The sequence below is a fragment of the Podarcis melisellensis genome (assembly GCF_964234715.1).
Source record: "Podarcis melisellensis genome assembly, chromosome: 9".
In the NCBI taxonomy this organism is placed as follows: Eukaryota; Metazoa; Chordata; class Lepidosauria; order Squamata; family Lacertidae; genus Podarcis; species Podarcis melisellensis.
The window spans coordinates 24,169,061-24,384,661 of record NC_138541.1 but is presented as its reverse complement, the minus strand read 5'-3'; the positions used below and the strand labels follow the sequence as shown (position 1 = coordinate 24,384,661).

Sequence of the window (215,601 nt, the reverse complement as noted above, 5' to 3'; positions counted from 1 at the left end):
ACCCAGAGATGCATTTTAAATAAAAGGACACATTCTCCTCATATAAAAACACACTGATTCCTGGACCGTTCACGGGCCAGATTGAGAAGGCAATTGGGCCGCATCCGGCCCATGGGCCTTAGGTTGCCTACCCCTGCTCTAGGATATAGTTGTTTATTGCCCATAGATTCCTTAACCAGCTTCTAATGTGCAGTGTCTATTGTTTTAACTGTTCTGGGACTGCACAACATTATGGATAGGAGAGCTTCCCCACATGTGTTCATCTCTTGATTGAGATATGCAATGTAAAAGTGAATGATCTCTACACCTTAAGAACCCAAATTACCTGAAAACACTGCCAGCCAACACAACATCTGGATCTACATATGAACAGCATATGCTCTCATTATTTCCATTAATCTTGATTTTTTGGGGGGGCCATTGCTTATACAAATAGATACCTCTTAGGTATGGAAATTGTGACACAAGTTAACAATAGTCAGGCTATTTAACTGGAAGTTTGCATTTAAAATGCATGTTTAAAAGTGGGTAGGATTTGTCTCGCAGACTCAGCAACATGGTGGGTAGTGGAACAAAGCATGTGTGAAGTGTTCTTTTCTGTAGAATGGCATACATAGCTCGCAAGACTGCAAAAGGCTCCAGCACACTTACTCATGAGTCAGTCCTCCTGAAATCTGTGATACTTTGTCATGAATGATGGTTACTTAGGTGTGCATGCCCTCCACTTGTTTTCCCACTTTAGAATCACTTGAAGATCATTCCATTGATTTAGGGCAGATATCCCCCAGAAGATGCTGAACTACAACTCCCATCATCCCTGGTCTGTGGTCATACTTACTAGGGCTAATGGAAGTTGTAGTTCACCAACATCTAGCTGAAAGCAAGAAAAATAAACCTCCACGTGATTTTTTTTTTAATGTTATGCAACACAGTATGTATGAAGCAGTATTTTTTAACTAACGTTGAAATAGATATCTCAAATACCGATTTCAGTAATGAGACTTGGTTCAAGCCCAAATCTCCAAAGTAGTAAATGGCTTGAAGCTATGGCTGACAGTTTTCTTTGCTTTATGTTGGTCAGAAATCCAGAATCTGGGTCCTTACTTCCCATCTCTCGTGGCTGGAACCCAATTTACACGAGCCACTTTTGGTATGTATAAAGCATTTAGCTGCACAGGATTCCATTCTGCCTGGTGTTACATTTAAAGGGTTTTTAACTGGTGCAGCAGTCTCTATACGCATGGCACCTGCATCCGTGAGCTATTATCTGGAGGAAAGCTGTGACTGCTGGTGGTAACCACATGGGCTTAGAACTCCTTAACTGTGACTGCAGGTTTTATGGCATCCTGGGGACATAAGTATTTCACACACCTATATTATCACACTTAAACCAGGCGCAGAAAACCAAATGAAAACTCAAAAACATTATACAATGGGGGGGGGGACATATTTAGAGACTATTTCCCTAACTTTTGGTCATAGGAGGTATCAATGTGACCTACAACAGAAGTGTAGCATGCTCCTGTCCAGCATGCCAGGATACTCCATTCTATCCCCTGTCCCCAAGCAGCAACAGCCAGCATTCTATTACCTCTGAGCATGCTAAATCCACATTGGGCTGTTTTTTCCTTTCCTTCATTTCTCACCCTCTCTCTTTCTCATTCTGCAAATCATGGGCTTTCTCAAAATGTGCTGATAGCTCACTCATGTGCATGGATAGTGCCATCTTGGCTACATAAGGTTCCATGCTCAGAGAAGGGGAGTTTATTATTAGTGTATAGGAACTGTAATCTTTCCGCTGTGCACTTTACTTCACTGTAGCCTGGGCAAGAGTTTCTTATGCCCGGCGCCACTTGTGCTACTGCTCAAATCTCGTTGGGTTGAGTGAGTTGTGAAGGTGCTCAGCCCCTTGCAGCATTACTTGTAGCAATGGATACGTGCCCTCTAAAATAAATGCATGCTTGAATTATGAGCCAGCGACCCTTTAGGGGCAAACTAGGTGGGATGGCATCAGTTCCATTTACTACAATTAAAAGGATGTGGTGCTGTCTGATTTTAGCAGCAATGGGGACACGTGGATGGGAAGAGCAAACTGTGTGAGACTTACCTTTCTTCTTAGATAAGCTCCAATGCCAAAACTCAGCTGGGCAAAAAGAGCTGGATTCAGGGAGCAAGCGCATCACTTGCTTGCCCCTTTTGCTGTTAAAACCAGTCATTTTTAAACACAATTGGAGCAGTCCCAGTTTAAACAATGCAGCCGTCACACTTAGTTTGACCCTTGGAAAAGCACTAACGTATCTTGGACTCAGATGGATAAGGCTACGGATCTGTGAATAAGCCAAGTTTCTCTTCATTTTTACAAGGTCCGGTTGTCGATATTGTCTATTCTGTCAATGTCTCTCCAGAGTCTCAGAGGTCATTCCCAGCACCTTCATTCTTTTAAAATGAAAAGACCTCTGGCTTGTAAAGGCCCTTGGCCATGTACAATAAAGCTGACTTACTGACACTGAAATTTAGGTGTCACATCTATGCCCTCTACCACTGAGTCACAGTCTTAGCCCAGTAAATCTCCACTAATGCCAATTTTACCCATTATTTTCATTTGATGCACATTACTTCTCTCACCACGAGTAGTAGTCACGTCATAAAGAACGCTCAAGTCTGGTGCTCTAGGTCATAAGCAATCTCAGACCTTTCTGTCCACTGGGTGCAATTATTAGAAGTATTCACCATTTGGAAATTATGGGTAAAAGGTGTGACCCAGTCATCAAAAAAGAAGCATAAGAGCTAGACCTTTTAAGGCAATTTGCTGCTTGTTTTCATAGCATAATTAAGACTGCAACTCCATTTCTCTCCATCCTTTTTTGTTATAGAAGGTTGCCCCGATCTATTAAGGGCTATCCCCTTCCACACAGGAAGCTGATGTTGAAGCACATCTGGATGCTGATATGCTGCACAATTCTTACCAGTGCCCCCTTGAACTTGATCGACATGCCCAGTAAGGTTGGGGGTGTCTCTTCAGCCAGGGCATAGGTGTCACAGGTGACAAAGCACAACTAGATAAAACTGGATCCCTGAGTCTAGTTATGGGTGCATGAAATAGTCAGTACAAAGTCCAGCAAACAGCACAGTTTCTCTAAGGCGGCAATGCTATATGCACACCTAGGAGGAAGTCCCATTGAATTCAATGGGATATACTTCTGAGTAGACCTGCTTGGTTGTGCTGTAATAGGTGGCTGTGATGTTTTTTTAAAATAGACACATTGCATTTCAAAGGCTCAAAAAACACCCAGGGCATTAAAATAAAAACGCTAGTAATTATTATTTTTTCCCAATTCCACAATTAAATCAATCTCAGAGATTTACAGGAAGCCAAGTCATGTTGTTGAACACTTTGCTTTTGCAGACTAACTCTCAAAGTTGCAAAGTCCATGTATGTATATTTGATTCTGTTGTCAAAACAAGTAGTATGTTGTGTTCCTTGCTAAAGCAATTTAAACCACCTAGCAAAATCAGCAAAAGCTCTTTGTCTCAGCTTAATTCCATCAGCTTTGCTGAGGGAGGCTACTTCCGACCAGCCCTTTGGATCAGCTGTGGCTATTGCAGCACAGATAATATTTTGTACCAAAGCAGCTAAAGTTATCCATGGGCAACTGGGAAGAGATGAAATGATCTCCTCTCACTTGTCATTCCATACAGCAACATTTGCTGCTTCCCATACTTGTGCAACAGTCTCTCTGAGCTGCAGCTGAGCTATTGAGGTGCTGTATGGAACACCACCATAGTTCTGCTGATGACTGAACTGAGACATTCTGGGTAGGCTGGAGTCCCAGTACCTCAGCATGTACATTTCCAGGCATGAGATGCCACCAGCTTCCCAAGTGTTTAATTTTGTCTGGAGTCGTTCTTCCCATGTATCAAATATGGAGCCATTGACCCCATGTCCTCCCTACATCAGCCTTTGCCAACCTAGTGCCCTCCAGATGTTTGCGCTGTTGTTGTCGTCCAAAACATCTGGAGCGTGCTGGGCTGGCAAAGGCTGTTCTATTTGTTATGTGGGTTGCCACATGTAAGCCTTCTTGTTCTCACTCACTCGTCTGCTTTCTCCAAAGCCGTTCAGTGCTTTAGGCTCTTAAGTGTCTTAACGCTTGAGCTAGATGTACATTCAGATTCAAGTAGTTCTGTAAAATATCTATGAGATAATGACTAGGAACAGCTTTATTTTACCATTTTCAAAATATTGATATTTCACTACACAAAGGAAATTTTTGATTTTAATTTTATTTTTGGTATATGGATATTCTAAATAAAATGTTGATTTTTTGTTTAAAATAGCACATGTTTCTGCGTCTTCTTACACTGTATCTATCCCATACCTTCCAACATTTCTCCGATGAAAATAGGGACATCCTATTCCATACCCTCCAACATATGTCTGATGAAAATATTGATGTCCTATGGAAAAGCGGGACATTCTGGGAACAAATCAGAAACTGGGATGGTTTGGGTAAACCTGAGACTGTTGCTGGAAAACAGCAACATTGCCTATCTATCAATATTCCATTGTGTAAGAATGGATGTGTGTATGCATATGGTTGCTAAGAGTGCAAATAAATTGGGGGCATCAAGTTAACTTCCCCTGGACTCTTGTCTCAGTTATCTTGGACTTTTTTCTGCTGTTTATAGCAATACACACTGAGGCCCTGATGGTTTTACTCTCATGTAGGCTCATGGCTTGGACACTAAATACATCCTGTCCTGTGCCCTTTCATGATTTGTGTGTTCAATGGGAGCTGAGGGAGTGATACAAAACTCTGGAGGCCTTCATATCTTGCAACTATTACAAGGTCAGATCAGATCAGAAGAATATTTATTTGCATCAGCCACTAGCCATAGCAATAAACTAAAATGTACTGAAGATAGAGGTAAAAACTTAACTAGCATGGTGTAGTGGTTAAGAACAGTAGACTCGTAATCTGGTGAACCGGGTTCGTGTCTCCGCTCCTCCACATGAAGCTGCTAGGTGACCTTGGGCTAGTCACACTTCTCTCTGAGGTCTCAGCCCCACTCACCTCACAGAGTGTTTGTTGTGAGGGAGGAAGGGAAAGGAGATTCTTAGCCACTTTGAGACTCCTTAGGGTAGTGATAAAGTGGGATGTCAAATCCAAACTCCTCCTCCTCTTCTACTACTACTACTATACAAAATATATTTTGGAGGTTTACATCAATATAATCAAATAATAGATCTTATTCTAATTGCCCCAGCTAAAAACCTTGCAGTTTTTGCAAAATATTGATCCAACATGAGTATTCAGGATATCTTTTAATTGCATTTTATATATACAAAGCACAGCACTTTTTTGCTTTTGATAAAAAGGTTATTAATGTTGTCACAGACACTGAATGCTGGGAACAGGGCATGTTATGCATAAACAGGGGGAACACTTAAAGCCTTTCATTGCTCAGTATCCCGCTAGCTACTCCCTCTACTAGCCAACCTTTTTGATTAACTGAGATCACCAGTCAATGATATTTACCCCATTAACTGAGGAAATTGGACTAATTGCTAGAGCTGAGCAGCATATTTGATAAATAAATAAAGATTAATAGCTGTGCTGCCCTCTGCTGAAAAATGTTCTTTTTATAGGTTGGAAGAGAACTGAACGTTTATTTTCCCTATTCATTTGCAGCCAGCAAGTCTCTCCAGTTGGATGTGTTTGTTACAAAACCAAAAGGTGTGTGGCAGGCAGCTCTATGTCATTTGGTGATTCATAGCTGCTTTTATGGGGCCACATCTGTAGCATACTATGCCAGTAAGAGAGCAAAGTTGAATGTGAATTTTCATAAAAGTATTCTTAAGAAAGGAGATTACTGAGTCCTCTTGCATCCTGTGTGCATACAAATTGGGCAAATCAAAGAAGCCTTGAGCTGAGCTCATATTGGTTCACTCCCAGTCCCTGCAACAGCAGCAGAGGACCATAAGTCAGCAAGTTCAGCACATTGCGTTCTGCAGCTCTATCCATGCTCTGGTGTTCTGTAAATAAGTGACTGGCTAGCGATCTCATTGGGGTAGTTCATACTCTCACACAGCATGTGTGTTAACTATGTTGCATGGTGCATCATTGGGATTATGAACTGCATAAAAACACATCTCCTCTGTTTCCTGATCTGGAGTTTCCAGTGTACAAGTTCCTCTCGTTTTTCTTCCTTTCTGTCTCTTCTGCATGCCATTTTATCTCCAACTTTCCTATTGTCCCCCTTCCCCAACTCCTTTGTCAGCCTTTCCCTCTGGTCTTCCCACTCTGGTCTTCCCACTCATCTTCACAGCTTCTCAGTCTGTTTTCCACTCTGCTATCCCAGGTGAACTCCATTTCCTTTTAGACCCCCTGCATCCTGGACCTTTTCCCCACAGCTTCCCATTCCTCGTCTGCTCTCCCTGCTGATGGTTGCTTGCACACTAGCTATTTTGTCTTGAAACTGACACCCTTCAATCAATCACTTTTATACAGGGAGCCTAGATGTTATCCAACCAGGGCCAGATTTAGGTTCGATGAGGCCCTAAGTTACTGAAGGTAATGTGGCCCTTTATATGTCCCGCTATCCTTTGTCAACAACAAATTGTCACTTTTATGTTGAATATATGCTATATGGTAATTTATGGACCTAATAGGTATCTAAAGCCATTTGCACAGCACAAAATATGAATTTTATCAAAGTAATTGCATTTTTTTCCTTAAATTTTTTTGGGGTCCCCCAAGAGAGTGGGGCCCTAAGCTTTAGTTTGTTTAGCTTATACATAAATCAAGCACTCTATCCAGTGCATTGAGTTCCACTGTTTTCTGTGTCGCCTACCCTTCCTTTCTCAGATCCAGCTTTACTTTCCACTTAAAAAAAAATTCAAATGTGGACAGGAAAAACATTAACAAGGTGTTTCAGGGCAACTGTACCTTTAATAAACAGCTTTCTCCTTCAAAAATAATACTTTCCTCTGCCTTTAATTGCTTTCTGTTCAGCGTCGGGCAGAATTATAGGTGAATTGCCCCTTCATTATCCAATAATTAATCTGTTCCTGGTCTCCATGATCTAGACCCTAGATTCTAGGCTGATGGAACCATGGAAAATCAAACAGGCCTATAGACCACAAAACCTTTTCCAGACCCCTACAACCATTATCAAAATGCAGATGAACAAGCATATGAATGTACCTTAAAAGCTTATGAATACACTGGCTTTTTGACAGCATTTAAGAGTTACATTATTCATATAAGAAAAATGAAAATCATGTTGAAAAGATCTCTATTTGGCTAACACATCAAGTGTGTACCCTCCAATCGTCTTTGATAGACGGAAATAGATACATTCTTTACATTTTACATTAAGTGTATGAGGGATTTAAAGAATGACAAAGAGCAAGCCAAATGAGGGAGCCACTTCCATAGGGCTTGGCAGCGTGCCCTGCCAAAAAATGTCTGAAATAATAACTTCAAAATGTACACTTTCCTATAACCAGGAATTCACAGCTTTTCACGCTCTCGGGTCATAAATTTGTGCATTGGCATTGTCAAAAGTTTTGTGACTCTTCAAATATATGCATTTTCATTTAATAGACTTACATCCCACCCTTCTTCCCAGGAGCTCAAGGTAACACGTGCAGTTCCTTTCCACTACTTCTTTTACCCAAGCAAAAAACCTGTGAGGTTGGTTAGGCTGAGAAAGAAACACTTTCTTACAGGTCTCTCTTTGTCATGGTCTAATCAACGGGTGATCGAAGTCCCTGCTGAGGACATCGGGACCAGGGGCAAGATGGCAGGGTGGGAGCAGGAACGAGAGTCTAGAAGTCAGAAGTCCAAGGGTCAAGAAGCAGGGAGTCATGAAGTCAGAGGTCCGTGGATCAAGAAGCAAGGTGTCATGGAGCCGAGGTCCAAGGATCAGGAAGCAAGGAACCCAAGGCAGGAAACTTATTGCTGTGCCAAAGAGCTGAAAGGAAATGCTGACCTTATATCCCTTCCTGGCTCTTGCCACCAGGTGCAGTGAGTTACCAAGTGGCCTCACCTGTGCGGCCACACCTTGCCTCTCCAGAACAAACTTAGGAAGGTCCCAGTCCTGCAAAACCCTACTGGTCACAGGGCCTGGCTCCTGCACGCACTCCTGACACTCTTGTTTTAAGACATACGGTAAATGCCATACAATCCACAAAGTATTTCCCTGACATTCTTGTTTTCCACATACAGGGATGATATTGGTTTGTGTTTTAGACAAGTTAGGGGTGTAAGTAAGCAACAATTTCTGTTCCCACCACTTTTTGTCAAAATCAGCCCTGTTTCTATTCCACTACAGTTCACCTTCCACCAAATTCTATGATATTCATTTCACTGTCTGTTATTTCTTCTTTCTTAAGCTACATAACTCTATCGGTAATGTAACTTACATTCATTTCAATGCAAAGGAAACATTAAAACTATTTAAAAGAGTAATTTGTTGGTTATCCTTTGCAGACTTAAAAAAACAACAATGTGAACATGAATACTGATTGCACTTTGTTGACTGATTTCCATTCCTGACTACAGACAAACAACTGAACTGAAGCAATTTCTGCTTCTTTTTCCATTTTTGTCAGGATACTCTGATTCTCGTACAAGAGGGGGCATTCAGATGTATGAACTGCCATGTGGGGTCTAGAGTGTCAAAGAAGACCTAAAAGTCACTTGTAATAAGATAAAGAACTTTAAAAAATGAAATATTAAGTTATAAGATTTTAAGGACGTGTGTGAATGAGTATTAAACAATGAAACCAAGAAGGGGAGGGAAGTCAACCAAAATTATGGTTTAAAAATTTGTTGATGAAGCTTTAGCTGTTATTTTTGAAAAAAATAATAAAATATTATTAAAGAAATAGAGAGAATGTGTGTCAAAGAAGACCTGAACAAAGTGCCCTTTCTGCATGCTTAACTTGGCCCTGAGTATTCTCTGTCACAAATGTTCCAAGTGAAGAATCTCTAAGTCACATCAAGTGCCTCACAGCCTTTATTTTGAGGTCAGCATAAGAGATACAGAAAGCTTCCACCAAGATTTCTTTTGCTGCAACGTTTACTGTAATATTCATCTAACATGACAGTCCTCCTGGGGATCTGCAGGATGCTCTCATTCAATTCACTGCTTCCTTTGCCATTTATTTATCTCTAATGACAAACGGGAAGACAAAATACTCTTATATGAAGATTGGACATATACCCAACGGTGCCATAAAAGCACGACTTTGGCGGAGAATGAGCAGGGTGATCCTGGAATGCAGCAAGGCTGGGTTACCAAATATAGAAGTAGGTGGAGTAATGCATACTGCCATTTTAAAAGGGTAGAGGTGTTAGCACCATCAGCCCAGAGTCTGTTATTACGTAACTGCACAACTGCATAGACTTCCTCATTCTGTCCAAAGCTTTACACTGATCATTTCAACTGGCTAAATTTAAAATGGTGAAAATAATAATATGCCTGGAGAGAGAGAAAATAACTTTACACTTGGTGCTGGGGTTCTTCCCAGTTCGTCACGTTTGCTGCAGTCAGGTCTGGTAGTTGGCCAGCTGTCAGCAAGAAATATTTAATTCTTCATTATTATTTTATTAAATTTATATACCACCCTCCACCTGAAGATCACAGGGCTTTTTACAACATTAAACCAGGAAATAAAATCACAAGATACATAACATAATGACCAAAAAACACACCCCAAAACATTGAAAAGGCCACAGGTTGTTCAATCAGCCAAAGCCCTGGGAGATGAGGATTGCTTTTGTCTGGCATCTAAAGATATGTAAAGAGGGCACCAGGTGAGCCTCCCTGGGGAGAGCATTCTGCAAACAAGGAGCCACCGCAGAAAATGACTGCTCTCATGCTGCCGCCCTCCAGACCTCTTGTGGAGGGGGCAAACAAAGATGGAGCGCAGATGATGACCGCAGGATCCAGGTTGGTTCATGTGAGGAGAAGCTATTTCCCAGTATGATGGAACTTGGATGACATCCGCACCATAGATTTTACAGTCACGGCTTCCCCAGAAGACTCCTGGGAACTATATTTTGTTAAGAGTGTAAACCTCACAGATCTGCAATGCCCAGCACCCTTGACAAAATGCAGTTCCTAGATTCTCCATAACTATTAAAGTGGCATACGAGTGCTTTAAATCTATGTTGCGAATGTGACCATTCAATGTACCACAAGAGGCAGAGTAATGCTGTTCTCATTTGCTGAAATGGTTACTCTTATATTTTTATTTGTTTACTTAAAAGCATGTAGAAGCTGCTTAGCATTTTTGTAAAAAAATATCCCTAAATACTGTACAATATAAGAAGCAATATAATGAAAATAAAAACATGGCATAAAACTATAGTATAGAGCTTTGTTTTAAAAAAGAAATTAAACAGGAATTCGGGGACTTCAAAAACATAAATCAGGATCTGATATTACGGGTCAGTTAAAGCCTTGGCAAAAAGAAGACATCTGTTGGTTTTACATATGGGAGAGGAAATGACATTGAATAGCACAGAAAGAATAGAAGAAAATACTTGCTATTGAGCAGAAATTCCCACACTTTTCCAGATTAGTGGGGTTAGAAACAGATTTTCTGGAAATCTGAAATTATTTTCTGGAAGCAAGTAACATGAAAATATGTACCAAACTTCTGGAAAACTTGTGGAATAAAGCAGTAGTGAAAGATAATATAACATGATAGGATTATCAGGTAAGGAAATGTCAGGGAAACAGAATAAAGTGCTGTCCGAGTGCAATTTCATTGGGCCCAACATTTGATCCACGTGGCTTCAAAAAACAGATGCACAAATAGTAATTACTGCGTTACTGGGAATAATCTGTATTCACAAACAATACGGCCCCTTTCTCCTGACAGGACTTGTGCAATGAGATACAGAAACAAAAGACTTTCTTCTCTCTCTTTTGCTTCCAACCCCTTTGTTGCTGTTGTTGAAAATATAAGCAAAATTGGTTTCTAGTATCAAAGAACTACTTTGGCTAATTGAAAACTCACTTGAGCTTCCTCAGCCATTGTAATGCCAGTTCTTGCTTCAGTCTTCAAAGCAATCCCTCCCAGGTTGCTAAGGTGCTTCAGGTGTCAATAATTAAGCAGCCATCCTACCAAGGGGAGGTATGTCCTGCAGGGTATATTGAATTGAAAAATGCCCTTTGTCCTAGGCTCCAGGGAATTCACAAATTATTCTGGGAATTGCTAGATGATCACCTCGGCTATAACTTAGTTTCAGTTGGGGAACATGTGGACCCTCCAGAAGTTGTGATATTTTTTTAAAAAAGTTGTTGAGCTTTATAAAAAAAAAAGTGGCCAAAGAAAATTGAAGTTTCAGCAATTCCCATCCGGACACAGTTTCCAACAGTTGATTGCCACCTATGTCTGGGAAATTCCGGACATATGTCAACCCTAAATTAGACTTTCTTCATCCCTGACCAAGGGTACTGGCACCTGAAATTCACAACAAGCTCCCCACTTCTGATTTAAATTATAAATGGGTCAGTTGTTGTTGTTGTTTTTACCCTGCCTTTTCCCTCTGACAGGGACTTACAGATAAAATAAGGTAAAGGTAAAGGGACCCCTGACCATTAGGTCCAGTTGTGACCGACTCTGGGGTTGCGGCGCTCATCTCGCTTTATTGGCCGAGGGAGGTGGCGTACAGCTTCTGGGTCATGTGGCCAGCATGACTAAGCCACTTCTGGCGAACCAGAGCAGCACACGGAAACGCCGTTTACCTTCCCGCTGGAGCGGTACCTATTTATCCTCTTTGACATGCTTTCAAACTGCTAGGTTGGCAGGAGCAGGGACCGAGCAATGGGAGCTCACCCCGTCGCAGGGATTCGAACTGCTGACCTTCTGATCGGCAAGTCCTAGGCTCTGTGGTTTAACCCACAGCGCCACCCACGTCCCTACAGATAAAATAGGAGCAGCTAAAACATAGGAGAGATCATTAAAAAACAATTACACATTAACAGAATTAAAACTTTTATACATTTTATATGCAATCTATTAAAACATACAGATAATTACAATAAAAGCAACATGGCAAACAACAAAACATTTCAGGAGAATAAAACAATAACTTCTCACATTATACATAGTTTCGACCTGAAATGCAATGTGGGAATAGAACTCCAAGGAAGGTTGTACAGTATTATTAAAAATGTCTAGAAAGATCTCAGCAAAGGCTATGAAGCAACCAGCATTGGCCAGTTTGAGTTCTTTTTTCTTTTTCATTTTTGGCCAGCTCTTAGCAACATAAAATGGGGAAAGCCTAATGGAATCTAGCAAAGTTTAGCCATGCCCTAAGAGGGTAAGACTTATGCATAATGCAGCAGTACAAATGTTAACGGACTCTTCCAAGAGCGTTTACATTTATTTTTTATGACCTTGAGAAATTGATCTGTAAAACTGTCCTGCTGGAGGGTGCATTTGGGCCTTGAACGATGCCCAGAGAGAGAAGCCTGTCTTCCTTCCATCGCATCTGCTATGAATTTACAGATCTCAGAAGAACAGGGGATTCACATTTCCACTGCTGGGTTGTTACAGGCAAAAAGTGATCCTCGTGTACAGAATTTGGGTTGTAAAACATCAGTTTAAGCAAGGTGTTCTCTTACTTCCCATCAATCTAAAGCACACCTCTGAGAAGCAAAACATGAATGCCATTACTAATAAAATAACAGTGCTGAGCATCTGTTTTTAGCTACACATTGTGAAAACAATCCATTCTCTTTTAATCCTGTCATATCTCTCAGCACTGTGCCCATTCACTAGAAATGAGGGTGGAAAATTGTGTTTGTTTTTCTTTGTTTTGGAGAAAAACCTGAACAACCTTGCTGGAAACTTGTAACAGTCATTGGTGTCTGTCTATCTACTTTTTATTAACAGTACTGAGAATCTAACCTGCAGCTCATTGGGAATTATGACAGCCTTCCATTTTGCCAGCAGAAGTCATGATCCCCAAGCCACTGAAGGCAGATTACCTGGATTTCATCCAACAGTTACCCAGTTCACAGAATAGTTAAACTGGGGCATGTGGACTTAAGCTGATTTTGTTTAGTTAGCTTTACAGAGACTTTAACTAAATCCATGGACTCTTTATGCTTCTTGGTGGTGGATCAGGTTGCCTGCTTCCCCAACGTAACAGGCAAAGAGCTCTCTTGCTGTTACTAAGCCATGTGTACAAATACTGCCACTGTGATCTGGTCACTCTATTCCACACACTGAACCCCTCATGCACAACGGTTCCACATTGTCCTCAGCAAGACAGATGTTGTAGGAAGCAAGCAGGACCTGCAACAAAATGGTGCCATCTGAAGCATGACTGGAATGTTCAGGGTTTGAACCAATCCTTTTCTAGGATACTCCAATACTTCCCCAGCAGTCAATCAACATTCTGTGCCCACTGAGCATGCTCAGTCCTCATGGAACTCTTTGTGAACCCTGCCTCCCTTTAAGGTTTCTTTACTTTTGCATATCCTGGGGTTCCCCATAGCCTGCTGTTCCCTCACTTATGTATGTGACTGGAGCTGTTTTGGATCTAGGGTGGTCTTCAAGGCAGAGGGCCTTCTCAGCAGTGGCCCCCACCCCGTGGAACACCCTCCTATCAGATGTCAAGGAAAAAACAGCTATCTGATTTTTAGAAGACATCTGAAGGCAACCCTATTTAGGGAAGTTTTTAATGTTTGATGTTTTATCATGTTTTTAATATTCTGTTGGGAGCCACCCAGAGTGGCTGGGGAAACCCAGCCAGATGGGTAGGGTATTATTATTATTATTATTATTATTATTATTATTATTATTATTATTATTATTCGACTATGTTTGACTCAGAGTAGGCACACTGAAATTCATGAAAATAACTAAGGTTCATTAACTTCAGTTGGTCTGCTCCGAGTCACCTTGCATACAACCCCAGAAGCATCCATTCTCAGAGAGTGAATTTGCTATTAGCATTGGTATGGGGCAGACCCCAGTCCCTGAGCAGTAAGAGACTGCAAAGGTCTCCACATATACTGTGGGTTATTATCTCCACAGAATGAAGGTCATTTGAGATTCCAGTGTATATACAGTTCTCTTTGCACATATATACAGGATAAGTGGTTCCCAGCATTAGCACTCCAACAGGTACTGGTCCCCATTACATTTTGAGGGCCACAATCCCTCCCTTTTTTTCCAGATTCCAGTTACCAATCTAACTACTCCGTCCACAGACCCACAACAAGGAGTGTGGTGGAGTCTCCTTCTTTGGAGGTCTTTAAGCAGAGGCTTGACAACCATATGTCAGGAGTGCTCTGATGGTGTTTCCTGCTTGGCAGGGGGTTGGACTCGATGGCCCTTGTGGTCTCTTCCAACTCTATGATTCTATGATTCTATGATCACCTTCAGCCAGGGGAGGGGGGAAAGTGTGTCCTCCTCAGCCTACCTTCTAGAAAGGTCTTCATCTCTTAGTTCCTATGCACCATTTTGACCCCAGTTTAACACAACAAAGGTAATACTTAACATGCTTGGCTAGAGCCATTCACTTAACCAAAAATTGGTTTGGCCTCTTTTAGCATCCTCTCTTTCTGTAGAATCCAACCCCCTACCTAAGAGATGGGGTGGGGTTTGAGGGGACCCAGAATGACACTATATAGGACAGTGTTTCCCAACCTTTTTTGGGCAAAGGCACACTTGTTTGATGAAAAAAATATCGAGGCACACTACCATTACAGCCCCGTGACGTCAGCGCGCAGCGTCACGCCGGGAGGGACGCACGAAAGTGTAACTTTCAATTTTTTTCCCTCCCCCTTGCCGGGGAACCTCCAAGCTTTGGGGGTGGGGGGGAGGAGGCAGCAAAGCGAGGGACTGAGGGACCCTAACCCTAACCCTCACCGATCACCCGGGAAAGCATGCGAACGAGGAGCCCCCGTGTCCTGCTCCCGGCAGCGGACGGCACAAAGCGAGGAGGCCTGGACAAGGCAGCGCGCTCCCCGCTCTCGCTGCATCGGGGCTTTTCTCCTCCAGGCCGCTTTCAAAGTCCCCTTCTCCGCTCCCAAGAGCCGGAGCCGCTGCTTCCAGGCCCTGTCCGAGCCCCGACTTGTGGCCTCACTTCGAGGAGCGCCTGTTGCTGGGGACGGGGCTGCATCCCCCTCAGCCGCCGCCTCGCTTCCTTCCAGGAGACCCGACGGCTCCCCCTCTCCCGCTCGCCCTCCTGCGCCCGCAGCAGACCGAGACCTCCCCGCCCCCGCCCAGCTCGGCCCTACCTGGGCGCCTCCAAGCCCGGCCAGCTCCGCGTCGCGCTCCACGCCGGGCAGCTGCAGCAGGGGCTGCGCGGGGGCGCGCGGCGGCCCGGCTGAGCGCGCCCCGGAGCCGCCGCGCCGTCGCTCGCGAGTCCCTCCGAGAGCCCGCGGGACTGACTCCGGAGTCGCGAGGCGGCGCGTCGCCCAGGGAAGGGGCGGCTTCCCACAAGCACGATGACCGAAAAGAGCCCAGCAGAGCGCGCGCCCCGGAGGACTTGGGGGGGTCTGTAGGGCATCAGTGGCCCCCAGAATTCTGCCCGCCCCTCGCCCCATTTGATCCAGATTTACCCTCTGGGGAGAGTGAGCCCTGGCCCAGCAGGGGGCGCCCTCGCTCCGTCCTCCGGGAAGCAAACGCCCTCGCCCGCCTCCCTCCAGGCAACATCTCGTGGCACACCAGGCAACATCTCGCGGCACACTAGTGTGCCGCGGAACACCGGTTGGGAAACACTGATATAGGATATCTGTGGACCATTCTCATTTTCTCTAATATGAAATCCCTGAATGTGCAAATGATGTTTCTAGGTGGCAGCAGACGACACACACTATTCTACAATAGCTTTCAGTGCAAATCCCAGTGCCTTGAGACGTCTGCATGAACTTCTTTGAAATGCTGCCTTTAAAAACAGTGAATGGTTTTGTTTCACATATAAATCCTCCTGATTTTAGCTGGGTGACCTGCTGAAGAACAAGTGATGTTCAAATAAGTAACACAATCTGCATAGGAAAGGGAGAGAAGACGTGGCTTATAATTGAAAGAACTTGAAACGTATCCATTTTCTACAAATACATGTGGAAAGAGTAACATTTCACATTTTAAATCTTGGCTCCTTGTTGCTTTACATTCCAAGGATTGATCTTCCAATGGATCACCACAACCTTTTCTGTTCTGTCTGTTGGAAAGCTACTGCACTGCTATACCCGTTATTGGAAATCTTTCATTAAAAGCAACTGTTTAAAGAGGTTATCCAAACCCAGGGCCTTTCTTTTAGTGAAGTGGGTGGTGTGTAATAATACAGCTACAAAGCCAAAGTGTGGCACAACGTCTTGGGTGGTGGTGTGAGGAGATAAATGCCCCATTCTCAAGGTCACTAGAACAGTTCTTTAACTGGTAGGTTTCAACTGTATACTGGCGGGAAATGGCCATATGGGGCAAATTAGGGCCCCTACCAGGCTTTAAGGGATGCGGGTGGTGCAGGGATGCGGGTTGCACTGTGGGTTAAACCACAGAGCCTAGGACTTGCCGATCAGAAGGTTGGCGGTTCGTATCCCCGTGACAGGGTGAGCTCCCGTTGCTCAGTCCCTGCTCCTGCCAACCTAGCAGTTTGAAAGCACATCAAAATGCAAGTAGATAAATAGGTACCACTCCAGCAGGAAGGTAAATGGCATCTCCGTGCGCTGCTCTGGTTCGCCAAAAGCGGCTTAGTCATGCTGGCCACATGACCCGGAATCTGTACGCCGGCTCCCTCTGCCAATAAAGTGAGATGAGCGCCACAACCCCAGAGTCGGTCACAACTGGACCTAATGGTCAGGGGTCCCTTTACCTTTACCTTACCAGGCTTTAGATTTCCAATGCCTGTTTCAGAACAACTAAGCTTGGGAATCAATTCATCAACAGTTCCATTTATTTCAACAACATTTAAAGCAGATAAGTTGTACAAACATTTTAGCATATATATGAGTGCTTTCAGCTATTGAACTGTGACATTTAAAATCCACAGTTGTAAAGTATCTTTATCAATACGAACCAAAAGATCACAAAAATAGCGAGCAAGCTTTTGAGTTGGGTAGCATTACCTAGTGGCTGGCGTTTGGAAGAGGGGTAAATTACACCAGCATAATCTGCCCTAGGCACAAATTATGCTGGTTTCCTATAGCTTGGATTGCTCTGTAAGTCTCACTGACTTCAAAAGCATTTACTCCCAGGTAAGTGAGAATAGGTAAGTGAGAATAGGATTGCAGCCCAACTTTCCTAAATCTCTTAGTTTTAATTATGTCCTGAACTATAATCTGGAAATATATGTATGTAAATCATAAACATGAATTCTCTCCATTTTTATGCAATCTGTTTTGTAGATTTCACAGAGGCAATATAGATGAAGTAGCTCTATTCAAAATCAATTCCAAGATTGATTTTGCTCCAGTTTTAGAATAACCTTTTGTTGAAGGCGCTGGAGCAGCCTTTTGCCCCTTCTCTCTCTGCAGTGTGCATGATATATAGAACCAGAATTCCCAGCGTTGGCCTCAGAAAAGTGGTTCAAGCAGATGCTGGAAGATAAATGGTTCCTTCCATTTCAGCCTGATTGTGCTTGATGAGTACAAGGTAGGGAGATGCCAGCCCTTCGCCTCCTAATCAATGCCATGTGATCTGCTATGTATAGGGTTGAAAAATGATAGTCGGGACAAGTACAAAAAGCTTTTCTAATATCTTCAGCTCAAAAACTCATATTCATTTCAATAAGGCAGAGATGAAGAACCTGCAATCCAGCCCTAATACTTCATCGAGGATTGTTGATTTGGAGTTGGGGCGTGTCATATGTGAATCTCCCATCTTCAAATGCAACCTTCCAACCTCTTTGGAAATCCTTCCAAAGTTGCATTATTTTCCTTTCCAGAAAACTATTTTCCCCTGCATTAAAAATGCTGGCCAACTTCATATATAGAAAAGTATCTTTGGGTACAGAGTTGTGGGGATAATATTGTCACCTTTGTTATACATGCATGCAAATTAATTTTCATAAAATAGTTCTTTTGAAAGATCACACATTCCAGTTACATAACAAGGCATAGCTGAAAGGTTATTGAATCTGCTTTCATTAACTGGCTGTGTGTGTAGGGATGGGGAAGAAAAGGAATTCACATTTAAAGGTGAACCCACCTAATTCACACTTTCTGAAAGCATACAGGAACTGATACACAGCCAGCCTTCAAAAGTCACATTTCTGAGAATTTTCTGATGTAGTTCTCCAGCCAAGTGGTGTCTACAGAAATATATACATGACTGGGGTAAAGTGTGCCTAGAAATGTATATATTAGCAAATATAATGCACAAAGATGTCATATTAGCAGTAATTTGAAAAAAGGGATATATTAGTCAAAACTGCATACAAAGATGTGGGTAGTGGAAGAAATTCATACAAAAATACTGATGACAACTTTTTTCTTTTCTTTTTGCAAACTGATGTGGAGAACCAAACTGGAAAACTTGACAGATTCTCCCATCCTTATGTATGAGGATGTGGAGAGAGGATCACTTTTGGCGGTGTTTAGGGCTGGCATTCCACTGAAGAAGCTGAAAGTCATTTTCTGATTTACAAGGCAAAGGTTTTCAGGTAGCTGGAGACTGATTCTAAGAGAGAAGCCTGATCTGTTGATTCCTTTGCCAACACTGGTAGACCACACTTCCATTGCTCAAGCTGGACAAGAAGAAAAAAGAGAACAGTTATTCTTGGTGTAAAAAGCTTCAGGAAAAGGCTAGAAATAGACATCTGATTGGCCACTGTGGGTGACAGAATAGAGGACTAGATGGACCTTCAGTCTGATCCAGTTTTTCTTATGTATCCAACAAGTGTGCAAATGGCTCCAGAAATATACAGGAATGGCAATTCTGAGAGCCAGTGTGATGCAGTATTGCAGATATTAATATTGTACAACTTGAAACAACTGGATGCATAAAAACGGAATCCTTTTGGAATAAAAATTGTCCAGACCCATAAATATTATTCAAAGCTTTACTAACCAGAACTTTTTCAAAACCATCAATCATGCACCCAGAAAGCCGTATAAAGGATATACATGTTCAAGCATAGGTTCTTTTTCTTAGATTATATAAATAACATAATTAGGATCAGAGCAAAGGTCAAAATTCTGTCTCTCCCATAGCTTGCATTAGTCTGCATCCAGCCTAAGGGTATGCAGCTGCTGGAGAGGCATCTTATCACATCCTTCTCTCTGTGTGCCTGGGAACAAAAAAACCTTTCAAAATGGAGATTTGCAACTGAATACCTTAATCATATGTTTCAAGGTTAAACACTCGCATGACTGCTAGCAGAGAACATCAAATGTTAATTATCAACTCAGCTAGAAGCTCAGAGGGCCCTCTTCTAGCTTAGTATACTCCAACGGAATTCTCCAGTGTTAAACCCTTAGCAACACACAGGCATTCTCCATTTCAGTGTGCAATTCTACTTAACATGTAAGGGATGGTGCCAGAAGAGTGGGGCTTTGGGTGAGCTGGAGATGATAGGCAAGGGGGTGGGGTGAGGTGTAAAGGGAGGGGGTTGGACAGATGGGCAGAAGGGGAAAGGGATAGGTGGGGTTGGCAACTAGAGTGAGCTGTGGCAGTTAGCCTCAAGTTCTTTGGTTTTTAATGCAGTGACATGGAAAAGGGAAGAACTGAAGATGAGAAATTGAAAGGAGCTGAATTTGACAGATTCACCCATCCCTACTTTTAAGGCAGCCATTTCTCAGAAGTCGCTTCTCATGTAGTTCCAAGTAATGATTGTGATGGTACTCAAACTACACAGACAACTGAAGAATCTGACATGAATAGCTTTGCTTATCTTTCCTTTTGGTATACTTTTGAGGTAAAGACATTCCCCAAAAATAAAGAAAATCTACTCACAGGGTTCTGAAAGGCAGAAATAATCAAGATCTTTCATATCGCAGTCTGTTCCACCAGTGGGTGTGCCTTCACAGCTGTCATCACATGCAATTACAATGAACTACAAAACAGGCAATGTGTACATGTGAGTTTGTATAGGCATGTAACATTCTTATATGCAAGCTTTATGGAAATGAAGGGGACTCATTCATTTCAATATGGCAGAGATAAGAGCTCTCCAGATGTTGGACTACAATCCCTATCCTCCCTGGCCAAGCTGGCTAGAGATGTTGGAAGTTGGAGTGTGGCAACATATGGACTGCCAGTTATTCAGCCATCTAGCATATGGAGAGTCACAGGTTCTCCATGTTTCCATTTTAAAAAAATTATTATTATTATCATTATTATTATTATTATTATTATTATTATTATTATTATTATTATTTCATGGACTTACTTTAGGGCACAGCCACAAAAACTTAAATATGAATACTCTTCTGCTCATATATGTATCTTATACATTTTACTGTATACCTGAAGATCTTCCTACTGACCCAATGATGAGGCTAGACTAACAGAATTTGGATCCTACCAACTGCTGCTAATAATTTCACTATCAAGTAAAGCAACGGAGCAGAGAGAAAATCAACAGTGAAAAATACATCACAGCAGATTAAGTTAGATTTGATTTTATTGACTCAGTCCACTGTTTAGATGTTTAATTAACCCTCATACTCAATGACAATTATATTACTAGCCAAGATTAACTGCGGCAGGAACCACAGCAAAGGGCAGCCTTATTCAGCGATAACAAACAGCTTGACGTGAACAAGGTAGTTGCAATTCTAATACATCATTCTGGTTCTAGAAGTTCTAGATGAGATGACGAATTAGGTTTTTCGCCTATTGCCTCAAATAACGCAGGTCGTAAAATAAAACCTTTGGTGCAAAATGCAGCATTAAGGCACCTTTATTCTGTCATGGTGGTATAAAACTGGCCTCCATGTAAAAGTTAACAAGGAACATGAGGTGATCTCATCAGCTCATTTATCATTCGCTTTGTTTCACTCCTCAGCTGCCAAAATAAATTCAAAGCTGCTTCTGATGCAAAGGCACTTCATCCCTTCCAAACCAAACATCTCTAGGTAGCACGCAGGATCTGTGAGCTGCAATTTGGTACCAACTTCAGCATGCTTCGGACTCCTGGACTTGGGTGGCGAGCAAGCATGCCTAACTGGTTTCAGGATTGCAGGCTCGGTCTCTAAGAAACGAAACCCGTTTACATCTCTGCTGTGAGAATCAGGCATGTCATCACATCGGTATTCCTTAATTTAGAACACATCCCTTCCAACTGTTGTGTGCCGAGCTAACAATAACACTGTCTCCTGCCTGCAACGCACCCAGGCAGCTGTGAACTTAGAAGGATAACATAACAATGAGGTAAGAGGGACTGGGGTCCATAGCTAAGCACTTGATGACCCCAGCAGTTATTTAATATATTTAAGATGTGAATTATTTGATGGATAATCTCAAGTGGATCCCTAATGCCCTTTGATCCTTTCTCCTTCTCTCACCACTCCACGTGTTAATATAGAATTACCAGCGGCTCGTTGCTGGGGAGCTTCGTGTTCCTGCTGTCAGCACTGCTGCTGCTCGTATCTTGTGTTGATTCTATGTATGGCTCCTTCTTGAAAAGCCTCCTGTGTCTACTGAAAAAGAGAAAGGAGCCAAGGAAATAAAACACCCTCAGGGGAAAGGGATACTGGCCACACAACACAGCTCAAACACTCCATTTGTTTTGGCAGCTGAGCTTCGTTTCAGCACTACCAGGAACCAACGTAGTCTAGCATTGCTCTTCATCTGATGAGTCGGCACTCAATACTGCAGGGGTAGCCAATGGGATGGCCCTCCAGATGTTGGCAGACTACAACTCCCATCAGCCCCAGTTCAGAGATGATGGGAGCTGTAGTGCAGCGGCATCTGTAGGGCACCACAAGCTGGGACACAATTCAACCTACAGTTAGATGCAAAAGTGGTTGCTCTCCAGTGGTCGTCCCCCTGCCAGAAGCCTGCCACTAATTTTCTTCCACCTTCAAATGCCATACCCTTCCATATGAATCTCTGGGGAATGGTGTCCATATCCCCAAATGCTGGCCGAATTGTGGGATATAAAATTTGGGAGGCTGGACTCTTGAATTCAGCACACTTTCCCCCATAAAGAACCACCTGAGTGTAGCACCATTTAGCTAGCTATGGATTACACTGACACAGAGGCTCATCCTTCCAAAGCCTACTGAGTTAATTTTTTGAATGTGCATCCTTGAACAGCACCATGACCACACAAGGTGGAGCTTTAGCAGGCTTAGTATAAACCATTTTTTTTAGAAATACATTTTTTTTTAGAAGAAGAAAACAAGCTAGGGCACCCCAATGAGGACTGAACATGCTCACTGCCCACAGAATGCTGGCTAATTATTTTTGGGGAACCTGGAAGCAGGAGTATCCTTAAAGATGGCATGTCTGAGCAAGAATATTCCACATGGCAACCTTTGGTTGCAGTACCCTCCTGTAAATGTTCTGAATAGGTAAATACAGGGAAGTTGACGGGGAGTGTTTGTGTATGTTTGTAGGTCTTGGTCTTTAAAGAGTCTTATCCCAGCAGCTCATTTTTTATTCCTGCAAGCCTCACATTAAGGGGCAAGATGAGTTTATGTTTTATGGATGAAGGGAAGGACTTTTACTGACCTGCTCATGGAACTTAATCGATAGGTCTTAAAATACAGCAGAGTATGAGCAAAAATGAAATAGCAATCCCAATCCAAATATTGGTTTCTGGACTCCAGTTAAAGGGGGATTTAGATCAGTGGTTTCATTTTGATCTAGTTAGGCTACTAATAGCTGTAGTACAAACCCAGCCGAGCATGTAATTGAAAACTTGCTTTCAAGATAAACAGTTATATTGATCAAAACCATTTGGTAAAGGAGGAAAGTAAATCAGGGCAAAACAATGACTTTTTATTTTTGTTTCTAAGTGAGAACAGGTTGCAGAAGGAGAAAGAAGAAATAAGAGTGCATGAATCAAGGCACCCAAATTTATATATACTGTATGTATATATATATTCTCAACAATATTTCCAGTGTTGTTAAAATGACATTTTTAGTGCTAGTTCACCAACAAATTTAGGAGCCTCAGTGTCATGTAATGATTCCAAGTATATCACTCAGGTTGTTGGGAAGTGGTGAAAGCAAAACAATCAGTGATCAGTTTTTGCTACACAACTCTAAAACCAGGCCACAGAATCTATGAGGCACAAAAGCAGCACATTGATGAAAGCAACACATACGTAGTCTAAAATATTGGATGTACTTTGCATTAGAATAATGCACTGGGTGACTCAGGGCCACTCTGAACTGATGCATTTTTGTGGGTGTATGTCATTGAGGCGATAATAGTGCATTAGTGGTGGACTTTTAATGGACCCTCCAGACAGCATTCCACATTATTAGTTGTGCTGTGATACTTCACCAGCCTTATTGCATTATTGCAGCCTATTGCTCACTTAATAGTGGTATCCCTGCCTTGAGGTGTTATTGGTCTACAACTCCCATCATCCTGGGCCTCTGGCTATGCTAGATGGAGCTGGTGGAAGTGGCCACAAACAAATCAGAACCAATGCTTGGTAAAGACTGGATATAACCTAACTTCTGTGTAAGCTTTGTGCAAGCAAATCAGGGTGAATGCTCAAGAAAGAAGTTGTCTGCAGGCTTTGCAGATAGTTTTACCTGTAGCAGTAGACAGCGGCAACTCCAAGGAGGAGGGCCAGGAGCAACATGGCCAAGCAAGCTGCAGTGACCATGTTTTGGTTGTTTCTTTGCATCACTTGCTGCTGCTCCCACCACTCCAAGTCACTGAACTGGCAGCGCTCTCCCAGGTAGCCTTTTGGACAGCTGTCAAACGAGGAGACACAGCAGCCAATACAGGAGAATACTACAAAGATCACCATCATGGTTTAATTCCACCATATTCAGCCATTTCAGAAACCTTGGATTAGGGTAATCTAAAGCAGTCAAAATCAATGTGGGGTTTGCTAATGGACCCAGGAGGGTGTTGACAGCAACCAGTTGAGCACTTTTAAAATGAGGTTTTCTTGAAACCACCAGTAAAGGAAATTAAAATGAGCTATTTCCTGCTGAGCAAAGACACCCTCTGGAGCCAATTTTACTCCAAACTATACTGTGCAGAGAAGCCCAACACAAACCATGAACATAAACACTAAGGGTATTTGCAGATAGATGCTGATTGTGGAAAGGCGCTCCTCATGCTTACACATTTTTTGCTACAGCAGAATTGGCATTAAAATTAGGGCTGTGCACAGACACACGCCCCATCCACCCTGTGGCCCCTGGATTGGACCAAGCCTGCCCCCCACCCTGTGCCAAACTTGGGACCACCTTCCCCAGCTCTAGTGCCAGATGGATTTGGGGATGAGGCTGCTTAGTTAGAGTTTTTCAAACACTACTTAAACATACAATGAGGAGAACAGAGAGAGTTTCACTGCATCTCTTCCCTGCTGAAGGCTGCTGCTTGCTCACAATTGCCTTCCTTGCAGCAGAAGTGGTTTTAGGGTGGCGCTGTGGGTAAAACCTCAGTGCCTAGGGCTTGCCGATCGCATGGTCGGTGGTTTGAATCCCCGTTGCGGGGTGAGCTCCCGTCTTTCGGTCCCAGCTCCTGCCCACCTAGCAGTTCGAAAGCACCCCTAAGTGCAAGTAGATAAATAGGTACCGCTTTATAGTGGGAAGGTAAACGGCGTTTCCGTGTGCTGCACTGGTGCCGGCTCGCCAGAGCAGCTTCATCACGCTGGCCATGTGACCCGGAAGTGTCTCCAGACAGCGCTGGCCCCCGGCTTCTTAAGTGAGATGGGCGCACAACCCTAGAGTCGGACACGACTGGCCTGTATGGGCAGGGGTACCTTTACCTTTACCTTTAAAGGTAAAGGTAAAGGGAGCCCTGACCATTAGGTCCAGTTGTGGATGACTCTGGGGTTACGGCGCTCATCTCACTTTACTGGCTGAGGGAGCCGGCATACAGCTTCCAGGTCATGTGGCCAGCATGACTAAGCCACTTCTGGTGAACCAGAGCAGCACACGGAAATGCTGTTTACCTTCCCACCAGAGCGGTACCTATTTATCTACTTGCACTTCGTGCTTTTGAACTGCTAGGTTGGCAGGAGCAGGGACCGAGCAGTGGGAGCTCACCCTGTCTCAGGGATTCGAACCACGACCTTCTGATTGGCAAGCCCTAGGCTCTGTGGTTTAGACCACAGCACCACCCGCATCCCTGTAGCTGTTGCCAATGATCCATCTGCAATATCTGAACTACCCATTTGTAATATTAAACTCCCATCTAAAAGCACCCTCACTTCTGTTAAGCTCTGTAAATTCATCATGCTTTCCATCTAGCAGTACCACCACACACATCTGAAGAATTAAGTTAGCTTTACAAGATAGTTTATGTCACTAGGCTAGGAACATATATATGCTGATATCTAAACGCTGATCATGCCATCTGCTCTGTAAGAATGGCATAACATGAGCCATATTAATAATTTTGTATCTCAAGCATGCTTCCCAAAGTAAGCCAAAAACGATGTAGTTTTGTCTACTTGAAACATATGGCAGAAGAGTGTGTGTGTGTGTGTGTGTGTGCACGCATGTGCGCATTTCCTGCTATGTTTTCTGTGGGACCAAGAGTGTGCATGTGTTGGTGAAGAATGGTGAAACACTGCCACCTAGTGTGAATTTATTTTTAAAAAATTGACTAACATATTTATTATAGCAGAATCTTTCCATTTAATCAGATGCATGAAGTGTCATCCTGAGTTGCAAGCATAGGAGAAGGGGTGAATTGTAAACAGGGAGGTCAGAAGGAAAGGAAATTCAGAAATTACTGGAAGTGAATTAAGTTCTTAACCGTTGTTGGTGATATCACACATCTTGACATTGTTAAGATGATTAACTTGGAGGGGGTTCTCATGGAGAAGGTACATATAATCATTTCATGAAGAGGGAATTGTGTGCCTCTCTTGGTCAATATCTCTGCTGAATTCTGTACATGAAAAAAGAGTGAAAAGCAGACCTCCCTTCTTCCTGCTGCTTGGCTGATCACAATTTCCTCTTCACAGAAGAATTATGTGCTTATTCTCCATGCGGTTTGGTGAATGTGCCCAATGGCTGATTGTTATGAGCTCAAATTATGGTCCCCTATGCCTCTGCTAAACACTAGTATATTATTAACATGTTCAGCTACACTGTTTAACCTAGATGTTATTCCACTGAGCCCCAACCAAAATGTTATATGACATGGACGAAAGAATTCCCACTGCAACAAGTAGAAAACCCACAGCAGGGCCGGCCCTGCCATTAGGCAGAGTGAGAGGCCTCAGGTAGCCAATTTGGGATGTCATGAAAGGGCAGCAAATTGTTAGTTATTTAATGTGTTATTATGGTTGTATTTTTACTGCCATGGAGAAAGAGAGGTGCTTGTGGGATTTTCAGAGTAACTCGGCTGGCCTATGATACTTGCAGGGTGCAGCACTAGAGTTCTCCACTTACTTGCATGCAAAAGCTTGGAGATCAAAAAAATAAACACAAACTCCCTCATGGAGACAGTAAGATGGAGGGCAGCCAGCAGAACTTTCTTGCTCAGATACGGTGGACTCATCACATGTTGCACTGGTAGGAGACATGGCAGGTTCTGAAACACAGTATTCCACAATTGTTTTTGTTTTGTTTTTTTAAGGAAAAAAGAGAGAACTGGTTTGGACAAGCTGGTGATTTACACTATAATGCAGGGCAGTTGCGATGTCACGGAAGAGAAGTTCTAAGGACCAGTAAATAGACCTAGAGAGCTTTCAAGATAAAAGAAAGATAGAAATGTGAGAAATAAAAACATTTTTTCATTATCTCATACTACTATATGCAAAATGGATTCTTGAATTGTTTTAATTGTTTATTTTAATTATATTTCAAAGTCTTCTAAGATGACAATGTGATATATTGTGGTGTGGCTTGTCATTTCTTCTGTGAGTAGTCACGCAGAAAGGCAGCACACATGCTACAAACGAAACGAGAACAAAATACTGAGAAACTGGGAGAATAAAAGCGGTATACAGCATAATGATAGAATAATGTCAGACCTAGTTGTGGGGATCAGTGAGTCTGGCCTTAATTGTGAACATGGATTTAAATGTATTCAGACTGTAAATGTCAGCACTCTGAATCTCATGACTATTAAACCAACATAAAATTATTTGCTGAGTATTATGACTGACTCAATACTTTGCTTTCGTTTATATGCATGTTAATGATTTCCAATAAATCTCTGTTGAGTCATTCCCCACCCCCCCACCCCGCTTCCATTAGATCTGCCTAACAAAAGAAGAAGAAAACATCCAGTTGACAAGGTGGCAACTGAAGGCTTTACATATAGATGAAGTGTTGAGGCTGCACATCATGAAGAACAGGAAGTGCTCAAAAGGAGAGCATCATCGGAGCTCAGAAGTTTAGCTTTGGCACAGAAGGCCCTAAAGGCTAGTTTATATAGGAATTACAAACACACTGATGCATTTTTAAATTTATTTTTTACATCATAATATTTGGATGTGTGTTGCAAGGAAAATCTATCTTCTAATTAGTGGGGGAGCCCTAACACACAAGCTTAGAGGTTGAAAATCAAGGCTTGTGGCAGAGCGGCCTGGTGGTACAGGCTAGAGCAGGGGTTGTCAGCCTGGTCCCTCCCACCCACTAGTAGGTGATTCAGGTTTCTAGGTGGGCAGTAGAGGGTTCTACAGCACAAGCTGAATCCTCCTTCCATCAAGCACTGGTGGGCAGTAAGGAAATTTTACCATCAAGAAGGATGCGTTAGTGGGCGGTAGGTATAAAAAGGTTGACTATCCCTGGGCTAGACTGCACCACAAAAGGGGAATACTTAGAATGCAAAACCAACAGGTAAAGTTGCATCACTACAACCCTAAGAAAAATAGCTCATGTTCAATTTGGGCTGTCATTCAGAAGCCTGCCACAAAAATCCCTTTGCAGAATATCAGCAAATCATCCCAAGTGCAAGATTTTAGAGGACAAGCAGGAACAGCCTCCCATCCACTCACCAGAGCAGCGAAGCCGGTCTCCCGTATATCCCACAAGGCACTCACAAAAGTAGCTGCCTTCGGTATTGATACACGTTGACAAGCTCCGATCGCATGTGTCCATGTCAAAAGCACACTCATCAACATCTACAACAGAAACAAGGTTAAAAGCTGCGAGAAGTAAAGGTGCTGGAAAAAAATCTAACAAAAGAGGAGAAAGATAGGTTTCAAAGTGAAACTGGGTTGGAAATAGCAAAAAAGGTTAAGTACCTGTGGGTAAATCTAACATCTAAAAATGTGAACCTATTTAAAGATAACTATGAAAAATGCTGGACAGAAGTTAAAAAAGATCTAGATATATGGTCTAGGCTGAAACTTTCCTTGTTAGGCCGAATTGCTGTTATCAAGATGAATGTATTGCCAAGAATGTTGTTTTTATTCCAGACGTTGCAGATTCTAGACAAAATGGACTGCTTCAAGAAGTGGCAGAAAGATATATCTAAATTTGTCTGGCAGGGCAAAAAGCCCAGAATAAAATTTAAGATTTTAACTGATGCAAAAGATAGAGGGGGCTTCGCCCTGCCGGACTTAAGACTTTATTATGAATCAGCAGCATTCTGCTGGTTGAAGCAATGGCTACTTCTTGAAGATACAGATATTCTTGATCTGGAAGGATATGAAAATAGCTTTGGTTGGCATGCATATCTGTGGTATGACAAGGTAAAGGTCTATAAAAGTTTTAAAAACCATATTGTCAGGAAAGCACTGTACAATGTTTGGAATAGATACAAGGATTTACTGGAAAGTAAAACCCCTAGGTGGTTGTCACCAATGGAAACGAAAGCAGTGAAAAAAATTAACATGGATTCTAATTGGCCTAAGTATTGTGAAATTTTAGAACATGATGGTGAAAAACTGAAGCTACAAAGTTTTGAGAAGCTAAAGCATAAAGTTCGAGACTGGTTACACTACCGTCAGATAAATGAGATGTTTAAGCAAGACAGGAAACTTGGTTTTCAGAAGGAGAGGTCAAAGTTAGAAACAGAATTGTTAGAATCCAATACTAAGAATCTATCTAAAATGTACAATTTGCTGCTGAAATGGAATACACAGGATGAAACGGTGAAATCAGCTATGATTAAATGGGCACAGGATATCGGTCATGATATTATGTTTGATGACTGGGAACAGTTATGGACCACCGGTGTCAAATTTACGGCATGTAATGCCCTGAAAGAGAACATAATGAAAATGATTTATAGGTGGTACATGACCCCAGTCAAGCTTGCAAAGATCTACCATCTGCCCAATAACAAATGTTGGAAATGTAATGAGGCTGAAGGTACTTTTTATCATCTTTGGTGGACCTGCCCAAAGATTAAAGCCTACTGGGAAATGATCTATAATGAAATTAAGAAAGTCCTTAAGTGGACATTTGTAAAGAAACCGGAGGCTTTTCTCTTGGGCATGGTTGGCCAATTGGTACCAAAGAAGGATAGGACATTTTTTATGTACGCAACCACAGCAGCAAGAATCCTGTTGGCAAAGTATTGGAAGACGCAAGAACTACCTACTCTGGAAGAATGGCAATCGAAGGTGACGGAATATATGGGACTGGCAGAGATGACCGGCAGAATCCGTGACCAGAGGAAAGAGACAGTGGAAGAGGACTGGGGGAAATTTAAAATATATTTAAAAAACTATTGTAAAATTGTGGACTGATAAGATGTTAAGGGATAAGAAACAAAGAATTACAGCTGTAAATCTTAAACTTTAAGAAAATTCAAAAGGGACTTGATTAAAGATCGATTGACGAGTTGCTCGAAAAAATGGCAAAACAAGGATGTGGCGAAGGGAAGGCATGGGGAAGTCAATTTTTGTTGTCTGTTTTTGATGTTTGTGTTTGTTTTGTATTGTCTTTAATATGTGTAAAAACTAATAAAAATATTTAAAAAAATAAAATAAATAAAAGCTGCGAGAAGTAATGGAAAGGGTTTTTTGTGTGTTTTTTGTTTTTGTTTTTTTGTAAGAACTAGATTGAAAACAGGGTTGACTGCATTAAAAAATGTACCTGTTTTTAAGTCTAGATCAAGCTTTCTTAACCTTGGGTCCCATTTGTTTTTGGACTATGAGGCTCATGATCCCTGACAACTGATATTTGTTTTATTGTATATTGTGGGTCGCACCCAACGAAGTCATACTCAGCATGGGCCCATTGAAATCAATGGACTTGACTACCCTAAGCCCATTGATTTAAATGGGTCTTCTCTTAGTGGGATACAACTCTATATGTGGGAGGAGGTAAAGATGTACATCTCCTTGGGAGGGCCAAATAGTCCTTAAAACTTGTATACAAATATCCACATGAATAAAAAAATAAGAAATAAACATGTGACACTAAAATTACCATAGCACAGTTGGCCTTCCATGACGAACCCTGCCTGGCATTGACAAGTAGTGCCATCTTCATTCAAAATGCACTGGGCGTTGATATCACATCCCAACCATATGCAATTGTCCTGGTCTGTGGCACAAAACAAAGCATGCTCATTCTCATTGTTCATAGTACATGTGCTCAGAATAGGTCATTACTCAGGACAAATTAATTAGAGCCAACCTTTCAATACACTTCTCACTGAAGAAATTTGCAAAAAGTTCACACACACCCCTAAAATGATATGCCCTACTAGGACATTCTCCACCACTGAACCTGGATTTCCTCCCTTTTCCTGCTGTGCAGAAACATGTCCTCAAATATACTTGCAACGAATTATATTTGTGTTTGATAGCAGCACCCATGCCCTGGGACTCCCTGCCTTTTAACATCAATAGTTGTTGGTAAGCCTATTCAGGGCATATCTGTCTGAAACCAAATTGCCCAACGCTGGATGAATCAACCACTTCCTGGAGTTATGAAATAGGGAATTGCAATCTTTACTAGACACCACGATTTCAGCAGTCAGCATCAGTTTCATCTGTTGTGCATCTCCACTGCTATCTCCGTATGAACTGTGCCTCAGAGGATGCTGGTGGGGTGTTTTCAGGGCTAATAATGTCTTGTTAGCCAGCACTCCTGCCTTGGATGTGACTCTGCAACCTGAAACAATAACAATAAGACTCAAAGCATTTTGAAGTTTAGGTCCAGCTGGGGCTTGAGCACTCAGAAGGGCTTTTGATCCAGCACATGCCTCCATCAGTAACTTCCAGATGAGAATATGGCAATGCATACTACATGGCACTGCCCTTGAAGACGACTCAGTGATTTCAGCTGGTCCAAAATGCGGCAGTCAGATCACTGTCGAGGTTGCCACATAACCCCAGTTCTAAAACAGCTGCATTGACTTCTAGTTTATTTCCAGGCCTGATTGAATGTGCTCACATTACTGTTTAAAGTCCTAAATGACCAAGGTCCCAAATATCTGAAGGGCTGTCTCTTTCCCTATTTCTCAGGTGTTAAGATCAACTAGGTCGGAATCAGAAGTAGCGTCCGGAAGAGCGAAAAACTCACACGAGTCCTATCCGTCTAGTGCCCACACCCCCTCCTTCTTTTGAACTCGGAGGTGATTTATAGGCAACCGCAGAGGCAGTGTTTTCCCATTCCCCCTGGGAAAACTTGGGAGGCTAATTAATCCCATATTAGCCTCTTAATTACCTCGTGTGAGCCGGAGAGATGGTATTGTTGGCCATCTCCCAATGCGCCCCTAGTAGCCCCCCTGTTAAGATCAGCAGAGAGGGCCCTTTTGGGAATTCCACCTCCCTCAGAAGTTTGGGAGGGTGACCTAGGAGAGGGCATTCTCTGTGGCAGCCCCTAAATTGCTCTTGACACCTGAGATTTGTGTTTTCAGGACCCAGCCTAATCCTGTGGTAGTACTGTTTTTAATTCTTCAATTTTTAATTGCTATAACCTTCCTAGAACTTCATGTTGAAGGGTGGATAAATTTGTTGTTGGTGATGATGCTTATAGAAGAGAAGATGGGAAAAGGCAGTTTTTGCTGATTCATTCTTTCCCCTTTCCCTACATTCTTCTCTGCCATATTCTGCAGAGTCCCCCAACTGTATAAAGTTAATTTTCAGAGGCTGCAGGGGGGAGGGGCCATCTTCAAAAGCCCTTTCATGCATGCCAAGTCAATGCATTGGATTTCTTGCATAGCTGACTGGTGATTAGCAAATATCACAGTCGTATATGCAGCTTTCCAATTTATAAAAGAAAACAAATGCAGCTTGTTTCTGGGACCAAATGGGCTAGTAATAGCTGCAGGGATCTGCATGTTGTGAAATAACACATATTGATTTCACACGGGATTCCTGTGCCACTCACAAAATTCAGAGTAATAGCAACAACATTCAACTGATAAGATACTTCACACATGGGTTGTTGGTCTCTATCTCATTTGCCACCAGGGGTTGGTTTCTTTCTTCACTATCTACAGCATTCGCCAAATAATACCTAGCTCATCACTCTGTTCCTCATTCAGTCAACCTACCTAATAGGCCCTGTTAGCTGGAGCTAATGGGGAAACAGCTGTCTAACCCTTGAAATATACAGTACCTGGTTTTGCTAAGGGGTGAATGACGATCAATGACGAGGGTCTCAACATGCTCCCTCCAAGTCGGACCCTATTTAGGCCAGTCTTCTTGTCCATTCTCAGCAACGAAGGCCTTGCCCAGTCAGAGATCCAAATGTGATCCTCAAACACTGTTATGTCAAATGGATGGCCTGAAAATATATAGATATGTATGCTCTTTATAATCCCATTGCACCAACATACTGGAGAAAACATCAATGAATATGCACACAAGCATCTAGTCCTCACATTATACTTAACATTGTATATAGATCAAGGGCTGTCATAGATAGGACAAAACCCACAGGTCACCCATTTCAACCTCTTTTCCTGAGGAAGCACATTCAGCAGGGGTTGCCAACCTTTTGAGACCACTGAGTGTGCTTGGAATTTTGAGAACGTGCTCTGGATGCCAATCACAAAATGGCAGACATGGGTGGGGGGTGGCTTGTAAAAAAAAATAAATAATGGCTGCCATGGGAGGGCATGGCATGACACATTGCCAAGCCCTGATCCACCACCAAGAACTTATACAGTGCTTAAAAGCCTCCAAGGAAGGAGATGCCACAAACATGCTGACAGCTTGTTCCATTGTTCAAAGTAACTTTCTTGGAGTTCAAAACTGCTGCTTGTTGCATTATGCACAGCAGATAGGAGGTCTTTCTTCCCTGTGGCATTTTTAAGGCTGCTCTTACCTTGCTTTTGCATTTCTGCTTTGTGGCATACCGTGGCTGAGATGGCCAAAGTTAATTGCAGTAGCAGCTAGAGGTAAACTGGACAGACAACTGAGCTTTTGGTAGTGGATAGGGCGAATGATTTTGTATCCCTTTTCCAGCCCTATGATTCTATATCAATCATGTTGTTTGAGTTTCACCACAGACTTAATTCTTTAACTCGGTTGTTGTTGTTTTCATATGACCTAATTCCATGCCAATTTATGAGGGACAAAAAAACACCTTCCTTGTCCAAATCAGGAGCTTTAATTTTATGACATATTTTCAGCCCCTCATAACAAGGGCAGCAAAACAAGGAATGCAAAGCCATGCTGTTCTTGCAGTTGATGAGTCTCATTATTCACAGATCACGACACCAAGAGCAACAGTAGATGGCAGTAGCACTGCAGCAAGAATCCTTGCTCCAATAAATCTGCATATTAATGGTACTGCTGAGCCAAAATGGGGCTGTACATTTTCTCCCCTGAAAGAACATGCCCAGTTTTCCAAGATTTTTCACATCTCTTTCCAAAAGGGTGTAAAACTGCAATGAAGTGGGTGCTAAAGGTAGGAAGGAATACATCCCTATTGCCAAGGCAACCACACCAATGCTTAAAATTATAGGAGGATAGTGTTGAGGGGGGGTCTTGTAGGTCATCTAGCCCAAACCCCTGCTCAAAGCAGGAAACCCAGAGCTAAAGCATCTCCAACAGATGGCTGCTGAGTCTCTACCTGAAGATCTCCAGCAAGAGAGAGCTCCCCATCCTTCTAGGAAACGGGTTCCAGTGTCAAGGCATTCCTCCTGATGTTCCACCAAAACCCACGCTCCTGTAGCTTCCACCCATTTTAACTAGTCCTGCCCTAGTCTTTGCCCCAATACAGTCACAGATTGTTGACTAGTTGGGGCAAAAGCGGGATGGGGATGTGGCCTGGGCAGATCCAATTGAGAATAATGGTGACAACCCAAGACCTTTGCAGCATAAACTGAAGCCCAACTCCTTCTTTGCTGCCTTCATTTATATACCTCCTTCTTGGTTCTTCCTGAAGTACACCAGTTCACCCTGCTGCATAGCATGGCCAAGCTATGTATCACAGATGGCAGATCCACAGATGCAAATCTGAATGTGGATAGTATACATTCGTTATCCACTTTCAGTGGAATATACTCAATGGAATATTCAATGGCTGCACTCGTTTCTCTCTGGTCGGGGACAGAGGGTGGCGCTTGGGGGGGGGGAATTGTCATCGCGCCACTCCTTGGTGTGTGGAGTGCCTCAGGGTGCGATTCTCTCCCCGATGCTTTTTAACATCTTTATGCGCCCCCTCGCCCAGCTTGTCCGGAGTTTTGGGCTGGGTTGCCATCAGTATGCTGATGACACCCAACTCTATCTGTTGATGGATGGCCATCCTGACTCGGCCCCAGACACACTGACCAGATGTCTGGAAGCTGTGGCTGGATGGTTACGTGGGAGCCGGTTGAAGTTAAATCCTTCGAAGACAGAGGTCCTCTGGCTGGGACGGGATGATATGGGATTGAGGGGGCAACTCCCATCTCTTGCAGGGGTGCTATTAGTGCCAGCACCGTCCGTTAAGAGTTTGGGTGTAATCTTCGATACCTCCCTCTCTATAGAGGTGCAGATTACAGCTATAACAAAGGCGGCATTTTTTCATCTCCGCCAAGCTAAGCAGTTGGCCCCTTATCTCTCTCGCCCTGACCTAGCCACTGTGATCCATGCGACGGTCACCTCCAGACTGGATTATTGTAACTCGCTCTACGTGGGGCTGCCCTTGAGACTGACCCAGAAACTCCAGCGGGTGCAGAATGCCACGGCGAGACTCCTTATGGGGTCTTCGCTGCAAGATCACATTCATCCGGTACTATACCAGCTGCACTGGCTCCCGGTGGCGGACAGGATCAGGTTTAAGGTGCTGGTTTTAACCTTTAAAGCCCTATACGGCCTAGGACCCTCATACCTACGGGACCGCCTCTCCTGGTATGCCCCACAGAGAAACCTACGGTCTGCAAATAATAACATCCTCAAGGTCCCAGGCCTCAGAGAGGTTAGGCTGGCCTCAACTAGAGCCAGGGCCTTCTCGGCTGCGGCTCCAATCTGGTGGAACGCTCTGTCACAAGAGACTAGGGCCCTGCGGGACCTGACATCTTTCCGCAGGGCCTGCAAGACAGAGTTGTTCCACCAGGCCTTTGGTCAGGGCGCAGCCTGACTCCCTCCTCTGGCAACCTGCACAGAATTTTGCTTAATCAGTTGCCATCAATTTGATTTTAATTAATTTTTATAATGAAATATTTTTAGAATGTGTGATTATTTGACTGTTTCATTATTTGATTGTTGTTAGCCGCCCTGAGCCCGGCTTCGGCTGGGGAGGGCGGGATATAAATAAAAATTATTATTATTATTATTATTATTATTATTATTATTATTATACATCTGGGTGTGTGTTCCTATGCATATCCACATGCTGTCCAATTAGTCATGAGTAACTGACTACCTGCACAGAAATGGAAAGCTGTGCCAGCTCAGAAAGTCTTGTCATACAAGCACTGACACAGCATGGCAAGCCAGTGATCCTCAATTCAGCTGACAGAGGAATAGGGACATATTGCCTTATTCCCAACTCAAGTGAGAACAGTGAAACGGTTTTGTTTCCTCAAGAGGCTGGGATAATGCAGTGAGGAAGTTCTTTTCAAGTAGCACTGAAACAAGGAAACAAATCAGGGAAACAATGGCTGTAGGCTGATAAACAAACTGCAAGAAAGAGGTTTCTGTCTGAAATGGCAATGCTTGTAGCAAAAAAGAACAAAATGCCATGAACTTTCAGCAGAGAACTAGTTACTGTATATTTTTAGTTGTCTCTTATAGACCTTTCCATTTTAAAATAGAAAAGCCTGTTCCCCTCTCATATTATTACACATATCTCTTTTCCCTTTGAAAACTGCAGCTTATTTCTATAGCTATCTTTGAATATATATATGTTTTCACCCACCCCACCCCAGTTTGCTCAAAACAGTTTACAATATAGACTGATAACTTCAGTAAAAGCATAGAGTAAATATGCAGGTTTCCTGAAACTGGGTTAAGAATTTATTCCTTTTTCAACTGGCATCAATCTGTAGAATTCACAAGGCAGTGGTTAACTCAAAAGGCGGCCTTTTACTGATATTTCGATATGTGCAGCATACCAATGCACTGAAACTCTTGCATCTATGGTCAGAAAACTGTCAATCCCAAAGCCTCACCTACATCATTCTGTGTGAGTATTTGCCGTTCAGAACCATCCAGATTTGAAGTCTCAATAGCAGCCTTTTTGGCATCACACCAGTATAGCTTGTCAGCAAAGTAGTCAATCGTTATTCCACTGGGCCAAAGCAAATCAGAATCTACTATAATGAGACGATCAAAGCCTTGTAAAGAAGACCTTTCAATCCGTGGATTAATCCCTACGTCTGTCCAAAATAGTTGCCTTTATTGAAGAAAAAGAGATTTATTTATTTTAAAAAAAATTACTTTCACCTTGCAATAAAGAGAGAGAGAAAATACTTAAAACATTATATACATTACAGGATTTATTGTTGTGGATGATATAAATGTAAGCAATTATACAGAATCTCCAGTATCTCTAGGTAGAACTGGGAATGTTTATGGCCTGAAATCCTGCAAGTCAATGTAGGCAGTGCTGACCCAGATAGACCAATTGGTCTGACTCCTGTGTACACTAACAGTTGACAAGCGATTGCCATAAACCCACAATTATCCTACAAGCTGTGTATGTCAATATGCTTCAGTTTGATGTTGCCTTACTGGAAAAATTGACTCCCTTATCTCCCATGTGAACGTGTATTAGACCACCACAACCTCAGGTGTCATTCTGGACAGATGCTCTAGGGATAAAAAAAACCCTTTGAATTATTTTAATGCCTATTTTTATTTCATCCCCCTCTGCAGGGGTGCCAACTTGAATAAAATATTGTGGGGGCCCAGATAAGCCCCGCCCCTCATAATCAATCACATGACGCAGTGCAAAAATGCCATTTGAATGGGAATGCCCATCAACTTTGTGGGCAAAGTTTGTGCTCAGCCCCCTCAAATATTTTATTGTGGGGCTCAAAGCCCCCATTGCCCCTATGCCTCTCTGGGATCAAAACACTCAGACAAGAACAGGTTATAAATACTTAGAAAGAAAGGATCCCTGTTTTGAGTGGCTTAGCTTTGTACACACACTCCACAAAGGCATTCATGCCAAAACATGGATCTAAATAATAGTTTCACATACTTTGTTCAGTGGTGCATTCTGGGCAGGATTGGGGGGCAAAAGTCCAGAACCCCATTCAGCAGAATGATCATAATATCAACCCCCCAGCCCCACCCAACACAGCAGGGCTGACTAACCACATTTTCTTTAAATAAAGTTATAAACATTCCCATCTAACGAGCCTGTAAGGCTGCAGTCTTAACCACGTCTTCTCAGAAGTAAGTCTCACTGAATTCAACAAGACCTGCTCCTAGGTAAATGGGGCTAGGATTGCAGTCTAAAGAAGACAATGAAGCCCAAATCTAAAATAATCTAACTGCACTTCTGGCTTTATTCTTTAGTCTGTACTCCTCCTGCTCTCAGTTTCAAAGCAAGTTTCACTTCTTACTCAGTGAATGGATGGACAGCAATTCCCCGGGGCTGAGACACGTCTTCCCAGATAATTATTTTCCTCTGCATTCCATTCAGATTGCTACTTTCAATTTGGGACTTCCTGCGTACACAGGCAGATAGATTAGTTACTACAGTAATTTATTACCAACCAAATAAATTGTTGCTGTTTTCGTTTGTGGCTACAGTCAGTTCATGGTACCATATACGGTATATTTCCATCCAGTTTTGTTCTGCTCCATCACTCCTTTCTCCCTTCCTGATTTCTCCTACTCAGTTTTGCCTTTGTCCTCTTACATGAGTCGTAAGCTGCCTAGGTAAGGGAGTTTCTATTCTATTTTGCTGTGCAACCAGCCATTCTATTAATGTTACTGCATATAATTGCAACAGTAATTATAGCAGTTTATATCAGGATTAAGAACCAGTTTAGCACACTGTCTGCAGACAAACACCGGCTCCCTTGGCTTGTAAAGCGAGATGAGTACCGCAACCCCAGAGTTATCTGCAACTGGACTTAACTGTCAGGGGTCCTTTACCTTTTTTAAGAGCATGAATTGCCCTGTTTAAAAACCACAAAAGCCATTGTTTGTCTTAAGAAGAGTTTGGATTTGATATCCCACTTTATCACTACCCGAAGGAGTCTCAAAGCTGCTAACATTCTCCTTTCCCTTCCTCCCCTACAACAAACACTCTGTGAGGTGAGTGGGGCTGAGAGATTTCAGAGAAGTGTGACTGGTCCAAGGTCACCCAGTAGCTGCATGTGGAGGAGTGGAGATACGAACCTGGTTCCCCAGATTATGACCACTACACCACACTGGCTCTCCACTTAAGCAAGCCTTATCCACCCCCATCCATAACATGGAGATAATATTATTAGCCTGCATCACAATTTGCTGATATATAGCACACATCTCTTTAAAACATGTTGCACACCTCTTTTTAAGCACCACAGAATTATCACAAAATGCAAATAACATGACATCATGGCATGCCATGACATCATAATTCTTTGGCCTTGGCTCAAAAAGGGTGTAGCTTCTCCCACACCCATCCCATTGTGATTTCCTCTTTTAACTAAAAAATTGTTCCCTTCCTTTATGGTGCCCCAGAGCTGAGAAATTTCTGTAGAAGTTTCAGAGAAAATAGGCTTAAGAGAATTTACACGCAGGGGACACTGAGCCACCATTGATTTTATTGCCCCAAAAGGTATGGATCTTCATGCAGACACTGCCTTCCATGACCACTTCTATGCAGAATAATGTTCAGCAAAAAGGTCTGCCTGACCCTTCGACATTGTGCAACGATGGCATTTTCCATTTACTAAACCTTTCTGTTACGACTTAAGCACACAAGAGCACACTGGCATCTTTGAGAACAACATTTCAATTACGCCAGTCTTTTGCCAGTCATTCATTTCCCACAATGTCTTACGCCAGCATTAAGTATGCTGTAATATGTGTGAGAGAGAAACCTACCCCCCGTCAGTCCAATACAATTTGCGGTTAATCCAGTCAATGGCGAGTCCTTCAGGTTTCTCCGTTGCTTCGCGGATAACATTTTCACAATCTGAGCCATCCAGATTAGCTCTCTCTATCCACTTCAAGGCTGTGTGAGCAAAATAAATCTGTAATGAGAAAAACAGAAGGTTTATAGCTGATTATTGCACATCTTATTAGAGAGCAGGGTTTCCTTAGCTAGTGGCTTTACCATCAGCAATGAAATTTCTTGGGGAGGGAATAAATGAGTAATTACAAAATTGTAGCCCATGATTACAGATCAAATAAGCAGGCACTTATCCTTCAACCAGAATGACTTCTGCAGCCTGAGCATGCTTAGCAAGTAAATCCTGACTGCCCTATATACCATCTCTTCAATAACCTGTGCTTCTCTTTCAGCCAAGCAACTTGCAATAGGAGAAACAATCAGTAATCTGTAAAATAATTCTGAAGTCTGATAAGGACCTGCAAAAAATGGTTACAGTATGGACTGCTCCTGTTCACTGCTCCAGTCAGTTAGTTACCCCCTGCTCCAAAATACTCCATTCCACGCCCTCTTCCACTCGGTTTTCCCACCTGGCAACTGTCAGTCATTCCATGGCTACTGCTCATTCTCAGTCTTTCTTGGGTGTTTCAGAGGGTCTCCCCCCCCCCCTCCGCCACCACTTTAGTTTTCTAAAAGGCAGCATTTTGTGTTTTAAGTTCTGGAAACTATGGGGTTCCTTCGAGGCTGCTCCTGCCTCTCTCGTGCATTACACATTGGCCTTCATCCCTGAACACTGAAAACAGTGGTTATGGTTGCTGATACCTTTTGAAATAAATTTGGAAATGCCTAGTATGAAAGATAAGTCATGTTAGTGCATTGAGAAAGTCAAACTACGGACTGCAAATGAGGAATTCCTGGGTTTTTTTATTCCAAGAATAACATATAAATTACTAACTGATTCTAAAGAGAGATGCCAGATTTGAAGTTATATTATGAAGCGACCTGTCTCTTCTGGTTGTGGGAATGGATCTTGTTAAAAAATACAGATTTACTAGACTTGGAGGGTCATGATAATAGATTTGGGTGGCACGCTTATTTGTGGTATGATAATACATAAAGGAAATATAAAAAGAAAGAGGGCACTTTCTATCATATGTGGTGGCCATGTACATTGGTAAAGACTTCCTGGTAAATGATATATAATGAGTTAAAGAAAATATTTAAAAATACAGTACATTTGTCAAAAAACCAGAAGCCTTCTTACTAGGTATAATAGGTGAAGGGTTCCCAAGAAAAGATTAAAAACTTTTTATGAATGCAACGATGGCAGCGAGAATGCTACTAGCCCAGAGATGGAAAGAAGGAGAAGTACCAACAACAACAAAAAGACAGGTGAAACTGATGGAGTATGCGGAAATGGCAAAACTGATGGGGAAGATCTGAAATCAGGAAGATCAAGTATTTTCTAAAAACTAGAGTAAATATGTAATTTATTTAAAAGACCACTGTAAATGGTTAAAATCTTTGGCAGGGATGTAAAGACACTTGTAATGTGAATTTTTTTAATGGCAATTATGGTTATATAAGAGATAAATAAGGGTAAAAGATGCAGTAAATTTAATCTTAAAGATGGAACCCATGGACGGAGGGAAGGTCTAAGGGTTCAAAAGAACTCTGTATTTTAATGTTTGAAATGGTTTTGTTTTATATGTGTAAAAAAAAATTAAAAACTTAATTAAAAAATAAATAAAAAGCAAAAGCAAATGAGGAATTCCATTTAACCGTTGATGGATTCTTAAGGATCATAAGAAATAAGCACAAGGCAACTCTGTCCAAATACATTATCTGAAGAGATAGCAGGTCGTCCGCTGTTTCCAGGAACTCTTCTCATTGTGAGATTTTTGTGGGTGAGCTGTGAGTTTGTTGGACCCTGGGTGAGAAGCCGGAGGCTGACAGGGTGTGTCTGAAGCAAAATTAATTGATACTGATTTATACATACTAGTAGCTTTGTATTAATGCAACATTTTTATATGTAACTGTGTATTTTTGTAATATTGCCATTGTTTGCATTGTGCTCATTCCCAAAAGGAAACACAGACCTTGCATAAGTGCCTGGAACACCATGAATCTTGTACCACTCAGAGAACAGGGTGGCATGTAACAAGGTTCTGTTTAAGTTGTTTGATTTTGCTTCAGTTTTCTGCACCAAGCTTAGAGATATTTTTAAATATATTAAATGAATCTAATCTAAACTAATGCACATCAAGGAGAACCAGTAACCAAGAGGTTAAAATGCAAAGAAGCAAAAGCCAAGTGTCCTTGCAACACTTCAAAATCCTCTAGTTTGCAAATGCCTTACCTTATTTTCAACAGGGTCATAGTCAAGAGCTAAGACTATTCCCATCTGCCACTCGAGTAAATTTGAGTAATCTGTTCCATCAAAACCAATACGGCGGATCTCTCGGCTCTGTGCAAACAACAGAAATGGCTTCGGCCCTGTTTGTGACAAATTTCATCGCATGTTAGCTCTTCTAGTCCCATAATAAACTTTAGAGAAGAAACCTTGAGGATTACAGAGTTACTTTTGCCTTTTGCACACTAAGGACAAAGGGTGTTGCAGACCATTTTCCCCCTAAAAAGTTTTTTTAAGAAGTCTACAGAAAAACAGAATTTTGACACTTGAATGGTATGGCATATGCTTCTTTTTCCATATGGAAAAGAGAAAAAAGCTACAATTCAGGGAAGAAAGAGAAATTTTAGAGGCAATTAGGGAAAATTAGAGAAACTCTCTCTGTAAGGTCAAACTCAAAGAAAACCTGAGCTGTCAGTCTTATCTCTCCACCATGCTTTTATCTGAGCTGTACTTTTTTATTTTTGTAAAGAGCCACTTGTGCATTGAAACCACATAGACAGATATAATCGACAGAAGACATCTGAAGGCAGTCCTGTATAGAGAAGCTTTTTAATGTGTAATGTTTTATTATGTATTTATATATGTTGGAAGCCACCCTGAGTAGCTGGGGAAACCCAGTCAGATAGGTGTGGTACAAATAATAAAATTATTATTATTATTATTATTATTATTATTAGTGGAAAATTGCTTCAGAGGGAGGAGACCAAAGGAATTATGACACCACAGCTGTCAGCCAATCAACATTGTGCACAATCAACTTCAGAGGTTGAAATGGCTTTCTCTTAGCGCAACTTAAGGAGAAAGAGTGATGTCAGACAAGAATGTGATCAGTACACTTCCAGAGTTTCTTCACTACTGAATTCATGTTTGCTTGTAATGAAACCAACTATTGTGCTACTAACCTGCAGCAGTACAGCGTCTTTTGTCCTCTTGGAGAATATAGCCAGGAAAGCAATCACATGCCCAAGTTAATGGACTGAGAGAGACACAAATGTGGCTGCAACCACCATTATCAGGAGATGAACAACCTTTAAGAGACCATGGGAAAAAATTGAACACTAAAACTCTATTACAACAAGGCTTACATTAAACATCACCACCCACCCTAGTGAAGCCTTATTAACTGTTACTAAACTTTCTAAACATTATTAAACTTTCTAAAACAAGACTGTTCTCTTTGAAAATGGTGAGTGTTTGCTTCTAAGGAAGGTAAGGACTAAGGTCTCTACCATATTGTCTCTCACTGCAGCTTCAAGGCAAGGAGGTTCTTCCAAACTCCAAAAAAGGAAGTCCATTCCTCATGGCTGGCTGTCTCCAACAGTTAGCAAGTCTGGACACTTGTCACGAAGTCTAGATAACTTCAGAAAGATTTGCTGTAGTTGCTCACCACTCTAATTTAGTAATATATGGAATATTTTCAGTATAAGAAGGTTTACTCATGCAACACCTGTGTACACACTGTATGTTTAAAGTTCATTTGAAGCACATTATTTCCCCTCAAAGTATTCTGGACACTGTAGTTTACCCCTCACAAACTTACAATTCCCAGAAGGCCTTAGCAAACTAGGATTCTTTGAGGGAAGAGGTGTTCTTTAAAGTTAACGTATATACAGAGTCTTGAACTCAGACGATAGTGATCGTTTACAACACTTGAAAGGCCATATTCTCATGTCTGCCTATGGTCTATGAAGTGCTGCAAGCGCTGCCCTCTGAATGTGGAGTGACAGTCGGAAAAGAAACATGGTAAGTGGTGGGTGGGATTGGAAGACTAGAACCCTAAACAGGAGTGCTTACTTTAAGAAGGTTGAAACACTGCAACGTTTTGCTGCAGTTCCTATGTGTCCACTAAGCAAGAACCTCTATGAGCCAATCTGCATGTCACGTGCAAACGTATTGTTTGAAATCTGCTTCTTTTAAGGAAAAACGGGTTTGGGAGAAGAGATTTTGAGTAGAGAAGAAGCAGACATCATGGTGGGGCAGTATTGTCACTGAAAAGTAGTGGGTACATAAAGGGTTTAAAACACTGCTGCTTCTACACTTAAAATCACCCCTTCCCAAGCCTTAACCCTCTCCACCACCAGAAGAAAGATTTTAAAACATACAGTTGTGTATAACATTTAGTTTTGCCCTAAACAATTAATGTTATGGCTGGACAAAGACTTAAGGAAAAGGTTTCATCCCTAAGCTCCATAAAACATTTGCAGTAAAATGGATGAATATCACACATACACCAGGGAAAACAGTATTTTTTGTTAAACCCTGTTCATGACAGACAGAAGAATCTCTGCCAAAAAAAGCAATGAATTCTAGCAGATATTAAGCACCCGAACCTCATTTAATGACACACCAAATGAAAGTCGTTCACACACCGCAATATGAAATGGCTTTGGATAATGAAGCAATGAAACCCAATGATCCTGAAACTTGTCAAGAGGATTCTTCATGTTTTATTGCATCTTTTACTTTTAAATCCATGTCTCATGATGAGTTGGGGGGGGGGGCTTTAACCCTTTCCCTGCCTTCTGTTTTTCCATTTCACAGGGTTGCTACTGTAGATGATGAAAATCTTGTAGCAGGCTGGGCAGCAGTTATCTCAGTCAGAACATTTGGGTTGAAGTCCAGCTTGAAGCTTACCTGTTATATGATTTAGCTGCTAATAAAAATGGGTTTCTTATTCCTAGGATACCAATCTGGACAGTGCAAGTGTGGTGGGTGAGTGCACACAAACACACTCACCTCCCAGGCAGGTGGCTCACTCTTCACATGCTTACCTGTGCATGTTCTTCCATCTGCTTGGAGAACTGATCCCTCGGGGCAAAAACAAACAGGCCCCTTCACTGTCTGCCCACAACCATGGCTGCAATGAATGTAACTGCTTGGACAGGGAATTAGTTCTACAGTAAGTTTAAAACAAAGGAAATAAGAGTTAAAGGAGGAACAGATTGAACAATGGAAATAATGGTTTGCAGGAATTTCAAGGAAGGGATAAATTTCAGCCACCCTGGCTCATCAAGCCTCAGCTCTTTTAACATATGGCAAGACCGTCTCTGAGTGTATGATTTAATACACAGTACCTCTGCCTTTTAGAATTAAGCTATGCAGGTCTCTATAACCATAATAATGCATCTTGCCTCCAAGATCATAGTTTAGCCTCTGGGGTTTTTGGAGCAAGGACTGGCACTGCTGTAAGTAAGGAGGGAAAAGACTGGCTATTGGAGTTAGAGTGTCTAATGGACCAGGAGGATGTGGGGAACTGTGCCTAAAGTCCCATGTCCAGATAAATGGAAGCAATTTATTTGTCTTCTTCCAGCATTGCTCGTGTGTATCATATCGTCTGCCTTTTGAGCTATACTGTATGGTGCACCTGGGACACAGAGCGATTGCTGCATATAAGCAACATTTGTGTGAAGGAAGGAAGAAAACCAGCCCTACCCAAGTACAGTGATGTCAGCAACATGAAAGCTGAACAGAGGAAAAAGTGGAGGAGTCCATGATCCAACAACGATGTTTGATCTGGAGGAAAATCTCATTTGTCCCCATCTGTTCAGACCATTTGTGGCTGTTGTTTTTTAATCTCACAGTGAACGCGTTTCTCATTTTGCTGAATAAGATTTTAGAATTTTGAAATAATAGGCTGATCGTAATAAAACATACTTTTTAATTCTACATTCTGGCTTTTGTCCTCCTTAATATGTGCAAGCTGGAGGAGGAGCCCCTCGCCCCTCGCTTTTGCTCCCTTAATGGCCCATTCCCCAGGCAACCACCTATGAGGAAGCTAGCCTGATCTATATTTTAACACTTGCTAGGATTATAGGGATTAGAACTCTGGGACCCACAAACTCTTAACAATACCTTTGAAGCAGTATAATACCACTTGTGCCTTCCCCCAAAGAATCCTGGGAAGTTTAGTTTGTTAAGGGTGCAGAGCAGTGTTAAGAGACTCCTATTCCCCTAACAGAGCTACAGTTCCCAGAGTTCCCTGGGAAGAGGGATTGATCGTTAAACCCCTCTGGGTTTTGCACACAGAGTACCCAGGTTCACTCCACAGCTTCTCCAGGGTAGGGTTGGGAAAAGCACGGCCTAGAATCCTAGAGAGCTACTGCCAATCATTGGAGACAAGACTAAGCCAAATGGACCAAAGATCTGGCTCAACATAAGACAACTTCCTATTTCCCTATGTAGCAAAAGTGTTGGATTAGCATGGCTGTGCTGGTAAACTTCCACTGCTATCAGAAGAGGACTTTCAGAAGGCAGGAGCAAACATTTGTGTATTTGTGTCTGACAGCTACCTACCGTGGCAAGTTTTCTTGTCAGACAGTAGAACAAAATTTCTTGGACATGTACAATAATAGGAGCCTGGGACATTGACACAACCTAAAGTACATCTATGGTTCCAAAATGCACATTCATTGACATCTGATGGGGAGGAAAGAACAATTAGAAAAATTCAAGGGGAGCTAATAAAAAAAAGTAAGAGAACATCATTAATGATATTACGAGCTGTCACTATTTGGGGGTGGGATTCAGTCACATGCAAATGCAGGTAACACAATTAAAGCTGATTTGGAGTTCCTGCACAACAAACCCACCCCCCACAAAGATCAAACTTCTGTGAAAAGGAAAGTAATGAGGAAACGCACTAGAAAGTGTATCATAACACTTCCTTTGATGTAACATTACCTAACCTCTGCACAAACAAAGCAGAGTGAATGCTCGTTCAATAGTCCATGCCTTCTAATCTCACTGCAAAAAAATAATAATCAGCAAGCAGGTCATCTGCAGGTGCCCAATATTCATATTTGGATGTCTTGAGTAAGAGAAGGCAGATATGCTACTTTTGAGAGGTAAGGGTTATTGGTTTCTTTTGTTCTTGTTTTTATTATGTATTTTGTGTTTTTATGCTGTAAACTGCCTTGAGATCTTCAGATAAGATGCAGGGTGCAAGTTCAATACATAGTAATAGTATAATACTACACTGGAAACTTTCCTCAACTAATGGGAGAGAAAACTGAGCTACATGAACCAAGGGACCCAACTCAATATAAGGCTGTTTTTAATGTGCTGTCCAGAAGAGCCATAGCACGACAAAACTGGGACAAAAAAACCACCAGAATATTTGTGGTGTGAAAAGTTATGGGGTTTCAGCAGGAAGTTACAGGATATGCCCTATTTGGAAATAAAACAGTATGACTGCCCCAAAACTCCCCCCCCCCAAGCAGTATTAAAAGCAGGATCCCATGTAACCATGCAAATACTATTGAAAGTGTGATTGTGTATGACCATCCAATAGCATCATGCACACAAATCACAATGAATGTGCAATAAAAAGCCCATAGCATGATCACAACATTTTATCCCTTATCTGTACCTAGCTCTGTACTTAGCTTGGTGGCCACAAAACCATGCACCTCAGGCTAAGGGACCCAACACCATCATCTGTCTTGGTTCACACATGCCTATGCTTGGGACAACTCATTCTACAAAAAAATTGGCACTCTTTTTATTTCTGTGTGTTAAGTGGTGATCAGTTTAGAGTGTATCATGTCTCATGAATCCCCTGCTTCGCTCTGAACAAACCAGCACTTGAATTACAAGGGACAGCCTCATTAGTTACTGTATCTAAAAAGTGTAGGGAGTCATGATTTGGCAAAAAGGGGGGGTGAGTCAGGAGCTGGGGCTTGTGCACTTCACAAAGGGCCTCCTTGCCCCCCACCTCAAATTAGTCCAGCATTGTGAACCAGACTGAAAGATTTCAAAAGAGCTGCCTTGTGGTCTGACATTTTTGTCCCTCTGTTCCAAAAATATATATGGTGGAGAAACACCATCTATTTTTCTAATTTAGTGCATCTGTTTATAGTTTAAGGACTAGAGAGTAACAAGCATGCCTGCCTACCCACATCATTCAATCACAAGCAGTTATCCTTCATTACCTTCACAATATTGCTTTGTTTTGCTTAAGGTAAACCCACTCATACATTTACAACGACTGCTCTTGGGGTCTCGCTTGCAGGTACTTGTCTTGCAGCTTTTTCGAGTTGAAAGACATGGCCTTCTTTCTGGAAAAGAGGATTATAGCAAGATAAAGACCGACTCAAAATGCACCGAGTTTTTATATATTAGGGGCTGATGTCCCTGGTGGCTTCCCTCAGCAATCCCTTTCCCCCAACCCTTCCCCCAGAACCCGCCTTCCCCTTACTCCTTGCCCAAGCCCCCATCCCCAAACCTCTGTCTACTCTACCACACTGCCCATCTCACCGAACCTGCCCTTCTGATGATTGCCAGTTCCACAAGGACCTTTGCTACCATACTGCCCTCCTGGAGAATAGATTCACTTGAAGAACAAATCTGAATTTCAATGCTCCATCTGTGTCTCAGTTAGAAATTAGGGAAATTAGAAACTGAGCTGGATGCAAATATATCTACAAAAAAGGCCTGTGTGTAAAAAAAAATTGAGCAGAGAAAATTAGGTGTGCTTATGCATGAATGAATTTTGTGTGTGTGTGTGTGCGCGCGCGCGTGCAGACATATACAGATAAATTACCTATCTAAGGCATAGGTAGGAAGATTAGAGATGATAGATGATAGATAGATATAGATAGATGATAGATAGATAGATAGGTAGATAGATAGATAGATTGATAGATGATAGATGATGATAGATGATAGATGATAGATAGATAGATGATAGATAGATAGATAGATGATAGATAGATAGATGATAGATAGATAGATAGATAGATGATAGATAGATAGATAGATGATAGATAGATAGATAGATAGATATAGATAGATAGATAGATAGATGATAGATAGATAGATAGATAGATAGATAGATAGATAGATAGATAGATAGATAGATAGATAGATAGATAGATAGATAGATAGATGATAGATAGATAGATGATAGAGATAGATAGATAGATAGATAGATGATAGATGATAGATAGATAGATAGATAGATAGATAGATAGATAGATAGATATAGATAAATAGATATAGATATAGATAGATGATAGATAGATGATAGATAGATAGATAGATAGATAGATAGATAGATAGATAGATAGATGATAGATAGATAGATAGATAGATAGATAGATAGATAGATAGATAGATAATGATAGATAGAGGATAGATATAGATGATAGATAGATAGATAGATAGATAGATAGATAGATAGATAGATAGATAGAGATAGATAGATAGACACACACTCACACTCAAGTAGAGGAAGCCTTGGTTTCTTTTGATAGTAACATTGTGCAGAACATGGCTGTAAGTGGGTTCATCTTCAAATGCCACTTTGTCACTGTATACAACTGTTACTTCATAAAGGTGCACTGTTTATGAATAGAGCTATGACATTGCACAAATGCATTGCATTGGTTTTGAAGCCAACGTAGTTCTGTGCAGTGCCATGAAAGAGTCCTGGTAAAGATAAGTCAGAACGCCGAGGGAAGGGCAGGTAAAACAGTAGGAGGCATCCTGGTTTGACCTGTTGGAAGCAGAACACTAATCTAGTGGAAGGAAAAGAGCTTGCAACTAATAACCCAAATTTGACCTTAGCAAGCATTTGACAGCTAAAACAGTTTCTGTATTGTATGTGAAAAGCACAGCAACAGCTATTTCCTTTAAAAAAAGAAAAAGGAAACAATGTTAGATTGTGCACTTTTAACTCCAGCGCACATTGACTTAGCCTCTGCAGAGCACTGAATTAATGCTCACATGATTTCATTTTCAGGTTTCCCTTGTTGTAAAGATCCCCTTATAAATCTCATTTGTACTTTAGGCTAATTAGCCTTCCCTCAATCCAGGTCCTTGGGCTGGATAAGCTAAACAACGCACATGCAAAGTCCAAAGGCTTCATCTGGATTGGGCTACTTAAGCTTCTTTCCACCCCCTCAATGTTTTATAAGAAGTCATTGGTGGGGGAGTGGGGGAGGCCTATATTACTTCCATTTCTATGCTCTAGTCTAGCCTGCCGTAAAAGGAAGATTCCGGAGTCAACGAAGAGCTCGTTTTAAAAGCGAACTAATTATTAAGGTGGGAGAGAAGGGAAATTGCATCTCATCTCAACAGCTTTATACTATGGTAGCCGAAAAGGTCATGAGAAAAGACGACTAGGAGCATACACATGAGTCAATAACTTGCACCTTACTATGTACCTTCATTTGAATGGACAATTTACTTTCCCAGAATCCTCTGCCACTCTTGTCAGTCATTGTGACCCATGTCACTTACAGTGTTGATTGCCTGTTCCCCAGCTTAAGTAAAGGTAAAGGTACCCCTGCCCGTACAGGCCAGTCTTGACAGACTCTAGGGTTGTGCGCTCATCTCACTCTATAGGCCGGGAGCCAGCGCTGTCCGCAGACACTTCCGGGTCACGTGGCCAGCGTGACAAGCTGCATCTGGTGAGCCAGCGCAGCACACGGAACGCCGTTTACCTTCGCGCTGGTAAGCGGTCCCTATTTATCTACTTGCACCCGGGGGTGCTTTCGAACTGCTAGGTTGGCAGGCGCTGGGACCGAACGACGGGAGCGCACCCCACCATGGGGATTTGAACCACCGACCATGCGATCAGCAAGTCCTAGGTGCTGAGGTTTTACCCACAGCGCCACCCGCCTCCCATTGTTTCCCAGCTTACACACATGCAAATACACTGGCAGGCCTCCAGTCAATAAAAGAACAGGCTGACTGAGGTGATATTATGCAATGATGCTTGCTAAGCTTAGGTTGACTGCTTGCATCAGCCTCTGCAACAGGACGGCACCTCAGCACCAGCCCACAATCATCTTTATTTGGCTGAGCGCACACAACTAATTAGCAGTGTTCCATTTACAAGGATAAACTGCAACGAACACTCTGTCTACCATATCCAACAGAGCAATGGTTCCCAAGGATACAGGTGGACAGGTTTTACATATTTCTTGAAGTGTCATAAGCTTTGCAATTGCCCAAACATTCCCTTCTCCCTCCTCCTGTTTGTAAAGGTCCTGCATATGAATGGTCCATAGATGGGCAGACTATGCATGTACAATGGTGATTCATGTACACTACGGCATTCAGACTTTCAGGAAACACTGGCAGTGAAAGCAGTACACAAGCATAGATTGTCATCTGTCAGATTTGGGAATTAGGCTGAAGGGAAGAGAAGCATGGTCAGGAACACATCCATCAAGCCAAGGTCCTTTGGTGTTCTTCCAGTTTTATTCCTATTGCTTAAAGTAAACCATTGTTTTAATTTCAATCTTATATATTGGTGGGTTTGAGGGGAAGAAGTATCCTTTCTTCACAGCCATTTTATACTCCCTCAATAAATTAATCCAGAAGTATCCTCAGTGACATCTATTTTTAAAATAAAGAATTTATAATGAAGGGTGGTTTGAAAAACTACAAAATTTGGGACATGTTAACATACAAACATTTGTTCCAAATGGATTTCTGGTGGTTGATTATTATACAATATGTCTGTGAAGAACAATGGGTATTATTATGACTTATTCTTAGGGGAGGAAAAACTTCAGATGAATAAATGTAAAAAGGAAGAGAATGAGGTATATTCATGTTTATCACATTATTGGAAGTGGAAACAAAAGTAAGTTGTAAGAGCTATTTTGTGCCAATATCAAGGGAAGGGGGATACAAGTGTGAGTGTGAGTGCTTGTTTTACACAAACATGTAATCTTCTTTTTAAAATGAGGTGCTGGAGAATGTGATATTGCAGTTTTTATACTTACATGATGAGCATGCTTAGCTAAGCAATGTTGAACAGGGAGAGAGATGAAAGAAATTTCTAGATATAGAAACATTCAGTTGCAGCATTGTTAAGGCATTTGAAAGGTTTGGTTGGAAAATGTGAACAGGAATTATCATGACAGTATATTCCTTGAATATCATGACAGTAGCAAAAGCAGGGTGGTACAAGATAATTTGAGGTGTGATCCTAATGACCGAGCAGAACAATTATGCAACATGAAACTTACCAAATGTTTTAGAACCCATCTTTATGCTGAGCTGTTTTAATGGGTGCACTACCAGTATTTCAGCAGGTGGGAGAAGTGACAGCTGCAGGTTAATTGCAACTATATCTTTTCCTGTATATTTATTGGCTCTCCAAATACTACCAGTGGTTGAGTCGGAATAGTACATGTGGTCAGCAAAGAGGAATATGTCAGAAAGTTGGTTTCTATGGGAAAATAAAGCAAATAGTTGCATCTGTTCATTAACTTGCTGAAAGTTCATTAAGTCATGGACATTCTAGCCCACTGATGGCCAAACTCGGCCCTCCAGCTGTTTTGGGACTACATTTCCCATCATCCCTGACTATTGGTCCTGTTAGCAAGGGATGATGGGAGTTTTAGTCCCAAAACTGCTGGAGGGCCAAGTTTGGCTATCATTGTATCTAGCCAGTTAGGCAGCAATTCAGAGATAACAAGGCAGATCCTTACTATACATTTAAAACACATCCAGACACATTTAAAGCACATGAATTCCCCAAAGAATCCAGGGATTTGTAGTTTGTTAACGTTTCTGGGAATTGTAGCTCTGTGAAGTGAAAACTACAATTCCCAGAATGCTTTGCAGGAAGTCATGTGGTTTAAAAGCATGTTGAGTGTACTTTAAATGTATGGGGTAAACCGCATATGTCTCCTGGCTAGATTGGGGCAATTTATTTTACACTTTGGCATTATATATTCACTAGCATATATATAAGTTATATTCATTAACATACCGTACTATGTATTTGTGCAAATGAACAGAACTAGCATTGTAGTCACAGCTTGCAATATGTGAAACTTCATCATTGGCATCATATTGGATCCAGAAGAGCTTCAGATCAATAAGATCTAGTGAGATACTTCTGATTTTTCCTGTGCTCCTCAGAAGTCTCCACACGTCTTTCCCATTCAGAACTGCTCTGTAGATGCTGTCAGTGGTTCCTTCAGAGGACCAAAATAAAAACCTGTTGATAAAATCAATTATTGTCATTATTGTTATTAAAATTACTTCAAGAGCAGCAGATAATAAAGCTCTCACTTAATTCATTTGCAATCATAACTTGGAGGCTCACCAAAAATTAGCAGTTCAGACATAAGAGGAACCTAAGTTCAATCATGCCAGGAAATTACTCATTAAACTGATACATAAGAGGAGGAAGGAGAGAGAAGATGAGACGGAATATCAAAGTACATGACCCTTTCCCAGTCCTCCAAACCACAGAGGATCCTTCAGTCTACATTTCATCTAAAGCTTTTTGTTTCAGCACTGTGAAACCATAAAGACAATCTGAGTTACCTTCTGTTTGGATCAACCACAATACTTGTGGGATGGTGTCCATCATTTATGATGATTTGGGAATGGTTTCCATCCATGTCAACAGCCTCAATTGTGGCCTTCTGGTAGTGAGCGAAGTAAAAGTTGTGGTTTATCCAATCCACTGCAAATCCAGAAACATCTTTTTCTATGTGGTAAATTGTCTGTAATGGGGGGGACGGGACAATTGTCACCCAATTGTCATTGTGGTTCGAGGACCCGAACCCCGCGCAGTGGAATGAAACACAAGGACACGTGATATAAGGTTAATGGGCAATAAAAGGCCACAACTTTATTGATTACAACAAGTGAAAAGGTATTGGCTTAGGCATTGGATTATGTCAGCTGACTCCACCCACTCGGAGAGGGGTGAGTCTAAAAAACAAACAAACAAACAAAGGGGGTTTATTCACCAGTAGGTGGAGCCTGTTGATGCTAATCCAACTATAGGCTCTCCCCTGATGTCACCGAGGGTCGTGCCATGGCCTCCCGCCAAGCAGGCATCGGACAGAGTACACGACCGCCAGATTCCTTTAACGGAATACCCAAAAATTGAAGGCGCAGGCGATGGCCACACCTAGCCCTTCGACACCACAACACATTATTCCAATGCCTAACCTACCCACCAATACCACGAAAGTTGTGACGATTGCTACGAGGTAGGCGAAAAAACCAAAAAGCCTAATGCCAAATGGAAAAATTCCTACCAGGCCTCCTGGACAACCAGGGCGACCAACCTAAGGTCCATAGCAAGGCCAAAAGAAAACTGGAAACCCTGCTCTAAGGGAGTGGAGGGTGGGTGACTCACGACGGGACGACAAAAAGTGAGGGCTGGAGGCTGGCGCCGCAGCAATTCAGGCTGCTGTACACGCCCCCTTGAAGGCACCTGGTTGGGTGCCTGGCCGAGGGTGTGGGCGCCAGCCAGGTGAGTGGGAGGCAGGGGGCAAACGCCCCCTGCTTGAGGCAGAGTCCGGCTCCCGGCCACAACCACTCCCCTCTCTTGCAGGGAGGAGAGTCTTTATACTAAGACAACAGATCACTGGTTGAATCAGAATGCCATACAGAGCATTGGAATTCATGATCCTTAATCAAACAATTCAGGATGAAAGCTGCCTGAGATTACCACTTCAGGATATACATTTATGTGTTTACCAGAAAAGCAAGAAAAGGCCTGTTAAATTTGTAAGCAGCTATGCTATTTTTTCTATCACGAGACCTTCCTTGCTTGGACATTTTAGCCTTGGCTTTGTCTGCCTGACAAATAGCAGCTTTCTCCTAGCATCTGTAGGGGGAATTGTCATTAGGACTACCATGGGGAGATGTTTAAACCTCTGCTCATCCTCAGAGGACTGGGGAAACAATAAAATTAATGACTCATTTAACATCATGCCTAGTTTGGTTGAGCGGCTTACCAGATATCTTACTCAAGATACTATTTCACACTACATGTACAGGTAAATGCACAAAACACATTTAGCTTAAAGTAAGGACAAGGTAAGGACATAATTTAAAAATATAAACACAACAAACAAACAAACAAACAAACATAAGGATATGCAACAAAGAGGAAACAGCTTTGTATAAAATTGGTATAGATGCAAATTTAGAAATAATTACTCTAGTTTATATAAAGCTACAATACATCTCACCAACTGTGACCCAGCGATGTGTGTGCCTGCTCAAGGCTGCTGTAACTCAGTGGCGTAGCGTGGGTTGTCAGCACCCGGGGCAAGGCAAGTAATTTGCACCCCCTAACCCGTGGATTTGCGCCCCCTAACCCTAACCCCCAGATGTTGCGCCCGGTGCGGCCGGCCCCCTCTGCACCCCCCACACTACGCCACTGCTGTAACTTCAAGGCCCTTTCTCTTCCCTCTTCTTCTCTTCCTTATCTTTAAACTGGGCTTGGTTTACACTTCCAAGACAGGACTCATTGTAATAGAGGATGGTCCTCTGCCAGTCCTTCAGTTAGAGAATTACTCTCTGTAAAGTTGGGTGAGTGATCACTCTAGTTATGATCATTAATAATATACCGTTCATCACTCCTACTAATAGTGAATTTAGTTGGCGAGTGCTGAGAGGGCAGCAGCTAAAATGTGTTTTTTATATTGTAATTTTATGTTGTGAATTGCACTAACATCTATGGAGGGCAGTGTACAAATTTAATAAATAATAATAATAATAATAGAGAAACAGATGGAGGTATCAGCATGCTCCAGGGAGATGCAGAGGTTTTCAGAATTTTGATGATTACATTCCATTACCTGTTGATTTGAACCATTCAGGTATACTCGCCGGATAAGACCTTCTTCAGTGTCCACCCAATAAAGGCAATCTTCTTCATAATGAAAATCTATTAATGTTGATAAACTAGCATCAGCCACCAGTCTTCTGTGATTGGTTCCCTCAGTGTCTATTCTAAAGATTGCATTTCCTTGGCTGAAAACTAGGAATGGTGCAGGATCTAAAAAGGAGAGAGAGAGAGAGAGAGAGAGAGAGAGAGAGAGAGAGAGAGAGAGAGAGATGTTAAATACAAAAAAGTAGAGAATTTTGGATGTTATAGAATTTTAGTGACTTCCACTCAAACATCAGGACTTCTTCCTCCTTTTCACCTCCACCTGTTCCCTGTGTGTTCCCAAAATTTTATCCAAGGAGTACCTCAAGCCTCTGGTGCAGATTTTGGGGATATATAGGTTTGTTGCCCCAACCACTCTGGGCAGCTTCCAACAAATTATAAAACCACAGTAAAACATCAGACATTTAAAAACTTCCCTATATAATGCTGCCTTCAGATGTCTTCCAAATAGGTGTTTGCATGGAGAGATGAGGAAAGGAAAGAGAAAATCTTTCAGGGACTTGTTTCTTTTGCCTTCACCCTAAAATTCAAGTTAACTGTAGTTTTGCTTTACCTATCTAAGCTTCAAGCACATCATTGCTATCATGCAGCTAGTCATTTGGGTTTTTTGTGCTCAGGATGATCTCCAGAAATCTAAGGTTTTGCTTTTGAGTTATCTAAAACACTTTTAATAAATATTAGACTGGCTTATAGTTTTTATTCAATGGGTAGTCCTGGTTTTTGGCTACGCAAGAGAAAACATCACAAAGTGTGGTTTATTTAGGGGGAAGGTGTTTTGGAGCGTTCAGAGTTGCTCCTGCATTTGAAGTGATGTTGCTTTCTGCTGTTTGCACTGGGAGAATATGAAACTATGTAGACTTGCTTTGTGTACATGGTAAATGAAGGCTGAACTGCAACAAAGTTGATTTGTCTCAGGAATCTGACAGCTGTACTGCTTGCACTTTTTCCAGTTACTCCCTTGACCAAACATTAACATACATTTTGTTACTAAGTTGTTTGAGACATGGAATTTCACACTGAGGTAGGCTAGTCCTACAGGACTTTGGAGGGGCAAATAGCTATGATGGCAAAAGTATTTTTGCTGTTGCTTTGCTGATATTCTAAAATCTGTTTTTATGATTTAGTTATTGTCCTAAAATGTTGCCATAAGGCACCTTTGAGTATACGGGGAAAGGAGTATAAATATATAAAATGCATAAATACATTTATGCTATTTTTTTCTGTGTGAATCCTAGAGACAGAAACACTGGTCAGCTAAAACCATTACGCCTTAGTTGAAACAAGTCAGCAGCTTATGTATCTCAATCAATTTGAGAGGATCAATATATCACTGTTGCAAGTAATCACCATCAAAAGCTATTTTCAACAGGACACTAAAAACCAAAGTGATATCCCATTAAGAAAATTCCTACCATGCACTTGGCTTATCCATGAATTTTGGGTGACTCAAGAGACCATTATGTAATAATTACCCACTTAAAAATATCTCTCCTTGCATATGTTTTATTAGTGGGAGTAGGAGAGGTGGGGGGGATCACATCTGGTAACCAATGCACCCTTTTGGTTTCAGATAGTGCATGGGTAAAGGTAAAGGTACCCCTGACCATTAGGTCCAGTCGCGGACAACTCTGGGGCTGCGGCGCTCATCTCGCTTTATTGGCTGAGGGAGCCGGCGTACAGCTTCCAGGTCATGTGGCCAACATGATTAAGCTGCTTCTGGCAAACCAAAGCAGCGCACAGAAACGCAGCGGTACCTATTTATCTACTTGCACTCTGACATGCTTTCGAACTGCTAGGTTGGCAGGAGCAGGAACCGAGCAACGGGAGCTCACCCTGTCGTGGGGATTCAAACTGCCAACCTTCTGATCAGCAAGCCCTAGGCTCTGTGGTTTAACCCACAGCACCACCCACATCCCATCAGTACATGGGTAGATGAGTCTAAAAAGCCCGGGACACAAATTTCTATGGCCCTCTAGCGGCTATGGTGCCTCATTTACCAGAGGTAATGTACCGTATTTCGCATTAACTCTGGAAGCGTATACTCAACTCTGACCAAACTAAGCCTCCTAGAGCAAAATATACATTCATCAATATCTATAAAGTAATCATTTATAGGTTAGAACACAACGGTAAACCACAATCCAAACATGTTTCTGATTGTTCAAGTACTGGAATAAGTTAACTACCAATTGCCAGTTTTTGATTCCTGTAAATAAAGTAGTATGAGTTATTGTCTTAGATTTAGCTGTTCATGACACCTGGTAAAGAAAGCAAGGAATGAGAGTTGATGATCAGCCTAAAATAATGTTCAGGTACTTTTTGAGGGCAAAGAGTCATACTATCTCCACTCTCCCTGCATTTATTTGTGTTGATAATTTGGCCTTCATCCAGCTCATCCAGAAATGGAAAGCCATGTGATCTGAATGCACCTTGAATTGAAAGTGTGTGCTGTCACTATTAAACTTGATAGATACATCTGATGTCACATCCTCATTCAGGTCCACTAGTCACATATTATAAAGCACAAATAGAACTGGATTTGGGCACTGGCTTTTGTTAAATAAAATAGGTACTCTATTTAGTTTGCTCTACATCTGGAGCTCAGTAGGCTCTATTCAATAAAGTCTCATGTAACTCATTTTAAACATGTGCTTGACTGTCAATGCATTTCCATCTTTATCCTACAGATTTTTGTATTCAGACAATCACAGATTAAAAAAACAGACCCCTGGAATTCAATCCAAACAGCAGCTAAGATTCAAGCACAGACATCCAAGTTCTGCAGGCTCCAACTAGATCAGCAGTTCTCAACCTGTTGGTCCCCAGATGTTGTTGGACTACAACTCCCATCATCCCTGAGTTCTGGCCTTGCTAGCTAGGGGTGATGGGAGCTGTAGTTCAACAACATCTGGGGACCCACAGGTTGAGAAAGGCAGGTTGAACTAGGTGTTTTGCATGTTAACTAGCTAGAGAATTGCATGTAAAAGAAACAGCAAAAGTTTCCCCCATCCCATCATCACCTGCTGGCCCTGCTTGTAGATCAAAGGCGGTGGTGAGATGATATGATGGTGTCATATATCTGTGATGGACAACTCTAGAATGTTACAATTCTATGATGTTGCAAGTGATTTCTTCCCTACAGCCACAACTTGTCTTTGTTCGCTTTGCTAACAAATCAGGCAATTCTGGTCAATGCAGGGTGCTGCACTGTACAAACTCAACATCCAATACCTTGGGTGAAGCCTATCCCAAGAATTTATCCAGTTACACATAATTCTGCAGACTGAAAAACACACCAATTCCACAACAGAGGGGGTGGTGTTTTTGTTTATTCCATTTGGCAGCTCTAGGCTTGCCCGTTTTAACCAGCAGCGGAAACATCTATCTTTTTGTAGAGAAGATGCTGTTTCTTAACATACATCCCACAATATCAAGTGCAACCAAGTCTTAATCATCGTCAGCTGCCTGTTTTTACCCCACACCCATCAAAATAGTGAAGTAGCTGCCATCTTCCTGCAGCTGCTCTGGATACCCTGGCAACAATTTCCCCGTAATGAGAACTTTCCCTGTGTTAAATAAATCCTCTTAGGGAGAACAAAAGTTTCCTACAATGCTCTGGCAGGCAGCGCAGAATGGAAGAATGAGGTTCTGCTCCCAGCTCAAAGGCCTCTTTATGCCATCTCAGCAGAGGGTCTTAAGAAGGAGCAAAAACGATGAATCATGTCATTGCAATGCTAGTAGCCAGTCCTTAGCATCTTTGTACACAAGCAACCTCATTTACCAAGAGTCCGAAAAAAAGACCCAGTTAGAGAAGATGAAGAAGCATTAGTATGCTTGTCAGGGAGGCAGAGTCCACATTGGTGTATTGTGAAGTGAGCCAGAGTCTGCCCTTGTTTATTTCCTCCCTAATGCCAAGGCCTATACAGAATCTTCTAGTATGATAGCGATATTCAGCTATTCCAAATTTAGGTTGCTACATGCTGCTGCTGAGTGTTATCTGCTGTGCTGCTACAAGTTTCTTCCCACCCCCTCTCTCCTACTCTTCGTTTCAATTTCAAATCAGATGCTGAGGAGAAAATATACTTCGTCTTAATGCAGATGCATTTTACCTCACCTCCAAAAGACTGAGGCTGTGCAAACACTATTTGAAGCATTGTTTGAAGCACATTTCCTCCCTCTCCAAAGGATTCTGGGCACTGTACGTAGTTTCTTAGGGGTTGCCGGGAATTTTAACTCTGTGAGAGGTACTCTATGGTGCCCAGAATTCTTTGTGAAGTGGAAATGTGCTTCAAATGTGCTTCAAATGTATAATGTTTATGCAGCCTCAGTCTTTTGGAGGTGAGGTATGAGGGACCTCAAATACTGTGGTGTCTTTATGATATATGGTTTATTTACACACATATACAACTTTACTACAATGAAGAGGCTCACACCTCAAGAGGTGTTGCTTCTCCCATAGCCACAGCCTTGAATTCCAGCAGAAACCAAGCATGTCTCTGCCTCACAGGCTTCTGTCTGTCGCCTGCTTCTAGCTCAGTCCTGGCTTTTGTACTTCTAACTACCAGCCAGTTGTGGGAGGTGGCACACCCATTTGATATCTGGCCAAAGTCTCTTCCTTTGTTGCCTTAATGTCCTACCTGTACATAGACTATTACCAAGAAATTGACCGGGCTATTCCAGCAATTGAATCCTTGCTGGATTCAGGAATTGGAAGGGACTCAGGCATACAACCTAATCCCTGCCCCCAGATTCACAACACAATGTTTACCCAGATGCTGCACTCTGATTCACAATTTTCTGATTGGTGGTCCTTTTTTTCTTTTTGAGCAATGCTAAGTTTTATCTACGGTACATAGTTTCATTCTGTTTTTAGTCAGCTTTTTAAAAGTTTTATTTGATTGTTAATGTTGCACTTCTATATTAATTTATATTGAGTTTCCCCATTCTTATCTCTTATGCCTTTTTACATTAAGCAAAATGGAAATTTCATGAACAAACAAACAAACAAACAAACAGTGTGGGCAATAAACAAAAGGACCTCATGCAACATCTATAACAGACTCCCATAAAGGTGAAAGGTACCCCTGCCCATACGGGCCAGTCGTGTCCGACTCTAGGGTTGTGCGCCCATCTCACTTAAGAGGCCGGGGGCCAGCTCTGTCCGGAGACACTTCCGGATCACGTGACCAGCGTGATGAAGCTGCTCTGGCAAGCCTGCACCAGCACAGCACACGGAAACGCCGTTTACCTTCCCACTAGAAAGCGGTACCTATTTATCTACTTGCACTTTAGGGGTGCTTTCGAACTGCTAGGTGGGCAGGAGCTGGGACCGAAAGACAGGAGCTCACCTGCCGCAGGGATTCGAACTGCCAACCATGCGATCGGCAAGCCCTAGGCGCTGAGGTTTTACCCACAGCGCCACCCGTGTCCCAACGGACTCCCATCCTGACTGTTAAATCCTGCCTTTTGTGGATTTGAACTAAATGTAGAAATATTCCCAAGATCAGTGTCTTCACAGGGTCTTGAACTGCAAAAATTAAACTTGTAGTGGATAAAATGGTCATGTGAATTCACCTTTAGTTTAAGGAAATCAAAGGATTGCTAGTAAATAGGCCTTTTTTTAAAAAAACCAGCGATGGAGAAGTAACACACCTTTCAACTATTTGATCCATCTGATGAGAGCTCTTATTGCTATGGTTTTAGCTTTCATGGGTTTTGAAACACTTCTCAATAAAGATATCTCGGAGGCAAATCCTGCTGAGTTAATGAGATTTACTCCCCAGTAAGCATGCGTATGATTGCAGCCAATATCTATTATATTTACACTTACATTCCTTGGAAATGGTAGTTCTGTGAGAGGGGAATAGGCATCTTTCACAGATAATACTCACTGGCAAATTACTGTTCCCAGTGTTCTTATGGGGAAGCAAGAACTCTTAAAGTGGTAGAAAGAAAATCAATAAAAGTTTTTTGAGTCACTCAAGAAACAATTGCTGCAAATTAGTTACTCCAAGGCACATATGAACCTAACTTCCATTAAATGTATCAATACTAACGTCTCCAAACCCACACACCCCCTCACCTGAATATTTCTCCTGCATGCTTATGTTTTGTTATTTTTTCTGACAAGTTTCTTGGCAGACGTCTCAAAGCACCTGTTACTATTCCACTGGAAACTTATCAAGGTTGTAGTCCTAGCTATTTCTTCTAAAAATGCACAGCAAACATAGCAGAGACTTCAAAGAATAAAGGCACATAAACATGGTTTCTTTTTAAGAAAATAGCGTTGAACGAAAAAGCCTCGCATTGCTAAGCCTCTTAACTGACCTGAAGTTTGGAAGGGGGGAGGGACCAATTCACTCACCTACACAAGAGGAATTTTCCTTCTGTATTTGGTATCCTCTGGGACAGCTCCAGAGCTTCTCAGCTGACAGACTGACCAAACTGATTTTAAAAGCCACAAGCAAAAGATCTGTGAGCAACATAGTCTTGACCCACTTTTTCAGTGTCAGTAGGACAGGCGATACTGCTCAATTTCAGGCATCTTCAAGATAAAAAAGAAGCAGGTGTCCTCATTCTCAAGGTGCATCAACGACAGCAGAGACACATCACCTCCCAGCTCAATTCCGTGGTCTGGCTAAACTTGACACTAGGAGAGCAAAGGGGCTGGCTGACTCCAGTTCTCACCCTCAAAGAAATTCCAGGGTGATCTCTTCTTTGCTCATGCACATACTTTTTCTTCTGCCTTTTTTTTTTTTTAAATGAAGTATGAAATTCCTAACCCCCTTGTTACAAAATTAACATGGCATTTTTTTTAAAAAAATGTGCTACTGCAAAATCCAATACCAAGACAATGAATTTGTTGCAGGTTTATATGGATATACAAAGGCACTGATTTTTAAAGTAATCTTTTGAAAGTAATAGGTAAGCAGAGACACTGTAGTCCCCAAAACATAGATCCCATTTTTGTACGCACGCTGGAATGACGGTCCTTCTCTTCCTACAGCTTCTTGCCCACCCCCCTCTTTCTTGTATTGTTAGTGCCACTTGAGTGAAGCTTGTGTTTGCAAATAGAACTGTAGCCAGCTCCATGGTCCAGGGAAGTTAGGCAATGCATAGCTAGACAATCGCTCCCAGTTAATTGCCTATTTGAAGGAAAAGGGAAAGGGAAAAGAGAGGGGAAGCAGCAACATGGTGTAGTGATTTAGTGTGTTTGACAAGGACCTGGGAGACTAGGGTTCAAATCTCCACTCAGCTCAGGCGTGAGAGAAGGAGCACAGAGATTAGGTGGGCAGGATGGTGTGGCAGGGGATGTCCTGCTTTGCCGTCCCAAAATGTTGGAAGATATGCAGTCTCCAGTATTGCTGAAGAATGCTGCATGCTGACTCTGGGCCTGGAGGGGCGCCCAATAGTCTGGTAGGCAAACCGCAGCAAAATTGTGCCTAAGATGGGCCCAAGATGAGAGCCAGCGTGGTGTAGTGGTTAAGAGTGGTGGATTCATAATCTGGTGAACTGGGTTCACTTCCCCACTCCTCCACATGCAGCTGCTGGGTGACCTTGGGCTAGTCATACTTCTCTGAAGTCTCTCAGCCCCACTCACCTCACAGAGTGTTTGTTGTGGGGGAGGAAGGGAAAGGATATTGTTGGTCGCTTTGAGACTCCTTAGGGTAGTGATAAAGCGGGATATCAAATCCAAATTCTTCTTCTTCTTCTGTCACTTGGAACCAGGGCTTCTTTCTCATAACAGGCTTGGGGACCTTTTTTAGGCCTGAAAGATTCCTCTCATGGGCAAACATCCAGACCAGATGCAAATGGGGGCGGAGCAGATGGATGGAACTCTTACTCTTACTCTTACACACACACACACACACACACACACACACACACACACACACCCTCCATTTTCCAACCAGCCAAGCAAGAGCCATTATCACAGTTCAAGGACACATTCCAGTCATGCAAAAATACTCAAGGATGATGCAGCCTATGGGGTGGTTTGCAGACTGGGAAAAGTCCTGAAGCCCAAATGAGTAGGTTGGGAGAAACACATTTGGTCCCCAGGCTTGAGATTCTCCACCCCTGTCTTAGGGCTGTCAGACACCTAAGGCCCTTTAGCTTGATCAGACAAGCTGCTATCTTATCAGTGCCTCTTTGCTAACATTGAAGTCTCAGTCTCTTGGGTCCTCTAAAATTAATTTGCTCTTGAATAGACACAGCTCCTTATTATCTTCCAGGCCTTTGTTTCCAAATATTGTCGAATGGTTTCAGCATGACACCTAAACATGACTTGAACTCTTGAAGGAGCATCTGCACCCCCATTGTACAGCCCGGACACTGTGGTCCAGCTCCAAGGACCTTCTGGCAGTTCCCTTACTGCGAGAAGGAACCAGGCAGAGGGTCTTCTCAGTAGTGGCGCCTGCCTGGTAGAATGCCATCCCATCAGATGTCAAGGAAATAAATAACTATTCGACTTTTAGAAGACATATGAAGGCAGCCCTGTTCAGGGAAGTTTTTAATAGTTGGTGTTTTACTGTGTTTTTAATATTTTGTTGGGAGCCACTCAGAGTGGCTGGGAGAACCTGGTCAAACGGGCAGCATATAAATATAATAAAATATAACAACAACAGCAATAATTCTGTGCTTCCTGATGTGCTCATCTCTAAAGAAGTATTTCAGTATATTAGTTAGTTGAGACCCTTCAGGCAACTCCTTGTGAAATGTGAAGTATATTATTATATGATTAGCAGCATGATACAAGTCCCATTGAGTTCAGTAGGGCTTACTTCCAGGGACATGGGCTTAGGACTGCAGTCTGGAATTGCACAACACAGCAGCTGGCAATCCTGGCAGCACCCAGGAGATGCCACAGCTGTACATGGAGCCATTCCTAGGAACACTAGCTTTGTTGACCTTAACTGACAGAAACTGATAAGCATGTACTCTTGGAAACGAAGAAATAGCATGAAATAACAGATTAGAAACTGTGCCACTAACAGCAATGGCACGAAACTGTTTCATTGTTGTTTATACATCTATGCAGACTAAATCTTCTGTTTATGTAATCCATTCCCTCCATTACTGTAGAGATAGGAAACCTTTTGCAGCCCAAGGTGGGTGTGTCCAGAAGCAAAAGTCAGCAGAGCCATGAATGTAAATGGTTTTGTGGTCCTTTCTTTTCGTCTTCTTTTTAACATGTAGTAGCAATCCCCCACAGCAGCAATTTTGTGACCCATAGCACTTTCTCAAAATTCTAAATATGTCCACTGACTCAAAATGGTTGATAACCCCTGGCATAGATAATCTAAATAAATAAGTCAGGTTCTGGGCAGTAACATTACACAGCTAAGATAAGGTGTGTTATTAAAACAGACTAGAAACTATTACAGTTACTTTAGGAGTGAACTGTGTTTCACCCAGAGATTATACTGTTAAGAGGTGATATCACAGCTGTTATGTACTGAAGTTCTCACCCTGGGCCAACAGGGGATACTGTAGATAGTTATGCAAATAAGGGATCGAAAGTGATGTTCAGTGATTGGGTAGTTTTAGAAAATTGTTACATTTACATTGTACTAGAGCTCCATATAAGCAAGCTGACTGAACCCTTCAGTTCAGTTCTGTCCTGGCCTGTGAATAAACAAGAATCGCTGTGTCGTCTGTGTTTGAAGAATCGCTGTGTCGTCTGATATGTTCACCCACAACTTAACACCAGCCACCTTCAAATATCTAGTGGCTATGACTTTGATGATAGAATAAATTTGATTTTATTGCTCCTGAGAGTAGGACCTGACTCAGACAGTTCAAATTACAGGAGTGGAAATTTCAACTAATCCAGGAAGACCACCTTCGACAGGAAACAGATTGCCTTGGAAAGGTAATGAGTTGTCCTTTGTTAGAGCCTTTTAAGCAGAGCTCTGGGTTGTCTACCTAACAGGGATGGAGTAGCAGCAGATTTCCTGAAGGAACCTTGGAGACAGGGATGGGGCAGAGGAGGAGATTTTATTCAGTTCACATTTAAAAGTGAAATTACCTCATTTGCACTTTCTGAAATACCGTATTATTTGCTCTATAAGACTCAATTTTTCCCTCCTAAAAAGTAAAGGGAAATGTGTGTGCATCTTATGGAGCAAATGCAGGCTGCGCAGCTATCCCAGAAGCCAGAACAGCAAGAGGCATTGCTGCTTTCGCTGCGAAGCGATCCCTCTTGTTGTTCTGACTTCTGAGATTCAGAATATTTTTTTTTCTTGTTTTCCTCCTCCAAAAACTAGGTGCGTCTTGTGGTCTGGTGCGTCTTATAGAGCGAAAAATACAGTAATACACAAACCAAAGCAGTCATCAAATGAAATTTGCACTTCTTTGCCTTTTGCAAGGCAATTCTCTACCCAAGTAGTTTGTACGAAAATGCATATACTAGGGTAAAGTGTGCATTAAAATGCATATATTATTGGACGTACTATAAAAAACTGCATTAAATGAGGGGAAAATTCCTTCCAAAAATATCAGGCAAATTGGCATACAAAAATGTGTATATTAAGGGAAATTTCCACTAAAATGCAGGTGAATTTTCAAGAGGATTTTTTGTGGGGGGATTATTTATTGTGGGGGGGGGGTATTAAAAAAAAATTAAAAATGCAAACTGGTGTGAAAAAATGCAAACTGGTGTGTGGACAACGTAAGATTGGAAAAACTGACAGTCCGAAACTGAAATTGACATATCCACCAATTCCTACCCAGTAGTTCCTTCTAACTCACTTCCGCACCAAACATTTAGGGGATTTATACTGCTTTAACAGTCATGGCTCCCCCCCCCCCCCCCCCGTGCACGCACCATTAAAGAATCCTGTGAACTGTAGTTTGTTAAAAGTTCTGGGAATTGTAGCTGTGAGAGGGAAACAGCAATTCCCAGGATTCTCTGGGTGAAGCAATATGTATTAACTGTGCATTAAATGCATGTGTGGATGTGACAGATGATTCTCCACAACTGTGTTGAGAAAGTGAGGTATAAAATGCACTGTGGAGGAAGTGTTTCACCTTGCAAAGCAAACAAATCCAGTAGAAGATATAGTGCACTAGCAATGGCCAAGTCTTGTTTATTTCAAGACAGTTTGAGACCCACATTCTCCTAACATTAGCTCATTGTGAACAGTACCTTTACTACAAAAAGTTCAAGTGAAAAAGGGTGAAACTTGGCATAAATGAGGTAACTCAATGCTGGGCATAATTAAAAAGCAATTGTAAGTAAAACATATATTTAAATAATGGCTTTATTTCTAATCAGGAAGTGAGATAGTTTTGTTCCAAATTAGGCCAGATTCAGTTGCACCTGTGGAAAATAAGTGAGATGCTTTGAGGTCAGTATATGAAAAGAAACAGGATGATATATCATTCCATCAAACTCAACTATGAAGTCTTTGAATGCCTTTTCCATTTGCAGTCAATGCTTGATTTGAATTGACAAAACAGATTAAAAAAAAAAAACTTACCTGAAAATATTACAGACAACATTTATGGGGAGTGTATCTTATTTCTGAGATATTTTGCTTTCTGTTTATTCATTTGATGCAACTTTGTTTTTTAAATAATATCTATTATTATTTTTACTTGATCAGATAGATATATTCTCAATGCACCTCCAAATTGATCTGTCCTTATGAAGCTACAGTTTTATTAGAAAACCTTTTTCCTCCCACCTAAAATTAGATCCCAGGGAAGGAGAACCTCTTTGGAAACCATGCCCAAAGTCAGGATGATTTGTTAACCAACTTCTTCAACGCTGATTTTCCTTGATCAGTGCTGCAACCAACACTTCTAGAATATCCTGGAGTTCCTGGAAGTGGACCCTTTCAACAAGGTTTTAGTTGCAGCAATTGTAAGCAGTACAACACCACTTTCAAGTTAACAGTTCTAAAGGTCTTTAACTACAGACATGTGGATAAGCCTTCAACAACATACCAAGCTATGCTACTGATAAAATTGGGTCCCAAAGTCTGTAAAGTATGTATTCAGGGGAAACTAGTTGATATGGAAACTGAACATGCTCTGTCTTCATTGAGCTATTTTTCTGTCATCCCCAATAGGAGTTTCTAAAGATGTTTGTACTTCTGCCAACCCTAGAGTTTCCCTCAGCCTTATTATCTTATGCAGATAATGTTGCTTAACATAAATCTGGAGTGGCACTGATATCTGAACATTAGAAAGAGAAGGGGAAATGTTTTGCATTGCCAAGGATATCCCTGGCCTTGAAAACCTATATTTATTAATTATTATTATTATTAAACAGAATTAAACAAAAATCATGGAGTAATAATGGTCGGCCAACTGCTATAAGTCATGACAGCTGAAATGGACCTTCCATAGTCCACAGTCCACAGCTGAATTGCAGGTGCTGAGGAAAAGCAATGAGGGAGAGCTAGTCTTGCCTATCAGTGCCTGTCAGTAAAGGCTTTAAACTGGTTAGCACACTTAACAGGGCCTTCTCAGCAGTGGCTCTGCAACCAGAAACCAATTCCCCATCTCTTTTCTCAAACAGTTCTGACTGGGGTGAGGCATGAGAGAGGGTAGTTAACTATGGTATTGCTGAATGATTTTTTTCCACTGGTGGTTTTAATGTTGGTTTATCATTACTGGCTGTGTTTTAAAAGGTTTTATGGAATGGATTTGTATTTTAAAAAATAGCAAGCTGCTCTGTGGAAGATTTCTTCCAGAAGGGAAAGAGAAACCCCTTAAATAAACAAGCAAAACAAACATGCTCTGCTATGTACCTTTAGACATCTGGATCAAAATTTGTTTGATCAAATTTACCTTGATTTCCTCTTATATCTTTAGCATTTATGTCTAACCTGGATTACAGTGTAAATTAGGAATATATTACTGTAGCTATCTTCTACGCTAGCTGCCACAACCAAGTCCCTCCAGATGTTTGGAACATCAACTCTCATCACCTCCAACCAACATGAATGTGTTGGCAGGCAGGCAGGCAGGCAGGCAGGCAGAAATGAGAGTTGTAGTACGAAACATCTGGAGAGCCCTATTTTGGGGAGGCTATTATGCACTTCTGTATAACATAACACTTGTGTCTTACAAAATTCTATATATTCATCCTTTCCTTAAATTCAGAATGCAGATAAAACTTCTCCTAAATGTATCCATCATATACAGCTGATGCATAATTTCTCACAAGGAAAAAAAAGCCATGAATTTTGACTAAGTGGGTTGGATCCACAGTAAGTTAGTTATCCTTACATTCCCTTGAAATGAATGGGACCTAAGTAGGTCACTTAGTCTGGATCCAACCTGCATATCAAACAGCATATCAAAACAAGGCATTATTTAATGTTCAACTGTGTTCTACAACACAAACCACGTTTTTATCACCAGACATCTCGCCCACAATTCAAAAAGTAGAATTAAACCAACAAATCCACACTTATTTCAATGAGTTGTGCTGGATTGTGGCCCTTGTATCTGTCAAATGTCCAAGCATAGATATCTAACATTTTAACTGCACATGAAAAATGTATTTTTAAATACCTATTAATCTAAAGTTAGTTTATATAAAAACAAGAAACATAGATAGCAATGGACAGGCTGGTGGTACATGTTTTACACAAAATATTTCATTTGAACAAGAGCAAATTGATAAAAAGACAGAATATAAATAGGCAGAATGCTTCAAAAATAATACAAAAGTTCAAAAATGTCACTTTTCAAAGAGGCATTCCACCCCTATATGTCCCACCAAAGACGATTCTGATTTCTATTCAATGCTGCTGTCCTTAATCCTCACATTTTATAACTGGCACTGATCCAGCATCTGAAACAAGGCTGCAGTCACTCCCCTATTCCCCAGTAGGGATCTTCAGATGGTCCGCAGAACACCCAGAGTCAGCAGAGGTACTCTGACCTTGAGCCTTCACTTTTGAAGGTCATCTGAGAATCCATACTTGACCTAGAACACAGCAGTAGTCTTTCTGACTCATCGGTGTTCCGCCGAGCCCAAAGCTCCCCACCTGCCACCACGGAACGTGGTTTGAGGGAAAGGGTTTCAAATTTGACGTAAGTCTCTTTTTCAAGGTCATCTTCCCTGACAGGTTTTGGTTTCCTGTGAAGCATTAAGACTTTATACAGTAAGAAAAATATCAACGGTAAGACAACGGCACAGGCCACCCCACCAGCTACCAGCAAAATGGGAATCTGATAATCATCTTCCACGGTAATTCCATCAGTGGAGAAAATGATGCATTGGTCCTTTGTAGGTGGGGTCCCTTTGGGAACAACACAGGCCATATATTGTGTGCTGGGTTCCAAACCATCTATGGTGACTTTGTTTTTCGAGGGGTCAGTGCTCAGGGGCAGCATGTCTTTCTCCCCATACTTTGAGTACAACACAGTCAAAGAAGAGTTGCTTGTGACATTGGCAGTTTTCCATGTTAAGGTCACTCTTTCGTCAGTTTCAGGAATTACTCTTAGGTTTTTTACTGCACTGTTTTTTTCAGCTCCTGCTGCTGCGCTGAGGGATGTCCCATCATCCTTCTTGCTAACATCACCTGGTTGTTTCTTGCCTCCGTTTGTATTTGATTTGGAGTTCTTTCTTCCATCTGGCATTGACTTGGCTGGTTTTTTGTCGCTGCTTCTGACAGTTGTAGGCCTTTCACTGGTAGCCACTGTTGTAGGAGAAGAAGTGCTTGTAGGCAATGTTGAAGGAGAAGCGGTGGTTGCATTCAAGGATTCTTGTTTGACCTCTTCCTGGGTGGTGTTTTGCTGGTCTGCTCCAGTCTTTTTCCCGTACTTTTGTGGAGAAACAGTTGTGGTGACAACGCCAACAACAGTGACTGTAACAGCAGCTTCTGACATTCCAGCCAAATTTTTGGCCTTGCATCTGTAGTCACCTGCATCCTTGTAGGAAATGCCGGTCAAGCTGATGATGGACCATCTTACACCTTCACCGGGACTTTCTTGAATAACTGGAAAACAATTCAATGCAGGTGAGTATGATAACCTGAACACGAAGCAGCAGCATTCATACTACCTTAGTGTGCTTTTTGTGGTGTTACAACATACGTTTCAAATGCAAAGGAACCTTTTTCATAGGGCTACAACATTTCACTGATTAAGATCAATAAGTTGATTAAGGTCAACCCATTAAAAACCTTTAAGTCTGATTAATCAGACACCATCTTAGAAGAAACATTTCTCCTGCAGTATATCGTATTTTAATCCAAAATCCACTGGACTCTGTAGGACTTAATTCTACACAAATATATGCAAGGGTGGGCTGTAAATCTGTTTCAGGGATGTGAAACTGGTTGAATGGCCCAGGATCCAAGTCAGCCCTACATACAATGATCTATGAAAACTGATTTCTTGTTCTGCCTCTCAGACCAGCAGCATCCAATACAAAATATCTAATACATTTCTAAAAGGAAACACAGACCCTGGGTAAGTGCCCGGAACCTCTGGAATTTCACACCGCTTGGAGACTGGGGTGGTGTTCAACATAAGGAAGGAGAGGGCAGCAAGAGAAGCATCATTCATATCCCTGCCATCCATTTCACCACACTTCCTCTCTACACATGAGTAATGCATGAAGACGGCTATAGTGGCTGGCCAAGACTACCTAGTGAGCTTCATGGCTGAGTGGGCATTTGAATTTCAGCCCACCACTCTTGATAACTACACCCCTATTTTGGTTCTGAGTGATCTCACAGGTCACTGTCAACTCAAGGTAAAATAACCTCTAGACCCCCTTTTGCTTGAGATTCAATACCTGTATAGTTCACTGGCACATTGTCTGACCTAACCCAGGTGAGTTGTGGGGTGGGATAGCCAGTTGCATCACAGCGCAGTAGGACGTTGCTTCCCAGGGGCGAGGTGATCTTTGTGGCCGAGGTCATGACGGATGGTTTCAAGCACTGTTCCAGCTCTGCTCTTTGGAACAAAATCCCAGCCAGGCTCTCAGGTCCACTGCAGGCCACAAAAGGGTCCAGAAGCAAAATGGCAGTATCCACAATTTTGGAAAATTCAATTAGCTTGGAAATCCGACAGTCACAATACCATGGGTTGTCTTGCAAGCCTGAAAACAGAAGAACAGTATGCTCATAGTCTTGCTAGCAATGCAACTCAGTGTACATATTGCTGGCTTAAAACACAGCTAGGCCTTTCTTTTTCTCATTTCAGATAAAAGCTAGCTTGAAAGAAACACAATATTTTATAAGAAATGACAGGGAAAGGCCATAGCTCAGTGGCAGAGGGTCTGGTTTTCTATAGTGGCCAACTGAATGCCTTCCAGAGATCCACAAGCATGAAGAAAATACCAACCGCCAGCTTCTGCAGGCAACTTGCTTACACAGCCCATGCAGGAAGCTGATGGGCAGAAGAGGTGAAGCCTGCTTTCTGCAGGCATCAGTTACGTAGGCAAGTTCTTGGCAGGGATAGGAGCATAGGAAGCTGCCTTATACTGAGTCAGACCATTGCACTGCTGGGACAAAGGGCAGGGAGCCCAACAGTAGGTAGAGACAATGAAAGCCAGAGCAAACTAATTCTAGCCTTGTCCCCATTCTCCTCCCTCCTGAGTTTCTACAGGGTCAACTCTGAGACTCGGGAGGAGGAAGCCAACAGGCAGTGCCAGGCCCTGGAGTGGTTGTCAGTAGGAAAGTGGGCTTTGAGGACTCAAGGCTCAGGTTGGTGGGTGGTGCCCCATTTGCCCTAACAGAGCAGCCTCCACTAGACACTAGAGGCAATGTCTTAGCAATAAGCCTACAGTGCCATCTATCTTGTGCTGTTGTTTTAGCCTCATCCTGCTTCTCATTCTTTAAGCAGCTGAAGTTATGTCTGAAAACATAGGGGGGAAAGCTTAAGTTACACCAAGCCAGGCCTTTGATCCATCTAGTTCAGTGCTGTCTGCAATGACTGCCAGTGACTCTCTAGGATCAGTCATCTCTCCCAGCCCTATAAGATGAGGGCATCGCCCTCCCTCCCTCTCCCTTCTCCACACCCTGAAATGTTTCTGTCAAGGTGGAAGTCATGGAAGCAAAGAGGACAGGTAGCAATGGGCCAACTGCTTGAAATATTTTGAAATATCTTCCCATTGTACTTTCTCCTTTTAGCCCACTCCAAAATTTGAACCACATTACACTCCAACGAAAAAAGGAGGAGTCCAGGTACATCTCACTAACGTCTCACTAATGCCCCCACCAATCCGTGTGCCTCATTTTGCTGCCTGCTCCCCTTTTCCCTCACACTCAGATGAATCTGTCAGTAGTGACAACTGGAATTGCAAACTCTTAAGTTTGTCCTTACAAGCCCTTTAGGAAGTGTAATAGCTAAGTGCTAAAGCTTCTTCTTTGCATGCAGGTGGTCTCCAGTTCAATCCATGTCATCTCAGGAGAGAACCTCGCCTGACATCCTGGAGAGCTGCTGCCAGTCAGTGTAGACAATACTGAGTGAGATGGACCAATGGTCTGACTCAATAGAAGGCAGCTTCCTATGTTCACTTAGTTCCAAACCTTGATGCTATCGTTAGAGTAGAAGGCACCAGAAATTACGGTATATTTAAACCTGTGCAACCAACCCAAGCATCCAAATTAGAATGAATAATCTGTGCACATGGTTAAAGATTTGAAAAGAGAACAATTTGGGGGGGAGGGGTTAAAGGAGAGGGAGGGAGGGAAAAAATGGATAAATGAGTAGGGACAAAAGAATATAGTATTATGCACAACTAATAGGAGGATGATTTTGATGTATGTTATAGTTAGATTTTCAACTGAATGATTTTTTTGTAAGTTATTCGACGAGCCTGGAGGAAAGTGTGATGATGAAGAAGAAGAAGAAGAAGAAGAAGAAGAAGAAGAAGAAGAAGAAGAAGAGGAAGAAGAAAAACAACCCATGCAGATCTGAACATTGCTAAAGGGCCCAGCAGAGAAATTCAGAAGGAATAGGCGCTACCGAACAGGAGAAAGATTGGGGAAATGAGAGACAAAATCAACATTCTAAGCATGAATCTCTATTGCAGCTGATTCAATAAATGAATCCCTAATTCAGGGCAGTTGTGCACCAGCTCCCTTGTGCAGAAACAGCGCAAGGAACCTTAAATGGCTCCCAGAATTTCCAATACTGAGTTTTATTTTAGAATTGGAGATGCAGGACTTCTGTTTTGTTGGCTTTTGGCACTGCCAATTCTGCATGCAAAACAAGATAATTTGTGAGGGGGCACCTGATATTGAAACAAGATCAGCAGCAACGATTTATGAGAAGATAGTGCAAGAGAAGAATCAATCCGCAGGAGAAATGAGAAGTGATTTAAAAAGTCATATGTACAGCATAACCTTCAAAGTGGGACATTCAGAAACTGGTGCTCAGTTCCAACTATAAAAGGAACAGCACCCTCTGCTGAACAGCGATTTGTACTACCTAAGTTGTCTAGCAAAGTAACACCGCAAGGATAACTTTGGAATTTGGACAACCCCAAAAACCGTGTTTCCCAAAGCGTAGTGAATGCATCCCTGGGGATACATGAAAGGGTCTTAAAGAGTGCACAGCAGAATATTTTTATTTTATTTTCTTGTAGTTAAATCATATTATTAATACTACCCCCAAATTATATCTGTCCTAGAAGGGGTATTCAGCAGGAGTATGCAATTCTTGAAGGATTAGGAAACACTGCTATATAACATATAAAGTTAGCAAACTCATTCTCTGAATGTGGACAATGGTGCATATTTGACCTGGCACATATTTGTATGTGCTACTTGAACAGCCCATCACTGCACAGGAGAGATGTAACAGCAGGCTTTGTGAAACCTCAAGAGTTGCCCCCATATTAATATGCATATTTGTAGAACACATGTGCAAAAGTACAATCTTTAGAGGGGTGGAAAAGTAGGGAGCCCACTCCAAAGCTGCTCTGTGAGGAGCTCAATGGACATGGAATACTGACTGCCTCTTGAAGAAAACAGAAAACTGGGGTTAGGAATTGAATGGAATGTTCTGGAAAAGGGTATCCTGAGCAGAATCACATGACACTGCTACATATTTTTGCAGAACCCACATGTGTGGTTATAATACCAAAGCCAATGACTTGGTGTATGCCCCGCCCCCACCGGATCGTGAATGGAACTTTTGTCAGGTCAGTTCCTTTAAGACGCTTAAAGCAAACATGTCACAGTAATGCACATCTGCAGGGGGTTCTGGTCAGCACATCAAAAGCTCACAAGGCACACAAGCAGTGGCAGTGCTTCCTGCTAGTCAGCAAAGCAGACCATAGGAATTGTGGGTGCTCCAATCAACACAATAGACAGCACTGATCAAACTATTCTAACCAAATTCCAGATCTTGCTGTTCTCACATTCCTTTCATACTAAAATGCCAAACTAAAATTTAGGGAAACAGCAGTGCAAGAAATGTATGGCCAAAACTATTTTTCAATGGCCCAGGGACTCATTCAAGATTCAGGCCAGCTGGCACAGTTCAAAGAAGGAATTTCACGATATTTGCCAGCTTACCTAATATGACCCTCTGTATTATGGATTCTGCATTCCTGGGTTCTGTGTTTCTGGGCAATCCTGTTTCAGAAAAAGGAAGCAAGATATCCAAGATGTCTGATGGCAGAGAGGTTAATTTGTTGCTAGATATGTCCAGGTACGTGAGATTCCTCAGATATTTGCCGGCCTCAGCAGGAATGCTGGTCATTAGGTTGTTGTGTAAGTCAAGTGTTCGGAGGTTAGGCATCTCAGCCAAAGATTCCCAAGGGAAACTCGACAGCAAATTCCCATCCAGGCGCAATTCATGCAATAGTTTTAAATTATAGAAGCTGCTCGTGTCAATGTTTGCTATAGAGTTGTAGGTAAGCCACAGGTATTTGAGATCCACCAGGTAGTAGAAGGCTTCAGTCGGGATCTTTCGTATGACAGTCTTTTCTATCCGGAGTTTCACTGTATCCACTGGAACATTTACAGGTATCTCAAACATATCAGGATCATTGCACAGCACAGACCTAAGGTCAAACAAAAAGAAAGAGAGGCAATAATGAATTGTTTTCAATGAAGTTTTCAAGGAACCCTATTTCCCTCACAGCTACAAGTCCCATAGTAGTTTAACAAACAATCCCATGGAACTCTGGGAATTATAGCTCTTTGAGGGCAACAGGGTACTCCTAACAAACTGCGGTTCGCAGGATTATTTGAGGGAAGCCATGGGTGTTTAAAGTGGCATGATACTACTTGAAATGTATAGTGTTGATAGGGCCGTAGCACAGTCACATGATGGCAATGGGCCCAAGATGGGCCTTTTTGCTTTGCCAACCTGTGTTGCAGACAGGCATTCTCCTCTTCCTCACCTATCTTCTGCCCTGGAATGTGACAGTGGTTACACCACTCAGTTAAGCCCCATTGCTGCTAGCCAAGGGTTTGGATTGCTGCCTAACCCAGTCAATAGCACAGTATAAAGGGGGTCATGATAACCCAGGCTTCCTCAACCTCGGCCCTCCAGATGTTTTGAGACTACAATCCCCATCATCCCTGACCACTGGGTCCTGCTAGCTAGGGATCATGGGAGTTGTAGGCCAAAAACATCTGGAGGGCCGAGGTTGAGGAAGCCTGTAATAACCCTTCAAACCCTCATGTCAAGTCTACTCTTTCATTGCAGGTTGATGTTAAGTGAGCAGAGGAGGATGTAGCCTACACCAGAGGAAGTCCACAAGGTGCTGAACAACACTGGCTGGGGATGACAGGAATCAGAGACTGAAAACAGATGACGGCAACCACTCTTCGTCCCCAGTGGTCTCACACCAAACCAATTGCCTTCAGCGGGTGTTGCGCTCCTTCTGAGGTACACATACAAAGTGCCCATGACACACTTCCTCCAAATTGAGAGGGCACAACAGTCTCAGACACTCACCTGGCTTGATGTTTCAGGCAGATTTACTTGAGCATCAGCTACTCTCCTCAGGTGTAAGAAAAGTCAGAACTGAGAGGACGGCAGATGACACTCCTCTGCTTAACCATGTGCTCCCCTCACCTGCCATCTGACAGTACAATAGTACAATAGTACCGTCTAGGAACTGATTTAGCCCCTCATTTTTTATTTTCTATCTGTCCCTAGGCCACCTTTCAGGGTAAAAGCCCTCACAAGGCAGCTTACATTTAAAACAACAATAAAACCTAACATCACATTTCAATAAAAATTTGATCATTCAAAGCAGCCTAAAACACCACACAGGAAAACAGCATGATACACTTCATAATAATGATGATGATAAAATGTAATCAGACGTGCTATGTGTCCTTTAAGAGAAAGACATCCAAAATAAACTGGTTTTGAAAACCAAGTTATAGCCTCTACTACTAGGGCCATAAGCATATTACTCAGGATTTCAACAAGGCCCAGCACCTCGTGCCTAACAGTCTCATCTGCCGTTTGTGGTATCACCTACCAGAGGCCAGAAGCAGAGGCTAAGCATGATTCAAGAAGGAACATGGGCACGGACAATGCCAGATGACTGACAGCATACATGATTTAACTATTCTTATTAAGCTGCCATAAGATTGCAGCATATTTGTGCAAGAGAAGAAGAACTGCACAATTCCTAAAGACAAACCCCTTTTCTAACTGACCCCTAATTCCATGAATCTCCAACCAGAGAAAGACTAATGAGTTCACAATAGGATTATGTAAGAACAAATGGTGAAAACGAAACCTTAAATGTGGAGCACCAGAGCCAAAGAACCTTCAAGCACAATTTATAACATATCTAGACTCAAAAAGTGTCTGGAATGCTTCTGAATTTATTTTCTGAAGGAAGGATTTTCAAAACCACTTCATCTAATTGAGCTGACATTTTGTTCCCTTCCCCCACTCAATGGCATTTGGGAAGATAAGGCAGTGCAGTCCAAAGCGTATCTACTCCCACTGTAAATTGGTATAAGACAGCAACATATTTGTGCAAGAAAAAAAGAACTGCATAAATCCTAAAACCAAACCCCTTTTCTAGCTAACCATTATATCTGGCTTTAGAAAACTAAAATATATCAAAAAAATAAACTAAATGATATTTGCATGTGCTGAAAATAACCATCCTCTCGTGAATTCCATGAAGCTGCTGAGGCAGGGTCCAAAAAGGCTAAGCCTATCATATTAAAAATCTCATTTTAGAAATTCTAGACAGTTGGATTTTTACTTTCATTTGTGTTTCACCTTATGCTGCACCATCCATTATTCCCAACAGTTCTTAACATTTGTTAGTCACTTTAAGCAAATCAATGTCTCAAAGCCACTCACGATTAGAAAAAAAGATAAAACCAATAAGAAGTCAACAATTTAGCAAACAGTGTAATACAAACTGCAGGTGTTTGTATTGCTTTTATGTCCTTTGTCTCAAATAAGGTACAATACAACTAAATGAACATTGTTTTCTTTTCCAAATTGAGAATAAAAGACATGTTTTGAATCTATCATTACAAATTGTGTTGAAGTTTCCAGGCCTTAGCTTCACTCCAGTGGTGTTGCTGAGGACCCCACCGCCCACCGAAGAAACAGGCTTCTGTCAATCGATTGCCCCACCATATTTGCAAATGATTGCTGTGGGGCCACAGAATCCACTCCATCCTGAAGGCTGGGTTGCACAAATAGTTTGTGGCCTACAATCAAGTCCCTGAACCTTCTCTTGGCTCAGTGCACCATCCTTCTCTGTTCCACCAATTATCTGCTTGGAATGGAACAAAGCTGAAAATTCGTGGGCACAATTGCTCTCATAGAATTCTGGACCTGGGTATCAGTATCTTCTTTGTTTCAAATCTGGCTTCCCTACGGAATGAATAACTGTAAAAAAGTGATGTGCACTGACTAGATGTTCTTTAAAACTATTTTCAAAATACTGGCATTGCAGAAGGATGTAGATTCTAGGGGCATTTGTCTCAAGCAATGAAGGAAACAGTTCTATACTCGCTCACTTACCAGTAAAGCCACAAAGAGTATAGTGGCGGTTACTTCTGAGTAGACATGTATAGGCTTGCATTGACATTTCCCCCTGCAGTTTCAGCCCCCTTTACTGCAATCCAATTAGATCAGACTTTGCGGCCAGCTCCCCTGCCTATGCACGTAGCTTACTATAAGAGTGCAAAGCGGGGTGGGGGGGTGGGAATTCTAATTTCTCCCCTGGTATATTAATTTGCTGCAGAAATAACTTGCTAAGCACTTGAACCACTGTAGCATTTACACCAATCACTAGTAGCATTGGATTTTTTTTGAAATTTCATCGGCTGCTTTCCTGTGGTTGTACTGAGTAGCATTTTCTTTTGAACAGAACAGAAAAGAAAAGCCTACCTTGTTCCAGTGTCGTCCCCTCTGCCATGATAGATGCAAGTGCACTGAGATGGGCAGAAACTATCGACTTCTTCCAAAAAGCTCATCACAATGCAGACAGCAGCAATCAGATACATGACTTCCTTCCAGGACAATTGATATACCCAAAACCTAAAATCTTTTATTCCTAGGCACTCCCTCTGTGTGCCACGGCTGTGAACATAGGCATCCATTTAGTAAGAACAGATTACCCTGGATTAACCAAGAGCTGCAGTTACTTAACCTTCAAATGTATTCTGCAAAGGATCAGTTGAAACAGCTCGCTCCTTATTGTGTCAAAGGAGGAATATATTACCTTTAAATTGCAACCATCCTAAAGAGGGACTCTTTAAATATCAAATGAAATTAAAGTGGGGAAATGTCACCAGAGTAATTCACAGTTTAGACAGCCATTGCAAGTAAAACACTACCTTTTAATTTTTAAAAAAATGCTCTGTGCTTTGAATAACTGTGAAGCACACCTATATTACACAGCAAAAATAAAACACCAAATTGGGAAGCACAGAAATGCTTTTTGACTGGGTGCTATTGTAAAAGACCAATTATTTTAAATTAACAGCTGAATAAAATTAGCTGTACACAGATGGAGACCCATGAAGCATAAAGGAACTGATAATCATTTAATGAAATATACTTACAATTAGTAGCAGATGGTACCAATAATCTGAGTGCAATAATCTTGAAAAGTGGCTTCCTTTTGATTAAAAACTTAACTGTTTGTCCTTTGCTCTTCATTAAAAACAATCACATATTTGCTTTTTTAAAAAAGCACAGATTAGCTATCAGATCTAATTACTTTCTTTGAGAATAGTTTCAGTAAAAATCACTTTGAAACATATGAGAACTGGGAAGAGAAGGTGTATTGCTCACTACTGTTTTCCTGGTGACATTTCTTTGCTTTTAAGAAAAGAAACAGGAATATTGGCTGTTTAAAAATATACTTGTTACTGTAATGTGGTTTATATTCTTGATGAAAATGTACCATCCCGTCCTCCCTCAACCTAACAGGTACAAAACTGACTAATAATTGTGGGAAAGGATATAAACCAGTCAAAAACACTAATCTCTGAAGTCTTGATTTTTATTGATGTTTTATTATAGATACTAAGGGCACACGCCTATGAAATATTGTGCTTGTACAATGAACCACAAGGGTCCTTTTGCTAATACAATGCTGCAGCAGATAGCTTGGCACCAGGGGTCAGCAACCATACAGCCTGGGCCAGCCAGGACCCTGGTACATCTCGGGGAATAAAATATATGGTGCTTGTTACCATCATAGCTACCACAGGATCCAGCTATGGAGTCAAATGACTTGAAAGTAAGCAAAGGCCTTGTAACACAACTATCTGCAAAACAGATCAGACTTGCTTCTTTCCAGGGATTCGTCAAGCAAGTAAACATAGAGGCAATGCTTTCCATCAGCATCCTTAGGTAATTGTGCTTTGAGACGCACTCATTGGCAAGAAGACATGGTTGATTGTGATCTCCTGCCGTGTTTGACATCTGACCATCGCAAAGATGGCCCTTCGAAACCTGAAAGAGGGAGAAATCCTTTCAGTGTTGGATGCATGAATTCCATGCCAATCCCTCAAATCCCAAGAATTCCACCTCCAAGAAGTGAATGGCTCAAGGACACTCATGAGCGTCACCGTCCAAGTCCAGCAGTCTAACCACTGCATCACACCAGAACTCTCACATTTACAATTATAACACATTCTCTCCCCACAGAATTTGTGGTAGAAGTGAACCACTTACTTTTTGTTCGCAATGACATAAATACAGGGATTATAGAATGTGGAGGACTTGGCAAACAATGGCGCTATAATTGCCATGGCAGGAGAAATTTTCCTGGGATCCCCAAACGAAGACCATAAACACACGATAGAATATGGTGACCACGCCACCAGGAACATTAAAATCATGACAACGGACATCTGTAAAGGAAAATGAACAAAGTGTGATGTCCCAAAATATTTCCAGTTCTGTTCTAGCATCTCTTTGATCGTTACCTCAGACCTTCATTCTGTCCAGTCCCCCTTTTTTGTTACAAGCCCATCTAAGGTTGGAATAAAGTAGGGATGGAGAGACACAGAGGAGATGTGAGGACGTGGGAGGAGGGAGGCTTGAAGGAGCTGTGAAGATATTTGGTTTTGTGAGGTGTAAAGGAAGGAATTTGGTTTGGCAAGGTGGATGGCGAGGGGTGGCGGAGTTGTCAAGTGACATGAGCAGGGGCGGCAACCCCTAGTGCAGTGTTTTTGGACTACAACTCCTATCATCCCTAACTAGCAAGACCAGTGGTCAGGGATGGTGGGAATTGTAGTCCCAAAGCAGCAGGAGACCCAAGTTTGGGTAACAGTGCCCTAGTATATCGTATTTCTGTTTGGCATGAACATATGTAGCTCAGTGATAGAGCAACGGCTTTTCATGCAGAACGTATGGCTGGGAAGCCCCATTTCTAAAACCCTGGGGAACCGCAACCAATCAATCGAATGAACTTGATGGACCTATAGTCTGATACAGTCTAAGGCAGCATCTTATGATCTGATGATTTGTTTCAGCACCTCAATGTGCAAAATAAACTGATTTCCTCCCCACTGAAACAGAAAGGGCAGCTCTGCCAGAATGACCATACCTTTGTTACATCTACTTGATCAGACCAATCTATGTTGATGCTCTCCAGGCAACTGCTTCTGGCGTACCGCTTCATAGTTCGCGAAACATTGAAGTAACAGTAAAACATGACCGATAGCGGGATGACAAAGTTAACGGCAATCACAGACATCGTGAAAGAAACAAAGGATCTGAAAGTGTAAAAAGCCCAAAGAAGATGACTAGAAAACACCACCTTCCATCCTGGCTTAACTATAAGATTAGAATGAAACATTTTATGCACTGTGCAAGGTGTTCTAAAAGTGTTTTTTTTTATACTGTACCCATCAATAGTGGCTCAATTTTGGCTGAGTTTAGAAACACAGCCTGAAATCCTATACCCACTTAATAGGGAGTATTTCCCATTGAACCAAATAGCACTTACTTCTGAGTGAATATAAAAAAGGCTTGTGACCTTCACAACTGCCCACAAGGGTTTGTTTACCCTTGTCAACAGTTAGTAGGGAGTCAGACTCTCTTGAGTCCCTAACTCCAATCTTTTCACAGTGCACTATGAAGACTTTAAATATGGGTTTTTAATAAAATAAAAAACCTTACTTTTATTTAAGATAAGATAATCAAAAAATAATTTAAATGTAAAATCAATACAATATATATTTTTTAAAACCCATGTTTTATATTCTTGGAGGAGAAAACAGAGTTTGGAAACCTTTCTGTTCTCTTTAGAAGCTCTTTCCTCCCCACCAAAGTCTCAATATTTGCCACTTTTTATGGTAAGGCTGCACTGACACAAGCCCAGTACAAATTTACGAACAAACACACACGTACTACCCGACAAGTCAAAACATACGCATCATTTTTCCTCCAGTTCACTGTACAGGTAGCTCCAGTTGGATCTGGGGCATAGCTTGCCCAGCCCACAATCGGCATTGAGGCCCAAAAGACTGCATTGATCCAGGCAGCAAGAATCAGAACTGTGTAGTTGTTAGCAGTAAGTCTACTACCTATGGGAACAAAACAGAATAAACCTCTGTTTATTCTCCCTGGTCGCTTATAACATTTTACACTAAAGTAATCACAGTGTTTTAATGATAACAGAACTGTATAAACGTATAAAAACACAAAATCAATCTACACTTATTGTAGATCTACACAAGAAAGCCCTCAGACATATTAATACCCAAATTATATATTGGCTTCATACATGAAATGGAAGCATTTATCTTCCCCTCCATCAACAAACTTCTTAAAATCAAAAGGTGGCCCCCAAAAGACAAGAGATGACAACACACCATTCCCCAAAACCAGGGATAGGGAACCTATCACTGCCCACAAGATGCTGTTGGTTTGCTAAGTCCCATCTGCCCCGGCCTGAATGGCCAGTGTTCAGGGATGATGGGAGATGCACTCCAGCAGCATTTGGAGAGCCACAGGTTCCCCACACCTACCGTGAACTTTTCACTAACTGGATTACCCCTGTACTTTATTTTCATTTATATCACACCTTTCTCCCATGATGGAATTCAGGGCAGCATGCATGGGATTAGGTTCAGCAAGGTAGCTTCATTGTGTGCCTAATCACAGTATTTTAGAGTTAGTAGAGACCTGAAAGGTAATTGTAATGGTTATATGGGGTTGCTCATGAGTAAGTTGCCGCCACTCCTGGCTAGGTGGCCTGGTTAAACCTTTCCTGGCTGGACAGCCCTTCACTTCGTGGCTGTTCAGTCGCTAGCAGAATCCGTCTGTGGGCGTTTCTTGAACCTCTTCCAGCAAAGAAGCTCTTTGACGCCAAGTCACCGCCTACTTTCCCTGCGCGGAAGTCTTCTGCGCAGGGTGGGTTTGGGTAGCGGAGGACCTGTGCTCTCCTCACTGGTCTCCTGCGAAGAGTCCTGGAGCCTCCTCTCTGCTTCCCCCATCGGCCCCCCTTTATCCCTGGTGTAGCGCTGATTATCTTCCCCAGCCGGAGACCTGCCCCTCTCCTTGCTTGGCCCCTCTCCAGCATCGCTGTGGAGCCTCACCTCCTCCGCTAGTTGCGATGGCAGTTCCCTGACAGTAATCTATCCCAAGTTGCTCAGTGCTGGATCTCCAATGCAAGATAAGTAAGTAAAATGTTAAAATGGTGCTTTTGCCCACGAAACCATCATTTAGTTTTCCTGCTCCCAGATTATCAATGCTCTGGGCCTTGTGGCTGCACTGCAGCCACAAAACAAAATTTTTAAAAATCCTTCCAGTAGCACCTTAGAGACCAACTAAGTTTGTTATTGGTATGAGCTTTCATGTGCATGCACACTTCTTCAGATACAAACATAATGTGCATGCACACGGAGGTTCATACCAATAACAAACTTAGTTGGTCTCTAAGGTGCTACTGGAAGAATTCTTTTTATTTTGTTTCAACTACAGCAGACCAACACGGCTACCTACCTATATCTTGTTTTATGACAGTTGAATCTCCCTCTACACCCCCCCCCCCATGCAAACTGGTCACCAAGATTGTCTGCTTTTGTCTTCACCCCTTTCAATTTCTCAAGTGCCGGATCTCATAAACCTTATTAAAATATGACTTGGTTAACTCTGTGTGGGTAACAAAGTTTCCAAAGAGCACTAAGAAAGCAAACAGAACTGCTGATGCTTTAAATGGCAAAACTCTGTAGCATTTGTTTGCTCAACTGGTCCTGCTGTGCGTAAGTGACAATCAACTCAAGCATCTATAACAAAAAGGCTACATGAAAAATCAGATTGCATACAAAACCAGTTCATGAGTTTAGGCAATAAAATATAACCAAAACCTATATTGTGTTTTATACAGTAGTTGCGATTTTTGTTTGTGCAAGAATATAACATACCTATATGTGGCTTGCAGATTGTCAGGTAACGGTCGATTGCAACAACAGTAAGCAAACCAATACTTGCCATTCCAAAGAAGATATTTAAAGCAGCATAGATCTGAAATTGGAGAAATTATATAATCATTTTCAAGGAATAATCGTCATTGTTTTCAAAGGTTTTGAACTCTGATTCTTGTTACTGTAATTTTTGCAGTTATAATGCATTGTTGCATAAATCCACCCCAAATAATATAGGGTTTAGCTTTAAAAAAAGGTAACACTGAAGTTCACGTGTTGGATTTTGGCTAGTTGAGCATTGTTATCTGTTCATATCTTAACAAGCTGTTCCAGAGAGAGCCATAAACATATAATACATATAATTTCCTCAAAATTGTGTTTGGGTCTCATGTTTTTTTAGAGCTTTAAGTTGCTTTGATAACTTTTCCATGAGGGAAATGTTCCATACACTTTCCAACCAAGTTTCCAGTGTCTACATTAGATCTTCTAAATCATCAGCAAACAAGCCGAACAATGCTATTTGGGGACCAAAGGGTACTGTTTGACCTGTAACAACATATACTTCATTCATAATTAGTTCCCCAAAGGACTGAACCTTCTTGCAGCTCCACCACATATGGAGATAAACCCCCATATGCCAACATCCTCTCCAACAGAGTGGACTAGATTGACGATTGATTCTGTAACTTTTTATAGGTGGATGGTGCTATCTATATACTTTTTTTGCTGCTTTATTTTTTCTGGTAAATGAATTGCCATTTCATCTATATATTTTTACTAATCTGACATTTCTCTGTTACAATTCCAGCATAAATACTGATAAGAATGGACCACTGGTCTGACTCAGCCTGTTATGTACTGAGTTGAATAGGATCCAAAAAAGCAGCAGTCTGATTGGTCCTAGAACAATAGGATTCAGAATGCAGCAGTCTGATTGGTCCTAGAACAATGCAGCAGGAGGATTGGTTCACAGGAGCCACCCAATCCAGCTCAAGGTGGAAGTGAATCCGCAACCTGATTGGCCTACAGGAGAATCCCAGAATTAGCCAATTACGTGCGACCCATTGTGTTAATAATGTATATAAAGCAGATATTTTGGGGAAACTTTCATTCCTCATTACTATGAGCTGAATAAAGAGCATGAAATCCACACTCGACTCAGAGTATATTTCACAGCCTCAGTGGGTTTACAACTAGTGTTCCACAGGCAACACTGGCCTCTTTTCCTTCCTTCCTTCCTTCCTTCCTTCCTTCCTTCCTTCCTTCCTTCCCTCCCTCCTCTGTTGCCCTCTTGTGTCTCTGCCTCCCAAAGGCTTGCACAGCTGTTTGTTGCAGCAGCCTTGGTTACAAGCTCCCCAGACAATTGGTGCCTCTGTGGCTGGCCAAGGGATGTTGGTTGCCAGGAGCTAAGGAGCTTCAGAGACGGGGGGGGGGGGGGTTGCGATGGCTGCCTGGAGGACTCCCAAGGAGATGGGAGAGGAGAGGAGGCTGAGGGAACACTCCACAAGGGAGGGTGTTTGAAAAAGGATGAGAGGCTGCCGAACAAGGGGTGACATAACTGGGCTCCTGAGCTCCACAGGGGTGCTACAGAAAGAACGTAGTTGGTCAATGGAGGTGTGGACTCAAAAGGTTTGAAAACCTCTGGCCTAAGGCATCATCTCAAGCTCTGTTTCCTGTTCCAGCTGGCAGTAGCTCTCCAACAGAGTTCTTTATTTTCACCTACTCCCTGATCCTTTTAGCTGGAGGCACTGTGGGGCCTGTGGCATGTGAAGTGTTTTGCCCCTGTGCTGGGTCCCTTACCCATCAGGTCTTCTGCCCATTTGTCACCCCTAATAGTTTTCGCAGGGACGCAGGTGGTGCTGTGGATTAAACCACAGAGCCTAGGACTTGCTCATCAGAAGGTCCGCGGTTCGAATCCCCGCGATGGGGTGAGCTCCCGTTGCTCGGTCCCTGCTCCTGCCCACCTAGCAGTTCGAAAGCACGTCAAAGTGCAAGTAGATAAATAGGAACCACTCCGGCAGGAAGGTAAACGGCGTTTCCATGTGCTGCTCTGGTTCGCCAGAATAGGCTTAGTCATGCTAGCCACATGACCCAGAAGCTGTACGCCAGCTCCCTCAGCCAATAAAGTGAGATGAGCACCGCAACCCCAGAGTCGGTCACGACTGGACCTAATGGTCAGGGGTCCCTTTACCTTTACCTTAATAGTTTCTGCAGCTGAAAAATGTTATGAATAGCTAGACAGTGCTAGGAGTCAGAAGTTCTACTCTAGGCAGCCATCTAGTGGCAAGCCGAATTTAGTATGTGTTTTAACTTACAATTCTGAAATGCCTCATTTCCAGCTTACAGAGGGGTAGCGGATAGCAAAGAGCTTTGTGCTATCTGAAAAGCTAACAGATTTATTGTGACATAAGCTTTTGTTCACTAAATTCTCTAGAACCTATTTTATCAGCTATTTGCTCTTTGGGAACATGCATACCCTCCAACATTTCTCCACTGAAAATAGGTACGTCCTATTCCATAATAACTGTGCCTCTGCTGTAACATATGGAGTGGCTGTTAGGTCTGCATCACTGTTTGTGCTCTGAATGGAACATGAACAATTGTAGGAATGGCCTAGATGCATCTCACTTGTTTACATGCATTCAAATCAATCAATTAATACTGCCCTCTTATACCTGGAGGTCTCAGGGCGGTTCACAGAACAAAATAAAAATATAAAACCACAAAATATATAATCAAAATAAAAACAACAACCCAATCACCCCTCTCCCCCCAAAAACCCACATTTTAGAAGGGCATAGGATGTCAATCAAATCAACCAAAGGCCTTATGTGCACTTCAACTGGAACAGGGATAAACACGAACATGCATTGGTCTTTCATTTCTAACTTCCAAGTACCTGGCAGCCTGCATAGCCAAATTTCCAGCTTCCATGCAGATCTGAAGCTGCGGACATGGGGTACCCAATCCCACTCACTCCAATGTCGGTGAAAGCCAGGTTTATAATAATGGCATTGGTTGCTGTTCGAAGTTCCTTATATTTAACAAAGATGCCTAGGACCACTATGTTACTCAGAAGACTTACGACTCCTGTTAAAAGACCAAAAAGGGAAACTAAACAATAGCAAATAATTAACATTGGCATTCTGGAAAGGAAAAAAAAAAAACCCACAACTCTATTATGGCTAAAATTTAGAAATATAGGCTATAGGGCCTGTGGTACATTTTCAGGAGTTAGAATCAGTAAATAATACATTTGTATAGGCTTCTGTATGCTAATGTTAATACAGTCTTATAATGTTGTGCTGCATGCTTTTATACAAAGCTCTTGTTTGTTTTGAAAATGGATGAAACTGCCTGACTAGTTTTCTCTTCTTTACCTCAACCCTTTCCAACTCAGAATTATTCATGCATTCAGCAATATTGTACCTAACATACCGTATGCCCTGCTTTCCTGAAGACTGGATTACTGTAGTATGTTCTATATGGGGCTGCCTTTGAAAAGCATTTGGATCCTGCAGCTTATCCAAAGCAGTCAAAATAAATCATGGTCCTGTGTACAAATCAGTGAGCAGGAACCATCCCATCACTTAATCTATACCCTTTAGGAACACAATCAAAGAGTTTAACAAGTTCAGTGGGATAGCTCAGTCGGTAGAGAATGAGACTCTTGATCACAGGGTCATGGGTTTTAGCCCTACGTAGGGCAAAAAGATTCCTGCAGGGGTTGGACTAGATGACTCTTAGGCCCCTTCCATCTCTACAATTCTATGATCACCAAGCCCTATTTTCAGCAGTAAGAATCAACAAAGCATCACTATGTGCCCACAGGTCCAAAAAGGTTGGTGACATCTAATTTGCATCAAAGAGCTGCACTCCAGAAAACAGCTCCTTGCTTTCTTTGAAGCTTTTTTGTCTAAAGCAATACAGTCTGAAGCAAATAGAGCAACAATAAAACATTACTTCTTCATCAGCATATACGCTGATATTTATTATAAGGTGTCAGGCCATCAGTGGGTACTCAGTGTATCTATATATTTTCTCCTCCTACACAAAGTAACATAAGACACAAGCCCAGAAGATAACAGAACATGTTCAGCATTCCAATTGCAAAAAGTGCATTTAAAGAGAAAAGTTGTAGAATTCTGTCATTTGTTCAGTTTGTGACTATAAAAGTAATAGTGACTAAAATTTGAGCACTCTGGCAGTAAGATTAACTCTCAGATGGCATTGCATTTGTTATACGCTGTCACATTGACAATACTGCACAGTGAGTCTTCCCTTGAAAGGAAAAGATTTGCCTCTAAGAAAACTGTGACTCAATTTATCGTGATAAGACTGGCATCTAAGAGAGTGACATCTTTAAGCAAAATGGGTCAAAGCATTTATGATCCAACTGCTACAATGAAAAACATCCATTTAAAAATATAGCACTGTAAGAATTTGAATTTTTAAAAAACTTTTCTAGAAAATTATTTAATTGAAAAAAGATAATGCAATATACCCGACCTATAGTAAAACCACCACCTACTCACAGAATGTGGAATCTTATATTGATGACAGGAGGCAGCCTTTGCATCTATGACCTCCTCCGTCGCTTTGCTGCATAAAATAGCTCCCCAGATCTCCCAGTACAGCCACTCCTTCAGCCAAAATAGATGCTCTAGCCTTTTTGAGACTATGCAACAGGCTCCTTTAGAAGCAAAACTCATGACAATGCTTGTTGTATACATCATAATAAGCTACTCAATCTTTAAAGAGAATTCTTGCTCACACTGGCCACCTCCTTTACTGACCTAGAGCACATCTAGGTAACAAATGTTATTTCAAATGTTATTTGTTGAGTCTTCAACAAAACATATAGCTGAAACAAGGACCTATAGTTGGAGCTCTTCCCTCACGAGCAATTCCAACATCTCCCATCAAATGTATGTAAGATTATATTAGGTGGAAATAAATTATGACCAATCCATGCACAATGTTATTTTTAAAATATATTCCATAACCACTGCTACGGGAAATGGGAGTTAGAGCTGCTGAAATAACAAGCCACTTGCTTCTTGAGGATAGTTTTGAGGCTGTATTGCTTAATCATTCACTGGCTGCCACTAGTGGCTGCAGCAGAGGACCCCAAAACCAAGAACAAGGTAGAGAGGAATGCAAAATGGGTGAACTCTCTGAGCTCTCAAACCATTCCAGCATAGAACTAGCAAACAAAGAACTTCATATGGAGAAGTAAACATAGGGCTGAGAGCCAATTAATCTGCATACTTTTTATTCCTCAAAGCTACGGGTTGGAGACAAAGCCATTAATGTTCAGTAGACAAACAGAGGCCACTGGGACTTAAAGTTAGCCATGGTTTCAGTTAGCCCACTCTAAGCAAGACTGCGTCCAGGTCCAACCTTCTATCTTTATGATAAATGGCTCCCAAAACAGTGACAAACACATCATTTTACAAATCTAAATAAATTACATTTCTTTTGCAAGTTAACATGTACCATCCGAGTCACATCCACTCCACATATATGCATATAGGGAATTGCACCCTTAATGTGCATGTTCAATACTTGTTTAAGATCATAGCTTTATCATTTCACATTTGATTGTTCTAAATCTTACCTATCTTTAGAAAATGCTGGACAAAAATCAATTAACAGCTTTTTTTTTGCACTTGCATGACACAGAATGCCCCTATTCCAAGTCTTAAATCCTGGTTTTTCATTCCCCCTGCCACAAATTCCATCAACATTCATACCTGCTGTTATCAAATAAGCTGCAACTATGTTGTGCTCAGTCTGTGAAAAGGCTGAATGAGGTTCATTTTCACTTTCCGAAAAGTTAGCAGAATCATTCAAAAACATTGCAGGGGAAATAAAATTGGAAAAACACCCTCCAGGGTTATCCTGTAAATGGCCATTCGAAATACACACACATCCCCAGCTTTTGTAGGCAGATCCTTGCCCTGCAAAACTGACTATAAAAGTTCTTCCCTGCTGAAAAGCTCCCAAATGGATTTCCACTCAAGAGCAAAGGGGTTTACATTCCCAAACTATGAAAGGGGAAGGCTTGTTAGCTCAACAAAGAACAGCACAGAGCTGCAAGCGCATTTTTAACAAAATCCTTACGGTTCATGGCCTTATTACTAAAGAGATTAGCGGCTGCATAGGCCCCACACTTTGGACTTCACATTTTCTTTCTTTTAATGTTTCAAAAAACCCGGCAGGAGTTGATTGTTCATCATGTCTATGTTTGCATTTGAAAACCAAGTTTTTAAAAGCTATTAAGCAAAACAATAACTATAAAAAACCCCACTATTGCAAAAGACAGGGCAAAACACATCTCCATCTACAATGGTACCTCGGTTTATGAACTTAATCCATTTCAGAAGTCCATTCTTAAACCAAAAACATTCTTAAACAGAGGCGCACTTTCCCTAATGAGGCCTCCCACTGCCCTTCCACCATTCGGATTCTGTTCTTAGACCGAGGTAAAGTTCGCAAACCGGGACACTACTTCCGGTTTTGCGGAGTTCATAAACCAAATTGTTCATAAACAGGACTGTTCTTAAACCGAGGTACCACTATATTTGCAAGAAGAGGTTGAAGATTCACATCCTGATTTGAAATCCCAACTCGAAATACCTGTAATGTATCTGCTTTAAGAGCATCAACTTTGATTATTTGTCCATGGAGTCCATTATCTATATCAGGACTGTAGCTCAATGGCTGAGTTGAGGCCCAAGAGTCAATCCTCAGCAACTCCAGGTATGGCTGGAAAAGACTCCTAGCTGAACTCTTTGAAGTTTCATTGGTGGAATGGCATTCATAAAAACATCCAGGTGAGAGCATTCGATGTGTGACACACAGACTAGGACCTGATGGCACAAGCAGCCAACCACATATTATGGATAGCTGTGTATGAGTGAAATAATGCCAGTTTCTTTCCTCCCTGCTGGTTCCAAGTTATTATGGTACATTCAAACCAGATATCTTGGTTTGTTTCACTCCCAAACAAATCATAATCAGTAAGTCAAGAACAAACCACGGCTACATATTATGGTTTGCTGGGAGTGAAACAAACCATGATGCCTGGTTTGGACATAACACCAAGCAAGGGATCGTAACTAAAAGGCCCTCTTAGATGTGTACACAATAAACCATTAACTATGGTTTACTGTGATGTGTGAATGGATAAATGAACTTAGCACAAATGCCCATCAATTATACTTTTGAGCTTAAACCTAAGTTATTACCAATTTTATTTTTTAAAAACAAGAATTTTTTGTCATTTAGACATATCATTCATTAGACACCCAAGTTAAATATAACTGCGAAAGCATATTCAAGTTGTTTTGATACAATTTTGTATGAATCCATGAAACACTATTTGAAGACTGACAAAAACCAAAATACAAAGACAGATAATAAAAAATAAATTGAGCAGACCATCTTCTAAGTTATTGTTTAGGAAGTCACTGGTTTCCCAACTTCAAGATGAGTTTTTGACTAAAAAAATAGAGCTCATAAAAAGTGTTTAAAAACAACATTCTGTTTAATGTCAAGAGCACAAGAGGTCCAAGGGGATTTCAAGAGAAGTATCTGTAGATCTGCAACTGGTTCGTCTCAGTAGAAATCCAGGGACATGTGTGAGAGTATTTCGCTCCTTTAGACAATAACGTATTAAAAGTCCACTTTACGACATTCAAGTTCATAAAAAAGAACTCTCATTAAATTCTGAAGATGAAACCATTAACTTGGAATTTCCCACAACATCTTCACTTAACGTCCTCTGCCTAATTTGAAAGAAAAACACAAATCAGGTCATCATTCCCATCTAGCCTGGAAAAACGCAACAAGTTTTTATAACAAACGGGTAGGTTGTTGTTGTAGTGCCTGCAATATTGTAAACATCTGCATTTGTGGTTTTAACATTCCACTGAAGCACTATAGATAACATTCTACCATTTACTGGTAGAAGTTTGGCTGGGTATTCTATCCAAGGCCAGCTTCACATGTGAGGATCTCCCAGAAAAGTAACATGAAATGGGGCTCCCAAGTGTTTCCCATCACTACCATAAGCACCTTTGCGCAGGATTACTACCAACAGTAGTAACAACACTGTTACAAACACTTGCAAGACTCCTTCCGTATTGCTGTTACAATGCCCCAACGTAGCAACATCCTACATGTGGGAACATCAAAATGGGCATCTTCCGAAATATTACTTAACTATTAGTGCCTTGACAAATTCAGGTGAGAGAATATGCTCAGCTTGGAGCGCCTACCCAAACAACAGCAAGCCCTCCTGGAGTAGCTGGACCTCTGCACCTCACCTGTCTCCATCATTATAAACTTTTAGGGCAAATTTGAAAACATTTCTGTTGACCCGGGGATTTGGTGGCTGAAGAATATTGTTGCTGTCAACCTCAAAATCATTGGATCAAGTATGTTTCTAGGTGTAACTGCTTTTAGACATTTACCATTGTAATTGTTTTTGGAATGCTGTAATCGGTTTAAAACATTTTTGCTTTGCTTCTGTTTTGGAATTGTTTGCCACCCTGGGCTCCTTGGGGAGGAAGAGCCGGATAGCAATTCAATCAATCAATCAATCAATCAATCAATAAAGAATGATACCGATGGCCTTGACTCTACTCCTGGTAGTTTTAAAGCTTTTTACAATCAACAAACACTGTCCACACTGCAGAGAACTCCTCTGTTCATTCACTACGGGGTTATGCTGTATGTTGTACAGAATTTCACTGGACCCCTTACCAGATCCTTGGATCATCACCAGTGCCCTGTGCGTGAACTTAACATGCACCACAGAGCACATCCAATGCTCTCCTTTGGTTGCACATTGCAGGGGGGGAATGGGTACTTGTGAACAAGCTTTTAAGAAAACCTATCATCCAGTAAGGATCAGGAGCTCTTGATAAATTTCCAAGGAACCCTACATTTTCTGAAACAGGTTTAAAACAATTACTTAAGTCACAGTAAGAGAAAGGTAGCTGAATATTGCATAGATATATTACCAGAAACAGTACCATAGGTAATTAATTCCGTAATGTTGCCATTATACTTACCTCTAAATCCTCGGCCACCTCCACCACCTCGTCCTCCTCTGAACCCTCCACCACCTCTGCCACCCCTGAAACCACCTGGAAAATAAAAGCAGAAGGTAATTAATTAATTAAATTAATTAATAATACTAATACCCGGCTCTTCTGGGCGGCTCCCAAAAGAATATTAAAAGCACAATAAAAAAATAATTAAAAGCACAATAAAACATAGGTATATTTTATGACAGCAATGAGGTAGTACAACTTCCAAAACCATCAGGAACATCTTGCTTCCAGACCTGGATTTTCCAACTTTTTTTGGGGGGGGGGGAGGAGAGAGAGAGAGAGAGAGAGAGAGAGAGAGAGAGAGAGAGAGAGAGAGAGAGATATGTCTACCACCTTATTTCATGCATCCAGACAACAATACCTACCTCCCCCTCTGCCACCTCCACCTCTGCCACCTCCTCTTCCACCACGGCCTCCTCTTCCACCTCTCGGAGGTCCTTTTTCACCTGGAGGCCTTGGCAAAAATCTCTGAAGAGGGAGCAATTTTGCTGGATCGATATAAAACTGCGGGGGAGCGGGGGAAAGGCCGAGGTTAGGTTTTGTCCAAAACCTTTCTTACATGTGTATATAACTTAAAAGTTAGAGTAAACAAGTTTACTTTAGATTTAACAGCTAATATTAGAACTAGGTGTTGCTGTAGCCCTATGTTTCACTGCTTTCTTGATCCATGTAAAGTCATCACCAAATCCCACTGAAACAAATGCTAGACATATCAAGTTTCACAGCATCACAATGATATTTATTTATTTCCTGCCTTTTTCTCTGACAGGACTCAAGGAAGCTTACATATAAGAATGGGAACCTGTCACACCATAGGGGAAAAACAATAATTAAATAGCAATTGAACACTGATATTACATACGTATATAGTTTTACTTCTATTTAAAACCAAAGAAATAAATACAGTGGTACCTCTGGTTGTAAACGGGATCCATTCCAGAGCCCCGTTCGCAACATGAGCAGAACGCAACCCGGGTCTGCACGGGTCGCTGCTTCTGCGCGTGACATCATTTTGAGTGTCACTCAATGACTACTTACATACCATTAATACTTACTGCACATGCATTTAGAAGGTAAGCTTAAATAACACCCCATGGTATGAGAGCTTTCATGCACCTTATCCAAGTTCAGAATTATGAAACACTGGGTAATAGGTACTTTACCTTTTGCAACTTTTTGAAGGAAGTAGCCTTCATGTTTTCCGACAATTTGACTGAAAAATACTATTTGACTTGTTTAGGAAAGATTACATTAAATGCATGTCCAATTCTTTTCATATGGATGCAAAGTGCCCAAGCAATGCTTGAGTCTTATTACAGCTTTTTTGTCATTTATATTAGAAATGTCTTTGACATCGGATGGAAGAGCATTCCACAGGAAGGGCACTACTGCTGAGAAGGCCCTCTGCCTGGTTCCCTGTAGCTTTGCTTTTTGCAGTGACGGAACTGCCAGAAGACCCTTGGAGCTGGATCTCAGTGTCCAAACTGAACGATGGGGGTGGAGATGCTCTTACACACATCCCTATGTGGACATTAAGCTTTGTCTTCCCCCACAGAGAGAGATACCAAATGGAGATCCCAACAAACTAACTTTGTAAATCAGCTGAGAGAATCATGCCTGCTTTATACTCATAGGAAGGGATGGCAGACATACGATTCCATCTCTGTACAAGCCCCTTGCGTGAGTAAAAGCACAGGTTAGCCACACAAAAAAGTTTCTATTCTGGGTGCGAAGGTAATGTGTGGGGTTGCATTTCACCCCTTCTCCAACAGCCCATTTGCTTGAATGAACTACAGAAAACCAGGTAAATGGATAAAATACAAGGCTGAGATTAATCTTAAAAGATATACTGAAATTAGGTTCTAGATTATGGAACACTAGAAAATTAAAGAGAGAGGAAATGCTAGTAATTTATCTTCTGCAAACATTCAAAAGTACACAACTAAAGGATACAAAGTCTCTGAGCTGCCCAAAGATTTCATCCACTTTCCCAATCTGTTCCTTATTTTCTAAATAGACGGGTGCATTGAAATAAGGTACTTTGCTCTCCTGAGTCACACATTTGCAAACAATGTCATCTTCACAGGGGTGCATAAACTCTCCCAGGACTGTAAATAAAAAAAGGAAACATATTGAGATCAGGAATTCAAAGTCAGGATCTAAACATTTTGTTTCATGTACGTTAAGAAATGACTGTAACTTACTGACTACACTTTCTGGAGGTCCTTGGTCATATGATCTGTTGAAGCCTCCTCGTCCACCACCTCCACGGCCAAATCCACCTCTTCCACCACCCCGTCCACCTCTATTGAAGCCACCGCCACCTCGGCTGAAGCCACCACTGCCACCACCTCTATTGAAGCTGCCACCGCCACGATTGAAGCTTCCACCACCGCCTCTTCCTCGAAACGACATGACTCTCTTCTGTTCAGTAAAGAATTCATGAAAATCAGCAGCACTCCTATATATCTCTGTAGCGCTTGAATCACTCTAGACTTGTGACAATCATTTAACTGCATGCATTCACTAGCGTTATCATGCATTAATCTACATCATCCAAAATACTTTTCAAAAGATCAGTTACGTTGAAGGCGTAAGATGTTAGGTTTTGAGTTTGGGTTTTTTAGGTTATCGAAATCAAACAGTCACTTAATCATCATAAAATTCCTGTAACAAAAGATTCTTTTCTCCCATAAAAAACATTCTGTTTTCACATTTCAGTTGCACCAACTATCCAAAAACTAGATGCACAGATATATTTGATTCCTTAGCTGTTCCACACAGCAGTTGTAATACAGTGGTACCTTGGTTCTCGAACGTAATCCGTTCCAGAAGACAGTTTGACTTCCGAAATGTTCAAAAACTGAGGCACAAAGGGGCTGGCTGCAAATTCAATGGAGAAAATTGAAAAACACACAGCGGAAGCCATTCCACTTCCAAGGCGTGTTCGAAAACAAAAGTATTTACTTCCAGGTTTTTGGCATCCGAAACGTTCGGCTTCTGAGACGCTCGAAAACCTAGGTACCACAGTATATGAATCAAATCAAACAGATAATTGTACCTTGGTTGATGAACACCTTGAAACTCAAATATTTTGACTCCTGAATGCTGCAAACCCAGAAGTGAGTGCTCTGGTTTGTGAACGTTCTTTGGAACCCAAATGTTTAATTGGCTGCAGTAGCTTCCTGCAGACAATCAGAAGCTGTTCCTTGATTTCTGAACGTTTTGGATGTTGAACAGACTTCCAGAACAGATTCCGTTCAACTTCCAAGGTACCACTGTACTTGTAGTTTTAGACAGCAAGCCTACCACATTCATGAGCTAAATGAGGGAGTAGGAAGGTACTAGTCTGCCAAGGGCAACCATGAGTCTAAGACAGGGGTCGGCAACCTAAGGCCCATGGGCCACAAGTGGCCCACGGGGGTCATTTAACCGTCCCATGAGCCACCCCTGAACCAAGGAGCCCACTCGAGTCCCTGCACGCTGCGCTAAACCGGCGCAGCACGGCACGGGGACTCACTTCTGTGGTGCCGGAAATCGCGTCTGCGCAGATGCAGAAAATCGTGGGCGTGGGTGCTCCAGCCCACAGTGGGATCTCCGCTGGAGTGAACTGGCCCTGGTAAGGTAAACTTTGCCACCCCCTGGTCTAAGACACCTGGTAAATGAATAAGACTCCCTACATTTCAATTCCGTTATACAACACAACTTTATTCCAACAAAAGGTGAAATTAAGAAATTAAGTACTATTCAAGGAGTGAAGCAACCTTTAATTTGAACCATAGTTATTTAAAATGGTACTACTTTATCATTTGGCCCATGAAAGTGAACCAAAACCTTACCTAAATACTCAAATCATCATAGGCATTCTATCAATGTTATGAAAGGACATATAGCAAGTACTGTTTTTTATTTAAAACAAAGGGAGAATGGGAACAGCTATTTCTTCACCCACCACTATCTTCCTTACACCGCTTTCAACTTAAATATTACACTAAACTTATACTGAAGTGTTATTTACTCTTCAGTACAGTGGTACCTCAGGTTACATACGCTTCATTACATTACATTACGCTCCAGGTTACAGACTCCGCTAACCCAGAAATAGTGCTTCAGGTTAAGAACTTTGCTTCAGGATGAGAACAGAAATTTTGCTCCGGCGGCGCGGCAGCAGCCTTCAACGGCATAAACCAGCATATGAGGAAGTGGGTCGTTTTAATAGCACGCCTTAGGAGTAAGCCTCACCGAGTTCAATGGGGTTTACTCGCAAGTAAGTGCGTTCCACATCCCAAGCTAAGAGCCACGTATTTCCCAACACAGCCCCGCTGCATAAACGGCCAGGAGGTTCAGAAGCAGGCGCCCAACCCGGGGTTTTGCAGAGAAGCACAGCAAGGCTGCAGCAGCAACCACGACCCCCGCCCCCCCTCCTCCCAGCCCACACGGGCTCCAGGCGCCTGCGAGGCGTGGCAAGCCCCTGCAAGCAGCATTGCACGGGGTCGGGCTAGATGACCCTCAGGGTCCCTTCCGACTCTAACAGGATCTCCCACCTAAGCGCAGCACGCTCCGCTCTTCCTCCCCACGTGGCCGCACCTCTCTTCCGCCAAGGACTCACGCTCTCAGGCCACTTCCGGCGGCCCTCCTTCTCCTTCCACGCTTGCCGGCGATCCGGCCAATCGCAGGCCCGCCGTAAAATCACGCGCTTCCGTTTTACGACGCGTAGCCAACCATAGAGACGCTTTGTTTCTCCGAGGAAGGGCGAGCCCATCGGCGAAGCGAGGCAGGCGAATTGACGGGCGCCCGGAGCTTCGCAGGGCGCAGGTTGTCTCGTGGAATATTATTACCTTCCGGATTATCTCACGGAGTGTGTGTTCGTGTGCAGCAGAAACACACACACACAGAGAGAAAATTGCAGCATTTTATAAAATTTGCAGTATTTTGCACAGTTCGGACGTCACTGGCGGCAGCAGAAGCCGCACCTTGTAATAAATCATATTGCGGAAAAAATGTACGCCGTGTCTGTTTTCGTAATTCTCTTGTTTCCACATTACTGTGTTGTTTGCATGCACCTGATGGAAGCTGGTGTCGCCATACGTTTGTGTTGCTACAACGGTGGGACGCGAAACTTCCAATGTGAAGTTTTTTGTCAACTGCTGCGGACAAAATGTATGTCTGTATCCTTGATCAGAGCCGGTTGATAGGAGTCGTAGTCCAAAACATCTGAAGAATCAGGTTCCAGGGAAAAAATTTTTTTGATAGAATTTTCCCTCAATCTTTTGGTGTTTCCTTATGTATCATATAATAAATCAAATTATTATAACAGTAAGAATAAAAATGTCTATTGTAGCTGTGGGCATTCTTACGGAAATATCTAAACATGCTTATTCACTTTATTTTGAATTTTACATGCAAAAATTGTTTCCAAACTAGCGTTTTGAATGCTAGTTATTAAGAAAATTCCTTGACACTGCATTTGATTACTGGGTATTTGTTGGACGGAAACAACAGAAAGGTTTTTATACGCCGCATACATTACTAAATCAGGCAAAGTGCGGGAAATACCTTTAGGGCTAATTTTCTATTTACTTCCTTCTTTCCTAATCATCAGTGATAAGAATTACTGAGAAATCAGCTACTGTGTTTTTAAAGGGAAAGAAATACGTGTATTTTAATCACACAAAGCCCAAAGTCTTCTGCACACTGATTTGAGATTAATCCCTATTGAACTGAGTGGTGCTTATTTCTAAGCAGCCAAAACAGAACTGTTCTTTCCAAATAACTATTGGCGTACAGCAAGAGAAGTTACAGAATGTAGACATGCAGACCTCCAGGGTCCCTAAACCCATGACAAAATTCCTGGAGATAAGCCATTTTAATGTATGTCTTAATGTGCCGGAACTCACCATGAACCTTGTTCTCTTAAAATGGCAATGGTGCCCACCCTCAGGTGCAGGAACTCAGTTCTGGTGAGTTCCAGCTGAAAAAAAGCCCTGACAAAGAACATTTGTTGCTCCACTCCCCCTACAACTGTTTTATGGTGTGGTCCCCCAAGTATCAGTACAGATGAAGGGATGGGGCAGGAACTGTGTGCTGTAACTTAAAGTTGGAGGTGGCTCCTGGTGGGAAGGCTTGTGTGAAGAGGTTGCCGCTACAGGCAGATTGACCAATGGACTGAGTACGGTATGTTCCTAAGAAGAAAAACTAAAACAAACCTTCTTCCCTTGCTATTATTAAATAGAAGGATTTTTGAACTGTACAGCCCCACTATTTGTTGATTTTTAAGGGCTAGTTGATTAGCCATTCCCGGAAACTGGCACTCCCAGAGCTTAGTGCACAAATACTTTTTTCATCCGTTTGCCAAGGCATTGAGCAACTGGCCAAACACAACCTTGAAATCTTAGTCTCCTGTCAGTTAAATATGCAAATCATCCATTATCTTTTGTTCCAGAGAAGCAGGCAACTATAAAGCAGCTACATAAATAAGTGAAAGTATTAAGAAAGTTGTGTGAGAGTTATGCACAGGAGAGCACATTCCTTCAGGGATCTACTAGTCTTTTTACCTGTTTGCTTCTCTTATCGTTTTTGCAGTGAACATTGAACTGAGGTTTAAGCAGGATCTTGTCTAAGAGCTGAGAACCATCCATGCACATGGATGCTCTCGTAGTTATTTCAGAACCATCTTTTTAAATATTTGCTAATGGTTAAAAATTAAACACAGAGCAAAAATCTGAGACTGGGGAAATTTTAGGGAAAGAAAATATTCTAAATACGGACAGAAACTCTTCACCATGAAATCATTATCCGCTCTCGTGTTTATTTCATGCTTACCACTTGGAATTTTTAAACAAAAGGTAAGGATTCTTTTTTTTTTAATGGTTGGCATTGTAAGAAACACGTTTTATTGGTAATACTTTAAGGCTTGTGTTTATTTTATTTTTTAATGTACTTAGCATGCATCTGAAGGAAGTGTGAAAATAACAAATCAACTTCTGTTACTGAATAGTATTTGTTTTTTAGGACAATACATATCTGATAGAAGAATGTGTAAACAATGGCTACACTCAGAATTCTTGCGAGAAAGTGTTTTGCCAGCCATGGCAGAGGTGTGTGGATGGCTCCTGTTTCTGTAAGCTACCTTACCAATGCCCCAAAAACGGAACCTTGGTTTGTTCTGCTGAGAAGAGGACTTTAAATTACTGTCAGCTAAAGAGCTTGGAATGTCAACGTAAAAAGAGCAGATTTATGAACAGAGGAAGATGCAGCTCTCAAGGTAATATGTTTCATTTTCTTCTTCTGAATTGATGATCCTGATAAAGACCAAGCTTTAAGGGTGGGGTGTAGACATGTGCCGACATTGATGTCTGCCTGTAATTCTATTATTCTTACACAGTTTTGGTGGTATCCAACTGTGGCTTTGCCTTAGCACGTAGTGCTTCCACTTGCAAAAGTTGGAGCACCTGATTTACCCCAAACCACCACCACCACATTAACCCACTACTACCCACCCCAGGGATAGTCCATTGTTATTTACTGTTGTTAAGTGTCTTTTGAGTTATTTTTGTAAAAAAGAAAAACAATGAATAATTTTAATATAATAATTTAAATGTGCGTTATATATATGCAGCCATATACACAGGCAGAACAATCCTAGACTCGTATAACAGCTCTTGACACTCTAGGCCTACCTGTAAAATGTTGCACATTGTCATTCCAAAAGCACAGAGTATTTTCTATCATGTCTTATCACTCTCCCTCCACTGCATTTACTAGTCATATGCACAAAAAGCAGCAGAGAGTCTCGCTTGCTTTCCGCTCAGAGTCCACTGCTCAAAGACTGGCTTAGTGACATTCCAGGCTCTTTAAAATAAACACACCCTGTAAATGGGGAAAAAACCCTGAGCTTTTTGTTTCTATATAAAACATCCAGCCATTTCCTGGTATGCATTTGTGTGAATTGTTGTAGAAATTTAAATCTGGCATCCCAGAGAGGAACCAAATTGACAAAGAATGTGCCATTTGATTAAATAATACAGTACCCGCCTTCCCATTCAAGGTTAATTTATCCTTTCACTTATTTTAACTCCACCCTTCAAACGAACAGCGCTGACAGAACTATACACATGGCGCCTTGCATACAACAAAGTGGGTTTTGTCCACATTGCTGCCTTTTGTAAACCTTACAGACCTTGTTGTTGTTGTTTAGTCGTTTAGTCGTGTCCGACTCTTCGTGACCCCATGGACCAGAGCACGCCAGGCACTTCTGTCTCCCAACATTAGCAAATTTTGCTTTGCTTTCTAGAGACCTTTCAAGTTTCGTTGAAGCCTGAAAATGCAACATCAGCAGGAATTATCCAAGTTGAAGTGAATCTGTCCCCAAAGACACCTGTGTGTGGATCTCCTTGGGGTATGAATGAAGCAAATGTGGCCTGCAGACATCTTGGTTTTCCAGAGTAAGATTCTGGGGGTGGAATGGAGAGCTGCTTATATGTATAAAATATTACTTAAATAAATCTTAAGAAAAACTCTGCATTAGTGGCATCCATCTTTATGATGGATTTGAGCTGGGATGGGGAATCAGTGGCCCTGCAAGGTGTTGTTGGACTCCAAGTCCCATCATGCCTGTGTTTTTTCCCATGCAAGGGAGGATTTTGGCATGTGCTGAGTAAAGAGCTCAGAGACACCATGTAGTGTATTGCTAGCTGCTAGCGCCAGTTTGAAATCCAGGAAGCGAAGTCAGGTCAAGCAATGCCAGTAAGTCCAGATAAGGAAGGTCCAGCAAAGCAAAGGCCAAAAAGCAAACGGCCAAGGGGGATAGCTCCAAGCAGTACCTAGCTGGGATGTCAGCCAGTGCAGGCTCCAGCAACATCCAGCAATGTGCAAATGCAGACCAAGCCTTAAATAGGATGGCTTACACAACACAGTCAAACCAATAGTTACGTATGCAGTACTCGCCAGGTCACTTGATCCATGTCTCTGATACACAAGATAGGAGTATGCTTGGCTGATGAAGGCCGGCAGGGCGAAACAAGGTATTATTCCGCGAATCCTTGTCACCACATGGAGCCAGTGTGGTGTAGTGGTTAAGAGCGGTGGACTTGTAATCTGGGGAACCGGGTTCGCGTCTCCGCTCCTCCACATGCAGCTGCTGGGTGACCTTGGGCCAGTCACGCTTATCTGAAGTCTCTCAGCCCCACTCACCTCACAGAGGGTTTGTTGTGGGGGAGGAAGGGAAAGGAGAATGTTAGCCGCTTTGAGAGTGAAAGGCGGGATATCAAATCCAAACTACTCCTCCTCCTCCTCCTCCTCCTCCTCCTCCTCTTCTTTTTCTTCTTTCGTCTGACACCGGCATACAACAACTATATTTTGCAAAGGCACATGTTAAGATCTTTTGTACCCTTTTCTGATACCTGCATACAGCAGCTGCATACAACAACCATACTTTGCAAAGGCAGATGTGGAACATTACAAAGAAAAGTTCATCTTTTGCAAGTACTGCTCCTTAAAGTTGTTACGTTTGATACTTTGTATTCGCTAAGACATACGTGGAACACAGAAAGCTTTTATTTGGACATTACGTTTTAAAAAACTGATTCATTTGTACATACGTGGAACACAAAAGCTTCTATTTGGACATTACGTATATAAGAACTGATCCATTTGTATTTCCTGTTCTAAACGTTGGTCCTTAATTGCTTCTACTCAATTAGATAATATGAAAAGAGTTATGTTTAAATGATGTATAAAGAATTAATATAGTTAAAAACAGCAAGTTACATTGTGGCTATGTTTGTTAAATAGGATGGCAGCTTCTTTTGAGCAGCTCCTTTCAGCCCTGATTAATGGAGTCCTTTCTCTTAAAGGGGCCCTGGCTGTTTACTTAGTTTACTTTGGCTATGATTCTGTTTTGCTTTCTCAGCTAGAGTCTGAAGAAAGTAATGTGGCTTCTTCAAGATGGCATCAGGTGCTCCTCTGGTGCTGGAATTCCCAAGGAGATAGGGATGCCCAAGGTGGGCTCAGAGGGCACATACTTCTCCCAGCTCTGAATTCGTAACAATTTTCCCTGAGGATGGGGAGGCCGAGCCCTGGGTCATGGTTCCCTGACCACTGGGCATGGTGGTTGAAGCTGATGGGAGCTTGAGTCCAGCAACATCTGAGAGAGTCCTAATTCCCATCTGTGAATTATGAGGTCAGGGCCATAGTTCATACAGCCAGTTCTTCTTTCCCCAGGAGGTACTCAAGAGTATGCAGTTTGAGGTAGTGGTGGTGTAGTGGTTAAGAGTGGTAGACTCGTAATCTGGTGAACCGGGTTCACTTCCTCACTCCTCCACATGCAGCTGCTGGGTGACCTTGGGCTAGTCACACTTCTCTGAAGTCTCTCAGCCCCACTCACCTCGCAGAGTGTTTGTTGTGGGGGAGGAGGGGAAAGGAGAATGTTAGCTGCTTTGAGACTCCTTTGGGTAGTGATAAAGCAGGATATCAAATCCAAATTCTTCTTCTTCTTCTTCTTCTTCTTCTTCTTCTTCTTCTTCTTCTTCTTCTTCTTCTTCTTCTTCTTTGAAGTAGCAGCACTTGGGAAGACCTTTCTTGAGTCCACAGAGCACTACTGAACACTACTGAACCTTATAGAAGGTCATATTATTTGCCCATCTAGCCTGCTGTTGTCTTTTCTGTCTTGCAGTGTTTTGAGCTGCTCCCCATAAACTGGCAAAACCAAAGAGATGCTAGGCTCCTTACAGTTCAGCAGCTCTATTTGTAACACTCACACACACTTTTAATATATAAGACATGATAATTTTATAGCAAACCAAGTTATAAAGAATGCATTTTATATTCCAAAACTAACAAAGGGACTTTCAATTTCTAAAGGGGGGGGGGGGGAGAGATTGAATCTTTTCCAATTTCTCCCCAAAGTTCTGTTTTTTTCCATGACTTCATTTTATATCTCTACTCTTCCCTTTCTGGAGTTGTTTTGGCTCCTGGCACACAAGGTGGGCTGGTTTAAAGACTGTCGCAAATATGTTTTTTTCTTTTTCCCATCGGGAAAAGGTGGCGCTGTGGGACACAGGTGGCGCTGTGGGTTAAAGCCTCAGCGCCTAGGACTTGCCGATCGAAAGGTTGGCGGTTCGAATCCCTGCGGCGGGGTGCGCTCCCGCTGCTCGGTCCCAGCGCCTGCCAACCTAGCAGTTCGAAAGCACCTCCGGGTGCAAGTAGATAAATAGGGACCGCTTACCAGCGGGAAGGTAAACGGCGTTTCCGTGTGCAGCTCTGGCTCGCCAGATGCAGCTTTGTCACGCTGGCCACGTGACCCGGAAGTGTCTTCGGACAGCGCTGGCCCCTGGCCTCTTAAGTGAGATGGGCGCACAACCCCAGAGTCTGTCAAGACTGGCCCGTACGGGCAGGGGTACCTTTACCTTTACCTTTACCTTTTAAGTCCTATATGAATAATATGTGTGGTCCAGGGCCAATGATTACTTCTCTTCTTCTTTCTTGCATTGCTCAGAGGGGCTGATCATACAGACAATGTTGACCTAGAAGAAGACTCCGATTCAGTGGAGTGCCTTAAGGCAAGATGCAGAGGAATAGAGACCAGCCTAGCGGAATGTACTTTAACTAGAGTGAATAAAACTAATGAGAAAGTGGCAAGAGTGGCGTGTCATACAGCACACAGAGGTTGGTAAAATAAGTTTTATTGGGGGCGGGGGAATTGTCTGTAGTAAGCCATTTCTAGCTTGATAATTATTGGTAAAGATGACAAGTGGGATCTAGAACAAAACACTGCAATATGAAATATTCCTGTTCAGTATGCTAGCCATGCTACACTTACAGGAGACTCCATTCCATTCCATTTCTCCTTTTCTCACCCCTCCACTGGCATTAACTCCCCTTGCAACAAATAACTCAGCATTCTGTGGTCACTGAACAGATCACAGGGTTTCAGCATGTTGATACCTCTCTTGTGACTACATAGCTGTTGTAACTCAGCGCCTGAGTTCATTACAGTATTAGTATATGGCTTTAAATGATCTGTTGGTGCAGTCCCTCTCTCACTTTCCCTGGGGTGGCTTAAGAAAAACTAAGGTACCCTGTGTCAGGAGTTCAGCCTACACTTGAGTAGGACCCTGGCAGAGACACATGTCCGACTGGCACGTTCTCTCCCTCCTGGTCGATCGTTTGGGAGCTTCATAAGCTTTCTTCAGCCCAAACATCACAGCGACCGATGCCAACCGACACCGGCACACTTAGGGATCCGTAGAGTTTGCACATCATGAGCGTGACAGACCTCAGTAACTCAGCATTTTGGCTAATCTACTTTACTTACATATAAACACGCATGGAGCACTGCAACATGGCTCCCTCTCTCTCTAGCATCAGACAGCCAAGAGAAAAAGAACAAAGGACAATAGTCCCACTTCACGGAACACAGTAACACAAACATACAGCCCCCTGCAATGCAGGAATCTTTTGCCTAATGTGGGGCTTGAACCCGCAACCCTGAAATAGTCTCATGCTCTACTTAAAAAAAAAAGTAAACCAGCTTGGGAGCCTTGGCAGAAAGGCACTGTATAAATGCAGTCACTCCGTCAATATGATAGAAAGGTTGCCTCTTAATTACTACTGCTGTTGTTGCATATTTAGTCAAAATACACTGTGGATTCTTTGAGACAATGCAGTCAGTGTGCACAGTCAGTTGCGTTACCTGAAGACATGCTGCTGTGTTTTTAGGTTCTTGTTGGTTTGTTTGTTTTAGCTAGTTTTAATGTTAGTTGCTTTGGGTCACTGTTGCAAGGAAAGTGACTAAATAATAATCATCATGAATAAAGTCAGGTGACAGGTCCCACTCAATTTTCGAAGTGAACCCCGTCCCCCAGGGCCAGCCAGATCCTGTTCATAGCTGTCAACTTTTCCCCTTTTTAAAGGGAAATCCTATTTGGAATAAGGGAATTTATCTTTAAAAAAGGGAAATGTTGACAGCTATGATCCTGTTCCCCTCCCCACAACATATAGTTTTATATCTCTTTTTTGTTTTTTGAATCCTTGTGAATGCTATGCTGAATTCATCTTTTTGTTTGCTGTCTCGGATTTGTCACTGATGGAAAGGAAACATAGAAATGCTCTTAATAATTAAACCAGAGGCAGATAATTATGCTGAACACAATAGTATCATGCCTTCAGCTACTGTGCACCCATCCCAGCCAACAATCCTATGGATTTCTATACAGTATTTCCTTTTCTGCTGAAGAATATCTAACCAAAACATTATTTGTTTCTCATCCCACTTGACAGAATGTTTGCCAAAAGAATTCCGTTGTGTCAATAGAAAATGCATCCCTTCCTCTAAGACATGCAATGGCGTCAACGACTGTGGAGACTTAAGTGATGAAGTATGTTGCAAAGGTATGCTCTATACTATGTAATCATTCATACACAAATGGTTCTGAAAGATGCTTTAAAGCTATATGTTTGTCAAACAAATGCTTGTAAACATCATTGCTCTAAACTCTGCTTAAGAGCAAAAGGTTAAAAGTTTCAAGTCATATTTCTTCAGTCATGTTAGGTATCAGTTAGATTTATATACCAACTTTAACTCAAAATTCCCCAAGGTGGCTTATAACAAAGCAAACTAAAGCTTCACCAATCAAAATCAATGGATCAGAAGTAAATCAATGGATCAGAAGTAAAAACAGTGCTATGAACATATGGGGTGGGGGGTGTTTTCATTGCTCCCAAAAAGGAGAGAATAGCATTCAACTTTATACACACACAAAGGAGCAGAAAAGCTGGAATATTTCAAAGTTACATTGCTGAATATTTAAAAATAACTGAATAGTTCAATCGGTAGAGCATGAGACTCTTAATCTCAGGGTTGTGCAAAAAGATTCCTGCATTGCAGGGGGTTGGGTTAGATGGCCTTCAAGGTCTCTTCCAACTCTACAATTCTTTGTGCTTAGGCCTTAAACCACTGTGCTATTGATGTACCATTTTGTGTTTTATATTCTGACTGATCTCTTTCCGATAGCATGTAGGGGGAAAAGCTTCCACTGTCATTCAGATGTGTGTATTCCAAGAAAATACGTCTGTAACAACGAAGTGGACTGTTTAACAGGAGAAGATGAGACTCGCTCACAGTGTAAGAGTATACCTTTCTATTTATTTGTAGCTGCATTCGGACAATAATCCCACCCACCCCCCACACACATACTATGTAATGGGTTTGGATAAGCTTAGAACATTCTAGCTAGCTCAAATTGTGGTGATATCTGAGACCATTGCACAGCCCATCCTTCATGTCCACTTGTCCCTCATTAATAGACGAGCAATATCAAAACCTAAACAGAGTGCTTCCGCACAACTCACAGTACAACATTGCAGCTTGAAAGGGGGGAGGGATGCTTTCTGTAACCTAGTAGCTTACTTGATTTGAAGTTTGTGCTCCACTTACTGATATATAATTTGCAGCTGCGTTTTAGTTCATCTTAGATGTACAGCCTGCCCCATCCAAAGAGGTTGTTGTTGCTAAATACACAGAACAGCTCAAGAAAATGAGCATCATTCATTTCAATGGGGCTCATAAAGGCAATGCTCTCTGTTTATTTAACAAAAATATATACCTCTCTATTGTAAAAAGAACCCCTAAACAATTTACAAAAACGAAACGAAACATAAATAGCGGTATTGTCAATAAAAGGCAGCTGAAAACAGCTATTTTTAAAAGTTCAAAATATAATTAAAATTAACAGTAAGCTAAAAACACATGTCACCTTCCCAGGTGGATATCGCAGGTTGATTTGTACTACGGTAATTGAAAACCAAACCCTTCTCATTCTCATAGTAGAAGCAGAAGCAGTTTGCAAGCATATCTATGCATTTTCTCAACAAAGGCAATCATCCCCGTTCAATTTCTGCATTTTCCACAAATAGATTTGTGCACAAAGCAGTCCACAGCAATAGGACATAATCATAATAATGCGACAATCATAATGAATCATAATTTAATCACATTTTTTAAAAATGTAAACCACCTTGGGTATCATGGTAGAAAAGTATGTATGTATCTATATCTATATAAAACACAATAGAAGTTATACTATCACTGCAATGCAGCCCTACCCATCGAACTATTAACAATTTCATTTAAAATTCATCAAAAAGTGAGCATGTGTCTGGTCTACATATCATGTTTGTCTAGTCACTTCACCCTGCAGAGCAAAAGGAGTGGATGGAGCCTAGGTCCATATTAAACATGATGCTAGAAAAATTAATAGCAAGTGAAGCACAAAGAGAAAGAGAACGAAATCACCCCATCAGCACAACTGCTATTAGCCCTAGGAGGAAAGCTAATAGGGATTCCCAATGTCTACTTTGGCCCTTAGTCATCCGTATTACTGAGCAAGGTTCATATGTAGTTTTGAGCCACTCCCTATAATCCTTCCAATTTAGAGGTGGAGTTTAACAACATCTGCAGGACTATAGACCCTTAATATAATGGAAGCCAGTCTAATTCATTGCTTGTTGGTGGATTGGTTTTTTTCTGTGTTCACCTATCTTATTTTATGTATATGTGCATGTTTTAAATAGGTGATAAAAAAAGAGCTGAAGAAAATGAAAACACGGGTAATTTATATATATATATATTATTTTATAACTTTCTTCTTATGTTTCTCTCAGGAGTGACCTCTTCTTTATAATTCAGCTTATTGGGCAGCAATAGCCCAGAAAAAAAACCAGCCCATTCATGGAACCACAGTTATACAGAGCAATACAACAGGTTCCCCACAAATAAATAAATGCACTATTTGAAACTATAGTATTTGAAAAAAGAACAATGCAATCAATGGTCTCTCTGAGTCAGAAGAGAAAATGTATATATTATTGCTTGCAAATTTTGTGATCAGCCCATTTAAATGTTTCTCTGTCTGTTCTCAAACTTGGGTCCTCAAATGTTGCTGTACTACAGCTCTCATCATCCTTGACCATTGGCTGGGGCTGATGAGAGTTGTAGTTTAACAACATCTGGAAACCCAAGGTTGGTAGAGGCTGCTCTTGTCTACCAAGGTGCAGAAGGCTTCTGAGTTGCTCTCTGCAATCAGCTTTAGTCCCACAATGAGAGGACAACGGCAATTGGCAACTTACAAATTGCAGCTCTGCGAGAACGGACTCTGCAACCCCATACTAATTATTCATGCATATAAGAAAATGCAATTTAAGTTGTACAGGGTGATCTACCCTATAATCTTATTTGGCTTCCCAGCTCTCTTCAAGAACTCTTCAAGAATTTCACCCCTGCAAGGCTAAACCTGGAAGGTTATACTAGCATAGCCAATGGTCAAGTCTGATGCAGGCATTATTGGACGTCCAACATCTAGATTCTCAAACCCCAATATACAGCAAATTCATAGCATAGTGTGCATTGGTGTATGTTGGTTTTTTCCTGTGTACACCCTACTTATATATAATATGTGTGTATGTTTTAAATAGGCAATAGAAGAGCTCAACAAAACGCAAGAGGTAACATTTTGTGTTTTTATTTCATGGACATCACTAAGTTCTTTGCAGCATGAAAATAAACATGTTCACTTGCAATTGCTGTATAGATCAAAGAGCTGTGAAGGCTCAGCTGCAGGGATCAGTTCAAAATGTTCATTGGTTTAGGGATCTGAAACTAGGTTTTCAGTTACAATAATTTAAAGTAGTTATTTTATTTCAGAAGGAAAAGAAGATGCCGAACAGTCTATGGATGAAGGTAAATACACTATATCATCATCAATAGACAATATGATAATTGCTTGGACTGATTCAGCAATCTAGTCCTATGCATGCTTACTCATAAGTAAAGTCTGCTTTGCTCAATGGAACTTATTACATGCATTCACTAATCGCTCTTGAAAATGGGAAACTACTTCATGGGGAAGCTGTTTGTGTCAAATCATGCTTCTTGCTGAGCTTCCAGTGATTTTCACCATTCTGGTTTATCACCTCTTCTGGGGCACTTTTGACAGTGCGCTGTCAGAAATGTACTGGAAGCTGCTCACATGAACAGCTGTGTAAAGCACATGACTATATGAATGGAGGATGAAGCCTTCAAGGCTACACAGGCGTATGTGGCTTAACAACCCCCTTTCCACCTTTGAAAACAACAATCAAACGAAAGAGCTGGCCTTGAAACCCCTGAGTCTTGATTCTTTTCTCAGGAAAGTGCCATGCATCAACTCCCTGAATGCAAACTTTTTAAAAAGTTGCTTACATTCGCTCAACAGTCCTGATTTAAGTGGGATATCCCAGAATTACAACAGCCAATCCCAACTTCTAATTGGATCCTGGAATGTCCCATTCTTTGGTCTGGCACTCTGGCGAGAGTCAGTAGACTTGTGCCAGAGAGCCAGAATGAAAGCCGCTTGGTTTTTGGTCTCATGAGACCAAAAAAAGAGCATCCTGGTTCTGGTCCTCAAGATGTTGGAGGATATATGCTTAAAGAGAATTATTATGTAGGCTTAGGTGAATCTGCCAGTTTTGGTTTCTCATTTTTCCAGTCTTCGGTACACCCAATTTCTGCATTAGTTTGCAATTTTTTTAAAACAAAGGAAAAGTAGGTATAAAAATTTATACACATTTTTGGGTGCACCTCCTCTAAAATGTGCATTTTTCCAAGCAATTATCCCTAATATGTGGGGGTTCTAGATTGCACAGGTGGCCTCCACGAGAAGGGGCAGCTCCCCAGTTCAGAAGTTCACAATCCATCTTGTGAAGGACTGGAAGAACGGGGGATGTGATGTTCCGAAGGAGGTGCGGTTTGCCAGTGCACCCGACTCCTTTGTTCAATTATCATCAATGCACGTATGTAATCTAAATGCCCAAAGAAGTCATAAAATCAAACCACAAAGCAGTTTCTTTCAACAAATGCAAGTGAGCGAGTTGCAAGCATGACACTGCTTATCTCTTTTGTTAAAGAAAGAAGAAAGATCAAAACATTGTTACCCCAATTACAGTGCGGCATTGCAAACCACACGGCTACTCGTCGGAAGCGAATTGTAGGTGGATTCACTGCAGGAAAGGTAAAAGGAAAATCAGGTGTAGCTAACAATACAGGCACTATACAGTGGTACCTCGGGTTACATACGCTTCAGGTTATATACGCTTCAGGTTACAGACTCCACTAACCCAGAAATAGTACCTCGGGTTAAGAACTGTGCTTCAGGATGAGAACAGAAATCGTGCTCTGGCAGCAGCAGGAGGCCCCATTAGCTAAAGTGGTGCTTCAGGTTAAGAACAGTTTCAGGTTAAGAACGGACCTCCGGAACGAATTAAGTACTTAACCCGAGGTAGCACTGTAATGTTGAGTCTGTTGAGTAATGTCAAGTCTGTGTTTTTAATGCATTTTTTAGACCTGCAGGAACGGTGACAATGGATAAAACAATCTAGAAATCTATGGTGAAGCATAAGGTTTTTGAGTATAAAGTAGGAAATCGAAGAGTTAATTTTCAGTCTTCTAAATTTTGCACAGCAATATATTTTCTCCCCTTTCCTACTTCTCAACCTTCCCTCCCTCCAATCATAAGCTATGGAACCTGAATCGGCAGTACAGTTGAAATAAGTGAAACACTTCAGTTAAGCGCCTATCGTGGATTTTTTTGCTATAGGACATTTTAGTACATAAATATTATTTTTAAAAATCCAACTAGAAGTATGAACCAAAAAAGTGGAATAGACGAAAGAGCTATTTCTTTATCCAACAGGAAAAGAAGAAGCAGCACATCAAAATGCTGAACCTTTGTTTCTCTGACTTTTCCTGAAGAAGGTAGAGTAGAAACAGTAGGTTCTGAAATAAATATCTACTTTGTCAACCAACGTTGATTTTTGCTCCTACTTCCAGTTCCATCTGGAGACCACAAATATAGATAGGCACAGGTAATATTGGTAGTAGAACTGGTCTAGAAAAGTGTAACATCATGCCTCATGTATTTGCAGGATGAATTTCCTTGGCAAGTGGCCATTAAAGATGAACGGACAACAGTGAACTGCGGTGGCGTTTATATTGGGGGCTGTTGGGTTTTGACGGCTGCACACTGTGTTAGGTAAGTGGATTTGGCAACTCTCAAGTAGGAATTGCCTTGCAGCAAGAGACAGAACAAAATGAACTTTTAGAGTCTTGGACGTCCGTGGCTCCATCTATGTCACAACCATCTAGCAGTTATATTGACTTAATTGACATAGGACAGTTGCCCCCCCCCCCCAATGTAAATAAATAAAAATACCTAACTGGTCCTTGATATTTTTTTCTGAAATTCTTTGAGATCTTTGGGGGAATCTCTGTTGGTGGTCCCCCATGGCTCAGACACGCAGCTCATAACTAGTAGAAGCTCTACATTCAGCAGAGTGAGCTCAAGACTGTTGAACTCCTGAAATTAGAGAGACACACTCTCTGTTCATGACTGAAGACTTTCTTGTTCCAGCTGGCATTTTGGTTTTATTGTGATTTTTTAATTGTTTGACTGTCCCATTTTCTGTGGATATTTTTTTTTTTTTTTAGAAATGCAAATAATTAAGTGGTTTAAAAAAATAAATCTTAAAATGAATGCAATAATAAATAAATAGGCCTCAGCTAGTTTTGCTGTATCTCAGATGAATCTCAGCTTTTCTCATCTAATGGATTTCATAAAGGCACGGAAAACTGTTCAGGAGCCTATTGCTAAAAGTGGACGCCTGTGTATATAATCCATTTGACTACTTGATTAATTAGCTGGGAATTTTTTCATAATCCAAAGTTTGTCTTTCTGCTTGTACTCTTTGAAACACATTTCTTCTTTGCAGAGAGAACCGTGCACATACTTATCAGGTGTGGACTGGAATGCTGAACACAGTACGACAGGAAGGTGTAATAGAAGCATTTCAAGTAGTTAAGGTAATAGTTCACGAGAAGTACGACACCAAAACATATGAAAATGACATCGCTTTGATGGAGATGAAACCCAAGGACACGAACAGCCCAACATGTTACCCTGTGGACTCTGCGCCAGTCTGTGTCCCTTGGTCAAAATACATGTTCAAAGGTGGCCACCAGTGCAAAGTGTCTGGCTGGGGACTCGATGAAGGTAAATGGAATAGGCTAATTACTTTTTTTAATTATTGTTACAATTTCCTCATCTCTTCTGGCCTCATAATTTGCTAAGCTACAAAAGAACTTCCTTTCAACTCTTCTTTATAACAGTTACAGATAGGTCTGCCATAGTCAAAACAAAAAAAAATCCTTCCAGTAGCACCTTAAAGACCAACTAAGTTAGTTCTTGGTATGAGCTTTCGTGTGCATGCACACTTGGTATCTGAAGAAGTGTGCATGCACACGAAAGCTCATACCAAGAACTAACTTAGTTGGTCTTTAAGGTGCTACTGGAAGGAATTTTTTTTGTTTTTTCTTTATAACAGCTCATTAAAAGCTGTTTCACTAGCATTTCCTGTTGGTCTCAGCTAGTATACTGCTGAACTTGTCTCCCCCTCTTCTCCCCGCCCCCCCCCATCCTCCAGCAAGGCATAAGAAGTTACATTCCAAAATTATCAAAGGGAAAGAAAACGCCTGTGAAATTCTCATGGGTGAAATCTGCAGATGGATTTGGGAGTCTCTTCAAGTTTCAGCTAGCACAGCGTGGGCTCTTTGGAGATAACTGTTGCTAACTGGTTCAGCAGTCCATGTTGGCCAAGTCTTCACAACCCCTTCATTCAGTGACTTGAATGAAATTTATGTGAAATTTTTCAGTTTTTAAAATTTATGTGAAATTTTCACTTTTTTTAAAAAAAGATGCAAGTTGTTTTGTCCTGCACTGCATAAGAGTCTCATCAGATACTTAAAAAATCAGATTAACCTGACCACGGTTGAAATGGGATAAGTTTGTGGACAGTGATTGAAAGTACTGAATTGTGAACAATTAATAAATGGTAAAATGAAACACCAACTGTTATTTATTTCTTCTTTAGAATTTTCAAGGCAATTTGGCCTGAAGTGGGGGTACATTTATCTAATGGAAAACTGCTCTGAAATCTATGGGAACCGGTACTTTGAAGGCATGGAATGCGCAGGTGAATATGAACTGTATCATTTTTGACACCCATCTGGATGCAAACTCATGAGACAGTATTAAGTAAGCAGAGACAGGTCAACACATATCAGTGCCTGAGACAAAACAAACACACAGATAGTTCCCCACATGAGTATTAAGAAGTTAACAGGAGGGGATGTTTATCTGCCTGCTGTCATGTATGGCAGGGCTGTGGATGCAGCCATGGCCCCATTGCTCCATGGGACTCCACTGGACGAGCAGGAGTTTGGATTGCTCCCTAAATCACCAGCATTTAAAGATATTATCCAGAATAACACCAGTTCCCTGAATAATTATGTCAGTCTTTAACAAGGATCAGGCTCAATGAACTCAGGCTCTGGATATGGGGGAATTGATTAATTGTCCCAAATGAGCAAAAAAACAAATGCCTGAGCTATGGACAAGATAAAACAACACCACAAAGCCATAGTCACAAGTCACACACTTTGGGCTTTCTACTCTATTTTGACTGTATCCAGTATGACTAATATAGTTTGGGAACGAAACCACCCATAATTGCCTTTGTTGTGGGTGAGGGCATCTGTAACAACTTACTTTGTTTTTCTCTTTTCAGGAACACATGATGGCTCTGTGGATTCCTGTAAAGGTGACTCAGGAGGACCCTTGGTTTGTTTTGACTCTAATAATGTGGGGTATGTTTGGGGTGTTGTGAGCTGGGGTGAAAATTGTGGTGAAAAAGGACACCCCGGGGTTTATACAAAAGTGGCACATTATTTCAATTGGATTGGCCGTCACACTGGACTGAATCTCATTTCGCGATATAACTTGTGATTTGGAATGTGATTTGGAATGTAAATATTACCTCTTTCTGCCTTGGCAATAACTAAAAATAGGCTGCAGAACTTGTGGCTCAATCCAGCCAAAGTGAAGCATTGTCCTAGTGGTTTCAATGAGAGAAATGTATGGCACAATCAAGTTTACTCAGAAGACGTAACTTACTCCCAAGTAAATATGTGTGCAGTTGTAGCTTTAAGCTTGTTGAAAACTGTGGCAGGGATGGGGAAGGAACCTTTGGCCCTCCAGATGTTTCAGGCTCCAGTTCCCATTAGCCCCAGCCAGCATGGCCAGCAGTCAGGATTGATGGGATTTGTAGTCCATTAACATGTGGAAGGCCACTGATTTCCCATCTCTCATCTGTGAAAGTTAGAAGTGCTCAGCTCTGGTTGGATTACGCTGCGAAAGATCATCAGTTATGAGTTGTGAAATTTTGCATTTAATAAATTTTAAAGTATGTGTGCTTCTTTAAACAGTTACTGCATTTCTTTTGTACTCATTGTATATTCAAATAAAAGTGATGCATACCACCAAGGAAATGTTTGTTTTTATTGTGGGTTTTGTATTGAGATTTGCTAAGCAGGCTCCACTGTACACAAGATGGCATAATAGCCATGGACGGAGAATATTTAGGTATCTTACTGTACAGACTATTTTCAAACATTTCAAACAGTTGCAGAATCCTTAAAACTCTGAAGTCCTGTTTAGGTGCTATTTTCCCTATTGTTAAAAAAATGCATGGAGAATGTCATGGCGTTGGGCCAATAAACTTCAGGGATTTAGTTATGCAGCAGTAGCTCATAAGAAAAATCAGAGCCTGATTTAAGGGGAGGACCTATGCTTGGATCCTGCACCCAACCTGATAAAACCCAGGGAAGTACTGTAAACTGCCCTGCGATCCTCAGATGGAAGGGTGGTATCAAAACAACAACAATGTCGCCACCACCCAGACTCAGAGGAGTAGACTTCAGACTCCTCCAATGAGCAAGAAGGCTCTGGGGAATGTTCCTCAACTAGGTTATCATTATTCTAACCTTCAGAATGCAAATGCAGAACATGATTCAAGCCCTTAATATAGCTAGCTAAAGCAGCTGAGGCCACTAGAGGTGAATGGACCACAGTGAACTGCAGTTGAGTTTATATCATAGCTGTCAACTTACAGATTTGAAAATAAGGGACCAGCGGCCTCGAAAATAAGGGATCAGCAGCCAAAATAAGGGATTTTGCTTAGCTTATACATAAATCCGGCACTGATGGAGCCATGCTGTTTTGCAGTTATGAAAGAGTTATGAAAGGGATGCTGAGGGGAAAATCACTACATTAAGATGCTGCACTGGTTGGAGGGTATACTAAGCAGCACGTTGGGGCTGCCGTGTCCTGGCTCGAGGAGTTCCATCGGCCCTTCCCCGCCCAAGAGAGAGGGAGGGAGGGAGGGAGGGAGGGAGGGAGGGAGGGAGGGAGAAAGACTCTTGCCCACGCCACCCACGAGCCCGGCATGAGGCGGTTGCAGAGCGGCGGCGGCCGCTGAAGTGCCGCCCTTCTGCGTCCCTCCCCATCCCCTCCTCTTCCTCCTCCTTCAGGCCGCCTCCTCAGCCGCCACCGCCTCCAGCTTCCCCTCGCAAGAGAAGGGCTGCCTGCCCGCCCTCCGCCACCCGCCTTCTCACGACACGCCCCTCAGTGGGAAAAGGGAGAGACGGAGATGCGGCAGCTCGTCCGCGCGCTCTTGCAGCGAGGGACCCCAAGCCGCTGCTTCCCTCCCGAGCCGGGAAATTTAAGGGACATCATCAATAAGGGACAGCAGCGGGACACAGTGCTGGGATAAGGGGGTTTCCTGCCAAATAAGGGACGGTTGACAGCTATGGTTTATATTGGGGGGGGGTGTTGGGTTTTGACATCTGAAGAGAAGAAGAAGAGTTTGGATTTGATATCCTGCCTTTCACTCCCTTTAAGGAGTCTCAAAGCGGCTAACATTCTCCTTTCCCTTCCTCCCCCACAACAAACACTCTGTGAGGTGAGTGGGGCTGAGAGACTTCAAAGAAGTGTGACTGGCTCAAGGAGGAGCGGAGACGCGAACCCGGTTCCCCAGATTAGGAGTCTACGGCTCTTAACCACTACACCACACTGGCTCTCCAGTGTGCTGGAGCACTATTAGGCTTGGGCAACTCTCACATGGAAATGGTGGGCAGGTGGCCTTGCCTTGCATCAAGATACAGAACAAAGTGTCCTTTTAGGCCTTGATGCTGTATGGCTCCATCTACCCTACACATTCTACCAGTTCTCCATTGTCAAACAAAGCACAATACGGGTCTATACAATATAGGTTCTATACCACCTCAAATATAGACACAGAAGCATAGGTAAAAGGAACGCAGGTGGCGCTGTGGTCTAAACCACCGAGCCTCATGGGCTTGCCAATCACAAGGTTGGTGAGCTCCCATTGCTCTGTTCCAGCTCCTGCCAACCTAGCAGTTTGAAAGCATACCAGTGCACAGAAGCAAATCTTGCTTTAAGTCAGCCACCCACACTGATCTATTAGCATATGCAGTCAGGACTCAACTATTATTGCTGTGTCTCAGATGAGTATAATCTTTCTGCATCTAATTAATTTCAGAAAGCCCCAGAAAACTGGGCAGGATACTACTGCTAAAAGTGGACACCTGTGCATATGAAGTATTTGACTATGTTTCAGATTTATACCAAGCCAAAGTTTACACATTTGCTTGCACTTTTAAAACCCTTTTCTTCTTTGCAGGGGGGGAAATGTGCATACTTATAAAATCTTGGCTGGAGTGGTAAGCCTTTCCCCAACAGAACCATTTGCTTTAAACTGAGAAATAGTTCATGAGAACTTTGACATACGAAAATGGCATTGCTTTCCTGGAGATGAGACCCAAGGACAAGCCTACCAGCCCAACATGTTCTCTGTAGGACTCTGTGTCAATTCCCTGGTCACAATACATGTTCAGAGGCAGCCACCAGTGCAAAGTGGTTGGGGACTCAGTGAAGGTAATTAGAACTTACTAGCTCATTTCAATCAAGGTAGCATATGCAGTTAGAATTTTGTGAATTAAAGGAAAAAATAAATTGTAAAGCCTCGTGCCAATATCTAATGAGTTGCAGGCTGCTGAAATTTCAGCCTAGAAAGTGGTGAGGATTGTGTGGCTGGGGGGAATTAAAGAAATCAGAAACTGGCCAGACTGTGTGTGCAAGTTTATGGTTCATAGTACTTTGGACACAAGATGTTAGGAAGAACATAGAGAACACCAGGGGAGGAAATTGGGCTGTTTAAGTCACCAACAGCTTCTTGGAAGGGAAAGAGTGAAATACTTATCTCTTGCACTTAAATAGGGATAGTTCAGTCTCTAGAATTGTTTCAGTCACTATATAGTTAAAAATGCTATCGTTTGGGGCTGACAACTTTAAATACGCACACATGTATAAAAAATTAAATTTTTTAAAAATGCAAAAAATCATTTAAAAGAAAAGCAAAAGCCTGTTCTGTCCAGAGTTGTATTTATCGCGCATTAAATGTATACCGCCAAAATAAGGATTTAGTTCCTCCCAAACCATTTTTCTGTGTCTTTCCCCTCAACCAGAAGACTTTACCAATTGTGGTAGCCAGCCCCAAAAGAAAAATAGAAACAGCGTGGCGTGAAAAGAGCTCAGGCAAGGCGGTGCAGCCAGAACAACGACACTCGCTCAGCAGTGCGCTCTCTATCGCGCGCCGTTGCGCCCGCAGTGGGGAGGGAAAGGTGACTTTTGTCCCCGTAATACAGGTCCGTCACCCACCCACCCCCGAAGTGGAAGCCGTGGGACCCAGGGAGACAATGCGCGCTTTTCCTTTAAGGCCTCTGGAAGAGCTTCAAGCGCCTGCCCAACGCGCACCGCCTACCTCCAACCGCCACGACCTCTTTCCCTACCGGGAGAGCGCTAGCCGCGCCCCCTTTCCTTCTCTGCGCCCTGACGCGAGCGCGACCGAGGCGGGGCTGCGGGAGGCGGACGGCGCGCCTGCAAACAGGGATCGAAGGGGCTTGTCCGGGATGGTAGCGCTTCCGTGGCCTCCGAGCGGTAAGTGCCTTGGAGGCGAGGCGGCTGCCTGCGGCGGCGACTGTGCGTGCGTAATGCAGCTGCCCGCGGGAGGAACGGGAGACTAGCCGGCCCGGCAGCGCGCGCGCCTCCCTCCCGACCCCTCCGAATCCGTGGAGCTCCGTTGCGCCGCGCGTGGGCGGCGTTCTGGCACTCTGGCTCCTGCGCGCTCGGGAGAGACGATGAGCCGGGCCCTGCTGCCGCTTCTCGTGACCTGCGGCTTGCTGGGGATGCGGCCCCTGCCCGCCCAGTGCCAGGAGGCCCAGACCCCGGACTGGAGGATGACGCTGAAGACCATCAGGAACGGCGTCCACAAGATCGACACTTACCTGAATGCTGCTCTGGATCTCCTGGGAGGAGAGGATGGGCTCTGTCAGTATAAGTGCAGCGATGGTAATGCCGATAGTGCCCTAAAGAAGTGGGGAGAGCGGGCGGAGGTTAAAGCGGTAATTCCCAGTTGGTACCTGTCCCAGCTCCTGCCCACCTAGCAGTTCGAAAGCATGGCAAGTGCAAGTAGATAAATAGGTACCGCTCCGGCGGGAAGATAAATGGCACTTCCATGTGCTGCTCTGGTTCGCTTTGTCATACTGGCCACATGACAAACACTGGCTCCCATGGCCTATAGAGCAAGATAAGCACCACAACTCCAGAGCCGTCCGTGACTGGACCTATTGGTCAGGGGTACCTTTACCTTTTTTTATTGAATCTTGAAAGCGTTAGGTTCAAGTCTAAACAGTTTGGAAGGTGCATGAAGTGTGATCAGATAAGTGATCTCCTGGGAATCCTTGGGTTCAGAAGGCAAGGTATTTTTTATTTATTACATTAATATACCACCTTTATCTTCCAATGATCAAGGCGGTGTACATTGTTCTGCTTCCCATTTCATCCTCACAACAACCGTGTGAGGTAGGTTAGGCTAAGAGATGGTGACTGGCCCATGGTAACCCATTGAGCTTCATGGCAGAGTGGGGATTCGAACCCTGCTCTCCCAGGTCCTAGTCCAACATTGTAACTATCATGCCACACTGGCTTATAAATGTTATAAATAAACTCTCTTTAGATCAGAAGGTGCACACTGGGTTCATTTGGTTTAAATTTCTACTGAGCTTTAATGGGGCATATTCTATGTAAAGGAATAAAAGCTGCAGCTTAAAATACATTTGCCAACCTTATGGCAGTTCAATCTTAAAGCTTTGCATACTTACATGCGTCCTTAGGATCTGACTTGTGATGCTAGCCAACAACAGTGACCTTTTAAAATGTTGACGGTAAAGATTAGTGCATTGTTGTCTTGGTTCCTGGATGCTTAATAAGCCTGTGATAGTATTGTTGGTTGGTTTATCATGACCTCAAAGTTCTCTTTGTTTTGGATGCTGGACTAGATGGGCCTTTGATCAGATCCAGCCGAGTGCTTCTTAGTGTTGTCAGATCTGAGGTTAACTTGTAATGGTGCCAAATGATTATATTACAGAAAGACTAAGCTTTTATAAATACATCCTTCTTTGTTTAGGCACCACTTTGATAAACTGTGGATTGAAGTATTTGGAAATCATTGTGTAAAATAATCCATTCTTCCTTCATCAGCACTGAAAGTTCAGGTTAACCAGTTGGAGTCCAGTTTTTAAAACCGATTTGATTGAGGTTTACCCCTAGTTATCTCTGGGGAGATGAGAAGATGGCTATGTGGAAAACTAGCTACTTTTTAAATGTTGTTGCTGAAAAATGTAACTTAATAACTATGGTTGTATACCTTTTCCCTAAATTGTTAGATATGCTATGTGTTTTGAGAAATGCATCTTTTTAAATAATCCAAAGGGAAGGGAGATTCTGTGATGCAGGAGATGCCACTTCTGGAGGAGCAAGAAAGCTTTTTTCAACTCAAGGGCCACATTCCCTTCTGGGCAACCTCTTGAGGGCCACATGAGGGGAATTAGGATCCTGATGATTCACAGCCTCTGACATCCCCATAAAACAGCTTATGTCTGGGTGTGGTGGACCAGTAAGAGCAGCAGAGCTTGCTTCTGTTGCCCTAGGAACTGTTCCAGCAGCAGAACTCCCTCTACCCCCAGGGAGAAAGATCTCCATCATCCTGTCCCCCCCCCCCACTCAGCTGCCCTCCCAGGGAACATAGGATTGCTCCCTTAGCACAGAATAGTTCCAAGTTAATGGTGTAGTGGTTAGAGTTGGGCTAGGACCTGGAAGGTGAGGATTCACTTCCTCATTCAGCCATGATCCTCCCCGGGTGACCTTGAGTCAGTCACCACATCTCAGCCTAACCAACACTGGGTTTTTGTGAGGATAAAATGTGAGGATAATTTTCCTTACGCTAAAGTCTCCAAACACACAAGTGTATATAACAGCTTATACTGGGTTATTTTATTGAATTCTGCGGTACAGATAATTTATATACATCTGTACCAGTTGGATATTATTCGCGGGCTCTTGCCTTGAGACATCTAATCAGGTGGAAATGAAACATGTTGAGTATTCAGAATTCTTTATATTTTACAGGATATAAGCCTTTACCTCGCTATGGCTATAAGCCTTCGCCACCCAATGGCTGCGGTTCTCCTCTTTTTGGAGTTCACGTAAGTATCTTCTTATCACGTTCTTCCTCCTGCTCACTAGCTACATCTGTGTTGGGATGAAAAGAAGGAAAGATGCTTTAATGGCAATGTAACTGGATTAACCTATTTATTTTATTTATGAAAACACTCACATTTATATGGAGAGACTGTAATATATAAATAGTAAATGTGCAACTAGTTTATGTAAATAGTAGGCTATTGTTTTCGCCTAAGCACAAAGTGTTGTGATTATTCTCTCAAAATCGTTTTTGTAAAATTTAAAAAACTAAATCTTTCAGTCTCCCAAGAGGAGTCTTCGCAGCCTCAGAACTATAGGTCTAAAATATGAGAACCTTCATTCTGAGACAGTGGCCAGTTATTATTATTATTATTATTATTATTATTATTATTATTTTATTAAATTTTATTCCCCTTGATTGTAGTATAACCTCTGAACGATTTACAGATAATATTGATAAAAACAGTTTATAATGATTTTAAACATTTAAAGATAATTAAAATTAACAGGAAAAATATTGAATTAGTCAACATCTGTGTCTAGATAGGCTTTGATAAACAAAAATGCTTTATGCAGGTGCTTTAGCACAAAAAGTTATCGTATTTTTTGCACCATAACACTCACTTTTTCTCTCCTAGAAAGTAAGGGGAAATGTCTGTGTGTGTTATGGAGGGAATGCCTATGGGTGGCGGGGGGATCTGCTGCAGTCGTGAGCAGAGGATCCATGGTTCCCCTTCGTTCCCTCCTCCGTGGCTCACTTTGAAACAGCAAAGTGGGAGAAGAGCCGCTGAGTGGGGAGGAGAGAGGGACAGAGAGCCTGCTTCTTTAAAGGAGCAAAGCAGGAGAGGAGGGAGAAAAGCAGAGCCTGCTTGCTTTAAAGGAGCAAAGCGGGAGAGGAGAGAAGCCTTCTCCCCTTATACCCCTCTTCTTCATTATTAGCAACATTTTTCTCCACCCAACCCACGCGTGCTCCTTCTCCCCTTAAACCCCTCTCCTGCATTATTAGCAGCATCCTTCTCCACACACCCCACACATGCTCCTTGTCTCTTGAGTGCTTTTCCTTCCCTCCACACTTAAAACATGGTTACAAAGCATGGATCCACATGGATCCTCAGGATTTTTGCACTGGGTCACCCCAAATTCACCATCAGATCACATAGCATGTCCATGGCTACATCTTGTACCAAAAAAATCACGCACCCACTGTTGCCTGGGGCCGCAGTGGTGCAAAAACGTGGTTACAAAGCATGGATCCACATGGATCCTCAGGATTTTTGCATTGGGCTACTCCAAACTCACTGTCAGATCACATGTCTGTGGCCACAGCATGAACCACAAAAATCATACATCCACTGTTTCATTTAGAATATTTTTTTTCTTGTTTTCTTCCTCTAAAAACTATGTGCGTGTTATGGTCTGGTGCGTGTTATAGAGTGAAAAATATGGTACATGGCCAGGCCCGAACCCACATTGGGATTATATTATACAATAATGTTTTCAGCTGTTCCACCACTACTCTCTCCACTATGTTCCCCAGAAAGGGGTTATTTGTGATTGGTCAGTAGTTATTCCAGTCCAAGGGGTCCACAGCTGGCTGCAGGAACACCTGTTTCTGCATTGAAGCATTAACCATACTCTGCACCCAACTAGTCAAACCCTCTCTGCTAGATTCAGTAAGCCAAGAGGTGCAGAAGTCTAGAGAAAATGCAGGTGGCGTCTAAGCTGCCAGCACCATGTCCGCATTTAGCCAACTCCACCAGCTGAATCCCATCCCACAACACATAAGAAGAGCCTGCTGGGTCCTGCCAATGACCCATCTAGTTTAGCATCCTATTCTCACGGTGGCCCAACCAGATGCTTGTGGGAAAGGCACAAGCAAGGTTTGAACGCAAGAGCACTCTTCACTGCTGTGTTTTCCAGTAACTGGTATTCTGAAGCATTACTGCCCTCATCAGTAGCGTTCCCCTCCATGGCTTTGTCCAATCCTCTTTTAAAGCCATCTAGGTTGATCATGGATCAGTGCCTCCCATGAATCCGAATTCCATAGTTTAACCATGTACTGCATGAAGAAGCACTGTGGAATTGTTTCTCCTGCATTGTCATCTCACATGTCAAGACCCTTATTCTGCCAGCCTAAATGCTCCTGTTGTGCAAAGGCTGTCTCTTAGTCCTGTAGACAGATCAACTCTTTCCCCCTGCTTTTTTTCTTTTTTTTGCTGAGGGTATTAGGTGGGGTGCAGGATGCATTGAGAATCTGATAATTGAACCATCCTGTATGGCAAAAGCTAGTAAATTTTGTTACAGGAAACCACATTACAAGATCAGCCAATATGCTCAAAAAGTCCTCTCTGACCCCTATGTGATTATCAGTTTGTCTCTGAATGTGCAAATTCTAGGTTTCTGCTCCTCTGGAATATATGCTTAGCTAGAACAACAAAGTGCCATGTTTAGTTTCTCCTGACTGAGTAACTGGGGTCCCCTTTTCCTAGTTACTTTAAGATGTATGTTTTAGACTACATCTGCCACCATCACTAACCATTGGCCATGCTGGCTGAGGCTGATGGGAGCTCGAATCCAACAATATCTACAGAGCCATAGGTTAGCCATCCCTGCAAAGCTGAAGCATCAGAATAAAGCATAGATTACCATGGTAAACTCATCTAGCGCTGTTAGAGTGAAATGTATTTCTTTGCTCCCATGACTGCTTTAGAGAAACTTTTATAATTTGGTTTCTCTGATTAAAATCCTTTTCCAATTTCCATCTTAAATTTCCTGTGGGCCTTTCTTTATTTGGTTTATTAAAATTCTCTTTTAAGACTTGATCTGTTTTATTAACTTCTTGATACATTTTTGGAGTATAAACTCATCCCTCTTCTAGCTGGTTCTGAGTTGTTGTTGTTGTTAAAATTTATATACCAGCCTTCATCTGCAGATCTCAGGGTGATTCACAATATAAAATTACAATATAAAAACCACAAAATACATGAGTTTCCCTCAGGAGACACAATTTCATATTCTAGTACATTAAAAATAATAATAATAACAAGTCTCACAACTGTTCTCAAGGAATGCTAACTATTATAACTTGCTTCTCAGTTTGACATTGGCATCCCTTCAATGACAAAATGCTGCAATCAACATGACAGGTGTTATGATACCTGTGGCAACAAAAAACACGATTGCGACGAGGAGTTTCAATATTGCCTCTCTAAGATCTGTAGAGATGTACAGAAGACACTGGGAATACCAGAGAGTGTACAAGGTAAGCTTGTCTGGAATAACGCTGCTGTAACGGATATTTACAGAGCTTACATATAACTGTCGGTAGTGTTTTATTAGAAATAATAAAACCAGGAGGCACAAAGTAATGTGACTTAACTCTGTTCAGTTTTCCCAGTGCCTGGGTGCAGCTACTAAAGAAGAGCACTTTCTAACAGATGATGAAATATGAAATATGGATTGTGTTCATCATTGCACAAAAGTGGAAGGATTTGCCTGATACTGGAAATGTTGCATTGAGCAATGCATGATTATGCTGCCCAGTTTGGGCGAATTCTTCTCTCCTTGTGCAGCTCTGTAAGATTATGTTTTGGGATAGGTTTTGGCTGGGTCAATAGGTTTTGGAGTGTAGTCCTGGACTGGAATAGGTTTTGTACTGTGGTCTGAAACATCTGGAGGGTATCCTGTTTGCAAATGTTGCACTGTCTTGTGTCACCACTGAACATTCCTCCCCTTACAGTAGAATGTGAAAAAGACATGTCCTCCTTGCAGATGTTCTACCTAAGCCAAGCCATTAGCATGTAGCAATTCCACGAATTGCTATAGCAGTGTAGAGAGTAAATATTAGATTTACTATATGATGAATGACTAAAAAGCTTCTCTTGATAGTTTATTATCTGCCAGTTCTTAATTTTAGGCCTTCATTGCAGTTTTGATTTCTGCAAGTTTGGTGCAAAGAAGGTCACAACATAATGTCTTTTTCTGGGGCTAATTCTACTTTTGACACAGTGTAGACTGGCCACAGTCACACTTATGAGTTAGCCAACTCTTGCAGGCTGTATTTGTGATCAGCGCAGTGCAAAATACAAGCAACTTCTGTCTTATTGCAGGAGCTGAATTGCCTGTGTATTGCTATGAACCTGATGCCCACCAAACCTTAAACTTGCCCAGACAGATATAGGGCTCACTCACATTATAGCTGACTACACGTCATTATCTCAAGCACGTGTGGAGCTGGTACCTCTACATGGATCGTATTTCTACATCCAACTCAATTCCCATGGTGGTGGTCTTACTCTGAGCAATGATAGTGATGAAAGTGACAAGTATATGTTGAAACAAAAAAATTCCTTCCAGTAGCACCTTAAAGACCAACTAAGTTCTGTGTATCTGAAGAAGTGTGCATGCACACGAAAGCTCATACCAAGAACTAACTTAGTTGGTCTTTAAGGTGCTACTGGAAGGAATTTTTTTGTTTTGACTATGGCAGACCAGCACGGCTACCTATCTGTAACTGTAAGTATATGTTGGTTGTTCAATAAATTGAAATTCCATCTTATGTCAATCAGCAGAATAAGCTGCATACCTTGCGTTGGGTCTAGGTTAACTGGATGTTTTGTTTCTTTATAGTGACAACTGGGCTTCAGTATAAGAATTTAAAAATTGATTTGCTTTTTCCTCCTTGCAGCCTGTGAATCAACAGTTCAACTAGTGTTTGACGCAGTCATACATTTAGGATGCAAGCCATACCTTGACAGTCAAAGAGCAGCATGTATGTGTCGGTATGAAGACAAGACAGACCTTTAAGAGAGAAGCTTTCGACTTGGTTCAGTTCATCTATATTGTGAGAGCCCTTTTGTTGTTACAAAGCTGTTCAAAGCATACAGTTGGAGCGTCAAGCTGGTCTACACTTCTGTAGAAGACACTATTTTTTTTATATAGCACTTCTCCCCTCTGTCACCTATGCATCCTTAATCTTTAAGGATCTTTTGCATACAACTTTGAAAGCGAAAATAGCAATTTTGGCAACTGGCCTCTACGTGAGTTTTTCCTCTTGAGGGGATTGTGGATGCTGCTCTTAAACTGATAGAGGTGAACGCCCATAACCATTGCATGGAGTAAAAAGTAGGTCAAACTTTGGTCTTACCAGCATTTGGCATCTCCTCAGAGCCTTGCTTTATGGACAGAAGGGAAATGCCTTAAAAATGTATGGGTTTTGTTTGCAATCTTATGCTGCTGTTATAGTGGAATATTCCCTTGAGTAGATATTCAGTTTCTGCTTCTGTAGTTCAGTCCTGTGTGTGTTCAATTAATTAATGAACCTTATGTATGTTCAATTAAGTCTCACTATTCACTGAGGCTTACCACTTAGTAAGTATATTTAGATTTTTCAGCCTTACACAGCAATCCTCTGCGTGCTTACTTTGGAGTAAGCCCCATTAAAACAGTGGAGCTTACTCCCCCCCCCCCAGAAGACACAGACCAAGCTTTATTAAACATTCAATAGTACTTAACATATAAAAACCACAGTAAATTTTCTTTCTGTCCACTCCCCCCACCCACCCCAGTTTGTAAATAAAAATCAAACGTATTTTGCCCCTTCTGATTAAGTAAGGGGAGAGAAAACAATGAGGTCGTTGCTTGGATTGGCCACAAATTTCTCCGCCTGGTTCCTCAGGGTGATGAAAAGGCTGCCATCCATTCTGGGCTGGAGCTCAAGCACTGCACCATCGCAGGAGAAGTCACAGAGAAGAGAACCTGGGAAGGACCTTAGTGATTCAGTTTTGTTGTGGCTCTCCTGCTGGGTCAGATGAATCACTTGCTGGCAGGTCCACTTTCTGTGGATTGATCTGCTTTTCAAAGGGAGTAGCATCCATTGTTTCTTTAGTTACACATTCTGTGTTAGCACCTGGAAATTCAAGTACAGGTGGATGTTCCTGAAGAACTGCCTTTGTCATTCCTGGGCTAGAGACCTTCTTTTTAAGCCCACAGCTTTTGCCTGTGGCAAAACTTCCAGAGCACCTTCTCTAGGGACTTTGCTGGTGGTCTTTTGCAGGGCTCCAGCAAAGATTGGGCGACAGGAACACATCTGACATTGGCTTGACTTTGTAGGTGGTCAAACCCTCCGGAGGCTTGAACACAAAATTCTCAGGGGCAAATGAGCACTCTCTCCTTTGTGTTGCAAGAGCCAGGATGATAGGGGCTGGAAGGTTATCTTTTCCTAGCTCTGTGGCTGTATCCAAAGGGATCACACCTTCTTTAAGAGGCTCCACTGAATGGTTCTCTTTCATGCCACACAACACTGTTGCCTTTGCATTTTTGACACCTCTCTGCTGCTGTTTTCTGTTACTTGTTTCTGTTTTCTGCAGCGGAAGACCTACATTCACAGCAGGATGGGATATCTTGTGATATTTTGGTCAGAGCAGCAGCTGTGGCTCCTGTAACTCTTCCAGCGGCAGTTGTGGAAGTTGTAGTCTGCACCCCTTTCCTCTCTTTGGGGGGGGGGGGTTGTCTATGTAGATCTGCCTCTGGTTATGCTGAGCTGTTTGCAGAGTGGAGCCCTTGCTAGGTACCATCACTGAATGCGGTGGTCTAGCTAGTGATCTGACTGATTCTTGCAATTGGTTCTTCATCTTTGACCTTGTTAACTGCATTTCCACACTTGCTCCTTTTGTTACCATCTCCTTTGGCTTGTTAAGCACCGGTACATTTGTTGATTTTGAAAGGAAGGCAGGGAAGGCATGAGACTTAGCTGAAACACTTGATTTTTGGCTTGACTTTGTGCTGCTCCTTAGTAAGTACCCTTCACCTGTCTCCTCCAACAGTGGAGGCTCACCATTTCTTGATGCCGGTGCATTGACATCAATGAGTCCAAACTGCCTGCCTGTATTAAACTCCTTGTCTCTGGTCTCCTTTCAGGAAATGGGACTTTTGGTGGGCAAGTTTTGCCTTCAAGGTCTCCGTACTTAGGTCCTTTTTGTATCGAGCAGCAAAAGTGGCAGCCATCCTGCTGTTCACTCACCAACTGCTTCCTACTAGCTCCACATCGACCCCCAAACTGCCTCTCAGCTCACCCCAGATTCCAGTGGAGTTTACTTTTGCCTCTACCAACAATTATAGCATGTCAGATTATTAATCTCAGTGTTTAAGGATTACTTTAATGTGAATTAGATGCATCTGAATCCATTTATACAACAGATTCTCAAGTGCCTTAAAACTATAGATGGTATCTGACTGAGTCATATTCAGACTAGATCCACTACTGTGTACATTAAGCACACTGACCTCATTGGATCTACTCTGACGATTACTTGGTTGCATATCTCTCTTAAAGTTTCAACTGACAAAGTTAAGTTGTTTACATGTTGGAATTCTAGGGTGCATTAAATCCATCTGCCAAAGCAATGAAACCAAGCTATTGATTCCCCTGCCCCCCAATTATCCAAGAACACTATAAATTTGTAAAATTATTTTTGATCTCTAATCAAGTGTTTTAGGCACATAGACATTCTGCGAAGTAAAGGTGTCTTAATATGTATTATTGGCCTGAACAAGAGAAATATTTGCATTTAATGTGCAAATTTGACTATCAAACCTGTTTCTTCTGTACTGTTTCAGAACTAAATTATATGACTAATGAATACTTTTACCATTGTTTCTGTGTTTTAGGCTTATGTAATTGCTTTGAGAACTCTGCAAGGGTTGTTTCCCACTTGATTTTTAATAATTTATTTGTACTTTCGCATTTGACTTGAATAGAAAAAGATTCTAATTTATTTGTCTGTACTTGCCTATTTGACGTTAGTAGAAAAAAAATTCTCTTAATCTTTTCTATATATATATATATTTTAAAATGAAGTAATTTATGAGAAATAATCTGTTCCCATGCTGCTAATGTTAATTATAACTGACCCAATGAAAACAGTGGGGCTGTCTGCCCCATTAATTTTAATAGGACTTGGTCACAACCAACTTTAGTTGGATCAAAACCTACAAAATGGGTGTTCCATTTTTTTAATCTTTGATTTTATAGAAGTTTTTTGTCAAATGTATTTTGTCTTATATGAAAGAATGTGAACTTTTAATGCTGAGTTGTTCTCAAGTTCTGAACACACAAGCACTAGAAACTACTGAATGAAATTACTTGAAAAGTGGTCTGTGATATATTTTCTTCTGGGAAATAAGGGATTTCTTTAGCGTGAAAATTTGTGGGGGGGAAAGAACTGTATTTGTGTAAAGTGGGGGAGAAGAATTAAAGAGTCAAAGCTGTGTGTGTGTCATGTCATTTTGCTATAAATAAAACTTAACTGAGTACGCATACAATACTGAGGAAAATCTGCAGGATTCATTTTACAAGCCTTTATTCTTGCTCAGGGCTAGGCAAGAAGCCCAATCGCCTTCTCAATCTAGCCCATGGATGGTCCGGGAGTCAGTGTATTTTTACATGAGTAGAATGTCTCCTTTTATTTAAAATGCATCTCTGAGTTATTTGTGGGGCATAGGAATTTGTTCGCCCCCCAAAAAAAAAAATATATATAGTCCAGCCCACCACATGGTCTGAGGGATGGTGGACTGGCCCACAGCTGAAAAAGGTTGCTGACCCCTGTTCTAGCTGCATTTGGATGTAACATGAGAGCCTGCAGCACCCAGTGTGGCTGCAAGGTCAGAAACTTTCCCTTCCATTTTTGGCTAACTGTAATTGTCTGAAGCTAGACAAACTGTGGTTATTCATAACTTTACTGACTTATGAAGCTGGCTTGTTTCAATAAAATTCTGATTAAGAGTAAGTTCAGAACTAAAGCTTTAGGTTTGTGAAGAAGTATTTAATACAAGGCTCCAAAAAAGTATACTATAACAACCTTTCATCCAAATACACAAGTGCAATGAAGATGCAATTCAAACAGCAAATTTCAGTACTAGCTTGGCCTGCCAAGAGCATTCCTAGCAATGTGACTCAAAGCTAGTAGTTTATATTATTAGCTTGCCGTAGGTACAAAGTTCAGCAGGAGCAATCTGCGAAACACAAACCAAAGCCAGAGGAAAGGAAGAGCAAACTACTTTCTCTAGATATTTTAATGAAAGCAATGGCAAGCCAGAAGCAAGAGAACTTCAATTTGGAGAAGTTTGAAGGAGTGTAAACTTTAATCATGGATCTAAAATCTAGAACTGATAGAGTTACCGTACATAGCCCCCTGCTAAAACACACTTTGGAGTAGAAGCATTTATACTAACCATTTTATGCTGGGGAATGATAAACGTTCTGGCCAGTTACAGAATGCTGAGCTATGTTCCCATTGCATTCTTAACAAATGTTAATTCAACAAGCATGGCATAAGACTTTTTTGGCATTGAAATGTCAGTTATATAAATAGTGACCAAGGTTCCTTCTGAATATTCAAAAAAATGTCAATACATTTATAAACTATTGCACTTGGTACAATGTCCTGAAAAATGCCTGCTTTTGTTTCTGAAAAAGGAAGTTTATTTCTAGCCCTTTATACTGAGATGATTGTGCCTGGTGAAAAATTAGGTGCAGAAGAAAAGGCGTCTGCATCTCTGAAGAGAATATCTAGTTACAGTGGTAGTTGGGCTTCCATTCTCCACATAGGTCTTTTGTATTTCCCCACAATTTAAAGATTTGTATACTGCTTGACTGTCATAAAAACCTTTAAACAGTTTACAATAAATATTAAAACTATCAATGAAAACCATTTAAAACCAAATAATTAAAACAATTTAAAAGATAATTAAAGTTAACAATAAAACATATAAATAACAGCATGTCAATATGTGCCTGGGATTATTATTGTTGTTGTTGTTAATGCAAACTGAATAAATTTATACTGTATTTGGATCAGAAATCAGGTTACTGTGACCCAATAGTTTTATTTATTTATGTTAGCACAGGGTTGACACAACTGTGACTAAGAGATCAAAGATTCCGGGTATACCTTGACCAAGGTTTGAACTTTAAGTTTGGAAAGAAACGGTGATTCTTATATAGGAGTGCCATAACAGGCACGTCCCACTCTCAAGAGACTGTGATTTACTCACAGTATAAAAAGACCGGCTGTGATCTACCCAGTGCCATTGCAGGAGTTAGGGGCGGGTTGACCAAAGGCGATCACTAAACTTCATTCCATGATCTACATGGGACACCCCTGCGATCTACCAGTAGATTGTGATGTACCTGTTGTACATGCCTGCCATAACACAATGGTAGAGACAAGGATTTTTTGCATACACATTTTCCTAGGTCCAGTCTCTTATATAGGGCTGGGAAATGCTTCTACCTGAAACTATTGAAAGCCCCCATCACCCAAACATGCAGGCCTAGGCGGAGCAGTGTATGAGGCAGCTTCCTGCAATGTTAATCAGACGGTCCTGGAAGTGGTCACCACAGAAGAAACTGGATTTAGTGGTACTAAGTGGGAAATTGCCAGCCTCATGAAGAAGCTTTTCCACCTACAAACAGTGATCCCTCTGGAAGTTGTCAACATTTACATTATTATACTTGCTGCACAATCCTATACACGCCTCAGTAGTTATTCCCAATGGATTCATTGGAGCTCACTCCCATTTAAGTAGGGATAGTTCCTTAGACTTAAGGTCCATTTGAGTTACTGGTGATAGGGAAGGAGGAGGGGGGTACCTTTCTTCACCCCTCCGCCGCCCACCCAAGGGTCCGAGGCGATGACCTCGACGGTGCCCAGCCCTGCCCGGACCCCTCAACCCCCACACCGTTACACAAGCACCACACTATGCCCCTGGCCTTATAAATAAAAGGGTTTTCCCTTCCCCTATACGGGCGAAATAAGCCCGCCATCTTTCCTAAGCCTCCCTCTTACTCCATTTCTAACGTGAGTAGACCGTGTCGAATTGTATCCCCATTTACTGTAATGGCCGCGCTTTATCCAATCAGAACCATGCATTCGCCCTGCAGAAGCTAGCTCAGTGAGCTCCTGCACACCTCATTTAACCTCTTGACAAGTTGCTGACAGCTCCCCACTGCGAGAACAATGGAACCGAAACCAGTGACCTCGTAAAACTGTCAAACTCTTGCTACAATGTATCCATTTCCTTTCCTTTTCCGATCTTCAATACACACTTGACCGGCAAAGCACTGATTGGATTGATATTTATTACGGCCATTGGCCCATTACACGACAGTTTCCCATACCAACATATTATACTTAAACCTCCAAATTTAAAATCGTCAAAACTTACAAAAGAAAAACAGTAACCGAAGCAAAACAAAAACAAAAACCACCATCATACATTACAATAAATTTGTAACCTATACATCGCCCTCTGCTCATAAATTAATCAAGGATATCAATGGTGATATCGCCTAAAACATAGATCATGGTTTAAAACAATGGTGATATCACCTAAAACATAGGTCATGGTTTAAAGGGGTTATCCGAATCACACAGGAGACCGTTTCTCTTCTTTAGGGATAGGACGCTGATCAGGAATCTGGCAACCATGAGTGATTTTAGGGGGTCATCATCAATTAGTAGATATCTCAGTTTGGCTTCAACCGTATCATTGGCAATTCCCTTAAGATATTGAGCAAGAAACTTGCTCCTGGCCGGTAAGTGAAAAGCACAGTCAAAAATTATGTGATGCAACGATTCCGGTGCCCCACAATTACAATCACATAAGAGCAATATCTGTCCATTGGAGAATCTATTTCTCAGCACGTTTGATGGGAAGGTGTTGAATCTTGCCTTTACAAAGGCATATCTATGAGCTGAGGAAGTTAAGGAATTCAAATAGTTTGGGAGCCTTAAGAGGCTCCCCACTGCCAAGATTTAGAGGTGAGCAGGTACCATTACCCAAGATCATTTTCTGCTGCAAGTCCATCTCCTCTAGCTTACAGGTTACTGTTCTTTTAGCTGGGACTATGTCCTGCTCTAGTAATTTGGATGGGGAGATTCCCATTGCCGTTATTTTCAGCTGTAAATTTTTTACCCATGGGCTCTGGAAATCATCTCTCCACATACATTGTATCAAGTACAAGTTTGGGAGATTGTGCCATAGAGATAACCAGTGACAAAGTATGTGCTTCCACAGAGCATTTTCCAGGGATACAATATTAAGTTCCATGCGTAACTCTGTATTACTTACACAGTTGGGCAGTTTCAATATCCCTCTTAAAAACGGATTTTGAATGACCTCCAGGTGAGATAGGTTGGCAAAAGTCCCCCAAATTGAGATGGCATAAGCAATTGTCGGGATCACCTTGGCCTTGAAGACTTTCAACGCTGATGGGATATGAAGGGCCTCATCGGTGAAGAAGAATCGCAAGATCGCCAAGGAGATAGCTTTGGCTCTATTTGTAACATAGGCTACATGGGCCTTCCATCTGAGGTTATGTTGTAACCAAACTCCCAAATATTGGAATCTATAGACTTGTTTGATGACTCTCCCATCAATTCTCCAATTATGGAGTTTCCGGTTCTTTGAGAAAATCAGGATCTTAGATTTTCCATAGTTAATTGTAAGGGAATTTGCGTTACAGTATGATCCAAAAAATTTTAGGGCCCTCCTGAGACCTACTCTAGAAAAAGAAAGAATGACTGCTTCATCCGCATATAGTAACAAGGGGCAGCGATAAAGTGCTAGGTGGGGTGCGTGAATCCTTTCTTGGGCCTCTATTAGGGGAGTCCTCATGTCACTTATGAACAAATTGAACAGAAGTGGAGCCAATATACAACCCTGTCGGACACCTCTGTTAATGGGAATTGAATTCGTGAGATCACCCTCCGGGGTGAATCTCACTCTGGCCGCTGAGTTCTCATGGAGTTTGATTATTAGCCAGAGAAGCCTTCTGTCGATGCCCCAGCGGGTGAGTTTTTCCCAGAGGGTGCTCCTGGGGATACTATCGAATGCTGCCTTTAGGTCAATGAATGCCACACAGAGTTGGCCACCCTTTGGGGTGGAATATTTCCAGGCAAGATGTTGTAAAATTAGAATATGATTCATTGTTGACTGTTTTGGGCGGAATCCAGCTTGTTCGGGCCCAATTAATTTTCTCTCTTCGGCCCATTGGATAAGTCTGTTCATCAGGGAGTGGGCATACAGTTTCCCCACTATTGAGAGCAGGCTGATGTTCCTGTAGTTCCCCGGGTCATCTGGTGAGCCCTTTTTGTGGAGAAGCACTGAAACTTTGGAAATTAATCTAAAATCAACCATAACTCCGATTTCCTCCATCTTGGCGTCGTTCAACTCAGTTCCCTCTGGACTCCATGATGCTACCCCTACCTCCATAACCCCCAAAGCGGCAAATCACATACTCAGGAAGACCCTAATCCTGTCAGATCGTTCTGCCAAGCCCTTCCTCCGGGCAATGCCAGGTGGCAGACGATGCATATCTGGACTATTGTTTTGCCATCACCGGTACTCGGGAAGTGTTTATCTATGCATATCTCTCACTCTGCATATTTACCCCTCCCTTCCTTAGAATGCTAATCCGCGTAACCCCACCTTTCTGTAATATATTTGTGATGTAATCCGTGAAACCCAACCTTCCCATAATGTATTCATGACATTTCTTGCACTGTATTCTGGGACTTGGAGGGAACTTTTAAAAGTTTATGTCGCCCCACTCACGGGGTTCAATCTCGTCTTGAACCTGTTGCGCAATAAACCTTGGATCTCCGCATATTGCTCCTGTCTCCGGCTGAGCTCATTTTCTTCCGCTAGGACCCGCGGACTTAGTCCGACGAGCTGGGTGGCAGGGTAACTCCGCACCCGGAATTTTCCGTAACACTGGGTTGCAGTCAATGGTACCTTTGTGCTAGAAGTGCTTTTGCTAACAAGGTGAGACAACCCATTTTCACCAACCCTCCCTACAATTTGTGGGCCATACCCATTCTCTACCCAGCTGGCAGGGAAAGCTTTTGGGGGTAGGAGGACTTGTGGTTAGTAGCAACCAGATGTTTAACTTATGCAAGCAGACACGCTTCTGCTAGCCCAAAGTCACCATCAGATACGATTCCTAGTCTTCAGTATGTTACATGTTAGAAACAGCGTATGTCATGCTAGTGGCTTTTTTGTGTTGGGTTACATCACAGGTGATGTTTATATCCTCTACCACCCTGCCAGCAGCCTGTATATCATGTTTTATTTTTGTCAAGTGGAAACATTGGTACACACCCTTGAATGATAACCATTTTTATGTCTAGTCAATTACATTTTCTTTCTAGAGGAGGGCTACAGCAGGCTTCCTCAACCTTGGCCCTCCATATGTTTTTGACCTACAACTCCCATGATCCCTAGCTTGCAGGACCAGCGGTCAGGGATGATGGGAATTGTGGTTTCAAAACATCTGGAGGGCTGAGGTTCAGGAAGCCTGAACCAGAGTCTTACAGTAGTTTCAGTGTGGTGATGAAGGCAATGAGATTACCCATAGATAAAGGCAGAAACACTGCCTTTTGGAAATTTCCTTTCAGTGTGTCCACCAAAACCCCTAGAGGCTCTTTTCACATGTGCTTCTAGTAAGCTAGGTGTCCCCCATCTTATATCTGTGCATCTGGTTCTTCCTGCCTAAGTGCAGACATTTATCCCTATTGAAAACCATTTTGTTAGCTTGGGCCCCGTTCTCCAATCTGGAAAGGTCATTTTGAATTCTGATTCTGTCTTCTGTGAATTGCTAACCCCTCCCAGTTTGGTGTTATCTGCAAATTTGATGAGTATCCCTTCAATTCCTTCATCCAAATTGTTTATAAAGACATTGAACAACATCTTTTGCTTCAGGCAGCAAAATGCGCTGGACTGCTCCTACTAACATGCAGGGATTTATGTTTTGCAAAGTGAACCATGGAAAGAGAAGAGGGAAGTCATTGATATTTTAAGGTTGTTTAAATGAATATTCTAAAATGTAAAACAGAAAATTTAAGAAAAATTATACAATAAAATAAAAATAAATTAAGTTGTAGAAACAGGACCGGCCCAGCCACTAGGTAATAGGCAGCAAACCGCTATATATTTATTATCAATGTGTTTTTTAATCCCAGGAAGAGAGCCTGTGCTATTTTTCTACCTCACAACTGGGCCAGCCTTGGAACTACTGTATACACCTTGGGGAGGGGAGGCGGTTGGCATTTGTTGCTTTGCTTGGACACGTCTTGGGACGGCAGGGTTGGGGGCTGGCAACGAAAACAAGCCTCGGGGACAAGCCCTGGCAGGTTCTTTGACCTTCGGAGGGAAGGAACACGGAAGCTTCTTCGAGCTGTGCGTCCAGGCGGGCACCCAGGAGCAGCAGCCCACGCCCCGCCTGGATAACCGAGAGGGACCGAGGAAGATAACTCGGGCTGGGTGGAGAAAAAGGTGGGCGGAGGAAGGCGGCTGCCTGGAGGAGGAGAAACGCTGACTCTGGCAAAAGCAGCACCCAAGGGGGTTCCTCCTTCAGTCTCGGGCGTGCGAGTCGAAAGCCCAGCCATGGCGAGCTCCAAGCGGCAGAGAAACTCCAACAACGGCTCAGGTAGGCGCCGGAAGCCGAGCGCGAGGCGCCCTTTGCGCACTGGTGGAGAAACCGAGGGGCGGCGGGGCAGGAAGCCTGAACGCGGCCCGAGTGCAGCCGGTTGCGGCTCTTCCGTCCCCTTTGCTCAGCTTCTCCGCCTGCAAGATCAGAGCTCGGAGATTCCTCCCGGCGGGGAGGAACAGCCGCGGGAGATGGGTCTCCAAAAGGCGCCCCCCAGTAGGAAGGCTGCGCGCCTCCTTTAACCCCCGGAGAGAGCGAAGGATCCCGTGGGTGGGGTTTGGAGTCTGCCTGCGTGTCAACGTCTGAATGGGAACCAGGGGGACACCCAGTCCATTTAAAGCGCATTTGCTCCCCGGAAGAACCCAGGGAACTGCAGCTCACCCTTCAATGAGCCCCCGTTTCCAGCACCCTTTACGAGCCCGCGATTGCCAGGATTCTTTGAAATTGGTGGTGTGCATGGAAGAACTCTCATCCTCTGCAGAATGCAGGAAAGAATGGCTTGTGCATCTGTACTTTCATTTAGTGATCAATATATGATACACGGACCTCCTGAGGCTTAGTTCAAGGGGGGTGGCACTAAGGGGTATTTTTTTTTACCGTTTGGGGGGGTGGGGAGAGAAAGCAAAACTGCTGTCCACGCCCGCCCTTTGTCCTGGCTTCGAGTCGGCTTCTGTTCGCCTCCTTCCTTTGTTCTTTCTCGCCTTCCTGTGTTTCCTCCCGCTCCGCCCCTCGTTCTCCTTGTCGTCACGTGGCCGCGTCGCTGTGTTTTGGGCTGGGTTGTAGCTGCCGGGCACGTTTGTTGTCGCTGCCGCAGGGCAGGGAGTCGGGTGCTTGGCTGCTGGGGAGAGCCGGTTATTCCTTTGTGCTGCAAAGCCAGCCAGACCCACGCCCACATTTGGGGGGGTAACTGGAAAGAACAGTACAGGGTGTGCTCGGCTCTCACCTGTGGCTCCTAGAAGCATAGCTGTCAACTTACAGATTTGAAGATAAGGGACCAGCAGCCTCGAAAATAAGGGATCAGCAGCCAAAATAAGGGATTTTCCTAACACCGGTATGTTCAACTTCTGAGCCCCTCCGAGCCAAAGGCAGAAAGCCCAGCCAGCAGCCAAACGAAGCCTCAAGCGGTGGTTCCCACGGCACAGCAACCCGGCAAAGGGGATGCAGCAAGGAAAACCACGTCACCTCTCCACTGGGAAGCGCTGAGCAAAGGCGAGTCCCCAGGCAATGCGGCCGATTTGATCAGCACAAGGCATGCAAGCTCTTAGACTCCTTATTGGGTGAGCAACGCAGCCAAGCAACACAGTTGGAGCCTCCCTCCTCCCTGGCCGGCAGGGAGGAAGGGAGAGGAGCTGCTTCCTTTGAAACCCGGGAAATTTAAGGGACATCATCAATAAGGGACGGCAGCGGGACACTGCACTGGGATAAGGGACTTTCCCGCCAAATAAGGGACAGTTGATAACTATGCCTAGAAGCTGTCAGCAGGTGGCCGCAGCAGCCACACCCCGAGAACATAGCTGTCAACCTTCCCTTTTTTTTGCGTGAAATTTGCTTAATCCAGTGCTGCTTCCCGCTGCTATCCTGGATTGTTAGATATCCTGTAGACTGTCCCTGGGACAGGTGAGGTTGCTGATCCCTTATTTTCAAATCTGAAAGTTGACAGCTATGCCCGAGAATGGCTTTGATGGCCTGGTTGGTCTCAAACCTTCAGTGAGTTAGGGACTTCCCCTGCATGCGAAGACAGGCTTCTGCGGATTTAGCAGACAAGACCAATGGTCAAGACGACAGTTTCTGCATGTGCTGTGGAGGGAAGTGATGGGCAGGTGGGGCTCATTCACCTGGGAAGGTAGCTAATCTAGGAGAAGGAAAACTCTGACCCTAAACCTCTGCTGCTTTGCGAGATATCTTCAGGAGAAGACAAGGCTGAGGTGTAAACCCTATACAAATCCAGAGTGGCGTCCCCAAGATAATTGGATGGCGTCTTCCAGCAGCTTCTGCCAAGCTGGTGCCAAATGCATCCCTCTGCTTTCCTTTGAAACACATCAGTGAGACCAAGATGGGGGGGGGGAGTCTTGTCCTTGTGCGGCTCAGGACATCCATAAACACTGCCCAGGTTTGTGCTCCAGGGAGGTCACTTCAGTGCTGCTAATGCAGCCATTTGACTTCACCCCCAGAGGCACATTCCATTGTTTCATGTCCCAACAACAATGTGACAGTCTTTAGGGCAGCACCAACTTCCATTTTCTACTCCAGAGAAAGTGTGAGCTGTAAGTTTCTTCTTCGTTTTACAGCTCATGATTTCTTTGGAGAAGACAAGCTATGAGCCCAGGTTTGGTCAGCACACTAGTCCCAATCATAATTTACCTTGCTGCAGCAGGTGGACCAGGGGAGGAGTGCGGTGGCTGTGATTTCTCTGGGAACCCTTGTGTTCATGCTAACCTGTGTTTTGTCTTAGAGTGCATCATAGTTGGACTTTCAATTCCCATCAGTCCCAACCTGCATGGCCAGAGACTAGGTCTTGTATGTAATTCAAGAGTGTCTGGAAGGCTACAGTTTCCCTATCACTGTTCCGCAGGCACACAGCTGCACAAAACAGCATGGACACCTGGCCAAGGCTGGATTAAAGTCTTCTTGAGTTTAATGAGAAGGCAGAATCTACAAAGCCTTGGAACCAACACAATTATATATAGAACTTCAGAAAAGAAGTGAACAGTCTACACTTTTGCTGCATCACTAAATATGTTGTTTTCTGCCATAGGAGAAATCCATGTGGACAGCAAGAATGTGCTGCAAGACAGAGGTAAAGTATCTGCTGTTCGTTCAAAATATAATTGAAAGCTATTCAAAAAAGTGTTCTGTTTCCACTTAGAAAGCTTTTCTAAGTTGGAACAGAACAGGGAAGCAAGCTGGAGAAGGAAATCTTCCTCCCCAGATGGGGTGTGGGTGTATTTCTGTGGAGGTAAAAACATTCAGAGGTGGATCTGATTTATGGGAAGGTGGCACACTCTTGCTTCATTAACCCAAGCTGGATTGTTTGCACAGGGAATGAACTAATACACATTAAATTTGTAGGCATGGCTGATTGTTCTAATGAAGCTTCTCTGTATGTGCATTTAGAATGGAATGTACACGTCCTGTTATTTCCCCTGTTCATTGCAGGTGCTGTGATCCAACGATACACACAAACCGTCCTCTAAGGATTTGTGCATGTCTACCTATGCAAAAGACAATTGATTAGGCTTGAGAGTAGAGACAGGAGGCAGAAGTTTTGAGTTTCAAAAAGATTGAGAAAGATAGATCTTTAGATACACTTTCAAGATTTTAACTAGGGCAAAAGTTGTAAAATATTTTAAAAGATGAAATGCTGTTTTTTATTGTTAGCCAGGAACAGTGGAGGGGGAAAGCAGGACTGAAATCTGCACATACCTATTCATACATAAGTACAATTGATGGCATGTAAAAACTTTCTTCTGCTCTCAGGCATATGATAATACTGGAATTATTTCTGGACAATTAATTTCTGGGATAAGCAATTATTGTCTTGGTGTCAACCTTCTTTACAGGAACACACAGTGTTATTGAGATCTTGGTATATTGGGGCTCCGTTTTTACATTTTGCATATTGTATGGATAAATGCCAGTTTTTCACTTTGTTTCACTTTGTCTTGTATATTTTTATATTGTTGTAAGTTGCCTTGGGTTTGTTTGAGAAAGGTGTCAGCAAAATTTAATACATTAAAACAACAACAATAGTCAAAGTAGTGGTGCTATTTTTTAGATTGCTAATTACAGATTTGGGGGCAAGAGTTGCAGAAGCTCCTGATTTACTACAGCAAAATCTTAATACAGGAACAAATCCAGTTATCTCAAATGAAGACATCTTTGGAGCATGTTGATGCTACATTCTTTAAAAGCTTATTTGAAAATTAGATCATTTATATGAACTTCATTTGTGCCTTTAAGTATATTGGACCAACCATGTTTTGAATTATTTTCAAATTATAGATGGACAGCAAAACCACACTGAAACAGATGCTATTGTTGAAAGGTAAGGATCTCTGTTGTCCTTGAACAGCTGTTTGTAGCTGAAAACAAAGAGACGGAAAAGTATTTCCCACTGTATATGCTTGTTGTTCTAAGAACCACACCCTCAATATTTACTGGATTTCTAATAAGTATGGCTGTGCTCTGAAGTGTTCACAATACAAAAGATAACTTTTTTAGGAGCAGCCAAAATTGTGCTTGCTGATTATTTGACTTTTATAACTGGGTTTATCGTAGAATTAAGAGTTGTCAGTGCTGCATAAATTTTCTATCCTAAAACAATGTGTTTATATTTGTGTGTGTGTATACAGTGACTGGACTATTTTTGTATGGAATAAATCCTGTCTGATTGGCAAAACTACAACTGGCATATGGAACTGGGACCGGTTATTTTAGAAGCATACAAGTCCTTGGGCCATGTATTAGTAGTTGTACAGTTCTTTGGATCCTGGCTTGATCCAGTGGATTCAGCAAGGTGGTGTGCATATGAGAGAGAGAGGGAGACTGGGTTTAATAACTGAAAACTCCTTATTTTTGTAGAAACATCCAGCTTTTTGATCCAGCAGTGGAGTATAACATGAACCACAAGAGGAGGGGACTTGCTCTGATCTTCAACCATGAACATTTTTTCTGGCACTTAACTTTACCAGAGAGACGAGGCACCCAAGCTGACAGGGATAACCTAAAACGCAGGTGTGGAGATGTTCTCAAATTATTTTTAAGCATATGTGAGTTTGTGGGCAGAGTAGGGAGAATCCAGTACAACTTCAAGCCATTTATACATAAAAATACCAAAGAATGAAGTTTCTTAAAGACAAAATCATTGTGTATAAAAATGATGAAGCCCACTTGGGACTCGCCCTGACAATGAGTACACTATAAGGACTAAAAAAGCATGAGCTGTGAAGTCCACCGTTCAAATGCTGCCTCAGACATGTTCTTCTTAGTTGGTCATTATGACTCAGAGTCTTTTCCCACTGGCCAATATACAGGTGAACATTACAGGTGCAGTTCAAAGAATGACTATATATAAAGCACTTTGAATGCAGCTTTCAAACTTTTAGGCAACCCTTCCCATGTTGATTTGTCTGTCACAAGCCAGCTGTGTTTTGCAGATAAGCATGACGCCACATGAACTGAAAGTGTAACCTTAGAAGACACCCAGCCTACTCTTGTGGCTGCACATTATTTTTCTCTTAATTTATAGACCACCTACTTGCCAAAAATGGCTTCTAAGCAGTTTTGAGTGCAGGATAGGAGTACACAGAGCAACCTGTTAAGAGTTGTAGGAGAGAAAACACTTTATTTTCCCTCTCTCCTTCAACCAATAAATTACATGGCAGATCAGTAATGGGGTGCAGAGGGCAGAGTGTGAAGCTATCAATATGCTTTTTTGATCCAGTATTTGCTTTGAGAAGTCCCAAGAAAGCTTCGAAAGGAACCCCTGGTTCCTGTTCAATTAAGATCAAGCCACTCGTAAACTGCTTCCCAGCAGATTACTCAAGTTGGGATAGCTTTCTCTTAAAAAAGTAGTTTCCTTGCCTGTTCCTTTATTGCTGTATTGGAGAAACCATGTCATATGAAATTGGTTAGTTATTAGTACCCCACACATTTATAATACTGCATTTTCTCAAGAAGAGAAAAATCAAGAAAGAAATGCAACTTGTAAGACTTTTCTTGTTCTTGTTTATACTAGTTTGACAGAGCTTGGGTTTGAAGTGAAGTGCTTTGATGACCTTAAAGCAGTTGAAGTGCTGCAAAACATTTACAACGGTAGGTGACTTTGCTTTATTTACTTGAGTAAATTCTGCTACGATTATAATACAGCTTTAATAGTGAACGTGTTCAACTTAAAACCTTTTGTTTAACCCTTTCTTGATAAAAATGTGTTACAGTAAAAAAAAAAAAAAATGAAACTGTCAGAGTTGCTTGGTTTCCTTATGAGAGTTGAACTGATCCAAAGTATTTAGATCAGGCATAGGCGAAATTGACCCTCCAGATGTTTTGTGACTACAACTCCCATCATCCCTAGCTAACAGGACCAGTGGTCAGGGATGATGGGAGTTGTAGTCCCAAAACATCTGGAGGGCCGAGTTTGCCTATGCCTGATCCAGATTGACAAATCAATAGCTGAATTATGACAATAGCAATAAGTAACAGCAGATATGATGGCCAAATATTTGAAGGGCTGCCACTAGAATGGAAACACTCATGTTTTCTGTTGCGCCATTAGAAAGAAAGGTGGAATACTGTGTTGTGATAGTGGGAGACTTACTCTTCATTAGAGTAAGTCTTCCGCTACACAGTGGGACTGAATAACCAACATCAGGGATGCTCTAGTAGTGTATTCCAGCATCAGCAGGACATTGAACTAGATAGCCTTCCAACAATGTAAAGGAGCGTGTTTTATATTTAATGAATGAAACCTGCTGCTGTGGTTGACTTAAATCTGGAAAGTTTCAGCAGTGGTATCAAGTCTGAAACAAAGCTGGTTTTGAACTGCAGTTCCAGAACAGCCAGAATGCACCAAGTAGGCTCTAGCAAAATTGTTGTAAGAGACTTGCAGCACAGTTTCATCGTGTCTACTTAGAAGTAAGTCATAGTGAATTCGGTGGGGCTTACTCCCAGGAAAGCAGGGTTAGGATTGCAGCCTAAGGTACTAGAATTTGAGTGGGAATGTATAATTGAATTAGCAGGCAATATAGAAGTAGTTTAATAGCCTTTCCAATTAAGTCACCTGACTCTAAATAAGAACTTGTTCCATTCATAGTATTCACCCGCACTATTTGCCCCATCCGTAGTTCTAATCGTCTCTGCCTGCAAGGAACCTCCTTTCCTTACCTTGAATCCAGATACAGCAATAGCCCAAGCAGTAGCTTTTTGGGTACCCAAGTCCCTAGTATGGATGCTAATCAATCCGGCCTGATGGAGGCAACAAGGTCACCTTGAAGCCCATGTCCCTTTCATTCTGAACACTTCTTCTGTCAAGAACCTCTAGTTTTGAGGTTGTCACAAAATGGCAGCTGTGCAGGATTGAGGACCTCATGAGGAATTTGGCAAAGGTGCTGGGTACAGCAAAGAGATCCAGTGATACAATTGAGAGCAAACTATGGTTCACATTTTCAATCCATCTTGGTATTTTCCCTTTTTGGCTTTGCTGAGCTCAGTTCCAACATGACCCCAGGGTACTTTGTTCATCACTACTTTACCAACCATTGCTTTTAAAATTATGTTTTTCAACGGCATTGTTTCGCAGTGTCCACAGACCAGCATGAAGATGCAGACTGCTTCGTGTGCATTTTCCTGAGCCATGGAGAAGATGATCACGTTTATGCCTACGATGCAAAAATAAAGATACAGGAATTAACCAAGATGTTCAGAGGAGACAAATGCCCAAGCCTAGTTGGGAAACCAAAAGTATTTATAATTCAGGTGAGAAAGTGGAGCTCGTGAATTAAACCACAACATGATTCCCTCCAGGTGTTTTGGGCCCACCAGGACACCACCAGGCTAGGGAAGGCAGGAGGAGACAGTTGCATATTTTATTGGAAACAATACAGAAATAAAGAAAAAATGGAAACACAAAACCCCCTCCTCCAACTGAATAGGCAATGGCCCAGTTATCTGCTGCTTCTTGCAGTTTTGGCCCTCAGTTCGGGGTAGACAGAATGTCATGTGTCAGTTTATTGGAATCTCTTCGGTATCACAGAGACACTTTTTATTCCCTTTCTTTTCTAAGTATTGCCTTGGTTTATGCATGATAGGAAGTACAAGGCATGCTTCTTTCTAAACTCAATTCCAAAGTGAAAAACACACACTCTTTTCCCAGTGTTTGCTGCACTTTCTAAGCTGAGTCATCCTACCAAAAGACTCAGCAAAACATAACCAAATATTTAAGTATATATTCAGTGTATGTCAACAAAGGCAGAACTCGGAAGGGTTCTGCGTTAGAATGGTGTCCAGCTGTGAGACTTCGTTTCCAACCGTTTCTCCTCCCACAGGCATGCAGAGGAGATAGGCATGATGACCCAGTCCTTCATCGTGACACAGTGGATAGCAAAACAGAAATCAATGAAACACTAGTCGATGCTGCTGCTGTATATACACTGCCTGCTGGTGCAGACTTCCTCATGTGTTACTCGGTTGCAGAAGGTAAAATGCACCCCCCCCCAGGCTGTCTGTAACTGCTGATTCCTTCAAATAGCAGTTAACTACAAAAGAAAGAGACAATTTTCTTGAAGTTAGTCTCTGTGTATACTTGTATTATTGCCATGTGCAGGGTTGCATGCTATATTTGCGATAAGAAAAAATGTATGCAAAAACCACCCATTTCCTTTAATAGGAGTTGTTCGCGGAAGGTTCAAAAATTTGGCTTGAGAAAGTAAAAAACCAAAAACACCCTCTGTAGCTCAGAGGTATCTCTGATGCGTTGAGACTAGACTGCTTTAGGCAGGTTACCTCAGTTCAGAGTTTTTAAGTACCTGCCTTGGGATTAAAGCTTTGTCCAAAGTGGATATACACTTGTTGTCTTCTGCTGTTGAAGGTGAACACTGGGATTCTTGCTGCAAGGTGTACTCATTAATAGTGCAAAAAAATATTTTTAAGCCCTTAATCATTCTTGCTTCACAAATGAATATCCCTCAAGACCAACTAAGGCTGCAGTCCTAAGCATATTTATTTAAAAAGTTCAGTTGATGACAAAGGAAACATGTTTTTAGATCAGGGTGTGTGATTATTTTCAGCTTTCCTAAAGCATGGAATTAGGTTTAATAATCTCTTAGATTACTATTTGCTAGTTTAAAAATAATAATTGAATGCAGGTTCAGATTGAAGGCTTTTCTGCAGACATGACAAAGACTTAATACCCTTTCCCCCTTTTTGCAATAGGGTACTATTCTCATCGCGAGACTGTAAATGGCTCTTGGTACATTCAAGATCTGTGTGAGATGATAAGAAAACATGGTTCTTCCCTGGAGTTCACAGAGCTACTGACGCTGGTTAACAGGAAAGTGGCTCACCGCAGAGTGGATATGTGCAAAGATCTTAATGCTATAGGGAAAAAGCAGATTCCTTGCTTTGCATCAATGTTGACTAAGAAGCTGCATTTCTACCCAAAATCAAAATAACACTGAAGAGCAGTAACGAGAGGGTATCTCAAACTACCCACAATCTTGACATATGGGGTAATAGATTCAGGCTGCAATCCTGTACCCTTTTACCTGGGAGTAATCCCCACTGAACTCAATGGGGTTGCTTCTGCGTAGCTGATGTTTGGAACTGCACTGTCAAGCATTGTCAGTGTGCACTATTTCAGTTTGCTTAAGAAATCACCCTTGTTTTTCTTGATCAACTAAGACGATTTGCAAACTACAAAAAAGCAATAATGGAAGACCCAAGTAACCAAATTACAACCAGCAGGGTCTTTTTTAAAAAAAAAAAAGTGATTGTAAATATTGTAAGATAATTTCAAAATCTGAAAGACTTTTTTTTTAACTTGTTAGAAAAACTGCGGAAAGAAATTTGAAAGGAAGTTGTACAATGTTGAACTTTCCATAAAATTCAACATTTTAAAACCGGAAGTACTTTTTATGCACTGCATTTGAAATTATTGGATTAGAAATCAATATTATACTTACCGAACCTCAGAGAATTTTGGAAAATAAGTCAATATTTTTACATTTGGGCAAGAAAGAAGCAGTTAATCAGAGTTAACTATTTTCAAGTGCATGAGTTTGCAAGCTTCATTTCGAAACTTTAGATTTGTACTCTCTCTCCTCCCCCCACACAATAATGCTTTTGTAGGGATCATTTCCATTATCTGACCTCATCCATCTGACCCCATACTTTAGCCTGGCAAATACCATCTGAATACTGCCAGACTCAGTTGTGCAACTGCCACTGATTGGTGTAACTGGCTGGTATGGTCAAAAGAGTTCCAGGCATCCCATTTATAGTTCATAATTATTATTAAGTGGCTTGACCTACTGCAGGCCATTAGCTATTGTTCTATAGGTGCTAGGACATGTACTGTCTTGCTCCCTGATGTTGGGGCTGGTGATGTTTGTATAGGTGAGTTGTGCCTCATGGACTTTGCATCTTAAATGTAACAAGAAACTTTATATGTTTATAAAAAGCCACAGATTCTGAAAGTATTTGTGCATGTGAGGATTTCTGAAAACTTAGGAGGTGCTTTTTTTTTTGCAGAACATATCTTAACTCAGAAAATAAAATAAGCCCAAAACAGCAATGCATTTTTTATTTACCTTATTATAAAGTTACATTCAAATAGAGGGGTTCCAGATTAAAATAAAAATTTTAAAAATCATTTTTGTCTCTTCTTTCAATCAAGTATGCATTATTAATTCAACAGTAGCTGCTACATGTTTCTTTTTATTGTGAACAGTATTAAGAAACAAACTATATACATGGGGAGTCTGAATTTCTTTGTAAAACATGAAAAAGAAATCTGTTATCAGGAACAGTTTTAGCTGTTCCTTGTAGATTTCTTCACCCCCCCAAACCCCTTCAAAAACAGAAGGACTACATTAGTCCAGAATACTCCAGTTTCAAATCTTATGAGGCAATTCAACAAGGCTAATTATTATGAAAAAAAATTAATGTTTGTCATTTATTTCTTCGATAGGAAGACGCAATTGTAAGGGATTCTTCAGCCGCCTCAAGGATTCTTCCACCTAGCAGTGAGAAGAGAGAAATATAAACTGGTGAGCTTGCAGTTGTGAACCCCTTCAGGATCTTTCTGATGCCTAGTTAATGCCATCTGGATGGCTGTTGGCATTCAGTCATGCTCCAAGGCAAAGAAGGGGTTCCTCAGAGGGAAACTACAACAAATAAAAGCAAATCAGAAGCAGAAAAAGCAATGCAAAATACACAAAATGCTCACCCAATAAGGACCACGAGAAGCACTGCCTTAGGAGGCAACTTAATTACCATGGCCTGAATAAACAAAAAAGGTCTTGGCCAGGTGCCTAAATGCTGACAAGGACAAAGCCAGGTGCATCCCAAGGACACCATTCCACAGATACCATTGAAAAGCCTTTATTTTTCATGTGGTCCAACTCTTCCTCCAAAAATCTCTGCAATGTTTTCCACCTCCCCTAACTCTAAGATTAGAAATTTGTTTAGTTGAAGGAAAAACAACCGTGGGGCATAGGTAGAGAGGAATAAACCAGGAACTGGTTTTATTAACTCCCACCAATTATTTCACTGCACTTGAGTGCTTGCTGTAACATATAGTTCTGGCCCTTAGGTTAGTAGTTGTATACATTTATATAACCTTGAGCCTAAGGCAGAGGTGGGAAACCTGTGGGCTCTAGTAATTTCTGGACTGAAACACCATCTCTGAGTTGGGAGACTGACAACAACTGGAGGGACACAGATTCCCCATCTAGGCCTAAGGAACTGGATAGTTTAACTGCATCCATCTGTCAGCATAAAAGGTACTCCAATTGTTGGCTTCTAGAGAAACACTTTATATATCGCATGGAGGAAATCTGCTCTCGTTGCAGGAAACCCTGTGGTTATTTACATATGGGGTTCCTGAATTTTTAAATCTCACAGCATGCATTTGCATTAGTAAGCTATGGCAAACTGTTTTCCCCAGTTAACTGCCACTTAATTCCAAAGAAGGAAATTGTGTTTACAACCACTTGAAACGATGGACAAAGGGCAGTAAGCCGTAATAAGAGGAATATCAAGTGTGTGCACACATACATTTGTATATGAATGAATGAGTGGCAAGTATCACTGGGACAATTTTAGGGGTAGTCACTCCTTTAAAAATCATAGCATTAAGAAGTAACAGGCTAGCTTAGGTTGCAGAGCCTGGTGAGCAAGCAGAGGTCTAGTATCTTAAACAGGAGTGGGGAACCTAAAGCTGAAGGCCAAACGTGGCCCTCTAGGCTTGTTTATCTGGCCCTCAGGACTCTATCCCAGGCCACACTGTTTTTGCTTGGCTAGAATGTATCCTTGAAGTCTGATTGTGCCTCCTGCTTGCCTGGAAGAAAGAGGGAATGTGAGAGTATATGTAGAAACTAGCCTGTAGCACAAAGGTAAAAAGTTCTTCCCACTTTGGCCTCTGGCTCTGACCATCAACCATCACTGGCATGTGCCTATCCACGCCCCATCTGAAGGTTGGCCAGAAGGGAATGAAAAGAGTTCCCAGCCCTGCTTTTAAGGATGATAAGGAGACAAGCTTCAAAGCCATGTCCAACCTTTAAAGCAGTGCAAGGCAAAAACTGCCAAATCACTTAGCATCAGGGTATTTGCTCCTTTGCTCTAAAACCAGATGGGAACTGATCCAAGTAATCACTGTCATTTAGAAAACCCTGCTGCTAAGGAGCAATCATGAATTTACCGCATTAAGATACAATAGACTGGATGCATGGTGACAGTTATTAGCTTCATCAGGGACAAGGGTAATTTTTAAGCCTTTTTAAGACAGGAACACGGGTGGCGTTGTGGGTTAAAACGCAGAGACTAGGACTTGCCAATCAGAAGGTCAGCAGTTCGAATCCCCGCAATGGGGTGAGCTCCCGATGCTCGGTCCCTGCTCCTGCCAACCTAGCAGTTCGAAAGCACATCGAAGTGCAAGTAGATGAATAGGTACCGCTCCGGTGGGAATGTAAACGGCGTTTCCGTGTGCTGCTCTGGTTCACCAGAAGCGGCTGTACGCCGGCTCCCTCCACAAATAAAGCGAGATGAGTGCCGCAACCCCAGAGTCGGCCATGACTGGACCTAATGGTCAGGGGTCCCTTTACCTTTACCTAAGAGAGGGAATGCTTCCCAGAGTTTTGAAGGAAGGCACTGATTATCTCTGGGACCCAACTGGATATGCCTAAACTTGTCACGTTAAGGGCACAAGAAGTGCAAGGGTCTAGCTGCATATATGCAGTTGGTTTCATTTCTTCAAGGGGTCTGTCCATTTCTCTGAACTCATTTCAAAAACTGGAATCCAAATCAGAACTTATGCAAGGAGAGTTTAGCTGCAAAAGGTCTTGCATGATGCTCACAGCAGGCATCAATGGTTCTATCACTTCCCCTGCTTTGGCCAGATTGTAAGAGGCCTTTCAACACCTGCGCAAGCTTAGCTCTGTGACACTGAGCAGACACAATGGTGGCAAAGAAGACAGATTTCCACATTTCAAATCCAGATGTCCACCATGAGCCGATCACTCATCTCACAGATTGTTGTGTGGAACAAATGGAATATACATCTCAAACATCACGCTGCCTAGTTACATGGTTTAACAACCAAGAGCACCCTGCAGGTTCGTGTGTCCCTCCCACCTCTGATTAGAATTAAGTATGGTTCAATTAACTAAAATCAGGAAGCTGGTTTGGCCATCGTACAGCATGACATTTCAACACAGACTTTTATGGGCACTCCCTTCTTCAGTACCCTTGGGCAAAGTGCAGGATATAAATGCAATAAACAAATCTACTTAGTGTAAGTATATATACTAAAGTATAGCAGCATGAGCATTCTTCCACTGAGCAACCAGTGTTAGAATTTATTTAATCATCAAACAGTGGTCAAGTGTTTAATGGGGATGTCTTCCAACACAAAACCTGTACCTCAGCTTACACATTGCTACAGGTCAACCCCCCCCCCCAAAAAAAAGATCTGGAGCCTGGGACTCCCATGGGTTGCAACTCATGTCCAAGGATGCCTGAAATCTGAAAGGGTAAGCAGAGGCAGGGACAGGGAGGGAAAGATGCCAATAGGGCCACTGGACAAAGAAGAACTGAGAATAGCAAGGGAAGCTATTGGCTTTGTAACTGTGTTGTGCTATATTGACAGTGAGCTCCTGGCAATCACATAAGCAAGTTAATGTGCCATCTAGGATGGCAGAATCCTCTTCCTGGCTGGCAAATCCAGTGAAAGCAGCAGCCGCTGGCAGCAGCTGCAAATCACAACACTCTGCCAGGGTCATCTTCTGCACCTGGTGACTATGGCAATGTCTCACCAGTTCTGAGAGAAGATATAGAAGGTGGGCAGGCCTATGATTTGGCTTTCTCTTTTGCAGCTGGTGCATTGTAAATTGTCACCAAGGAGTAGCAATGAAGTCCATAATCCAAACAATTCTCTATGGACTTGGAAGGTTTGAGCAGAGCTGGCCTGGCAAGGTCAACACTATTCATTTTTGTTTTAAAGCCTACTGAAGTAGCTGGGAAGCATTCCATTAGCTTTTGGAGACAGCAAGGGAGATAAGGGTTTGTTTACTTTGGAGCTGGAGAGTTTTCCATTTCACATCTCCTTGACACTAATCACAGCTGCTGCAGCAGATGGAAAGGGAAGCTGTACCCATTTCCTCCAAAGTAAGATTATTACTTTTCTTCCTCACCTGTCAAGTGGCTGTCAATATGCATTTTAAACCCACTTTTCAAAAAGGAAGCCTGTATACGGCTACAAGAGTGTACTTTCTGTGCATGTTGTTTAGTGACAGACTACAGCGTTACTCCCTGAAATGCGCCAGCTGCAGAAGTGGGGGCCAATGTTGGGATTTCAAAACATTTTTGGAGCCACTTTTATGTTACATGACAAAATTTAAGTATATTGACTCAAAGCAAGTTATGCAACTAACCTCTGCAAGATCATCTTTTAATTTGTTATACTGATCCACATCAAAGTTTTGGCTTTTGGATTTCTGGTGAAAGTAGTGGAGAAATTGCCTGTCCCGAGCATCTGGGTAAATATAATCCTGCATAAGAAAAGAAAAAGAAAATATAAGGGAGTACTCTGAAATTTTCAACCAGGAGATCATAATTGCAGAGCTGTCCATTTTACTGTAGCTGCAGTCATTAAATGTGGATAAAGTGCTTTTTCAAAAAAAAAAAAAAATCAATTCAGATTTCAAGCCTATTTCCCCCTTTAAAAAAGTAAAAAAAACCCAAACATCCAAGGTAGCATATGAGAGACAGAGTATCTATTAGACTCCTAGTTCCATGAAATCAGTAAACAGAAAGATCTCAAAAATGTTAAGGGCTCATTTCATGATAGCTTTTGAGGTAGAAATAATCACCATGAAATGCATGTTACAAATATGAGTAATTTTCAGCATGTGGCAACGTGCTCTTTATCACATGGGATTATTCTTACAAGGCCACTTTCACATGAAGACTGAAAGGTGAAGCCACCTCACTGTGACTCTTTCGTATAACTAATTTTAGCCTTTATAGAAGATTGATTCAAAGTCCCAAGACATTAATGACTCTCCCAAGGTGACAGAGTGAATCAGCCACCGGGGGGAAAAAAGCACTCAATATGGTATGGATGAGATGCATGCATTTCACATTTAGGCAAGTACTCTTGGTTGATTGTGGATATGTTGAAGGACAGAAGGTGACCCTTCAGGCATGTAGCCCCAGGCATAGAAGCTTTATAGATCCAATGACCAGCATCCACAAAACTGTATGAACCCCGTGGAGATCAGAACAATAGGACAGTCTATTCCAAAATAGGTCTAGTTCAAGTGAAGGCAGAAAATAAACTGCCCCCCAAAGGAAAAGGAGGAGCCAGCATCCAGTCAAATGGGTGATGTTTTTCACCTTCAAGTGAGTGGTGCATACAAACACCTACCTGGTAGTGCACTTGTGCCCACCTGGGAAGTTGAAGGACCCTAACTACCACAATCCCTTGTCCATTGGCCATGCCAGCTGGAGTTGATGGGACATAGAATCCAATGAAGTGGAGGGCTGCAGGTTAGCCAACCTGGGTTTATGGACATTTTACAACCTAAAGAAATCCTAGGCCTCCTTGTTAGGATACTTTAGAAGATTCACAGATATGTCCTTGCAGACTCTCACTATGATAACCATGTAGATTCTGCTAACATTACAGCTCCAGATTTACTGAGACTCACCTGTTTAGTAAGCACAAAGTAAGCATAGAACGCCATGGTAGTTCCATAGGTGATAAAGTAAGTAACAGGCTCCATGATATCCCATGAATAGACCCACCAGGTAAGCCATGCCAAGGCTCCACCTTGGGTTGACATTAAGGCTAAGCCAATCCATAGAAGCCGAGAAGTCTTAGCATCAACATCTGTAGTAATTCCAGCTTTAAGCTAGGAAGAGAGAACCAATGTTAAGACCGAAGAGACAACATTGTTCAAGCATGCCCCACCCACTCCCACAGATTACCTTGTATGCAAAAGTGCATTAATAAATAAATTAAAATATTTCACTATGTGGAGTGTAGAGAAGTCTCAAATGATGACTTCAGCCAGGCCTTTCCATGGAGACAAAACATGTTTCTCCTGCATCACTCTCTACAGCCATAGCAGGTGCTGCAACCTTCCAATACTTTGACTTCACTTATAAAGGCGGACTCCTCCATTGTCCCCCAAAACAGACGGATGCCAACAACAATTCAACTGTTTTCAAGAAGCCATTTAACAGTAAGCACTGTCCTCCTTCCTTAGTCTTTTAGATGGTCTTGAACACTCTTCTAATCTAACCACTTTGGGAGAAGAATGTTGGATTTTGTAGACCTTGGTCTGATGCTGCAAGCCTGTTCTACTTTCTTATTGATAAAGCAGGTGTGACCATTTTGCTTTGTTCAGAGGATGTATCTAAGCCTGATTTCTATGTAGCAGAAGTTGAGTCTGACAATTAAGTTATTTAAATTTGTATACAGTGGTACCTCGGGTTACATACGCTTCAGGTTACAGACTCCGCTAACCTAGAAATAGTACCTTGGGTTAAGAACTTTGCTTCAGGATGAGAACAGAAGTATTGCTCCGGTGGCGCGGCAGCAGCAGGAGGCTCCATTAGCTAAAGTGGTACTTCAGGTTAAGAACAGTTTCAGGTTAAGAACGGACCTCTGGAACAAATTACAGTGGTGCCTCGCAAGACGAATTAATTCGTTCCGCAAGTTTTTTCTTCTTGCGAATATTTCGTCTTGCGAAGCACGGTTTCCCATAGGAATGCATTGAAAGTCAATTAATGCGTTCCTAGGGAGACCACCTTCAGACCAGGTCCGGGGACAGTCTGTCCCCGGACCTCCTCTGAAGGCTGACGGGGGGAGAAGGACTTTTCTCCCCACCGCCAGCCTTCAGAACAGCCTTCTGAAGGCTGGCGGTGGGAAGAAAAGCCCTCCCGCCGCCAGCCTCCAGAAGAGTTCCCGCAGGGCTGCCTAGGCTGCGGATAGCAGCTTGCTGCCCGGCGCGTGGGGCGCTCTAAAGCAGAGCGCCCCTCGCGCGGGGCAGACATTCGCAGCTTGGGGAGCCCTGCAGGACTTCCCCGCAGGGCTCTCCAAGCTGCGGATAGCAGCCTGCTGCCCCGCGCGAGGGGCGCTCTTCTTCAGAGCGCCCCTCGCGCGGGGCAGACATTCGCAGCTTGGGGAGCCCTGCAGGACTTCCCCGCAGGGCTCTCCAAGCTGCGGATAGGGGCAGCAGGCTGCTATCCGCAGCTTGGAGAGCCCTGCGGGGAACTCTTCTGAAGGCTGGCAGGGGAGAAGGGCTTTTCTTCCCACCGCCAGCCTTCAGAACAGCCTTCTGAATGTTGGCGGTGGGGAGGAAAACCTTCCTCCCACCGCAAGTCTTCAAGACAGGTCCGGGAACAGAGGAGAAGGCGCGCTGCGCTTCCCCGCTGTCCCCGGAGATTTCCCTATGGGCTTTCGTCTTGTGAAACAAGCCCATAGGGAAATTCGTCTTGCGAAGCCGCTAAAAATCGGAAAACCCTTTTGTCTTGCGGGTTTTTCGTTTAGCGAGGCATTCATCTTGCGGGGCACCACTGTAAGTACTTAACCCAAGGTACCACTGTACAGCCCTGTACCCGTAGTTTTTCATTAACAACTATGACATTCAGGGGGAGACGGATTAGTCTCCTTAGTATTAGCACACAGAAAAATCTAGTGTTCAAGGAGAAATTTTCAGGCGTATAGCAGACACATTTCCTTTACTTAATAGAACTTAAGCAAGCAATACAGATAAGAAGATAAATAGCATAAAAACCTTAAAAAATAACATTACTGATGCAGAGCTGATAAACCCTAATTAAATCATAATTACTTTAATCAGCAAGGCTAGAATTGGGCAGCAAACAAAAGGTGATATGGGCCCCCAAATGAAAGACCAAAAGAAGCTTTAAAGAAGGGATATTTACACTCAATTTTTGCTTTCAAGGAGATAATTTTTGCTATCCTTTCTCAATTATCAAAGAAAAAGAGTCTCCATTTCACAAACTATCCATGAAATAAATTGATTAAGTCATATGTCCAAAATACATACACTGCAACTTCTGCAATAATTTTAATTTTCAATTATTAAATATAGTTTACTATCATCAAAGCAAAACATCTAAAATAACTACATCAAATACAAACCACATGCTGCTTTTAAAAAGTGTATCTGGAAAGAAGTTACAATATCAATACCTAAGTTATACAAGAATGTGTTTGGCTCACATCTGAGCATACTAAGAGAGTTTCAATGTTAAAATACAACTTGCTTTACTTATCTATAAAGGTGGATTAATTAAGTCGAGCCAATTCAAAGTATTATTTTTATAACATAAACCTAGTGGTTCAATATAGGGAATGGGGAGTAGAAATATCCCAGTTCAGTATGCAGATCTGACCTGTCTCTGAAGGATGCTACAAAAACAGAAAGATGCCTTGTATTCCCCTTTTGATAAGTTAAATTGTGTTGAACTGGGGTAACAAAAATCAGGTACTGGGCCCATTCCAGTGTCTCTGGAACCAGTCAAAAATGGGGGCAGAAGTGGGAAAATCTGCCACACATTTCATAGACTTCACCTGCTAAACTCAAAATAGATTTCCACAATATGAAATGTATGAAGAAATATTTTTCCAGACCTGCTCCAGAGGCAGCAGTTCTTCTTTCAGAAGTTCCACTTTTTGCATTAATTCCCTCTCCCTCCTTGTCTGGTGGTCTTCTAAATGAAGTGCTGTAAACAACTTGTGGACCATAGACTTGATGTCATCCATCTCCAGTTTATGTTCTGTGCTCATTTGATCTGAAAGAAAGAAAGAAACTGGAACCACTATACCAGAGCAGCTTTTGGGAGGCCTGAAATTCCATACCTTTTCAGGGATATGGCCAATGGGCAGGTACAATGGACCCGCCACTTACATGAGGGTTCGATTCCGGGAGTCTCTGTGCAAAGGCAAAATCACCAAAGTCAGGAACCCCATGCGCTATGAGCAGAGGGCTGTTTACTGGTGTCTGGTAAGGAGGTACTAGGCCCCTGGGATGCTCCCAGAGACTGGTAAGCAACTCTTCACATCGTCTTTATTTACTCCCCCACCCCCATCTTGCATAAGGTTGTGATCTATATAAAGTGAGCATAAATTGCGGGGACACTGTATTTTCTCCTGCAGGCTGCCTTGAGCTGCCCAAGCATTTCCTGCTATTTCTTTTTCTCCCACTTCACCTCTTATTCAAGCTCAGAATAATGCAAATGAAGCAGGGCTATGCAAGAACAAGAACACCTGCATGCATTTCAATAGGCACCATTTATTTCAAGAGACAGAATTCAAATTAAGCTTGGGGGTTTGCAAAAGGAAGGAACAGCTCTATCATCCTAGTCATTTAAAGCACAGAATAAAGTGTCAGTTTTGACCGCTTGTGATTTAAGGTTGCAATCTTCCTATTCACAGTTACCTAGGAGTAAGTCCCATTGAACTCAATGGGGCTAACCTCTCAGCCAGCATGAAGCGGTACGAGTTAAGTTTCTATTTTTGAAGGAATTAATTTTTAATATATTAAATATGTCTCCAGATGATTTCACGTTGGTCAATTGTGTACCTTTCAGTGGAGGATGAACACTGTATTCTGCACCATTGATGACAAGTTTAAAATCATTCATCAAAAGAACCTCCATCAATGTTGAAGAAGAAATCATGCTGCCATCTGTAGGGAGAAAGCAAATACCTCAATACTAGCAATAAAATGCTTCATTAAGTAATGAAGCACCAGTACTGTGTTGATCACAGATAATGAAGTTCAATGCAGGCAAGGTTTACTACACCAACAATTACTGAGTTAGGTTGTTTCTATGATAGGCCCATGTCTTGTTGCTTCCCGTTTCTTGTCACGTCTAGTGAAACTCAAAACGTGACATGACATCAAGGCAATGGAAGCTTTCCTCCCAGGACTAATCTAGTGGGGAGATGGTTGCAATCGTCACTGAAATCATAGCATGGAGAGAAAGGGCTAACCCTTAGGACTCTATATGGGCTCTTGGATACCCCATAAGGGGAAAAGGGCAGATTTTGTTTACAACACCCTGCTTCCCAAAATCTACTTTTCCAATCCTGCCATTTACCTGGAAAAAACAAGAGAAGCTACCATGCATCCATGCATACCATTAGTGTGATCTACACTTTGGTCCGAAGATTCTGAAACTTAGTAAGCCAAGAATCACCACCTATGTGCTCGCATCTAGATTAGAACCACTCTATCCATCCACATATGGATTAATACTCTAAGAAAAGCCTATCTTCTTCCCAATGTAATACTTTTAGGAGCAGCATTTTGCTTTGGGGTTCTTGACCAATGTGGCCAGGGTTAGGGAAGAGCTATACCTCAATGGCAGAGCATGTATTTCGGCTCCCATTGGTCCCAGGTTCCATCTCTGGAATCCTCAGGTACAGCTGAGAGACTCTTGCCTGAAACTCTGGAAAGCCACTGCCAATAAGCATAGACAATACTGATAAAGATAGTGGTTTGACTCAGTAGAATAAGTCAGCTTCCTATGGTTTTATCAAACCAAGGAACAGTGTAGTGATTGCCTGCACACTCTCCCTTTTTCCCTCTTCCTGTGCACCATATGGTCAGAGCTGTTTACCATAATTTGCTGTCATCCTGTCATTTGCAGGTTATGGCAAGTGGCTTTCCATCATAGATCCTTCTCGCTATCAGACTGCTTTAAATGGAGATTTATTTTCTTTAACAATATTGATATACCCCTTGATTGTAAGGAAACCTCTGAACAGTTTAAAGAATATAAAATAAAACATTAAAATTATTGATAAAAAGCAGATATATTAAAACCTTTCAGCTTGTAACTTCTAAATGTCTGGATGGCCTATAATAAAGATGTTTTAAAGCAGGTGCTGAAAAGAGCATAGTGAAGGACCCTACCAAAGATGCCAGATGGAAATGGGCGGCCTTCTACATTCAAAGCATGTGTTCTAGCACTGAGCTGGTCATTCATCCAAAAGGTGCAACGTCAGTGCACTAATGCTTCTTTAAAACTAGCACAACAAGAGAGTCTGATAAAACATATTATTACTAGCTTGGAACTTGGCCTGCTTCTCTGTCTTATCTCTCACTCAAAGTAATGTGCTGTTAGCAAAGGCATACTGGCATATCCTGACTGGAATTCTGTCATCTGGGCTCATGCTGGGCTTCTGATCACAGTAGCAATGAACCAAGCACAGCAGCTTTCTTCTCCACCCGCTCTTTTGGGGATGCAATCTGGCCCAGTATCATTTATCAAAGGAGGAAAGGGGGGGGGGGACATTAAATATTTATATGAAATATTATTCTCGCTGCTTTCTTTTGCTATTAACTTTTATGGGTCGGCTACCAGGCATTCTACAAATAAATAAAAAAATGCAACAACACAAAAACGCCGATTTAATAAATGTTAAGTGCAAGTGAGATTCAGTATTCTCATATAAACATAATTTAGGTTTGGGGAAAGAAATCTAGGCGGGGTGGTATCTTTAAAAGGAAATATTTCTCTGAAAGCACTGTACACAGTCTCTTTTGCGCTTGTTGCAATGGTAAATTCACATCGCCCTAGAGATTAAAAGATAGAGGAGAACAAATACAGGAGTCTCTCTAGTACACTACTTAACTGTAACTGTTGTCTGCAAGATAATTTTCTACTTAATGTTGCATAAAGTGAAGCCTGGTTGGTAGTTATCTCAGCTTATGCAAAGATGCAGAATAGAAATGCTGCAAATGTTTTGGGAATGATAACATCAGAAGTCTGATAATCTCTTCAGTTATAGATTGCTGACAAGGATATTACTAAACTATGTTATTGATCTGACCATCAGCATAATAAGGTTTTCAGTTCTATGATTCCAGCCAACAAGCCAAGAATTCCCTCCCATTTGGTTACACCTATGACAACTTTTTAAAAAGTGAGTAATTGTAATAGAACTAATAGTATGATTGGCTATATTCATTCATTTAAAAAGTTAGTAATACCTATCCAAAAAATGAAGAGGTTTCAATTAGTGACACCATTAAAAGAGATAAAAGTCAACCATCACCACCTTGCTTGGTTTGCACATAACACCAAGTGATGGTTTGTTCAGCGAATGTGTGGGGTTTTTAAATGTCTCAACACAGCCCAAATGAACTAACTATGATTTGTTTTCTGGAGACGAAATCACATCCTCTGTTGAGATGTTGGCAGGAGCCCAACAATGCCAATCCCTGATGCTAGTCCTGCATATTGCTAGCCCAAGATTGTTCAGACTTCAGCCTTGTTCGAGCTTCCCTTTTACCCCCTTGAACCTCAAGATGTACCAATCAGAGCCAGGTGCAAAAGACATTACGAGTCAGAATTAAACATCAAGGGGCCTTTGAGCAAATTCTGAGCCTCACAATTTGTTTTCAGTCCAAGAACTGAACTGAACTCATATTCTTCCTTTCAAACAGAAGTCCACTCCTGCCTAGCTATCTTAATCCCAGAAGCCTAATATAGGTGGGAAAAGACATTTTGCTGTTGCTATTGTTAAGCAACAGCATGTGTCTCCTGAGAAATCTCTATGTGGGACAAGAAGCTACAGTTAGAACTGGATATAGAACAATTGATTGGTTCAAAATTGGGAAAGGAGTACAACAAGATTGTATATTGTCTCCCTGCTTATTTAACTTATATGCAGAATTCATCACGCGAAAGGCTGGACTGGATGAATCCCAAGCCGGAATTAAGATTGCCAGAAGAAACATCAACAACCTCAGATATGCAGATGGCAGAAAGTGAGGAGGAATAAAAGAACATTTTAATGAGGGTGAAAGAGGAGAGTGCAAAATATGGTCTGAAGCTCAACATCAAAAAACATCATGGCCACTGGTCCCATCACCTCCTGGCAAATAGAAGGGGAAGTACTGGAGGCAGTGAGAGATTTTACTTTCTTGGGTTCCATGATCACTGCAGATGGTGACAGCAGTCACAAAATTAAAAGACACCTGCTTCTTGGGAGAAAAGCAATGACAAACCTAGACAGCATCTTAAAAAGCAGAGGCATCACCTTGCCAACAAAGGTCCACATAGTTAAAGCTGTTGTTTTCCCAGTAGTGATGTATGGAAGTGAGAGCTGGACCATAAAGAGGGCTGATCACCAAAGAATTGATGCTTTTGAATTATGGTACTGGAGGAGACTCTTGAGAGTCCCATGGACTGCAAGAAGACAAAACCTATCCATTCTGAAGGAAATCAGCCCTGAGTGCTCACTGGAAGGACAGATCCTGAAGCTGAGGCTCCAATACTTTGGCCACCTCATGAGAAGAGAAGACTCCCTGGAAAAGACCCTGATGTTGGGAAAGATTGAGGGCACAAGGAGAAGGGGATGACAGAGGACGAGATGGTTGGACCGTGTTCTCAAAGCTACCAACATGGGTTTGACCAAACTGTGGGAAGCAGTGGAAGACAGGAGTACCTGGCGTGCTCTGGTCCATGGGGTCACGAAGAGTCAGACACGACTAAACGACTAAACAACAAAAATTGTTAAGCAACTGAGCATCAGAAATCTTTACAGAACTACTGGAGATCAGTTACAAAGATCTACCAGTTTACTTTCTGCCCACTCTTGTGCTAGACATCTCATTGAAGGGGAAACCTCTACACCCCCAAAGTAGTACAGTTAACAAAAATTTCCAAAAGTCATAGTCTGCTTTGCATGTAAAGGAGCTGGAACAGAATGTTCTTTACTTTCAAGGTGACAGTGGTGTTAGTACCTGCTGTGAAGACTTCTACCTTTTCAATGGCATTATCCTCTCTCTGTATGTCCTGCAAGAAGGCTCCCACAGTCATCAGCATCGGCTTGACTGTAAACTGGCAGCGTTCCTTTCTCGAGGGTAATGTCAGAGTTATCGCAGGCAATCCATGTTTATAATGTACAGTTACTTCTGGGGGAGAAAAGGGCATTTTAATTGATTTATCACTCAAACTTCTTTTTTAAAAAATGATGACAACAGAGTAGCTTACAAGCACATATTGAAAAGCTTGGGGAAAACAAAGACATGACACACCTGACTATATGCTGCCACATATACTCTGCACTGAAGATCTTGAAGAAAGGATGTGATAAAAACCAAACAAATACATACATATTAAATAGAAGGTCCAAAAGTGGAATGGGTAGCTACTAAGTGTATATGATATGACAGAAGGCCTCACTCCAGAATCCTGTATATCTACATTACAGGATATGAATAACTGAAAGTGGTTGAAGGAAAGGCACTCTCTGCAGTACAGGCCAAACAGAGCTTAAAGGAGGAATATGCTACTGAAATCCTGCAACCCCCCCCCCTGCCAGAATTCATGAAGAATTTAGTGATTTTGTTTGGGGTACAATGGGCTCCAAAGAGACCCGGGATTTAAAGAACCTGTGAGACTTGTTAACTATCAAGCCCCAACACTACTGATCTTTGCCATACCTGCAACAAGATCTCCAAATGCAGCACCGTTCACTATTCCTAGGAGTTCAAAATACACGAGCATCTCATGACACACGAGGAGGGTACTATTATATGATTGGGGTGGGCAAAATACTAAGAAGTCCGAAGCACTGGAGGGATATATGTTGACCTAAAATTTTGAAGACTTTCAATTGTCCAGAATAAAAACAGAGAAATTCTTGGATATGCATGCACCCAGACACTGTGAACGATGTCATCACTTGATATGAGAACAGTAACTGATAAGAAAGCTTACCATCAGATGGCACTAGTTTGCTATAAAGTGCTCTTCTGTGATGTCTTAGATTTCCAGTTTGTCTCAGGCAAAGCATCTGTAAAGAAGATTGATTAGATGTCAAGAGTTCTCAGCTGAATACATTCAATGCAAGGGCTGCTTCTCATACCTAAGTTTCCTCACGAAGAGCCCACTGGGAGAAAAAGACAAGATATTTATTGAATATCTCCAGTTTAGACCCAAGTTTGTCCAGATTTTATGCACAGGCACAGGCATAGGCATGGATTCAATTATATTGTTGTCAGCAACAATACTACAAACTCTAAAGATGAAAAGCTCTTTAATGACTTTTGTCCACGAGGCTGTGAAGACTCCTGAAAAGTAATCTAAAAGAAGTGGGAACAGTTCCCTGACTGCGATGTGCTAAAATATCAGGCAAAGTTATTACTACTGACAAATTGGCACAGAAAACACACAATTCTTAAATAGGAATATAAGAGGTTTAAATTCAGGAGAAAAATGGTGTTAATAACAAATTCCAAAACATGCAAAAAACACTGTGCAAGACCCTGTAGTGAAAAATTATATGTGCTTTAAAAAGAAATACCTGAGCCAAACTAAGCTAAAATTTTGAAATAAACTTGCATAAACAAGCTATGAATTTCAGCTCCCAGCAGTTGGTTTTTCTTATGAAAAGCAGCTTTGGTGCCAACTCATTTTGAGTTATATATATAGGCAGGAGAAAGGCAGATGCCTAACATTATCCCCACCAACATTTACTATTCCAAATCTCTGCAAGCTTTTCCTGTCATGGTGTTTCAAACATCAGCAAACAAACTGCACTAGGGCAAAATGCTTCTGAACTTGTTGGGACTGCAGAAGTGGAAGGCCAAAAACCATACATGCAATTTTGAAAGTGCTCTCTAATCACTACTGATGAAGATTCCCTATTTCATGCAATGCACACAAACACAATTCACAGGTTATCCTGTTAAGAGTTCCATAATGCCACCACACATCTTCAGCTAGCATAGGAGAAGACACTCTTTGACCAACCTGTTAAAAAATGCTAGCTGTTCTGTTCTGCACTATCACTACACTGGATACAGGTGAATCCTTCTAGTCCACCTCACTATACAGGTAAACATGCATGCCCTTTTGGGTGGGAAAATGGTAGCAGAGAAAAGGAGTAGATGGCTGAGGTCATCCTGGTATCTGTGAAACTGACAAAGCTTTCTTTGAACATAATCAACCTTCATGGGAAGGCAGGGAAAGCAAACTGTTAAGAAAGCCTACAGTGTTAAATGATAAGGTTCCCTATACTTCCATTCAGAGAATTTATTAAAAAAACATGAAAAATGCTATTTAAATGTGTATAAATGTATGAAAAAATGCACATTAGGTAATATACAGCAATTCTTGTACAGTGGTGCCTCGCAAGACGAAATTAATTCGTTCCGCAGGTCTCTTCGTCTTGCGAGTTTTTCGTCTTGCGATGCACGGTTTTCCATAGGAATGCATTGAAAATCAATTAATGCGTTCCTATGGAAACCGCCTTTCCCCGACCTCTTCTGGCGGGCGGCATTTTAAAATCGCCCGGGACAGCGGAGGACTTCTCCGCTGTCTGGGGCGATTTAAAAGCCCCTGGGAAGGCAGGAAATCCTCCCTCCGCCGCCCGGCATCGGGACGATGCCCCGAAGCCGGGCGGCGGGGGGAGGCGTTCCCGCCCCGATGCCGGGCGGCGGGGGGAGGCTTTCCCGCCCCGTCGCCCAGCTTCGGGACATCGTTCCGATGCCGGGCGGCGGGGGGAAGCGTTCCCGCCCCGCCGCCTGGCATCGGGACCATGCCCCGAAGCCGGGCGGCGGGGGGAGGCGTTCCCGCCCCGCCGCCCAGCTTCGGGACATCGTTCCGATGCCGGGCGGCGGGGGGAAGCGTTCCCGCCCCGCCGCCTGGCATCGGGACGATGCCCCGAAGCCGGGCGGCGGGGGGAGGCGTTCCCGCCCCGCCGCCTGGCATCGGGACGATGCCCCGAAGCCGGGCGGCGGGGGGAGGCGTTCCCGCCCCGCCGCCTGGCATCGGGACGATGCCCTGAAGCCGGGCGGCGGGGGGAGGCGTTCCTGCCCCGCCGCCCAGCATCGGGACGATGTCCTGAAGCCGGGCGGCGGGGGGAGGCTTTCCCGCCCCGCCGCTCGGCTTCGGGACATCGTTCCGATGCCGGGCGGCGGGGGGAGGCATTCCTGCCCCGATGCCGGGCGGCGGGGGGAGGCTTTCCCGCCCCGCCGCCCGGCATCGGGACGATGCCCCGAAGCCGGGCGGCGGGGGGAGGCGTTCCCGCCCCGCCGCCCGGCATCGGGACGATGCCCCGAAGCCGGGCGGCGGGGGGAGGCTTTCCCGCCCCGCCGCCCGGCATCGGGACGATGCCCCGAAGCCGGGCGGCGGGGGGAGGCGTTCCCGCCCCGCCGCCCGGCATCGGGACGATGCCCCGAAGCCGGGCGGCGGGGGGAGGCGTTCCTGCCCCGCCGCCCGGCATCGGGACGATGCCCCGAAGCCGGGCGGCGGGGGGAGGCTTTCCCGCCCCGCCGCTCGGCTTCGGGACATCGTTCCGATGCCGGGCGGCGGGGGGAGGCGTTCCCGCCTCGCCGCCCGGCATCGGGGCATCGTTCCGAAGCCCAGCGGCGGGAGGAGGTGTCCCCGCCCCGCCGCCAGGCTTCGGAGGAGGTCTGAGGACAGCGGGGAAGACGCGCTGTGCTTCCCCACTGTCCCGGAGATTTCCCTATGGGCTGTCGTCTTGCGAAGCAAGCCCATAGGGAAATTCGTCTTGCGAAGCGCCTCCAAAACGGAAAACCCTTTCGTCTAGCGGGTTTTTCGTCTTGCGAGGCGTTCGTCTTGCGGGGCACCACTGTACAAGGTTGGTGACACAAAAACACGGCGAGGTGAAAATGCTACTTTAAATCCACCCTCTCCACCGCCAATGAATGCTAAAGTTATGACACACAGATGGATGCCAACAAACTATGACACACAAGCATTTTAAATTGACAATCTGGACTTTCACATGCACCCCCATGGGGCAAAAGTGCTTCACAAGGGATGACATGATCCCATGAGAAACTGATTACTAGACAGACACGCAGAGGAGGTCATTCATGTAACTGGGTTTGACACTGAGACAAGAATTTCAAATGAATAACCTTAACACTGATGCATGCTGCACTAAAAAATTAGAAATCTTGGCATGAAGGACTACTCTTATTCCTGTTTCTTAATATATCTGTCACAACCAGCCACAGCTATACGGAGAGACAAAGGAGAACCTGGTCTCTCAAGCAGCCATAACTACTACGGATGTGGGTACTATCATGGCATAGGTGCTGAAAATAGTAAAAAGCTTTTATGTTGATTGTTAAGAAATGCATATATAGCAACTTTGGTTAGAATAGTTACCTTACAAAAACAATAATAATCAAAAGTGAACACCTCAAATTTGAGAATGAGTCTGTTTTGAAGCAAGACAAACAGAATAGAACAAACTAGGAAATTACCAAAAACAAGCAAAGTCTGCTTTAAAGGAAATGTTTACTTCTACCAATGACCCATTATTTCTGCTTTCAGTCAATATCCAATTATTTGTGGTTCTGGTTACAATACCCTGCTGCCAAATTCTAGTAGAGTTTTATTTCATTATGCTAAAAGAGTTCTAGCCAAATTTCCGAGTAATAACCTTGTCTCCATGTAATCAATTTAATAGTCTCATTTGCTTTTGAAATTGCCCAAGTGCTTGTGAGGGCCACCCCTATTCTTTGCTTGTAAAATAACTGATGCGCGTTAACCCACACACACACACACAGCACATTTGCTGCTTCATCATCTCAAATTTGATTTACAACTCCCAATACAAATGAATTGTGAAGCAATAAAAAGGTTGCTGCGGATGCTAGAAATTGAGTGCAAGCAAGTAGCAGTCGGCTAAGCAATCAGGCACTGCAACTATTTATCATGCCAACTGCTTGGTTAATGGGAAATGCTGTTTGGTATACAGGGACTTGGCAGATAAACTGAGGCTAACGGTGAACAGTGCCAATGCTTGCTCAACACAATCAATCTGCCAAGAGCATATTGGATTATGATATACACGAACTCCTAATGTTTACCATACAGTGCTTACTACTATAGTAGATTAAGGGATAGGCGATGACAGAAAGAGCCACCGGTCTCCTTTAGTTCATTTAATTAGGTTTTCCAATAGTCACAGTGCATAAACAGTAGGATCATCAGAAAGTCTTTGCCCTTCTTCAGTACTGTTATGTACTGAAGTTCTCACCCTGGGCCAGCAGGGGGATACTGTAGATAGTTTTTACTCAGGTCCACATATGCAAATAAGGGATTGAAAGTGACGTTCAGTGATTGGATAGTTACAGATAGGTGGCCATGTTGGTCTGCCATAGTCAAAACAAAATAAAAAAATTCCTTCCAGTAGCACCTTAAAGACCAACTAAGTTAGTTCTTGGTATGAGCTTTCGTGTGCATGCATACTTCTTCTGTATATCTGAAGAAGTGTGCATGCACACAAAAGCTCATACCAAGAACTAACTTAGTTGGTCTTTAAGGTGCTACTGGAAGGATTTTTTTTATTTTGTAGTGATTGGATAGTTACAGAAAGTTGTTACAGTTACGTTGTACTGGAGCTCTATATAAGCAGGCTGGCTGAACCCTTCAGTTCAGTTCTGTTCTGGCCTGTGAATAAATAAGAGCTGTTTGAAGAATCGCTGTGTCGTCTGATACGTTCACCCACAACTTAACAAGTACATTTGCCACCAATGTCTTAGGGGGCAGGGGAGGCAGCTATCCATCTCTGGTTAATACCATTGCATGATCAATTTGGGCTCCAAAGAAGCAAGAACCTGTTGTGCGGGCACACAAATTTTGTTCTACGAAAAGGATCCACATCCTTCTACAACCTGCTGTGTCCTGTATCCAGCATTGGTGCATTATGTAGCAACATGAAAATTAACTCTTTCAGTGGTGGTGATCTTGAATGTGGAACACCCTCTCTTTGGAAGTCAGGCTGTTTGCAGGCTTTTGGTGCATGCTCAAAACTTACTTTCCTAACCATTAAAGATTTTAATGGAACCATCCATAGGAATGAATTTTAACTGGCTTGAGTATTGGTTTTATCTGCTCTTGTTGTGTATTATTATATTCTGGGAACATTTATTGTTTTTATACATTTGTAACCTACCCTGGGATCAAGAATGATGGAGAACATTCCTGCCCAGTGATTTTTTGGTTGATTCAGTCTTTAGTGAGTTTATGGTATGATCGTGTTTCCACTTAATCACAGGAAAAGTTTCTACTTTGTTTATTATAGTACTTTTTTTTTAAAATAAAAAATATTATTTGGTTATGTACTGTACAGAAAGTGCTTATGCAAAATATTACTTAGGATATTGTCAGAATTTAATCCCCCCCATGGGGTAGCCATGTTAGGCTGCTACGCAAAACAACAACGAAGAGTCTTGTGGCACCTTGAAAGCTAGCAATTTTTTTGCGGTAAGGGCTTTTATGGAAATTGACAGATGCATGTACTGTTATCCTAAGATACAGGTATTTACACAAAGTATTTTTTTGGGGGGGGTAGGGGTGTAAATAATTGGGTCAGATAAAAACGAAATGCAAAAAGTACAGGTAGCAATAGTAACAATACTCACTGGCAAAAGTTGTTGATAATAGACATCCTGGTATTCTTAAGCTAATTTACACATGTAGAGTAATAATAATAAAAAACAACCTTTGTGACAGTTCATAGAAATTATTCTCTTGCCGAATTGTAATTCAGCAGTTTCAGGTTGCAGTTTCCCTCTGAAGTTTCTTTGTTCACATAAGAACACATACAGGGTGTCCTGGGAGAATGAAGTGTTGCTTCACTACTTTTTATTTAGTATTGTCATTTCTTATGGCAGATCTGTGTCCATTTATAATTTTCATTAGAGCTTGTTTGTTTGACTATTAACAATGTTCTTCTGCATTCTACATAGGTTGAAGTTTCTTGTTTAAAAACATGACTAACAAAACTCCAGCAATCAGCAATTACATGTTGAACTGCTCCTCAGATAAATGAGTGTGTGCTGGGAGCCAAGCTTTCTGCAATTGGAGGGAATAAAAATTAATCTCACACTCAAGGCAGGAGTGACATGATTCAAGAGCTGAAGACTGATCTGGAATGAGCCTCTACAGATTGCAAGAAAAACCCAAACAGAGCATTTTGGCTGATGTATCAAACAAGAGCATGGTAGGATACCAGTTTTATCAGTGATTACTGCTGAGTTTGCAGAAAACATGACCCCGAGTTGCCTATAAAATACCAGTTTGTCTTGGAAAATATGAGTTCTCTAGTATGGAAGTTGAAATTGTTGTAGTTCTGATTCAACCATCTAAGGACTTGTTTCATGGACTTGTAATTTAAAGCCTCTATAGAGGCTATAAAATGCAACAAGTAGAATCTATTCTCTTAATTTTAGAACAATTTAAACTTTGTATTTAATTGTTACATATTGCTTTTATTGACCAACATTATTTTTTATTAAAATACATTCTCTTCATTTTTTGGAACTGATGATTACACAGTTCTGGAATTGAAAGATTAAAAAAATAAAAACCTGACTGATAAATTAAAAACAATTAAGTTCACCAGAAACGGCTTAGTCATGTTGGCCACATGACCCGTAAGCTGTCTACAGACAAACACCAGCTCCCTCAGCTGTAGAGCGAGATGAGCACGCAACTCCAGAGTCGTCCGCGACTGGACCTAACGGTCTGGGGTACGTTTACCTTTACCTTTACTCCATTTGAAAGTATTCTATACTGTTTTCTATTTCATTACATCGTTACAATATAGCTAAGAATATTATCAACATCATGATGCACAATGGCGGCAGTAGTGGAATGACTCATACATACAACTTCAGCCTATGATGGAGGGGTTCAGAGCCTTAACACCCCAAGATGGTCTTGCTTCCCATAGTCACAACTTTGGATTCAAGGCGAAATTAAGCATGGTTCCACTTCCGCCTGCTTCTAGCCCAGCTCTCACACACAACCCTGGCTAATGTCCTTCTCAGGTGAAGGAGGGGTGAGGGAGAGGGTCCATTCCTTTGCCCTCTGGCACAGAACGACCTCCTTTGCCATACTAATGATCATACTTAGGTGGCAACTATGATCCTGGTATGGCTAATTCAACAATGGAATCCTCCATTAGATTTTAACCCTTGCTCAATTCAGGGGGATTAGAAGGTATTTAAGCACCATATAGACTGAGCCCCCCATCAATCCCACAACACTATCAAGAATCCAGCAAAATTACTTCAGCTAGTGGTGCCTGCATATAAGAGGCAACAAAAGCAATAGTGGGAAAATAATGATTGAAATCTGACAAGTATTCTGCTGAAATACAGGCTATAACAATTCCATTGGTAAAACCTCTACAAGCTCACTATCTTGCCCTCAGAGAAATCAAAGAGAAGAAAAGCTGTATGGGTGGTTAAAACCAGTTTAAATAATGCATGACATAATTCATCACACTGCTAAATAAATATGGGCTTAGTTCCAAAAATTCCACTAAACAAGTAAAGTCCCTTCTGTTTGGATCCAAGCCACTGGGTTGTTGTTCTTACTGCCCCTTTTAAAAATTCTTCAGGTTTCAGCAGGATATCTGTACAATGGATATCGAACAAACTTTTTCATTTCTTAGAAGGATGTTTTATATAAATGAAGGTTTTATATCGGGAAAGTTTCCCCATAGCATGTCTATAAAGAAGGAGACTAACACTGCTATACAGGCAAGAAAATCCGGAAAAAGATTACAGCCAAACCCTTCAAGAACACTGAAGGTACTTCCTAGAATGAAGGCTTCTTGTTTTATGTTGTTAAATACTTTGCTTTTAATTTTTATTAACTTTGAAGCAGCTGTCCTTTCTTAGAAGGAAGCTGCAATTGTACCTAGGTACAGTAATCCAGAGGCACAAACCTCAGGGGTGAAACTTTAAGAGAGCCACATTTAGGCAAACAACAACAACCCTCATACGTTTCCTTGCTTAAAATACAGCTCAATGTAATTTCAGAATTTTTTTGTTTAGACCCCTTTAAAACACACACACATGCGCAATGTTAAACACTGAATTCTGGCAGAATTCATGAAGGGGGAAACATTTCAGCAACCAAGGAGTTGCACAGAACCCAGTCCAAGCTTCCTACAAGCTACTCCAAAAACATTTACCTATAATTCAAATATTTTTCCACGAAATGATGAGTACAGAATATCCATCAGAACAAATAACTCCATATCCTCACTAAATGAAGGATAAGCAATTAAGTTTGTTAATAGCATTTATTTGTTTTACCATTTGTCTCACTCATTTTTCTCCCAGTCTCATCATCAGATTGACACCTTCCATGGATCACTTCTATATCATGTCCCTTCCAGCCTACTAGCATAATTTCTGAATAGGCTTTAAATTACTCTTTGTATTTTATAGGTTTCCGTACAGTATTGGACATTTCAAAGATTGATTGGATTCCCTTCACAGTAACGATTGCTAGACACATTTTATGTCTCAATTTTTAAGTCTACCTTCATTCTCTAGCAATAAAAGCCTGGTACTTTGACCGAAGAAAATCCTTTTTGAAAGGCAATGAATAAGATGAAGTCTGATCATACTCTAAAATCTGTTTAGATCCCAAATATCTGAAAAACTGCCTCCATCCCCAATTACCTTCTTTGGTGTTAAAATCAGCAGAGTGGGCTCTCTTGGTACTTCTGCCACCCTCAGAAGTCCAACATCTACACTGCGGGAGGAAATAATCAGAACTAAACCCATAATAGTTGTTTATAAATATTTTTATTGGAGTGTTATAAATGGGATGATTACAATCTGAGAGACAAATGGAATGAAGAGTTAAAGTGTTCCATTCAGTTCAAAGCTGCTTTAGCACAGGGCCAGCCCAACCATGAGGGAAGGTGGGGCAACCATATCAGATGGCAGAATTCACAGGAGCAAAAGATCCTCCAAGGAATGCATCAACTGCCACTGATGCCAACTTCTTGGAGGCTGAATCTGGCCGCCTCTACAGCAGCCTCTAGGCCAGTGTTTCCCAACCGGTGTTCCGCGGCACACTAGTGTGCCGCGGAGCCTTGCCTGGTGTGCCGTGGGAGGGAGGCGGGCGAGAGGCGGGGCGGCGGCGGCGAGGATCCGCGTCGAGCCGGGGCGGCTCCACGGTGGCGGTGCCGAGGTTTCTCTCTCCATTCTCCCCTCACACACACACACAGGAAATAACACAGGATCAGCTGACAGGACCCGGCCAATGGGGCGGCGGCGGGGCAGCGCGCGCAAAAGGGAGGAGCGCGAGACAGCGGACGAGGAGGAGGCCGGCATGTCCGGGCAGCAGCATGGAGCCTTGCATGTCCTTTCAGCCCCGCACCCACCGCAGACCCCTTCCTATGCCACTGGTAGCTAGGCGAGGCGGGGGGCACTGGGCGCCACACCTCGGCGCCTGCAGCGTGCCTGAGCCATGCGTCTGCGGGCGAACTGCCCGCAAGCTCCGCTCTGGCCTCTGCCCACCGCCTCAGCCTCCCTACAGCTGAGGGGGAGGCTGCAGCGAGGCTCCACGCAGCGCGCCCTGCCATGGCTCGCCCCCATGGCACTCGCCCCTGGCTGCAGGACGCACGCGCCGCCCCGGGCCCCTGAGCGGCTAGCTGCGCCGCTGCGCTGAGCGCAAGGAATACGTCCTCTCCGAGTTCGGCGTCGTCTTCGTGGGCAGCGCGAACCGCATCTCCAGCTTCGGGTGGAACTTTGGCCAGGTAGGGGGAAGCCTTTGGGCGGGGGGGGGGGTGGAGACCGGGGTGGGGAGGGGTTAGGAGAGACGCTACCGGCGCTGTCCAGAAATGCCCAGAGCAACTGGAGCTCAGCTACGCGCACACATGCGCCCTCCAAATCCCGTTTCCCACCCCTTTCTCAAAAGAAGAGAGAAAAAATGGGTCCTGGGTGTGAAACCAAAGGACCTTTCCAGCTCCTCCTCAATTCCAGGTGTGGATGGCAATGCCTCGTGTCTCCTCCCCCACGACCAGAGCACACTTCCTAGGCTGGTTGGACGGTCCCTGGGGGTCTTCGGGTTGCCATATTTTGAAGAGCAAAAAACAGGACACATTTGTCGACTTCTGCTTTTAGCTATGGATCAGTGGCCTAGCGTGGGGGGTGCAGGGGGGGCCGGCCACACCGGGCGCAACATCTGGGGGTTAGTGTTAGGGGGCGCAAATCCACGGGTTAGGGGGCGCAAATTACTTGCATTGCCCCGGGTGCTGACAACCCACGCTACGCCACTGCGGCCCTGAACGAGCAGGAGAAGGAGCTCAAGTGACGCTGCGCGCTGACGTCATGGGGCTGTAATGGTGGTGTGCCTCGATATTTTTTTCATCAAACAAGTGTGCCTTTGCCCAAAAAAGGTTGGGAAACACTGCTCTAGGCAAATAGGAGGTGCTGCTGGTCTCCTCCCCTACTTGTTCCTGATCTGGATCTTCACTCACCCCTTATTACCACATATTAGATGGGCGCCATTTTGTGCTTCGCCTCAGATAACAAAATGTACTGGGCTGGCCCTGCTTTAGCATCTATACATAGTGTATCTTTAAATTAAAGACTGAGATTGAATCAACAAAAACACAGCATTTTTATAGGTATATTACAGTGAAGTCTGAGAGAGAGGGAGCAGTGGTAAGGGGAGGAATATTTCCACAAACCCCACTATAGTGGTACCTCAAGTTAAGTACCTAATTTATTCTGGCGGTCCGTTCTTAACCTGAAACTGTTCTTAACCCGAAGCACTACTTTAGTTAATGGGGCCTCCCACTGCTGCCATGCCACCGGAGCACGATTTCTGTTCTCATCCTGAAGCAAAGTTCTTAACTTGAAGCACTATTTCTGGGTTAGCGGAGTCTGTAACCTGAAGCGTATGTAACCCGAGGTACCAATGTACATCATTTGCTTCCCAGTTACCCAGTGGTGTTTGAATACGAGCCCTTCTGCCTAATACCTGGTCTTAACACAATTGGTTTGTGGTAGGGGGAAAGCCCCATTGGTCTCTTTAGGACTGCAGCCTCAGTGGTCTTTAATCTAAAAGCTTCAAGTTCCCGGTGGCTGCTGGAAGATTCCTAGCTCCTTTCTCACATTTTATTCTGTTCTGGTTGCAGGAAATGAATAAACTGATTGCTGTCAAAGTGCAACAGAAGCCAAATTTTCTCTCCCCTGCCCTCCTACAATTCCTTTATTCCATACAAAGACACATTGGCAATGGTCTAAGATTTTGACTTTGGTGCAATCAACCCTTGAGAGAAAGGTGGGGTAATTAAAGGATGGCTTAACTTGTTCATTGATTTCAATGGGTCTGCTCTGACTATGGCTAACATTGGATGTTGCCCATAGTATTGGGTATAATAAAGTAAGGTTAAAAACAAAAAAGGTAAAGGACCCCATGGTGGTTTAGTCCAGTTAAAGGTGACAATGGGGTTGTGGCGCTCATCTCATTTCAGGCCGAGGGAGGTGGCGTTTGTCCACAGACAGCTTTCTGGGTCATGTAGCCAGCATGACTAAACCACTCCTGGTGCAACGGAACACCGTGATGGAAACTAGAGAGGACGGAAACGGCGTTTACCTTCCCACTGCAGTGGTACCTATTTATCTACTTGCACTTGCATGCTTTCCAACTGCTAGTTTGGCAGGAGCTGGGAAAAGAAACAGGCGCTCATCCCGTTGTGGGGATTCGAACCTCTGACCTTCTGATCGGCAAGCCCAAGAGGCTCCGTGGTTTAGACCACAGCGTCACCTGGCGTCTCTGTATAATCAAGTATAATCAAGTTGGCTAGTTAGCAGCTTGATTAAGCTGCCTATAATGCTGAATAGAATTTGCTTGTCATTCTGTAGCATTTCCACACTCACCCAACAAAACCTACCAGTTTTGAAAGTAATGTAATGAAATACATTTCATCACTGTAGAAGTTATACATCTGTCACCAATGTACCTGCCAAAAGCAGCAGTTCTGTTGGCAGATCAAATCGTTAGAAGCAATTGCAAAACAGTATTGCCAGTTCTCATTTACTTCCATCAAACTCAAGTTTTAAGTCTAATTGTTGTAGGCATTTGCCTCTCCTGACCTCTGCATTCAATCCTTAGTTTGCAGTTTTCCAAGTTAAATGTCAGTGACAATGAAATCAGCACTCAAACCTTGGTCTTAACGCTCTCTTTCAGCAAGGGTACTCAAACTATGCAGCATTTCAAAGTATTTGTCACTTAGGTACATTTTCGCCTTACGCTTCATATACATTATCAGAGTGACTTACCCACCCCCCAAAAGCAGCACCTCTACATAAGCAGAATGCAAACAAAACAGATCAACAGGAGTTAAAGGAACTAAAGCACCGTATTTTTCGCTCTATAAGACGCACCAGACCACAAGATGCACCTAGTTTTTGGAGGAGGAAAACAAGAAAAAAATATTCTGAATCTCAGAAGCCAGAACAGCAAGAGGGATCGCTGCGCAGTGAAAGCAGCAATCCCTCTTGCTGTTCTGGCTTCTGGGATAGCTGCACAGCCTATCATTCGCTCCATAAGACGCACACACATTTCCCCTTACCTTTTAGGAGGGAAAAAGTGAGTCTTATAGAGCAAAAAATATGGTATTTGCTTGGCACCCAAAATACATCAGAATGGCTGCCACGTAATACTTTCTGGGGAGAGAATTGAAAAGCTGGGGCACCACCAATGAAAAGGCCCTCTCATCGGGAGTAACAAGCACCTGAGATGGTAGGAGAATCTCAAAGCAGAGCAAAGCATATATGGGGACAGCGATCCTGCAGATACACCAAGCCCTGAAGGGCTTTCAAAGCGTACTTTAAAAACTGGGTCTAGAAACTATAAAGCCTGGTCCCAATAAGCAGTCTAGCAGACCTATGCTGCTATGACATGTACTATTTCTTGGGCATTCACAACACCAGTGAATAGCACAATTCAAGCCAGAACCGGTCAGAAGGAGCAGTAAATGCTCGGGCACCTACAATGATACCATAGGACGCAAATTTGGATTATCCACTCATTTTCTCCTCAATCCTTTTGTTAGTTAGAAAGACACTAGCACTGGCTCTTTGGATATTTTTGAGCTTAAATTATTCTCTCTTAGGGACTGTACAGTGGTTGCAACCCTTATCCCAAAAGGATCCAGATTGCAATCATCCACCCGGGGCATGTGTTGCAAGGAAATTGCATTTCCCCAGCTCTAAAACGGCAAAATGCAGCTGCGGGTAAAATGAAATTTTTGCCCAGCCAATAAAAGCTGCTTGCAGTTGTGAGTATTATCAGATTGTGGTTCTGTACTCTAAATACCTATGAAATGGCACCAATACATCACTAGAGCTGATGCCTCAAGAGTCCCTTCCTATTATACATGCTGTTTTTGAGAAATGAAATGCCATATTGTCTCTTTAAGACAAATCAGAAGACTGTACACTGCAAAAATAGTCCTCAGGGAGGGAGGACCCATACCAAGGTTTTAAATTAAAGCAGGAAAGAAAGAACAAGAAGCTAACACTCAGCAGGTTTTATTGATTGCAGTACAGCCAAACTGTTGATTTCTGCCTGACTACAATGCAGAACACAGTGAATACAGGACCAGCATGAGGAAAGCCCAAAGAGCCAGCAGCACAGTAATGGCAACACACAAACTTCTCCCCAAAAAGATATCGACGGTTTGCCAACATCCACTTTATTAACTGCTCAATTAGCATGCAAGGACCGATCTTGAGCATCAGTAAACCACATGTCCCAATCAAAAACTCAGCGCACTTGTTTTCCATTACAGAACTCCTCTTACACTTTGAATTAATTGAAATTCAACAAAAAAGACTTTAAAAGGGACAAAATGAGTATCGAGGACAGGAAGCAGCAGTTTACATAATTTAAGATATCTGTTGTAGCAAAACATTAAAATTCCCAAAGCGGCACTTATTGGCAAATGAGCAAATGCTTCCTTCAGTTTTGTTGGAAATGATTGGGAGCACCTTGCTGATACGCTTAAGTGAAGGTGTGTACGACAAGCATGGCTAAGCAAATAATTAAAAAAGCAAATGAATCTTTTCAAAATAATAAGAAAATACAAGGCTACAGATGAGAAAAATATGGCACTGATCTACAAAAGAGATTTATAATCTACAGTCATACTTTGTGTTGTGTTCCGCTCTTGTTATGGACTTTCAGCTTACGAACATGGTTCGCCACCCGCGCATGTGCAGAAGCAACCTGCGTGCTTCACGAATGAGTGATATGCTCACTTCACGCATGACCAGCAGTGCTCGATCACTTTGCACACATGCGCAGAAGAGGAGCTCTAGTTGTGGACTTCTCGGGGTGCAAACGGTACCCCAAAACGGATTAAGTCCGCAACTAGAGGTACCACTGTACTGAAATTTCCATGGGAGAAGTATGTTGCATTACCATTTCCAACAGTGCTATAATACCTAGTGTATTTAAAAAGGCTTTTTAAAAAATCATGCCCAAAGTGCCAAGAATTCCACTATTATAATTATTCAGAATTGGAGTTGAAAACCACATTTGATTTTAAATAATTATAGCACACCAAGCCTTAGACTTTATCAACAAGAATGCCCAACTGAATTTACAGGAATAACACACCTGCAATGGTAGTGCTGGTGTTGTTCATGGTTTGCTGTTGATCTGCATTGAGCCTCTGGACTGAAGACATAGGAGGAAGTACACAATCTGATGCGGAATTATGTCTTAATCCTGTGCAATTTGTTTTATGAAATAAAATCTTCATCTGACTCTCTGCCTTCTCTTTTGAAGTACTATACATCTTTTGTGCCTGCTTGTAGATGACTAGAACGCTTAGTACTGTGTCATAAAGCCACCAATGGCAAAAGCATCATTAGAAAACACAAGTTCCAAGGCAACTTTACTAGCGAGACAGTTTTACTGCCCACTCTTTTAAGTTCCCCAAGGACACACAAGGAGATTAAACAGAGCTCAAGGAAGCCAGTAATTCCTCTCAGAAGCTTCCAGCTTCCCCTATATTCTTTACTGCAATTTAAAAAAGAAAGAAAAAGGAAATGGTGCCTTTCATATAATGTGTGTGTGTGTGTGTGTGTGTGCGCGCGTGCGTATATAACAAAAAACCCCCACAAAGAACAGTTTGAGCTTGGAAAATCTGCATTCCCAAGTGTAGAATACACAACAGGTTTATCTGTGCTATAATTTATTAAAAAACAGAAAGAAAAACTTGAACAGAATATTCCATGGGGTATCTATTTGGCAATGAGTTGAGGAGCTTGTATATTTTTCCTCCATCTTCCTATTTGGAACTGTGCATCAAACATCATTTTCTGCAGACTTCAGGGCAGTGTGTGCTCCACAGTCTCCTGTCACTTTGGAATTGTCAGTGCTATGATGCTGTAGGACTAAATACAGTGGTACCTTGGTTCCCAAACTTAATCAGTTCCGGAAGTCTGTTTCAAAACCAAAGTGCTCTAAAACCAAGGCGTGCTTTCCCATAGAAAGTAATGCAAAATGGAGTAATCTGTTCCAGACAACCTCTAAAATAGCAATTTAACATTAATTTTACTATCTAACGAGATCCCTGATCCATAAAATGAAAGCTATAATCAAGGTACAGTACTGTACTATAAAATAAATAGGACAGTATTGTAGATGAGAAAAAACTTTTTTAAAAAATTCTTACGTGCACTGATGGTAGTCACAAAAACTCAGTCACAAGCCACAGTCACAAAAACGCAGTCACAAGTCAGTCCCATAAAATGAAGAACAAGTCACAGTCAAAAAAATGAAAAAGCCAGACAAACAAAAATGCAAAAACAAAAAGCAAAAACAAAAAGCTCCAAATATCACCTCTGTGTTGCATTGCTGCTTGGGACTCAAACGGAACACACTCAATGTTTCGCTTCCAAAGCAAACTGGAACGCAAATAGGAACACTTACTTCCGGGTTTGCAGTGTTCTATTTCCAAGTTGTTCATAAACTAAGCTGTTCTAAAACCAAGGCACCACTGTAGAGTGTTTCAATTTAGCCTTTGTCATACTATCTGACATGAAGAAGAATTGCGAGAAGTCTCATCTGTTTTGTCCAGTGCTCTTCTTATAGAAAGTTAACCTCATATCAAGTCAGCCCTCAATATTGTTCAAACTGACAGCAGCAGCTCTCCAAGGTTTCAGGCATGTCTTTGCCATCCCTATCTGGGGGATACCAGGGATTGAATCTTGGACCTAGTACATACAAAGCATTTGATCCACCACTTAGCTTCAGCTGTGCATAAAATGGAAGTCACTTACCAGTAAAGCGTCCGTTCACATTAGGAACTGGGCAAACATTCAAAGCAGGAGCAGTCAACTAGGTAAAAATCTCTGCACGAATGCCGGCAAGCTGAACACAATCAGGTTCAGTCTGACTTGAATGGGCTACCGTTTAAATCCCACCTGCTCTCTACCTAGTACTCTGCTGCCGTCAACACTATTCCCTTCCAACCAGGGAAAGAATGCCTGGAAAATGAGGCTTATTTGGTTAGCTGTATTTCTTCAGTCTTAAGCTAGACATCAAATATGCCCACTTGGCTCATTAAGCTGCTTTAAACTCTGGAGGAAAATTAATGCCTGTTGTCAGCATGCTGTGAAAAAAATAAAAGGTAATGAAGGTATATAACTGCATGCAACAGCACTCTTACAAAAGAGATTGTGGTGGTTCCTGCTTCCTTCTAAGTTTCTAATGCCAAGAAAGACCCCATACTAGCCAGAAAGTTTATCTGAGTTACAAACGTCTCACTTACATTAACCACTCTCTTACATTAACACAAAGAGAGCGAGTCTCAAATGCAATTTAAGCTTCAATATAAACCAATATGAGACTGCATTGGTTATTGTGGATGTAAATGTTCCATCCTTCCCCAGTCTTTGACTCTAAGAATAAGGTGCAGATGAGGCCTTCTGAGCTTGAGCGACAGAGTGCAACCATTTCATCTTTTGAATGGAGGGAAGGATTATCATATGAAATAGTACTGGAGAAACAAAGAATCATTATTGCTTTAAAATTGATAAGCTGAAAATCACCACAACGGCTCACTCTCCTGCACAGGTAGTATTCATAACATATGCCTCTGGAATTTATTGTTTCTACAGGAAGCCTCATTCTCATAATATTGAGATGAGTGCATTAATTTATGAAGTGGGACGTAGTGGGAAACAGCTGCAAACGTAACTACAATCCCTGAACTCGTTAGATTGCAAGTGAAGTCCTGAACTACACATATCTACATCTACAAGTGGGACTTTGTTTATCCGGTTGTAAGTTGTTTCGACTTGCCTTTGACAAGAAAAAGTCACCAATAAATTTAATTAATGAATAATAATCATACATCTTTCCTGCTCCCATCCAGACCACACTACATGATGTTTATAATCATATCCTACGACAGAGCTACATTTTTTCCAGTTCTTCACATAGGTGTCTTGGCTCTTCTCCACTGGTAGAGGAGTCAGTGGATTTGGGAGTTTGGGCTGTTTAAGTGGCCACAAGGCTACTTTCACTATTAGCACAACCATACAGTTAATCTACCGTATTTTTCGCTCTATAACACGCACCCGACCATAACACGCACGTAGTTTTTAGAGGAGGAAAATCCGTAGGCATGCCACCCGTAGGCATTCCCTCCATAACACGCACAGACATTTCCCCTTACTTTCTAGGAGGAAAAAAGTGAGTGTTATGGTGCAAAAATTACAGGTATTTCTTAATAATCACTGCCTTTTCTGAACGGGAAGGCCAGAAAAGGAAGCAATTATAGCCGTTAGAGGAATGAAGTAATAATAACCACATCAACTGTTTATGCTAAATGTGGGGTGTGTGTGTGAGGAATATTGTGACTAAAAATATATATTTGCCTCTACCCTAATTTGTATTATATGAAGTAGAAAAATAGTTACCTTTCCATTATACGTAACAAAACATTCTAATGATGGATGAATGCACACCTGCTCATAGCAAGTTGATTATGTAGGAAATGTCTTCATATGCATTGTTTCATACACAGAGGAAGGAAATCTTAAACATAAAAAATACAGGTATCTTCTTCATAACTTATCCAGTAGGGTATTATTGCACTTGGGAGTAATTTAAGATGGGAGGAGGTCTAGAAAGGAGGGAAGACAGGGTTATCAATTCATTATACTTTTCAATCCTAGGAAAGCCTGTATGATAGCACAAACCATAATATCTGTCTCTTAGCAAGCACTTTTCTTTTGGAATAAGGGATGGGAATGCAAAAAGAAATTCATTATATCAAGTTTAATGCAAGTACTGCATGACAGCTATAAAAGATGACATGGTTTGGCCATTCTATGGAGTGCCTTTTACAGGAGCACAAAATCCTAAGAAACTCTATATTTGGCTGGCAAGCCTTATAATACAAAGCTGACAAAAATCTGCTAACACGTCCAGAGAAGTAGGTCAAAAAGTAAGCATTAAAGTAGAACTAGTCAGTATTTATATATGAACAATGATGTAATATTCAAAGATAGTGAATTGGCACTGTACTTTAAAACGACTCAATCATTTTATGGACCCGCTGTGTTAAATTTCACTTAATTTGAGGTTGTTTGGGGTTTTTTTATTTAGCATTTACTGTATTTGTGTTTTAAATTATGGAAGCTTCTTCATATGGCCCCTTGGAGGCTGTGAGGCAGGGAAGACATTTTCTCAATAAATAAATAATAGCAATAATACATGCAACATACTTTGGACAACTAGGTTTTAAGGCAGCCCCAGTCTTTCAGCATTCTGCAAGCCTGATGATTCTCAGTTCATCATTTTTCATTACAGCAACTCAAGTGTAACTTAGGTAACAAATTATTACAGACACAGAGAAACCATTGTACAGCATCTACACTGATAAGATCAAATATCCTCCAAGGGGAATGGGAAAGTATAAGATGGCTTACTGCTCATTTCTCATTCAATTTCCTCTGTACTTTATTGTGATGGGATAATGAGCTGCTTGTGCGTAAAAGCTTAATCCCTCTGGGGTTTGGCTGGTCAACCAAACCCAGGCACTAACGGAGCCCCCAAAGCATGGCTCCGTCAGTCGCTGGTAGAATCTGACAGTGGGCGTCTACGGAATTTACTCCAACATAAAAGCTGTTTGACGGACATGCGCCTTCGTGACTCTCTGCGTGACAGTTTCCGGCGAGGGGTGGGAGTTGCTAACGGGGGTCTTGATACCTCAGCACTATTCTCACTAGAAGTATCCCAGAGCCTTCCCTCTGATTCCCCTTCCGCTGGAACTCCTGCGCTCCCCCTGCTGGTTCCTGCTTCTGCTGTAGAGTCTCTCCTATTCTCCTGGAGCCTTTCCCCCATCTCTCTCTCCGATGGCAGCTCCCTGACACTTATAAAAGAATTTGTGCTTATCACCCAGAAAGGGGTTAAAAATCTCATTCTGCATTCAGATTTGTAAGACTGCACTGAATGATCAGACTTTTACAGTAGCCTTTCAACTTCCATCTGCTACTACCTATTAATAATATAGGGTAGTAGCAGATGGAAGTTGAGAGTCACAGACTAGCGCAAACATGAATCAAAACAGACAAAAATGTCCAGAGAGATAACTACATCTATAACATCTGCTGTTTGGCTGCAAGTTACATACAGCCACAAATAACTCAATTAAACAGATGTGTTTAGGAAGAGTTATTTTTCTGCTCTTCTGCTGGTTTATACAAAGATACTGCAATGATACCCATTTCCCTGCCACATAAGTGGCCACCTTTGCTCTTGATTCTGCTCAACCTGCAAGTATTTCATATAATTCCACATGCTCTAGTAACCTTGCATCTTAATTACTCTAAGACTCTCTACATAAGGCTACCCTTGAAGACAGTCTATCCTACAGCTTGTGCAGACTGTGGTTGTGAGAATGCTGACTACAGCAGCATATGTGTGCAATCATGTTTAACACAACCAGACCCAAATTAAGATACTAATGCTGATACACAAAGCCCTAAAAGGCTTGGCAACCAAGTACAGTGGTGCCCCCGCAAGACGAACGCCTCGCAAGATGAAAAACCCGCTAGACGAAAGGGTTTTCTGTTTTGGAGGCGCTTCGTAAAACGAATTCCCCTATGGGGTTGCTTCGCAAGACGAAAAAAACCTTGCATCCCCCTGCGGTTTCCCCCCCGCTTTTTTCTTCCTTTTTTTAAGCCGCTAAGCCGCTTATCAGCTGTTCCGCTGATAAGCCGCTTGACAGCTGATCGCTGGAAGCCGCTTGACAGCTGTAGCGCTAATCCGCTAAGCTGTCAATGGGCTTGCTTCGCAAGACGAAAAAACCGCTATACGAAGAGCCTCACGGAACGGATTAATTTCGTCTTGCGAAGCACCACTGTATCTAATGGAACAACTTTCCTTGTATTAGCCAACCTGGACTGAGATTAGCAGAGGTGGCACATCCCACACCCAATGCAGAATTGAACCCTACCACCTGCTCATCAGCTGATGTTAACCAGCAACATCAGCTCATTGACAGGTGACCATGGTTTGGGGACACAATGGCCTCGCAGGCCAAACTTTGCCCCCTGACAGGACAAGACTGGCCCATAGGCTAGAAGCTGTCTACCCATGATGTGGACATCTCAAAATACAACTTAAAATATTCTTTCTAGTGAGTTGCATATGCTTATGCATATGTTTTTATGTGCTGTAAACAGTCCAGGGTGGCTAGGGAAACCCAGCTAGATGTGCAGGATATTAATAAGATAATAATAATGTTGGTAGCATGTGTTTGGAAGAGTTGTTATCCATCCTTCTATGATACAAGGCTTCATAGAGTTATGTTTAGGTTTCCATGAAACAATTCCAATTTAAATAATGTGACTAAATCTAGCCACACTATAATTCTTCCATCAACTCCTAGTGATTTTTGCAGAGACCCTTTAAGTCAACATGTTTAACTTAACATGGTACAGTTATTGCAACAGTTGTGCTATGAATTGTTAATGCTGATTATTATGGTTGTTATTTGCATATTTGAAATTCTTTGAATAAAAATATTCATTTTAAAAAATCCTGATTTACATACTATGGATTCTAACATGGCCAAGTCTTTACTTTTAAAAGATTAAAGATTGAAGTGAATGATTAAAGGGCACATAAATGATACTTGACCATAAAAAGGGCAGCAGTGAAAAGGCTCCACATGGAATAATTATAATTAGAGCTTAAATATTACCGCTATCAAGCTTTTTTGCATTTTACAGCACAAGCAAGCTAGCTCACCAGCACAGTCAAGCCCATCATTACATTAGATATGATTTTTTCCCTACCAAATTACAGCCCAGGGCTTTCAACATCTGATTAATGGCTGAATTCCCACATCTGCCATTTTGAAATTCTTTTGGCAGGAGGACACGGGCAATTTCCAAGTAATCAGTAAGAGTCCTCCAACATTATTCAACATAAAAAGGAATGATGTATAGCCTTCAGTCATCTCTGTTCTGTAATTAATGTTGTAATGCCGCAGCAATGCCCTCGTAAGATACATCTTACAATTCTTATGAAGGCAATATGAAAGGCATTGTCATGGAAAAAGGCAAATTTTTATCAAATGCTAAATGATCACCCTGCTCTTAGCTAGGAAGTTTCCAATTTGGGGCCATTTAATACAATATGAAGAATTCAAGAATCATTATTAGCGTTAGCTCTTTAGTATGCGTTCCATTCTGTACATAAGGGGGGAGAAGGGAGGAAGAGGCACATATAGTTGCTACTTTATTAGTTAGAAGTGGGTACAGTTTGTATCTGAAATGTCCATGTTATTATATAAAAGTGATGGGAACACACATTAGGAAAGTCCAGACAAATTCATTCACCAATTGATCATCGCTCTTGAGAGCATCACAAGAAGCAATTTATGGCCCAGTCATTGTAGCGAAACAGGTTCTCCATCTTGACCTGCCTTGAGTGTATGCTTCCCTTCAAGCAGGAGTCCTTTAAGTAAATCGTTTTATTATCAAGATTGATGTTGCTCCTTCAATATACTTCCAGTGATCAGAATTAAGAAGCAGCAGATTGCCTGAAGGCATGGCTTGGATCCAACAGGACAGATCTGCAAGCAGAAAGCACTCTGAGACATGCAAAGAGAAGTTCACAGTTTTCCACAGCTTTAAATATTTTATTTTAAAATTTTACAATATAACAACAATTTTCCATTCACAATAACACCATATTCATTTATTTGACTTCCTCCTATACTGCCCCGGTTTCCAAATTTTTTCCTTTCTTTTTCCTTGCATATAATTACTTTTTTCCATTTAATTTTCAAATATTTTTAATTATAGAATTACTTCATAAATGTTACATCAACCCTGCTAATGTTTTAACATGCTTACAGTTTTCCTTAAAATAAGTCTATAATTTTTCCCATCATCTTGATGCCTGATCTTCACGGTAAGTTCAGCCATTTCAGCATTGTCTATCATTTTCATTATGCATTCTTCTTTCATTGGAACCTCTTCTTCTTTCCATTTCTGGGCAAATAACATTCTAGCGGCTGTAGCAGCATACATAAACAATCTCCTTAGCTTTCTTGGCAGTTGAACACTTATTATTCCGACCGAAAAGGCTTCTGGTTTTTTAAAATAAACGTTATCTTTTTAACATTTTTTTTTCATTCATTATATATCATTTCTCAGTAGCCCTTTGCTTTTTGCAAACCCACCACATATGGAAAAAAATACCTTCTTTATCTTTACATTTCCAACACATTTTAGGAGAGTTTATGTTCTTATTAATAATATTGATTAAAAAGGAGCTACTGTAAAACGTCAGCTGTTTTTCATTGCAGCTTTTTTTTGGTACAGTGATAACTTCTGCTTTTGGTAGGAATCGCCACAGACAGTTTAGTACCATAAGGCATACGGTACTTTCAAATTGGCTATTTTTATTTTATTTCTTCAGTAAGAAACGTAACACTCAATAGATTACAATTTAGCCTCAGATTCTCTAACTCTGCTAAGCTTATGCATCTGAAGTACCGTATCTTAATGCAGTGGTACCTTGGGTTAAGTACTTAATTCATTCCGGAGGTCTGTTCTTAACCTGAAACTGTTCTTAACCTGAAGCACCACTTTAGCTAATGGGGCCTCCTGCTGCCACCGTAGCATGGTTTCTGTTCTTATCCTGAAGCAAAGTTCTTAACCTGAAGCACTATTTCTGGGTTAGCAGAGTGTGTAACCTGAAGCGTATGTAACCTGAAGCGTATGTAACCCAAGGTACCACTGTAGTAACTCCAACTGGCATAAACCAATTTAGCTCCTACTCACTTACCAGTTACACATTTAACCAGAACAGACAAGATGATCCTTAGCATCTGTTCCTTTCCATTACTTAAGTTACACTATTACATAGTGGAAAAGACAACAATGTACTACATGAAAGTTATGCTACATTTCACATTAGATGTTCCAGTAGTTGGCCCAGCATGAGAAAGAGGGCAAAATGATCAAACTAGACTAGTTTTATTTGCCATCTGTTTTTTTTCTTTTTTGGCACACAAACACACCAATGAAGGGAAGTGATGCTATACTTGGTTTTCATGCACTGTTAAGTTTTCTTTAGATTGTAAAGAATAAAACCTCAATGTGGAATTTTTAAAAGAAGCATTTCATGGCATTAATTGCTGACTCCTTATGCTGCAACTGCTTAACTTTTGACATAAACTAAATAGATCTTTGCATTGTCTATACCTTTTCAAGCATTATAAAACCTCTGGGGAAAAACCCAAAACAAGCCAGTGACAGTCTTGAGAAGCAAACAACTATTGAAGAACCACAGAAAGTACAGAACTCTCTAATTTAAGACCACTGAGAATACAAAGCAAAATAATGTAAGATCATTTGACAACATTTCTACTAGTGGTGGCAAAAAAATTCATAAATCCAATTCCTTAATTGAGCAAGTGTTTAAATTACACGCCCCGCCAAAAGCCCTTGGTGAATGTTTACTCATTTGGCTGCGTATTAACATTATGCATTGCTGATACGAAGCATCTGTACAGTATTTCATTCTTGCCAGAACACACTTAAGCATTAAGTTGATTAACATTACAGTTGAAGCAGCATTTTCAGTTCCGAAAACAAGCTAAGGGTAGTATAAGAGTCTTACTGAACAGGAAAGGAAAAATATTAAGTTTATTCCTATTTGTTAGGCCATCTACAAAAGTGTGTGGGAGGAGGATCTATTGGCTGTGAATATGAACATACACTGTCAACACTTCTGTCAACAGAAGCTGCTCAGATATTCTATGATGGCCAGAATCAACAATGACCACACTTGTGGCTAACGTGCTAGGCCACAATGGTGTGGGCAGGTCAAGCATAAACCTCTACTCAGAGAGGAACTTGATCAACAAACTTACTTAGCCAAATACAATGCATTAGGTAAAGGGACCCCTGACTGCTAGGTCCAGTCGCAGACGACTCTGGGGCTGCGGTGCTCATCTCGCTTTACTGGCCGAGGGATCCAGCGTACAGCTTCCAGATCATGTGGCCAGCATGACTAAGCCACTTCTGGCGAACCAGAGCAGCGCAGGGAAACGCTGTTTACCTTCCCGCCAGAGTGGTACCTATTTATCTACTTGCACTGTGTGCTTTCGAACTGTTAGGTTGGCAGGAGCTGGGACCGAACAACGGGAGCTCAACCTTCTGATCTGCAAGCCCTAGGCTCTGTGGTTTAACTCACAGCGCCACCCACATTCCAATATAATTAGGAAGGCAAACCTCCCTGGGGGAACAGCAAGGTACAAATTTAATCCACATTTAATCTTGAAAATGCCCTGATGAAAGTATCATAGCTTGATTCTTGCACAATTCTGCTTGGGAGATGGGAGAAAATATTTGCAACATTATTTGTAATATTTTGAATATTTAAGAACCAGAAGGTTCTGCAGCAAGCCTTCTGAAAGTTTTCGATTTTGCACTCCCATTAACCTGGTGCTAAACTACATATTAATTTATGTTTGAGAATACTGTTAATGTACATATGATAAATGATAAAACTGAAATTGCAATTATACTTACAGCGAGAAAATGGATTGCATTTCCCAAAATAACTGAAGTGTTGCCTCTGCCTCATCATCATTACAGTAGGGGTCCTTCATAATAATGCCACAGAGGGGCAATTAGGGACACGAAAAAAATTAATGGAAAATGCATTCTTCTCCTGTGATTGCTCAGACTAAATTGAAAAATGCTTTTCCTATTAAGCTACATCAAAATGCATTATGTTTTTAATGCTGCACAGTGGCAGTAAATGTGGCCATATAATTTTGATAGAGGGATCACATGAGAAGTAAAACCAAGACACTTTGGAGTCAACAAGGTAAGTCTATACTTTAAGATAAAAGGCCAAGAGATTATTGGGGCAACGGTCCAATTACAAGATCTAGGAGAAGGAAAACTTTGATTCTATACTTCTCTGCCTTGCGGCTACACTCATTCATGAGAAAGGCTTCGGGAGTAAGCCCTGAGAGAAAGACTGAACACTATGTCACAGTTAACATTATTTAAGAACCACCACAGAGAAAAAAACTATCTGTGCATGAAATATTTCATCAAGCTTAAGCTATGAACTGTGAGAGCCAAAGGGCGAGAGAGAAGGGCTTAGATTTAGTAATGACTCTTTCGCTCCGCATCCCAGTCGATTGCATTCTGGGACCAAAAAGGCAGACGACACACATTACATTTTATTAAAGTTTTATTCTACCCTTCTTCCACAGAGGTCAAAGCAGTACACTTTCTTCTCAAGACCCCTATGAGGTAAGTTAAGCTCAGAGATATTGGCTGAACCAAGGTTACATAGTGGATATTTTAAGCTGCGTCCCTTCACTTCAATGATACTTCGAAACATGGACAATTTAGCAACACCCAATTGGTGCTGGCCTGCTTTTACCTGGACGAGGAATAGAAATTCTGCTTCCAGACTTCTGACACTCTCTAGCCAAGTGGGCAGTCAGCTCCCTCAACAGGATGAAGGAGATTTTCAATAGAACCACTGTGTATGTGGAAGCCTTAAATACGCCTTTCCCCCCTCCATTTTGTTTGGAAGGGGTAAAGTCGCTTGCTAGAGTGGAGAAATGGACCACAGAAGAGAAAATGGCAATAGCAATATGCCCAGGTCACTACTGGACAGAACAGCAGCATGAATGGCAGCATTCCTTAGAAAATTGCAGTTATTTCACTGAATTAAAAAAAGTTAGGATTTTCTGAGCTGGGAGGTAGGGGGAAGGAAACTGAACAGATAAAACATGCAGAGGGTGTTTTCTTCACAATGTTGTATAAGTGCCATGTAAATAATGAGTGAACAAGGTATGGTTTTTTCCACAGGAAATGGTTAGCACAATAACAGCCTAAAATCTACCACACTGGCACTACATTTAATAGTCATAACAGGATATGACTTGGAGTTCCATGTATTTGCATACTGTAGTTTCATTTTCAGAACAGAAACAAAGTTACTTCAGAGAGTAACAACCATAACAACTCAAATACAAATAAGAGCAACAAAAGCAGCCTCCGTTGACAATTTCATTGTGTTTAACTAGGACTGAATTTTTCTGAATGCCTAGATTCTTCAGAATGACACCTCTCTTCACAGAATCATAGGATAGGCTTTATTAGAGATGTGGGAAAATGATTGCTTGTACATGAGAGCATGAGCAAAGTTCTTATTGTTACAGGGTGATTTCATAGCTAGAAGCATCCTTGGAGCATGAACAGCTCGTGCTGTCCTATATGATTGGCTAACGTGGCATGGCCTGATGCTCGCATGGTCTAAGTGCGAAGGTTCTTATCTGCTTGCTAGAACAAATTGCTTGGCTTGTACTTTGTATCTTTCTGATTTCACACAATAAAAGCTGTGCTGCATGAGCCCTAAGAGCAGCCATATTTCGGAACCTACTATGGTGTGAGACTGATTTTTCCTTGAATGCCGAGCTGCAACTCGACATAGAGAGAACTACAATAATGGACTTTCAAGGTATTTAGTAATGCAGTTCTTATGATTTCCCCCAAAACGGTTAACATTAATTCATGGCAAATTTAAGCCATGGTTTGTTTAACAGATTCTAAATTAACCATGAGCTGCCCCACAGAATATCAAAGAAAAGCATGGTTTGTTTTCTTTTGTAGCTACACTTGCCTCATACCTGTATACCTTGGTGAGAGTCTGGAGTGGCCAAGCAAACCACAGGGTTGAGGAAGGATGATGGGTTTGCACCTAACACCAAGGTTAAAAGAAACCAAGGTTAATAAGCAAAGAACAAACCATGGCTTCAGACTGTGGCTTGTTGTTAGTAAACAAGTCATAATTAATCTGCTGGGCAGGGTTCACACACAACACTAAGCAATTGTTTAATAAATTATGTGTGAACCATCCCATTCTTGGAATATTCACATGTTCAGAATATTCTGTTAGAAATCTCATTGAATATCCCTCCCAGTTATAGCTCCCTCTGCATTACTTGGCATCTACAAATTTATGGGCAAAATGGATTAATGTTCATGTTTGGATCACAGATTTGAAAACCCATGTCTTTAATTGTGCCTCATAAATTCCAGCCACAGCCATTTTAACTTTCCCCTTTAACACTCCCACATGAAATATTTCAGAAAGCAAGCTCTCATAACCATGACCCTTCCAAGGCAGGCATCAGTCTATAAAACACTGAAGATCTCTTGGGCCATTCCAAACACCTCACATTCACAGGTAAAGAGTACAGAGAGTAAAATCAATGTAGTCTCATAGGTTTAAATGGAACAAAGGATAGATTCTTACATACTAGACACAATAACAGTGGTTTTTTTTTAAGGAGTGCCCCTCAAAAACATATACATGCAAAGTAATATGCTCCAATTGGCACCTCTCACCAAAAGCAGCTTTTAAATGATGTGCCATCTAAGTGTGTTTTCCTACAGGATGACTCCTCTGTGCACAGAATCATAGAATTGGTACCACAAGGGTCACCCAGTCCGAACCTCTGCAATGCAGGACTCTTTTGCCCAACAGGGGGCTCAACTCCACAATCCTTAGATTTCATGTTCTACAAACTGAATAATCCACATGTGCCTGCAAATGTGATAAGGGGCACTGTGTACAAAAAATTCCAGAGACTGTTTCATCTTCAAGATATGTACAAATCCACTAAAAGTCAACTAAAAGTCAAATATATACACGTAGTGATTTGTAAGTTTGACTGCAAATTCTTTTTAAGAAACCGATTTCTCCAGAGTAAAGCATCTCCCCCACTGCCAACCAAATGTCAAAATCCCAATATTAATGACATCTTTCCAGTGAAAAGACCCTCTAGGTAGGTATGAACTATATAGCACTAGGCATATGAAAACCATCCAAGCTGAAATCCCCTTAAGATTAATAATGACGAACTATTATTTATAACCCAATAGTGCAAGCCCAGTGCACAGGAACAGTGCAAGTCCTTGAAGCCTTTGTCCCTGATCGCTATCTGTGCCCAAGAAAGCAGGGCTCTGACCTGCTCCAGCTACAAAGACTGTTTCTGTTGCTGAAAGGCCCAAGAACAGCTTCCCCGAGCTTGATGCCCTTCAGAAATTTCAGGCAATGATGGCTGGCCATGATGGCTGGAGCTAATGGGTATTGTAATCCAAAACACTGGGAGGGCACCAGGTTAGGGAAGGTTGGCCTGATAACTCTCAAGGCAGAGTCTGTTTCAGGGGCTGTTTTTCTATTGCTAAGGTTTATTAATTACTGGTGGGTTTGTTTAATCTGGGTGTAGGCTTATTAATATTAGTAACTTAATCAAAACATCCCATATTTGTATGCCTATTTAAATGCTAACCTAGGTAACTGTCAGTGTGTTAACTTAAAATGTTATGCTTTTATTATACACATTTTTATGATGTCATGAGCCACTCTGGAGATGGTTTACCATGGAAAAGTAGTGTCCAAATAATGTAAGGCTATGATGATAGTGTAAGTTCAGCCCCTGAAACGAAAGTTCTTCCTTCCAAACTGTGCAGCCAGCATATTTCATTTAGTCGATTATCATGAATGCATATGCAAGACTAGTATCATTTTTTTCTCACATGAAAGGGCATTTTAGCAGCTTCAGGCAAACGTTTCCTTCACTAAGTCATGCATTTTTTTATCTGTGATATTACAGAAAAGGGGCATCACCAAGTCTTCTAGTTCTCTGATGAGTTCTATTTAGCAAGCATTTTATTTCACTGGGAAATACTTAGCTCAGGAATTCTAGCAGGCCTGCATGACATTTAAGACACGTATCTTGCACCCAGTTGTTTTTATTTTCCAGGTACATCTCAGCTTTCCCTGTGGGGAGCCCTGAAATCTTACCAGTGTGTGCAACTTGACAATTTAATCTCATGTCCTCCGTTGTGATGCTGGACATCAACTGAGTACAGGTGGGTCAATACCCTGAACTGGCAGAGTTCTGTTTTGTTTCGCCCCCTCTTTTTCTTTTCTGATTCTCTAACTTGAAAAAGAGTAACTGAGACACAACACACCAAATGTGTTTTCTTCAATGAAGAGAAACTCGGGAAGAGTTCTACCACTAAAAACTAGACAGCACATGAAAAGGTTTGGGAAGGGCCATAGCACAGTGGTAGAGCATCTAATTTGTATAGCGATGGCCCTGGATTTAATCCCTGGCATCTCCAGGCAGGGCTGAGATAGAATCCTGTCCGAAATCTTATAGAACCTCTGCCAACATGCACATTACAGAGGTAGATGGAATAATGGTCAGTATAAGGCAGCTTCCCATGTTCCAATGTTATCCACTAGACTCTGCCCATCCCCATTGCTGTCAGTAAACCTCTCAAGTTATGGGAATGTTTATGGTCACATTTCATGCCAGAACCTCCTTGGGGAAAGGGAGTGTTATTTACTGCATAACCAAATGCTAAGAATAGTGATGAATAGGTTTCAAAGCATCTGTGTGCTGCATCAATATCAGCCTAAAAATACATCCGCTATTTGAGCAATACTATATATTTTGTTATTAAGTCTGCAAGGTTTTTTTTGTGCTAGTCTGAAGGCACATCAAGCGAAATCTGAAACTGCAATCTGATATGGTTTTAATGTGTTTTGACATGGTTGCATGTTGTACCCATCATGCATTTTAATCAGGCCAGATGAATAGCTAATCGCAGTCCATTGCAAATCTGATGTTACTCCTTTCCTGCAATACTAAATTTATTGTGCTTTAGTGACACACATTTAGAGCATATTAGACTATCACAAAGCCATTGCAGAGACCAGAGCAAATTCTGTATGACAGATCCGTGTCCATTAGCAACATAATTGCAGTAATTACCTTCTTTAGATGTGCCACTGCTCATCCTTTATACTGTGTAAGAAAATATAATTATATAGCTCTTAGCACAGGAGGAAATAATTTTCTAAATGACAGTTTATTTGTAAAGTGGGCACAGAGAGGAACATTTACCAAATTCCCAATGTTAGAATTTCACTTGAGTGTAGCACCAAATAACCTTTTAAAAAAAGTCTCCTCATTAAAAAATTAGCTTAATGTTCTCTATCTGTTGGGTAGTTTTGCTAACATGATGTTGCCTTAGTTCTTTTACCTTACATGTTTGTGCCCATCTGTGGAAAAATAAACCAACTACCGCTATATCCTGCCCAGTGCTTCTTGGCAGAAGGGTGAGATGCATATGCTATTAAGAAAATAAACATAATAAGCCTGATTTCATTCAATAGCTGGTGGGGAAGAAAATGGGAGTCCATAATGAGTTTATTTTCAGTTATTTATAAACGGGGGGGGGGGGGGGTTACAAGCCATACAAGGATCTGTAAAAAGTTTACAGCGTTTGAAAAAAGAATAAATGCAAATTTACAAAACTGGCTCCAGATATTGAGAGCTGAAAAAAATATAATCAGTTTCTGTTTAAGAGAAAAGGGGCAAGGGAAATAAACAAGTTCCATCTGCAGTTTAGACCCACTTTCCTCATCAACTTTGAATTAGGTTCAGTGTCCAACAGGAAACAATATCTGATAATATTTACAACTAAATTGTTGTTGTTGTTTAGTCGTTTAGTCGTATCCGACTCTTCGTGACCCCATGGACCAGGGCACGCCAGGCACTCCTGTCTTCCACTGCCTCCGGCAGTTTGGTCAAACTCATGCTGGTAGCTTTGAGTACACTGTCCAACCATCTCGTCCTCTGTCGTCCCCTTCTCCTTGTGCCCAACATCTTTCCCAACATCAGGGTCTTTTCCAGGGAGTCTTCTCTTCTCATGAGGTGGCCAAAGTATTGGAGCCTCAGCTTCACGATCTGTCCTTCCAGTGAGCACTCAGGGCTGATTTCCTTAAGAATGGATAGGTTTGATCTTCTTGCAGTCCATGGGACTCTCAAGAGTCTCCTACAGCACCATAATTCAAAAGCATCAATTCTTCAGCGATCAGCCTTCTTTATGGTCCTTACAACTAAATCGCGATTAATAATTGTACAAGGGGTTCATTAAAAAGTGAAATAGAAAAGGATTTAGCATGGACATTTTTTTTGCCAAAACAGTGTTCCCAGAAGGGTTTTCATGCTAGCACATCCCATTCTGTAGAGACTTTCCCAGCCCCTTGGATTGTACCCTGAAGAAATGCCAATGCAGGAATGACACTGTTGTATTCTTCCAGTGACTTTGCTTTCAGTGCACATTTAGGGTGTTTTGTACCTAGCCAAGCCACTTAAAAAAAGTAAACACTTAAGGCCACATTGCACACCTCATTTGCTGGTACAGGATAAATGCATATGCTTCCTCTCCCTCAACTGCCCCTAGAGGATGCACGTGACTAGTACCAAAATCAAGCAGGCTCAAATCTTAAGCCATCAGCTTGCATACAAATTTAATGCACAGAGCAAGTGTAACATGGCAAGGAGAGCATCTGAATTCTGACCAACAGAGTTACCTCTTGCCTCTTTTACAGAATAAAAGCTTCAACTAAGAAATAAACAGGGAACTCTTTTCCTAAAAAACAACAACGAATAGCTTTCACTTCGAAGCTACTTGATTAACAGAATGCTGTTTTTTTATTATCAGAAAAGAGTTTTCTCCCAAGGACATATGCTAGAAGAACTGGAAATGCCTATGACAAATAATCATCCAGGGCACTCTCCTTCTCAGAGCTATAATTATCTTTGGATGGATTTTATTGCCTGGGGCAAGCAGAGTCTATTTGCCAGAGCAGGCTGATCTGCCCCAACTCTCTGTGGCCCGATTAGGATGCATCCAGAGTACAATCTGTATTTTCACAACACAGAAGGAAAGATTTGTTCTCAAGGAAACTTCCCCAGAGCGGTATGATTAACTTGCCAAATTAGAAAAAAAATAACCTTCAAAGGATATTTACGGTAGAAAGGGTGCGCAATTCAAGCAAGTTGGGACTAATTAAAAACAAGCTGGTAAGACAGCTATGGCCATTTCTGGACTGGGATAACCTGACCACAGTTGTTCGTGCACCAGTAACCTCCAGAATGGATTACTGCAATGCACTCGATGTGTGGCTGCTTGCAAAGTTGGCCCGGAATCTGCACCTAGGGCAAAATATCGATATGTTATACCACTGTTGAAAGAATTGAATTGGCTGCCAGCTAGCTAGCAGGCTAAGTTCAAGGTCCTGGTACTAGAGTATAAAACCCTATACAACACCATGGGATCAGAATGCCTTAAAAATATACCCATTATTGTGCTCTACAGAATAGGGCCTCCTGCAAATATCAGCACATTGGAAGGTTGCTTCCAAATGCTGTAGGAATCGGGCCTTTAGTGTGGCAGTGCCTATCCTTTGGAATTCCCTCCCATTAAATATTATCATCATATTCTCAGTGCCTACTGAAGATCTTACTTTGAAGTGGAGATTCTTACCCCAGTCCATATGAGCAATGGAGTTGGATTTTTATATGAGGTTTTTATTGCTGATGTTTTTATCATTAAATCACACCAGGAAAGAGATTAATAAATGAAATATATAAGGAAAGGACCAACAAATGACAGAAATTATGGAGAGTGAGAGCAAGTTAGTCCCATCGGAGACAAAAGATGAGGAAAAGGTTGCAGATTTTAGGTAAATGTTGCAGTGAAAGTACAGGACATGTTGACAGGCTGTGACTGATGACTGACATTTTTTCGCACGCAATTAAGGCACTACATTGCATTTTCTCCTTACCTAGACATATTGTAATGTGTATTTTGACCTTGAGGGGAATATTTTTGGAAGCACAAAACTTCATATGCAGGGTCCTTAAACCATTTTTGCACCTTACATCTGAAGGTCAATACCCAAAAGGCAAATTAAAAGAATCTCAGGGAAGTGGTTGGGGTGGTTTTTACACACACACACACACACACACACACACACACACCCCTCAAGGGTCACTAAATGAAAGTGAGCTGCTACCTTTTTCAAAAATAATTTTCTACCTCATCAAAATTTCAAGTTGCAAGCTCATTAGCAAGAAAGCATTTTTTTCCCCTATTTGTTGAAGGTTCACAAAAAATATGCCTACATCTATGTTAAACTCTCAAACTTGCCACAAGCCCGGACAGCTCAGTTGAGTAGAGCATGGTGGTGATACTGCCAAGGTTGCAAGTTCGATCCCCGTTTGGAACAGCTGCATATTCCTGCTTTGCAGGCTGTTAGACTAGATGATCCTCAGGGTCTCTTCCAACTCTATAATTCTATGATCTATGAAAGCATTACTATGTGATTCAGCTTTCCATAGATACACAACCTAAAACAAGCATGTTATGATTGATTGATTGATTGATTGGACTGACTAGCTACATATTGAGATCTGAAGCATGTAACTGCGAGGAAGATATGAGAAGCAGGCCCTACCTCCAGCAGGGTCATGCCTGGGAATATGGACCCCTTCAAAATGAAGGTCAACTTAGGTCCCCCTCCCATTGCAGGCTGCTGTTGAACGCTTTATGGCCCATCTGCACCTCACTTGGCTTCGGGACAGAGACTTCCACTTAAACCCCATTAACAGGTAATCTGTGATTGGGGTGATGCGCTAATTCACCCTGAACCCAGAACTGGGCTAAGATTCCACCCAATGCGTTATCCACCAAAAGTTGTTACAATTTCTATGAGGAAGGCAAAACTTCCAAATGGGCCAAAATGGTTTACAAGCAAATTCCTTCCCGGTCCCAAATATGGCAACCATTTTTCATCCACAGCAAGGTCATCATACAAGGTGTGTAAGGAAACAAAGCAAGGCTATCACACAAGAGGCAAAGAAACAGCATTTTAGGGGTGGACGAGTGAGTTGATCTTTTGCCAGCTGCGCTACTGAACTCATGCACAGCTGGTTATTATCCTCTGACGGCAGACCAAAGTGAATACTTCTGCACTCCTGTCCGCCTCAAAGACATTAACTAAGGATAGGTTAATAGGAAGATGGGTTGCATTGTTTGCTGTCCTAAGTCACTCAGAGTCTTTTCAGTGGAGAAGTGGGTACAAATGCATAAAACAAACACAGATGTTTATACACAGGACAGAAATCCTTCAACACTAACTCTTATTTAGCCAAGCAAGATGAATAGCTGAACTCTATCTCAAGAAAGAGACAAGGTAGTTACCTTTTCATTGAAAACATTTTCAATAACGAGACATAAACAAAGCTGTCAAGCAGGTGAAAGCTATCTCTGTATCCTAAATTGCAGTGTACCTACCCTCCTACTTGCTACTTGAGCAACATCGTGCCACTTGTATACAGCAGGTGAGAAAGGGCATGAAAATGGCCCCAATGTGGGGAGAGTCCAGTTCTAGCAATGTGAAGATAGCTTTTTTATTACTAAAATAAAAGAAAGTGGACAGCACAATAAGAGAGTCTACAGCAATGACACCATTACCAGACAAAGAAGTGAAAAAGTCAATTGCCTTCTCAAAAGTGACAACCAGTATTGAACTCTGCCCCTTTATCCTTCAAAGCCACAGGAGAGCTTTTCACATTCCTCTCACAAAGTATGCGGTACAACACTGCAGCCAACTCCCAATGGATCAAAGAAGCAGTGTATAGATTGCAACGGTTAGCAATTTCTAACAGGCAGACTTGCCAACTTATGTTCAGCCTTACTTTCACTCCTCTCTGTGAACATTGGATTTGGTGAACATAATACAGTGCACTTATTTGACTAAGGAGGTTAGCTTTGCTGGTTCTGTAGTTAATGTGAAAAACTAAAGAAAGCATCACATATACAAGTGTTTATATTATTTGTGCTATATATTGGAAACACACACGAATACAAAATGAAAACCAGTGAATGTGAAAGATTTCAGCAGCAGAAGAGATTTCTTCTTTTTTAAGAATAAGTAGAATCTTTAAAACTTCACAGAAAGTGACCCCTGACTTTTTTATTCTTTGTTATGGTAGCAACCAAAATCTGTATGGAATAGGCTGTTTTTAGGGTTGACATTATGGACCTATATCATTTTGCAACAAAAAGGAAGGTTTCTCCTAGCTCCCTCCTCACCTGAAAAAAGAAGCACTCAAATTTATTCAACTACAATAAATGGTTCAACTTTTTGGTAGTAATTAGCACAGCTGAATTTCCATGATCTAAAGGTGGAAAAGGAACCAAAACAAGCATGATGGCCGCCTTACTTTTAGTTTAGTCATTTGTTCAACACTTCCCACAACCAAAGGAAGTACCAAAGTGACACACAAAAAGATACAGGAATACGAGTGATAATTAACACAGTACAAATAAACTAAATATGTTTATCCTTCAAAACAAAAATATCCACGTTCATGCAACATCAAAAGCAGATACTAAAACCCAACCATTGTTGTTGTTGTTGTTGTTGTTTAGTCGTTTAGTCGTGTCCGACTCTTCGTGACCCCATGGACCAGAGCACGCCAGGCACTCCTGTCTTCCACTGCCTCCCGCAGTTTGGTCAGACTCATGTTTGCAGCTTCAAGAACACTATCCAACCATCTCGTCCTCTGTCGTCCCCTTCTTCTTGTGCCCTCCATCTTTCCCAACATCAGGGTCTTTTCCAGGGTGTCTTCTCTTCTCATGAGGTGGCCAAAGTATTGGAGCCTCAGCTTCAGGATCTGTCCTTCCAGTGAGCACTCAGGGCTGATTTCCTTAAGAATGGATACGTTTGATCTTCTTGCAGTCCATGGGACTCTCAAGAGTCTCCTCCAGCACCATAATTCAAAAGCATCAATTCTTCGGCGATCAGCCTTCTTTATGGTCCAGCTCTCACTTCCATATATCACTACTGGGAAAACCATGGCTTTAACTATATGGACCTTTGTGATGTCTCTGCGTTTTAAGACGCTGTCTAGGTTTGCCATCGCCTTTATCCCAAGGAGCAGGCGTCTTTTAATTTCGTGACTCCTGTCACCATCTTCAGTGATCATGGAGCCCAAGAAAGTAAAATCTCTCACTGCCTCCATTTCTTCCCCTACTATTTGCCAGGAGGTGATGGGACTAGTGGCCATGATCTTCGTTTTTTGATGTTGAGCTTCAGACCATATTTTGCGTTCTCCTCTTTCACCCTCATTAAAAGGTTCTTTAATTCCTCCTCACTTTCTGCCATCAAGGTTGTGTCATCTGCATATCTGAGGTTGTTGATATTTCTTCCGGCGATCTTAATTCCAGCTTGGGATTCTTCCAGCCCAGCCTTTCGCATGATGAATTCTGCATATAAGTTAAATAAGCAGGGAGACAATATACAGCCTTGCCGTACTCCTTGCCCAATTTTGAACCAATCAGTTGTTCCAACCATTATTGTTATCCAACTGCTTGGCAGAATATATAAGTCTTCACCTGGCACTGAGAAGATATTGGTGTTAGGTACAACCCCTAAACATTTATTTGAGGGGGCCAGCTGCCAATCTCAGAGAGCGAGCCCTTGAGATATTGGGGTCTCGAGCTGTGTAAAGCTTTATAAGGTCAAAACCCACATTCTGAACTGGGTTTGGAAACAAACTGGCAGTCAGTGATGACAGACCAGAACTAGTGCTGTATGTTCAGATCGCCTGGTCCTAGTCAATAATCTGGCCACAAAATTTTGCATGAGCTGCAGCTTTCAAACCATCTTCAAAGCAGCACAGCATAAACTGGGCAGTAATCTAACCTAGAGGTTACCAGAGCACGGACCTTGCCTTGGAGTGCAATTGTGCTTACTGAAAGTAAGTCCCACTGAGTTCAATCACACTTCAATGCAAACTTTGCCCAACGAAGTAGGCATATGATTACAGCTTTCATACCAACCACTCTATAGAGCACAGAACACCAACACAGAGTCCCCTCCATTTGGACTACAGTTCTCATAACCCCTGACCACTGACCAAGCTGGTTGGAAAAAATGGTAGGAGTCCAACAACATCTGGAGGGCACCATGTAGGCTACACATGCTCTAGAGCAGGGTTTCTCAAACTTAGGTCTCCACCTCTTTTTAGACTACAATTCCCATCACCCCTGACCATTGGTCCTGCTAGTTATGGATGATGGCAGTTTTGGTCCAACAGCAGCCGGAGACTCAAATTTGGGAAATCCTGCTGTAGAAGAACCTGTGATCCTTCAAATGTTGTTGGACTCCAGTTCCCATAAACCACAGCCAGCTTGGTCAATGGTCTGAGATGATGGCAGTTATAGTTCAACAACGTCTGGAAAGCTGCAGGTTTCCCATCCCTCTTCAAGACTCTGGCAACCCTCAAATATATGAAACTGTTTTCAGTCCAACTAGTGTCTATTCTGACAGGCACTGGATCTCCAGGGTCTCAAGCACGATGTCTTTACTATCAGCTGCTACCTGATCCTTGTAGCTAAAGAAAACAAGACATGAAAGTGGGTTCTTCAGCATGCAATCCATCAAGGGAACATAGCTTTCAGTGCATTCATTCCCTTGTTACATGACAGCTGCCTCTCCTGTAAAGTAGAATAATTTCATACAACCATTCTTTCAAAGAAAGAAAAATACAACCACATTTCCATTTCAGTAAGGATTTGCATGCAAACTGTTCAGAAAAACACAGGCTTTATCTCTCCCCCCCCCCCGCAAAAGGCTATTTAAATTTCTAGAGGATGGATGCTTTAAGAAGCTAATTCCTCTTCTGCTATGCTTTTGTCTATTTTGTCTATTTAAATCTTTTGATAGCTTTTCATTTCCCAGGATTTTACATTAAGTAGAACTGTTGATTGTAGAACTTGAAAAGCTCACTCTCTCCCCTCCCTTTTTTCCGGGATTTCTTTTGAAAACTTGACTTTCTAATTAAAGGCACGTTACTGAAGCCTTATCTCCCAGGTGCCAGTTATACATAATAACAGTTTGCTGGGTTTAGCTTGCAAGCTGTGTTTGCAGTGGGCTATTTCCTTTTCCCTTTTTTCTGGATAGGGAAGGTTAGATCCAGGGCCACTTTGCAGGTTGCAACATGAATGAGGAAGAGTCTACAAAGCTGTCAGAAGACTTTTGAAGTTTCCCTACAGATCTCAAAGATTACACAGTATTTGCAAATACTGCATAATATATAAAGATCTAACTGAAGAAAAACAGCAGGGTGTCTAGAAGCCTGTAGCCAAAGATTTTACTGAATTTTTCTCACAAAAGTTTGAAATTCAAGCCTGGGGTGGTAGTTCAATGGTGACCAGAGATTCTTGTAACCACATCTGTGACACTTAAAGCTGCTCACCCAATCACTGCTAGAGCTGCAACCATCACCACAAAAATACTTGACTCAGCACATTATAATTAATACAGTGGTACCTCGGGTTACATATGCTTCAGGTTACAGACGCTTCAGGTTACAGACTCCGCTGACCCAGAAATAGTACCTCGGGTTAAGAACTTTGCTTCAGGATGAGAACAGAAATCATGCTCCGGTGGCGTGGCGGCAGCGGGAGGCCCCATTAGCTAAAGTGGTGCTTCAGGTTAAGAACAGTTTCAGGTTAAGAACGGACCTCCAGAACGAATTAAGTACTTAACCCGAGGTACCACTGTATATGGTAAGAGAACTAAATAGAATCAAGGAGATTGTTAATAAAAAGTAGAAAACATTCATTGCCAAAAATATATCATCTGCCTTATAATATCAAGCTTGAGTATGTGAAAGAGTAAAGGATTTAAGAGGGTGAATGTTTATGTACTGAAATAAACTACTTGCTCCCCAAGATAAAGCATGGTTTTGAAATACTCTGACTAGCTTCATTTTGTTTGCTATATAGATTACTAGTACAGTGGTACCTCGGGTTAAGAACTTAATTCATTCTGGAGGTCCGTTCTTAACCTGAAACTGTTCTTAACCTGAGGTACCACTTTAGCTAATGGGGCCTCCTGCTGCAGCCACCCAATTTCTGTTCTCACCCTGAAGCAAAGTTCTTAACCCGAGGTACTATGTCTGGGTTAGTGGAGTAATCTGAAGCGTCTGTAACCTGAAGCTTCTGTAACACGAGGTACCACCATAGCCTTATGGTGTTAGGGAACATCACATAAAATGTGGTTACCTTAAGAATTTGGTTATCTTAAGAAAAATCATAGTAACAACTCATGTAGTCAAAATGACACCATCCATGCACAACCCAAAGTTTACAGAACTATGGGAGGAAATATTTATGAGAGAAAGAAATGGGAAAACCCAAAAGAGTTTATTGAGGCCTAAGCATGCTTAGTGGCTACATAATGCTAAGTTTCAATGGAGAAGATGGCATACAGAACACTGGAGAATACTGGCTGGAACCACAAAGATAACCAACTACTCCACACTGAAACATTTTGTTGCAGGAGCAAGTTATAACAGAGATCATCTTCAGCAGAATTGTTGCTCCAAAAGCCCAATTTCAGAAAGGGTTGAGATAGGAGCTCTAACTCCATAATTAAACCTTCTGAATAAGCTTTTACCCTTAATCTGAAAGCAGCAACTATAACCCAATCCCTTGGCCAAACAAAATACTACGGTGGCAGTATGCCACTCTCAATTCCATTATGTCACATTGGCACTGAACCAAAATCAAAAGCAAGAGAATGGATGTTGTTGTTACAAGTGCTGAGGCAGGCAAGTTCCTTGTAATAGGGATGAGAGGATCTGCCTGGCTTTTCTCCAGACTCTGCAATGCAATATTCACAAAACAGATGACAAGCTTGGACCACAAAATGTCTTGCCTTTTATTGGCCTTCTATGGACTCTCTCACTCTCGCTTTTTAAATTGGCATTTTAAGATCCAAGAAGCTCTACTTGTGCACATCAACAAGCCAAGACTAGAGCTTATTCACATCATGTTTTCTGACTTAGACAAGAATCTTTTTGCGATGAAGGGTTCCTGTGAGAGGGGGAGGAATCTCAAATAAAACAAAATGGCATATTATAATATTCTTGGATCAAAACTTTATAACACATTCATTTTGTAGGACGTATTAACCTACCTTTCGTGTGGATGCATGGCATATTTGTAAGATATGCTACCACTGGAATTATCAGGGGGGCGGAGAAAGCACAAGACAAATTTACTTGAGGAAAAGGCACATATAAATTCTCTCCCCCACTCATCATAACAGAAGACAGGTTACTAGTGTCTGTTGGGACTTCTATGTTTATCTACTACCTACTAAATCCCTTGGAGAGTAGAGAATCTTTCCACTGGGAAGTAACAGGCTGTTCTGAATGCAAGTAAGTGAGGTGTGTAACCAAAAACACAAGTCCAGACTGGAACTTCGACACAGCTGAGGAAGGAATGATGAAGCCTCGCTTCTTCATCTGCTGCAAGTTCATGGCCCTAGTGCTCTCTCCTGGTAAGAAAAAAATCACATACAGGCCTATAGGCTACATTTGTTGGAGATTCATTCCCTATGTCTGCAGTCATGGGATTGTTGTCTATCACATGACGGTGTACATACTTAGGCTGACCCTAGGTTTTTGCCAGTTCCATGACATAAAACTAGGGCATAAAGTCAAGGACATGTAAGTGAATTCCAAGAAATTCAAAATGCTTTCTTCACAGTCTCTGATCTAACTATATCACGGACTCAGGCCTGCCTGCCTACTGTGTAGCAGGCAAAATCACCAACGAAATTAACCTCATGAGACAAAGGAACATAAATAAGATGCCAACTGTACAGATGCGAGATATATTTGGAAAGCTCTTCTCCAAGGCTAAGGAATGATTCATTACAGCTGCTGCTGATGTACTGGGGGATGGCAGGATCTATTACAAAGCTTTTAAGTAGGTTAAGAAAGTGTCCCTTTCTGTGCTCTACACCAACTGAAGAGCTCACCTGAGAGGAGACATTCAATTGCATTGTTGAATTTATGTCATCCAGGCACCTCCAGGCAGGGAAACTGTCAAGAATGATAGCAGTTTGTTGGCAACGACAGACAAGAGTAATTTGCAAAGCAAAACTTGCACTTATGCTGGGGCTTTAGCTATAGGATCAGAAATCAGAACATTTGGATGAGACATCTAAATAGTTTTGCTCTGCCTGCCTGCAACTCTCTGTACATGGCAGCAAGTAACAAACGTGCCTTGATTTGAATCTTGTTCAAAGATGTTGTGATGCTATTTTACGTTGCTGGCTGGAAGGTTTGCAATATCATAGAGGTTGAAAAAAATACTAAATCCTTGATGCTCTTGAAATCTGATAAAGGGACATAGAAAATATTCATCTGTTCCTTCAGCCACGAGAATTGAACTCCACAAAACCAGTGGAATAGACTCTTTCATAGACATGTCCCAGCCACAGGCATGGCACAATGACACCACAGTGCATGGTAAATTGACGGTGGAAAAAGCTCCCGGTTCTCCCTGTCTCCTCCTTCATTTGCAGAACAAACTGCTGACATATAAATAAGCCCAAACTTTAATAGCCTTGAACCAGGATACATTCAGAACCACTTTTTCTTAACTCAGATGTGGCTAATCCGTGGCACTCCGTATGCTATTGGAATACAATTCCCATCATCTCTGATCACTGAGAACCACTGGGGGGCCACAGGTTAACCACCCCTATCCTAAAACAATACTGCTTACACCCAAAGGTAAGCTTCACAGGCTCTACTCTCCATCACCACTGGGATTCAACAGGCAGACAGGTATGAGCTATGTGGCCTTTTTGGTAGTGGCACTGAAACTTTAGAATACCTTTCCTGAGATGAGTCTTAGTCCTTTTCTTCCTGCACTGAAACTGGGTATGAACCTCCAACACCCATTTAAATAAGTCAGTGACCTGCTGCTTTCAAGTTTGTCTTAGTCTACTGCAACTCTTCTGCAGTTTCAAGATTATGTGTGTTTTCATTACTTAATGGATTGTTATATGTGTTTGAAGAAATCATTTATGTAAATAACAAAGCATAAATTATATAAAACTTAATTTTATAACAAGTTTTAGAGTCTGGGTTTTTGTTTTTTTGTTTAATTCTGATCATTTGTGAAGAATGCAGATTGCCATGGGCCTCTGTAGCTTCATTTTGCTGCAATCATAAATATAACTGTGAATCTCCATTTTAATATCAGTCCTAAAAATGTTATTTCTGGAGTGATACACTGACAGACCAACAACAGTAAAATTTATTTTTAACCCACATGAGATCTCTATCTCAAGCATTCTACCCAAATAGATTTTGAAAGACCATTTTGTTGTCACAAATAAAGGCTTTATCGGTGACAAGACTTTCACAGAAATCACTTACAGAACAGCACAGTTGTGCTAAAACCAGTTTTCTCCTGCTGATAGAAAACCCACTTAAGAAGTTTATACAGCCAGCTTTAAAGCTGCAAACTACAAAGGGTAAAGCTATGGGAAAATATTAAGTGTGGTAAAAGGCTATATAAAATACACTGTATATTAGACTGCTCCTATAAAATCACTCAGAAGAATCAATACTCAGAACTGGATTCTTGTACACAGATGGGTTTATTCCAAAAGCAGAACGTGTCGGGAAACAACTTAAAATTGGATAAAGAGTCTCAGCTTTCTCTTGCTAAGGTGAGTGGGCAATTCTCAGTTACTGGAGGGTTATAAATAAGTAAAAGAATATTTGAGCACAAGGCAGAGAGAGAAGAACCAAACTCAGCTACAACGTTAGCCACTAATTGCTGATGCATATAGCTCTGTTTATCGCGGTAAGTAAACTGGTACTCAGTCTCCAAATATATGCTACTTATTCAAGGAGAATAAAGTTATAAAGTCACAATAGATATATTTACCATGTATAAGAAGCAGAATGCCTCCAAATCATTTGCTGGCGACTAGGAGTGGGAGAACGATATTGCAGGCTTCCTAAAAGTGTGTTTGGGCACTGGGGAAACCAAAGGATGGACTAGACCTAGGATAGTTCAGTTGGTAGAGCCTGAGACTCTTAATACAGTGGTACCTCGGGTTACAGACGCTTCAGGTTACAGACTCCGCTAACCCAGAAATAGTACCTTGGGTTAAGAACTTTGCTTCAGAATGAGAACAGAAACCGTGCGGCGGTGGCGGGAGGCCCCATTAGCTAAAGTGGTACCTCAGGTTAAGAACACTTCCAGGTAAAGAACGGACCTCCAGAACGAATTAAGTTCTTAACCCGGGTATTACTGTATTAGGGTTGTAGGTTCAAGCCCCACATTGGGCAAATGATTTTGCATAGCAGGGGACTAGATAGCCCACATGATTCCTCCCAACTCTAAAATTCTATGATTCTAGATGGGCCTTTGAGCATCTTTTCTTCTTACACTATTATCCCTGGAATTCCTCCTCCTTTAAGCAATGCACCCCTTTACTATTTTTAAACAGGCCTTTTGGCTTTTAACTAATAGATAAATGTTCTGCATTGTTTTCAGCTGTCACTGTTCTAATAATGTTTTAGTTAATAAATACAGTGCTTGCCTTCATTTTAAATGGCGGTTGCATAATTTATATGGGATATTATTTATATGGGATATTATGAATTAAAGCTGTTATATGTGAACACTCACTCACACACACAAAGGAAGAGCTCTGCTGGATCAGGTAAAAAGGGTAACGGACCCCTGGACGGTTAAGTCCAGTCAAAGGCGACTATGGGGTTGTGGCGCTCATCTTGCTTCAGGCCGAGGGAGACGGCGTTTGTCCATAAACAGCTTTCCAGGTCATGTGGCCAGCATGACTAAACCTGCAATAGAACACCGTGATGGAAGCCAGAGTGCACGGAAATGCTGTTTACCTTTCCGCCATAGTTGTACCTATTTATCTACTTGCACTGGTGTGCTTTCGAACTGCTAGGTTGACAGAAGCTGGGATAGAGCAATGGGAGCTCATTCTGTTATACAGATTCAAACCTGCGACCTTCTGATCAGCAAGCCCAAGAAGCTAAGTGATTTAGACCACAGTGCCCCCCCCCTTTATCCTGCTGGATCAGAATAAAGGTCCATCTCAGCCAGGACTTTATTCTTACAGTGGCCAACCAGAGGCCTATGAGATGCCCAATATTTTAAGACTGGTTTCTGTATCACTACGACGCAAGCACTCTTAGGAGGGTTAGCCCATAAAGGAGACATATAGATATTTATATACATAAAGCTGGCACCAGCACTATTAATTACAGGTATGCTTAACCAGGATCTCCTTTAAATGCAAAATGTGAAACCATAGTTTGGAGTGAGTTTCAGTCCCGATTTTGAAGAAAATTTTATGTAGTCTCGATCTGAGATGGGGGGGGGGGGGTTGATTGCTCCAGAAAGCAGACAGATTGAGGATATTGAATAAGAATTTTAAAGGCTGGCTCCCAAGTTTGCCGCAAGTAACTGGAATTACTGTATGTTATCATAGCAGGTAGGGAAGCGTAAACCTCAGCTGAAAGAATGTGTGATGCCCATTAGCTTGAAAATACAATATTGCTGTCAAATATACTGGATGTCTGGTACGATGCTCTCAAACTTCTTTGCTAATGATATGTAGAATTTTGGAAATAGAAAGTTGAAGCATGTCTTGGGTTTGTTATGTCAAGTTTCTATCTTCAATCTTTCACTTTGATCACTGAGTGTCAAACCTCCAAAAATCACTCAACACACTTTCCCCCCTTCAACTGAATGTGGAAGAAAAGAATGTGGAAGAAGAGAATTAAAGCCAAGGCCATTGTTAAGATTCTGAGCACAATCGCAGTTGTTTGTTTGTTTGGTTGGTTGGTTGGTTGGTTGGTTGCTTTAAAAAAAAACAAACAAAAACCTTAGAAGTAGAAATGTGATCTCTCATTGTGCAGCATTTGTGTTATATATTTATACAACATCGATATAAAAAACAAAGACTTAAGCAACCTTTCACAAATGCTCATTTCCTTGCAGCTTTATACTTATTTCTTCACTTCAATAATACTGTCATTCCTTGTGGCTATCTTCTGGTGCTGTTATTTTTACTGCTCTGTCTCAAGAGCTGGTTCACACATAACCCTGGGTCATGGTTTGCTTAAGCTATGGTTTAACAAACCATGGTAAAGGTAAAAGGACCCCTACCGTTAGGTCCAGTCACAGACGACTCTGGGGTTGCGACGCTCATCTCTCTTTACTGGCCGAGGGAGCCGGAATACAGTTTCCGGGTCATGTGGCCAGCATGACTAAGCTGCTTCTGGCGAATCAGAGCAGCACACGGAAACACCATTTAACTTCCCGCCGGAAGCACTTTGATGTGCTTTCGAACTGCTAGGTTGGCAGGAGCAGGGACCAAGCAACGGGAGCTCTCCCTGTCACGGTGACCTTCTGATTGGCAAGTCCTAGGCTCTGTGGTTTAACCATGAGTTCACCCCAAATTATCCCACAGATGAACAAACAAGCCATAGCTTGTATCTGCAAAGTTTGTTTTGTTTTTCTTGCCTCATGTTTTCGAAGCTTAGTAACTACCCAACAGAATAGCTAAACAAATCGTGACTAAGGAAGAGTCCTGGGTTTATTTGTAATGAAGGGCTTCAAACCTCCAGATCGTTGTTTGTTGGCAGTAAACAAGTTGGATTCAATCAGCCCCAGCCAAGTATCGTCAATGGTCAGGGATAATGGGAGAACCACCTATTATTTCCTCTGTAGTGGCACACCATATATACTATATTATAGATTTTTTTCCTTGCCTCTGCAAGTCTGGGAATCTGTTCCACTGCCCATTAGACTTAGACATTCTCCTGCTTCAGCTACAGAGGAAATGCAGTCAAGCTGGTTTACATGCCTTTGAAAAATGTGCTTTATTGTGTTTAAGGATTAAGAGGAATGTTTGCAAGTGCACCAAGCAATTGCATCTCAGGTTCCCTTTAGGAAACAGGCTGAATTGGTTGGGTAATTGACAGAATCACTGTTCTTATAACTTGCTTTCTCATTTTAGGGGACCCATGCCCCTAACAATGATGTGAGGTAAGCTCAGGACCGCAATACCTCAAGGACCGCCCCTCTCCATGTGAACCTACCCTAACCCTAAGATTATCCTCGGAGGCCCTTCTTCGTATGTCTCAACAAAAGTCCAGAGGGTGGCAACATGAGAAACAGGCCTTTTCTGCATTAGCTCCCCATTTGTGCAATGCTCTCCCCAGAAGGTTCTGCTGGTGTCTTCATTATACACCTTTAGGCGAAATGAAGAAGAATTTGGGACTTGATCCTGTGAAGGCTTCCTTGCTCTAGTTTTAAAATAAAATTGGATCCTCAAAATTCCTAGTTATACATGGAGCTTTCCTGAGAGGGGCTGAAAGTAATAATGATGGAGAAAAGTATGTAGGAGAAAAGTATGTAGGAGAAAAGTAATATAAATCTACCATTTTAGGCAAAGTGGGCCAGGGCAGATCCACAAAAGGGAAGAGGGTCTGATTGATTCATGAATTGATTGATTAATGCAATACAATCCACTTGAACCTGATATTTCATTCTGTACTTCTTTCTTGTTCTGCCACATCTTTCCCATCTACCCAACACGCACCTGGCTAAAAGAAATAGCAGTGGAATCAACATAGGATGTGCAATCTACATGGAATTGGGCAAACCATTTAAGCCAAACTTCTCCCTTCCACCAAGCTGAGGGAGAGGGTAAAGGTAAAGGTACCCCTGCCCATACGGGCCAGTCTTGACAGACTCTGGGGTTGTGCGCCCATCTCACTCAAGAGGCCAGGGGCCAGCACTGTCCGGAGACACTTCCGGGTCACGTGGCCAGTGTGACAAAGCTGCATCTGGCGAGCCAGAGCCGCACACGGAAACGCCGTTTACCTTCCCGCTGGTAAGCGGTCCCTATTTATCTACTTGCACCCGGAGGTGCTTTCGAACTGCTAGGTTGGCAGGCGCTGGGACTGAGCAGCGGGAGCGCACCCCACCACAGGGATTCGAACCGCCGACCTTTCGATCGGCAAGTCCTAGGCACTGAGGCTTTAACCCACAGCGCCACCTGCACTGAGGAGAGGGAGAGGGAGGATTATGCAATCAAAAATTTGGGCTGGATATCAAATTTAAGCAATTGTTTCCAAAGTAATAGCAAAAGGTTAAACATAGGTAATTGTCAATTTATGCATGTGCTTTTGGGTATAATGCAAAATCACCGAGGGCAGTATCTAACGAAATGTTTTCGTCATCACAAGGATTTCTACACAAAGGAATGTCTTCTCCCTCTTCCTTTCCCATGGCACCCCTGAATCTGCTCCAGATGATTGGAGGAACCCCCAGAACAGATTTAAGGATGCACAAAGAGAAAAGTTGGAGGAGTTCCACTGAACAGCTAATGTCACTACCAGAAGCACTTTGTTGAATATTAGATCTAGCACAGGTTCTGTTTTTCCAAATCCCATTTGCAACTCAGTAATAGCACATTTAATGGTTCCAAATCTAGCATAATAGTTTGAAAATGGATTTGCTGCAGACGTTTGTGTCAAATTAGAAAAGTGGATTGCTAGCATTAACCATCACAGAGGATTAATGCAACTGTTGGTTATATTTTGCTATTATTTACAATTTTAAGTTTTATCTTTCAATTACAGTATATACAGTAAAAAGCACCACAATCTTCTTTTTCATGCATGCAGTTTTTTTCTATACCCTATGCACTTCAACACAATATTATGGACACAATTGCAAACCAAGCACATAATCTTCCCTATAGGAATACTACAGATCGTTTTTAAATAATCTGTCTTGCAAGACAATGAAGCAGATTTATAGTCATCTCAGAGGCCCTCAATATGGGAGGCAGCAATACAACCACTTGATGAAGAACTTTATTGTTTTAAAGATTTATACCCTGCACCGTCAAGGCCCCTTGGCATTCCCACAGCATATTTTTAAGCAAGTGTCTCTGAATACAAATCCATGAAAAGGTGTTTACTAGAAGCGATGCCAAACGATGCCGAAGCTTCCATTTTCCAAGGGAGTAACACCGAAGTTACTGATAACCTTGCCACATGGTACACATTAAGAAGTAAATGAATAGTTATGATTCACTTAACTATAACTGTACAGTACACAAAATGAGACGGGGTGGAATATTAGAACTGCTTGTCTACATTGCTACTGCGCTGTCTATAAAATATAAAGTGATTGTGTTACAGGGATATGTGCCCTAAAAGTACCAGAAATTATGGTAATGAAGACAAACGTTTTGCAGCATCTAAAAGCAGGCACTTGCAAATGACAGGTATACCAAACCCTGTTGATTTATCAAGCGCATATTTATTTGCAGGATTCATTTCTATGCAAATTTTCTGTTTTCCAAACCACACTGTCTCTGTGCCAGACTCAACCCAAAAAGCGTGCAGCTGTGCTAAATCAAGTGTTATTTAAAACGCTTTCCATGGATGATTCATTACCCTTTCAGAACTAGGACAAGTTAAGAAGAAGAAAAGTGCTGGGAGGTCATGGCTTTCAACTCCGGATTTTGAAGACCTTCTTTGTTTTGCCTGTCATAGGGGAAGACTTTGCCTCCAAGCAACAAGACACTGACTCCTATCACCACTGTTTTCCCTGAACAATGCAATAACTCCTGCCAAATGCATTTGTCTCAGATATGCCTAGAGGCTCCCAAAGAGAGAAATCCTTTACTCCTGTATAAAGGTTTGGCAAGGAATGAAAAGCCACTAGCTGCACAGATATAAAAAAGCTGGTGGCTAAACATCTGTCAGCAACTTTTGCGATTCACAAAACTCTTATCTTAAGGAAAGCACACAGAGTATCAATTACCTATATATACCTTAGATTTCTATGTAATACTGGTGCTGGGGGCTGGGTAGCAAGAACTAACTTCCATACTAATTTAATACTATATTATTTGTTGCACCAACACCTTTTTCTCTTTCTCTCTCGAGGCACAGACCACTAGGAAGCCTGTTCGACAACCTGTAATGTAAGGTATGAAAAAGAGTGACAGGCAAGGTGAAAAGAATAAGCAGCTACCTACCACTGCTTCAGCTAGCTGAACTAATTGGTGTCTCCTATGGGACCATCCCCACAGGCTTCCTAATAATGAAACACAACTGTGCAGGAGAATGATTAACACTGAGTCTTCTAGGATTACAGTAGAGCACTCTGAGATATCACTGGTAGGCTAGCACTTTGCAGCCTCTCTTTAATGTTCACAGTCAATGTTAATAAGGTTGCCTTCCACCGACATTTTGCAAGGTGCACATATGCCAACAGGGCAGGATAGGACTCTGGACGCCATTAGTGCTTTAAAATGGTTTTAGTGAATGGGCGATTAATGAGCTATTAATACCTAAGGACTGAAATCCCATTGGTGACTCAGAGAACAAAACCCTGGCAGCATGTACACATAGGCTCTCTTATTTACGACTGAGCATGCATGTAACCTTCCTCCGACAGTAGCAACATTCCCAGTTCACAGCACTGAAGTCTACCCCCCAAAAAAGGCATTTCCAAGGAGGACAGTTATCACTGAACGCAGCAGGACTTACTGCCATGTAAATACACCTAGGATCAGAACGTGTAAATCATGTGGAAGCTTACACCATAGGTTAACAAGCATTCAAGTGTCTGGCTTCTTGCTTTTGCTCTAAATAATAATAATAAAATTTATACTCCGGCCTTCCCAGTTCAGAAAACCCGGCAAACAACAAATTTAATGCACTTATTTGTGGGACTTAAAAATGGGACTTGCTTTCATATTCCCTCTTTGGAGTCGGCCTGGGGACCTCCTCCTCCTCCTCCTGAGTTTGCACGCAGATGGATCTGATCAGCAAAAGGGATCCAAAGCACTGACAGTAAACTTTGGGTGGGGGGACCCTTTCCTACCCCGCCACCCCGCCCTATTAATGTAAGCATCCTCCCTCGCCCCCAAGCCGGAAAACACGATTACAGCCTGAAACTCAAGACAGCAGAGACCAAGGCGGAGGAGGAAGAAGAAGAGGGCGGCTCCTTCCTCTCTTCCCCGCCCAGCTGCAACTTTATACTTCGCCGTCTCGCGGGCGTGTCCCCGCGGGCGGGCGGCCGAAGTTCCAGCAAGGCAGGAAGGCTGTGGAGCAACAGACGGGGAAAGCCGGGCAAGCGCCCGCCTCGGCCTGCCGAGGAAGGAGCGGGTGGCGCGTGCGCTAAGAAGTTTCTTTCCTCAGGCCTGAGCCAAGAAAGGAGGAGGAAGCAGCGAGCGACGGGGTCGCCGCCTGCGCCTGGGGGCAAGCCGTGTCCGCCACTCACCTGCAGCCGGTCCGCTGGGAGAAAGCCGCCGCTCTCCCTTCTCAGAGGAGCGGCGAGGAGCACCAGGGGCTGGGGCGCTCGCCACCTTCTCCTGCAGCCCCGGAGCAACTGCTTGGCGGCGGGGAACATCCTCGCCACCTTCCCCGGCTTCTCCTCTCCGCGCTGAAGGGAGCTGAGGGGCGCCGGGGCGCGCAGCCGCCGTCCCGGCCGCGCAAGAAGCGGCTGCTGGGCGCGCGCGGAAAGCGAGGCGCGGCGCCTGCAGCACCCGAGCAGCCCGTTGTGCGAGTGAGGAGGCGCGAGCTCTCCGAGTGAGCAGCAGAGGGCGGGTTTAAAGGGGAAGGCGTTTCTGCCGCTCGTCGGGCTCTCCCCTCCTCCCTCCCTCCCTCCCGCAGTCACATTGGTTTTTGCCGACAAAAAGAAAAGAAAAGCAGCAGCAACAGCCAAAAAGCAGCTCGCGCAAGAGCTGCAAAGTATTTTTCTGCTCCTTGCCCTAACCGCGCGCGAGAGAGACGAAGAGCGCAGCGCCCTTTGCCCGCTACGAGGTGCAGGTCTCTCCCCTGCACAGCTTCCAATCGGTATATTATTATTAATTATTAATAATGTAACAATAATATATAATAATATATAATAATAATAATCAGTGGCGTAGCGTGGGTTATCAGCACCCGGGGCAAGGCAAGTAATTTGCGCCCCCTAACCCATGGATTTGCGCCCCCTAACCCGTGGATTTCCCTAACCTCCAGATGTTGCGCCCGGTGCAGCCGGCCCCCCTGCACCCCCCACGCTATGCCACTGATAATAATAATAATAATAATAATAATAATAATAATAATAATAATAATAATAATTTTTAAATTACTCTTAGGCATAAGATGGCATGGGAGAGCATGAAGTTCTTAGTCTCAGGGTCGTGTGTTCGAGTCCCACATGAGGCAAAAGGTTCTTGCATTGCAGGGAGTTGGACTGGATGACTGGGTCCCTCCCAACTCCACAATTCTATGAAAACATCACAGTTCGAATATGATGGATTGCAAGCAAAAACAAACAAAAGGCCAAGAGCGGAAACATTGCAAGTGACCATACACTCATGACTGGTAACAGGTCAAACTCGCCACCCTCCCAGCAAGCACAAATTTCATGCGATTCTTCGTCAGTTAAGGATTTAACTGGTGATCACCATGCCTGGGTGAAAGGCTGTATCGCAGCCTCAGCTATGCAAAATAAATTAAATGCTTGGGAAGAGAGAAACCTGACTCTGGAGAAATGTTAATGTGGGCACCAGAGAACAAGGAATATAGGAATTTGCCATATACCGAGCACAGGATTGGTCCATCTGGCTCAATATTATCTTCACTGACTGGCAGTCGCTCTCCTGGGTTGCAGACTGGGATATCTCCCAGTCCTACCTAGAAATGTCAGGGATTGAAATTAGGACTTTGTGTCAACACTCAACCACAGAGCTATGGCCAGGAGATCTACAAAGTATGAGCACAAAGGACCCTGCCCCAATCGAAACAACTGCTCGACAGAGGATAATACAAGTCTGTCCCTTGAAGGGTTACCAATTCTCCAGCACCCCAAAGTCTGCAACTCCAGATATGGATCTTGGTGATGTTACCATGTTGCCCATTCTGAAGAGTCAACAATAGAACAAACACATGGGTTGAGCCTGGGTGCATGGACCAGCCATGAAAGCGAGGAAGTTAGTGATGTATAGGCTCACAGAAATGGAGAGAAAGTAGGAAAACAGACTTGGGGGTGGGGGGGAGTTGGGTGGAAGAGAGCAAATTTCTTCAGAATTGTGATACTTTTAAAATGCATGCTCCCACTTATCTTGTTCAGCAAGTTCGCAACACTGCAGCCAGGAGAATCCACTAGCTAGTCTAGCATACCTGCACATTTAGAAGCCATCAAGGGAACAGTTCCCCGAGAATTAATCCCAAAACCTCATCTTGGGGCCATAATCTGACAACTGGCAACCCTACCTGCTAGGGTTGTTCAAAGAATTACAAGATAAGGTAAGTGAAATGCTTCCAAAAACCACTGTATGACTGCTAAATTTTGTACATATTACCGGTATTCTGTTTCTGCTAGTGAGTGATGGGTATGATGCAAGGCTCATGGGTACTGGAAATTAAATCTGCCATGATTGCAGATTCACCAGGCACAGAACAGTCTGGAACTTACCGTAAGTCATATGTATAAACGCTAGAAGCCTGCCTTGAAAACAAAAAAACCTACAATTGTCTGCACTAAAAACAACATTCTTCAATCCCTTCATATCACCACCACATACAATTTTTCCTCATCTGTTCAATTCAAATTACAAATTAAAACAAACTCATCTGATTCATGACAAACTTGTGTCTATTTTCT

The 215,601-nt window shown here is 42.2% G+C and overlaps 8 protein-coding genes across 21 annotated transcripts; 3 read left to right on the top strand and 5 right to left on the bottom strand.

Moving 5' to 3' along the window:
- Positions 1 to 17,494: 17,494 nt before the first annotated feature.
- Positions 17,495 to 62,621, bottom strand: EGF (epidermal growth factor). 3 transcript variants are annotated; one of them, XM_081924864.1, is made up of 23 exons: positions 62,531 to 62,621; positions 61,919 to 62,098; positions 55,463 to 55,662; positions 53,184 to 53,365; positions 52,621 to 52,851; positions 51,872 to 52,074; positions 47,819 to 47,944; positions 46,182 to 46,304; positions 44,660 to 44,782; positions 42,791 to 42,916; positions 41,835 to 41,971; positions 39,469 to 39,617; positions 37,992 to 38,096; positions 36,591 to 36,814; positions 32,606 to 32,773; positions 30,995 to 31,153; positions 30,464 to 30,580; positions 28,078 to 28,203; positions 26,525 to 26,666; positions 23,696 to 23,860; positions 21,513 to 21,621; positions 19,934 to 20,033; positions 17,495 to 18,725 (listed from the first exon to the last, which is right to left on the bottom strand). In XM_081924864.1, exons 2-23 carry the CDS (start codon positions 62,037 to 62,039, stop codon positions 18,721 to 18,723), a joined length of 3,141 nt encoding a protein of 1,046 aa, XP_081780990.1. In that variant the 5' UTR covers positions 62,040 to 62,098; positions 62,531 to 62,621; the 3' UTR covers positions 17,495 to 18,720. The 3 variants fall into 3 exon arrangements, with proteins under 3 accessions (XP_081780990.1, XP_081780991.1, XP_081780992.1); XM_081924865.1 differs by lacking the exon at positions 62,531 to 62,621 and having other exon boundaries at positions 21,513 to 21,618; positions 61,919 to 62,229; XM_081924866.1 differs by lacking the exons at positions 42,791 to 42,916; positions 62,531 to 62,621 and having other exon boundaries at positions 61,919 to 62,228.
- Positions 62,622 to 68,866: 6,245 nt separating this feature from the next.
- On the bottom strand, positions 68,867 to 80,016 carry LRIT3 (leucine rich repeat, Ig-like and transmembrane domains 3). 8 transcript variants are annotated; one of them, XM_081924974.1, is made up of 4 exons: positions 79,548 to 80,016; positions 75,054 to 75,544; positions 71,321 to 71,626; positions 68,867 to 70,517 (listed from the first exon to the last, which is right to left on the bottom strand). In XM_081924974.1, the coding sequence occupies exons 2-4, from the start codon at positions 75,517 to 75,519 to the stop codon at positions 69,439 to 69,441; spliced, it is 1,851 nt and encodes a 616-aa protein (XP_081781100.1). In that variant the 5' UTR covers positions 75,520 to 75,544; positions 79,548 to 80,016; the 3' UTR covers positions 68,867 to 69,438. The 8 variants fall into 8 exon arrangements, with proteins under 8 accessions (XP_081781100.1, XP_081781095.1, XP_081781096.1 ...); XM_081924969.1 differs by lacking the exon at positions 79,548 to 80,016 and adding an exon at positions 78,871 to 79,410; XM_081924970.1 differs by lacking the exon at positions 79,548 to 80,016 and adding an exon at positions 78,109 to 78,675.
- Positions 80,017 to 80,251: 235 nt separating this feature from the next.
- RRH (retinal pigment epithelium-derived rhodopsin homolog) lies at positions 80,252 to 91,466 on the bottom strand. Its single transcript, XM_081925268.1, has 7 exons — positions 90,125 to 91,466; positions 87,268 to 87,458; positions 84,369 to 84,468; positions 82,373 to 82,526; positions 81,545 to 81,713; positions 80,668 to 80,846; positions 80,252 to 80,445 (listed from the first exon to the last, which is right to left on the bottom strand). The coding sequence occupies exons 1-7, from the start codon at positions 90,228 to 90,230 to the stop codon at positions 80,340 to 80,342; spliced, it is 1,005 nt and encodes a 334-aa protein (XP_081781394.1). The 5' UTR covers positions 90,231 to 91,466; the 3' UTR covers positions 80,252 to 80,339.
- A 144-nt stretch (positions 91,467 to 91,610) lies between these two features.
- GAR1 (GAR1 ribonucleoprotein) lies at positions 91,611 to 98,142 on the bottom strand. 3 transcript variants are annotated; one of them, XM_081925453.1, is made up of 7 exons: positions 98,038 to 98,142; positions 95,698 to 95,917; positions 95,447 to 95,601; positions 94,657 to 94,716; positions 93,859 to 93,997; positions 93,452 to 93,526; positions 91,611 to 92,161 (listed from the first exon to the last, which is right to left on the bottom strand). In XM_081925453.1, the coding sequence occupies exons 2-7, from the start codon at positions 95,906 to 95,908 to the stop codon at positions 92,148 to 92,150; spliced, it is 654 nt and encodes a 217-aa protein (XP_081781579.1). In that variant the 5' UTR covers positions 95,909 to 95,917; positions 98,038 to 98,142; the 3' UTR covers positions 91,611 to 92,147. The 3 variants fall into 3 exon arrangements, with proteins under 3 accessions (XP_081781579.1, XP_081781581.1, XP_081781580.1); XM_081925455.1 differs by having other exon boundaries at positions 93,874 to 93,997; XM_081925454.1 differs by lacking the exon at positions 98,038 to 98,142 and adding an exon at positions 97,736 to 97,844.
- Positions 98,143 to 99,828: 1,686 nt separating this feature from the next.
- CFI (complement factor I) lies at positions 99,829 to 115,907 on the top strand. 3 transcript variants are annotated; one of them, XM_081925029.1, is made up of 14 exons: positions 99,834 to 100,338; positions 100,505 to 100,757; positions 101,787 to 101,937; positions 104,988 to 105,157; positions 106,772 to 106,882; positions 107,505 to 107,615; positions 109,064 to 109,099; positions 109,964 to 109,993; positions 110,193 to 110,228; positions 111,434 to 111,537; positions 112,451 to 112,557; positions 113,294 to 113,574; positions 114,452 to 114,553; positions 115,148 to 115,907. In XM_081925029.1, the coding sequence occupies exons 1-14, from the start codon at positions 100,276 to 100,278 to the stop codon at positions 115,363 to 115,365; spliced, it is 1,773 nt and encodes a 590-aa protein (XP_081781155.1). In that variant the 5' UTR covers positions 99,834 to 100,275; the 3' UTR covers positions 115,366 to 115,907. The 3 variants fall into 3 exon arrangements, with proteins under 3 accessions (XP_081781157.1, XP_081781156.1, XP_081781155.1); XM_081925031.1 differs by lacking the exon at positions 109,064 to 109,099 and having other exon boundaries at positions 99,829 to 100,338; XM_081925030.1 differs by lacking the exon at positions 109,964 to 109,993 and having other exon boundaries at positions 99,831 to 100,338.
- Positions 115,908 to 119,329: 3,422 nt separating this feature from the next.
- On the top strand, positions 119,330 to 130,249 carry PLA2G12A (phospholipase A2 group XIIA). The gene is made up of 4 exons (XM_081925468.1): positions 119,330 to 119,847; positions 121,966 to 122,042; positions 125,137 to 125,302; positions 126,728 to 130,249. Exons 1-4 carry the CDS (start codon positions 119,637 to 119,639, stop codon positions 126,844 to 126,846), a joined length of 573 nt encoding a protein of 190 aa, XP_081781594.1. The 5' UTR covers positions 119,330 to 119,636; the 3' UTR covers positions 126,847 to 130,249.
- Positions 130,250 to 137,221: 6,972 nt separating this feature from the next.
- CASP6 (caspase 6) lies at positions 137,222 to 147,896 on the top strand. The gene is made up of 8 exons (XM_081925315.1): positions 137,222 to 137,530; positions 140,286 to 140,327; positions 141,533 to 141,575; positions 142,112 to 142,264; positions 143,268 to 143,344; positions 144,828 to 145,003; positions 145,573 to 145,723; positions 146,459 to 147,896. Exons 1-8 carry the CDS (start codon positions 137,488 to 137,490, stop codon positions 146,695 to 146,697), a joined length of 924 nt encoding a protein of 307 aa, XP_081781441.1. The 5' UTR covers positions 137,222 to 137,487; the 3' UTR covers positions 146,698 to 147,896.
- On the bottom strand, positions 147,802 to 213,591 carry MCUB (mitochondrial calcium uniporter dominant negative subunit beta). Its single transcript, XM_081925254.1, has 8 exons — positions 213,226 to 213,591; positions 162,518 to 162,593; positions 161,539 to 161,709; positions 157,363 to 157,467; positions 156,411 to 156,571; positions 153,454 to 153,657; positions 152,176 to 152,292; positions 147,802 to 148,263 (listed from the first exon to the last, which is right to left on the bottom strand). The coding sequence occupies exons 1-8, from the start codon at positions 213,352 to 213,354 to the stop codon at positions 148,186 to 148,188; spliced, it is 1,041 nt and encodes a 346-aa protein (XP_081781380.1). The 5' UTR covers positions 213,355 to 213,591; the 3' UTR covers positions 147,802 to 148,185.
- Between the last annotated feature and the right edge of the window lie 2,010 nt (positions 213,592 to 215,601).

Excerpts from the sequence above, each read along its gene's own strand:
- GAR1 (XM_081925453.1), bottom strand. The coding sequence starts at position 95,908 with ATGTCGTTTCGAGGAAGAGGCGGTGGTGGAAGCTTCAATCGTGGCGGT. Across the intron at positions 94,717-95,446 it reads TTGGGCAGCTCAGAGACTTT|TATTTTTCAGTCAAATTGTC; the intron begins GTATCCTTTAGT and ends CAAGTCAAATAG. Across the intron at positions 93,527-93,858 it reads TGGAGGTGGCAGAGGGGGAG|GTGGTTTCAGGGGTGGCAGA; the intron begins GTAGGTATTGTT and ends TTTATTTTCCAG.
- EGF (XM_081924864.1), bottom strand. The coding sequence starts at position 62,039 with ATGTTGCTCACAGATCTTTTGCTTGTGGCTTTTAAAATCAGTTTGGTC. Across the intron at positions 36,815-37,991 it reads GCTGTCCATCCATTCACTGA|GCAACTATTTTGGACAGACG; the intron begins GTAAGAAGTGAA and ends TCTTCAATAAAG. Across the intron at positions 30,581-30,994 it reads TGCTGAAATCGTGGTGTCTA|ACCAGGACAATTGCATATGG; the intron begins GTAAAGATTGCA and ends TTTGTGCCACAG.
- CASP6 (XM_081925315.1), top strand. The coding sequence starts at position 137,488 with ATGGCGAGCTCCAAGCGGCAGAGAAACTCCAACAACGGCTCAG. Across the intron at positions 142,265-143,267 it reads AGGGATAACCTAAAACGCAG|TTTGACAGAGCTTGGGTTTG; the intron begins GTGTGGAGATGT and ends TGTTTATACTAG. Across the intron at positions 145,004-145,572 it reads CAAAAGTATTTATAATTCAG|GCATGCAGAGGAGATAGGCA; the intron begins GTGAGAAAGTGG and ends CTCCTCCCACAG.
- CFI (XM_081925029.1), top strand. The coding sequence starts at position 100,276 with ATGAAATCATTATCCGCTCTCGTGTTTATTTCATGCTTACCACTTGGA. Across the intron at positions 106,883-107,504 it reads TGATGAAGTATGTTGCAAAG|CATGTAGGGGGAAAAGCTTC; the intron begins GTATGCTCTATA and ends TCTTTCCGATAG. Across the intron at positions 114,554-115,147 it reads TGAAGGCATGGAATGCGCAG|GAACACATGATGGCTCTGTG; the intron begins GTGAATATGAAC and ends TTCTCTTTTCAG.
- RRH (XM_081925268.1), bottom strand. The coding sequence starts at position 90,230 with ATGTTTTTGAATGATTCTGCTAACTTTTCGGAAAGTGAAAATGAACCT. Across the intron at positions 87,459-90,124 it reads AGCTTATTTGATAACAGCAG|GAGTCGTAAGTCTTCTGAGT; the intron begins GTATGAATGTTG and ends GTCTTTTAACAG. Across the intron at positions 80,446-80,667 it reads TATGTCATTGCGAACAAAAA|GTTTCGAAGGGCCATCTTTG; the intron begins GTAAGTGGTTCA and ends TCCCTCTTTCAG.
- PLA2G12A (XM_081925468.1), top strand. The coding sequence starts at position 119,637 with ATGAGCCGGGCCCTGCTGCCGCTTCTCGTGACCTGCGGCTTGCTGGGG. Across the intron at positions 119,848-121,965 it reads TCAGTATAAGTGCAGCGATG|GATATAAGCCTTTACCTCGC; the intron begins GTAATGCCGATA and ends TATATTTTACAG. Across the intron at positions 125,303-126,727 it reads AATACCAGAGAGTGTACAAG|CCTGTGAATCAACAGTTCAA; the intron begins GTAAGCTTGTCT and ends TCCTCCTTGCAG.
- LRIT3 (XM_081924969.1), bottom strand. The coding sequence starts at position 79,082 with ATGGATGCCTATGTTCACAGCCGTGGCACACAGAGGGAGTGCCTAGGA. Across the intron at positions 75,545-78,870 it reads GGGGACGACACTGGAACAAG|GTCTGTGCTGTGCAATGATC; the intron begins GTAGGCTTTTCT and ends GTTTGACCTTAG. Across the intron at positions 71,627-75,053 it reads AATACAGAGGGTCATATTAG|GCTTGCAAGACAACCCATGG; the intron begins GTAAGCTGGCAA and ends TTCTGTTTTCAG.
- MCUB (XM_081925254.1), bottom strand. The coding sequence starts at position 213,354 with ATGTTCCCCGCCGCCAAGCAGTTGCTCCGGGGCTGCAGGAGAAGGTGG. Across the intron at positions 157,468-161,538 it reads GGTAGAAGTCTTCACAGCAG|ATGGCAGCATGATTTCTTCT; the intron begins GTACTAACACCA and ends TTCTCCCTACAG. Across the intron at positions 156,572-157,362 it reads TGTTCATCCTCCACTGAAAG|ATCAAATGAGCACAGAACAT; the intron begins GTACACAATTGA and ends TCTTTCTTTCAG.